The sequence below is a fragment of the Podarcis pityusensis genome (assembly GCF_964106645.2).
Source record: "Podarcis pityusensis genome assembly, chromosome: 16".
Lineage (NCBI taxonomy): Eukaryota > Metazoa > Chordata > Lepidosauria > Squamata > Lacertidae > Podarcis > Podarcis pityusensis.
In genome coordinates, this window is record NC_138041.1 from 1,747,978 (window position 1) to 2,033,457 (window position 285,480).

General features: G+C 44.9%; 9 protein-coding genes and 10 long non-coding RNA genes across 39 annotated transcripts; 10 read left to right on the forward strand and 9 right to left on the reverse strand.

The window, feature by feature from the left end:
* Nucleotides 1–3,001: 3,001 nt before the first annotated feature.
* Nucleotides 3,002–12,801, reverse strand: LOC308465808 (uncharacterized protein). 2 transcript variants are annotated; one of them, XM_080986081.1, is made up of 6 exons: nt 12,490–12,801; nt 9,798–10,223; nt 7,954–8,259; nt 6,626–6,748; nt 6,345–6,475; nt 3,002–4,843 (listed from the first exon to the last, which is right to left on the reverse strand). In XM_080986081.1, exons 1-6 carry the CDS (start codon nt 12,554–12,556, stop codon nt 4,727–4,729), a joined length of 1,170 nt encoding a protein of 389 aa, XP_080842207.1. In that variant the 5' UTR covers nt 12,557–12,801; the 3' UTR covers nt 3,002–4,726. The 2 variants fall into 2 exon arrangements, with proteins under 2 accessions (XP_080842207.1, XP_080842206.1); XM_080986080.1 differs by having other exon boundaries at nt 6,626–6,763; nt 12,490–12,798.
* Nucleotides 12,802–15,785: 2,984 nt separating this feature from the next.
* On the reverse strand, nt 15,786–16,939 carry LOC308465491. Its single transcript, XR_013980479.1, has 2 exons — nt 16,769–16,939; nt 15,786–16,327 (listed from the first exon to the last, which is right to left on the reverse strand). It is a non-coding gene; the product is annotated as an uncharacterized lncRNA (long non-coding RNA).
* Nucleotides 16,940–28,623: 11,684 nt separating this feature from the next.
* On the reverse strand, nt 28,624–30,247 carry LOC308465852. The gene is made up of 3 exons (XR_013980587.1): nt 30,104–30,247; nt 29,879–29,952; nt 28,624–29,042 (listed from the first exon to the last, which is right to left on the reverse strand). It is a non-coding gene; the product is annotated as an uncharacterized lncRNA (long non-coding RNA).
* A 9,866-nt stretch (nt 30,248–40,113) lies between these two features.
* LOC308465812 (SLAM family member 5-like) lies at nt 40,114–60,856 on the forward strand. Of its 5 annotated transcripts, none has more exons than XR_013980567.1 (8): nt 40,114–40,680; nt 49,279–49,344; nt 51,052–51,390; nt 52,696–52,992; nt 55,010–55,126; nt 56,014–56,094; nt 57,964–58,085; nt 58,640–60,856. XR_013980567.1 is itself a non-coding variant. In XM_080986087.1 (8 exons), the coding sequence occupies exons 1-7, from the start codon at nt 40,605–40,607 to the stop codon at nt 58,078–58,080; spliced, it is 1,104 nt and encodes a 367-aa protein (XP_080842213.1). In that variant the 5' UTR covers nt 40,126–40,604; the 3' UTR covers nt 58,081–58,085; nt 58,640–60,856. The 5 variants fall into 5 exon arrangements, 3 of the variants coding, with proteins under 3 accessions (XP_080842213.1, XP_080842212.1, XP_080842214.1); XR_013980568.1 differs by having other exon boundaries at nt 40,115–40,680; nt 58,637–60,856; XM_080986087.1 differs by having other exon boundaries at nt 40,126–40,680; nt 56,014–56,105.
* LOC308465846 lies at nt 53,305–54,975 on the reverse strand. Its single transcript, XR_013980582.1, has 2 exons — nt 54,634–54,975; nt 53,305–53,719 (listed from the first exon to the last, which is right to left on the reverse strand). It is a non-coding gene; the product is annotated as an uncharacterized lncRNA (long non-coding RNA).
* A 5,394-nt stretch (nt 60,857–66,250) lies between the features above and the next one.
* Nucleotides 66,251–77,704, forward strand: LOC308465813 (SLAM family member 7-like). Of its 3 annotated transcripts, none has more exons than XM_080986090.1 (7): nt 66,256–66,936; nt 69,717–70,097; nt 71,870–72,172; nt 74,046–74,153; nt 74,576–74,676; nt 75,235–75,410; nt 77,527–77,704. In XM_080986090.1, exons 1-5 carry the CDS (start codon nt 66,741–66,743, stop codon nt 74,665–74,667), a joined length of 1,080 nt encoding a protein of 359 aa, XP_080842216.1. In that variant the 5' UTR covers nt 66,256–66,740; the 3' UTR covers nt 74,668–74,676; nt 75,235–75,410; nt 77,527–77,704. The 3 variants fall into 3 exon arrangements, with proteins under 3 accessions (XP_080842217.1, XP_080842216.1, XP_080842215.1); XM_080986089.1 differs by having other exon boundaries at nt 66,258–66,936; nt 74,576–74,771; nt 75,214–75,410; XM_080986091.1 differs by lacking the exons at nt 75,235–75,410; nt 77,527–77,704 and having other exon boundaries at nt 66,251–66,936; nt 72,419–74,153; nt 74,576–74,617.
* On the reverse strand, nt 75,281–77,531 carry LOC308465845. Its single transcript, XR_013980581.1, has 2 exons — nt 76,208–77,531; nt 75,281–76,168 (listed from the first exon to the last, which is right to left on the reverse strand). It is a non-coding gene; the product is annotated as an uncharacterized lncRNA (long non-coding RNA).
* A 1,297-nt stretch (nt 77,705–79,001) lies between the features above and the next one.
* LOC308465776 (hemicentin-1-like) lies at nt 79,002–159,120 on the forward strand (the record flags this gene model as incomplete). 10 transcript variants are annotated; one of them, XM_080985991.1, is made up of 13 exons in its annotated part: nt 79,027–79,512; nt 81,711–82,055; nt 111,773–112,117; nt 112,232–112,534; nt 124,929–125,273; nt 125,391–125,693; nt 143,259–143,603; nt 143,862–144,164; nt 153,833–154,177; nt 155,592–155,894; nt 156,409–156,537; nt 156,677–156,765; nt 158,325–159,120. In XM_080985991.1, 13 exons carry the CDS (start codon nt 79,440–79,442, stop codon nt 158,649–158,651), a joined length of 3,555 nt encoding a protein of 1,184 aa, XP_080842117.1. In that variant the 3' UTR covers nt 158,652–159,120. The 10 variants fall into 10 exon arrangements, with proteins under 10 accessions (XP_080842118.1, XP_080842126.1, XP_080842123.1 ...); XM_080985993.1 differs by having other exon boundaries at nt 79,028–79,512; nt 155,592–155,885; XM_080985995.1 differs by lacking the exon at nt 156,677–156,765 and having other exon boundaries at nt 79,023–79,512; nt 158,325–158,482.
* Nucleotides 91,620–98,993, forward strand: LOC308465805 (SLAM family member 9-like). Of its 2 annotated transcripts, none has more exons than XM_080986075.1 (6): nt 91,620–93,546; nt 95,562–95,903; nt 96,049–96,348; nt 97,324–97,449; nt 97,590–97,770; nt 98,268–98,993. In XM_080986075.1, exons 1-6 carry the CDS (start codon nt 93,474–93,476, stop codon nt 98,443–98,445), a joined length of 1,200 nt encoding a protein of 399 aa, XP_080842201.1. In that variant the 5' UTR covers nt 91,620–93,473; the 3' UTR covers nt 98,446–98,993. The 2 variants fall into 2 exon arrangements, with proteins under 2 accessions (XP_080842201.1, XP_080842202.1); XM_080986076.1 differs by having other exon boundaries at nt 97,590–97,690.
* LOC308465842 lies at nt 98,771–104,346 on the reverse strand. Its single transcript, XR_013980578.1, has 3 exons — nt 103,516–104,346; nt 99,873–100,194; nt 98,771–98,901 (listed from the first exon to the last, which is right to left on the reverse strand). It is a non-coding gene; the product is annotated as an uncharacterized lncRNA (long non-coding RNA).
* Nucleotides 108,451–125,044, reverse strand: LOC308465841. The gene is made up of 3 exons (XR_013980577.1): nt 124,926–125,044; nt 117,961–118,097; nt 108,451–108,587 (listed from the first exon to the last, which is right to left on the reverse strand). It is a non-coding gene; the product is annotated as an uncharacterized lncRNA (long non-coding RNA).
* Nucleotides 113,316–119,111, forward strand: LOC308465847. The gene is made up of 3 exons (XR_013980583.1): nt 113,316–113,344; nt 115,578–116,659; nt 118,066–119,111. It is a non-coding gene; the product is annotated as an uncharacterized lncRNA (long non-coding RNA).
* A 1,667-nt stretch (nt 159,121–160,787) lies between the features above and the next one.
* On the reverse strand, nt 160,788–165,186 carry LOC308465817 (SLAM family member 5-like). 4 transcript variants are annotated; one of them, XR_013980571.1, is made up of 5 exons: nt 164,431–165,183; nt 162,326–162,670; nt 161,914–162,216; nt 161,401–161,705; nt 160,788–161,281 (listed from the first exon to the last, which is right to left on the reverse strand). XR_013980571.1 is itself a non-coding variant. In XM_080986098.1 (5 exons), the coding sequence occupies exons 1-5, from the start codon at nt 164,480–164,482 to the stop codon at nt 161,002–161,004; spliced, it is 831 nt and encodes a 276-aa protein (XP_080842224.1). In that variant the 5' UTR covers nt 164,483–165,186; the 3' UTR covers nt 160,788–161,001. The 4 variants fall into 4 exon arrangements, 3 of the variants coding, with proteins under 3 accessions (XP_080842224.1, XP_080842225.1, XP_080842226.1); XM_080986098.1 differs by lacking the exon at nt 161,401–161,705 and having other exon boundaries at nt 160,788–161,014; nt 161,164–161,281; nt 164,431–165,186; XM_080986099.1 differs by lacking the exon at nt 161,401–161,705 and having other exon boundaries at nt 160,788–161,014; nt 164,431–165,186.
* A 2,626-nt stretch (nt 165,187–167,812) lies between these two features.
* Nucleotides 167,813–172,335, forward strand: LOC308465827 (SLAM family member 9-like). The gene is made up of 3 exons (XM_080986121.1): nt 167,813–168,060; nt 168,212–168,511; nt 170,782–172,335. Exons 1-3 carry the CDS (start codon nt 167,937–167,939, stop codon nt 170,892–170,894), a joined length of 537 nt encoding a protein of 178 aa, XP_080842247.1. The 5' UTR covers nt 167,813–167,936; the 3' UTR covers nt 170,895–172,335.
* A 12,058-nt stretch (nt 172,336–184,393) lies between these two features.
* LOC308465765 lies at nt 184,394–186,037 on the forward strand. Its single transcript, XR_013980560.1, has 2 exons — nt 184,394–184,437; nt 185,578–186,037. It is a non-coding gene; the product is annotated as an uncharacterized lncRNA (long non-coding RNA).
* An 11,897-nt stretch (nt 186,038–197,934) lies between these two features.
* Nucleotides 197,935–202,951, forward strand: LOC308465589. The gene is made up of 3 exons (XR_013980509.1): nt 197,935–198,020; nt 201,397–201,442; nt 202,084–202,951. It is a non-coding gene; the product is annotated as an uncharacterized lncRNA (long non-coding RNA).
* A 40,524-nt stretch (nt 202,952–243,475) lies between these two features.
* Nucleotides 243,476–247,887, forward strand: LOC308465460 (uncharacterized protein). Its single transcript, XM_080985410.1, has 2 exons — nt 243,476–243,587; nt 246,775–247,887. The coding sequence occupies exons 1-2, from the start codon at nt 243,525–243,527 to the stop codon at nt 247,222–247,224; spliced, it is 513 nt and encodes a 170-aa protein (XP_080841536.1). The 5' UTR covers nt 243,476–243,524; the 3' UTR covers nt 247,225–247,887.
* A 4,272-nt stretch (nt 247,888–252,159) lies between these two features.
* LOC308465754 (uncharacterized protein) lies at nt 252,160–255,127 on the reverse strand. The gene is made up of 2 exons (XM_080985960.1): nt 254,973–255,127; nt 252,160–253,111 (listed from the first exon to the last, which is right to left on the reverse strand). The coding sequence occupies exon 2, from the start codon at nt 253,088–253,090 to the stop codon at nt 252,569–252,571; it is 522 nt and encodes a 173-aa protein (XP_080842086.1). The 5' UTR covers nt 253,091–253,111; nt 254,973–255,127; the 3' UTR covers nt 252,160–252,568.
* Nucleotides 255,128–268,369: 13,242 nt separating this feature from the next.
* Nucleotides 268,370–271,347, forward strand: LOC308465837. Its single transcript, XR_013980573.1, has 2 exons — nt 268,370–268,541; nt 270,484–271,347. It is a non-coding gene; the product is annotated as an uncharacterized lncRNA (long non-coding RNA).
* Nucleotides 271,348–285,480: the final 14,133 nt, after the last annotated feature.

The window sequence follows — 285,480 nt, forward strand, 5'->3', positions numbered from 1 at the left end:
TGCCAATCCGTGTAGACAATAATGAAGTAGATGGTATGACGTCATGTAAAGCAGTTTCCTGTGTAGCTGAGAAATGGTGGGTCTTTTCTGTGCTTGTCACAACTTCCAGCAGAAGGAGTATGGAGGTTTTCCACTCCTGTTTCCATTTAGTTTCAAAAACCACAAATGCTCTGCGTGCCCACATACTTCTCCTTGATGCTTTTTAGAGATACCCCAAGTTTTCACCACCCTAAGCAACACCTCTCAGAAATGTGGGGTGGGGGGAAGAATACATTTCTCACCTCTATCACTTGTGCAGATTTCAAGCATGTCAACTGAGGTTTCCTTTTGATCTTCAGAATTGCTGACCATGCAGGTGAACGTGGAGTCATTACAGTGGTGCCCCGCAAGACGAATGCCTCGCAAGACGAAAAACTCGCTAGACGAAAGAGTTTTCCGTTTTTTGAGTCGTTCCGCAAGACGAATTTCCCTATGGGCTTGCTTCGCAAGACGTTTCGTTCGACGTTTCTTGCGAGTTTGTTTCCTTTTTCTTAAAGCCGCTAAGCCGCTAAGCCGTTAATAGCCGCTAAGCCGCTAAGCCGTTAATAGCCGCTAAGCTGCTAATAGCCGCTAAGCCGCTAATAGCCGTGCTTCGCAAGACAAAAAACCCGCAAGACGAAGAGACTCACGGAACGGATTAATTTCGTCTTGCGAGGCACCACTGTAGAACCTTTTCGCCAGGAGATACAGAGAGTCCTGACATTGTCAGAAAGTTCATTCTTAGCCAAAACTCCAGAACCCGGAGGCCTTATTTCTTTTCCATATGATTTTGAATGTTTCTTCTCTATATGCACGGCACTGCAGGGTCACATTGCAGCCTTCTGGAGTCTTGGAGATGTTTTAAATCACTGAATGTAGCAGTCTTTAATTTTTACAAGCCTTTCACGCTTCCTGAAAGAAAACGTGAATTGAAGCACAGCCACCCTTTGGATTTCAGGGTGAATTTTGCAGTAGAGTTCCTCAACCAACAATTGTGGACAATATGTGTCCATTAGTAAAACGTGTGCATTAAATTGCATGGATTAGTTAAAATAACACACAAAATGGAGAGTATGAAATCAACAGTGCTCTTTAGCTATACAACCCTGTAGTATCTGGTATCTGGAGGTAGCATAGCTGTCAACGTTTCCCTTTTTTAAAGGGAAATTCTCTTATTCTGAATAGGATTCCTCACAAGAAAAGGGAAAAGTTGGGAGGTAGAATGCCTCTGTCAGTGGAAGGTCCACATTTCCACTAAGAGCTTTCAACAGCAACTCCTCCATTTTGAATTTACCTAACACCCTTTCTAAGGGACCCCATTTAAGAGTCGTCTTGTGAGCTTCTGGAGGCAAGTTTAATCTTCACTGAGTGGTAAACTTCTTTCTCTTCCCTCCAGACATTTTCTGCTACAACTCCCATCTGCCCCTGCAGTCAGAAGGCCCAATCATCTGAAGGCATATATTTTCTTTATTTCAAAAATAAATACACCAGTTAACACTGTAGTGCCTGAGGTTTCAAAAAATACATCTGCATTATTATTATTTGCAGAATTTATATACCACTTTTCAGGCAGACCTCACAAGCAATTTACATAATATTATAACAACAATAAGCATCACATTTTTATTTTTTTTAATAATATTTTTTATTGCTTTTTTCCAGGTACAAATATATATTCAGGTAAATAACAAAAGCAACAGAACAAAAAGAAAAAAAAAATAGATAAAATTCATCTTTCCAGAACATCTTTTCATAACCGACCGGACTTCCCCACATCTCCCTCACCCTGCATTCTTTACAATAAAGATATCAGCAAATTATTACCTTGTTTCATGCGTTTTTTATAGTTTCAAATAATTATACTTTAAATTTAAAATACTTATTATCAAATTTCTTTTATCCTAAAATAGGCGTATTTTAAGTTTTGGTCCTTTCATAGTTATAACTTAATTTCCCAGATCATCAAATTTTATTGCTGAAGCTAAATTTCCCCAACCATGCAAAATCTTAACATTCATATAACTTATGATGTTTTTGTAGATAATCCTTAAACTTTTTCCAGTCCTCCTCCATTGTTTCTTCTCCCAGATCTCGGATTCTGCCAGTCATTTCGGCCAATTCCATATAGTCCATCAATTGCATCTGCCACTCTTCCAGCGTGGGTAAATCTTGTGTCTTCCAATATTTAGCAATAACAATTCTTGCTGCTGTAGTTGCATACATAAAAAAAGTTCTATCCTTCTTTAACACTTTCTGGCCAACTATGCCCAGGAGGAAGGCCTCTGGTTTCTTAGGAAAGGTATACTTAAATACCTTTTTTAGCTCATTATAAATCATTTCCCAGAAGGCCTTCACTTTCGGGCAAGTCCACCAGAGGTGAAAGAATGTCCCTTCAGCCTCCTTACATTTCCAGCATTTGTTATCAGACAGATGATATATCTTTGCAAGTTTGACTGGGGTCATGTACCACCTATATATCATTTTCATAATGTTTTCTTTCAAGGCATTACATGCCGTGAATTTCATACCGGTGGTCCATAACCTTTCCCAGTCCTCAAACATAATGTTATACCCAATATCCTGTGCCCACTTTATCATGGCTGATTTAACTGTCTCGTCCTGGGTATTCCATTTAAGCAGCAAGTTATACATTCTTGAAAGAACCTTAGTCTTTGGTTCAAGTAATTCTGTCTCTAGCTTCGATTTTTCCACCTGGAAACCTATTTTTTTATCCATTTTAAAGACCTCTTGGATTTGAGCATAATGTAACCAGTCTTGCACCTTGTTTTTTAGTTTATCTATGCTCTGCAGTCTCCAATTATCACCAATTTTGTCTATTATCTCCCAATATTTTGGCCAACCAACCTCCATATTAAGTCTTTTTCGGGCCTTAGCCTCTATTGGTGATAACCACCTCGGGGTCTTGTTTTCCAACAAGTCCTTATATTTAGTCCAATAAGCATCACATTTTTAAAAAGAATAGTTACAATAGATATAATATAATAATAATAATAATAATAATAATAATAATAATAATATAACTTCTTCATTTGGAAGAAAATCTGTTGCTACTTCAGATGCCCTCAACTGTCCCATTAAAACTGGAACATCCCATTTTCCCACACAGCAGCACAGTGGCCCAGTTTTTCACCTTGACATGTTGGAGGCTATGCATTTGGTAGCACCTCAAAGCGGTTTGCAAAAGATAAAATCAAGAAAAAAAAAATACAGCCCGCCTTTAAAACAGACAAAAGTTAAAATACTGAAACAGATTAAAAGTGATGTTGTTGTTCAGTGTCTTTATAAACGACAGTGAAGGCACCTGCTTGAGTTCCACAGGCAGGGAGTTCCAAAGTGCAAGCTCTGCCATGCTATAGGGTTGAGTTCTTACACCCACAGGGCTGATATTATGGGACACCTGTACTAGTGCAATTCTGCCAATTGAAGCGGATGAGTGGGCATATGTGAGGTAAGGCGGTTTTGTATGTAAACTGCTCCCAAGCTGTTAAGGGCTTTATATACAGGCAACTCCCAATTTGCATGGGGATTGTGTTCTGGGTCATCTCACGCTGCAGTGCAGTGCAGCCCAGCCCAATCCAACCCCATTATGCACTTTTACCCCCTACTATGGGGACGCGGGTGGCGCTGTGGGTTAAACCACAGAGCCTAGGGCTTGCCGATCAGAAGGTCAGCAGTTTGAATCCCCGCAACGGGGTGAGCTCCCGTTGCTCAGTCCCAGATCCTGCCAACCTGGCAGTTCGAAAGCACATGAAAGTGCAAGTAGATAAATAGGTACTGCTCTGGCGGGAAGGTAAACAGTGTTTCCATGCACTGGTTTTCCAGAAGTGGCTTAGTCATGCTGGCCACATGACCTGGAAGCTGTACGCCGGCTCCCAAGGCCAATAAAGCGAGATGAGCACTCCAACCCCAGAGTCGGCCACGACTGGACCTAACGGTCAGGCATCCCTTTACCTTTACCTTTACCTATGCCCTGTTATGCCACCACCCCATCAAGGTGTTGCTTTGATCATGCACAAAACAGCCGTTGCCAGTCCTAATATGAACACCTTGAAGTTGGCAGGACATTGGCCAATTGGCAACCAGTGCAGAGCTCTGAAAAGGGGGCGTTTGTGCGGACAAAGCCAAACACCTATTAGCGATCATGCTGCAGCATTCTGCAACAACTGCAGCTTCCATATCAAGAGAGGAAACCCGCACGTTGCAGGAATCCAGTCTTGAAGTATATGAACTACTGTGGCAAGGCTTTCATGGTCTGGGTATGGCCGTAGCTGTCAAAATAGCTGCAGTAGGTAAAAGGCACCTTTTGCCCTGAAATCCCTAACAATGGCTTTATGTAGATATGAAATAGAACCCCAGAGCTTAGTTCAGCCTCCACAGCTGGAGACAGCAATGTTTCTGAAGATCGGTTGCTAAAAGCAAAGAGTCAGGCAGCATTTCCTCTTTATAAGGGTCCCAGGAGGGGGAAATGAGCAAAGCCAAATGATGTTCCCAGCAGCTTTTCCATTGCAGCCACAGGACCAGAGAAATCAGAGAAAAGTCCCTCTTCTTGATTTTCACCCTGCCCCATGACCTTTTTCGGACAGTGTTCTCAAACTGGGTGGGGGTGTCAGTGTCGGCCATCTCCCCCAGCTTGTCTGGCAGTCACTCGGTTTCTTCAGTCGGGTCCTCAGCTCTGAATCCAGGATAGCTAGCTGCAGTCACAGCTGCAGTCACAGGCATCTGGGGCAGATGCTATGCAATCAGAAAGGGAATCATAGGCTGGCGGTTCTGAGCACAATGTACCTTCTCCTCCATTCCGGTCAGCCTGCAGGTGGAGGGGAAAGAGGAGCAGTTAAACAACACGGTACAGGAGACTGTGGGAAGCAGCTCCCGAAAGAGCATTGGAGCCCACCTAAACCACCAACTCAACCACAAATTCAGCAAAAGGCAGATGACTCAACTATACCTCTTAGTTCAAGTGTTTAGGGATAGCTTAAGGTCCATGAATAACCATAGGTCAGAGGTCCTGGGCTCTAAGGAAGTCAAATTATCCTCCACCAGGGCCAGGGCCTTCTCAGTGATGGCTCCGACCTGGTGGAATTCTCTGTCCCAGGAGACCAGAGCCCTGCAGGATTTAAGCTCCTTCCGCAGGGCCTGTAAGACAGAGCTATTCCGCCTGGCTTTCAATTTGAACTTAGCCTGATCTTTCCTTCCCCTCCCTTCCCTCTACCTCCCCTTTTTATGAAGATTCCCCGCTCTGGGATCCCACAGCTAATTCTCCCCTGATCTCCTCACTGGCCCAAATAGGACTAATTTAGCCAGCTAGCCCTGGTGATCATCTAATGTTTATTGGATGGCTTTTCCCCCTAAATTGATTTTTGAATTCTGAATTTATTGATATTCATGTTTTATACTGTATTTTATGCTGTTTTTTGTTGCATCAATTAAGTGTTTTAAATTTGTTGTTAGCCAGTTTTCTGAACCGGGAAGGGCAGGGTATAAATAAAAAATTATTATTATTATTATTATTATTATTATTATTATTACAGGTTCCTGGATCTCTCATCACAATTAAGCTAATAACAGTTTGGCTGTGCTCTTCTGCTTTAGTCAGACAATATTGTTTTAAATCTATTCGAATTTAATGTTTTGGGCCAGCAATATAATCAGTATTTTAGAAAGAAGGAAGAATAGGTTTTTTTTGGTGTGGGGAGTCACCAAACGATGGAGGCAATCGAGGCCAGACATTTTTCAGCTTGAGGCAAAGGACCAGATGGTGCCGCCACCCCTCATTAGATGTACAGAAGTCTGCCAGTTAAATCTGATTTTGAAACTGGCCGCAGGGCACTGTCCTCTACTGCACCTGTGGGAAGCAGGATAACTTATGTGGGGGGCAGTCGTCACAGACTCTTGAGAGCCAGTGTAGTGTTGTGGTTAAGAGCGGTGGACTCGTAATCTGGTGAACCGGGTTCGATTCCCCGTTCCTCCACATGCAGCTGCTGGGTGACCTTGGGCCACTCACACTTCCTTGAAGTCTCTCAGCCCCACTCACCTCACAGAGTGTTTGTTGTGGGGGAGGATGGGAAAAGGAGAATGTTAGCCGCTTTGAGACTCCTCAGGGTAATGATAAAGCGGGATATCAAATCCAAACTCCTCCTCCTCCTCTTCTTTCTTCTTCTTCTTCTTCTTCTTCTTCTTCTTCTTCTTCTTCTTCTTCTTCTTCTTCTTCCAAAACCCCTGAAGTCTCTCACTACCCTGAGATGGTGGTGACACGTAACAGTGGCACCGAACCATCACCCCTTATTTTCTTGACATACGCATCTCACCTGGACCTCATCATAGGTAGGGAGGCTCATTGCTGTACTGTCGGGTGCAAAAACCATCAAAAGGCGGTTCATCATTGGGTTCTCGGGTGGCGGACGGTTCACCATCTCCTCTTGTGCCACAGAGGGAATATCTGCAGAGTGCAACATGAGACACGTTCTTTAGTCCTTGGCAATGACCAATCCCTGTCTTCCAGGATACACAAATGGAAGGTGGGAACATATTTGGCAGGGAGCCTTCATCACAGCTGAGATGGAAGGAAGAGTAATAGAGAGGGTTCTACCTGTGTTCCTCTGATTGGATTTCCCCACCTCATAACACCTGAAGATCACCACCAAAATACATATAAGGGGTACAAGAACACCCAGTATGATACCCCACCAAGAGGTATTTTGTTGAATGCTGCCTGGAAAAATGCTGCCTGGAAGAACAAAACAAAAAAAAGAACCTATTGGAACAAGAACATAATAGCTACTGCCAAAGTGACCTCTGCCCCAACATGTGACCAAGAGCAACAGAATAAATAACAGAGAATAAGTGAAAATGCCAATTGGTTTCATTTGTAGGGAAATTCCATAACAGCCAAAGTCATGTTTGTAAGCTCCTTCACGTAATATTTCTCCTACGATCATCTGATAATTGCCCTTAGCATAAAATGAATTTGTCAGCTCGTCCCATGAGAAAGCCAATCTATCAATATGACAAGGGGTCATTAAGCTGTTCACATGTTTTCTCAGAGAGGTCTTTAACTGAACTTTACGAGGGTGGAAAATTAGAGAAATTCTGAGTTCCCGGTTCTGGTTGTTTCACTTACATGTTTAAAATGCTACATTGAGAAATGGTTGCCGCTTATTGAAAGCTTTGGGAAACTATATTTTATTAGGGGCTGCCATCCCTGCCCCCATTGATCAGCAACTGCCCTAACTCCCCCTCCACCTCCATGCCAACCCCTACCCACTTGCAACCACACTATGGACCTCACCCTGGTAACCATCTCTCACGGTTGATTCAGCCATTTTGCCATACCTCCTTCCACCCCCAGCCCTCCCATCACAGCTCCTTCTACCCCACCTCTCTGCCACACCAACCCTGTGGCCCATCCTCTCCCCATGATCCTACCAAAATTCCCCTATGTCCACTCCATCACCCATTGCTCCAGTACCCAAATACCACTGCCTGGAGCAGAGGGGAACGGAAGAGCAGAAAGTCTTTCTCGCTTTAGCTGCAGGCTGCTGAGAGATTGACGGTACTTTAAAGGGTGAAGCACCCCCAGTTTCCAGCCTCAATTCTATGGAAGGCCTGAAAGGGACTCACTGTCTTAAACCCCAGAAAAAACCATTGCTGCCAGTCTGTGTAGACAATGCGAAGCTAAATGGGCCAGAGTTCCGACTCTGTAAGAAGCAGCTTTCTGTGTGCCTGAGAAATTGTGTGCGCAACTTTCGACAGAAGTCAGGATGTTTCCCATTTGTGTTTTCCTTCAGGTTTTTTTAAAAAATGTTCTGCATGCCTGTGCACCTGTCCTTGAAACTCCAACCCTTAAGGATATCATAATTGTTCACTGGCCCAAACAGCATCTCTGGATAATTTAGGGTGGGAGGAAAGATTGCTCACCTTCATGAATTTCAACTTCATGACGTTCATAATCCTGGCAGATTCTGCGCAAGTCAAACCAAGCTTTCTTTTGATCTGCCGGATTGTGGACCAGGCAGGTGATGATGGAATGGGAAGAGTCTTTTCTCCAGGAGACATGGAGATTCCTGCCGTTGTCAGAAAATGAGAAACTATCTAAAGCTCTCACGTTTTCCCAGGAGATATTGTATGTTCCTGCTACATATGTCTGGCACTGCAGGGTCACATCACATCCCTTTGGAGTCTTGATCAAATCATAATAGTTGATCCTTGGTGGTGGTGCTGGATCTGTTCAACACAAAAGTCATGTGAGGTTTGTGCCTCATTGGCTGTCACTAAGTGTGTAGGGCAGCAATGGGGGAACCTCAGGACCAGGGGAAAATGCACCCCTCTGGGCCTCTGTATCTGGTCCATGGGACTCTCTCAAGGCCACCCCCAGGCTGTTAAGATTTTTACCCACCCAAGCTGCTCAGTAGTAGCACTATGGTTGTTTATATCATGTGAGTGTCTGAGAGCATGAGACAGAATGTCTCAGGATTGTTGGAGAGTTTTGTTTCGCTTCTGTGTGTGATGCTGTTCTGTACTGCTGCTGAGAGAGCACAGACATGCTGATGGATTCTTAGGATATAGACTGTAAATAAAGTAGTTTAGAGCTACTGATTGTCTCTTTCTTCTACAGTGAAATGCCAGAAGATGAGCGTGCTCCTCTCTGGAGAGAGGGGTCGCTTACCACCTGTCTCTCTGGACTGAGGAAGATTTACAGCCAGAGAGTGACCATTGGAGAGATGTCCCGGTGTCTTGGGAAGGTGGTAGCCTTCTGGGGCGTTTTTCCAACACAGGCATCCCCTCTGCTCCACACTTTGCTTGAGTGTGATTTGCCTTGATGGAATAATACAATCATAGAATTGAAGAGCTGGAAGGGAGCCCAATGATAATCTAGTCCAAGTCCTACAATGCAGAAATCCCAGCCAACTAATCCCTGGTGGCTGGCCATTCAGATTCTGCTTAAAAGCCCCTAATGAAGGGGACATCCACCACTTTGGTTTGTGTCTTCCCCTCTGGAGCAGCAGAAAACAAGCTTGTTACTTTTCCTACACCGTAGCCCTTCAGATATTTGAAGATGGCTATCGTCTCACCTTTCAGTCATCTCTGCTCCAGGCTAAATAGTCCCAGCTCCTTCAATATATCCTTCAACTCTGAAAATGATGCTTGCTTGCTTGGATGGATGGATGGATGGATGGATGGAGGGTTAGACATGGGTGTGAGTTTGAGAGGCTGTGTAGATATTGGCCAACTCTACAAAGGTAAGAGTCACATTCTTTACTCCGCCTACTTCCCCCCCTCCCACCACCACCATGTGGCCCCAAGAAGATTCCCTAGGAGGAATTGGGGCCCTCAGTCTGAAACAGAGGTGTTGATGTGGGCCCCAGATTGTGGGTGCTCAGTGGTGTGCTTGCATGCGATGTGATGTCATGATCTGCCTCCACTTCCCTCTGCCCCCTGCCGTGCCTCCGCTGACTCACCAGCACCATGGCGGTGACCGGGCCAGGGCCTCTGCCATGGGGCCTCTGCCTGGGTCCACTGAGGCTGCAAATGCGCCCCGTCAAGATGGTGCCTATGTTGCTTTGTGTGACATCGCACGCACGGCACGTTTTTGTCACCTGGCTGGGCTCCCACAGTGGAAATTCTGTGGGTCCCGAGGTGCCCAGGGCCCATCAGAGATGGTGCCTATGGTCTGAAAAAGGCTCCCCATTTCATCTGATGACCATCCTTTTCCATGCTCAGCTCCAGCACAAACTCAAGAATGGAGAAAAACAATTGCTTACCGTAAAGAGTCACATTAAAAAAGTGGTCTTCAAACTGTTCTGCATCAAACCAGACGCGAGCTTTATAGATTACAGCATCCTGCCTCTCCATCTCCCTGATTGTAAGAGTGGTCCTGTCAGCCATCCGCAGCCGACGTCCAAATATGTGCCCCGACAGTACATTAGTCACAAAATCATTTTCCCCAAGTAACCTATGACCTGGTAGGTTCATCCATGTTGCCATCCACGTGCTGAAATTTGACTCCTTCAGCTTCCGGTCTCTGAATTCACAAAGGCGATAGGGCGCTCCGCTTACAGGGCTAATGACGTCCCATTCGATTTTCTCCACTGGTTTTCCCGGGGGGACCTTTACAGGAAAGTAGACCTGTCCTCCCACGACTCCCTTCACATGCTGGGATGCATTCATCGATGCTTCACCTGAAGTGCCTTTGGGGAAGCAAAGAGGGGCGCCATTGTTGTTTGCATATGGAATTTATACCCCACTCTTCCTCCCAGAGGCGGGGCTAGTTGCTCCAGCACCCAGAGCGGCGTACATGTTGTGTACCCCGCAGGGGCAGGGCTAGCCGCCCGCGGGCGTGGGGCTAGCGTCCCAGGGGGGTGCATTCCCCCTGGGATGACACCCGGGGCGGGCTTCAAGGGCACCCACCGCACCCCACTTTCTTCACCAGTGCTTCCTCCTACAATTGAACATATTTTTTGTTTAGCAATGATATTGGAAAGCTGTTACATGCAGATACAAGGAAACTCAGAAGGGAGGGACTAGAGGAAGTCAATCAATATCTACATACCTACGGGACTGCCTCTCCTGGTATGCCCCACAGAGGAGCTTACGGTCTTCAAATAAAAACATCTTGAAGGTCCCAGGCCACAGAGAAGTTAGGCTGGCCTCAACTAGAGCCAGGGCTTTTTCGGCTGTGGCTCCGATCTGGTGGAACGCTCTGTCACAAGAGACCAGGGCCCTGCGGGACTTGACATCTTTCCTGCAAGATGGAGCTGTTCCACCAGGCCTTTGGCCAGGGTGCAGCCTGACTCCCTCCTTTGGCAATCTTTACAAAACTTTAGTTTATGGTTGCCATCAATTTTTGAGTTTAATTAATTTTTATAATGTTTTTATAATGTTGCACTATTTTAGTGTTGTTAGCCTCCCTGAGCCCGGCTTCGGCTGGGGAGGGTGGGATATAAATAAAATTTATTATTATTTATTATTATTATAAGGTTGGGCTTTTAAAGAATTGAGTTCGTTTTTATCGTTTATTTGTTATGGTGGTGGGTAGGATGATGTTTCTCGTATTGTTTTCTTCTTTGACGTGCTTTTTTGTTTTTGTTTTTGTTTGTTGTTCTGTGATATTTGTTATAACTGTGGAAAACCTAATAAAAAAATAAAAATAAAATGAAGGAGCCCTAAGCAACATCTCTGTCCAGAATGTCAATGTGGGGGAGTCATTTTCAAAACAGTTACAGGCCACATTTATATCAAACTCTCCAACTTTTCTGAGATGAAAATAGGGGCGTTCTATTCAACATCTGTCTCACCCCCTATATATATATGCACTGCCAAAAAGGGGGAAAGGGCAGGCCTGACTGAGCTGCCCTACTGGGACTTACTTTTAAGCAAACATGCAGTAATAACAATAACAATAATAATAATAATTAATAATAATATCATTATTTATACCCCACCCATATGGTGGGTTTCCGAAGCCACTCATCAAACAATAAAAACATCCTAATAAAGGGCTGCCTTCTGATGTCTTCTAAAAGTCAGGTAGTTGTTTATTTCCTTGACATCTGCTGGGAGGGCATTCCACAGGGCAGGCGCCACCACCAAGAAGACCCTCTGCCTGGTTCCCTGTAACCTCACTTTTTGCAGCAAGGGAACCGCCAGAAGATCCTTGGAGCTGGACCTCAGTGTCTGAGCAGAACAATGGGGGTGGAGACGCTCCTTCAGGTATACTGGGCCTTTGAGGCCGTTTAGGGCTTTAAAGGTCAGCACCAACACTTTGGTATTTGGTGCTTTGAAACATACTGGGAGCCAGTCTGCTTTAGGACCGGTGTTGAATGGTCCCGGCGGCCACTTGCGGTCACCAGTCTAGCTGCTGCATTCTGGATTAGTTGTAGGTTCCAATTTAAAGGAGAGGTAGTTTCATAGTTTTTGTAGGAGAGGAAGGGGAGCCCAGGTAGCAGCAATGTTATGGCCCCAGCTTAAACCACAATTTCCCATGGCACAGAAACAAAGTGGGATCGCTTATTGTTATCCACGAGTGCCAGGGCTAAATAGGAGCACTCGGAGACTCTGTTATATAAGACATTCAAAGTCGTAACATTTTCTACCATATTTTGAAGGGCTAAAAAGAGGACACATTGGCAAACTTCTACATTTAGCTACCGATCACTATGATGACTCGACCCATGAAAAAGAGGGTGTGTCCTGGAAAAAGAGGACATCTGGCAACCCTAAATTGTTCCCCCAGAAAAGAATCCTATGATCATTGTTAGTGCTGAGGTTTTCTTAAGAGATCCCCCTTTCCCCACACGGAACTACAATTCCCAGAGTGGTTTAACAGCCCATCTCTCTTCCTAATGAACACTTTAAAGGCTGGAAGCCTTTCTGGTCCCATTCCGATAGATTTGACTTCAACTGAGAACTAAATGGAATTCCTGCCTCCATACCCACCAGTTCTGAAGGACTTACCAAAGGAAGAAGAGATCAGTAGGACGAAGGTGAGAAGGACAGTAAGGCTTCTGTGAGTGACATCCATTGCTATTTTTGTCTAGCGACGCAGCAGGTCTTGGATGTGGTTCACAGAGTGAGTGGCAAGCGGAACAGAGTTGGTTCACCCTGTTTGCAGCACACGCCTTGGATTCTTCTCTCTGAAAGTAGCAATGCAGGAGAGAGGCTGGCGATGTCAATAAGAGTTTTCTACTGTCATTTCCAGTCATTCCTTCAAGCAGGAAATCCTCTGCCAAGCCCTTCAAGAGAAATCTGGGGTTAGCGAGTACATACGACCAATTACGTCACCTCCTTCCATGAAACCACGTGACCCCAGTTGAAAAGCATCTGTGAAATATCAGCAACAGTTAACCCTTAGGCAGCCTCACTATCCAATAAACATAACGAGCTTTCAGATCTGCTCTCTGTTTTTAAGTGATGCTGTATATCTTTCCCTCTCACTTTTCGCTCTTTGGCTTTGAAGCCACTTACTGTTGAAACCAAGCAGCTGCTTTTATTATTTTGCTGTTACTTCTCCTGAATTTTAAGTGGTTTATTACCCAGAAACTCCCCGCCCCAGGAGAAACACCTGTGAAGAGCAGCATTTATAAATGTTGTTAATCTGTGAATTAAAGCTGCCCTAAACCTTTTTGCAAGCCCTCTCAGCTCTACGTGGCTCCAAGTTATTTTCTCCTATAACAGGAGGGTCCGCACAACAGCTGTGATTGCCAATAGCTTTCAGCAAGAACCCCTCCTCTTTTTATTTTCTGTACACTCTTCTAAAGCCACTCCAGTTAATGGTCCTCCTGTGTGATTGTGCAAGTGAGTTCAGTGTAAAATGAATTATGCATTGTGTGACGAAAGGCTTCCTCTTATCCTTCAGGTTGTAGGATCTGAATCAAGAAGGATTTGGCCTTAAATTAAGCGTTGGTTGTGCTCCGAGCCCCCAAACCCAGCCCTCGTGGAAATAAAGACACAGTCTTTATTTAGGAGACAGTTTAAATGTTAATGGGCAAATTTTGGCCACAACTTTATTGAATACACAGATGTGACTGGTATTGACTTAGGCACTGGTATCAGAACTATATCTGGCTCCTGCCCCACCTTCAGGAAGCCTGGAAGGCTAAACAACCAGCAGGGGGATCTCCGTCAGTGTATATTGACTGTGTTCCCGGGGCTCCTGGCATGGCCTTAGCCCCTCTCTGGGCTTCGGATGAGATCCAGACCCCCGGATTCCTTTAACGGAATACCCTATTCATTGGAGGAGCAGGTGATGGCCACACCTCCCCTCCCCACATTCCCCTAAACCAATGCCTAACCGCCAAACCGTACAAGGTTGTGACGATTGCTAAGAGGTAGGCAAAAACCAAGTGGCCACAGCCAATCTGCCACATTGGGAAAAATTCTTACCCGGCCTGAGTTCCAAAGCAGGTGACCAACTGAAGTCCAAAGCAAGGCCAAAGGTAAAGGTCAAGGGACCCCTGACCATTAGGTCCAGTCATGGCCGACTCTGGGGTTGCGGGGCTCATCTTGCTTTACTGGCCGAGGGAGCTGGCGCACAGCTTCTGGCGCTTCTGGCGAAGCAGAGCAGCGCACGGAAACACCATTTACCTTCCCGCCGGAGCGGTACCTATTTATCTACTTGCACTTTGACGTGCTTTTGAACTGCTAGGTTGGCAGGAGCAGGGTGGGTGGGCGGGTGTTCGGCAGCATGAAGTAAAGGGAGGTTCCTACATCACACTGCCAAATAGATATCCCCAACCTTTGCCACGATGCTGATTGGCTAAAGGCCAGTGGCATAACTGTGGCACCACTGGCTTGGAGCAGGGCAAGCCCCACCCACAAGCCAGTTGGGGAAGATTTTCAGGGACCGAGCACAACATGGACCCTCTGTTAGGAGGATCCAACTTGTCAAGCCTGTGCTTGCATAAACTCTGTTTGGATGAGGAGAAATACAGTCCCTCTCAGGTTGTTGTGAGGTGTGTATCTCAACACGCATGCATGTCCAGCAGGCTGGTGTATTCAGCAAACAATTCCGAGAGGAAATCTCAGCATGGGTGTCTGTTGTGAATATGTGTTTACCCTTAATCTTATGCTCCATAAACAAGTCACACACTCCAGGAAATAAGGAATACATGAAATGAAGAGAGACAGAATATATAGATGCTGCTTCAGGGAGACATTGGTATGGGGGCAGCAAATCATCCAATACATACGCACCTTAGACCTAAAGCGTAAAAGAGTCTCTGACTACTCCAAAGTCCAGAGAGTGGTTGCAACAATGTGCCACAGACCCACACTATGAAGAGAGAAAATAAAGGAGGGAGATGCATATATTTGATCTTGCAACCTAATGGAACACAAAATTAGGGATTAGAATGAATGTGAGAACTCTTTTACTCCTTGGTGCCATATCTGTACAGAACCCAGTTCTTTTTTTACAGGAAGGCATTATTAAACTTTGCTGGCACACAGCAGACTAGTTTGTGGATATTTTGCATTGTGCATTTGGAGGTCATGATATTTACTCATACCATTGTTGTAGCCATGGGTTTGTGGTTCTTGCTTTTGTTGCCAAACTCTCTTTCGAAGATGCCCAATTTACAGGCTCTTCTCTTAGCTTGTGGAAGTGACTTAAATACATGGACGATGCATTTTGTGATTAAAAAGCTCCCTCTTGTTAGAGCTGCACACTGGATTCGGCCAAGGCACAAACCAATTTGGGCATCTTTGGAGGGACTCAGGTGTTGGAAGATATGGTTAAAGAGATCCACAGATTGTTGCGGGTCGAGTTGGATGAAGGAGGGTGGGCATTGCCTCAGTAACTGAGATGGACCAGTGGTCTGACTCATTAAAAGGCAGCATCCAGTGTTTGGGAAATGATGGTTAGCATCTGTGCTTTCTTTGACTTTCAACAGAAGCATGGAGGTTTCCCATTCCTTCTTTTCCCTAGATAGGTGTGTGTTTTTTTAATGCTCTGTGTGCCTGGGTACCTCTCCTTGAATCCTTCATCTTTAGGGGTATCCCGAGCATCCAAAACACCCTCATGATTCAGAACTTCTGGGTAGCAATTGTTGGGATACTGCCAGGGAGATGGAGGCATCAGGCAGGCCCCCAGCTGGCTCCAGCCACCGGCCGGCAGCCGGACGATCACCCGTCTCCCTTGGAACAGCATCAATCAGCGACATGAGCCTCAGATACATTTAGAGACCCGTGTACGCTCTATCAGCACAGTGAATAAATCTTCTCACAGCAGAAGCGGCGGACAGAGCCATGTGTAAGCATTATTTGACAAGCTTTTATTCAGCATAGTTCAGGAACAAAGGAAAACATGTCTGTTTCCCTTCATCTCCAGCAAAACAGCAGCAAAGCAAAAGCAATATACAAAACAGAAATTCCCAGCAGACTGCTGGAATGTAAACAGGCATGTGACACACAACAGTCATGCCTGTTCCCTGTTAAGGTGGAACGGAACTATATCCTAACAGCAATGTGAAGGTTAGGACACCTTTCTCTCATTCAATGCTTGTGCAGATGTTGAGCAAGTCAATTGAGGCTTCGTTTTGATCCGCAGGATTGTTAGCCAAGCACGTGAAGGTGGAGTCAGGGGAGCCTTTTCTCCAGGAGACACAGAGTTCACTGCTGTTGTACAAAAGCTGGTACTTAGATGAACCTCCTGCTGAGGCCCTGGAAAGATTGCCTCTTTCCCAGGAGATATGGTACTTTCCCTGACGAGGTACCTGACACCACAGGTTCACATTGCAGCCTTCTCGAGTATTGGAGTATACACGATAGAGTATCCATGGTACTGGCACTGGCTCTGTTCAACACAAAGAGAAGTCATGTGAAGTTTGTGCCTTGGTGGCCATCGCTAACTGTGCTGGGCAGTGACGGAGAGACACGGACCCTCCAAGCATCCTTAAGAGGATTGCGCCCTGTGGCACTCCACACACCAAGGAGTGGCGCAACGACATCTCCCTCCCTAGTGACACCCTCTGTCCCTGACCAGAGATAAAGGAGCACAGCCATTTTCGGGCTATGCCCTGTATCCCCACATCGGTGAGGCGGTGGTCCAGAAGATCATGATTGACCACGTCAAAGGCTGCTGACAAATCTTAGAGAATCAGCAGTTCTGACCCGCCTCGATCCAGTTGTCTACGGAGATCATCTGTTAGGGCAAACAGAGCCGTCTCAGTCCCCAAACCAGGACGGAACCTGGACTGAAATGGATCTAAAGCTGATGTTTCCTCCAGAAACCTACCAAGCTGTTCAGCAACCGCTCTATTGTCAGGGAATGGTCTGGATCTGAAGAATGCAGTCGCAGGCAGATCAGTCTCTCTCAGAAGAGGAGGGGGAATATTCGCGCGTCCTCTGCCTCCAGCATTTTCAGAAGCAGAGAGACAGGCAGACCCAGGCACAGAAGCTGAACAGATTAGGGAGGAGCTACCCAGCTACGAGATAATGACAAGAGATCCTGAAGGGCCCTCCCCACTCAGAGGTCTGAACGTATCAGAGAACAAAGGAGGCAGAGAGGTGGAGGAACTTCCCGTTGGAGCGCTCCTTGCTGAGGAAGTAGGGAATTGGATTCAGAGTAAGCAACTGCCCTCCTTGCGGAGAGCTGTGCATTTTGTGACTGCAACATGAAACCGTAATAAAAGGACTATAAATCTGTCAACTGCTCGTTAATTCTTATCTGTGAAGTTACCCAAGGGAGGGGAGGACTCCCTGAGCTTGACAGCTATAAGATAGACATGTAGAATGAGCACATGAGTCAAAACAAAGAAGTTCTAGTAAAGACTGTCCTCCAAATATTCCTAGAGTGTTCTCCTGACCACTTGCTGGAATGTTTCCTTTCAGTCTGCTCCATTTATAGCATTTCCACCCCTCCTTTTTCCTGCAAGGAGTTCAGGGTGGTATATCTGGTTCTCCCCATCCTTGCTTGATCCCCACAATAACCCTGTGAGGTAAGTAAGGCTGAGAGGCAGTGACTGGCCCCCAAGGTTACACCCAGTGAGCTTCATGGCTGACTGGGAGGATTCGAACCCTGATCCGTTTTCAGGTCCTAGTCTGACACTCTAAGCACCACACTGGATGTATGCTTTCTTTGGTGCAGCATAGAGGTGTGTGCATGCATGTAGAAGCTACCCTACTCTACAAAGTTCATAATTCACATTCACATTTAGCTGTGATTCCTGCAATTGGGCCAGATGACCTTCCAACTCTACAATTCTCAGATTAATTTATTCCCCCCCCCCTTTGCCTCTGATCCCTCCAAGCTCTGGAAGGGAATGTGGCCCCCGCCAAGCTGAAAAAGCTTCCTCACTCAGTCCCATGGCCATCCTATTCCATGCTGAGCTCCACCCCACAAACTGACAGGAATGGTGAAATTAATGACTTACCGTAAACAGCAAGGTTAAATTTGTGTTCTTTAAACTGCTCTGCGTTAAACCAAACACGTGCTCTATAAATTCCAGCATTCTCTGTCTCCAGAAAACTGATATTCAGCATGGTCCTATTAACCAATGCCAGCCGATCTCTAGACAGGTGTGTGCCATTTAAATCCCCACAAAATATGGTTTCATTGTGGTGTTCAGTCCAGTCACTGAGATTTGCCCCCATCCTCAACAGGTTCTCAGCAGTCTTCTCCTCCAGTTGCTTAGACCTGCTGCTGATATCTGACTGCTCCAGTTTCCCACCTTTCACCACACCAAGGGGACAGGGCTTTCCATTTGTGGGGTGAAAGAAGTCCCATTCGATTTTCTCTACTGCTGCTTCAGAGGATAGCTTTAAGGGAATGTAGACTGATCTATTCAGGACTCCGTTGACCTGATGGGGCGAATTCTCAGCTGCTTGCCTTAAAGTGCCTTTAAGGGAGTAAGAAAATATTGGTTATTTATTGAATTCATACCACACCTTTCCTCCTAAAGAAGCCCAGAACAGCAGACCTATCTGCAACCCAACAATTTAAAGGAGGTAAAGGTAAAGGGACCCCTAGCCATTAGGTCCAGTCGTAGCCGACTCTGGGGTTGCGGCGCTCATCTCGCTTCAGTGGCCGAGGGAGCCAGCATACAGCTTCCGGGTCATGTGGCCAGCATGACTAAGCCACTTCTGGCAAACCAGAGCAGCGCACGGAAACGCTGTTTACCTTCCCGCCGGAGCGGTACCTCTTTATCTACTTGCACTTTGACGTGCTTTCGAACTGCCAGGTTGGCAGGAGCTGGGACCGAGCAACGGGAGCTCACCCCGTCGCGGGGATTCGAACCGCTGACCTTCTGATTGGCAAGTCCTAGGCTCTGTGGTTTAACCCACAGCGCCACCCGCATCCCTTTAAAGGGGGTAGGACACTCTTAAAAACAAATAAATACATGAGCCCATCTATGCCATACATTCAATCCTTGGAGCCGATTAGTTTAAATGGACATGTTTTCCCCCTGCCAAAGAATTCTGGGAACTATAGCTCATTAAGGGTGCTAAGAGTTGTTAAGGAGTCTCCCAACCATTCTCTTCATAAAGTTGCAATTCCCAGAGGGTCTAGCAGTCAATAACTCTTCCCGGCGCAAATTTCAAAGGACAAATTTCAGTTTCTGTATCGTTTCACAAAGTGCGATTTCGAAAGATTCAGCTTAAATGCAAACTGAATGGACTGTCTCCTTCTCCACCTACATGCCAGCACTGAAGGACTTACCAAAGACAGAGAAGGTCAGTAGGCTGGAGGTGAGAAGAATCAGGATGCTTCTGCGAGTAACCTTCATGTTCGATCCTCTCTGGGTATGCAGTGAGCCTTTGGTGCCGTGTGTCCCATAGAGTGCATAGAGGGGCAGAGTTGGACCTCCCCAATTGAAGCCCACTGCTAGGGCTCTGATATCTGGTGGAAGCAACACTGGAGACTTGCTGGTATTGCCACCAAGAGTTTTATGCAGGAATAAGAAACTCTGCGCTAGGCACACATCAGCTTCACGATGCGTTCAAACATGGAAGCAGCTATCAAGCCCTTGAAGAGAAACCTGAAGATCGTTTTTTGAGGCTGAGGACAACTTAAATACAAATGGTGTGGCGAATTTTCTCTTCTGCAGAATTCCCTGACAGCAATATGAGTCAGCGGTAAACAATCCTGAATCCCTAATCAGGATCATCATCCCAGGAACACCATTGGTTTTTAGACCTGCTCCCTCTATTTTTAGCGATGTTGCATATCATTTTTCCTGTTTCACTCACTGGCATTGATACTTACCTCTGTTGAAACTGGGGTGCTGTTTCCATTATTCTGTGCTTGATGTTTCATTGTATGGAAGTTTCCCCCAGAGGAAGCAGCAGAGATCAGTAGGCTAAGGGTGAGAAGGTTGCAGAAGCTTCTGTCAGTGCCATTCCTGGTTGCTTCTTGCCAGGTATGCAATGAGCCTTGGATGTGCCTGGTACAGAATGAGAATTGTTAGGTTAGTGGGGGACCAAAAGGGTCATCCAGTCCCACCCACAGCAATCCAGGAATCCCTGGCAGATGGCCATTCAACCTCTGCTTGAAAACCCCCAATGAAGGAAGCAGTCCACAGAATGGGTAGGGGGCAGGAGTTGTCTCTCTCTCTCTCCCTTTTGGGGCTGCTCTTTGCAGGCAACAAGACGGAAGAGGTTCTGGAGATGTCACCTACAGGGTTCTGCTGTCATTTTGAGGCATGGGAAGATACACCTCAGCTTCAGCATGTTAGTCATCAAGTATTAGGCGTCCGGGAATCTGACCCCCCCCCCCGCCACGGCAGACGGCCAGGGATAAATAGACAAGAAAAGCTCTTACCAAAGTATTTTATTCAATATTCACAGAGAGAGGCTTACTCCAGCCTCTTGGAGTAATGGCATTGCTCAGAGTAATCTCCTCCCCACCTTTCCTTCTCAATCGTCAACAGCACCCCCCCTCCCCTTACAGTGGCTGCTTAAGACCACTTGTCTCTTAGCTCTTTGCTCTCCTACTTTCAATGCTCACCGGGTTCTGGGAGAAGGGGGGTCTGGAATGCTTTCTAGTGTCAACGTGTCAGCCAGCTGCTCCAGCTCTGCTTCCTGCCCCCCTCTCCTCCCATTATTTCCCAGCTTTGCCCCTCATCTATCTCTGAGTCGTGATCTTCTGCAAACCACTGTTTTAAATCTATACAGTGATACCTCGGTTTAAGAACAGTCCTGTTTACGAACGATTTGGTTTACGAACTCTGCAAAACCCGAAGTAGTGTCCCAGTTTGCGAACTTTACCTCGTTCTAAGAACGGAATCTGAACAGTGGAAGGGCACCAGCGGTGGGGGGCCTCATTAGGGAAAGCGCACCTTGATTTAAGAACGGTCTCGGTTTAAGAACGGACTTCCGGAACAGATTAAGTTTGTAAACCAAGGTACCACTGTACTGTCTTCCTCTTCTCTGGAAGTTTCAGGAGAGAGGAGGGACAGGACGGTCTCCACATTTCCTCCTCAGTCCATTCCCCTGACATCAGGCCATTGAAGAGGAATGTGGGGTGATTTTGGGGTTGCAAGAACCATATGACCTATTTCCTCTTCCATGCAATCACATGACAGCGATTCCAAACTGTGAGTCAGAGATCAGCAGTGTGTAACCCTCAGTCAGCCTCTCTATCCCATCAACAGAATGAATATTTAGATGTGCACCCTCTATTTTTTATTTTATTTTTAAGGAAAGCTGTGCCTCTTTCTGCCCTGTTTTCCTCTCTGTTGTTTGTACTTATTCTTGCTGAAACTGGGCTGCCGTTTTATTATTTTGTGGTTTTATTACACAGAAGTTCTCCCAGAGGAAACACCGCGATTGAGCAGCCTTTATAAATGCTGTTATTCAATAAGTAAAGCATTTCTTAGGTTTCCTTCACACTTCCTGAAACAGCCCCTGAAAGGAAACAGAGCTTTCCTTAGAAATCTGCACTGCTTCAAATTCTGCAGGGCATTTCTCTAACCGACAAATGTCTACAAAATTGTGTAAAATTGTGCAATTTCAGAAAAAGTGGGCCTTAGAGTGCATGGATGAGTGAAAGCAACACACAAAAGAAAGGGAATGAAAATGAGTGCTTTGCAGCTGTATTTTCAACTAGCATCTGGTATCTGGAGGTAGACTGTTTCTATAAAGGGAAGGTCCACATAACAGTCGTCATCCCTAAAATCTCTTGACAATAGGTGCACCTGTTTGAATACGCCCAACGCTCTTTTGAAGCCACTGCATTTAATGGTTCTCTCATGTGATTGTAAAAGTGAGTTCAGTATACCTATTTTTTGCTCTATAAGACACACCTGACCATAAAACACACCTAGTTTTTGGAGGAGGAAAACAAGGGGAAAACATTATGAATTTCAGAAGCCAGAACAACAAGAGGGATCGCTGCGCAGCAAAAGCAGCAATCCCTCTTGCTATTCTGGCTTCTGGGATAGCTGCGCAGCCGGCATTTGCTCCATAAGATGCACACACATTTCCCCTTACTTTTTAGGAGGGAAAAAGTGAGTCTTATAGAGCAAAAAATACGTTAAATGAATTTACGCATTGTGTGGTGAAAGGCTCTGTTTTATCTGCTGGCTTGTAGGATCCAAATGATCTAGAAAGTGGGTTTAAATTAAACTTTAATGTGCACTTGCATAAACTCTGTGTGGATGAGGAGAAGGACAACCCCTCTCAGCTGGTTGTGAAATGTATGTCTGAACCCACATGCATGTTCAGCTCCTGTGTTTATTCAAGGGTTGGATTCTTGTGCTGGAGTCAGTATTCATGGCTGTTATGAATATGAGCTTAGCCTTAAGCTTATACCCCATAAAGAAGTTATGCACTCCAGGGGATAATTTTGGGTGTTGGGATCCATCTGTCTTGAGAGATAGCGGTGAAGTCAAAATGTAGTACTGAAATGGCCTCCCTGGGGTGCAAGCCTGGGCAGTATGTACAGAGGTTCTGTGATGCCCAGATGACAAGACACAACCAGCCCCCCAGGCCTTGCTGATGCTGAGGTCCAAAGAAAAGTAGAGCAATACGTAGACCAATAGATTGGTCTCAACTAGGGCCAGGGCCTTTTCAGTACTGGCCCTGACTTGGTGGAACCCTCTGTCCCAAGAGACCAGGGCCCTGCAGGACTTGACATCTTTCCACAGGGCCTGCAAGACAGCTGATCCGCCTGGCCTTTGGTTTGGACTCAGTCTGACCCTCATGTTTCTCTCCCCTTATGGTTTTGATCTATGGGCTACTTTTAAAATGAGGCTGCATTTTAAATTGCATTTTAACCCATATTTTAAATTGATCCCCCCCTTATGTTTTTTACTGTGATTTTATTGGGAGGGGTATAAATAATAATAATAATTTGTTGTTGTTGTTTAGTCGTTTAGTCGTGTCTGTCTCTTCGTGACCCCCTGGACCAGAGCACGCCAGGCACTCCTGTCTTCCACTGCCTCCCGCAGTTTGGTCAAACTCATGTTGGTAGCTTCGAGAACACTGTCCAACCATCTCGTCCTCTGTCATCCCCTTCTCCTTGTGCCCTCCATCTTTCCCAACATCAGGGTCTTTTCCAGGGAGTCTTCTCTTCTCATGAGGTGGCCAAAGTCTTGGAGCCTCAGCTTCAGGATCTGTCCTTCCAGTGAGCACTCAGGGCTGATTTCCTTCAGAATGGAGAGGTTTGATTTTCTTGCAGTCCATGGGACTCTCCAGAGTCTCCTCCAGCACCATAATTCAAAAGCATCCATTCTTCAGCGATCAGCCTTCTTTATGGTCCAGCTCTCACTTCCATACATCACTACTGGGAAAACCAGAGCTTTAACGATACGGACCTTTGTTGGCAAGGTGATGTCTCTGCTTTTTAAGATGCTGTCTAGGTTTGTCATTGCTTATTATTATTATTATTATTATTATTATTATTATTATTATTGGCACCAGTTGCAGGATTTGCTGGAAGGAGACATACAAAGTGCCATCCAACTGCCTTAAGGACTTTGCTCTGGATTTACCTCTTAGCCTTTTCTTCTCCCAAAGATCTTTCTTAACAACCCATCTCTCTTCCCAGCGCAAAATTTCAGTTCCCACGTTGTTTCAGAAAGCATGATTTCGATAGATTCAACTCAAAATCAAACTGAATGGAATTTCTCCCTTCTTCCCTACCAGCCTGCACAAAGGAAGAGAGGGTCATAGAATCAAAGAATGGTAAATTTGGAAGGGACCCTGACGGTCATCTTAATCCAACCCCCTGTAATGCAGGAATCTCTACTAGATCATATGGGACAAATGGCCATCCAACAGCTGCTTTAAAACCTCCAAGGAAGGAGAGTTTTGTTGTTTCCCTTGCTCCCTAATCACTAGTTGCCCCACAGAAACATAGAGTATATGTTTGACTAAACATACTCTCACCCCGGGCTTTTTTCCACATGGAACTCTCTGGAACAGTGTTGCAGCACCTCTCAGCTGGGCCCCAGAATTGTGGGGAGAGACTTGACCAGCCTCAGCAAAGCCGCCTTTGGGCTCTGAGGTGGGTCTTCTGAGATAAGTGCATCCTGGCACCTTTTTCTCTAGGAAAAAAAGCACTGTTCTCATCAAATCCACACCATGGAATAAACAGGAGGGAACATAGTGATATGGGCTTATTCATTTGCAAATAAAATTAAGTTATGACATATTGCAAAACACTCATCTCTTGCACTCTGTTCTCTAGGAACTTTCACGCTGTGGGAATTATTTTTTTGAATACCAGTAACCTAAGCTGTCTAAACCAAACACCTTCCGAAATTTGCTCTCACTGCCGTTACAGGTGTGAAATTAGTTCTTTATTTATTTATTTTAGCTCTCTATCTGCATCTATATGGAGATTTTAAGGAGCCAGAACTTTGTAGAGCCCATTTTCCCACGGTGATAAAAATAGAAGATAAAGAAGATTGAACACAAGTATTAAGTGCACTTGACTGCGGATGCTTCCTCATTGACCACATGAGGGCACTCCTACACGACAATGGGTAGAGAAAATACAGCAAGTCAAACAATATTTTTTTTGGGGGGGGGGGTGGAACTGAGGATGACATGAAGAAATAGATCCAGTAATTAGGAGTAGGAGAGACTGTGCTTCCTAAACACTCTCTCTCTCTCTCTCTCTCTCTCTCTCTCTCTCTCACACACACACACACACACACACAATAATCTGCAGACCAAAATAAAGAAATATAAATATAGTCCAGTCATTTATATACCACTTGTTTGGTCATACAAATGTATATACCCCTTGATTATAAACACACACAGGAACATCAAAGTGATTTACAAACAAGTTGTTTGTTTTGTTTGTTTATACCCTGCGTTTCCCCCTGATGGGACTCAAGACAACTTACAACTAAAAATAAGAACCACTTAAAACATAGAAGAAACAATAATTTACCAAAATTAAACACTGATAGAACATAAATTACATCTATTATGTGTGTGTGTTTGATAGAGAGAGAGAGAGAATAAAAAAAGAAAAGAAATTTAAAGCAGTCTTAAGACTGTAGTCCATGAGCTGAGGAGGTAAAAACTAGGCTACTCTATAAGGGTAAAATTCAATTTTTTTGCCTTCTCCATTTTTCCCTCTGCCCCATAGTGTGTGTCCTGTGGGGTGAGTGGGAGGCCAGAGTTGGTTCACCTTGCTTGCAACCCAGCCCTTTTGGCTCAGCTCAGACGGAACAGATCCTTGTAATGTCATGAAGCCTGCTAATATTCCAGGGAATAAGAAACCTTATGGGACTTATGCAGCCTAGGACCCTCATACCTACGGGACCGCCTCTCCTAGTATGTCCCATGGAAGACCTTAAGGTCCACAAATGACAACACTTTGGAGGTCCCGAGCCTCAAGGAGGTTAGAGTGGTCTCAACTAGGGCCTTTTCAGCACTGGCCCCGACTTGGTGGAACGCTCTGTCACAAGAGACCAGGGCCCTGCAGGACTTGACATCTTTCCGCAGGGCCTGCAAGACAGAGCTGTTCCGCCTGGCCTTTGGCTTGGACTCAGTCTGACCCTTATGTTTTCCCTCCCCTTATGGTTTTGATTTATGGGCTACTACTAGAATGAGGCTGCATTTTAACCTGTATTTTAAATTGCCCCCCCATTATGTTGTTACTGTAATTTTTACTGGCTGGGGAGGGCGAGGTATAAATAAATTATTGGGATCCTAGAACAATAGGCAGGTAGGATCCTAGAATGCAAGAACCTGATTGGCCTGCAGCAGGAGCATAGCTGTCAATGTTTCCCTTTTTTAAAGGGAAATTCCCTTATTCCAAATAGGATTCCTTGCAAGAAAAGGGAAAAGTTGACAGCTATGTCCAGGAGGGAAGCAGAATCAGCCAGGACCCATTGTTTAAATAATGTATATAAAGCCTGAGGTTTTGAGGGGGAATCAGTAACTGTTCCTATGAGCTGAAATAAAGAGCATGAAATTACTACTCGACTCTGAGTATATCTCACAAGCACTTGAAGAGGCATGTGAAGGAGGTCCAACAAAGTAGGAGTGTCAATCTGGGGGTGCCAAGAATGTTGAAAACAAAACAAAAACCAAACAAACTCTTTACTCTTCCATGGAATCACCTGACACTGATTCAAAACGGAGTCAGAGATCAGCAGCGTTTAACCCTTAGTTAGCCTCCCTATCCCATAAACAGAATGGTCTCTCTATTTTGTGTGCGATGTTCTGGCACTGATATGGATTTCTCTTGAAACTGGGGTGTTGTTTCTTTTTTTGTGGTTACTCCTCCTACAAATAAATGGATTTAAAAAAAAAAAATCTGGAAGCCCCCTCCCTGAAAGGAAAGACTTTGAGAAGCTTTTATGAATGTTGTCAATCAAGGAATGGAGCAGGCACCGTGTTTTCCAGGCCCTCTCACCTCACAGCTGCTCTACACTTCCCCAGGTACTTTCACCCCCATGTCCATCACAGAAGACATCTCCAGACCATACTCAAAATCTCCTTCCAGTGGAAGTTGACATCAGGTGGGAGATAGAGTCCCAACTTTTTAGCGATTAGCTATTATGTTACTTTACGAAAAGTCTCTCTGGCTTTGTGGTGTGATGGATGTCAGGATGGCGGAGAAATGTAGTTCAATTTGCCTTTGCAATTCACACTTCCTGGAACAGCAAGTGAACTGAAACAGGTGTCCTTAGAAACCCACGCTTCTTTGAATTTTGTGAGGTAGTTCCCCAAGCAACAGTAGTGTGCACATTAGCAGAAAGTGTGCATTGGGAATGCCTTGGTTAGTGAAAACAACACACCAAAGGTAGGGTGTGAAATCAATAATAATATAATAATAATAATTATATTTTTTTATTTATACCCCGTCCATCTGGCTGAGTCTCCCCAGCCACTCTGGGCAGCTTCCAATCAAGTGTTAAAAACAATACAGCATTGAATGTTAAAAACTTCCCTTAAGATGTCTTTTAAAGAGAAGATAGGTGCTTATTTCCTTGGCATATGATGGGAGGGAATTCCACAGGGCGGGTGCCCTACTGAGAAGGCCCTCTGCCTGGTTCCCTGTAACCTCACTTCTCGCAATGAGGGAACCGCCCGAAGGCCCTCGGCGCTGGATCTTAGTGTGCAGGCTGAATGATGGGGGTGGAGACACTCCTTCAGGTATACAGGACCGAGGCCTGTATACCTGTGTATACAGTGCTCTTCAGCTGCCTGCAACCCTAGCATCTGATATTAGATGATGGAAGAGATGGGCACAGTTTGCTACAGGTTGTGTTGGACAGCCCAGAATGATTCTTTGGCTGTATGGGGCAGGGCATCAGTTGTAGTTCAGAATATGTGAAAGGCATCAAGTTAGCAAAGGCTTGTAGGAATAATAAGGGGACACGGGTGGCGCTGTGGGTTAAACCACAGGGCCTAGGACTTGCCGATCAGAAGGTCAGCGGTTCGAATCCCTACAACGGGGTGAGCTCCCGTTGCTCAGTCCCTGCTCCTGCCAACCTAGCAGTTCGAAAGCATGTCAAAGTGCAAGTAGATAAATAGGTACCTTTCGGCAGGAAGGTAAACAGCATTTCCGTGAGCTGCTCTGGTTTCACCCAAAGCAGCTTAGTCATGCTGGCCACATGACCCGGAAAAACTGTTTGTGGGCAAACGCCGGCTCCCTCGGCCAGTAAAGCAAGATGAGCGTCGCAACCCCAGAGTCATCTGCGACTGGACTTAACTGTCAGGGGTCGTTTACCTTTAACTTTTTTGTAGGAATAATAGGCATACCATAAGTAAAAAAAAAAAAAATACTTTATTCATTTCAAAAACTTATATACCACTTAACACCACAGTCCCTGTGCAGTGTAGAAGAAGCTTCCAAAAGATACAATAGAAATAAATATCAATTTGAGATGAAAATAATATTGGAAATGCTGCTGAAATGCAAAGGTCTTCATGAAGGAAGGTGAAATTCATCAGAGAGGAAGGGAGCAGCTCTGATCTCAGCCAGAATTGAGTTCTGAAGAGCCAGGCTCACAATACTGAAGGTACAGTTTCTGGTGGATATGAGCTGTGCATCTGAGCCACTGAGGAGCACTAACGGAGTCTACACCTGAAGGTCACAGTGATCCAGCAGGGAAATAATGGATCAGATGGCCCTTGAGGTATCCTGGGTCCACATTGTGTAAGGCCTTATAAATCGATACAAGAACCTTGAAGATTTTGTTGATTCAGCCTAGAATAGCATTCATGTTTTTTGCTGCTGCATCACACTGTTGACATGTTAAGCTTGTGGTCCACCAAGACCCCTAGATCCTTTTCACATGTATTACTGGCAAGCCAGGTGCCCCCAATCTTCTATTTTTCCAGCTGGGTCTTCCTGCCTAACTTTACAGCCTTCCATTAGTCCCTCTTGAAATTCATTTTGTTAGTCTGGATCCAGTTTTCCAATTTGTTAAGGTCATATTGAATCCCAATTCTGTCTTCTGCAGCATTAGTTACCCCTCCCAGTACGGTGCCATCTGCAGATTTGGTGAACATCCCACAAATTCTTTTGTCCAAGTCATTTATGAAGACATTGAACAACAATGGGCTTGGAACATAACACAGCACCCCACTTTTCACTTTTTCCCTAGGATGGTGAGGAACCATTAGTGAGCACCCTTTAGGTCCTTTTGAGGACTAAGGTTATGTGTTGGCAAGAGCCTGTCCCCATCAACAGTCTATCCACAGCCTTTTTCACCAGCTGGAGCTTCCAGACCAGATCCAAAGCTATATTTCTTTCCCATCCCTGGACTGAAGACAGATGGGAGAACCTGGCCATTGTGATGCTTTGTTTTTCAGTTGGTTCTCAGTGAATGAGAGAAATCTCTCTCTCTCTTTGCTTATCAGCCTGGTCCAAGACCTTTCAGTGCCAGCATTTTCAAGGGCTGGGGAAAGGTGGCTCCCCCAATTCTTCTGACAGCAGGTAGAGTTCTTCAATAAGGTCCTCAGCTCTAGTCCCAAGTGAGCTACCTCCCTCCACAGATGTCTGGGACAGGACTGCCAGAAGGAAAAATATATTCATAGGGTGGCGGTGGTGGAATCGCTGAACATGCCTCTATGTTCCAGTGATCCTGTAGAGGCTGAGAGAAAAAGAAGAAGCTGGACAGTATGATAGGGTAAAGTTCATCTTTAAGGCATTTTATCTTTCCCAGATATTGTTTGAGATTATAATTTGTACCCTGCTCAACTGACTGGGTTGCCCCAGCCACTCTGGGCAGCTTCCAACATATATGAAAACATTACACATTAAAAACATTCCCTAAAAGAGTTACCTTCAGATGTCTTCTAAAAGTCATATGGTTGTTTATCCCCTTGACATCTGATGGAAGGGCGTTCCACAAGGCGGGTGCCACTACCGAGAGGGCCCTCTGCCTGGTTCCCTGTAACCTCACTTCTCGCAATGAGGGAACTGCCAGAAGACCCTCGGAGCTGGACCTCAGTGTCCAGGCTGAACAATGGGGTGGAGACGCTCCTTCAGGTATACAGGACAGAGGCTGTTTGGGGCTTTAAAGGTCAGCACCAACATTTTGAATTGTGCTTAGAAATGTACTGGGAACCAATGTTGGTCTTTCAGGACCGGTGTTATGTGGTCCCGGCGGCCACTCCCAGTCACCAGTCTAGCTACCACATTCTGAATCAATTGTAGTTTCTGGGTCACCTTCAAAGGTAGCCCCACGTAGATTGGTGAGTTCATTGTGGGGAGGGAAGGAGGTGAAGCTGAGGCAATTTACTGCCACCTGTTTGCAATCGTCGTAGTTACAATGATTGTGCTGTTGGCACTAAATGGTTTCAAAACATTAAATGCTCTCATTGTCATTATCTAGCTGACATTCCTTATTTCTTTGGCATGCTCATCCTATCTGGACATCGTCATAGCTCCCGGGCTCCTCAGTGATTTCTGGGGTGCAGAACTCACCACAGGGAGGCTCATCATTGGGTTCTCAGGTGGAGGAAAGCTGAGCACCTCCTCTGGCATCGTGGAGGCTGTATCTACAAAGGGTAGCAATAGGCACATTATTTAGTTTGTGGCAGTGATGATTCTCTGCCTCTCAGGAGACATGAGAGAAAGGTGGAGGCATATTTGCACAGGGTCCTCAAACCCAAGTGAGGTGAGAAGAAGACTAATGCAAATGGTTTTTACCTTTTATCTTCTTTTTGTATCTTTCTATCATAATTACAATTAGGGCAAACACCAAAGCACATAGAAGCATGCCCAGAAGAATCCATAGGAATGTCCAGAAGGATTGTGGTAAATGATATGTAGGTGGTCCACTTTCTTGTCCAGTGTCACCTGCAATGAGCAATAAGTGTCTCTTGGAGAACACCATAATAACAACTGCCAAAATGACACATCCCACACAGGACTGAGAGCAACAGAATAGGTAAGAAAGAATAAGTCAATCTTCCAATTAGTTTCGTTTGTATTGACTTAATTTGGCTTTCCTGGATTACTCTGGCTCAGAATGTTGGTCTGGCACTTGGGGTTGATTTTCGTTATTTGTTTTCTTCTCTTATGTAATTGTCATTGTTAGCATTATCGTTATTATTCTATTTACCTGCAGGTTTCTATTTTTTAAAAATAATTTTTATTAAATTTCCATTTAATAAACCAATCATATCACATTAGTTATTCCAAATTATACCGATACATATCATAAACTCCATATATTTTGCCAAATTTTAAATTTTTGTTGGGGGTACCCATGTTTTGAGTTCAGCAAGGGTCCAATCATCTCATATTTCTGCTGCTTTAATATTCACAAGTCCCATCTTCCCATCTCCTTGTTGTTATCGTTTTTCTTCTTAATAACCTCCGAGTTGTTTCCACAGGCGAGTTGAAACTAGCATTATTTATGTTTCTGTGTGAACTTTGTAATGCTCTCCGGAAATTCATGAATTGCCTGCAGGTTTCTAAACCAATTCAGTGGAGTTCAATAAAACAAAACAAGACAGAATATAAAAAAACAAAAAGATCACAGACTTGGCAAACTGAAGGTGATGAAACAGTTTCTACAACTGTACAATTATTCTTCCAAAAATTGACTGGGTTACACTGCTGTAGCCAGTGAGGTTAAAGGGAAAAGTACTTAGAAGCAAAATAACATAAGACCCAGGCTGCTTCTGAATCAGGCCAACAGCCCAACTAGTCCAGCCTCCTCTTCTCACTCTGACCAACTAGAGGCCTTGAAGAAAAGCTCACAAGCAGGACCTGACTCCCACCCATTCATCCCCAGCCATTGTTAGGAGGCCTCAGTATAGGTCCATTAGGGCTATCTTTAAGGGCAATCTGAGCATGCTCAGAGCTGTTTCCTTGAAGGCTACACCTCAAGACCCATTCTTTTTAGCTAACCAGGAGAAGGGGGCAGTGGTTAGTTTGAGCTGCTTGGTTTTAAGGGAGAGCAATGGTGGATTGAATTTTCTGTTGCTTGACTGAAAGTGCCTTTGGGGAGAGAAACAGGGATGCAAATCATAGAATCATAGAATCATAGAGTTGGAAGAGACCACAAGGGCCATCGAGTCCAACCCCCTGCCAAGCAGGAAACACCATCAGAGCACTCCTGACATATGGTTGTCAAGCCTCTGCTTAAAGACCTCCAAAGAAGGAGACTCCACCACACTCCTTGGCAGCAAATTCCACTGTCCAACAGCTCTTACTGTCAGGAAGTTCTTCCTAATGTTTAGGTGGAATCTTCTTTCTTGTAGTTTGGATCCATTGCTCCGTGTCCGCTTGTCTGGAGCAGCAGAAAACAACCTTTCTCCCACCTCTATGTGACATCCTTTTATATATTTGAACATGGCTATCATATCACCCCTTAACCTCCTCTTCTCCAGGCTAAACATGCCCAGCTCCCTTAGCCGTTCCTCAGAAGGCATCGTTTCCAGGCCTTTGACCATTTTGGTTGCCCTCCTCTGGACACGTTCCAGTTTGTCAGTGTCCTTCTTGAACTGTGGTGCCCAGAACTGGACACAGTACTCCAGGTGAGGTCTGACCAGAGCAGAATACAGTGGCACTATTACTTCCCTTGATCTAGATGCTATACTCCTATTGATGCAGCCCAGAATTGCATTGGCTTTTTTAGCTGCCGCATCACACTGTTGGCTCATGTCAAGTTTGTGGTCAACCAAGACTCCTAGATCCTTTTCACATGTACTGCTCTCAAGCCAAGTGTCACCCATCTTGTATTTGTGCCTCTCATTTTTTTGGCCCAAGTGCAATACTTTACATTTCTCCCTGTTAAAATTCATCTTGTTTGTTTTGGCCCAGTTCTCTAATATGCCAAGGTCGTTTTGAAGTGTGATCCTGTCCTCTGGGGTGTTAGCCACCCCTCCCAGTTTGGTGTCATCTGCAAATTTGATCAGGATGCCCTTGAGTCCATCATCCAAGTCGTTGATAAAGATGTTGAATAAGACCGGGCCCAAGACAGAACCCTGTGGCACCCCACTAGTCACTCTTCTCCAGAATGAAGAGGAACCATTGATGAGCAACCTTTGGGTTCGGTCAGTCAGCCAGTTACAAATCCACTGAGTGGTAGCATAGTCAAGACCTCATTTTACCAGCTTCTTTACAAGAATATCATGGGGCACCTTGTCAAATGCCTTGCTGAAATCAAGGTAGGCTACATCCACTGTGTTCCCTTCATCTACCAGGCTTGTAATTCTGTCAAAAAACGAGATCAGGTTAGTCTGACATGACTTATTTTTCAGAAATCCATGCTGACTATTGGTGATCACAGCATTCCTTTCTAGGTGCTCACAGACTGTTTGCTTAATGATCTGCTCCAGAATCTTCCCTGGTATTGATGTCAGACTGACTGGGCGGTAATTATTTGGGTCCTCTCTTTCCCCCTTTTTGAAAATAGGGACAACATTTGCCCTCCTCCAGTCTGCCGGGACTTCGCCTATTCTCCAGGAATTCTCAAAGATGACTGCCAGTGGTTCTGAGATCACATCTGCCAGTTCTTTTAATACTCTTGGATGCAGTTCATCTGGCCCTGGAGACTTGAATACATCTAAACTAGCCAAGTATTCTTGTACTATCTCCTTAGTTATTCTGGGCTGTGTTTCCTTTGCTGAATCATTTGCTTCAAATTCTTCAGGTCGGGCATTGTTTTCTTTATCGGAGAAGACTGAGGCAAAGAAGGCATTGAGGAGTTCAGCCCTTTCTGTGTCCCCTGTTTGCATTTCACCATCTTCTTCTCTGAGTGACCCCACTGTTTCTTTGTTCTTCCTTTTGCTACGAACATACCCATAAAAGCCTTTTTGGTTGCTTTTAACCTCTCTAGCAAGCCTGAGTTCATTCTGTGCTTTAGCTTTTCTGACTTTGTGTCTACACGTGCTGGCTATTTGTTTGAATTCCTCTTTGGTGGTTTCCCCCCTTTTCCATTTTTTGTACACATCCTTTTTTAATCTTAACTCAGTTAAAAGTTCTTTAGATAGCCACCCTGGCTTCTTTAGGCACCTTCCATGTTTCCGTCTCATTGGTATTGCCTGACGTTGTGCTTTTACTATCTCCCTCTTAACAAACTCCCAGCCATCATGAACCCCTTTTCCTTTTAGTATTACTGTCCATGGGATCTCACTCAGCACTTCCCTAAGTTTTATGAAGTCGGCTTTCTTAAAGTCAAGAAATTGAGTCCTAGTATGCTTGGCTGCTCCTTTCCGCTGTATAGTAAACTTCAGAAGAGCATGATCACTCGCGCCTAATGATCCTTCCACTTCTACCCCACTAATCAGGTCATCAACGTTGGTTAGGACCAGATCTAAAATGGCTGTTCCTCTTGTTGCTTCTCCCACTTTCTGGACAATGAAGTTGTCTGCAAGGCCAGTGAGGAATCTGTTTGACCTTATGCTCTTGGCTGAGTTTGACATCCAACAAATATCCGGGTAATTGAAGTGCCCCATTACTACTATCTCCCTTCCTTTTGCATGCTTGGCCATCTGTTCCAGGAAGGCATCATCTATGTCCTCCGTTTGGCTTGGGGATCTATAGTAAACGCCCACAATGAGGTCACTGTTATTCTTCTCTCCCGTAATTTTGACCCAAATGCTCTCACTTTGGCTTTGAGGTTCTAAATCTTGGATCTCTTCACAGGTATACACATCCCTGACATATAACGCCACTCCTCCTCCTTTCTTGTCTGGTCTGTTTCTCTGAAATAGATTGTATCGCCCCCATTATTACATTCCAATCGTGGGACTTATCCCACCAGGTTTCAGTGATGCCTATTATGTCATATTTAGTTTGCTGTACCAAGAGCTCAAGCTCATCTTGTTTATTTCCCATGCTTTGTGCATTAGTGTACAGACATTGAAGTCCATTAATCATTCCCCCGTGTCTCTTATTTAAGGATTTTTTCCTCCCACCACTAGGTCTGCGTGCTGTTTGCTCCATTTGGTCTATGACATTTGGATGATCATCTTCATCAATTGATAGACTCCTACCTTCAGGAGCACTGTCTCCCTCCCCCACATTAGTCAGTTTAAAGCCCTCCTGATGAGGTTTCTGAGATTTTTGGCAAAAACATTTCTCCCAACCGTTGTGAGGTGCAGCCCATCGCTTGCCAGAAGTCCATCTTCAAGAAACTGCAGTCCGTGATCTAAGAATCCAAACCGTTCCTGTTTACACCATTTGCGAAGCCAGCTGTTCACTTCCACTATTTTTCCCTCTCTCCCCAGGCCACATCGTTCAACTGGGAGGACAGATGAGATGACAATTTGTGCATTTAATTGCTTCAATTTCCTGCCCAGAGCCTCGTAGTCTCTTTTGATCTTCTGGAGGCTATTGCTTGCAGTGTCATTGGTTCCCACATGAACCAAGAGGAAGGGGTATTTGTCAGTGGGTTTTATGATTCCTTGCAGTCGTTCAGTTACATCTTGGATCTTAGCCCCGGGGAGACAGCAGACTTCCCAAGACATCTTGTCAGGCCCACAGATCACTGCTTCTGTTCCCCTCAGTAGGGAATCCCCTATCACCACTAAACGCCTCCTCTTAGGTTTGGTCGGGGTTCTTCCGTGAGCTGTCTGTTCCAAGGTCGCCTGCACATTCCCTGAGGACTGACTTTGCTGCTCGTCTTCATATACCTGATCGACTGTAATGAGGGAGAGATCCTCAAATGGAGTCTGCTCTTCGTCTTCCATGCTAGGGGAGAGGACCTCAAAGCGATTGTGTATTTGTAAACAATCAGAGCGAACCCTGGGCCTCCTACTTCTTTGAGTCACGTTTCTCCATATATCTGGCTCTAGTGTTGGTGAACTAGCCTCCTTCTCAGGGGAGTCCCCTGTCTCCTCCTTGGTGGAGACGGTGTGCTCTGTTGCTTCCAAGAAGAGCTCCAGCTCTCTAATTCTTTGGAGCGTCGCTACACCTTCCTCCAGTTGCTGGACTTTGTCTTTTAAGAGGGCAATCAACATGCAATTGCTGCAGGTAAAGCTGCCTGCAACCTTTGGCAAGATGGCAAACATTGTGCAGGAACCGCAGGCAACTGCAGCTGTTCCCTCCCCCTCCATCTTGAGAACGTGTCGTTGGGGGTGCTCCTTCTTCAACTGCTGCCCTGCAAGCTCTGATAAGCTCCTCCCACAGCTAATCACCTGCCTCAACAGAAACCCTGCCCCCTCTGACCTTTGCACAGGGAGAGCAGCTAATCAGCCACAAAGAAACACACACACAAGAAAACCCTTTTTGCTCCTTCTTCAACTGCTGCCCTGCAAGCTCTCAAATGTTTGTTGATTGATTGATATTCTATTCCCCCCTCCCCCATCCTGAAGGAGCTCAGAGTGGCAAACCTATTCAGGAAGGAAAAAGAGGGAAACATTCTGAAAAGAGGGGGGAAACATTCTGAAAACACTTGCAGGCACTATTTAAATTATGCATTTAAAACAATCATCACATTACTATATGGAGTCATTGATCCCCTTCCCCGAAAAATAGTGGCAGCTGTATTTTTTTAAGGGAATTAAGAGTGTTGTTAGGAGACACACCCACATGCATTTCCCTCACAGAGCTTCAATTCCTGGAGTGGTTTACCAACCAGTCTCTCTTCCCAGTGTGGATTTTGAAGGATAACTCAGTTACAGTTCTCATATTCGTTTCAGAAAGTGTGAATTTGGTTGATTCATCTTCAAATGCAAACTGAATGGAATTTCTCCCTCCCTCCCTGCTAGCTTTGTACGGCTTACCAGAGGCATAGAAGATCAATTGACTGAAGGCAAGAAGGATCTGGAAGCTTCTGTGAGTGACAGGCATGGTTGTTTGTCTCTGGGAATGAAGTAAGCCTTGGCTGCGTCCAACAGCGTTGGGTCACCGAATTTGAAGTCCACCCTGTAGGCAGCAGCACAGGAGAGATGTTGGCGATCTCACCAAGAGTTTCCTGCCATTATTTATAAGCATAAGAAACCCTACACTAGACCTTCTCGGCTTCAAAGATCTGGTTGACAGAGAAACATCTGTCAAGCTGCTGAAGAGAAATGTGAAGCAGATTTTTGCAGGCAGAGGACCTCTTAAATATGAATGACCTCTTTCCTCTTCCATGGAATCCTGACAGCAGTTTGAAACTATGATTCAGAGGTAACTAATTGTAGGGATGGAAAAGTCACCTAGTCCAACTTCCTGCTATGCAGAAATTGCAGTTAAGGAACAGATGGCCACCCAACCTCTGTTTACAAACCTCTAGTCCACCACCTCCATGGAAGTCATAGAGTAGGTGGAAGACAGTGCTGGCTCACTCTACTTGCAGCTGGATCTCTAGAGCTTTTTTAAATCTAGCTACTTATGAAACGTATCTAGAAAATCAGTTTCTTGGATCTGGTCCATGACCACCCACTCAAGGGCCTTGCCCAAGAAGGGGAGATGGGCAACTAGGTGGTAGTTACTTAGAATTCAAGGTGTGAGGAACCCAACAGGACACACCCCGTCTTCATTGCCCTAGCTGTCAATGCACCAAAAAGAAATTTTTGGGTGCCAGGAAGGTGATAGAAATGAACCACATGACGTCTTTACTCTTCCATGGAATCACTTGGCAGCGATTCTGAACTGTGAGTCAGAGATCAGCAGCATTTAACCCCAGTCAGTCTCGCTATCCCATATCCTTCCTCCATTTTTTGTGACGCTGTGTATCTTTCTGTCCTGTTTTCCTCTTTGGCATTGATACTTATTTCTCTTTTAAAATCTGGAAGCCCGCTCTCCGGAAGGAAACTGACTCAGCAGCTTTTATAACTGCTGTTAAACAAGGAATGAAACAGTCCTCATGGTTTTCCAGGACATCCTTAGAAATCCAATTTAGATGAAAAGATCTTTCTGACAGTATGAGACGTTTGAGAGTGAGCGGTGGCCTCAGAAGAGGGTGGACGCACCACTGAAGAATTTAAGCAGAGGCTCCATGGCCCACCTGTCAGGGATGTTGTGACTGTTGATTTTCTGCATCAACAGGGGTTGGACTAAGGAAGGGGTCACCAACATGCGCCTCTGGGTGCATGCTGCCAGCTAGCCAGCCATGCCTTCCTTTAGGATACACAATTCCATACCCTCTCACAGGTTCTGCAGAAGGAGATCAAGTCCTGCAGGGCCCTAGTCTCGTGGGACAGAGCATTCCACCAGGTTGGAGCCGTCACTGAAAAAGCCCTGGTGGAGGATGCACACACATCAATAAATAAATTTTAGAAAGGGGCAAGATTAGACATGGATGCACAAAAGTTTTAATGGGGGGGGGGATCAAGATTCCTTGTGTTCCACTTCACTTTTCTTCCAGCCAAGGGCAGCTCTGCCCTCTTGCCTGCCCCTCAGAGCTGGTACGTCACGTGGGGCTGGGCCTTGGCATCATAACTGTGCATCAAAATGCATTTATGACTGAATATAACACACAAAAATCCATTTTTTTTAGATGTTGAGGGAAGTTTTTAAATGTTTAATGCTGTATTGTGTTTTAATATTCAGTTGGGAGCCGCCCAGAGTGGCTGGGGAAACCCAGCCAGATGGGTGGGGTATACGTAATAAAATATTATTATTATTATTTAGGAAAAACCACATCCCAAAAACTTGCATATGAGGAGAGAGCCACCCGAAAAGGCTGCTGAATTTCCACGAAGATTAAATTGTTGTAATTTTTTCACAGGTTGCTATGGAAAAGTGGAGAATTGAATTTAATATCAAGAAAAAGAAAGAAAGAAAATGTAATGGACAGATTTACGTGTCCCTAGTGGGGACTGAATCTTTTACTTTTCTCCATAGAAACTACTATTTGAGCAGCAGGAAAAAAAAGAGTCGCACATCCATTATCTCTCATGAATCACCTTTCCTTGCTTTCCAGGGTAAAAACAGAAAACCAGCTGCTTGATGACATGCCCACTCTTGGGGCTGCTTTTCCTCATGAAACAAAACAAGTCATTATGTTCTTTCTCTCCACCCTCTTTTATCTTTTTTGAAGCCAAGCTTTGTTCGCTTCCTCCTCCACCACCGAACACGAAAATAGAAGACGCTTCGACACTTCTGAACAGCAGCGCATGTCCCTTCGTCAACCCCAAGTCTAGGGCACACAAGACCTCCATTTGGTCAGGTTGAGAAGCGAGGACAGTGAAGTGGGCAGGCTGCTCTGGGGAGAAAAGCCATAGGTCAGTGGGAGAGACAATGTGGCGCAGTGGTTACAGTGCCAGACTAGGAGCCAAGAGAGACCAGGGTTCGAATCCCCACTCAGCCATGAAGCTGACCGGGAGTGACCTTGGGGGCCAGTCGCTGTCGTTCAGTCTAACAACCTCACAGGGTTGTTGTGTGGTAAAATATGATTGGTGACAACCATGTACATCACTGTGAGCTCCTTGGAGGAAAAGGTGTGATAGAAATGCAACAAATAAATAAGTAATCAGCTTTACATGCAGAAGGTCCCTCATTTCTTAAAACAAAATTAAAAAAGTCTATTGGTTCCATTGACTTACTGCCTTGCCAGATCCTTATTTCATATACTATATCTATCATCTATCTATCATCTGTGTGTCTGTCTGTCTGTCTGTGTATCTCTATCATCTATTTATCTATCTATCATCTATCTATCTATCTATCATCTATCTATCTATCTATCTCTATCTATCATCTATCTATCTATCATCTATCTATCTATCTATCATCTATCTATCTATCTATCTATCATCTATCTATCTATCTATCTATCTATCTATCTATCTATCATCTATCTATCTATCTATCTCTATCTATCATCTATCTATCTATCATCTATCTATCTATCTATCATCTATCTATCTATCTATCTATCTATCTATCTATCTATCATCTATCTATCTATATCTATCTATGTATCATCTATCTGTCTATTTATCTATCTACCTATATCTATCTATCTGTCATCTATCTGTCTATCTATCTATCTATCTATCTATCTATCTATCTATCTATCTATCATCTATCTATCTCTATCTCTATCTATCTATCTATCATCTATCTATCATCTATCATCATCTATCTATCTCTATCTATCTATCTATCTAATCTATCATCTATCTATCTATCATCTATCCTTTTTTTAGAAATAAGGTGGGATATGAATGGAAAAAAAGAAAAAGGAATCAGCTTTACATGCAGAAGGTTCTGGGCTCAGTCCCCAACATCTGCAGTTCAGGCAGGAAAATCCATCAATTTCCATTCCTCTCAGTTCTCATCCCCTCCCCAACCTAAAATTCCATTCTCTGCATTTCCACATCTGTTTACAAATCTCTTTAAGTCTTCATGAAAAGCCACCACCATATTGCCACAAATTTCTCCAAATAGACAGATGCTTATATGCATCTTCCCCTAATATAACACACTTTGGTGCTAATAGAATGCACACGGTGTCTCAGTTTATGCAAATCACTTTGCTGGAGGAAGTGCTTTGCAAAATTCAGAGAGGTGTGAATTTCGGAGGCTGGGCCCCCTGTGCTGTTCAGGGCTCACTGCGAGGTCCCCCTCCTTATACTGTGCTTAAAATTAGAACACAATAGCATCCTCCCTGCTGGGTCCAGGCCAAAGGGAGCCCATCTAGTCTGGCATCCTTTTCACACAGTGGCCGACCAGATGCCCCGATGGTTAATCTGTGAGCAGGACCTGATTTGCAGCTGGACTCACCCCGCCTTGTGCATCCCAGCAACTGTTGTCCTTCCGAGACTCAAGTCTGAGCAGCAATTTGGTCAGGCCCCTGTTCTTACATTGGGGGGAAGAGATCGTTTAATTGCCCTGATGAAGGATTTCCTGATGAGATGCGACATCAGTGCCCGCTCGCACCGAACCCTCCGATTAAATCGTCATCTGGTGATAATCCACGCCGTCCAGGACTGAAACTCTGTTCACGCACAAGAGAGAGAGAGAGAGAGAGAGAGAGAGAGAGAGTCTTTCTCTCTCTCACACACAGAGATTTGTTCAGGAACTCAGTTGCTATCGAAAAGCCGCAAACAATAATTATGATCAGTTAAGGGGTGCTAATTAACACTTGTAGCTGAGCGGGGGAAAGAGAAAGAGAGAGAGAGAGAGAGAGAGAGAGAGAGAGAGAGAAGGAGAGAGAGATCTTCAAGGACTCCGTGATGTGCTTCTCCCTGTGGCAGCTCCCCACCTCCCCAGCAGATGCTCTTGAGACAGGCAGGGCAAAGAGGAATCTGGCAGGGAGGAAATGGAGATGAAATGGGCAATGCTCAGAAAGAATGCCCTCGCTTTATTGCTCTTGACACTCGCCAGCTTCTTAACAGGTAAGTGAATTAGACCTGCATGTAAGACACAGAAGATCCCTGGGGGATGGGTGTGTGTGTGTGTGTTTGTGTGTGGAGACCTGGTGTTTGGAGGTGAGGTGATTTAACAAAGGTGAGAGTGTATCTATTCCCACACACCCCCGGCCACCCTATAGGCACAGCACACTTGCCTTCAGTGTGCCCTTGTTTGAGGTAGGCTGGAATAAAAACTTGACCTCATGTGAAACTTTTGCTGCGATTCAATTGATGCCTTTTAGCATACGGGACTATTGATGGTTGCTTAATGCCCTCTGGGGTATCCTCTGCCTCCTTTACTTGGGAGACAGCCCCACTGAAAATGGCAAGGCTTGCTTCTGAGTAAACTCGCATAGGATCAGGTTTGCGAGGAAGACTTCTAGGGTGGCTTAAAATTTGTGGTTCTGGTCTTGTTCGTTTTCTACTGTTTTTGAAGCATGGGCATGAGCACACTTGGGGTGCTGCCTTGAGCATTTGTTTTAGAAAAGAAGTGTGGATTTATTTCAGCTTAAAATATCTTCCAGCAGTAGGCAAGGCGCTTGTGGGCAAATCAATGTCTGCTTTCAGCAGAATCCCCCCACTCCCCTATAATCATGCCGCCCATATATCTCCTGCTGAGCCTTGCACCAGGCTGTCTCTCGGTTCCATTGACTTATTGCCTTGCCAGATCCTTATTTATAAAAATTCAGTAACCAGATTCCCATGGCATAATGTGCTTGCATTTATGTTCTCAAATGCAAATTGCTTGGTGACCTTTTAGGTAACAAGTGACTAATAAGCATAACGAGTGATTAAATCAATAAATAACCTGGTCTGCATTGGGGAGAACCAAAAGGCACATTTCACCATGCAATTTTCACACACCAGTTGTATTTACACTAACGTGCAGCTCCAGTTCATTTCAAAGTGACTCGCAACAGGATCACACCTGACATGATTTTGACTGGACGCAGGTGGTGGAAATGAAAGTTTGCATCTGCTATGCAATGGCATGCAAAAGAACTCTCCCTGATTCTTGACTCTCTGATCCAGATTCTATCCTTCTCCATTCCCCCCCCCCCGGCAACTTTTGCCTGCAGAGGCAACTTGGTTGCAAAGGTGGCTGGATATTATTAGCACACAGCCAGATGTTACAGCTCCAAATAACTTGCACATGAGAGACGCTCCAGGGAGGAAGAGATCTCAGCTCCAGAAACACTTTATGTAAGGAATGCAGGACCCGTAATGTGAAGTGTGTGCGAAATTAGCAGTTCCTCAGCCGCCTCACATTTCATCTACTGCTCAGTTCATTCCTATTACTTATTCTTGGTATTCAGCCTGGGGTTGTTGTTTTTCTTAATCAGTTAGAAGCAGGGATAATTAGATCTGTTGACTCCAGTTCTCTCAGTTTTCCAGTCTTAAATTGAGCCCTCCACATTTCTGCAGAAATTTGCTTTTTTAAAAATAAAAAAATCCTGAAAATTCATGTATTTCTCCATATTTTGTATGCAGTTTTGACTAATGTGCAGGGGTTTTTTTGCAAGCAATTTGCCCAAACATGATAAATTTTCATATGATATTGAGCCTAATGCATTTATTTATTATGCACACATTCCCCTAAAAGATTCAGTTTTGTAATTGTTGGCTGAAAAACTGCCTTGAAATATTTGGAAAAGTGAAAATTTCTAACGATCGCTGTCTTCTTACCCTACTCTACTAAAGTCTTATTCTTAGACTTACAAATTTCACAGTTCCTTGCCTGGGAGGCTGGGAGGCCTCAAAAGCTTTAACCTGAAGGTGTAATAGCACCTTACCTATGGAAGGGCAGAATAGACATTTTCATAATGAACGATAATAGCAGCTCTAACTAATGCTCCAGGTTGGTGCAAGACGTTTTGCTGTCTGAGGCACAAAACCAAGATGGCGTCTTCCACCTCTTTCAATGTAGAGCAGCTGAATCTGATTAAACACTGACAGTAGGAAAGCATCTTCCAATGCATCCAAGGGCAGGAGATGAGATGAGGGAGGTGCAAAACAGGCCATGAGGTAGACACAACTCTGTGCTTCAATTTAGGGGAAGGTCTGGTGGGTTCAGGTGGAAAAGCTGGCTATCTCAACTCTGGCTAGTGGTAGGGCTGAGAATGCCCACCCTGCTTGTTATTTGAGCTTTTCGAAGGAATGACACAGACTTACTGCATCTCAAGGCCTCTTGACCCCACAGCTTACAATTATTTCCCCTTGCCACATATTTGAACATCTGCCAGTTGATGACCACCATTCATGCATCTCATCCATGAGAGCACTGATAACAAACTATAGTTGTTAGCCTTTCAGGAAAGGATGAGGGAGAAATCCAGTTTCGTTCGTATTGCAATGCCAACTTCTGCCTAATGCACAATACACAAATCTAAACTCGCCTGCCCCTCAAAATAAGAACAATATTTCAGATTTTGCTGTGCAGTTCTCTAGCCCCAAATAGATGAATGTGTATAAAAGGGTATCTCTTAATGAAAACAATATGGGCCTCTCCCCACTTACATGGGGGTTATGTTCCCGGATACCCCATGTATATGTGAAATGGTGTTTAGTGGGGAACACCTTCTTAAAAAAACCAAACTCTGCCAAAAATCCATCAAACCCCACCACAACTGTTTCCTCCAAATCTGCTTTCTCAAACGTCAACTCCCCACAGGTTTCAAAGGTCCGTGCAAAGACTCATGGGATTGCAGTTGCAAAGGTTCCTGGGACTTCTAGTGTTTTCCTCACTCTTGGCAGGTGCCCCCAGTCTGCACTTTCTGGGAACAACTGAAGACATTGTTGTTCCCACAGACTTTTCCAGTTGAATAAATGGGTTTTTGCCATGAGTGTACACTTGTTAGGGTCTTAGTCTTGTTTTAAATGTACAATATTGCTTTTGTTTTTTTACTTATCTGATATGTAAATTGCCTTGAGATGGTGGTTGAGAAGGCAATTGATTGATTAATGGTAATAATAACAACCTTGGCAGATTGCGATTCCTGCTTCTGTTAGGATTGAATATTACTAATCTGTATTATAAAATGTCACAGGATTAAGCAGGTTTAAAGGCTGCAGATGTTTCCAGCAAGGATGCCTGTTGTTCCTCAGATTCTCAGTTTGGCCTACTGAGAGTAGACCTATTGAAATGAATGGACTGAAGCTAGCTATGTCCGTCACATTTCAATGGGTCTCCCCTGAGTAAAATTAATGTTTGAAATCAGTCCGTCTAGCAACTGCTATCCACTGTGATACCATAGAGAGAGTGTCAGACTGGGACGGACCTGGGTGTAACCTTGGGGGGGCAGTCATTGGCTCTCAGCCTAACCTACCTCACAGGGCTGTTGTGAGGATTAAATGAGGAGTTGGGAGAACCGTGTATCCCCACCTTGAGCTCCTTGGAGAGGAAAAAAAAGATATATAAATGCAATAAAAGTGTATCTCATACTGCCCTGGGAACATAAATTTGCACTGAGGGTTGTAGGAATGTAAACTGTGCAAGCCACAAATCTGCACACATCTCCTTTGTGCTGCCTGCCATCTTCGCCTCTCAACGTTCCTTTCCTAAGCCCTTTATTTATTTATTTGTAATAATCCACCAGTTGTGTGTCCCCCCCCCCCGAAACTCATTCCTCCCTCCAAGCCCCTGCTAACCAGTCATGTCTTTCAGCTTTGAGGACAGGGGATTTGCGGAGATTACAATGTTCTAACCAACTTCAGGATAAAATGGGATAAAGCTGTGATAAATGGTGGACGCAATTTTCTTCATCCCAGTAACCTACCCACCCCCCTCGTTCCTGCCTCCCCCATCTCCGCAATCCATCGCTTCCTTAAGGTGAACCCAGACAACAGTCGCAGCGGAAGAAAAAAGGGATTTAAGGGCCCTGGGGAGAGGATTGACTCATGATGTTAGGATGGAGCAGGGAAGGCAGACTAGAGAACAATGTGGACAGGCTAGATGGGACTTGGAGTAAGGCCACTTTCTGGGTCTAACAGGGACCTTGGGACAGTCACTGGCTCTCTGCCTAGCCTACCTGACAGGAGTAAATGTAGAGGGGGAGAGAACCACATATGCCACCTTGAACCCCTCTGAGAAAAAGGTGGGATGTCAGTGTGATGGAGATATAGACAAACAGAGAGTCAGTCTTGGACCTGGGAGAACAAGGTTCAAATCCCTACTTGGCTATGAAGCTCACTGGCCATGACCCTGACTCAGCCACAGCTTGCCTCTCAGCCTCACCACTGTGGGGGCTAAATGAGGAGGGAGGGAAAGAACCATGTAATAGCCACCTTGAGCTCCTTGGAGAGGGAAAAAAGGTGAAATATAAACACAAAGGAATAAATAAAACCTTACTAAAACAACCGGGGTGAGAGAAAACAGATTGTACTGCCTGATATTTGTTTCTGATACTTAATGAAATCAAAGAAGGTCTCTTGGCATTTTCCAAAGGAGCAGCAATCAAAGATTGCAATTATTAATAAATAATAAAGAGAAACCCCCGGCAAATAGGATCACTGCAACTGACCCCCTCTCTCCTTTTTTTTCCTTATCCCTCCACTTATTGATTTATTTTTATCTGAGAGAGAGGCGAAGGCTAAACCCAGAACACAGCCCAGCTCACAATAATTTTTGGCAGGCGGAAGCCGTAGGGAGAGAGAGACAGCTCTGATGTGGGTATTTAATCTTCTCTTAATACCAAACCACATCTGTTTTCCTCTTCCTCAAAGGGGAGGCAGCAGCAGGGAGGGGGTGGAGGAGGAGGGAGACCTCTAGCTGTGATGCCAGCAGGAGATACAGGGCCATACTCAGCAGTTTTGTCACACCACGTTACCCAGATGTAGGGGGCAATTTGACAAGTTTTGGGTGTCCTGGCTGGGGGAAGGAGGGGCGTGCCAGATTTCCCAGCATGTTGCAAAACAGCTTAAGAAAGAAAGTGTCACAGGGGGATCTGGGCCTGTGACATGCATGGAGTGGCTCATGGAGGCAAAGGACCAGGGGCACTGCTAGAAGCTTTGATCCAGATTCTGGAGAAGATAGAATGGGATCATCCAAATAGCAAAGTTCAGCAGTGCATGGCTTTCTTTCTTTCTCTCTCTCTCTCTTCCCTCCCTCCCTCCACCCTCACGTAGGTTTTTCATTGCCCAGGGATGGGGAATCTTGTTGTCCTCCAGATGTTGGGCTCCAAGCCCATGTCAGGCATCCCAGCCAACAACCAGAGATGAAGGATGGGAGCTGGAGCGCACAAGCATCTGGAGGGCTGCAGATGTTCCCAATCTCTGACCGAGGGCAATCAGGTCCTTGAATCGCCAGTGACCTCTCAAGGCTGTTGGGATTTGTGTCACGCCTCTGCGTTGGAAATAGTCTTATTACGCACTCTTCTGTTCTCTCCCCCTGACCCAAGGAAATTAAGTTTGCAGCGGAGACAGGCGAATCACTGTTGGCACAGCCCACATCACTTTCTCATGTGGTCGCCGATAAGTCCATTTTATCCCTTTCCTGCAGTAAGTGACAGGGTTGCTTCTGTAAAATCCACACAAATTTTTTGCTTTGGGTTCTATTTAAATCTATTGTTGTGGATTTAACAGCTTGGATGATGCCCTGAGCCCCTTCCAGTTCTAACAGAGAACTCTTCTGCTGAACTAGTCAGACGAATTTCTTTGTAAGACAATGGCCTTAGCTGGGTGCTTAGGTGACCTCACCAGTATCCCAAAAGAATGAGATAGGTTGCAAGAGCTACAACTAAGGGCTTCTGTTCATCTCATGATTTCTAGGCACAGGTTGGAGAAGTTTTTCTCTTGCCCCTGCCACTTTCTCTGGGAAAACCTGCCGTTTACTGCTGAAATGGAACAAATGTAAATCTGCAGAAATCCTGACTGATTGATTGTCATTGGGACAAAGGAAAGTATAGTTGAGCCCCAAGTGGTGGTAGTCTCCATGCTGATGGATGGGCCTTTCCTTCACCCTCTCACCTGGCTGCTTGCTAGGAGAACAATAGCCTGAGAGTGGGGTGTGTGGTCTGAGCTAGAAGCAAGCTGGAAGCTGGAGATACAAAGAGACGTTGGCTCTAGTGCTGGGTTTTGGGGCTCACCTGAAAACCTAATGGGGAAGCAAGATTTGTCTTATGCTCAGGTTGTTACATTACCCTGAACATCCCCCAATCCTGTCTGGTCTCAGAAGCTAAGCAGGAGCAGGTCTGGTTAGTACTTGGATGGGAGACCACCTGGGAATGTTGGGCACCTGCCCCTCTCTCTGATGAGCGGTGGCAAGAGCCCACAGGGTCCCAGGCACTCACACAGGGTCTGTGCTCCTTTAGAGAATCGAAGGCAGGGCGGAAACTGCCGTGGCTTTAAGAAATATGGTTCATTCACCTATTTACACATTCAGTCTGCATGAAGGGAGTCCAAATCTTACAGCATAGTCCTTTCGAGAGGTGCTAGTACCCCACAGCAGCACAGGTAGCCTTCAGCCAGCCTGCCCAAGATGGATCTCAGCTCTTTTTCCAACTTCTCCCTCCCAGCAACCCTTCCTTGAAAACTCCCATTTCCTGTCCCATCAAACACACACACCCTCACCTTGGCAACCCTTCAAACCCCCATCTTTGTTCACACCTCAGGGCAAGGGGGAAGGAGTTCTCTTGCATTGGCAATGGTCCTCAAAGGACCCTTAATGACCCTCTATTGCTCCCTTAATTGCCCTAGCTTGGCCAGGCTACCCAGGAATTCCTCTGCAGCTTATATTTCTCTCTTGCCACCCCAAATAACCACAATCCTTGCATTCATTAATTTCTAGGGGTCAGGGGGATCCCCCCAAATCTACAACAATATATATGTGTTTGAATAGAACCATTTTGTTGCATTTACCCAGGTTTGGTTTCCTTGGAATGTAGGTCAGTGGAGACTGCGGTCTCTTTAGAAGTAAAATCTTTTAAAGCACATTCCCCTTAAAATAAACATTGCCTGTCAAAATGTGTGTTTCTAAATGTGCATCTCCAAAATATGCACTGTTAAATGTACTTTTGATATGTTCCTTGAGCCGAGATCTGCGTTGCAGCATTCAGAGAAGTGTGAAATAGGATGCATAGCTAAGACGCAACCTGCAGATATTCATTCAGAAGGGGCAGATCAGATCATGATGGACCAGCAGGCACAATGATCTAATGCCTGAAATACCGTACTTCCCCTCTGAAGAAAAGTTGCAATTTTGGGGGTGGGTGGGGGTTAGTTTGGAAGAAAGGGACGCGGGTGGCGCTGTGGGTTACCGGTAAACCACAGAGCCGATCAGAAGGTCGGCGGTTCGAATCCCCGTGACGGGGTGAGCTCCCGTTGCTCAGTCCCTGCTCCTGCCAACCTAGCAGTTCGAAAGCACATCAAAGTGCAAGTAGATAAATAGGTGCCGCTCCAGTGGGAAGGTAAACGGCATTTCTGTGCACTGTTCTGGTTCGCCAGAAGTGGCTTAGTCATGCTGGCCACATGACCCGGAAGCTGTACGCTGGCTCCCTCAGCCAATAAAGCGAGATGAGCGCCGCAACCCCAGAGTCATCCGTGACTGGACCTAATGGTCAGGGGTCCCTTTATCTTTACTAGTTTGGAAGAAAGTCAGTTAAGTGGGGACATGATAGAAGATTTAACCACCATAAAGTAGCTTGAGAGGAAATATGTCCCTCTCCCATGATACCAAAACCCAACGGAGCCATCCAGTGAAGCTGAAATATGGGAGATTCAGGACAGACAGACAAAGGAAATGACCTCTTCACACAATGCATAGTTAAACTATGGAATTCACAGTGTAATGATGGGCATCAACCTGGATGGCTATAAAAAGGAACTGAGAGATAAGAAGGCCAGTGGCTACTAACCACAGTGGTCATGTTCTTCCTCCATAGTCAGAAGAAGCAATGCTTCTGAACACCAGTTGCTGGAAACCACAGGAGAGGAGAGGGCTCTTGTGTTCGAATCCTGCTTTGGTTAGTTTCCCATTGAGACATCTGGTTGGCCAATGTGAGACCAGGATACTGAACTAAATGGGCCCCCTTTGGCCTGATCCAGCAGCGGGTTCTTCCTATGTTCCTATGGACCCTCCAGATCCAGAGGCAGTTTATCTAGATTCCTAGGTTTTTTGGGGGGGAGCATTTGGCCATTGTGGGAGCATGAGGCTGGATTAGATGGGTCCCCTTTGGCCTGTTCCAGCACCCAGGCTCTTTTAATGTAATTTGCAAACATCAAATTCCTTCCCCAACCTGCACATTTTTTTCCTAGAAGCTAAGCCCTGCTGAATTCATTGGGAGTTATTTCTCAGGAAACTTGCATGGGATCATGGTGCAACACTGTAAAAGGCTGGCTCTGGGATTTCTTAATTGCTCCCCCTGTGACAAGTGGAACGACCCAGAGCTCATATTGTTCAGGACCCAAGCAACACCGGTTTACAATGATGAGCCAATAGCTGTATTTCAGTATGGAAATGTGTCCAACTCATATCGATCTCTTCAGTATGCAGTAGAGACCCACCTGTAGAGAGCTAAGGGTCCCCCACTGATGTGCCTATATTTTCATTCTGAGGTCTGAATTCTGCCTGTTTTTTCTCTTGCATAGGTGGAATGTCTGGTCAACACAGACTGGCAATCAATGCTAGCCAAAGATGGCTTGACTGGTGTGCAGGTGAATGAGCCCTTAACAGCACAGTCAACATTCTTAGGTTCAATAATTATTGCCTGAGTAGATGAAGAAATAGAATGGGGAGGGGGATAGTGGTATGAGTAGATCCAGGTCTTCTTCAGAACTTGCCAGTGGGTCATCCCATTTTCTGTCCATCTAGGACCTTGTCTGGATATTTTTGACACAGCGCCACCTAGGGGAGTGCCCTCCTCTTCACAGCCACATGCCCATGTGTACCTAAAACCTTGCCCAGATTCTTGAAACAGTGACACCCTGTGGCCTAACTTCATCTTCACATCCACTGTGCCCATGTGTGTTTTAACTTATTCCCAGAACAAGACAAGATTGGTTAAGAATCTGATCCTCCGGCAGATAAATAGACTTTAAATAACACTTCCCCTGAAGTGTGCAAAAAGCTATATGTGAACACATGTTCAATGAAGTCTCCAGATGGTGGGCTTTATGACCTAATGCTTAAAAGGAAAATATCAGCTTGCCCACAGGCTTTAGGTGGCTTTTGCTATGGATGATATTGCCTTCCTATATACATAAAAATGTAAGGCTGTCGTCATGCTGAAGTTCATGTGGCTGCTGATAGGGGGCCACACCAACTCCAGCTTGATGGCAGAGCATCAGGCAGGTGAGCAAGCAAGCAGTGTGGCCATGTGAGCTGTTTAACAGAAAGGAGGTCTTCAAAGAGGGGTTTGTCTAACTGCTCCCTGAAGCACCTCCCCCGCGGCATTAAATATGGCTGCCATGAGGTTTAATGAAGGGGGAAGGCAATTCAGAAGGCAGTATGTCAAACCACTCTCTGAAGTCGCTCTCCTCCTCCTTTAAAAAGGGTTGGTGTTTGGGGTGAGATGGGAGGAGAGGGTGGTGGGGTAAGTTCTGAGGGGAGATGAGTTTGGGGTGAGCTGTGAGGGGATAAGTGAGGGGGCAGGTGGGGTATAAAGGGAGGGGGAATTGGTCAGATGTAAAGGGAGTAGGAGTTGACTACGTAGGTGTCATGGAAGGGTTGGCAAATGGAGTAAACAGAGTGGCAGCCCCTACTACTACTACTATAAACATAAAACACAGATATTAATAACACACATATCCAACTTAACAGATTGTTCAGTGGGAAATTCTTCTATTGAGTAAAAAAAGTGGTTGGGTCCACCCTGCTAGCTCTGCAGAGTCAGCTAGTTGGATTGTTGCCTAAAATATCATGGTTGTGAGTATTATCACAACGTTGGAAACTCCGTTTTCAATCAAGTTGGTGACCTACCTCTTGAGGGAGCAAAACCTGTACAGTGGTACCTCGGGTTAAGAACTTAATTCGTTCCAGAGGTCCGTTCTTAACCTGAAACGGTTCTTAACCTGAGGTGTGCTTTTGCTAATGGGGCGTCCTGCTGCCACTGCGCCGCTGGGGCACAATTTCCATTCTTATCCTGGGGCAATGTTCTTAACCTGGAGCAACCACTTCCTAGTTAGCAGAGTTTGTAACCCGAAGCATCTGTAACCTGAAGCTTCCGTAACCTGAGGTACCACTGTAGTTTAACAATGTGCTGCCTGAAAAAGCACTTTCTTTTAGACTGTGCTATGTCTTCCAACACTCTAAGCCTAGGGCCAGGAAGAAAAATAATTCTGCCCCACAAATCCCTATGGTTTGTGCACAAATCTCTTTTCTCTGATTATTACTGTTCCATTCCCTTTCTGTATCATCCTCAGATCTCATCTCTGGCCAGTCACACACCCCTCCTCGCCAGGTGAACGGGGTCCTGGGAGGATCGGTGGCCCTCTCTGTGAACATTGGTCCACAGGCCAAACTGAAGGAGATCGAGTGGAGCTATCGGGCTGGATCTGGCCCAGCGCTGCTGGTGGCTTTGTTTCGGGATGGGAAATTTGAACGGCCTGATCCTGGTGACCGGTTTAAGCAGAGGATAGACATGTACAATGAGACGCTCAGGATCAAGGCATTGGAACTGAATGACAGCGGTGTCTTTGGGGCTCGAGTGAAGTTATTCCCAGCTATCGTTGAAGATCAGATCTTCCGCCTCATGGTCTATGGTGGGTCATTAGGCTGTATCCAACTAAGTTATACTCCATGTTGACTCATGGAAATTAATGAACCTGAGTTAGTCATGTCCACTCATGCATATTAAAAATAAAATAATCAGCAGAATTTCAATTTTTAGCCCAAGGAAATTGCCATCTCTCTCCCTGTTTTAACAGGAATAGCATACTTTTGTTTATTCAGTCAACAGTACAAAAACATCAGATACAGGATAGGGTTATCAAGGTAAGGGATTTGTTCACATTAATGCAGAATTTCCGAAAGAAATGAGTGCCAAAACACAGCCATCCTTCAAAATCTGCCCTTTTCTGAATTTTGCAATGCAGTTCTTTAAACAAGTAATATGGACAAAAATGCCAAGGTTGGGGTAGGTTTTCTATTTTTTAAAAATACTAATATTAGTTACAGTAACACACAAAATGCATTTTAGGTAAAAATGTGTATATTAGGAGAAATTCACACTAAAATGCTGTTATGATTTTTTAAACTGATGTGTAGAACTGAAATTAAGATTGGGAAAGTGAGAATTTGATAGTTTCCCCCTTCAGTATTCAAGACAACCACAGTAGAAGAGTATATGTATGTATATATATTTATGCACCCACACATTATGTATTTTTAAGTAAAGCAGAGTTGATGAGCAATCAAAAGTAGTTCAAAAAAATGCAGACACTTTCGACTCTGCATTCATATTTCCTTTAACAGTTGTGGCCTAGTTTTGATGGCTATGGAAAGGATCTTGGCTGTATTTTCAGTAAGCTTTGGATTACTGAAATTCAGTAATCTTAGGATCTGCCATTAAAACAGAATCATAAAATTCATCTGAGTTTCCACAAGTGTGTGGGAAGCACTGTGGAGACAAACAGGGATCTTATATCCCTATGAAAATTAACATCCATGCACAAAATTAAAAAGGCAAATGTGTTAATTTCATCTGGTCTTTTAGCAGGACCAACATTATCTGCAGCTCATTACTAAGAAATATTTAGGTGTTGGGAGGAAATGGGAGAGCTAATTCCACTCCTCCATTGCGCTTTGGATACTGGATTTATTAAAGCATTGCAAACTCGTGGCTGGGATTTCTGAAATGCAGTTTTGCAGTTTTATTGTGCTTCGAAGCAGAGTGTAGCTGTGTGAGAAGTCAGTTTCAAGCAGAAATGTAATGTCCTGTTTGGACGGCAAGAGGGAGCCCCTGGCTCCCAATTCCTGAGAGTGACTTTGTGACATCTGTTCAAATTTCATGTTGGCTGACATCCACCACATATCATTTTCCCTCTTTCCTCATCATTGGCACCCAGAACCCGTCTCTACTCCACGGATACAGAGTCAGCTGGTCTCCAGCACGTCCAAGTGGTGCAATGTGACGCTCCAGTGTCTCTCTCCGGGAAAGGAGCAGGTCAACGTCACTTGGAGGAAAGGAAACCCGATCCGGGATCTCGGGAGCTCCGACAGATACCAAGTCTCCCCCGATGGCAAGACTCTCCGCCTCTCGCTGCTGCCTGCCTCCCTGAACACCACCTATTCCTGCACGGCCAGCAACCCCATTGAGCACAAGATCGTGTCCTTTGACTTGCAGAGGATCTGCCAGAGTGGAGGTACAGATGTTTTTGTTTTTAAAAAAGGAATTACCCCCCATACGGAACACTTTTCAAAATAATTCTCTTGCTTTTCCAGCTTTATCATCCACACAAAGCAAGTTATAAGTTCCTCTCCCCAGGGAGGCTCTGGCCTGGCACCATCATTGCATGTCTTTAAGTGCCAGGCAAAAAAAATCCTTTTCCATCAGGCCTTTGGCTTTTAATTATTGTTACGGTAAAATCTAGATGCAGGGCTACTCTGCCACCCAGCTCATCGGACTAAGTCCGTGGGTCCCTGTGGAAGAAAATGAGCTCAGCCGGAGACAGGAGCAAACTGCAGAAGATCCAAGTTTATTGCGCAACAGGTTCAAGGCGAGATTGAACAGCGAGAAAGGGGTGACATGAACTTTTGAAATTTCCCTCCATGTCCCAGAATACAGTGCAAAATACATCCCAGTTACATCATGAATACATTAAGAAGAGGTTGGGTTACACAGATTACATCACGAATACATTAGGAAGAGGTTGGGTTACACCGGATTAACATATGGAGGAGGGAGGGGGGAATATGCAGAGCTGGAGATATGCGCAGATAAGCACATCCTGAGAAGACAATGGTCCATGTATGCATAGTCTGTCACCTGGCATCGCCCAGAGGAAGGGCTTGGCAGAGCGATTTGACAGGATTAGGGTCTTGACACCTTGCTTGAGGGATTATGGAGGACAGGGGAGGTGTCATGGAGTCCTAGAGAAATTGAGCAAATTGGCACGTTGCTTTTCTATGAATTTTATAGATTTTAGTCCCTTTTGACATTGACAATTGGAAATAAATGGATATATTGTAGCGAAGAAGAAGGTGAAGAAGACATGCCCCCCCCCTTCCGTATCATTATCTATATGGTAATGTTTCCCAAACTTTTTGGACTACAATTCCCATTATCCCTGACCAGTGGTCCTGCTAGGAATGATGGGAGTTGTACTCCAAAAAGAGCCAGGTACCCTGATCTGTGGCCTTGTTGTGTAGTTTGGATGTTTTAATGCCACACGCACACACACACACACACGGTGTTATTTTGGTTTTGGTCATGTTTCCCCTGGGGCTACTGCTGGAGGGGGCTTGTCACAACGTCACCAAATTACACTTGGGAAATCGTTGTTCATACTTTCCTTAATACTTCAGGCTTTGGTCATTTTACAGTACAGCAGGCCCAAAGCTTTTTTAAAAAATACTTTTTTATTCAAAATTAAAACAAAACATATTATCCAGAAACATATCACCCTTATTTCCCTCCCATTTTTCCTTCCTCCCCCCACCCTCCCACTCAAAAGCTCCCTCTGGAGTTTCTGATTAGTCAGGCACTTTTGTGAACGGAGTTTTGAACCTAAATGAATGAGGTTCTGGTAATGTGCAGCACCGACCCGCTGTCCTTGCCTCATGGTGAGGCAAGGCTCAGTGTGTGTGTGTGTGTGTGTGTGTGTGTGTGTGTGTCAGCCTCTCCCATCCAATTTCCCTGTAACAATGTTCCAGCGGTCTGTGTGCAGAGGCAAAATCATGCAAAGCCAGGAAGATAGATTTCCTGGCTTCCCTGACCCTTAGACTTCTCCCTTTCTATTTCCTGATTCACCATTGGAGTTCCTAACCCAAGCTTGTTTCCTTACCTTTCTCTGTAATTTCACCTCTCCTTGCAATAACTCTTTCTCTCCTAGTTTCTCTGTAGCTTGTGTGTGGTCTATAAAACTATCAGATATCCCTCTGTCGATCTCTTGTTTTTCTCTCTCTCTCTTTCCCTTTCTGTTTCTCCAAAACCTCTGCCTGACATTTGAGAGTCCTGCCTTTTTTGTGTACTTGCTGTGAGCACCCGGATAATGCTCAACAGCTGCTGTATTGCTGTGTGATCTACACACTTGTTTCTTCCTGTGAGCTATCAGGAACGACACAAAAAGCAGCAGCAGGTGTTTGTCTGCTTGAATTGTGTGTGTATAGTCGATCTTGCAAGCTGGCTCTGACCTTCTGCACCCTTCTCAATCCCAACAGCTGAGGCGTCTTTCTCCAAGTCAGGCTATGTCGTCCTGACCTTCGTCTTGCTAGTGCTGAGTCTTGGGGCTGCCTTCTGGTGCTGGAGGATCAATAATGAAAAATCAGCAGAAGCTGGTGAGCCAAACATTTGTTTGAAATATTCCAGTCCTTCCCCTACAACCCTAATTATGTCACATTTAAAGAAACTCACGAGTCACAGAACATTTCGACCCCTGTTGGTCATCGGAACAACTTGGAGTTAAGTAATTTTATCCAAGTTTGCTTATTTTCTCTTCCCTCCCAATCTCCTTTCCTTTTGAGCCATGTCTGTTTTAGACTGTAAGTCTCAAGAGCAGGGACTGTTGTGTTTCTGAGGAACTGGAAGCTGCTCTTCGGAGGCTTTTGGACTGAAGAGTTGGATAAAACTTAACTGAATAAAGAAATTAAAAGGAGTACAAGCTAAATGCAAGGGCCATCATCTTTTCTGGAAAAACTCTGTGCCTTTAGGAACTCCTTGGTGCAGAAAGATTTTGCCTGTGGAAACTTTCCTCATAAGTGTCTCTCCCCACTGACAAAAACTTCCCCATCCTTAATAACTGCAAACTGGGCTGTTGTTATTGTCACAGGGGAGCAACCAGATTAGACAACATTTATGTTAAAATGGAAGGGCAAGGAGCCTGAGACCTGGGGAGGAGGCAGATGTGGCCCTCCGGACCTCTCTGTCTAACCTCAGAACTCCTCCCAGGTCAAATACAGTATTTTTGCCTGGCTGGAATCAGATAATGCCTCTTTCTTGCCTGGGTAGAGGATAGAGACTGGGTTGTGAGTCTGTGCAGAAAGTAGCCTAAGGCAGCGTTTACATTGGTTGCTCCACCCACTTTCCCTCTGGCCCCACCCACCACTGGCATGCGGCCCTCAGAAGGTTGCTCAGATGGGAGTGTGGCCCTCAGGCTGAAACAGTTCCTAAAGCAATGTAGGATCTCTCTCACACAGATGTCTCTCGATCTCTTTCTTTTTCCAAGTTACCATTCCAACTGTGCAAGTGGAGGAGAGCCCATCTGACCCCCAGTATGCAGAGATCCTTCGGAGGAGCCCCCCAGAAGGTAACAATAAGGTGAGACTGTCCTGAGGCCCCCCACTGGGCCTCTCCTCTGCCGGGTGGAAGCCCAGGTCAGCCTAGACCTGTTTTGCAGAAAGAATGGGGGTCTGCTGAACTTCAGAATATACCACTGCAGGATCTCACAGGTCCTTCTTTAGCTACTGGACTATGAAGATGTAAAGGGGGGAGGTTTGCCCTTCGCAATAAATCCCTCGGCTTGATGGTAGTGGTATTTACAGTCTTTATTGTACAAGTATTTACAAAGGGACGCGGGTGGCGCTGTGGGTTAAACTACAGAGCCTAGGACTTGCCAATCAGAAGGTCAGCGGTTTGAATCCCTGCGACGGGGTGAGCTCCTGTTGCTTGGTCCCTGCTCCTGCCAACCTAGAAGTTCGAAAGCACGTCATGTGCAAGTAGATAAATAGGTACCGCTCCCGCAGGAAGGTAGACGGCGTTTCCATGTGCTGCTCTGGTTTGCCAGAAGCGGCTTAGTCATGCTGGCCACATGACCTGGAAGCTGTACGCCGGCTCCCTTGGTCAGTAAAGCGAGATGAGTGCCGCAACCCCAGAGTTGGCCACAACTGGACCTAATGGTCAGGGGTCCCTTTACCTTTACCTTATTTACAAAGTACAGAGTATCTCTTCACGCGTCCAAATCATCGGCAACAGATCCTGGGAGTGGGGGCTTTCAGGTCTGCCTCCAGCAGAGCAGTCTTGGTAATCTCATACGTTTGCGTTGTTCCCTACTCTTTAACCTCCTCCTGTCCTGAGCGGCTAAAAGTGGTGTGCCCTTTCCCTCTGTGCCAGAGCTGGAGTGGTGCTGGGGCTCCCTAACATCAGGCAGCCCTGCCTCCACTTCCCCTTGCTCTCCCACACCTTCCAGTGCTTCCTCTTCTGCCAGCCCCTCTCGCTCCTCCTCATCCAACTCAGGAGCCGTCTCAGCTGGCTCCGAGACAGAAGAGGACATTTGAGCCCAACTGCTGAGCCCAACAGCTGGCTCCGTGACAGAAGAGGACATTTGAGCCCAACCGCTGAGCCCAACAGCTGACTCCGTGACAGAAGACGACATTTGTGCCCAACAGCTGGCTCCATGACAGAAGAGGACATTTGAGCCCAACCGCTAGACATCTCTCCACAGCTACACAAATTGAGCTCGGATTAAGGAAAGGGCCATAGCTCAGTGGTAGAGCCTCTGTCCTGCAAGCAGAAGGTCTCCATTTCAGTTCCCATCATCCCCAGATAGCGTTGGGAGAGACTATTGGTGTTTTGCAACTTTCTGACTTGTTGCAGGACCTTAGCCAGACCTAGCAGAGTAAACGCAGAGTTCATGAAAGCAATTGGCAACTGGCTGCAGACAGGATGGACAAAGCAGGAACCAGTAACTTGTAGTTTATTATATACAGTGGACTATTTACAGGAACAGAACATGGATCTTTAACTAGCTCTCTCTTACACGACTCACAACTCTCAACCTCCAACTCCTACACTCGCCACTCTAACACATTCCAGTTAGTAGGCCATAAATCATTATTCCCATGAGAGCTTGACCAATCATGGAGCTGTCTCTATGCCTCTGTATCACCAGGCAGATTACACTCCTTTACATTGCCTTGGCTGTTGGCCAAACCCTAATTGACTCTTTGTGAAGCTGCACATATTCAGATTCCCAACAGAGACTTCTGCCTGAAATCCTGGACAGCCACTGCCAGTCAGTGTAGAGAATACTGAGCTACATGGACCAATGGTCTGATTCAGTATGTGGCAGCTTCCTATGTTCCCAAGTGTTGGGTGTTTGTGTCATTTTTATTCTCAGCAAATGCCACATCATTTAAAAACAAACAAGCAAACAAACTTCTTCCTTATTTGCATTTAGTCCCTAGGTCTACGGGAAAATAATGCAGAGAGAAGCCCCCAGAAAGAAAGGCTTGTCACCACTATTTACGACCAGATCCGAAGGACCCCGGACAATTCTTCTGAAGAAGTCACATAGGCCTGGTAAGGTCCATGATATTTTGGATGGGCTTAAAAAGTACAGTGGTACCTCGGGTTAAGTACCTAATTCATTTCGGAGGTCTGTTCTTAACCTGAGGCACCACTTTAGCTAATGGGGCCTCCTGCTGCTGCCACTCTGCCGGAGCACGATTTCTGTTCTCATCCTGAAGCAAAGTTCTTAACCCGAGGTACTACTTCTGGGTTAGCAGACTCTGTAAACTGAAGCGTATATAACCTGAGGTACCACTGTATATCAAATGGTGGTGATTTTTTTTTGCACAAATATATGCACCAAATATGTTTGTGTGTGATTCTAGCCATGCACCAGCCTCTCCTTCAAGACCTTCAACAAAGGAAAGCTCCAGCAGCTCTAGATAGTGTTCCCATTGTCAAACTGGTCCTACGATCGATACATTTCTCCTCATGTCCAACTGAGATCTACCCTCAGTCTAGGGTAGATCCTTTAATCTAGTAGAGGGGAAGAAGTCTGTCCTCTCTTCTATGGGAGAGCCCCAATATGCCATCTGATTTATAAATATAATTCTGTTTCCCAGCAGGATTCAGCAAGAGGGATTTTGTCAAGAAACATCACCTTTGCAGGGGCCAAAAACCAAATGATGTGCCAAACCCTCTGAGCACCACTTGGGACTTGCCAAGGCTACGTTTTGTTTTTGTTTTTTGGCACAGAAGAGAAGAGAATATTTCACGGGCGAAATTCCCTTTCTTTCCTTTTATTGTGAAACCTTATTTTCTGCTACAAGCCCTCACTCCAAAGTTACTAGAAGTCCTCGCTCTGAAATGGCTGGAAGCCCTCACTCCAAAGTGGCTTGAGAATATCTTGCTGAAGCTGAACCCTGGAAGGGAGAATGATCCAAGGCTTTCTAAACTATGGAGCAAACTATTCTCCAAAAGATCAGTCCATACAATGGAGTTTTCCACCTGCCTCAAAAGAAAGCAAAGAGGGGGGTGGAGTCTTGAGATATCCACCCAGGGAAAAATTGGGCAGATTGGCAGAGACTGAAATAATGCCCACCACTCTTCTCCTGAAATGGAAGCCATTGTGGGCAGCAGCAACATGTAACCAGAACCATTCTAACATGCAATTACATGGCTAAAATGAAGACTCTGCTTTTGAGATGGACAAGATGGCAATAAAGAAATATTCAGACTTACATCCCATAAATGTTTTGTAAGCCCGTCCATGACTGTTTGTAAGCAAGAGAGAAACCGTCTATGAATGGATGTGACATCATGCTCAGGATAGCATCTGACATCCAACTGCTAGACCTGAATCTCTCCTTAGGTGTCACAATAGACTTCCCTTTGGGCTGCTCTGCGTAAGAGGGCAGTGGACTCTAGACTATGCTAGCAATCCTGACTTTGTGCTCATGATATATCAAAGTAAATATGAAAGCAAAACTAGCACTCCTACATTCCAGTTTTAAACAAAACTAAGAGGAAGGTGATGCTGCCACTGATTGATCATCCTGAATGATGCAGTTCATGAACTGGGACTGGAATGAAGATGGGTTTGTGCTTATGGGAAAGGGATGGATGCAACAGGGTTTGTTTCCACATAAATATGGTGGAGGGAAGGGTCCTAGCTCAGGGACAGAACACCTGTTTTGCATGCAGAATGCCCCAGGTTAAACCCACAATAGCATCTCCAAGTAGACCTGGGAACGTCCCCTCCCTGAAACCCAGGAGAGCTGCTTCCAGCCAGTGTAGACCGTCCTCAGCTAGAAGGACCAATAGTCTGACTCAGCAGTATGCAGCACTTGGGCAAACCCATGTCTCAGTGGTAGAACACCTGTTTCACATGTAGAAGGTCCCAGCTTCAATACCTGAATGCATCTCCAGATAGGGCTGGGGGGAAAGGCAGCTTCCCATGTTCCTAAACCAAGGCTCCATTTCTCCCCAACCTATTGTCTGCACATTGGCCTTCAGCTTTTCAGATCTCTCATATCAAGAGCCTTTCTTGGACCTGTCTGCGGCTGAACTCTAGAATGCTCAAAGCCTCTAAGTTCCAGATTCCACCCTCTGCTGTTTGAAGTACTTCGGAGCGAGGGGGGAATTAATGTGTCCTGCAACAATATGTTGCAGTTCTAGATTCCAATCAGAATGTTACACTTACACACACACACCACCTCCTCACCCTGTTCTCCATTTTCCTTTTGGCATGTTCACTCTATAATCCTCATTTGGTTGATTCTTTTTTGGGGGGAGAAGGTGTCCCATTAAGTCTTTTGCTTTCAGGTTTTTTACGTCTGCAAACTTTGGGGTTCCTCCAGGCCTGGAAATTCCTCCCTCCTCATGTAGCTCACAGAGATCCTCTTTTGGCCACCGTCCAGTCAACACTTGGCCCCTGTGCTTGTTATTACAGTACAAGATTGGAAGCTGTTCAAAAACCTGTGCTGGAAACCTCCGGCTTTGATGCCAGACACCATACTCACACTGCAATGGTGGGAGTGATCTTCAATGAGTTCTGGGTATAGAATTAGGTCTGTGGCTGCTGAAGTGTAGAAAGCCAAGTATCTGGACCTCCCAGCCCAGCTCAAGGTGCTGTAGGACCACAGAAACCAACCGTGCATTAATTAGCTGGTCATTGTATCATATCTGGTCCCTGCTCTAGATCTCACGAGACTTTACAGTGTGTATGTTGGGCACCATGCTATGTACTGTGCTATTTGTCTCAATAACATTTGGTAAAATAACCCTTTGAAGAATGTTGTCATTGCCTGATGGTAAAGGTGTACGAAGATTGTGGTTAATAATACCCATGAGGTTTTGTATATTTTTATTTCAGTCTGCCCAAAGTCGGCACACACACAGGCCATGCAATTTCTTGAGCCAAATTAAAGAGGCAGCAGGTTGTTGTTTCAGCACTGGGGATGGGACAGCAATTGCTGCATGAGAAAAACAGCCCTATCCAGAAATAGCAAGTATCCCATGGCAGTCCACCCTCTCAGACCAAGTGGGCTTCAAGAGAACTTCGACACAGAACCCATGGGCCATGCACCAGTGAAGGTGGTGAATGTCCTGTTTGAGTGCCTGGAGGTGGTTGTAAGATGGATGGTAGCTAATATATTGAGGTTGAATTCTAACAAGACAGAAGAACTGGGGGTTTTGGGGGGGGGACAGGGGACAGGCAGGTGTGAGGGACTCCCTGGTCCTGAATGGGGTAACTAAGCCCCTGAAGGACCAGGTGTGCAGCCTGGAAGTCATTTTGGACTCACAGCTCTCCATGGAGGAGCAGGTCAATTCTGTGTCCAGGGCAGCTGTCTACCAGCTCCATCTGATACGCAGGCTGAGAGCTTACTTGCCCGCAGACTGTCTCACCAGAGTGGTGCATGCTCTAGTTATCTCCCGCTTGGACTACTGCAATGCGCTTTATGTGGGGCTACCTTTGATAGTGACCCAGAAACTACAACTAACCCAGAATGCGGCAGCTAGACTGGTGACTGGGAGCGGCCACCGAGACCACATAACACCAGTCCTGAAAGACCTACATTGGCTCCCAGTACGTTTCCGAGCACAATTCAAAGCGTTGGTGCTGACCTTTAAAGCCCTAAATGGATTCAACCCAGTGTACCTGAAGGAGTGCCTCCCTGCCCATCGTTCTGCCTGGACACTGAGGTCTACCTCCAAGGGCCTTCTGGCGGTTCCCTCACTGCGAGAAGCCAAGTTACAGGGCACCAGGCAGAGGGCCTTCTCGGTGCTGGAGCCCTCCCATCAGATGTCTAGGAAATAAACAACTACCTGACTTTTAGAAGACATCTGAAGGAAGCCCTGTTTAGGGAAGTTTTTAATGTTTGAAGTTTCATTCTGTTTTTAATATTCTGTTGGGAGCCACCCAGAGTGGCTGGGAAAAGCCAGCCAGATGAGCGGGGTATAAATAATAAAATTATTATTGTTGTTATTGTTATTATTATTAGATTTCCACATTGTTAAGGTGGTCACAATATCATTACTATTATTTAGTATACCCAAGTAATATATTTAATGAAATATATATAATTGAATACACAGTTAACAGGTTTAATATATATATTTCTTAAACAGATAGATAGGTGCATGGCATGGAAATGCAGGAGAACCCAGAATCATGGTGTGTGTATGAGATTCTGACCCCTGAAATCCTGCCTGATAAGATCTGAGTGCACAGAACAGGAGTCAAAGTGACTCCAAAATAATCACTGCCACCTCTCACCCCTCCTGCATAGTCACAATCTGGACTATCCTTCTCCTAGTCCATCCTGGACGGGGTGGAGGGAAGAGACAGAAAGTCACAGACCTGAGGTCCTCCTTTCTTATTGGGGTGTGTGTGTGTGTGTGTGTCTGTGTGTGTGTGTGTGTGTGTTTTGGATGTGGATCTTAACAATCCAGATGTTCTTTTTAAAAATTTCCATCTCACCAATTGAGAAACAGGAAGCTGAGTTTGCTCTTACCCACTAGGCAGGGTTTTCTGCACAGTCAAGTTCTACCTATGATTGCCCCCAACCTCTGCTGCACCTCCCCACCCCACTGATCCCCCTTCTCAAGCCCCCAGTCACACCCTCGACCTGCGCACACTGGAGACAATGAGGAGCACAAACACACACCCCAATTCACCACCACCACCAGCACCATTAGGTTTTAATAATACTAATACTAATACTAATACTAATACTAATACTAATACTAATACTAATACTAATACTAATAATTTATTTATATCAGGAAACCGGGCTCAGGGTGGCTAACAACAAATTTAAAACACTTAATTGAATACTTTGCCACTCTTGCCCAGCCCTCCACTCTCTCCTTCCTGCAACTAGTGGGTTGGGGGCAGGGCTGGATTTAGGGCAACACAACTGATTCCCCCACACTGGGCACTGAGCTGAGAGGGCTGCTGTCAAGGGCTGATGGCAATGGGTATGTGGAAGATGAACTTCATTTTCATGCTCTCTGGCACCTGCCCTGGTGCACCAGAAGCAGTTTAGTCCTGCTTGGTACGAGACCCGAAAAGCTGTCTGTGGACAAACGTCAGCTCCCTTGGCCTGAAAGTGAGATGAGTGCTGTAACCCAATAGTCGCCTTTGGCTGGACTTAACATTCCACTGGTCTTTAACGTATGTGGAACCTCCATATGCTAGAAGGTCAGAGAGTGGAAGAGGGGCTGCTGCCTCCGTGTCCTCTCTTTGGCATGCCATTTTGACAGACTGACAGACACATACGGTAGCTAAAAGTAAAAAAAAAAAACCTGGACGGTTAAGTCCGGTCAAAGGCACTATGGGGTTGCAGCACTCATCTCACTTTCAGGCCGAGGGAGACGGTGTTTGTCCACAGACAGCTTTTCAGGTCATGCCATTTTCACTAGTGCATGCTTTCTTACACACAGTTTCTCCTAATACATACATTTTTGTACACATGTAGTGATTGGAGAAGTGCCTCACAAAAACCCAAAATACAAAGGGTAGCTGCCTTTCACAGGTAAAGGTAAGGACCCCTGACAGTTAAGTCCAGTCATGGCTGACTCTGGGGTTGCGGCGCTCATCTCGCTTTATTGGCCGAGGGAGCCGGCATACAGCTTCCGGGTCATGTGGCCAGCATGACTAAGCCGCTTCTGGTGAAACCAGAGCAGCGCATGGAAACGCTGTTTACCTTCCTGCTGGAGAGGTACCTTTTTATCTACTTTCACTTTGACGTGCTTTCGAACTGCTAGGTTGGCAGGAGCAGGGACCGAGCAACGGGAGCTCACCCCATCATTGCGGGGATTCGAACCACCGACCCTCCGATCAGCAAGCTCAAGAGGCTCAGTGGTTTAGACCACAGTGCCACCCGCATCCCACATTTCACAGGTAAAGGTAAAGGGACCCCTGACCATTAGGTCCAGTTGTGGCCAACTCTGGGGTTGCGGCACTCATCTCGCTTTACTGGCTGAGGGAGCCGGCGTACAGCTTCCGGGTCATGTGGCCAGCAGGACTAAGCCGCTTCTGGCAAACCAGAGCAGCGCACGGAAACACCGTTTACCTTCCCACCGGAGCGGTACCTATTTATCTACTTGCACTTTGATGTGCTTTATGAACTGCTAGGTTGGCAGGAGCAGGGACTGAGCAACGGAAGCTCACCCCATTGCAGGGATTCGAACTGCCCTTGCTGTTAAAGACTGGTAGTCATTGAAGAAGTAAAAAGTTTGTTGATCTTAACAAAATAACTAAAGCATATCTCCTTTTTTAAATTCTGTTTTGTGGTTAGTCTGTTTTAAGAAAATTCTCTAGCTCCCATATGAGGTTTCCAGAGGCCTGTAAAGTCCTTTGAAAGGTCTCTATCGCTTGGAGGGAAAGGAACAGAGGCCAACCAGAGTATAAGAGCAAAGCAGCTAGTAAGACTGATCTTTATTATTTGAAAAGGGGAAAGTATTGCAACAGGGTCCCCACTCAGCATGCAGGAGGGAGGAGAATCCAGAACAAAGGAAAATCAGAATGTTGTACTATCTCCACGTGGTCTGCCTGACAGGAGCATCAGTCATACACCAGAAATACATCATTAAAAGGAGGTACATCGGATAGAGTGACAGGTAAGTTCATAGGTCACAGGTAAGTCATTGATGCCTCCTCGGGTGTTAATACAGGGAGGCAAAAGGAGAGGCAGGTATGGATGGTCTTCTGTCTGTGTCAGTTTCAGGGAATTCTATTCCCCACCCCCACCCTGTGGGAGCATGAAGCAAGGAAAAACAGAGAGAGTCTTTAAATAAAATGAGTTTATTCAATAAATTTAAATAAAAATGAGTTTATTCAAACATCAATGTGAGAGACAAAGAAATACAGTCAGTCCCTCGTAATGGCATTGCTCCAAATGAGCTCCTCCCACCTCCATTCCTAGCAACAGCATTTCCCCTTACAGTGGCTTCCAGAGGCCTATTGTCTCTTAGTCCTTTGTTCTTGCACCCTCAATGAACGCTGAGTTCTGGGAGAAGGTGGGTCAGAAATATTCTCCAGCTGCTCTCTCCTGGCTCTCCTCCCAGCTCCTACCTTCTGTTTGCCTGTCTCTGAGCTGTGACCTTCCTCAACCACCTACTGTAATTCATTACAGTGGTACCTAGGGTTAAGAATTTAATTCGTTCCGGAGGTCCATTCTTAATCTGAAACTGTTCTTAACCTGAAGCACCACTTTAGCTAATGGGGCCTCCCGCTGATGCTGCAACGCTGCAGCACCATTTCTGTTCTCGTCCTGAAGCAAAGTTCGTAACCCGAGGTGCTATTTCTGGGTTAGCAGAGTCTGTAATCTGAAGCATCTGTAACCTGAAGTGTCTGTAACCTGAAGCGTCTGTGACCCAAGGTACCACTGTATTGCCTTCCTCTCCTCTGGAAGCTTCGGGAAAAGTTCGGGGGTGGCGACCTCCACCATTCCTCCTCCTCCTCAATCTTGTTCCCTTCAGTCCAGTCCCTGGCTGTCACCTCAAGCACCTTCCTGCCAGTTCTTGCCTTACTTATCCTAATATAAATGGATAAACAGGTAAGGTAAAGGTAAACATGCTAGCAATTGCCTGCCATTTTCTTTCACAGGAATCCGCAGGGGACACATACTTCAGGAATGTGAGAAAGTAAGGGCTGAAAAGAGTCTGAGGCCTGGGTCTAGGGTCAACCATGTGCAGGTTTTCAGTATCACACCATTTCTTGTCTAAGTAATAAACCTTATTGCCTACATATCTCAGCTTTCTTGGGCTTATTTACACCAAGTAAATAACATGTGAGGTACATACAATATAGTCGAGGGGGACACCATTTGACAGTCATTTGTGAATGAGTCCTTAGTGTTCAGTGAATGAGTGAGGTGGTTTGACATTTGTGAATTGGTTAATATTCACTGTCGATGCAGTAGATGCCAATGTATAGCTGTCAGAATTTCACTGCAGTTTGGGGAAGCAAATCTGTCTTATACGTTAAGTATCAATTTATTACACGCATTTTTCATTCAGACTTCAGATTTTCTCTTATATCAATCCTACTGCATTTGATGCCATTTAAATGCCTGTCAGCCTTCCAGACAAAACACTTTTCTTGGTCGGCTCAGAAATGTTGTTCCAACATAAAAAAAAGGAAAGAAGATCAATGACAGAAAGAGAACATAGCACAGCGAAGTAGGTTGGCTTAGAAATGTTGTTCCAAAATAAAAAAATAACTAAAATGCCATAGGCAGAGAGTAAAAATACCATTGAGAAATTTGAGCCTGGCAAGGGGTATCCTATCCCTCATTGGGTGTGTGGGTGTGTTTCTGGCCAGCTTATAAATGTGGTGCCAACATTTTAAAAATGGTAATGGCAGAGTAACAATCACTCTTAGAGAGAACTGAAGGTAAAAAAAGGTAAAGGTAAAGGACCCCTGGACGGTTAAGTCCAGTCAAAGGCGACTATGGGGTTGAGGTGCTCATCTTGCTTTCAGGCCGAAGGAACTGGCGTTTGTCCAGAGACAGCTTTCCGGGTCATGTGGCCAGCAGGACTAAACCGCTTCTGTCACAACAGAACACCGTTATGAAACCAGAGTGCATGGAAATGCACCACAAAAACACTGTGACAGAAGCCAGAGCACACAGAAACGTCCAAAAAGAGAGGAAAGAGCAAGAATCACTCTCAGATAGAACTAAAGATAATTGTAGCTGCTTATTGTAGACATTACCGATGTGTGCTTTGTGTTGTTGCCGGGATGTCAGAGGACAAATATCAGTCTGCAAGCTGAGAAGATCAACTCTGCTTTTGCCTCACCAGCAGACATACCTGAGTCTCCCTCCACAATCAGACAGAAAAGTTAATGAAGACACTTGCAGAAGCCTTAAGATCCTTCTCCTAGTCAAGCTGTTAATCTACTCTTCCCTTGGTAAGTCCTTCAGGAATCGTACAGCTTTCAAGCCTCGCAATACATATAAACATTGTAAGTCTGTTTTGTTCCGAAGGGGTAAATAATTGACAATGATAAAGTTCGTTACTGGTTCCCTGTTGCTTATTTGCATGGAATTGCAAAGCATGGCTCACTGATAAAACCCTCTCTGCACCTGAACCCCTCCCAGCAAAGCTGTGCTCTTGAAGAGATCCTGCATCCCCTTCCTTGCATTGTTGGGAACAACTTTTAGAGTGTGCTGTGACACCTAATCGCTACTGAACATCCCTCTGATTGTGGTCATTTGTATAAATTAAAAAGGGAGCTGTGGACAAGGACACATTGCCTTTGGATGTAGGATTCAAATTATAAGCCAGTTTCTACCAAATAAACATTAGGAAGAACTCTCTGACAATAAGAGCCATTCAAGAGCCATTCCTCTGGAAAGTTGTGGACTCTGCTTCCTTCAAGATTTTTAAGCAGATGTTGGGTGGCCTTCTGCCAGGGATTCTTTAGCTGAGATTCCTGCATTGCAGGGAGTTGGACTAGATGAGTCCAGTTCTATGAGTCTATGAATCTATTTTAAGTTCTCAGGATTTATTGGGCAGGATGCCTGGAGTGAAATCATCAGCATACAGTTTTTGGTGTCCTGTGGATACTAGACAACCCTTGTTAAATATAATCCTTTATTAGGCATAGCAAACCACATATTATCAAACAGACACCGTATACAAATTGTGCAAAATACGAGCCCAACATAACAACCCTTATTCCAAGAAGCATTTGGATGAGGATCATCTGGAGCCCCTAGAAATTTCTAGCACTCAGGAATATCCCAGAACAATGTTCAAGCAGGACCTGGGACCATCAAAGAAGAAACAAGGAAGAGGAGGCAGAACAGCCCCTAAGCCCCTGGGAGTGATGGGATCTTAAGAGCCAGAATAAGATCATCAGAATCAGTAGAAGGGACTAATCTGACTCAGCCTCCAGAGGGGTGGGACATTACTGGAAGGGAATATCAAAAAGGTGTCCCGTCCCCACCTTCTGCATGCCTAGGAGTGCTTGGCTGCAGAGCCGGGCTCCTTTTGAGTAAAGGGCTATTTATGAGGAGGGCCTCAGCGGTGCCTGGAGAGGAGTTCTGGCAACTCTGCCTTAAATCCTCAAGAGGAGGCAGAGAGAGCTGCTGAAAAGACGCTTCCCTTCCAACCCTGATCTTTTCCTGCACTGCCTCCCTGTGGCCATGCCTCTTAGCTGTGCCTTTGCCTATTTTCTTGCCTGAACTGCTGCCTCGGTGTGGCCAGATCTTGCAGTACAACTTGTGCCTTTGCCTCAGTTGCTTCGCTTCAACCAGACTGTGGGCTACTCTTAACCTTGCCTGTTCCTTCTTATCTGAACTGTGGGCTTGTAGCCTTTGCTGTGGATTCTTGCCAGCCTGAACCTGTGGAAACAGGACATTTGGGCTTCTGCTGAGAGTGCATATACCAACATGGGGTCTCATAACAACAACAACAACAACAACAACAACAACAACAACAACAACAATTGTATCCTCAGGGCAAAATGGTCAGTTTGCATTTTTAGTGCAGAAAGTATGGATCTGATGTGTAGAGATCTTTCCTATTCTAATTAATTCAAGAGGGTTATGGAAGCTTCTCTTTGTCAAAGAAACAAGTAGAAGGTTCCGGATGTTTGGGTTATTCAGAGAAGCTGAGTACAGCTGGTTTGAACTACTGCAGTTCTCTTGTCTCTTTCTGTCAAGGTCATGCTGACTATAAAAGTAGGGCCAGAAGGAGCCTATGTTTCAGTTTCTCTTTTCCTTCTGGTGTGATGCTCTGTACATAGTATGCTTAGTGTTAAGGTTCAGACTTATTATATGTTATTGTTAGTTTAAGTTAAGTCTGCTGCAATTGGATTTCTTCTGGGCAGTGCCAGTCCTGAATGTTTTGGATTTGTGACCATTTTGCTCATTTGCCTTCAGTAGCAGTAAAGCTCTGCTGGATGAAATAATAATTGTCTCTGGTCTATTTTTTTGGGAATCCTGCAACATGTTTAAGTTGTTGCTCTGCTAACTATGCATTGGAATCTACTCTGGATCAATATTGAGTAGAATTCCATGGAAAAAACACAGCATAAAAATACAAGTTAAGAATACAAAATGCATAATAAAAACAAGAACAAAAGAAACCAATAACTCCTACTCCGCCTCCCCCACCCATTTCTCTGTCAGGAGCTTGTCCCTACACTTGAGTAGGACCCTGGCAGAGACACATGCCCGACTGGCATGTTCTCTCCCTCCTGGTCGATCGTTTGAGAGCTTCAAAAGCTTTCTTCAGCCCGAACATCACAGCCAACAGATATTGGCACACTTAGGGATCTGCAGAGTCTGCACAGTTCGCGTGACAGGCCTCAGCAACTCAGCATTTTGGCTAATCTACTTTATTTACATACTTATAAACACACACGGAGCACTGCAACATGGCTCCCTCTCTCTCTAGCATCAAACAGCAGAGAGAAAAAGAATAAAGGACAATAGTCCCACTTCACGGAACACAGTAACACAAACATCCTGTCTCCGTCACTTCCCACTCTGTGGAGTCAAAACATATACCCTCATGTAACAGACAACAATCCCTTGACTGCAATCACAGAGCAGGAATTCTAACATTCTCTACCATTGTAGCTCTTCCTCTGGCTCAGACAATGGTGGTGATGAGAGTGAGGAGTGATTGGTGCTAACCCATGTCCTTGTTCATTTTCCCCCTCCTCCCCTGCCCCAATAGGCACTTTGAGTCAAGCAGCAGAGAATCCGACCTATCATGTGAATGGGATCCTGGGAGGATCAGTATTCCTTTCTTTAAATGCATCCCGAGCCAAAAAAATTGTCAAAATTGAATGGGCCTTCCACCCCACATCTGGGGATCCATACCTGCTTGGTGAGTTCAGGGATGGAAAACTGGATCAGTCAAATTTCAGGAGCCAGTATGAACAACTGATGGAAACTGGGGATGCCGTCGCATTGAGGATCAAGAACTTGGCAATGGTTGATGAGACCACGCTGAGGATCAAGAACCTGACAATGGAGCATGGTGGGCTCTATGAAGCTCGTACCTGGATTAATGCTGCACAGTTCCAAGAACACCACTTCATCCTCACTGTTTATGGCAAGTAATGATTTCACCATCTTTGTCAGTTTGTAGTGGAGATGAGCATAGAATGGGAAGAGCATGAAATATGATGAGGAACCTTTTTCAGCCTGAGAGCCACTGGGCTGGTCCTGGGGTGGGGGGGGTACCGTGTGGCATGGTCTGAGTCTGGTCCTGGGTCGAGGGTCTGGAGGCTGTCCGTCAAGGGCGAAGCGGGGTCCAAGGCAAGGAGCTGGGCATGGTCAGGAACTCTGGAAGAGCAGATCAGGGTGCTGGCAGGAACAGGATTCCAATGATGTTGCTCCCGCATCCTGGGACTGGGCTGACTGGCCTTTATCTCCTCTGAGGCCTAGGGTGGTCCTGGCCCACTCGCCTCTCCTGGCCTTAAGGCGAGCACTCCTCCTGAGAGAACTTAGTTCCCTCTGCCTCTCTACCCTGAGCCTCTGCAGCTCCGGAGAGGCTGGAGGGATACTGGACCCAGAGGCAGCCTCACCTTCCCTTGACAGGGCTGAGAGAGACGCACCTGCAGGCAATGGGTCCTCGATCACCTCTGGAGCCAGAGCGGATTCAGCTGGTGTCTGCTCCTGAGGATCCAGCACAGGTGAGGGCCCTTCAGGTTCAAGCCCCAGCCCCGGTTCAGCAGGCTCTGGAGGCGGGAACTCCTGTGCAGGCTGGGAATCCTCAGCTTCAGCCTCTGAATCCTATTCCCAGGCCATCACAGCCACATTCTCACCTGGGCAACATTCCAGGGGCCGCATGCCAGTGGGGCACAAAATCAGAGGAAATAAGTGTGTGGTGTTGGAATCTCCGTTCGCCCAAGCTGATAAAGCTCATCTTCCGAAATTGCCCTCCGACTGCACAGTGGCAAACAGAAACTAACATGTGGAACATTGAGTCTCAACGTAACTGTTCTACAATATGCTAGTTTCTTCACATGTGTGCAACCCCCATCCTCCATCCAGGAAGCAAGGAGCATCATCAAGATTCAATAATACATTTCAGCCAGACCAAAAAGGGTGTGAATCAAGGCCATGAGGGGAGTATGTCTGGGAAAGATATGCAGCTCTGGGATAGGACTCTGGCAGAGAGTCCTGAGGGCCAGATAGAGATGCTTGGGGGGACATATTTGGCCTCTGGGCCCAAAGGTCCCCACCCCTGCCCTACACAGTTACCGAGAGGCATGTGGGGCACGAACTCCTAATGTAATGATCTCAGGCAGGCAAGGAAGCCCCGATAAGAATTCATGAGTCGCTGGCAGTTTTATGGTACATTTATTTACAATTAACATGCTAAGCATGGATCTGAGCCTCCCGCTCTTTGCTACGAGTTGGTCACTCTGAGTCTCCGCCCCTATCGCAACAAGAATGGTGCCAAAGTCCAGTCCTTCCTCTCTTGTAATTCTGTTGCATTTTAACATTTCCAGTTCTTCTGGTTCGGGGAGGAGGTGGGTGAACTCCCCCCCACACACACACACAATAAAAGAAAGATCCCTCTAAACGTTGCCTGCCTCCTGGTTGCATAGCAACCCCCTCAATGTCATCTATCTCCTCCCCTCCCTCTGCCTGTGAGTTCTCTGAGTTTGCCGCTCTATCTGAGTCTGGGAATTCTTGATGAAGCGGTGCAGAACTAACTCACTCCTGCTCTGTCTGTGGCTGCAACCCCTCGTCTCCAGAGTCAGGCTCTGGCTACCTCTGTATGGGCATTCCTTCATCTCCAGAGTCAGACTCTTGCTAGGCATTCGATTCAGCCACATCCCTGACACCTAATCACTTTCATTTCTGTTAAAACAGAGCCAGTGCCAAGACCATGGATACACCATAAAGTAGAATCCAAGACTCCAGAAGGCTGCACTGTGACCTTACAGTGCCAGGCACCTGTAAAGGAGGAGTACACTATCTCCTGGAAAAGAGGGAATCCCCCCAGGGTCTTAGTAGGAGGTTTGGATAAGCACTGGCTTTCTGACAATGGAAGGAATCTCCACGTCTCCTGGCGAAAAAGCTCTTCTGACTCCACATTCACTTGTCTGGTCAGCAATCCTGTTGATCGAAACCATGCCTCATTTGACTTGCTCAGAATTTGTGCAAGTGGGGAAGGTAAGATATGTATCATCCCTTTCATAACCCACTGGTTCTGCTTGGAGTGGTGAATACTCAGGCAGTCCCTCAAGACAGGGCTTGTATAAGCAAACACTCCTCCTTCCTTGCAAGCTTTTAGCAGGTTTGGGCCAACACAGCTCTATTTGCAGACTATGCTTGACCCTATGAGTTGCTGCTCCTGAAATTAAGACTCTCATGCTCTACCAACTAAGATATCCTGCTGCTTTCTTCTTTGATTCCTAGGCTGAGAAATTGCCCTGGGACACACAAAAGTGAAAGCAGCAATGATATTTGAAGAACCATGTCATTCTTAGAGCATCTTCTCCCTGCAATGGGACTCCCAGAATCCCCAGCAGGACTCAGGTGCTTTGCTTGCTATTCCTGCTGCAGTGAAGGCAAGCAAAAGCACCATGTAAGTTTATGTCTCCAATTATAAATGATGGATTTGGACCCAGAGTTAGTGATGCTTAGAGTGGAGTCTCTGAGGACAAATGCATTTGGTTTGCTTCCCAAACCCATAAGATAACCGAAATACACTTATCCTTCAGAATTTTCACTTCTCCATAATGCAGCTCTCTACATAAAAAAAGTGTTCACATAAATATACAGACAATTGAAAAATAATCTTCAAAATAAAATGTGGGAAAGGAACACTGTCACTTTATGGAGTAAGAATAGTTCAATGGTAGAAGTCGTTTTATCTCCTTTCTTTTCCTGAGTATGTGATCTTTTGTGCATTAAATCTTATAAACACCAACAACTGGGAAACACTGGCCTGCGAGCGCTCCAGTTGGAGAACAGCCTTTACCAAAGGTGTTATGGGCTTTGAAGACACTCAAACTCAGGATGCAAGGGAGAAACGTGCTTAAGAGGAAGGCAGGCTTGGCAAATCCACACCAGGATCAGCTCCTGCCCGGAAACCTATGTCCCCACTGTGGAAAGACGTGTGGGTCCAGAATTGGCCTCCACAGTCACTTACGGACTCATTGTGAAAACCGTGTTTATGGAAGATAATCTTATTTGGCTACGAATGCTTGCCAAAGAAGAAGAAAGAAATATCTTATCTTATCTTATTTTATTGTCTGCCAGTTTGTCAGTCTTTGGTTTATAAATCTACCAATAGATAATATAAATAATAAGAAGAGTGAAGAATAATATAAAGCAATCCAGGAGATCCAACTTAGGGCAACACTAATGGAACTAGACCTTCTTTTTTCTTACGGTATTTACTCAATGTAATGCATATCTCGGGGGCACGGGTGGCACTGTGGTGTAAACCACAGTGCCTAGGACTTCCCGATCAGAAGATCGGCAGTTTGAATCCCCGCGACGGGGTGAGGTCCCGTTGCTCGGTCCCTGCTCCTGCCAACCTAGCAGTTCAAAAGCACGTCAAAGTGCAAGTAGATAAATAGGTACCATTCCGGCGGGAAGGTAAACAGCGTTTCCATGCACTGCTCTGGTTTCATCAGAAGCAGCTTAGTCATGCTGGCCACATGACTCAGAAAAACTGTCTGTGGACAAACGTTGGCTCCCTCGGCCTGTATAGTGAGATGAGCGTCGCAATCCCAGAGTCGTCTGTGACTGAACTTAACTGTCAGGGGTCCTTTACCTTTTTAAGGCACATCTCTTTTTTTGCCAAATTACGTCACGAAAATTAGGGTGCACATTAGATTTGATGGTGCACTGATATTCACCAGCAAATACTTTTTGGGTTTCAAGGTTTTGAAAATTGAGGGGCGCAATAGTTTTGATGGCTCATTTGATTCGGGTAAATACGGTATTTGTTCTGCTTCTCTTACTCCCATAGAGGAGATCCCTTTGGTGGCTGTTACTGCAGTGCATTCCAACAGCCTCTTATTGCTTGTTGCAGGTGGGCAACAAAAGTACTGGGGGTTCCTGCCGCTTCTCGTCTGTGCTGTTGGAGCTTCTGCATGTTTGATAATGATATGGAAGAAGAAAAGTTTGGGAAAGGAGAAAGGTAGAACCATCTCTGTTAATCCCCTTAATTACCTGGGACTGAGGCTAACTACCAAATGTGTGCCTGCCTCTCCCTTACTCCTCTTGAGAGTATGTTTCCAAGCACAATTCAAAGTGTTGGTGCTGACCTTGAAAGCCTTAAATGGCCTCAGCCCAGTAGACCTGAAGGAGCATCTACACCCCCATCATTCAGCCCAGACACTGAGGTCCAGCACCGAAGGCCTTCTGGAGGTTCCCTCCCTGTGAGAAGCCAAGTTACAGGGAACCAGGCAGAGGGCCTTTTTGGTGGTGGCACCCGCCCTGTGGAACACCCTCCCACCAGATGTCAAAGAGAAAAACAACTACCAGCTTTGTAGGAGACATCTGAAGGCAGCCCTGTTTAGGGAAGCTTTTAATGTTTGATGCACTACTGTTTTTTAATAGATGCTGCTTCTGCGATGCAAGCTCAAGAGGGCTCTCCTGCGCCCTTCTGCAGAGGAGACCCCCCAAAAGGTGGTGATGACCAACTGAGATGAGCATGCACAGTAAGGAAGGCTGGAGGACCAGGTAAGATGTTTGGAAGTCACGTAATACTATGGCATTATTTTTTAACATTTGCTAGTACTACTAGGAGTAGTCAGTGTCAGTATATGGAAACATCACCGCTGCAGACACCCAGATTGTTGACATCACATGATGTGCCTATCTGTGGGAAAGAAGAATTTCCCAGGACATTCACAGGCTGGATAAGTCTTTGTGAAGAGTGTAATTTGAAACCTTCTGTGTGTGCATGTTCAGGAAGTTTGTCTGACCTGCTAGAAGAACTGAACTGAAAGGACGTGTTTTTCTCTAGTGCTGTAATGTCAGAAATAAACATCATGTAAATAGATTTCTGACTTATTTTCTTTCCCCTGCGGAAGCAGGAGGCAGGGGTTGTGCATTTTACCCACGCTTGGGAAAATGTCGCCTATCAAAATCTCCCTGGTCGGTCCGAGATATCAGCCAGAGGTGGTTACCGGTAAGCAAGCTCTGAGGACAGTGAGAGGGGCCAGCCTCTATGGAGGGGGCTTGCAAACCAACAGTCAGGGCTTCTTTTTTTCCAGCCAGAACGCTCTGGAACAGAGTTCATTTATCCACTCACCTTGAAACACCATTGCAGGGGGTTGGACCAGATGACGCTCAAGATCACTTCCAACTCTTCAATTCTATGATTCAAATAATCCGAGAGGAGTGGTTGGCTGCTAGCCGTGATGGCTATGCTCTGCCTCTGTGGTCAAAGGTAATAATGCTTTGAATACAAACTGCAGGAGGGGAGAGTGTATCAGTTTGATTTCATAGTACCAAAAGCATTGATCTGATGAGTAGAGATCTTTCCTGTTCTAATTAATTAAGAGGGTTCTGGAAGCTTCTCTGTGTGAAAGAAACAACCAGGAGGTTCATGATGTTTGGGTTATTCCTTCAGAGAAGCTAAGCACAGCTCGCTTAAAATGGTTCTATTATCTCTTTCTGTCAAGGTCATGCTGATTATAATAATAAGGCCAGACAGTGCCTGGGTTTCACTTCTTTTCTATCTTTATTTCTGATGTGGTATTATGTATATAGTGTTAATAATAATAAAATAATAATAATAATAATAATAATAATAATAATAATAATAATAATTTATTTATACCCCGCGCATCTGGCTGGGTCCGCCCAGCCACTCTGGGCAGCTTCCAACAAAACACTACAATACAATAACTGTAAGTTAGACTTACTGTAAGTTATTGTAAGTTTAAGTTAAGTCTACTGCAACTGGATTTCTTATGGACAGTGTCAATCCTGAATGTTTTGGATTTGTGACCATTCTGCTCATTTGCCTTCGATAGCAGTAAAGTTCTGCTGGATGAAATATTAATTGTTTCCAGCATTTGGAAATGTAAAGGAAAAAAAGGATCTTTTTACCACATGTGATGGGAATGTAAGAAAGTAAAAAACTTCTGGGAAATGATATGATGAGATGAAAAAGATGTTGAAATATACATTTCATATACATTTCTGTACATATATGCATTTCTGTACATTTATTAAAAAAACCAGTAGCATTTTTACTTGGCATTGTAGGGGATGATATTAATAGACAAGATTGTAAATTGTTTTTATATGCAACAACGGCAGCAAGAATACTATTTGCACAAAAATGGAAACAAGAAGAATTACCAACGAAAGAAGAGTGACAAATCAAATTAATGGACTATGCAGAATTAGATAAACTGACAGGAAGGATTCGAAACCTGCAGGACCAGAGATTCTTAGAGGACTGGAGTAAATATTTGAACTACCTGAAAAGCAATTGCAATAAACAGATTCCACTAGTAGGACTGCGAGAAGTTTTGTAAGGAGGATTATGCGAAATATTGCAAGGAAGACTATGACGAGAATATTAGTTAAGGACAATTAAAAGTAATAGAGAAATTAATAAATGCAGATTAAGTGATAAAGAATGGAAAATCTTCAGAGGTAGTTGATGGAAGTCTAAAATATTGTATAAGATAAGATAAGAATGTATGTCAAATGACTGTTGGAAATGATATGTTAAAAAAATGTGTGTCTGTGTGTATTAATTGTCTCTGGTCTATTTTTTGCGAATCCTTCAATGTGTTTAAGTTTTCACTCTGCTAACTATACGCTGGAATCTGTTCTGGATCTATATTGAATAGAATTCCATGACAGAGTGCTCAAGTGCAAATTCCTATGTATAATACATCAAATTATCTGCCTTCATGTACAGTAGATATTCTCTATATCTTGAAAGTAGGCTAGGATTTGATGGGTGTTCTGCCCCACCAGGGTCAGTTATTTAGTGATAGCAAATCTGTGTGTTAGCATTAGGTAGAAGGAATAACAATGCTGTCCCTTTAAGAAAAGATACTGCCTCCCCCCCCCCCTCTTTAGACATCAAGGCAGGTTGGGAAATATTCTAGTTTCTATTGGCTCTGACCAGAGGGGAAGAAACTTCCCTTCCCTCTTTGCAATCTAGTTTCAGTCTAGTTCTTGCATACACAAACTCATTTGTTCTTACAGAACTCCACAGAGAACTTCATAAAATATTTCTAACCATCTTCATTCACAGCCAAAGAACAGCCTATTGGAATGTGAGTAATATTTCAACATGTGCTTTGATAATCTTCAATAAATCTACGTAAGAGAGCTTTGTGGAGTTTTGTTGAATACTATCCAGACTGAGAGAGAAGTTTCAGGACTGAACAGCGGGCAATATTCTTGACAGAACCCCATCAAAACAGCAAAACAGCAGCCTCCTATAATGATCTGAAGGCATTCGCTTTAAAAAAGCAACAGCCCAATTTTTGCTTACAGTTTTCTTTGGTAGTAACCATTTAATTTTATTTTTTAAGCTATACCCCATAACTAAAAGAAGAGGGAAAAGGGTGCTCAGAGTGGAGCTACAAAATTCTTAGAAGGAGCCCTTATGTCTTATCCGCCTCACACTGTTTTTGATCAAGGATGCTGACTGCTATTTTGCAGCTGTGTCTCAAAACATCATGTTCTAATAAAAGCAGAGCAAAATTTTAAGCTAATTTCTGATCATCTTATTTATTTATTTATCTTGCTGGTTGCTTGTCACCCAAAGGTCTCCAAGAGACCTTCACATTAAAGAAAAATATATGCACATACATAAAACGACGGAGAAGAGAGAGACGTAACTTACTGGATTCCTTTATTAGCAATAGAAGTATTTTCTCTGGGCCGCTTCCAGGCAAGGAGACAATGGAATCCAGCAGGCAAGACTGAACGCACAAATGTCCGTGGCGGAGAGTGAAACGTTGTCGTGGGACTTGCATAGTGACACTAAAAAATTCATTCAGGCAGCTGCGCGCGTGTATAAAAGGGAAAAGGGAGGCGCTAGAATGCGACAGGCGGGAGAGAAAAGCGTGTCGAAAAGGGGAAAGAGGGGGAGCAGATAGAGGAGAGGGGAAAGAAAGAAAGACAGAAAGAAAGATGAGATGCAAACGAAGACGAGAGAGACCAGCGAGGAAATGCAGAGGAAAGAAAAGAAAAAATAAGCAAAGAAGAGAGGGAAGAAAAGAGAGAGAGAGACCAGGATCTGGAAAGAAAGAGCGGGAATGGAGAAGGAAAATAAAAACACCGTCTGGAAAGCGGGAGTGGGCAGCTGCCCCCCAAATAAGTAAATCAATACAAATACTTAACTGAGGTTCTGCCCCCCCCCCCAACATAAATCCTGAAGAGGCTTCTCCAAGTCCCGCCTGGGTGGGAAAAATGCGCTGAGGGGAAGGGAGGATTTTTCGGGGGGTCTCGGATTTAGCTCAGCGCCGGTATCCCGGTCCAGCAGCAGCAGCAGCAGCAGCCTCGCCTCCTCGCTGCCCGCTTTCGTCCTGTCTCAAATTGTTGTTGTTTAGTCGTTTAGTCGTGTCCGACTCTTCGTGACCCCATGGACCAGAGCACGCCAGGCACTTCTGTCCTCCACTGCCTCCCGCAGTTTGGTCAAACTCATGCTGGTAGCTTCAAGAACACTGTCCCACCATCTCGTCCTCTGTCGTCCCCTTCTCCTTGTGCCCTCCATCTTTCCCAACATCAGGGTCTTTTCCAGGGAGTCTTCTCTTCTCATGAGGTGGCCAAAGTATTGGAGCCTCAGCTTCACGATCTGTCCTTCCAGTGAGCGCTCAGGGCTGATTTCAAATTACCACGCTTCTAATATGTCCTGTGTACGCTGGAGAGGGCGCAGCGGACGAGGCGCAGGAGACAGCGGCAGAGAGCATCTTCTAGCGCTGAGCACTGGGCAGTGAGTGGTCAGCGGCGGGAGGGGGCATGGATTTATTTCTAGGGGCAAAGCGTCACGGGCCAGCCACGCACTCGGGATTTTTTAAAAATCCCCTGTGCTATGCCAAATGCATAATGACTCAAGTTGTGATGTGGCTTCGCAGTTTTAAAAGCCTGGCTCAGGCTGAAATGGTGCCACTGATAACTCCGGGCGTGCAAATGGCACAATTTCTTACGGCAAGAAGTAGCATCAGAAGACTCTTTTGGACCTTACCAGGGTCTCATCTTCTAGAGGAGAAGAAAGACTGCGCCTGAGCACTCTCAATGGGGGCAAGCAACACTCGGGGTTCCTGGGGGTCGCAGTTTGTTCTGATTTAGAGCTATAGAGTGGGAATTACCTGGGAAAGGAGCGCAAGTGGGAAACCGCTGAGACCCCGACTTTCTAGGCGCAGGACAAGAGGAAGTGTGGGCGATCCCTTGTACGAAAGGCATTGGGCTGAAAACAAAGCCCTCTTCGCTCCTAGCCAAAATGATTGTGGAAGTCGCCAGCAGAAGCCTCCTGGCCACCCTTCTCTTCACTCCATGGATCTGTACTTCATTTGGTAAGTCCTTGGGAGAGGGAGGGAACTCATTGCAAATGTCCGGGGGGAGAATGCAGGCTTTTGTGAAGGGGAAATAATTGACCAAGGGGAGGCTGGTGCCATTTCCCACTTCATTTCTCTGCCCAGAAGTTCAAAATGCTGCTTAGACGTCCTGGCCTCTGCCCAAGACCACCATGAGACGCACAGCAAGCCAAGAAACTGTTGAATGGTTTCTTTAAATATTAAGGTTCATTATTGTTTCACAAGATATGTATCTCTTTAAAGGCCAGAGCAAATATCATGACGTAGTTTTACAGCTGTGAAGCAGTATAGCAGGTACTGTTAAGTTGTGTTAATTAAGCTGTGTCGGCAGTTGGCTATAAAGTATATATATATAGAGAGAGAGAGAGAGAGAGAGAGAGAGAGAGAGAGAGTATATAAAGAGCAGTGCGTACCTCTCTCGGTACCCTGGTGAATGGGTCATACTTATAGATGTAATGCCATTTAATGTAGGAGGAGTTTTTGTTTTTGTAATTAAAGGCAAGCAAAAGTTATTTTTGCTTTTCTTCATTGTTTCCCAAACCTGTGGTCTCCCCAGCACGCTTTCTGCAGCGCAATTAATCTGCTAAATACGCAACAGAAACAAGCCGATAGATAGATGTCTGTATGAGCCCCACAGTCGTGGCTGTTGTTTTTAAACTCAGCTGCTTGGAAAGAGGAGAATCCAGCCTTATGTTTCCCACAAGGAAAAGAAAGAATCAGCAAGAATCCGTCTGGTTCTGGTGCAAGGAATGAGATTCAGGAGTTTGAGTTTTCTAGCGAGAGTTCTGAGCCTGCATGGGAGTCCCAAATAATTTCCCCCACTCACCTGCTAAGCTATTATGCAGAGGTGGAGAACCTTCTAGCTACTGACAGAAATCCCTGTCTCTTGCTGGAGTCCCTGGCCTGAAGGTGGGCACTCCTCTTAGCCAGTGTTGAGCATAAGCTTTTCTCTTGGTGAACCACCTTCTCATTGCAAGCACCACCAAGTAGGCATCTCCTTCTATGTCCTCCCACTTTCTGGAATAGCTCCTCTGTGCCCTGCTCATTCCCCCTGGGCAGGAAAGAAGCAGCCTCTGGGTCTCCTGCCTCCTCAGGATATGTGGGGAGCAAGGAAGGGGTGGCTCTGCTCCATAATCTCACTCCCCCCCACTTCCTCCCATTCAAAGTCCTCTTCCTCAAATGCTTCAAGCTTCTAGTCTGAATCACAGTTCTCAGAAGGTATAGGGGCACTTGCTCAAAAAAGGCTTCACCCCCCATTCCCTGGGAACCTACCCCCCCATAAGCTGCATTGTACCCCACAGGTCATTACTATAGTGCAGGGGTCAGCAAACTTTCTAAGCAGGGGGCCAGTCCACTGTCCCTCAGACCTTGTGGGGGGCCAGACTTTTTTGGGGGGGATGAACGGATTCCTATGCCCCACAAATAACCCAGAAATGCATTTTAAATAAAAGGACACATTCTGCTCATGTAAAAACATGCTGATTCCCGGACCATCCGCAGGCCGGATTGAGAAGGCGATTGGGCCAGATCCGGCCCCCAGGCCTTAGTTTGCCAACCCATGCTATAGTATATGTGTGGGGTGTGTGTCTGTATATTTGCCTGCAAAGGGACCTCTTCCATCCCTAACCCTCCCAAAAATAGGATTTAGAGTAAGGTTACCAGATCTTTTTCAATGAATCTGGGGACACTTTTCAACTTCAATGGATTTTGTCAGGGAATGGATTTGTAAATCCAGGGACTGTCCCCAGGAAATGGGAATGTCTGGTAACCTTAATTTAGAGCAGCTTCCCAATGTATCCAACATCTGTCTTCCCAGAGCCTAATTGCAGCACAGATCTAGCTATCTTTTCCCAGTCCTCTCACTGCCCTTCCACCAGGAATAGAAGGGTTATTTCAAGGCTAATCACATCAGAGGGGTCTAAACCACCACCACCAAAATTGAACTTAAAGCATGTCTTCTGTTTCAAACTTGGTAGTTTTTTGTTCCAGGGTAACTTCAATGTGGAAGGGGTGATCCTAAACCCAGTTGCCACAGAGTAACCCCATTAGATTCACTAGGGCTTGCTTCTGAGTAGACATGCAAGGTAGTTCTAGGTCTTTTTTATCTTCCAAATTGGCTCAAAGCTATTTCAGTATTTCCTCACCTATTTCCCCCCTCTCTCACCCACCCCAAATAGGAAGTTTAAGTCATGGAATGGATAATCCAATATATCAGGTGAACGGAATCATGGGAGAATCAGTCTTGTTTCCTGTAAATGTATCTTCAGCAGTAACAGTGGAGAAAATGGAATGGGACTTTTACCCGCAAAGCGGTGGCCTGGGCTATTGGCTGGGGGAATTCAGCCACGGGAAACTGGAGCACCCAAGTCCCACCGACCGGTTTGGACAACGGCTAGACATGGTGAATGAGACAACACTGAGGCTCAAAGACCTGGAGTTGGATGATGGTGGGATCTACAATGCTCGCATCTGGTTTACTAAGGCACAGTTTCAAGAACAGAGTTTCAGCCTCACTGTTTATGGTAAGTAACTACTTTCCCTATCCTGAATGCAGAGGAGGGCTACACAGATGATAAAGGGGAAGGTTGAGGGAGCTGGGTGTCTTTAGCCTGAAGGAGCGTCTCCACCCCCATCGTTCTGCCTGGATACTGAGGGCCTTCTGGCGGTTCCCTCCCTGCGAGAAGCAAAGCTACAGGGAACCAGGCAGAGGGCCTTCTCAGTAGTGACGCCTGCCCGGTGGAATGCCCTCCCATCAGATGTCAAGGAAATAAACAGCTATCTGACTTTTAGAAGACATCTGAAGGCAGCCCTGTTTAGGGAAGCTTTTAATGTTTAACAGACCACTGTATTTTAATATTTTGTTGGAAGCCGCCCAGAGTGGCTGGGGAAACCCAGCCAGATGGGCGGGGGAAGAAGAAGAAGAAGAAGAAGAAGAAGAAGAAGAAGAAGAAGAAGAAGAAGAAGAAAAGGCTGAGAGTCATGGGTGCAGCCAAGGTGGTGGGGGCAAGGGGGCAGCTGCCCCACATATAAAGTAAAACAATAGAAATACTTAACTAACTGATCTATCATGTTGGTTCTGCCCCCCTAACAAAAGTCCCCCCCCCCATAAAAACCCTGGCTACACCCATGCTGATATTTAAAGGGCTGTCACATGGAAGCTGGAACAAGCTTGTTCTCTGCTGCTCTAGATGGTAGGTCCCAAACCAATGAATTTAAATGATAAGAAAGGAGATTTCTACTAAATGTAGCTGTGATGCCTGCATTGCAAGCAGCTGGACTACATGACTCTTGTATTTTATTATAATGGAATAGGATTGACAGTGTTTTGCCGGTTTCTGACAGGCATAAGGTGCAAACATCACATCTTTCCCATTTCTCTTCAAATAGAGCCCGTGCCAGAACTTCAGATTCTCCCCAGAGACGTCTCCAACAGCTCAGGCATATGCGATGTAACCCTGCAATGTCAGGTGTCTGGAAAGGGGGAATTTGACATCTCCTGGAAAAGAGGGGAACCTCTCAGAGACTTAGGAGATGGCTTGGACTGGTACCAGATCTCTGACAATGGCACCAGTCTCCATTTGTTGTGGTGGCCCAACGCCAGCGACTCCACTTTCACCTGCCTGATCAGAAATCCCATTGGAGAGAAGGACGTCTCCTTCAGCTTGCTCAACATCTGCCCAACTGATGATGAAGGTCAGTAATTTATGGCACCTTCCTCCAAACGATGCATTGCACCCCTTTACCCCATCACCCCAATATCACTGCTTCGGGTTGTGAATATATTGGGGCAGGGAAAAGGCAGCAGTGGAGGGTCCATTCATGTCTCTGAGGAGTGGGACTCCCAGCCACAAGAATCTGGAAATCTAAGAAGAGGATGTGTTTTTAGAATTAAGCGGTGCTCAGTGGTAGAGGGACGCGGGGGGCGCTGTGGGTTAAACCATAGAGCCTAGGGCATGCCAATCAGAAGGTCGGCAGTTCAAATCCCCGCGACGGGATGAGCTCCCGTTGCTCGGTCCCTGCTCCTGCCGACCTTAGCAGTTCGAAAGCACCTCAAAGTGCAAGTAGATAAATAGGTACCACTCTGGTGGGAAGGTAAACGGCGTTTCCGTGTGCTGCTCTGGTTCACCAGAAGCGGCTTAGTCCTGCTGGCCACATGACCCGGAAGCTGTACACCGGCTCCCTCGGCCAATAAAGCGAGATGAGCGCCGCAACCCCAGAGTCGGCCAAGACTGGACTTAATGGTCAGGGGTCCCTTTACCTTTACAGTGTTAGAGTCCCTGCTTCTTTGCTTGCAAGAAGGTCTCAGGTCCAATCCCTTTGACATCTTCAGGCAGGGCTGGGAATAATAATAATAATAATAATAATAATAATATCTATTATTTGTATCTCACCCATCTGGCTGTGTTTCCCCAGCCACTCTGGGTGGCTTTCAACAAAAGATTTAAAATACATTAAAACATCAGTCATTTAAAAATTCCCTAAACAATGCTGCCTTCAGATGTCTTCTAAACATCAGGTAGTTGTTTCTTTCTTTGACATCTGATGGGAGGGTGTTCCACAGGGTGGGCGCCACTACCAACAAGGTCCTCTGCCTGGTTCCCTGTAACTTTGCTTCTTGCAGTGAGAGAACCGCCAGAAGGCCCTCAGAGCTGGACCTCAGTGTCCGAGCTGAACGATTCGGGTGGAGACGCTACTTCAGGTATACTGGGCCGAGGCCGTTTAGGGCTTTAAAGGTCAGCACCAACACTTTGAATTGTGCTTGGAAATGTACCGGGAGTGAATGTAGGTCTTTCAAGACCGGTGTTATGTGGTCTCAGCTGCCGTTTCCAGTCACCAGTCTGGCTGCTACATTCTGGATTAGTTGTATTTTCTGGGTCACCTTCAAAGGTAGCCCCATGGAGAGTGCATTGGAGTAGTCCAAGTGGGAGATAACTAGACCATGCGTCACTCTGGCAAGACAGTCTGCAGGCAGGTAGGGTCTCATCCTGCGTTCCAGATGGAGCTGGTAGACAGCTGCCCTGGACACAGAATTGACCTGCGCCTCCATGGACAGCTGTGAGTCCAAAATGACTCCCAGGCTGCGCACCTGATCCTTCAGGGGTACAGTTGTCCCATTCAGGACCAGGGAGTCCCCCACACCCACCTGCCCCCTGTCCCCCCAAAACAGTACTTCTGTCTTGTCCCCTACCCTAAACCTGGGGAGTCTCTACCAGTCAGTGTAGGCCATATTAAGCTAGATAGACCCAATGGTCTGAGTCAGTACAGGGCAGCTTCCTATGACGGGTATCTTCAAGACTCTGGTTTATGGGCTATTCCTACCATGGAGATGAATGCATATCCCAGCTTAAAGGATGATCTCCCGATCATAAAGTTTGAATCTGCACTTTAGTCACCCTTAGAGTAAACCCATGACACCAACGAGCTTTTAGGTGGCCATGACTAAGATTTATTTTCTAAGCCTGACTCACTCTCAATCCAACCCTATGTGTAGTGGGTATGAGTTACTCGTGCGTAAACTGGTGCCTTTCTCGGTTAATTTGCCTTGTTAAACCTTTCTGACTGCACAGCCCCTTCTCATCGTGGCTGCCTCAGTCACTGGCAGGATCCGCCAGTGGGCGTTTCTTGAACCTCTTCCAACATAAAAGTTGTTTGACACCCAGTCTCCTCCTCCTCTCACTGCGCGGGAGTCTTCTGCGCAGGGAAGGCGTGGGTAGCGGAGGACCTGGGCTCTCCTCACTGATGTCCAGTGAAGAGTCCTGGAGCCCTCTCTCCAATCCCCCCATCTGCCCCCCTTTATCCCTGGTGTTGCGCTGATTGGCTTCCCCCTCTACTGAGCTGTTTCTGCCCCTGCTGCTGGGTCCTTCGCCAGCATCATCTGGGAGCCTCCCCTTCGCCTCTCGCCCCGATGTCAGTTCCCTGACACTATGGATTCAACCCTGTTGAGGCATTAGCAGGGGCAGTCTGAGTGGAGTCCCCCAGAGGTTGCTGGACTCCCAAGGTCCCATCATCCCTGACCTGCTGGCTGCTGAGGATGATGGGAGTTGGAGTCCAACAGCACTGGGAGGGCCACAGGTCGCCTTCCCCTCCCCTGATGCCTCTTTGGAGCATAGCTGTCAACTTACAGATTTGAAAATAAGGGGCCAGCAGCCAAAATAAGGGATTTCCCCAGCACAGGTATGTTCAACTTCTGAGCCCCTCCGAGCCAAAGGCAGAAAGCCCAGCCATCAGCCAAACAAAGCCTCAAGCGGTGGTTCCCACAGCGCAGCAACCCGGCAAAGGGGAGGCAGCAAGGAAAACCACCGTCATCTCTCCGCTGGGAAGCGCAGAGCAAAGGCGAGTCCCCAGGCAACGCGGCCGATTTGATCGGCACAAGGCATGCAAGCTCCACCCCCCTGTCGTTCTCAGACTCCTTATTGGGTGAGCAACGCAGCCAAGCAACACAGTTGGAGCCTCCCTCCTCCCTGGCCGGCAGGGAGGGAGGGAGAGAAGCTGCTTCCTCTGAAACCCGGGAAATTTAAGGGACATCATCAATAAGGGATAGCAGTGGGACACAGCGCTGGGATAAGGGACTTTCCTGCCAAATAAGGGACGGTTGACAGCTATGCTTTGGAGTCACCCCTCCCCCGCTTTAATCTCATTGCTTCCTGATATCCACAGAAGAGGGCAGAGGATGAAACCCAGCTCCAAGTGCCAGATTAAAATTCTGTGCCAGAGTAACCCAGGGAAACCTCAAATTAAGTCAATAAAAATGGAACGTGTTGGCATAGAGCCAGTGTGGTGTAGTGGTTAGAGTGTTGGATCTGAGAGACGCAGGTTCAAATCCCTACATGGCCATGAAGCTCACTGTGTGACCTTGAGCCAGTCACTAAGCCACCTCACAGTTTGCTATTTATTTATTTGCATCCCCCCTTTTCCTTTTCCTTTTTCGATTTCCTCCACGTTATACAATTTACAATAGTCTTTGCATTCTACAACCTTCTCAAATCATCTGTTTTTTCTTCCATCCAGTATTCACATTTTAATCTAGGCATATTAGCATAGCCTTTTTTGACCAATATTTTGCCATATATTCATCAAAACATTTCCACTCCTCCTTTAATTTTTGATTTGACTGATTACTTATTATAGCATTTAATTTTGCCAAAATTAAATATTCATTTAGTTTACAAATCCATTCCTCCTCTGTGGGTATAATTTGTGACTTCCACCTAGCAGCAATCACTATTCTAGCAGCTGTACTTGCATATAGAAAAATTCTCCCCCCCCCCCCCGTGGTATCTCTTCATCTATCAATCCAAGGAGATATGTCTCTGGTTTCTTTGTTATTGATATTTTCAACATCTTCTTTAGTTCTTTGTGTAAGGTAAAGGTAAAGGGATCCCTGACCATTAGGTCCAGTCGTGACCGACTCTGGGGTTGCGGCGCTCATCTTGCTTTATTGGTTTAACCCACAGCGCCACCCGCATCCCATTCTTTGTGTACTACTATCCACAATTTCTTAATTTCCTCACACCTCCACCACATATGTATTGGTGTTTCTATTTCTCCACCACATCTCCTACAGAGGTTGGATTTCAATTTGTATATCTTTGCCAACTTAACCTTACAGTTTGCTATCGTGCTATATCTCAACGGACTCTTACAGGTAATCAGCAGAGACTCCGGTGGATGATCTGCCTTCCCATCAGCTTCATTTTAACTCTGGCATGTTCTGTAATGATATGGAAGAGGAAATACATATTTAAAAAGAGGTAGGAACATCTCTATTAATCTGTGACTATGGAATTTCCTCCCTGTTCATATAAGTCATAGAAGTCTTTTGACGCATGTGTTACTCTTATTTCTTCACACGGTGATCTTAGTCGCTGTTTATTTGAATTTTTATTCTGAATGATATATTGTTTTTTAAAATGTCATATACTACATGGATAATTTTAAGTTGAGTAGTATATGCATCTGCCTAATAAGCAAACAACATGTTTCCTTTTACACTCTGCAGAGATTGCCTCCACAATTCCAGAGAACCAGCACTCTCCTGGATCACAACAGACAATGAGGAACGTCCCCAAAGTTGGGCATGAGCAGTTGAGATGAGTGTGGAACTGAATGAAAGGAAGGTGACTTGAAATAGCAAGGGGAGAATTTCATCTGTTTGGGAGCCACTTAATGCTTATAAAATTATTAACACATTTTTAAAAAATAATAAAATAAAAAGCAGGTTACAAAATGGTGAGAGTATTAAGCCACAACCTCACCTCAACCCATTGATAAGGGTTGCGCTCTCATTTTATTTATTGCATTTATTGTATTTCTAGCCCAACTTTTTTGCCAAAGAGCTCAAGGGGAAGTACGTGGCTCTCCCTCTTGTCACTCAACCTGTGAAGCGGATTATATATTATTATAGAATTTATATACCGCCCGATAACCAGAGGTCTCAGGCCGGTTCACAGAAAAGATCATGAAATAGAAAATCAAAATAAGAACGATAACCCAATAACACCCCCCTCAAGGCACTGAGATGCTATGACTGGCCCCCAAGGACACAGTCAGTGAGGTTCATGGTCAAGTGGGAGGATTTGAACTCTGACCTCCCAAGTCCTAGTCTGACACTAAAACCACTTTACCACACTGGTTTTCTTAGAGAAGCCATAAATTAAGAAATCTCATGTTAAGGGTAATGGCTTATGATCAAAGCAATACAGTATTTACTTATTTAACCATCCATGTAGACCAGCAGTTCTCAACCTGTGAGTCCCCAGATGTTGTTGGACTACAATTCCCATCATCCCTGAGCTCTTGCCTTGCTAGCTAGGAGTGATGGGAGTTGTAGTTCAACAACATCTGGGAATCCACAGGTTGAGAAAGGCTGAACTAGACTTAGGTTACCAGATTTTTTTCAATGAATCCTGGGACACTTTTCAACTTCCATGGATTTTGTATGGGGACTGATTTGTCAATCCGGGGACTGTCCCTGGGAAACAGGGACGTCTGGTAATCTTAATCTAGACCCTTTTTTAAAAAAAACTTCTTTAAACTTTGAGTTCCTTGTTAGTCTGTTACGGGCTACTCTGTTGCCTGAGACAGATCAGCAAATGTCATCCCCCAAATTCAGTGCTTTTCGTCAGACATGAGGCAGAAATTCCCACAAGCATTTCTTCATGTTCTGGCAGTAAAAGAAATGCAAAAATAAATAACCATGTGCATAGCGGTGGGGAGGGGGCAGTTGCCCCCCTCTAAATCAAGTAACTAAGTAAAAAAACAATTAACTAAAAGTAGAAATAATCAGAATATTTGAAACTGAAATGCTCACTGAGGTCACTTGAATGTTGTTGTGGAGCAACTGGAAACCCAACTGAGCGATAGACGGAACTAGACAGAGGAAGATGACAGACAGGTTCATGCCCTGATAATGCACAGAATGACAAAGGAATTCTGTTTTTGTTTTCCTACAGTGGACATTGCCTCTGAGTATGTGCAGAGTGTTTTTGAAACCTTTCTCTGCTCTCACTCCTGCTTCCTGTCCACAACAGCACCCCCTTTCCAGAACACCAGAACCACACGGCATACAGAGAAAGGAAGGCCTTTTGTATGAAGAATTGAGGGGGGGGGGAGAATGCAAAGGGGAGGCTGTTGCTATGATGTTTGTTTGTCTGAGCAGGTAACACCAAGTCAGCCTATTAAGAGGATTGTGGAGGAACACTGAGGCACTTGAGCTCTCGTAACAGGGGTTTTACAATGGCTGCACTGGTTGCAACTGGTTGCCCGCAGACTGTCTCGCCAGAGTGGCGCATGCTCTAGTTATCTCCCGCTTGGACTACTGCAATGCACTCTATGTGGGGCTACCTTTGAAGGTGACCCAGAAACTGCAATTAATCCAGAATGTGGCAGCTAGACTGGTGACTGGGAGCGGCTGCCAAGACCACATAACACTGGTCTTGAAAGACCTACATTGGCTCCCAGTATGTTTCTGAGCACAATTCAAAGTGCTGGTGCTGACATTTAAAGCCCTAAACGGCCTTGGTTCAGTAGACCTGAAGGAGCGTCTCCACCCCCTTTGTTCTGCCCAGACACTGAGGTCCAGCTCCAAGGGCCTTCTGGTGGTTCCCTCATTGCAAGAAGTGAGGTTACAGTGAACCAGACAGAGGGTCTTCTCGGTAGTGGTGCCCACCCCGTGGAATGCTTTCCTTTCAGATGTGAAGGAAATAAGCAGCTATCCTATTTTTAAAAGTCATCTGAAGGCAGCCCTATTTAAGGAAGCTTTTAATATTTAATGCTGTATTGTTTTTAATGCTCGATTGGAAGCCACCCAGAGTGGCTGGGGAAATTATTATTATTATTATTATCATTATTACAACTTTGTCTCTGGGCACAATACATTATATTCAGTTAGTGTTGAAACTGACGGAGGCCCCAAATTTCTGAAAGAGTGTCTCCTTCCTTACAGACCCTCCCAGGTGTTAAGGTCAGCAGAGGGCGCCCTCTTGACAGAAGGGATGTCCAATAATTCCAATGGAGACAGAGACAGAAAAAGAAATTGTTGGCTTCCACTTCTTTGTCCCATGTCTGGAATGGAGAGCAATCCAGTGAATATAATCAGGGCAAACGATTTGCAATTGATTACGGTTCTTTCCTCATTTGCATTGCGTTCCTCCTGCATTGAAAGGATTGGGGTGGGAAAACGTAACGACTTAATGCAATTATGAATGTTATGCAAGCAACAGTGAGACAGTAGATGAATGGCAGTTGAACGGAAACAGTGGTGCAGGCAATAAAGAAGAGGCAGGAAGGAAAAGGATGTCTTCCTGCATTCCTACTTGGCAGTTCTACCACTGTCAGAAGCTCAGTGGGTGGCGGTGTGGTTGAGCCCCTTTCTATGTGGCAGCCCCTGAACTGCAGAACTCCTTCCGCACTAAAGTGTGCCTTAGCACCTACCTTATTTATTTAATTTATTTAATTTATTTATTTATTTATTTATTTTATTTTGTACACCACCCTATACCTGCAGGTCTCAGGATAGTTCAAAAGATAAATAGCTTTGCTGCATAGCTTCGTATGTACAAGACGCATGACTTTCTCCAGGTCTTTCACGGAGAAGCTATTTTGTTTTATACTATCTAACACTTTTGTTGACTTTGTGCTGCTCCACGCTGTCTTGAAGAGTTTTGGATTTTATTGGCATTTATGTCTTAATACGCTTTCGGTGATCTGTGTTATGTTTTACAATCTATTTATGTACCCTACTTTTTACACTGGTTCATGCTTTAGTTGAAATGCATTTTGATTTTATTTTATTTTTTGTATTCTGCAACATTTTTGTATTTTCGTGTCATGAACCTGGTGTTGGTCTTATTTTGTATGGTCTAAGCTGCTTTGTGGAATTATATATTGTTGTTGTTGTTGTTTAGTCGTTTAGTCGTGTCCGCCTCTTCGTGTCCCCCTGGACCAGAGCACGCCAGGCACTCCTGTCTTCCACTGCCTCCCGCAGTTTGGTCAAACTCATGCTGGTAGCTTTGAGAACACTATCCAACCATCTTGTCCTCTGTTGTCCACTTCTCCTTGTGCCCCCCCATCTTTCCCAATTATATATATATATATATATATAATGTTAAATGAAACTAAGCAATTTCATTTATAACCACCACAAAACTGCACACATGCAGTCACATGTTCCTAACAGATACATTTCAAACGAGCACATCAGACAACCGCTTAACACAAATCCTTAACAATGGGACAGACAGAGAAACAGAAACACTCATAACACAAACTGAATCAGGCAACCACAAAGCTCGCTCTCTCTCTCTCTCTCTCTCTCTCTCTCTCTCTCTGTGTGTGTGTGTGTGTGTGTGTGAGAGAGAGAGAGAGAGAGAGAGGGTATTCGTGGAAAGAGTGGAAAGGTAAATCTCATATTCTGAGCATCTCTCCTCCCTACCATTCTGCCACTTCCTTCTGCTGTGGGCTGGTTGCAACAGCAACAGAAAACAAACTGGGTTGATGGTTTCCAAAGAGCCAGGAAGTGCAGATAAATGCGTCGAAAGGTAACCAAGGGAGCCGATTGTTGTGTCCATAGCCTGAGACTCCTAGAAATAAGAACATGGACTCAGATGATGCTTTCTTAGATGAAGAAGTCATGGAGTTACTTCCTGGTTGTCACTGTGACCTCTGTATCCAGCAATGATTTGGGCACAGAATCAGACGCTGTGGGGGCACCAGACAGGGAACTGGGTTTCGGTTAGGGCTAAGAGATGGCAGTGGAAGATAAGGAGACCAGTGTGTCTGAAGTGGTTGGACAAGGATGCCCAGAAGAACCTCCTGGACCACGAGGGCCTGTAGGGCCAGAGCTTAGACCCTCATGGACATCTTTTCCTGCACCAGAAGAAAGCAGATGCCTCCAGCTGCACATCATCAGTCCAGGAGAGAGCCCCAGGAGGTAGGCTATGGAGTGAAGGAGGAGCTCCCATCTTCAGGCTAGTGGGTTGGCTGCACTGAAGTTCTCACAAGGCAGCAGAGGCATGTAGGCCTCAGTCTCCTCTCCTCTTTTGTTGGAGAAAGGTGCTTGCTCTGAGCTGTCTGTGGTCCTGCAGCCCTTTCCTGCTTTTCCTGTGAGTTCTGGAATCGGACTGGTGGTCTTCCTCCTCCTCCTTCCTCCCTCCCATCTGCCCTAGAGGCATCACCAATCATTTTGGTCTTGTAGGTAGATTTTCATCAGTGGGCAGAATACATACATGCTGCAACTGATTATTTGTTTTGGTTCATTTATATTCCGATTCACATTTCAACAGAAACTCTAAGCAGTTTACGGTTCCCAACGACAAAGGAATCAATGCAAGCAATACAATTGAAGTCCCACATTCAAAACCAAGTGATGCTCATCATCATTCCACAATTCAAACAATGCAGTTAAATAAGTATCATTAAACCATGTATAACGAAGAACCATGAAAAAAATCATATAGAAAACATCAAGATATAGAAAGATACATCAAAATGCGATGTAACAGCGAAATATTTCATCATTGATTTTAATTATTTTTGAATGTTTCAAACAGCTGTTTTTAAGCTGCTATGATTGATAAATTTATTACTTTTGTTTGTAAACCCACTTTGAGGTTGTTGGGGTTTTTTTGCAATTAAGCGGTATATAAATTTTATGAAATTAAATATTTTTGAAATCCATAAATATCACTCCCAAATAAGAACCATGTAATTCAATCACTGAACCCGTTCACACTAAACAAAACTAGTCTCAGCACACAACCCCCCACTATTCACAACCATTTTGTGTTACAATAGAATAGAAATAAAGTACTTCTTAGAAGCCTAATTTCAGGGTGGAGGGCTTTTGGACATCTGTGCACCCACAGACACTTGTGTTAACACAAGTACAAAGCACTGCGGTGATGGTGGTGCTGTGAAAATAGTAAGTTATCAGCTGTGAATTTCTGTTTGCGGAGGCTTCTGAGGGACATTGTCCCCACTCTGGGTTCAGGAGACCATTCCTCAAAGGTCTCCATATGGCTCTCCCACTGCTATAACCTGTGGGAAGGCAGGAAGTTTATCCTGGGTTCACTTCCACACCCTGACCTCCTTTTTTCAACACTCCCCTAGTTTCTATTTTTACCTTCAGTTGATCATTTCTTAATGTACAGATCCAGCATGGGCCACATGATAGCCTGGGTTTAGTTTTCTGGTTTCAGCTGGACTTGAAGGGGTGGCTTGTTGAGCAGCAGTGATCACAAACATCCCAGGGGAAACAATTAAGTTGTGGTGCCTTTGCCTTTGGCCCAACCCAGAAGGGCTGACCCAAAAGGGACAAACCCCTTTGGCGAGTTCTATGTCAGCCCCACAGGACACGACTCCTCACCGCCTCCTCTAAAGAAACAAGCGAGCAGCAAAGGGTTTGTGTGCAGTGGGAGAGTTCTCCACACCCAAGGCCAGAGATGGCTGTGTTGCGCGCTAGCAAAAGTCTCCAGACCCTTCTTCTCTGCTGCACATTAATCTGCTCCTATTCTGGTAAGTTGACCAAGGCTTGCTAAAGCCTTAACACATCAGAATTTTGATGGGGAGTGGGTGTTGAAGGAGGAAACCAGAAATGTACGTTTTCATGCTTTGCAAAGAGGAGATAGACACTTATCAGTTCCATAGCCGCAAGGAGTAACCACGACTTCAGCTTCTGTTCTTTGATCACTTGTAAACCTTTGACAATGGAGCTGTGAAGATGGAGACCTTTGGTGAATCAAACATCTACTGCTGGAGAAAAAAAGCGAATAGGATGAGGAAAGGTAAGTTGAATGGGCTAGAAATCAGGGGTGAGCTTAGCTGTAGAGTCTGTAGTCTATCGTAAAGCTAGTGTTTCTTTAATTATGCAATATATAAAGCTGCACGACTGATAGTTCCCAACCGTTATCTCTAATTGCGGGGAAATAAAGATGACACAGAGTCGTAGAATATTGTTAGACAGAAACATCTTCAATGTGGCTGAAAAGAATCTCACTAATCTGTCTTTTTAGTTCATTTTCAAAACCCGAACTATGGTTGGGTTTCTTTCTAAGCTTCAAGTCTATAACAATAAAAATATCTTACTGGGTTGAATGAATGAATGAATGACAATAAAAATATATAATTTGCATTACAAAACATAATATTATTGAAATACTTTGACTTTTCCAAAATGGTAGACCCAGCTTTCATTCCTACCCATCCATGACCTCTGAGAAAAACATAAATCTTCTCTTGTCCCTATACCATTCCATTGTCATCTCATAACTTTATTACATTTCCCCCCCACTGTAATCCAATTAGCAACTGGAAGCAAGGTGAGGAACTGGCCGCTGGTGATATTTTTTGAGAAAATCCTCTTGAATTTGACTAGACAAAAGGGGTCCCTTTTCCAAAATTCTACTTAGAAAATTTTGCAATCTGGTTCTTAAAATTGAAAGGTTCTCAAATAACCCCACAACATATAAAATAAAAATCACAATTAAGTAGAACTCTGAGCAGCAAAAATGAAATAAACAGCTGCATCAATAAAAGCAGTATTTTAAGTTTTTTCATGAAATATATTTGAGTGGAAACATGGCAGTTCGAGGTGGAGGGAGAACCCTCCTTTGCTAGCAAATTGTGACTAAAGTTTTACTTCTACTTCCATGGTTCACAGGGATCAAATTCCTCACATGTAAATAGCAGGATCTAATCAGATTTGTTTTCCTCTCAAGCACTGAAATTAAGAGCTGTCCTCTAGGACGTCATTAGTGAGTTTGATTCGCTTTACTGACTCTCCCTGTTTGTAGCTCGCTTTGTTTTCATAATTGCAGAATTGACATGCTTTGTCCTGAGTCCTGGCTACGGTTCAGTCTCGATATTAGGAAATCACATGGGAGCTAAATCTTTCTGGATGTAGAGAGGCTAATGATTCAGTATCACGTAGAGCTGAGCTGGAGGACTCTTTTGGAAGGTACAACTGGCTCGAAAACATAACAGCATTGCTATAAATGCCCTGCAATTTTTAACTCACTGCACTGACTTCTAGTTCATTTCTGTGCTGTTGAAAGAGTTCTAGCTATTTCACTGATCTGATAGCATCAACTTCAAAAGACAAAGTTTTTAATTCAGATAAGTGCTTCCCAAAGTTTTTTTGGCCAACGCCGCTTGGTTCCAAAAATTCATCCGCAGTGCCCTCTACACCATAAAAAGCATCATTCAGAATAACGATTTGCATGATGTAGAAAATAAGGGAGATAATAACACTACAACATTCAAAACAGTAACAATTAATTACACCTTTATTCAAAATCTAATTAAAACTACTTCAGCAATTCAACAATGATTTAGAATCATAGAACTGTAGAGTTGGGAATAGTTGTTTACAGAACTTCAGAATCTAGCAAAGAGCTTATGTAAATACCAAGATTTACTAAGAATACAGAAGATTATGGGCTTGATTCTGGGCTCCCTGTAGGCATCTATCCAGTAGACATTTGATTGATTTGCCATCTTTCCCATTCTTTCTCTCCACTCCTTAAAAAAAGGTTCTGTAAGCAACTCATCACAGACTCAGACCCTGCATCAGGTGAGCGGGATCCTGGGACGATCCGTCTTGCTTCCTGCCAATGTCTCATCAGCAGAACAATTGGCCTTCATTGAGTGGAACTTTCAGTGGAACGGCATAAGGGTGCAGATTGCTAAGTTCAGGAAAGAGAAGCTGGAGCGGCCGGATCCATACGACAGGTTTGGGCAGAGGATAGAAATTGCCAATGAATCCACACTGAGGATCAAAGATCTGGAGATGGAGGACAGTGGAATATATGGAGTTCGTGTGACATTCAGTACAGGAACGTTGAAAGATCATAAACTCTGCCTCACTGTATATGGTAGGTAATTATTTTGCCATCCTCATTTGTTTCTTGTGGAATTGGCCGTAGGAAGGGACACAGGAGTGCTGGTTATGTCAAGTTACTGGCATTCTTGGGGAAAGGGGCACAGAGGATGTGTCTTTTGTCATATGTTTTTCAACAGAGCCCATCCCAGAGCCAAAGATTCTCCACAAAGATGTCTTCAAGACTCCAGATGGTTGCAATGTGACCCTACAGTGTCGGGTGCCTGGAAAGAGGGGATTTGATGTATCCTGGAAAAGAGGGGACCCCCTCAGGGACTTAGACGATGGGTCAGACAGGTACCACCTCACAGAGAACGGCACGGATCTCCACCTGTTCTGGAGGCTCAACTCTTCAGGGCCCACCTACACCTGCCTGGTCACCAATCCAGCCGAACAGAGGAGCAACTCCTTCAACTTGCTCGACGTCTGCAAAACCCACAGTGAGCAAGTCTCCATGTATTTTATCCAGTTTAAACAAAATAGAGATTTCTAAGGAGACTACATACAATAATATAAAATAATTACTAATAATGCACAGATAAAATAAGCATTAGTGGAAAAACTACTCAAAGTATACACAGCTAAATATGTGGCTGGGCACATCTGCAGAAATTTTTAAAAGGTTTTAGTGGGCATCTAAGACATCAAGGGCTCTGACACTGATGTTTTCACAATCAAGCAGTATATATATTATGAAATAAGTTTAACAATGGTTTGTTTGTTAATTGAGTTTATGTCCCACCTTTTTCTCCAAGGAGCTCCAGGTGGCGTCCATTGTTCTCTCCCTCCTTATTTAACCCCCATAAACCTGGGGAGTAGGTTAGGCTAAGAAGCAGTGGCAGGCACCCAAAGTCACCCATTTTGTAAACCACTTTGAGGTTCCCAACAATTAAGAAGTATATATGAAATATACTTGGAGTCGAGAGTGGATTTCATGCTCTTTATTCAGCTCATAGTGGTGAGGAGGAATGGAAGCTCCCCCAGAATGTCTACTTTATATACATTATTTACACAATGGGCCCCACGTGATTGGCTAATTCTGGGATTCTCCTGTAGGCCAATCAGGTTGCGGATTCACTTCCACCTGGAGCTGGATTGGGTGGCTCCTGTGGACCAATCAGACTGCTGCATTCTGGACCCTATTGTTCTAGGACCAATCAGACTGCTGCATTCTGAATCCTAGTCAACTCAGTACATAACAATATACATTCATGAAGTGAAATAAAATAAAGCCCGTAATCTGTGTGTGCTGCCTGGATTGGTTTATAACGATGGAGCAGAACCCAAATACTTCCTTAAAAAGAAGCAGCAGCAGCTCATAAAGGCAGGTGTTTTTAACCATGTTTATCCTGGGATGGGGCACAGAGGCAGTTGCTGTCAATTATCTCTTAATGGACAATTGTGGCTCCCTGCAGGTAGCTCTGGATCATCCATCTCAGGTCCTCCGCTCTGGTTTGTTGCTGTTGTGCCTCTCCTCGTGATGGTGGCAGGTTTTGGGTTCTGGCTATGGAAGAAAAGCAGGACGACTCTATCTGAAAGAGGTAGGGAATGTCTTCCTTTCCTTGCCCATCTTTGGCCAGCCAGCATAGCCCCAAACACCTTTTCCTTCCTTTGGTTTCTCCTGCAAGGCAGGCCTTTTCAGTGCAACCGAATAAACTTGTCTAATGTCTCACCCCTGCAGCTGTGGCCTCTGTGAGAGGAGAGGAGGGGTATGTCAGTCCTGGGCTTCACTACGCAGAGCTCCCCAAAAGATGGATCCCTTCAGAAGGGGGTGAGAGCCAGGTGAGAGCGAGATGGTCTTGCATGGTAGGACTAAAACAGAGACACTCAGCATTTGGGGAGCTCTTTAGGTTGAAGAAAAGGTGAGAAAGAAGCGTTTAAAATTATACATGGTTTGGAGAAAGTGGATTGGGATAAATTTGCCCTCAAAACAATAGACCTTGTGGGAAATGAAGGTGGATTTTAGGAGATTCAGGACAGGCAAAACAAAAGACTTCTTCAGTGCCAATGGAACTCACCCTGGCAAAAGGCAGTGATATGGCCACCATCATGGATGGTTTTAAAAGAGGATTAGACAAATGCCATGGAAAAGGAAGATAAGGCTATTGATAGCTACTAGCCACAATAGCCAGATTTATCTACTCACCCCGGGAGTTTACGATAAAGGCCAGGTAAAAATCTTATGAATGAATGAAGAAAAGAAGTTGCTACCTTTTGCCTGATCCCCACTCCTGTTTTACACACACACAGCTAATTTCCCCTGGCTGAAGAGTGGGTCTCCTTCCCTTCCAGCTCTTCCATGTAAACAAACAAAAGATACCCTGTCTATCATCATTTTTCCTTTTCCTTTTCATTTCAGGAAGTCGATAATCTCTCTGCAACCCCAGTTCAGAATCCTGAAACAAATTCTCCAATTATCTACAGCCAGATCCAAACAGATCACTGAAACAAGGTCAAGCTTCAATTATTGGGAGCAAAGGTTGACTGGGCCTTCTTCCATTGCCTCAGCCCTGGAACAGAGAGCTTTCGTGGGGTAGATCTGAATGGAGAGCTGGTGGTCTAGTGGGCAAAAGGGATCTACGGGGATCTGCTGGTGGATCTCTGAGTGAAGAGCAATGGATCAAAAAGGATTTCTCTGACTCCTAGTTGTGTGATGACAACAACAACTATCCCAGTGGATAGCCTGATGGAGTAGAGGCCCACAGAGATCAGGATTTCTATAGCTTCTCAGCCAGAGCATTGGGCAACCAACTGTCATTCAACCTGACCTACCTCACAGTACCGTTGCAAGAAGAGATGTTATTGGCGTTCAGCTGTCTTGAGAGACAATGGAGTGCACCTCTGGGGGTGAAGTCACATCACTATGTTAGCAGCACCAAAGTGACCTCTCTGGGGTGCAAGCCTGGGCAGTGCATATTGAGGTCCTGGGCTGCCCAGATGAATAGACACCCCTCTCAGGTCCAAAGAAGAGCATAGCAATAATCTCCTTAAAACTACAGACCCAGGAAAAAAAGGTTGCGGGAACATAGTTGTTACTGGTCCCTTCTTTCTTATAAATGTTAAAATAAACCTTTCCAATGGCTCAGTTTGCCTTGTCTGCTTCTTAAGAAAATGTCAATATAGAGACATTAGCACAGGCAGCTTTCTGAGTTCCTATGCAGAAAATGCAAAAGAGGACAGACTTGGATCTTATCCACACCTCTCCTTAATATGGATTGTGAACCCCTTGTGCATCTTCTAATTCCACCTTCATCCATATAGCCTTCTCCTCCAACTCCTGCTTCCCTGTGCTTTCTTTTCCCTAAGCCGGAAATCCCCTATGCTTTAGAAATCTCAATAGGAGAGCTGCATTGATTGCATGGGACACGTGCAGATTTAGGAATGAGAAAGTCTGGGGCAGCAGAAGTGGAAGGAGAAGGCCACATGGACAAGGGGGGGGATTAGAAGATGCACGAGGGGTTCATAATCCACACTGAGCCAAGGTATGGATGGGCCCTGAGAGATGGATGTTGAGGTCGCTGACTGTTTCCTGTGGCCGTAAGTCCACCCTTGGCTTTCTCCTCCCACTTCTCAGATATAGAAGATATCAGCCGTTGTTGTAGCTGTGCTATAAATATCAACCTGTGAGAACAAACCCTCTTCCTGCAGTTTAAATGTCAGAGAGCCTAGGTGCAAAACAGCAGGCCAGCAAATACTAGTTAAGGTTGCATCTATTTCTGAAGTTTATCTGACCACATCTTCTCGCCTCTGACACGTCTCTTGTGCTGCATCGGTGAAGTTTGCTTGTGGTGCACCTTCTGGGATGTCCATTTCAGTCATTATTCCGGGGTGGGTGGGGTGAACTGATTTCCCCCTTTCCTGACCGTGTTTGGTTATACTCAGATATTGTTTTATAAATTTCCCTAAAGAGATCCTATGTTATGTTTCACAACTAGTAGACCCAAACAGTGAAATTTTTACTTACCATATACATAAAGGAGGAAGGTGTGATCTTGAAACACTTTTGTAATAAATCTCACACAAACTTTACATGCTCCAATGTCCTCTGTCTCCAAAGCTTTGATCCGCAGAGTGATCTTGCTGGCTACTTTCAGCCTCTGCCCAAATCTGTCTGTTGGATTAGACCCCTCCGGTTTTTCATCCCTGAATTCAGCAAGCCGAAATGCCAAACCAGCTTTTCCCATTTGATTCTTTCCATGGCTTCTACCGAGGGAATGTTTACAGCTAGCAAGGATCCCATCCACCCGACACAAGTGAGGATTCTGGCACTGCATTACTTGGAAAGCCTATTTATAAAGGAGAAAGTAGAGGGGAAAACTTATGTCCCAATAAAAAATGACAAAGGCACATGGCCCATGATGCTTGAGGCTTCCTCCTTGCAAAGGAGGCTGCAGGTTTTGCAAGCTTCTACCTGCATCTAGTCATTGCTATCCATCACCCATTCAAATAGCCAATGCTGCTGGTAACCCTTACAATCTGGGATCCACATTCTGTCTACACTAGGGAGCATCACCCACAAACCACAAAGGAATCAGTCTAGAGGACACATGGAAGGAGGCCCCTGGGTTGGCTTCAGGTGTCCTGCTGTGATGGCCTGGGACTCGGGCTCGGACTTGGAACCAGAGGAGACTCAGTCTGCACCGGATCCTTTGCTTCAGGCATCATCTGAACCTAGTCTGGGGCCTGATCCTGAAGAGTCCCAGTCTGCACAGGTTCCCCTGCAACAAGCACCAGCTGGGCTGAGTCAGGGGCCTGAGCCTGCCCTCGCTCCAGATGCAGGTATGACCTCATTTCCTCCAGCTGGGCCATCACTTACAGCTGCTCCACTACTGGTTGGGTCAGGGGAGGCTGAAGCGGCTCCTGGGTCTAGTAACCCACCGACGTCTCCTGAGCTGCAGAGACTGAGGTCTGAGAGAAGGAGAGACCTGAGTACTCGCAGGAGGAGTGCTCACTTTTGGGTGAGACAGGGAGGTGAGTCACTGGGGGATCAGGACCAGCCCTTACCCCGACAGAGATAAATGGCTGTCGGACCCCCCCCCCCCCAGGTTGCGGGAGCAACATTGCTATTTGCCAGAACCTGCCTGAGATCCTGTGCCTGACCTTGCCTGGTTTCCTGCCTCGTGTCCTGCCAGACTGACTCCTCGCGGAGCCCTTGGATTTGGGACTGGACCTGGACTGCATGTCTCAGGCTACCCCGGGCCCAGCACACCTACCAGATTCCTGCCTTACCTGTGGTTTAGACAGTCAAAAGCAGGAGAGTTAGCCAAGCTTTTTGACTCTATCCCCCTCACAACTGTCCTTTGTCAGATGAGATGGGCTTCACTTTGCTTGGTTCAGCCCCTCCTGCTTTGATCACAGACCCCACCCCCAACCACAGCAGTTTCCATTGTTTGGCCCACCAGCTTCAATCTTATTTCCCTTCTAGGCTAGAGTACCATTTATTTCTGTCTTTTTGCTCCAACAAGCATTATTTTCTGCACCAGCCTCATGTCGCTGATGGTGGATGTTCTGCTCAAAGCCCCAAGAAACCAGGCCCACAGCCAGTCGCTGTCAGAAAGAGATGGACCCCGAGGGTCTGACTTGGTGTAAGGTAGCTTTCAAGTTATATAACTCTGTCAGCATGGAAAACCCAGTCACAACGTCCCTGCCAGGTGGACCATCCAGCCCCCACTTCAGAATGTCCCATGAAGAGTCCACCCCATGGCAAGGCATGCTGTATGTGGATGTATTGATTTGTGGAGGACCAAGGCATATTTTGCAGGGGGCACACCCAAATTAAAGGCCAGTTATCTCAGTTGGTTAGAACAGGGGTAGGCAACCTAAGACCCGTGGGCCGGATGCGGCCCAATTGCCTTCTAAATCCGACCTGCGGACGGTCCGGGAATCAGCATGTTTTTACATGAGTAGAATGTGTGCTTTTATTTAAAATGCATCTCTGGGTTATTTGTGGGGCATAGAAATTCGTTCATTTTCCCCCTCCCCCAAATATAGTCCGGCCCCCCACATGGTCTGAGGGATGGTGGACTGGCCCATGGCTGGAAAAGGTTCCTGACCCCCAGGGTTAGAATATGGTGCTAACCATGGGTTTGATCCCAATATGGGCCAAGGACTGTAGCTCAGTGGCAGAGTTCTTGCAAGCAGAACTTCCTGGGTTCAATCCCCAGCTTCTCCAGATAAGGTTGGGAGAGACTCCTGCCTGAAATCCCAGACAGCTGCTGATAGTCAGTGTTAGACATTACTGAGCTAGATGGACCAATGCAGTGGCGTAGCGTGGGTTGTCAGCACCCAGGGCAAGGCAAGTAATTTGCGCCCCCTAACCCGTGGATTTGCGCCCCCTAACCCTAACCCCCAGTTGTTGCGCCCGGTGCGGCCGGCCCCCCCTGCACCCCCCACGCTACGCCACTGGACCAATGGTCTGATTTGGTATAAGGCAGCTTCCTGTTCACCTAGGTTCCACATTTTGTAGGACCTACAGTCATAAAGGTAAAGGGACCCCTGACCATTAAGTCCAGTCGTGACCGACTCTGGGGTTGCGGCACTCATCTCGCTCTATAGGCCGAGGGAGCCGGTGTTTGTTCGCAGACAGCTTCCGGGTCACATGGCCAGCATGACTAAGCCGCTTCCAGCGAACCAGAGCAGCGCACGGAAATGCTGTTTACCTTCCCGCCAGAGCGGTCCCTATTTATCTACTTGCACTTTGACGTGCTTTCGAACTGCTAGGTTGGCAGGATCAGGGACTGAGCAACGGGAGCTCACCCCGTTGCAGGGATTCGAACCGCTGACTTTCTGATCAGCAAGTCCTAGGCTCTGTGGTTTAACCCACAGCGCCACCTGCATCCCATACAGTCATACCTTGGGTTAAATATGCTTCAGGTTGAGCGTTTTCAGGATACGCTCCGCGGCATGCGCAGACACTCAAAATGATGTCACATGCATGCACAGAAGCAGCAAAACGTGACCTGCGCACGTGCAGGTGCGCAGTCGTGTGTTACGTTCTACTCAGGATGCGAACAGGGCTCTGGAACAGATCCCGTTTTCATCCAGAGGTACCACTGTATTATGTCATCATCCCACATAGAGATGCGTGTTGCGGAAGCAGGATAATTTCGATATAAGGAAAGGATTGTTGGGCTTGAAGGGCAAAGTCACCTGATCATGAAGATATAGGATATGGGGCAGGGCCTCCCCAAAAAAATTGGGGTTCAGGGGCATATGAACATTCCTTTCAGGTTCTGGGATCTGTGAATTTTGCTTCTTCTCTTTTGTGAACTTTTCCCCAAGCATCTGGCTAATGAGAATTCTTTTTGTTGTTGCTAAAGTTGCAACACTACCACATCCTGCCCATGTGGGCTGTGCTCTCTTCCTCTCAGCAATTTGGTTTCACTCTTGAGACAACTGGGAACGACAGAAGCCCTTTGTTAACTTCCAGTCCTTGCCAACGAATCATGGCTCACTACACTTCAGCAGAGACACAATGCTGGATTTTTCTCAGAGACCACCTCTTCAGAATATTCTTGGTATGTCCCTGACTACTTGCAAACCCCACTACTACCCCTCAATGCAAGGGGGAGAGAGATTGTGAGTTTGGTCTGATGTTGGTTACTCACAGTCAGTTAGGGCTTCTTCTCTTGAGCTTGAAGCACCTTCCAGAGCGCCCTCGATGGAGCCAGGTTTTAAGGATGCTTCGGCAGAAGGCTTTCAACAGCTTAATTCCATGTGTGTGATCTTTGCTACTGAGCTGAATTTGAGGGATAATCTGTATGTCTGATGAGGGTGGTCATCATCCCTGAAAGTGTAGACGAAATGGGAGAAAAACATTGGTCAGGGTAAGTGACGTCAAGCTGAATGCCTCTCAGGGCAGAAAGGTTTTCCTGCAGGATTTTGTCCTGGAACCTGACAGCCACTGAACAATACAAAACAATTATATGAGCAGAGTGGTGTTTTAAAAAGTGAGCAAGAAAAGGGTTTTGACGATGTTGGTGGAACAGAGTCAATTTCTTCTCTGAACTTGGTATTTAGCTTCATCTCCATTTCATACATACATACATACATACATACATACATACATACATACAAAAATGCTTTGCTTCTAGATTCCATCCTTGCTGCTTAGAATAACTTTGTGCTGGGTTAGAGCTTTCTCTGCTGAATTTTCCATAAAAGTTTTGTACTGCTCTGATTTTGCAAAGGCCTTTGAGGATTAGTTACAATAAAATGGAATATAAAACACGTAAAATAAATCAAATTATTTTGTGTTGCTTGTTTGCTTCCCTGAGATTTGACCTTGGGGCAGCTTTGAATAGATTTAAAAGATCATTTTATTCATGAATGAGGTTCAGACATCACTTTGCTACATCAGGATAAGGAATGGAGATATTCTTTCAGAGTGATGCCTGGGTCAGAAACATACAAATCTTGGAGCCAGTCTAGTGTTTAATTCTGGCTTGTGGAGAAAACTGAATGCATACCAGCAATAGTGTTTGCCCTTAAACACTTATGCTAGATATAACACTCTCTGGACTACATCAAGTAGACTTTAGTATTTTATTTTTAAACATTTTACTTTTAATGTTTACCTGGATCAATTTTCTTTCTGGGTTTTTCAAGTTTCAATATCCTTTGCAAATGATGCAGCCCTTTGAGACACTGCCAGAAAGAAGCAAACAGGATGTTTTTTCTTGCAGAAGTTCCATCTTCAGACTATTTTAAGCCCCTGAAGACTGCCAAGAAATTCCAGCTGGTCCAAAATGCAGCAGCCGACTTCTGGCTGGGATTCAGTTTGTTGTTGTTATTTAGTTGTTTAGTCATGTCCAACTCTTCGTGACCCCATGGACCAGAGCATGCCAGGCACTCCTGTCTTCAGGATTCCATTTAGAACTTGCATAACATAGGACCCTCCCTATTAACTTAATTCCAATCTGCTTTAACTGTTTATAATATTTTATATTTGAATTTTTGTAATCTGCCCTGGGATCTCTTGGTGAAGAATGGATATGGATGCAATAATCATACTTATTTGCACCTCTCTTTGTATCCCCCCCCCCCCAAGGCAGGTTAAGCCAAGCAGTGGAGAATCCAGCCTATCAGGTGAATGGGATCATGGAAGGATTTCTCTCATTTCCTGTCAATGTATCCCAAGGAATAACAGTAGAGAAAATTGAATGGGACTTCCGCCCAAAAACTGGTGGCCTTGGCCTTAGGTTTAGTGAATACAGACATGGGAAACCAGAGCACCCAAATCCCACTGACCAGCTTGGACCATGGCTAGACATGGCAAACCGGACAATGCTGAGGATTAAAGACTTGGAATTGAACAACAGTGGGATACACAGGACTCATCTTTGGTTTACAAAAGTGCAGTTTCAAGCACACTCTTTCAACCTCTCCAGCAGCAGCAGCAGCCACACCTGAGGCTCCCTATATTCCTGGCAAGAAATTTTCATGAATTTTGTGAGCAGTAGCCTGGTGAAACTTCTCTTCTTTTAAGAAAGCTCCCCCTCCCCAATCTCAGGGTCAATGTGGTTTGGCACTTACTGGGGGCTCACATGCCACAAGAGCCCTCACCCCACCAGACCTTCTCCTCTTTCCACTACTGCTTTCTCATTTTGGCCCAAACAATCATGGTGGTTGTCATGGGCCCAGGGGGTGGGGGCGCTGGCCAGAGGAGGCTGGGGATAGTAAGGAGTTGCCCATGCATGATGCCCCAGAGGGGGACCTTGAAGGGCTTGAGTGTTCATTTTGTGCCTTGGTTTCCTTCCTTGAAGCCTGCATTGAGGTATATATATATATATATTTTATAAGACATTTATTGAGATTTTTAAAATGTTACAAAATAAAAATAAAGAAAGAAGAAAATACAAAATAAAAATGGTTAACAAAGTAAACAAAGAGAGAAACAAACCACTTCCAACAATACGAATACAAATTCAAAATAAGAAAAAAACCCCGAAAAAAACAAAATACACCACAAACATTTAAAAACATTTAAAAACAAATTCATTATTCTCAAATCCTCAACTGTCATTACCTTCTTTCTTTGACCTCCTCCTCCTCCCTTTCTTTGTATCCTAGTTATTAATTATCCCAGCAAATCCTTTCCATATTTCATAATATTCTGTCGTTACATTACCTTAAACTGTTTTAATCTTATCTTTTTATAAAAAAACCTTGAAACTTAAAGCTTAAATCTTATCCTTGCCAACTTCTCATAACCATAATATTCTTTCATAATTCTTTAAGCATCTTTACTAAAGCCGAGTCATTTCATTCCAACATTTTTCTAACATTCATCAATTTTATAAAACAGTCCTAATAGTAAAAAAGAAAAAGAAATACAAACAGATCCAATCTTCATCCAGCGTCCCTTCCTCCTGGTCCCGGGTTTTGTCAGTCCTTATGATCCCATCGATCTAGCGCATTAACCTGGCAACCTTATATCTGAGGCCCTCAAGTCCCTTCCATGTCCCTTCCGCAGCTCTTCTTCATATTTGTAATTTTATTTTCCCTTGTCTCCTGCTCGTGGTAACTCCAGCTTGGCAATATTTTTGACCATTCTCGACAGATCAGCCCCTTTTCCATATTCAACACTAAATTCCATGTGATATTTAAAAACATGTTTGAAAAACCCTCCAAAATTAAGAGCCCCCACAATCCCAAACATCTCACGGCCCATTGCCAGATTTGAAAAGTCCAAACATCCCAGCATAGGGGGGTCAATCCAGCCCCCCATTTCCAAGCCAAACCAAACTTTTTCTTTCCAAATCTGGCTTTTTCCAAGTTCATTTGTCAAATCCGAAAGCTCATATTCCTGTTGGGCCTGTTCTGTCAGGACATACTCCTGATTTAATTCCTGGGTGGGCTCCACATATTTTCCCACTGTCTGTTCAAAATTTCCCACTGCCTGTTCAAAATTTCTAGTCGAAGTCGCCATCAAATTCATCTTCTCATGTAACTGTTCCAGTAGGGCATTTGTTTTATAGAAAGCACACAACAGAGCTTCTGAATACATTGTCCTGCAAGGTCAAATGTCTATTCCCACGATTGTAATCTGTAACAGCTGCCGGCTCCCTGGAATTGTTTGCAGTTTCACAGTCTCCCTCTAGGGGGAAAACTTCTATTTGTTCTTGCAACAAAGTTTTCCTTTTTGAGATATTTTGTCAATATTTGTTCCTTTAAAATGCGAAAGGAAACAGTGGAATCACTATGTTTCTCTTCTTTTAGCTATCTGTCAAAAACGTTTGTCTCTGGTCAATGAGCTTCAAACGTCAGTCCTGACACCCCGCTCCAGGATCAGGACGGTGGAAAGTTACTTTACTTTAAACTCACTTTAAACAGTCCGAAAAAGATCCCCCTTCTTCTCCTGCTGTCGAAGGGGGGTTCCACAATTTTAAATGATGAAATCCAATCCTTTAAAGGAGATTTTTTAAGCTCTAGTTTACGTTGTCTTTGCTTTATTCTGTCTACAAAAGAACGGAAGGCTGACTTCCTGTTTAGACCTTCCCGTTCAGTACCAAATTGAAAATAAAATTTTAAATCCAATTCCTTTCTGCTCGCAAGTCCTTATTTAAGGTCCAGTTGTTCAAAGTTTAAGTACTCACGGGTGCTTATTTTAGAGTCCAAATTGTCCCAGGAAAAAGGCAGCGCTCTCCGGCAACGGCTATGCGGCTTCACTCCACGGAAATAGCAGTTGACTCACAGCACCGCGCCACTTCCCCCTCTTCACTTCGGAGCCCGTTAATGGGTTCCTTTGCGAGTTGGGGGGGCGCTAAAGGTGCCCGCCGAGTCCCATGGTCACAGGCTTCATCCGCCTGTGATTTTTAAAAGGGTCCCCGCTTCGCCATAGCGGAGAAGACCCGTTTCACGCGGAGCTAGTCCCTCCAGTTCAGAGGGAGTCCGCCATTGCCGATGGCGCCACCCCGGAAGTCCGAGGTATAATCTTTTTTTATCCACCAGGTGTTCTTTAGTTCTCTGGTTCTTCTTTGAACCTCAGCCTTAGCGTTGACATAGAAACTGCGGCACTAAGAAAAAAAACCTATCTCTTTGCCAGATCTGAAAGGCCTTCCTTTTCTTGTCAATGAGCAACATCCACAACCTTCGTTCACCCCATGGTTCATCACATACCCAACTATATTCTTAACTACCACGATCCCACCACCCACAGGAGAGGCATCTTCCCACAAGACGCAGTGATGACCACCATCCTGGACAGCTTGAAAAGAGGTTGAGGTACATTTGTGGAGAAGACTGTTGAGGGATTCTAGGCAGGATGGCTCTCCTCTGCCTCCTCCACTGAAGGCAGCAATGCTTCTGAATGCTGGAAACCACACAAGGAGAGAGCATCCTGGCGCTCAGGTCCTGCTTGCCAGTTTCCCACAGGCATCTGGCTGGCTACTGTGAGAAGAACAGAATTCCAGGCTAGATGAGCCACTAACAGGATCTTCTTAGGTTCTGATTTCCCTGATTTCCCCTCGGGAGTTAATTTTGGGGTTTGAGGGCATATGAACATTCCTTTGGGGTTTAGTGACACATGTGTTTTTCTTCTTTGAACCTCTTTCAAGCAAATAAAAATATGGGCAAGAAGAATGCTTTTGTTGTTGTTAAATTTGTAACAGCCTCCTCAGTCTGCAAAAGCTGCTTGCATTTTTCATTGCTTTGGCTCTGCCCAGATCTGTCAGAAGACCTTTTTTTTTTTTTATGTAGCCGGTCTTTGCAAACAGCAATTCATTTCCTCCCCCACATTCCACACCCAGAAACACACTTCCGCAGAGAAGCAAACATGGCTTTTTATTGCAGATGTTATCTCTTCAGTATGTTGCTGTACTTTCCTCTGGGTAAGTTGCGCACTGTTTGTCCTGAAGAGCAGTAAGATCTGCGCCAGCAGCTGGTTTGTTCAGGAGGCTGGGGAAGAGACTGACTAGCGTTGTCCTCCCCGACATTTGCCTCTTGCAGCTGCCAGACTCCTCTGGAGAAGGATTTGGGAGCCAGCTGTATGCCATCTTCCCCTCCCCTCTGAACTGCATTTAAGCCAGGCTGCCTGGAGTGTAGAAAGACCAGGGCCAGAAACTTCATTGTCAGTTAACTCTTGTGTTGCTTTTATCTATGTACATAAGCTTTAAATTTTTTGGAGGGGGGCAATATTGAATTTATTGTGTGTTTGCCAAATTGTTTATTTCTGTCATTTTTTAAATTTACTGTCATATTCCGCAGTGTTACACATCTTGTGAATCTAAGTTTGGCCTCATTGGGGGCCATATTTCAGTATGAGTGGGAAAATGAGAGTACCGCTAAATATTTTTTTAAAGAAAAAAAGCAGTGTTGGTCACTGGAACCCAGTTCTTGCAGCTGCCGGACTCCTCTGGAGAAGGATTTGGGAGCCATCTTCCCCTCCCCTCTGAATTGCATTTAAGCCATGCTGCCTGGAGAGTAGCAAGACCAGGGCCAGAAACTTCATTCTCCGTTAACTTTTGTGTTGCTTTGTATTGATGTACTTAAGTTTCAAATGTTTTTTTGGGGGGGGGGCAATTTTGAATTTATTCTGTGTTTGCCATATTGTTTATTTCTGTCATTTTTAAATTTACTGTCATATTCTGTATTTCGTACATTTGTATTTTTGATGCTCTGTATTTTGATGTTTTGAAAGTTTGCTGTGAGCCACTTTGGGCTCAGCTCCTTGCGGAACAGACGCATATCAATCAATCCCAGTCAAGAGAGAAGTAACTGAGAAAGCTGCTTACTGGTTACTAGCACTTTTTTTCTGTGGGGACGCAGGGTTACACATACCCCTAAACATTTTGTGAATCTAGGTTTGGCTTCATTGGGGGCCATATTTCAATATGAGCAGGAAAATGAGAGTACCTCTAAACATTTTTTACCAAAAAAGCAGTGTTGGTCACTGGAACCCAGTTCCCCATGAGGGTGGGGCAATGCCACAGTGATCTTTGTTACTGAGCTCAGTTTGTAGGAGAATCTGCACATATGACGAAGGTGGAAGTTAGAGAGCCCAACCATAGGTGGTGCCAGAGTCATTGAGAGGAAGAGCCAACTAATTCTAGTTCTGTTTCTGTCTGTGATACTAAGAGCTAGAAGTGTAACACAGATACTAAGCAGGAGGCAGTACCAGGGCTAGTTTAAAGTAAAAAAGAAGATGGCTAAAGACAGGCTGAAGCTGGCAAAGGCAGTGCCCCACTCACCCTCAGGGAACGGTCTCCACTCTTGTGAAGTGTTGCTGCACATTTGCAACTGTTTCTCTTCTTTGCAAAGGTTTTGCAGGACTCCGAAAGGTTGGTGATCTCCAAATGTTGGTGAGAATCAAATAATAATAATAATAATAATAATAATAATAATAATTTTTTTATTTATACCCCGCCCAACTGGCTGGGTTTCCCCAGCCACTCTGGGCAGCTTCCAACCGAATATTAAAAACAGTACAGCATCAGACATTAAAAACTTCCCTAAACAGGGCCACCTTCAGTTGTCTTTTAAAAGTAAAATATTTGTTTATTGTCTTGACATCTGCTAGGAGGGCATTCCACAGGGCAGGCACCACCACCGAGAAGGCCCTGTGCCTGGTTCCCTGTAACTTCACTTCTCGCAGGGAGGGAACCGCCAGAAGGCCCTCGGAGCTGGACCTCAGTGTCCTGACAGAGTGATGGGGTGGAGACGCTCCTTCAGGTATACAGGACCAAGGCCATTTAGGGCTTTCAAGGTCGGCACCAACACTTTGAATTGTGCTCGGAAACTGGGAGCCAATGAAGATCTTTCAGAAGATCTTTCAGGACTGGTGTTATACTGTCTTGGCGGCCATTCCCAGTCACCAGTCTAGCTGCCACATTCTGGATTAATTGCAGTTTCTGAGTCACCTTCAAAGGTAGTCCCATGTAGAGCGCAGTAGTCCAACACCTAATCTTAACAGAACAGAACAGAACAGAAACCTTTAACAGGCATACAAGCAGGAGTACAACAGGTGTGCATTGCTAAAACACATAGAAACACCCTGAGCTCACAACTCTTTCTCCTCCTCCACTGCTCCTTGCTTGGAATTACCTTTGTACTTGTAACAATGTCCTTCTCCTACAGGAAAGGACCATGTTAGGATAGCTAGGAGAATTTAATGAATGTAATGTAATAAATGTTTAACTCAGGAATCCCCAACCTCCAGATGTTTGGCCTACCACTCCCATGATCCCTAGTTAACAGGACCAGTGGTCAGGGATGATGGGAATTGTAGTCCAAAACATCTGGAGGGCCGAAGGTTGGGGTGCCTGGTTTAACTAGAGAGTTGAGCAGTTCAAGTGGGTTGATGTACAATTCAGCAACAGTTAAGATTAATCGTGGAAATTGTAAACTTCCTTTCATTTAGGTCCCAAATACCTGGGAGACTACTTGCTTCCCCATAGACCATCTCAGCTGTTAAAACCAGCAGAAGGGGCATGCTTGGTAGTTTCCACTGCCTCAAACATTTAGGGGGGGGGGTTGTCAGCCCAGGAGAAAACCTTCTTTGCAGCAGGCTGCTAAACTGTAGAATGATGTCCCTCCACACAGAGATGCACCCGGAACTTTTATTGCAGAATTTCCATTATATGCCAAAGATTCATTCCTTTACCCTACCATGGACATCTGCAATATCATTCCTATTACATTTTAATGCTGCATTTTAAATTATTGTAACCTGCTCTGGGAACCTTATGAAGGAGGATGGATAAGGAGTTAAAAACGCTAATGGTTCTAATTTTCAACTTCTTCTTCTTCTGCTTCTGCTTCTGCTTCTGCTTCCTCCTCCTCCTCCTCCTCCTCCTCCTCCTCCTCCTCCTCCTCTTCTTCTTTTTCTTCTTTGTATCTCCTCCCCCACCACCCTCCGCTCACTAGAAACTTTAAGGCATGTAGTGGGGAATCCAACCCACCAGGTGAAGGGAATCCTGGGAGGATCAGTCTTGTTTCCTGCCAACATATCTCAAGGAAAAACAGTGCAGAAAATTGAATGGGACTTCCGCCCACAAAGGCGTGGCCTGGGCTATTGGCTGGGGCAATTCAGTCATGGGAAACTGGAGCACCAAAGTCCCACTGACCGGTTTGGACAACGACTAGACATGGTGGGCGAGGCAACATTAAAGCTCAAAAACCTGGAGTTGGATGATACTGGAATCTACAATACTCGTATCTGGTTTACTAAGGCACATTTTCAAGAAAAGCGTTTCAGCCTCACCGTTTATGGTAAGTTATTGCTTTCACTGTTTGGCTCATGGAATAGGATCAGCACCATTTTCAACATTAGCACTGGGAGAGGTGGGACCCAAAATTTATGCTGTTTTCATTTGTGTTCCACAGAGCCAGTGCCAACACCACAGATACACCATCAAGTGGAATCCAAGACTCCAGATGGATGTAATGTGACCTTGCGATGCCACACACCTGGAAGGGAAGATCTCAGTATCTCCTGGGAAACAGGGAATCCGCACATGGCCTTAGGAAAGAGTGTGAATCAGTACCAGGTTTCTGAAAATGGCCAAGAGCTCCATATCTCCTTCTGGAACAGTTCTTTGGACTCCGAATTCACCTGTCTGGTTACAAATCCTGTTGATCAAAAGAGAGCCTCCTTTGACTTGCTCAACATCTGCCAGAGTGATGAAGGTGAGCAATATATCCTTTCCTTCATTATGCAGAGGAGGTCTTTGTGGTTGCGAAAAGGCAGGCTAGCCCTTAACATGAGGGATTTGAGATATGTTTGTATTCATAAGGCTCCTTGAAGACTGATCTGATCCTGTGAACTGCTTCTCCCCCTCCCCCCATATCCTCCCATTCCTAGCTTAAGAAATTGATTCAGGGCAGGAAAGTGTGTCTGACAGGGCATTCACAGCCCAAATAATTGCATTACAAATGGGACAGATTAGCAACGCTTGTTTATCTCTTGTTATTTATTCTACTGCTCTTAGCTGAGTGTGAGCATGAGGCTCTGAATCTCGGGGTCATGGGTTAAAGCCCCACCTTGGGCAAAAGATTCCTGCATTGCAGGGGTTTGGACTAGATGACTCTAGTTGTCCCTTCGAACTCTACAATTCTATGAGAGTCACTCCGGTGCTTGCTATTAGAGTATATTTTGAGAGACTCTTATTGCTCATTGCAGGTGGACATTTTGGACCCTTAAGTCCATTGCTTATCACTGCCCTCATTGTTCTTCTGTGGATAATGGTGATGTGGATGTTGATATGCTGGAAGATAATAAAAGGAAAGAATAGAAGAGGTAGGACCATCTCTACTGACCTTCTTCTGATCTCTCCAAAATGGGGGATTCCTGCCAAATATACCTCTACCTTTCTTTTGCTATCCTGATAGGAAGAGAATGGTCAGTGCCATGGACTCAATAATGTCTTTCATGTTCACTCCACAGGTTTTCACGTCGTGATGCAATACAGTAGCCACTCAGAAGATGGTGATTATGAGGTGAGATGATAGGTGTGCAAAGCAATGACAGGGTGATTGGTGTATAACAACAACAACAACAACAACAACAACAATTTATTATTTATACCTCGCCATTTCTGATACATTTGGGAGACATTTATTACTTACAATATTATTATTAAAGTTGTAATCTGTTACTTAAAAAAAAAAACCCAGCAAAAACAACAACAAACAGATTTCAAACAGGCCAGTGACCCAATAATAAACAGCCATCAATTTGGCACAACCCGTCCCTGTGAACCATCTCTGCTAGTCTGCGAGAGGATTCTCTTAAAATTACCTTTTGCTGGTACTGGACTCCTTCCCATCCAGCCAAAATAAACTCAAGCATCTCTCCCTTATGCTGGAAAGGCTTCAGAGAAAGAGGCTCATTTTCATGTATGGTGGAGTTGCACGTTGGTCTACGCCTTTTGGGAAAAGGTGCTTCACATTATTTCCAAAATTACGAAGCAATCCTTTCCACCCACATCAGCTCTTGCCTTGTTATCATTAGACTCAAAATTAAGCAATAACCTTAAAGGCAGAGACTATTATCAGCAGTCCTATTTACAATAGCTCAAGACTGGAAACAACCTATAGATTCCATTTGGAATCTGGGTAAATAACATTTTGAATGTGGCTCTACCAGAACTCCTTACTTAGCCATAGTTGGGTAATTAAAGGCACTTCAAAAACAGACACTTTTGGCAAGACCTGGCTTCCATTCCTTTATAAAATGAGGCAGAATATACTTTTATTCCATCCACAACATAAGAATCTCTGTGGAGAGGCTACTTGATTTGACAGTACATAAATAAATGCATTGCTTGTGTACTGTATATGAAACTTAATAAGACTGCATCACTGAACAAGTTACTGTAGTTTATGTTGCTCTTGTGTTTACATTAAAACTAAAAACACTTATTTGTATGAAAGAAAACAAAAACAGGCCAGTGACCCAAACCTCCTGATCAAAAGACCTTAGAAATTGATTATGGCACAAGGGGAGGCAGGGCCATGTTTACCATATGCAGTGCCGGGGTGTACCCAGACCCCCGAAATTACCATGGTTAGTGTTGGGGTGGCCGTAGCTGTGCACTGCCAGCCATCAGGGGGGCGCAACTCTCTCCCATGCCGCTGCGGGAGAGAAATCCCCACAGAGGCTTGGGAGTGAAGTTGGGCCCCTCCCAAGCCTCCTCAGGAGGAGAGCACAGCTTCCCTCCCAAGCCTCCTTGAAGGCAGAGCAATCCTTGCAGAGGCTTGGGAGTGAAGTTGCGCCCCCTCCCTAGCCTCCTCGGGAGGAGAGCGATCCCCACAGAGGCTCGGGAGGGAAGCTGCACACCCGCCAGCCTTATGGTTGGCAGGGCAGAGCTGGTGGGCGTGCAGGGAAGGGGAGGCCTCCAGCAAAGCCGTGCAGCTCCTCCACTCACTGGGTCACTCCTGATAGGCCGGCGCCCTGGCAAACACACAACTAAGCCCTATGGGAAAGACAGCTGTGAGGGGAGGCAGGCAGCTTGTGCAAAGATCCTGTTCCCATCAGGGAAACATGCACAGTTATAGTGAGCAGAATTGAACCCTCCCCTCTCCAGCTAGTGAACAGAGAATTCAGCCCTCTGGTCTCAGGGCTCTGCTTCCCACATCCTTCCCCCAGTGAACCCAACAGGATTGCAATCTCCCCTCACCAGCTGTTCTGGACTCTTCCCAAAATACAGTGGTACCTCTGGTTGCGAACAGGATCCATTCCGGAGCCCCGTTTCCAACATGAGCAGAACGCAACTCGCGTCTGCGGGTCACAATTCGCTGCTTCTGCGCATGCGCGTGACATCATTTTGCGCTTCTGCACATGCGCGAGCGGCAAAACCCGGAAGTAACCCTTTCTGGTACTTCTGGGTCACCGCAGAACGCAACCTGAAAATGCGCAACCTGAAGCAAACGTAACAAGAGGTATGACTGTACTAATTTTAATGTTGATTTAATCTGGAATCTCAGATAATAACTGAGTGCTGGAGAATGGAAATGACATAGTTTTGTCAATTCAAAGTGGGCAATTTGACCTGCTCTCTTAGGGACTTAATTATGGCAAGTTCTCGAGTGGAAATTTAGGCAAATTGGTGTCCTTTCTTAAAGAGCTCTGGACCTGGACAGAACTTTAATTTGGTCCAGGGTTCAGGTGGAACTCAGGGGGTGCAACTCCTAAGAGTACCTCCTGCCATTTTTTTTTCTTTCCCTCCAGGTTGACTCGGACTTCCCAAGCAGTTCCAAACTACGCAGGGAATCTTTTCCTTCTCTCAGTTCTTATGCAGTCTCAGAAACAGAGCCCTCAGAGATTCAACACTGCATCCCAAAGACCAACATGGAAGATCAGGCACATCTCCTGGAGCCACTGCCAAGGAATTCATTGAAAGTTCCTCAGGGGAAAGACCCATTGAAGATCTCCCAAAGCTGCCAGTTGAGCCGGAGCTACAGCCTACCCAGCATCTCTAAACACTCATCCCAAAAGTCCTGTGACCAGGACAGAGAGCAAAATACCAAGACTTATCCAGTGACTATGGGTGGTCTCTCCTTGAGAGCAAGGAGTCCCAGAACTGCCTTCATCACCAGCACCAGCAAGAGTGTCTAAGGCACTCCTCTTCAGCCGCCCTGTTGATGGAAACAGCACAGGAAAGACTGGGTGAGTGAAGATACACATCAGGAACAGGGGAGGCGGAGAGATAAAACTCTGCAATGGATCAATAAATGCATAAAGATCTACAGCAGCCAGAGTATATAAGGCGCTCCTCTTGAGCCTTCCTGTTGCTGGAAACAGCACAGGTCTCTGGCTCCTGGAACCCAGGCACCTTGCCTTCCCTTGCCTCTCTTTTCCTATTTTTCTGGGATGTTTCAGGAACAAGGGGCGAGAGAGATATAAAAATCTGCATTGGGAACAAGGTAGGCATAAAGATCAGGAAGAAGCATGGGAGCAGCACCTCCTATTTGCCAAGAGGTCCCTGCAGAGGCCGCATTGCAAGGGCCTGCCAGGGAAACAGAAGAGCTGGCCTCTAAGGAGTCTTCCACAGCCATTGGTGCCAAGGTGGCTGCAGCAGAGGGCGATGCATGGATCCTGCCATCTGAAGGGGTTGCATCACCTTACTTCATGGATGGGCCAGCCCTGGGAGTGGGGCCTGTTGTGAGGGAGTGACAGACCACGAAACACATACTGTGCAAGTTCCCCATCTATGACCAGGTGTTGCAATCTTTACCACCAGGAAATGACCTGAGGCAGAGCTACTGAAAGCGCAGAGGAACATCAAGAGGAAATTGCGTCAGAGTGTAACAGTAAGAAAGAGAGAAGTAAGCAGAGTTTACTGGAAATAGTGATGGAAGAGAGCATTAGTATGTGTTTTCGGCTGATGACAAAGGGTCCATGGCTGGATTATTTTTTTAAAAGGGAGAAATGGGCCTCAAGATCCAAAGAAGCAAGGAATGTATTCCTATTAAAGCAGAATGTGAGAACAGTGAAGAACCAGAACTTGGTACAGAACCAAGGAGAGTTGCAATGAACAAAACAAATTTTGAAAATGCCTGTTTTCAATCATTCTGAGTGCAGAAGATCTCTTCAGTGGTGGAGCTTCATTCTCTGGCACCGGGAGATGGATAGCAGGTGGGGGTGTGGCGTGGCGCCCGTAGGGGCGTGATGCCCAGCGCCGTGGGGGGGGGCAGCCGCAATGGCACCCCACTGGGATCGTGCTGTGGGGGCGGTGCGCTCCCCCCCACTCCTCTTCCTCCGCTAGTGGATCCCTTTCTTCCAGAAAAGAGGAAGTTTAGTTACTACCAGGAGCTTTTAATGGCCTGGTGGCAAAAAAAAAGAAAAGAAAGAAAGCATCCTATTGTAGAGGAAGAATGGGGTGGCTACCAAAAAAAGGGAAAGCGAAGAGCAAAATAACTGAAAGCAAAGCTGTTCTCTCCAGCAGGGGACAAAGGTGGTTCCTGCCCTGCCTTTTCTTCTGCATATTCTTGTAGGTTTGTGAAATATACTCTGAGCCGAGTGTGGATTTCATACTCTTTATTCAGCTCATAGTAGCTAGAAATGGAAGTTCCCCCCAAGTGTCTGCTTTATATACATTATTTACACAATGGTCCCCACATGATTGCCTAATTTTGGGATTCTCCTGTAGGCCAATCAGGTTGCGGATTCACTTCCACCTGGAGCTGGATTGAGTGGCTCCTGCAGACCAATCAGACTTCTGCATTCTGGATCCTCTTGTTCTAGGATTCAGCTCAGTACATAACAGTTTGTAAGGGGAGGAACAAAGAGCAGAGAAAGGAGGAGTCAAAAACAATGAAGGGGAAACACAGCTTTGCTTGGATGAGAAGGGGGGGGGTTAGCAAGCCTTGTTATCTTATCTGATGGACAACCTTGTGATCTTTTCTGATCTGTTGAGAAGTGAGAGGACGGAAGGAGCTGACCTTATAAGGTACGATCAACCTTATTGCTTATTTTAGAGCTCCTGTCTTGCGCTGTGCAGAAAAATGCAGCTGTCCTTCTCAAAGTGGTGAGCTATCGGTGGGACGCTCCTCCTGGGGGCTGGAGTAGCTAGCTCTGCCTCTGTTGTATGTGGCCAGATCTGTCAGAAGACTTTTGTTAATAGCCAATCTTTGCAGAGAGTGATTCTGTTCCGCCCCCACAATGCACACCCAGCACTACACTTCCGTAGAGAAGCTAACATGACTTTTTCTTGCAGATGTTTCCTCTTCAAAATGTTGCTGTACTTTCCTCTGGATAATTCCCACACTGTTTGTCCTGAAGAGCAACAAGACCTGCGCCAGCAGCTGATGTTTCCAGGAGGCTGGGGAAGAGACTGACTAGCGTTGTCCTCCCCGACATTTGCCTCTTGCAGCTGCCAGACTCCTCTGGAGAAGGATATGGGAGCCAGCTGTATGCCATCTTCCCCTCACCTCTGAACTGCATCTAAGCCAGCCTGCTTGGAGTGTAGAAAGACCAGGAGCAGAAACTTCATTGTCAGTTAACTCTTGTGTTGCTTAGTGTTAGGGGACTGCCACCGGAACAGGGGAGGGAGCCGGGGGGGGGGCGTTGGGATACGGAGATTCTGAAACTCCTGAAGAGCAGTTCCTCTTCCAGCAGTGGGAAAAGCCACACCTCCAGAGGAGAAGAGAGGGAAGGGGCCAGCCAAGAGAGGAAGGTGCTCAAGGATGCTGAGGAGAGCCCCAGCGCCTCACCTGGCCAGGCTGGAAGGAAAGGGTTCGAGGATGATGCTGAGAGCCCCAGCGCCCCACCTGGCCAGGAGGGATGCACACCACTTCCATCGCCCAGCTTGCACAGGGGATGAAATGCAAGGAAGAGAGGAGGGGGCTTGGGGTGCCAAAGTTCTTATGTTGGGGGAGAAGCTGGAAGGGGCCACTCCAAGTGCAAGTGACTAAGACGGACATGAACTTTGGAGATCTGCACTGTAAATAGGTTGCACAATAAAACCTGTAAAAGACAGGTTTGGAGTCCTGCCTGGTTACTCACGAGCAACCAGCAGCAGCACCTGACACTTTGTATTTATGTATGTAAACCTTGGGGGGGGGGGGGGTTTACTACTGAATTTATTCTGTTTTTGCCAAATGGTTTGTTTCTGTCATTTTAAAATTTACTGTCATATTCTGTATTTTGTACATTTGTATTTCCAATGCTCTTTATTTTGATGTTTTGAATGTTTGCTGTGAGCCACTTTGGGCACAGCTCATTGTGAAACAGATACATATAAATAAACTAAATCAATCCCAATCAAGAGGGAAGTAACTGAGACAGCTTATCTTGGTTATTAGCACCCAGCTCCTCGTGAGGGTTGGGTAATGCCACAGTGATCTTTGTTACTTGAGCTCATCTTTGTTATTTGAGCTCAGTTTGTAGGACAATCTGTGCATAAGACGAAGGCAGAAAACAGAGAGCCCAACCCGTAGGTGGCGCCAGAGCCAATAATAGGTAGAGCGAACTAATTCTAGTTCTGTTTCCGCCTGCCCTAATGAGAGCTACAAGAGGATCACAGATACTAAGGAGGAGGCAGTGCCAGGGCTAGCTGAAAGTGAAAAAAGAAGACAGGTGGGGCAGAGGCGTAGAAAGGGGGTGCGGTGGGTGTGGGCCGCCCTGGGTGTCATCACGGGGGGAGGGGACACAAAATGGCAGGCGAGTGGGCGGCACACCTCATGCCCGGCGGCAGCAGCTCTTCTGACCTGGCGGCAGAGAGCAGCCCTCCTCAGCCATGGCGAGGTGCACCTGCCCGCGGCAGCTCCATTGCCGGGTCTGGTTTCAGAGAGTAGGCGAGTCACCAGCAATGCTGCCACCTGCCTTCCTTGGCGTTGGTGCCTCGTGCCCAGCTGCAGTAGCTCCACCGCTGGGTCATGTCTGACCTGGAAGCAGAGAGGAGAAGGAGGAGAGTGAGCAGCAGCTTCCCTGCCCCTCTCCTCCCCTGAACATTGGCATGTGGGAGGGTACCCTTTGCGCCCCGCCCTCCTCGGGAGCTCACATGCCCTGGGCAGTGCGGGCATATGCTCTGCTGCTGAGGTGGGGACTGGCTAAGGACAGGCTAAAGCAGGCATTGCGCCACTCACCCTCAGGGAACAGTATCCACTGCTGTGGTGCTTTGTACACTTTATGATTTATGCATACAATACATTCATGCTCTGATGTGCACATATTTTCCTAGTACATGCATGTTTGTACATATTAATCGCTGGTGAACAGCAAAGCAAAATTCAGACAAGTGTGGATTTCATCTGTCATGGATTCCTGCATTGCAGGGGGTTGGACTAGATGACCCTTGGGAGCCATTCAAAATCCGCAATCCTATGAAACCTGAAACTGTCCTTAACCTGAAGCACCACTTTAGCTAATGTGGCCTCCTGCTGCAGCCGCGCCGCTGAAGCACAATTTCTGTTCTCATCCTGAAGAAAAGTTCTTAACCTGAAGCACTATTTCTGGCTTAGTGGAGTGTGTAACCTGAAGCATATGTAACCTGAAGCATATGTAACCCAAGGTACCACTGTACACAGAAAAGGTAATGCCTCAAGTCGTCATAGTGTAAAATATAAGAACTACAACTTGAATTGAATTTCTGTGTGGGCACCTGGTGCGCATTTCCTGTTTTTAGCTCATAGCTTTCTCAGCCTGGATGGCTGTGGACAAGCTTGTCAGTTACTTCGCACTATTTCCCTCTTAGAGGGAGCTTTGGCTGCAGCATTTCTTATGCCTGAGAATAAAAGCAGGAGCCACGTGGTCCTTCTCTCCTTTGGCCCATGGGTAAGTCCCTGGGTAGGAAAAGCTGAATGCATAGGGTGAAAATCTATATAGGTTTACTTGGTCATGAAGGGGAAAGTAACTGATAATGCTGAGCTCATCTGGAGAATAGACCTCCTCCCTGAAAGCACCCCCCCAATCTCAGGGTCAATGTGGTTTGGCACCTGCTGGGGGCTCACATTCCACTGATAAGAGCCCCCACCCCACCAGACCTTCTGCTCCTTTCCACCACTGCTTTCTCATTCTGGCCCAAACAATCATGGTGGCTGTCATGGGCCCAGGGGGTGGGGGAGCTGGCCAGAGGAGGCTGGGGATAGTAAGGAATTGCCCAGGCAGGATCCCCCAGAGGGACCGTGTAGACTGGGACAGACCCTGGGGAGTTCAATGAACCATCCATGGGGAAGATCCTAGAAATGTCTTAGTGGGGAGGGTTCCCTTTGTCCTGTCTAAGCTCCCGGTCAGTCACCCTAGTGTGCAGCACTGGCCTCATTTTCAGAGCTGCCAGAGTTGGGCTCTGGCTCAACCACTCTGCCTATGGCATGACTGGCTCCACCACCATACCGGCTAGACTGGGACAGATCCTGGGCAGCTCAATGAGCCAGTCAGAGGGAGGATCCTAGAAAGGTGTGGAGAAGGATATGGGAGCCAGCTGTATGCCATCTTCCTCTCCCCTCTGAACTGTATTTAAGCCAGTTATTGTCAGTTAACGCTTTGTTGCTTTGTATTTATGTACCTAGAATTGTTATTTCTTTTATAGGGGGAGGGTTATATCAAATTTATTCTGTATTTGCCCCAAAATACCATTCCCATCATTTTTTAATTTACTGTCATATTTCATATTTCGTACATTTGCATTTCCAATGCTCTGTCTTTTGATGTTTTGAATGTTTGCTGTGAGCCACTTTGGGCAGAGCCCATTGTGGAAGGAACGCATATAAATAAACTCAATCAATCCCAATCAAGAGGGACGTAACTGAGACAGCTGATCGTGGTTACTAGCACCCAGTTCCTGGTGAGGGTGGGGCAATGCCTCAGTGATCTTTGTTCTTTGAACTCAGTTCGTGGAATAATCTGTGTGTATGACGAAGGTGGAAGTTAAAGAGCACCACTGGAGGTTGGTCCATAGCCTATGATAGGTAGAGCCAGTGCTTTTTTCTGGGGGGGGGGGACGACGCAGGGGTACGCATACCCCTAAACATTTTGTGAATCTTTGTACTCTTGTTCAGTTAGTGTATTTATTTTTCCTGATTTCAACTATAAAATGGTGATTATAGTCAAAATGAGAGTAACCCTAAACATTTTTTAAGAAAAGAAGCGCTGGGTAGAACCAAATTATTCTAGTTCTCTCACTGCCTGCCCTACTGAGAGCTACAAGACTAACACAGATACTAAGGAGGAGGCAGTGTCAGGGCTAGTTGAAAGTGGAAAAAAGACAGGTAGGGACTGGCTAAGGAAAGGCTGAAGCAGGCAGTGCCCCACTCACCCTAAGGGAACAGTCTCCATTGCTGTGGTGTGCTGAACATTTGCAATTGTTTCTCTTCTTTGCAATGGTTTTGCAGGACTCCGAAAGGTTGGTGATCGCCAAATGTTGGTGAGAATCAAACACCTTTTCTTACAAGAAACCTTTGACAGGCAGGTGTATAACACAGAGCTGAACACTCTGAGCGCACACTCTTTCTTCTCCTCCACTGATCCTTCCTTATAAGGAGAGGAACAAAGAGGAGGAGTCAGAAACAAAGGAGGGAAAACACAGTTTTGCTTGGATGAGAAGGGGAGTTTAAGCGTGCACAGACAGCCTTGCTGGTTTGAAGAGGAGGATCTGATCTGCTTCCTTTTGTCAAAAAGTTCACGACTCTTGCAAATAAGACCCTGTACTTGGGCTACGCTTATAAGATGGATGAACAGGCTTATTTTAGGGCACCTATCTTGTGCAGAAAAATGAAGCTTTTCTCCTCACGGTGGTGAAACAGATGCCACAATGGGAAGCCCCAGCAGCACCTGAGCTCAACAGGCGCAAGTCTCCCCATCGGTGAGTCCCAGAAACGGTTCGTCCGGTGCCTCACTGCCGCTCATGGCTCTCTGCACCTCTGGAGAGATACGATGGTGGATTTTTCTCACAAAGGGCCTCTTCTTCGGACTATTGCTGTTCTCTTCCTTGGGTAAGGACTTCTCTGCTTTCTTTCTTTCTCTCTCTCACTCTGAAACCACAAGTAACCACCTACATGCATGGAGGGGGCACTCTGAGTTTGATTCATCAAGAAGAGGGAAATTACTGTAGGATTACCGGATGTCCCCGGTTCCCGGGGACAGCCCGCAGATTTGCAAATCTGTCCCCGGACAAATTCCGTTCCTGGAATGTCCCCGGGTTTGTAAATCTGTCCCTGGCAAATGTGGAAGCGACAGCCTCAGCAGCCTGGAGCCAGCCTTGTAGTGCAGTTGGCTCTGGCTGGCTTCAGGAGGTGCCCGCTGCTGTGACGCCCGTCATTTTTCCTTGCTGGAACTTCCAGCGAGGACAAAGTTCTGATGTAACTTCCTTCAATAAAAAATGGCAGTCACCATGGCAGCGAGCAGCTCCTGAAGCCAGCCAGAGCCAACTGCACTACCAGCCTGACTCCAGGCTGCTGCGGCTGTCGCTGCAACTGCCACCGCCGAAGGGGAAACAGGTGCAAACGAAGGGCTTTGCACTTTGCCTGGCAGAGAAACCACGTGCCTTGCACCCCTCCTGGGCAACTGCTGCCCATCCGCGACTCCCGAGCCTCCCCTGATCTGTCAAAACAAAGGGGGGGAGAGGCAGGAGATTGGGGAAGGCTTGGGAGTTACTGGCAGGCAGCACGCCGTTGCACAGTTTTTTAAAAACTCTGTGCATTTATGTTTCACAGGGTGTGAAAGAAGGGTTTGCACATTTGTACAATATGCATGTGTGCTTGGGCCCAGGGTCTTTTGCCTCACCATCCCCACTACTGACTCCCTGTTGCTACTCAGCTTCAAAAAAAAGAAAAAAGTGTCCCCAGATTCATTGAAAAAAATCTGGTATCCATATTGGCAATATTGGTTGCTAGCACTCAGGGACTCCTCTCCACAGTTGGAACCCTCCTAGAACACCCTAGCTGGCTTCAAAGGAAGCTCCAAAAGACTATTTATTCCCCCATAGTCCATCTCAGCTGTTAAAACCAGCAGAAGGGGCACTCTTGGTAGTTTCACCTTCCTTAAACTTTTGGGGGAGTGCCAGCCCAGGAGAGGACCTTCTTTGTGACAGGCTGCTAAACTGTAGACGTCCCTCTCCACAGAGTTGCACCCGGCACCTTTACTGTAGAGTTTCCATTACATGCTGAAGAGTCACCTCTTTACCCTACCATTGACACCTGCAATATAATTTTTATTTTCTTATTTTATAATAATTTTAATATATTTTTATTAATAACAATCCAATATGACCATATAATTACAATACCAAATAAAAATTCAATTAAAAAAGCCAATTGTCAGATTCCAAATTAAACATTTTGGTTGACTTCCCCTGTTCTGATTTTTAGAGATTTTTAGGAGATGTTGATTCCTTTTCCCCACTCCAATCCATTTATTTAATCCAAATAATATAGTTCCGATGTTGATCCTTTATTTTAACTTCCACTGGTGTGTTGACTTTCATTTGGATTTAACTGTTCTATATCCTTTAATTTGGAAGAGGAGTTTATATCTGGTAACTCTGTGTGGAATGTGTGGTTTTTTTAACATTCAACTTTACTTTCTTGTTGCAATCAATCATTTTCGGCATTCCCACCCCCCACTCCAAGGACTCAATTTTACTGCGTAGTGACCTTTCACCATCTTGCTTCTCTTAAAAACGAAAGTGGTTTGGCATCTGGCATCTGGCCATTACTCCGGGCTGATTTCCAGCTTTTACTTTGAATTCTTTCCAATCCAATGACAAGCTGATATCTCAACAACACCCTAATAAATCAAAGTTCAAGTCCTCCATAGGATGGTATTGCCACAGAACATCCCAATATTTCCCAAACAGTTCCATTTTTTCAGTTAATCCATAAGCATTATAAAGTTCTTATTGATTCCCTCTTGCAGTCCATTAATAATCGCAATCCATTAGAAGCTAATTTTCTTCTTCAGTGAAGTGAAGAAAACCAGAAGTCCTCTGCAAAATAATTTTTAGGACCCTCCTTATTACATTTTAAGACTGCATTTTAAATTGCAGTGACCTATTCTGGGACCTCATGATGGAGCTAAAAACAATAATGATTATAATTTTCACCTTTGTTTGTATCTCCTCCCCTACCACCCTCCCCTCACTAGAAACTTTAAGCCATGCAGTGGGGAATCCAACCCATCAGCTGAAGGGGATCCTGGGAGGATCAGTCTTGTTTCCTGCCAATGTATCTCTAGGAATAACAGTGGAGAAAATGGAATGGGACTTCCGCCCCCAAAAGCGTGACCTGGGCTATTGGTGGGGGGAATTCAGTCATGGGAAACTGGAGCACCCAAGTTCCAGTGGCCGATTTGGACAACGGCTAGACATGGTGGACGAGACAACACTGAGGATCAAAGACCTGGAGTTGGATGATGGTGGAATCTACAATACTCGCATCTGGTTTACCAAGGCACAGTTTCAAGAACAGAGTTTCAGCCTCACCGTTTATGGTAAGTTATTGATTTCACTGTTTGGCTCATGGAATAGTATTAGCATTATGTTGCAACATAGGTACTGAGAGGCATGTGGGACACAAAAAATCCGTTCCTTTCATCTGTGTTCCACAGAGCCAGTGCCAACACCACAGATAGACCACCAAGTGGATTCCAAGACTCAAGGTGGATGTAATGTGACCTTGCGATGCCACACACCTGGAAGGGAAGATCTCAGTATCTCCTGGGAAGCAGGGGGTCCACACAGGGCCTTAGGAAAGAGTGTGAATCAGTACCAGGTTTCTGACAATGGCCAGGAGCTCCATATCTCCTTCTGGAACAGTTCTTTCAACTCCAGATTCACCTGCCTGGTCAGCAATCCTGTTGATCAAAAGGGAGCCTCCTTTGACTTGCTCAACATCTGCCAGAGTGATGAAGGTGAGCAATATATCCTTTCCTTCATTATCCAGAGGAGGTGCTTGTTGTGGTGTAACGCCAGCTGGCCCTTACCATCAGGGATTTGAAGAGATGTGTTTGTATTAATAAATGCTGCTCTTCAAATGCTTGTGAGCAGGATCAGACCATACACAGAGCTCCTTGAAGACTGATCTGATCCTGTGAATTGCTGCTGCTGCCCCCATCTCCTCCTATTCCTAGCTTAAGACATCGATTCAGGGCAGGCAAGTGTGTCTGACGGCATTCACAGCCCAAATCATTGCAATACAAATGTTATAGATTAGCAACGCTTTTTTATCTCTTGTTATTTATTCTACTGCTCTCAGCTGAGTGTGAACATTTGACTCCAAATCTTGGGGTCATGAGTTTAAGCCCCACCTTGGGCAAAAGATCCCAGGGGGTTGGACTAGATTACTCTAGTTGTCCCTTCCAACTCTACAATTCCATGGTTTTGTGAGACTCTGGCGGCTGTTATTAAAATGTTTTGAGAAACTCTTATTGCTCATTACAGGTGGACACCTTCAACTCTTGAGTTGGAGTCCATGGCTTATCTCTTCAGTCATAGTTCTTCTGGTGATAATGGTGATGGTGATGGTGAATTGGATGTGCTGGAAGATCAGATTAGAAAGGAATAGAAGAGGTAGGACCATCTCTATTGATCTTCCCATCTCGCCTGAGATGGGGGCTTCCTGCCAAATATATCTCTTCCTTTATTTTGCCTATTCCAAGTGAGAGAGACTGGTCAGTGCCATGAACTAAATAATGTGTCTCATGTTGCATTCCACAGGTGTTCCCTCTGTGATGCGAGAGAAAGGGGAGAATATCTGGAGCTCAGGAGCCACCCAGAAGATGTTGATGATGAGGTGAGATGAACAGTGTGCAAAGTAATGATGGAGTGATTGTTATATAATAGCAGTGAAAGCATCTGATACATTTTGGAGGCATTTAATACTTTCAAAATTATTATTAAAATGGCAATCTCTTATATTTAAAGAAACAAAAACAACAACAAGCAGATTTCAAACAGGCCAGTGACCCGATAATAAACAGCAATCAATTTGGCACAACCTGTCACTACAAACCATCTCTGTTTGTCTCTTAACATTGTCTATCGGTGGCACTGGACTCCATCACATCGAGCCAAAATAAACTCTAGCATCTCTCCCTTATGCTGGAAAGGCTCATATGTCCATGTATGGTGGAGCTCCATGTTGTAATACTCCTTTTAGGAAAAGGTGTTTCACATTATTTCCAAAATTACGCAGCAATCCACTCCACCCACATCAGCTCTTGCCTTGTTATCATTAGACTCAAATTTAAACAATAACCTTAAATACAGAGACTTTGTATTTTTACTATTATCAGCAGCCCAATTAGGAATCGGCCAATACTGGAAACAACTATAGAAATCACCACAGAAGGGTACTTAAAGGCACTTCAAAGATAGACACTTTTGGCAAGACTTGGCTTCCACTCTTTTCCTTCATAAAATGAGACACAATATACTTTTATTCCACCCACAACCTAAGAATCTCTGTGGAGAGGCTACTTGAATTGTCAATACATAAATAAATGTATTGCTTGTGTACTGTCTGGTACATATGAAACTTAATAAGACTGTACCACTGGACAAGTTACTGTAGTTATATGTTGCTCTTGTATTTACTGTACGTTAAAACCAATAATGATTAATTGAATTAAAAAAACCAAAAACAGGCCAATGACCCAAACCTCCTGATCAAAAGACCTAACAAATGGATTATGGCAGAAGGGGAGGCAGGCAGCTTGTGCAAAGATCGTGTTCCCATCAGGAGAACATCCATGCCCAGTTAAAGCGAACAGAATTGAACCATCCCCTCACCAGCTAGTGAACAGAGAATCCAGCCCTCTGGCCGCAGGGCTCTGCTTCCCACATCCTTCCCCCAGTGAACCCAACAGGATTGCTCTCTCCCCTCACCAGCTCTTCTGGAGTCTTCCCCAAATACTCCTTTTATCCTTGATTATTTATCATTGATAATAACTGAGTGCTGGAGAATGGAAATGACATATTTTTGTCAATTCAAAACTGGCAATTCCACCCATTCTCTTAGGGACTTAGTTATGGCAAGTTCTCCCATGGAACTAAAAAGCTAGCCCCAAGGAGTGGAACTGAGGTGCAGGGAAGATGCCTGCTTTTAGGCAAATTGGTATATCTTCTTGGAGAACGCTGGACTTGGACAGGACTTTAATTTTCTTCAGGGTTCAGGTGGGCCCAAATGCCCAGAAATTCTTTTAGAAGTTGCATCCCCAGAGTTCCTCCTGTCATGTTTTCTCTCCAATGCAGATTGAACACTGAATCCCACAGACCAACCCTGCAGGTTGACTCAGAGAAGGAGGAATTCTCAAGAAGTTCCACACTACCCAGAAAACGCTTTCCTTCTCTCTCTTCTTGTACAGTCTCAGAAACAGAGCCCTCAGAGACTGAACATTGCATGAGAGGTCAGGCACATCTCCAGGAGCCCCTGCTGAGGAATTCACTGAGGGTCCCTCAGGAGAAAGACCCATTGCTGATCTCTCAATGCTGCCAGTTGAGCCGGAGCTACAGCCTCCCTAGCAGCCTTAAACACTGCCCCCCAAAGTCATGTGACCAGGACAGAGAGCAACATACAAAGACTTATCCAGTGATTATGGAAGGGGTCTCCTTAAGAGCAAGGAGTCCCAGAAATGCCTTCATCACCAACACCAGCCAAGAGCGTCTAAGGCAGTCCTCTTCAGCCTCCCTGTTGATGGAAACAGCACAGGAAAGATTGGATGAGTGAAGATACACATCAGGAACCGGGGAGGTGGAGAGATAAAACTCTGCAATGGATCAAGAAGTGCATAAAGATCTACATCAGGAAGAAGCATGGGAGCAGCACCTCCTATTTGCCAAGAGGTCCCTGCAGAGGCAACGTTGCAGGCCAACATTGCCAAGGAGATGCAAGAGCTGGCCTCAATGCTGATTGAACTCTGCATCTCATACACCAACCTTGCAGGTTGACTCGGACAAAGAGGAATTCTCAAGCTGCTCCATACAACCCAGGGAAACCTTTCCTTCTCTCAGTTCTTATGCAGTCTCAGAAACAGAGCCCTCAGAGACTGATTGAACACTGCATTCCACAGCCCAATATGGGAGATCAGGCACATCTCCTGTAGCCACTGTGAAGGAATTCATTGAGCTACAGCCTACCCAGCAGCCTTCAACACTAGCCCCAAAGGTCTTGTGAGCAGGCCAAAAAGCAACATACCAAGTGATTATGGAAGGGGTCTCCTTGAGAGCCAGAAGTCCCAGAAATGCCTTCATCACCAGCTGCAAACAGGGTACATAAGACAATCCTCTGGAGCTTCCGTGTGGCTGGAAACAGCACAGGTCTCAGACTTCTTCAACCCAGGCGCCTATCCTTTCCTTTCCTTTCCTTGCCTCTCTTTTCCTATTGAGCTTGGACTCCTTCCATGTAGACTGAAGGTGTAAATGGGTGAATAAACCCTATTTCTTAAAGCTACAACAGTCTCTGTCGTGTCTTCCATTCTCCAAAGGGAATCAGATCCTCTTTGGGTGCCTGGGGTCCCATGGGCTCTTTCCACCGCTGGGCAAAGAGGGGGGCAGGCACCCGACTTTTGCAACAATACATTGGACTGGAGCACAAGGTTGTTTTCACTCTTCCCCCTTGCAAAACATCCGCGAAAGAGATTTTCTTTTGGGAAGGAGACATGTTTTCCCTAACAGGGAGACTAAAAGGAAGGGAGGCAAATAATTAACAGCAGCAGAGTGACGGTGCTTGTCTGGTGTCAATAAGCAGGGAGTTCCAAAGAGTAGTGCTGCCAAGCCTGAAAGATCGATCCCTTGGAAGTGCAAAGCAAACATTATGGCATTTGTACACGAGCCACTTCTTACTTTTTGGTTCCATCTTTGTTTTGTTATTTCTTCTCCTCACCCTTCATCATACTGTGGGATGAAGTGGAAAGTTTTTGAGAAGCTTGAACTTGTATTTAGTCTCAAGGGGCAGAAGATCTCCAGGTGTCATGTTTCAAAAGGAGAGAGAGAGAGAGAGAAGTTCAACAAGTGGGGCAGGATCCCAGCTTCAGCACCACCCATATCCACCCCAGAGTGGCTTGCTCTCCCCCTGAACCTCTCAAAATAAGCTGGGCTAGAGATCCTGGAGGCACATTTACCCACAGAGACCTTCCCTGGTGTCCACAGGGTCCCATCTGCCCTCCCCTCCATTTTAGCAAAGCAATTTTACTTAATTTAACACATTATGTTTTATTTTCACTAATGCTTGTATTGCTTGGTACACCTTATGATTAATGCATACAAAACATTCATACACTGATGTGCACACATTTTCCCAGTACATGCATGTTTGTACATATTAATCGACTGCTAAACAGCAAAGCAAAATTCAGACAAGTGTGGATTTCATCTGTCATGGATGGTTTAGCTAATATTCCTTCATTGAAGGGGGTTGGACTAGATGGACCCTTGGAAGTCATTTGAAATCCACAATTCTATGATTCAAACTAAATGTTAAAATCAACAGGGGGTTACTAAACATATACACAGAAAAGGTAATGCCTCAAGTCGTCATAGTGTAAAATAAAAGAACTGCAACTTGTATTGAATTTCTGTGTGGGCACCTGGTGCACATTTCCTGTTTTAGCTCACAGCTTTCTTAGCCTGGATGACTGTGGACAAGCTTGTCAGTTACTTCACACAATTTCCCTCTTAGAGGGAGCTTTGGGGCTGCAGCTTTTCTTATGCCTGAGAATAAAAGCAGGAGCCACGTGATCCTTCTCTCCTTTGGCCCATGGATCTTCTCTTCCCTGGGTAAGTCCCTGGGTAGAAAAAGCTGAATGCATAGGGCAGGCTTCCCCAAACTGGGCCCTCCAGATAGATAGATAATACTTTATTCGGCTATAAGCCCACAAGGTAAAACAAATCAATAAATAAAAATCAATAGATAAAATCAATAGCATTTTACAATCTAAAATATCAACTAAAATATTTCAACGCATAATCTCTAAATGTACCGTGTTATGGCCTTGAAGATAAAGATGGTGCATAGAGTTTACTGAATTTTTAATAGTCATGCAGCATTCCATGAAGTCTTTTATATGACAGAACTGAGATCAGGAATCTAGCAACCTGTAAAGTTCTATAAGAGTCAATGTCCTGGAGTAGATAAGCTAGATGTAATTCAGGTGGTTTAGCAGCAATTTCCAGAATGATTGAACTCAGGATCCTTGATCGGGGAACATTGTATAAGGGGCAATTAAACAAGATATGATAAAGGGATTCTATCGATTTGTTGTCACATGCGCACAAAACAGAGATTTTACCGTTAGAAAATCTATTGCTCAGCACATTTGAGGGGAACACATTAAATCTGGCTCTAACAAATGCGAATCTATGCGACGCAGCCGATAAAGTAGACAGATATCGAGGTATCTGGGACATAGATGTAATGCCCTGATATATCGGGGAACATGTACCTCCACCTGTGGTAAGATTTTGTTGTAAATCTACCTCCTCCAGTCTTTGTTTGATGACCTTTTTAGCTGTAATTAGATCTAAATTAAGTATATCGGAAGGAGAGATTCCATAAGACAACAGTTTGGAATGGATTTTTGTTGCCCATGGGCTGGTGAATTCATCTCTCCAAAGGCACTGAATAGGGCCCTCCAGATGTTTTGGGACTACAACTCCCACCATCCCTAGCTAACAGGACCTCACTGGTCAGGGATGATCACTGGTCAGGTGACAATCTATAGGTTTGCTTGGTCATAAAGGGGAAAGAAACTGACAACGCTGAGCTCATCTAAAGAATAGGCCCCCTCCCTGAAAGCTCCCCGCCCCATCTCAGGGTCAATGTGTTTGGGCACCTGCTGTGGGCTCACATTCCACTGACAAGAGCCCCCACCCCACCAGACCTTCTCCTTTCCACCACAGCTTTCTCATTCTGGCCCAAACAGTAATGGTGGGTGTCATGGGCCCAGGGGGTTTGGGGGCGCTGGCCAGATGAGGCTGGTGACATGGAGGAGACACCCCAGAGGGCCTGGCTAGACTGGGAGCTCAATGAGCCAGCCAGAGGGAGGATCCTAGAAAGGTCTGGAGAAGGATATGGGAGCCAGCTGTATGCCATCTTCCCCTCCCCTCTGAACAGTATTTAAGCCAGTTATTCTCAGTTAACTCTTGCGTTGCTTTGTATTTTTATTTTTTTTCGTTTATTACGGCCATAGGCCCATATTCAATACATCATACAGCAACACAGGTATAACAAGATAAAATTAATCAATTAAATTACGTTTAAATCAAGTACATCTCAGACCTTAAGTTTCTAAATTCCATTAAAATAAGAACAATATAGCACTTAAAATATCAAATTATCAGTATAAATCAATATTTTTTAGGCAAAATCAATAATCATAGAGTAATCCATTTTTCCTTTTATAGGCTAATACTGTTATCAGAAATCTGGCAACAGAAAGGGACCTACTCGGATCTGAATCTTGCAATAAATGAATTAGCTGTGTTTCCAAGGAGTCACCTGAGATTTCCAATAATAAAGGGGACAAAAATCTGATCCGAGAAACTGAATGTAGTGAACAACAGAATAGTATATGTTGTAAAGATTCTATAGATCTATTATCGCATACACACACCGCTGAGATCTGACCATTGGAAAATCTATTATTCAAGACATTGGAAGGAAAGACATTAAATCTTGCCTTAATAAAGGCATATCTGTGGGCCGCTACAGACAAAGAGGTCAAATAAGATGGTATCTGCTGTGAGGGCACTATGCCAAGATTTAATGGTGAGCAAGTGCCACTACCCGAAATGATGTTTTGTTGTAGGTCAATCTCCTCAAGTTTTTGAGTGAGGTTTTTTTTTGCTGTGGCTATGTCCAATTCCAATAATTCTGATGGAGACAATCCATAGGTCACTACTTTAGAATGGGTCTCTTTTGCCCCTAGGACGGGAAAATTATCTCTCCAGAGGCATTGGATCAAATACAGATTCGGGAGCCTATGCCTTGAGGACAGCCAGTAACAAAGGCTGCGCCTCCAAAGAGTATTTTCTAAAGATGTAGTTTTTAATTCTAAGCGAATAGCTGCGTTACTAACGCACTGAGGAAGTTTTAGCAGTCATCTTAGAAATTGATTTTGAATTACCTCCAAGGGCATCAAGTTTACTGCGGTCCCCCATAAAGGAACAGCATATGCCAATGTTGCAATTACTTTAGCTTTGAATACTTTCAGGGCAGATGGAACATGAAGAGCCCCGTCCGGAAAAAAAAAAGCGCAAAAGCGCAAAGGATAGGGCCTTGGCCTTGTTTAAAATATGTGCAATATGGGACTTCCAACCCAGATTATATTGAAAAAAGACTCCCAGGTATTGAAATTTATAGACCTGTTCAATAGGTTTTCCGTCTAATTGCCACTTATAGGATTTCCGACTTTTTGAGAAGATTAATACTTTTGATTTAGATTGATTTATAGTGAGGGAATTTGTTTTACAATATGAAACAAAGAATTTTAATGCTCTCCTGAGGCCAATTCTTGAGAAGGATAAAATCACAGCATCATCAGCATAGAGCAATAGTGGGCAACGATAGTTTGCAAGACGGGGGGCATGGGTGATTTCCTGAGATTCAGCCAGTGGTATCCTCATGTCACTAATGAATAAATTGAAAAGAAAAGGAGCTAGGATACATCCTTGCCGGACTCCTCTGTTGATGGGCACAGAGTTTGTGAGATCGCCGGCTGGGGTTATTCTCACCCTAGCAGCCGACCCTTCATGCAGCTGGATTATTAACCATAAAAGTATTCTATCAATTCCCCATCGGGTCAACTTTTCCCAGAGCAACCTTCTGGGGATGCTGTCAAATGCAGCCTTAAGGTCGATAAAAGCTGCACAAAGTTGGCCCCGGTTTGAAGAGGAGTATTTCCGGGCTAGATGGTGCAAGACTAAAACATGGTCCGTAGTTGACTGGTTCGGTCTGAATCCTGCTTACTCGGGGCCTATCAGTTCCTTTTCTTCAGTCCATTGGATAAGTCTATTCAGCAGAAAGCATGCGTATATCTTTCCAACTATTGACAGTAAACTAATATTCCTATAATTCTCTGGATCGTCTGGGGAGCCTTTTTTATATATTGGAATTATAATAGCGTCCTTCCATATTTTTGGCGCCCTTCCAGTTGTATTAACAGCATCGAAAGTAACAGCCAGGATTTTTTCCCACCAGTCGGAATGTAGTTTTATGGCTTCCACCGGGACCAAATCTGGCCCAGGGGCTTTGCCGATTTTAAGTTTAGAGATTAAATTCAAGATTTCATCGGGGTCTGTAGGAGGCCAGATGGGGAGATGGTCAAATACATCATCAAGAGCGTTGGTATTGGAATCTGGTGACGCAAAATTTCCTTAAAAAGGATTCCCAGACCGGGGCAGGAATTACTGTTAAGGGATATCTCCTTGATCTTCTATTAACCAGTTGCCAAAATTGCCGTGAGTTACATGAACTAGAGGCGACTATTAGCGCCTGCCAGCGATTATGTTGCCACTCTTGCTTAGCCATTCTCTGGGCTTGCTTATTTGCTGTTTTTGCTTGCTGGTAATTCCTAGGTAATACTAAGGCACCAGATGATTTATATTCATTGTAAATGGCACAGAGATGTCGTCTAGCTTGTTTGCATTTTAAATTAAACCAGGGGGCACCGGTCTTAAAATGGGCCCGATTTACTTGGATGGCTGGTACTGCAAAAAAGGACAGAAGATCTTCTGTAAGCAAAGAGAATGAATTAATAATTTGTTCATGCCCATACAGATCTAAATCTAAAACAACATGAGTTTGAATTTTCTCTTGTTGGAAGAATTCCATATATTTTTGGGCTTGAGTTACTGACCATTTTATTCCTCTCACTTGTTCTGCAGTATTTATTCCCATATTTATGGGGTGTCTAGGCTTGATAGACTGCCAGTCTAGGGAAAGCTTGGCACTCAAGGGGAGATGGTCGCTCATTTGGACGTTTTCTATTTTAAAATAAGAAAAAATTGGGAATAAATCTCTCAAAACAATAAAATAGTCGAGAACACTATTTGTAAGTGTGCTCAAATGAGTAAACTCACCCGGAATATCCGGGGGACAATTTCCGTTTAAAATTATCAAATTCAAACGTAAAATCAGCTGATAAAGAAGGGTTCCCGCTTCGTTAACCCTATTATCTTTCGATTTTCTCTGTATATGGGGGGAGAGATCCGAGTTCTGGTGATCAGGTATGACCCACCATTTGGCCTTGCCTAGCGCTTCCCAGTTTGCAGCTGTACGAGCATTAAAATCACCTCCCATGACTGCTGAGATATTTGGGAACTTAGTATAACAAAAAGCTAGGTGTTCTTCAAGTGTTTCCCATTTGGACTGGAGGTCCACTACCTGCCCCCCAGGGGGGAAATAGACATTTGTTACCAGTAATTCAAATTTCCCTCCTGAAATCAGTCCTGTAATTGCGTAAGGAGAGGAAGATTTAACAAGTGTAAGTTTTGCTTGCAATTTGAGGGAAATGGCTATTACCAAACCTCCCCTAGGGCGTCCACCTTTAAGAGAGGGGCTAGCTGGAAGCCAAATGGTATCGTATCCATTTATGTCAATTGCCTCCTCTTCCCAAGTTTCTTGTAGGAGAATTACTTGAAATAAATTAACAAATTTTAAGAAGTCTGGATTAGATTTCTTCCCCCTCCATCCCGCAATATTCCAGCATAAAAATGACATCGAGGAGTGGTTGGGTTGGTCGTTAGGTAGTCAGATCATGTGGGAATGGGATTCTAACTTTGGGGGAGCTTCAGCTTCAAAAAAATCAGTAATTTTCCTTTGAGAAGGTGGCAATCGTGCTATACATCCCAACTGTTTGAATTTATTGGGGTGGTTTGGCTGTAAAGTCGTGCCACTCGTCTCGCTAAAGGCAGATGTTTGGCCTAAGATAGTCGACTTTTCAGAGCCAGATGGTAGAATTAGGGGGGTATTACTTAGAGAGAGCGAAATTAAGTCAGCAGGTATCGTGCCACTAGTTGAGTGATCATTAGTTGTTTGGATAATTTTGTTAATACGACCTGTCGGGTCTTCAACCAGATCATTCTTCGGGACTAAAAATAAAATGGAGTCGTCTCTCATTTGTTGGTCTGGTTCAGCTGGTTCTGTTACCGGTTCGATGGTATCTATGGATTTATTCAACTTGCACACATTAGAAGAAAGTGGGTTAATAAAATTACAAGTAAGTGGACCCATATGGGACACTTTACATGGAGAACCTAATTCAGATTCGTTAAGTTCCCTCATTTTGTCCCAAGCAGATGTTGTAGTCATATTTGCCTTAGAGAAGGGGTGCATAATAGATGGGTCTGGTGATGGAGTTTCCGCCTCCAGAGTATGGAAGAGTGGATTCATCTCCGCAACAACCAGTTGGCTGGTAGGGGTGGGTGCCTTCCCAACCCACAGGTCCAGTTCTTGGTGGTATAAGCGTGGGACAGAATCTGAACCACAGTCTCTATCAAGCATATTTTGTTTAGGTAATCTCAGCTGTTCCTCCGTCACTTTTGTCAGGCAGAAATAAAGGGAATCAATTTTACGGAGTATTTCTTTCTGGACTTCTTGCGGGAGAACACTATAAGAATGGAGTAAGTTATTATCAAAGCTATCGAGGTCGATTCCCTTATTCTCCGCATACCTGGGCCCAAGGAAGTCCAACCTCTGAGAGTCCTTGGTAACCAGAACAGTAGGATGTTTGGAGATGTCCTCCGCAGAGTTTATATCAATTAGAACATGTTGATCAATCTCATGTTGAGTTTTTGGCAAATTTACAATATGGGGGATAAGTGGAATTGGAGGTGCTTCATTCTTAAAGTACCTTGAGATTCTTATACCACTCGTCTCCAGGTGTTCTCTACGTTTGTACACTAGTTTTGCCAGTCTCCCCTCGTAGAATGAAACCACCGCTCTGGCAAGGAATCCGTTGAAGTATAGATATTCCACTTGGGCCAAATCAGTAGGGTTATTAAGTATACCCGGCATATAGATCTTTAAAAGGTTCAATAGATGGGCTTTACGCTCTTCTTGTGACAGGAGTCCTGGGGGTTTAGGATAATTTGATAAAACGAGTTTGTTTCGGTACAGCACCAGATTCCAGTTTTTATTTGTTAGATTTGTCTGATTTCTCTTCTTAGAAGGATTGGTTTCATCTACAGATAGAATGTAAGACCATGGATCTTGGATCAAAATGTCTTGCTTGGAGTTAGGTGTTGGGGTAAGTGTTAAGAGTTCCAAGCAATCCATCGCAGCGTCAGGGCAAGGGTTTATAGAGCGTTCTTGCTTAGAAGATTTCCTGGTTAGAAGTTTCTCAGTGTTCCCACTGTTCTCGGTTATTGGGATACTCTTGAGAAGATTAAAAAGCTTTTTAAAAACCATTTTTTTGTAACGCACTGCCTTAAAGTTTTTAACATTTCTGCTCTTTTTTACCCTTATGGGCCTCCTTTTCAAGGCAGTAGCCCTACAAGATCTCTTGGCATTCCTTGGTGGTCTGTTTTTGCAGGTGGTAGGAAGGAAGTTGTTATTACTTTCCAATTCTACAGTCACCCCGCTGGATTCCCTACAGAGAGTTTTGCAAGTATCCATCATTATAGTGAGGATTTTTGTACAGGTGGCCAGATGGGATTTTATATTTTCGATATCCTCAGTTAGAAGCACAAGCCATTTGATAACTGATAAATCCTCATCCTCATTTGTCTCAAGTTGGAAGCAGGAGTCTCTTGATGTTTTAGGGTTTCCCGAAGACATCTCTGCAATTTGTTTTAACATTAGTTCTTCCACTTCTCAGACTCGGGATGGTTCAGGAGAAGCTTGGGACTGAAGTCTCTGTTTTGGGAGTAGTTCGGTGACTGTACCAATTGTGTTTGGATTTACTTTGGGCTTTATTGGCCCTTTGTTGTGGCATTCTTCTACACAATCCTCTCTCTGCACAGCCGACCCTTCAGTGCAGGAGGGAGAAGTTTCAGTTTCCTGCTGAATCTCACTCGGCTTGACTTTACCCCTATTCTTAAAGGGCCGAGTGCTTTTTGTTTGAGCTCCCTTTAGGGTAGCTCTTTTAGAGAGAGGTCTTAGATCACTCCAATAAAAGCCTGGTGTTCTACAGCCAATCCTGGTCGTCACCATTATTTATCTTGTGAAGGTCAAGTTGGTAAAAATCTCACCTCGGTTCATTAGCTCCGTTGGATGTTGCAGGAGGGTTCTCTGTGGGACTACTTCCAAGGTAGGCAGGTAATTGAGACCAATTTGCTGAGCTCCTTTGCCGTGGTGGTGGAGGCCGCGGTGGCGTCAGCCTTTCTGGCTGTGTCACCCTCCTAGCCCAGTGGGAAGGCATCCGAGATAACAAGGAGGTAAAACCATGAGATGATAAAATAGGGCAATAAAACAATAAAGTAGAATAATAAAAGAACCATAAAATTGTAAAGTGGTGAGAGCAGCTGCTTCACCCTGCCTCACAGATCGGTGGCCATCTTGGATCTCTCCAAAGAGTAGTGCTGCCAACCCTGAAAGATCGATCCCTTGGAAGTGCAAAGCAAACATTATGGCATTTGTACACGAGCCAGTTCTTACTTTTTGGTTCCATCTTTGTTTTGTTATTTCTTCTCCTCAGCCTTCATCATACTGTGGGATGAGGTGGAAAGTTTTTGAGAAGCTTGAACTTGTATTTAGTCTCAAGGGGCAGAAGATCTCCAGGTGTCATGTTTCAAAAGGAGAGAGAGAGAGAGAGAGAAGTTCAACAAGTGGGGCAGGATCCCAGCTTCAGCACCACCCATATCCACCCCAGAGTGGCTTGCTCTCCCCCTGAACCTCTCAAAATAAGCTGGGCTAGAGATCCTGGAGGCACATTTACCCACAGAGACCTTCCCTGGTGTCCACAGGGTCCCATCTGCCCTCCCCTCCATTTTAGCAAAGCAATTTTACTTAATTTAACACATTATGTTTTATTTTCACTAATGCTTGTATTGCTTGGTACACCTTATGATTAATGCATACAAAACATTCATGCACTGATGTGCCCACGTTTTCCCAGTACATGCATGTTTGTACATATTAATCGACTGCTAAACAGCAAAGCAAAATTCAGACAAGTGTGGATTTCATCTGTCATGGATGGTTTAGCTAATATTCCTTCATTGAAGGGGGTTGGACTAGATGGACCCTTGGAAGTCATTTGAAATCCACAATTCTATGATTCAAACTAAATGTTAAAATCAACAGGGGGTTACTAAACATATACACAGAAAAGGTAATGCCTCAAGTCGTCCTAGTGTAAAATAAAAGAACTGCAACTTGTATTGAATTTCTGTGTGGGCACCTGGTGCGCATTTCCTGTTTTAGCTCACAGCTTTCTTAGCCTGGATGACTGTGGACAAGCTTGTCAGTTACTTCACACAATTTCCCTCTTAGAGGGAGCTTTGGGGCTGCAGCTTTTCTTATGCCTGAGAATAAAAGCAGGAGCCAGGTGATCCTTCTCTCCTTTGGCCCATGGATCTTCTCTTCCCTGGGTTAGTCCCTGGGTAGAAAAAGCTGAATGCATAGGGCAGGCTTCCCCAAACTGGGCCCTCCAGATGTTTTGGGACTACAACTCCCACCATCCCTAGCTAACAGGACCACTGGTCAGGAATGATGGGAGTTGTAGTCCCAAAACATCTGGAAGGCCCAGTTTGGGGAAGCCTGGCATATGGTGACAATCTATAGGTTTGCTTGGTCATAAAGGGGAAAGAAACTGACAACACTGAGCTCATCTAAAGAATAGGCCCCCTCCCTGAAAGCTCCCCGCCCCATCTCAGGGTCAATGTGTTTTGGCACCTGCTGTGGGCTCACATTCCACTGACAAGAGCCCCCACCCCACCAGACCTTCTCCTTTCCACCACAGCTTTCTCATTCTGGCCCAAACAATAATGGTGGGTGTCATGGGCCCAGGGGGTTTGGGGGCACTGGCCAGATGAGGCTGGTGACATGGAGGAGACACCCCAGAGGGCCTGGCTAGACTGGGAGCTCAATGAGCCAGCCAGAGGGAGGATCATAGAAAGGTCTGGAGAAGGATATGGGAGCCAGCTGTATGCCATCTTCCCCTCCCCTCTGAACAGTATTGAAGCCAGTTATTCTCAGTTAACTCTTGTGTTGCTTTGTATTTATGTACTTAAGCCTGGATTTTTTGTGGGAGGGGGGATATTTACTTTCAATTTCCATATTCTGTACATTTGTACTTCCAATGCTCTGCCTTTTGACGTTTTGAATGTTTGCTGTGAGGCAGCTTGGGCAGAGCCCATTGTGGAAGGGACGCATACAGATAAACTCAATCAATCCCAGTCAAGAGGGAAGTATCTGAGGCAGCTGATCTTGTTTACTAGCATCCAGTTCCTGGTGAGGGTGGGGCAATGCAACAGTGATCTTTGTTATTTGATCTCATTTCATAAAACAATCTGCGCATCAGACGAAGGCGGAAGATAGAGAGCCCAACTGTAGGTTGGTCCAGAGCCAATGATAGGTTGAGCCAGTGCTTTTTTTCCTGCGGGGGATGCAAGGGTACGCATACCCCTAAACATTTTGTGAATCTTTGTACTTTTGTCCATTTACTGTATTTATTTTTCCTGATTTGAACTATAAAATGGTGATTATTTTGAGTCAAAATGAGAGTACCCCTAAACAAATATTTTTTAAAAAAGCACTGGGTAGAGCCAACTAATTCTAGTTCTCTCACTGCCTGCCCTACTGAGAACTACAAGAGGAACACAGATACTAAGGAGGAAGGGTCAAGTGGGAGTAGAAAGTAAAAAAGGAAAACAGGTGGGGAATGGTTAAGGACAGGCGGACGCTGTCCTAAGGGAGGGAACAGTCTCCACTGCTGTGATGTGTTGCTGCACATTGCAACCTTTTCTCTTCTTTGCAAGGGTTTAGCTTCAGGACTCTGAAAGGTTGGTGGTCTCCAGATGTGAGTGAGAATCAAACACCTTTTCTTAACAGAAACCTTTAACAGGCAGGTGTATAACACAGAGAGAAACACCCTGAGCTTGCACCTCTTTCTCCTCCTCCACCGATCCTTGCTTGGAATTACCTTTGAACTTCTACAATTTCCTTCTCCGATGCTTCCTGGTGTATTAGGGGAGGAACAAAGAGCACAGACAGCCTTGCTGGTATAAAGAGGAGGAAGATCCAATCTGCTCGGAAGAGAGAAGATGGATGGGATGATGATTGTGTTCGAAAGTTCACAACTCTTGCGAAAAACTCTGTACTCAGGCTACGCTTATAAAGTGGATGAACCGGCTTATTTTAGAGCAACTATCCTGTGCAGACAAATGAAGCTGTCCTTCTCAGGGTGGTGAAACAGATGCCTCAATGCCCATAAGCAGGACCTGAGCTCAACAGGCACAAGTCTCCCCATTGGTGAGTCCAAGAAAGGGGCATTCTGGTGCCCCACTTCCGCTCATGGCTCTTTGCACCTCTGGAGAGATACGATGGTGGATTTTTCTCACAGAAGACCTCTTCTTCAGACTATTGCTCTACTCTTCCCTGGGTAAGGACTTCACTGCTTTCTCTCTCACTCACTCAGAAACCACAAGTAACCCACCTATATGCATTGTTATGAATAGATAAATTTTTGGCAATATTGGTTACTAGCACTCAGGGTCTCCTCTTCCCATCTGGACTCCTCCCAGAACACCCAGGCTGGCTTCAAAGGAAGCTCCAAAGGAAGACTTTTGAGAGTTTAATTCTCTGTGTGATATTTGTTACTGAGCTGAAATTGGGGTGGGACAATTTGTGTGTATGATGAAGGTGATCATCTCCCCTGAAGGTGTGGAGTGGAACAGAATAAATGACATGCTGGCAGCAAGTCACCCTCATTTCTAGGGCAGAAATGTTTTCCTGTGGGATATTTTCCTATGATGTGTCAGTTATTCACCAGTACAAAATAAATATCAGTTTAGAGCCAACAGTGAATTAGAGGAGCCAACCAATGAGCAGGAAAAGGCAACTGGGCATCTTGGTGGAACAGAGTCAGTTTCCCCAAAATTTAACCAATGGGCAGATGATCCACAAAACAGATGTTCCCCAAAATTTGACCAATGGGCAGCTTTGAAAAGATTTAAGTGTTTAATTGATTGCTTTAGATACAGATGACGTTCAGACCTGAGCCATGAGCCAACAGTGTGACGCGGCAGCTAAAAAAGCCAATGCAATTCTGGGCCTCATCCATAGGAGTATAGCATCTAGATCAAGGGAAGTAATAGTGCCACTGTATTCAGTTCTGGTCAGACCTCACCTGGAGTACTGTGTCCAGTTCTGGGCACCACAGTTCAAGAAGGACACTGACAAACTGGAACATGTCCAGAGGAGGGCAACCAAAATGGTCAAAGGCCTGGAAACGATGCCTTATGAGGAACGGCTAAGGGAGCTGGGCATGTTTAGCCTGGAGAAGAGGAGCTTAAGGGGTGATATGATAGCCATATTCAAATATATAAAAGGATGTCACATAGAGGAGGGAGAAAGGTTGTTTTCTGCTGCTCCAGAGAAGCGGAAAGAAGATTCCACCTAAACATTAGGAAGAACTTCCTGACAGTAAGAGCAGTTCGACAGTGGAATTTGCTGCCAAGGAGTGTGGTGGAGTCTCCTTCTTTGGAGGTCTTTAAGCAGAGGCTTGACAACCATATGTCAGGAGTGCTCTGATGGTGTTTCCTGCTTGGCAGGGGGTTGGACTCGATGGCCCTTGTGGTCTCTTCCAACTCTATGATTCTATGATTCTATGACCTCACACTATTTTATTTCTAAACTTTATACTTTTTTTAAAAAAAAAATATTCTGGGCCAATCTTCTGTCTGAGTTTTTCTGGATCCCAGTTCCTGGACACCAGGACTTGGAATGTAACTTTGGGCTTGTAAAAACTTCCTTCTCTTATACTAAAGGGCCACGTTGCTAAGACAGCTAAGAGAATGCAGTAAATGTTTAACTAGAGAGAGTTGGGCAGTTCCAAGTGGGTCAATGTACAATTCAGCAACAGTTAAGATTAATCTTGGACATTGTAAACTTTCTTGGATTTTGGTTCCAAATACCTGAGAGACTACTTTCTTCCCCATAGTCCATCTCAGCTGTTAAAACTAGGGACACTCTTGGTAGTTTCACCTCCCTCAAACAGTTGGGGGAGTGCCAGCCCAGGAGAGGACCTTCTTTGTGACAGGCTGCTAAACTGTAGAAGTCCCTCCCTACAGAGTTGCACCCGGCACCTTTAGTGTAGAGTTTCCATTATATTCTGAAGAGTCACCTCTTCTCCCTACCATTCACACCTACAATATCATTTTTGGACCCTCCCTCTCACGTTTTAATGCTGCATTTTAAATTGTTGTCACCTCCTCTGGGACCTCATGATGGAAGATGGAGAAGGAGCTAAAAACGATAATGATACTAATTTCCCCCTTTGTTTGTATCTCCTCCCCCACCACCCTCCCCTCACTAGAAACTTTAAGCCATGCAGTGGGGAATCCAACACATCAAGTGAAGGGAATCCTGGGAGGATCAGTCTTGTTTTTTGCCAATGGATCTGAAGGAATAAGAGTGGAAAAAATGGAATGGGACTTTCTACCCCAAAGGGGTGGCCTGGGCTTTTGGCTGGGGGAATTCAGTCATGGGAAACTGGAGCAACAAAGTCCCACCGACCGGTTTGGACAACGGCTAGACATGGTGGACGAGACAACACTGAAGGTCAAAGACCTGGAGTTGGATGACAGTGGGATCTACAATGCTCGCATCTGGCTTACTAAGGCACAGTTTCAAGAACAGAGTTTCAGCCTCACTGTTTATGGTTAGTGATTGCTTTCAATGTTTGGCTCATGGAATAGGATCAGCACCATTTCTCTACACAGGTACTGGGAGGGGTGGGGTGCAAACCTCATGCTGATTACATTTGTTTTCCACAGACCAATGGTTTCAATCTAACCTTCTATGACAAGCAACCATTTCACTGTTCTGAACAAGGTTTCTGATTGGTGTCATTTTTCATATGCAGTTATTGAGAGTAGTGGGACACAAATTTTATGTTGCTTTCATTTGTGTTCCACAGAGCCAGTGCCAACACCACAGATAGACCACCAAGTGGAATCCAAGACTCCAGGTGGATGTAATGTGACCTTGCAATGCCACACACCTGGAAGGGAAGATCTCAGTATCTCCTGGGAAACAGGGGGTCCACACAGGGCCTTAGGAAAGAGTGTGAATCAGTACCAGGTTTCCGACAATGGCCGGGAGCTCCGTGTCTTCTACAGGAGCAGTTCTTTGGACTCCAAATTCACCTGTCTGGTTACAAATCCTGTTGACCAAAAGGGAGCCTCCTTTGACTTGCTCAACATCTGCCAGAGTGATGAAGGTGAGCAATATAACCTTTCCTTCATTATCCAGAGGAGGTCTTTGTGGTGGCGAAAAGGCAGGCTAGCCCTTAACATGAGGGGTTTGGGGAGATGTGTTTGTATTAATAAATGCTGCTTTTTGAGTGCTTGTGAGCAGAAATGGAGCATACACAGAGTTCCTTGAAGACTGATCTGATCCTGTGAATTGCTGCTGCTGCCCCCATCTTCACCTTTTCCTGCCTTAAGAAATGGATTCAGAGCAGGAAAGTGTGTCCGACAGGCATTCACAGCCCAAATCATTGCAATACAAAGGGGAAAGATTAGAAACACTTGCTTATCTCTTGTTATTTATTCTACTGCTCTCAGCCAGGTGTGAGCATGAGGCTCTGAGTCTTGGGATCATGGGATTAAGCCACATCTTGGGCCAAAGATTCCTGCAACGCAGAGGAATGGACTAGATGACTCTAGTTGTCCCTTCCAACTCTACAATTCTATGATTCTGTGAGACGCATTCTGGCAATTGTTATTAGAGTATGCTTTGAGAAACTCTTATTGTTCATTGTGTGGGATATAAAGCTGTCAGTCAAGGCCAACATTCCAAGAGTCCTAACTGCCTCTGGGTGGCAGGCAGTTTTGTCACTTGGTTGGTCAGTTGCTGCTAGGAGTGTTAACTGGTAACTGCTTGGATGCAGTCTTCTCATGGCTCACTCCAATCTAGTATATAGTTTATCTGTTATGTAACCTAAGCCTGCCTTCAGGAACAACTCTGTATACCTGAATGAATCTGAAAGTAAAGTAGTCTATGTTAATATGATTCAGATTCATGTGTGTTTTCTTTAAGAGGGATGGAAAGGGATTATCAACCAGGAAGGTATAATTATTGATAGGACTCAAACAAGTTAGCAACCTGCATAAACTCAGACAAGGGATCCTTTATACTCTGCTAAATAATATAAACATTCCCACACATTGTAGGTGGACAGTTTGGACCCTCGAGTTGGAGTCCATGGCTTATCCCTTCCCTCATATTTCTTATGGTGATGGTGATGCTGATGGTGAAGGTGAAGGTGAATTGGATGCACTGGAAGATCAGATTAGAAAGGAATAGAAGAGGTAGGACCATCTCTATTAACTTTTTCCAATCTCTCCAAAATGGGGACTTCCTGCCAAATATACCTCTACCTTTCTTTTGCTTATCCTGAGAGGCAGAGACTGGTCAGTGACATGGACTCAATAATGTGTCTCATTTCGCACTCCACAGATATTCACTCTGATGCGAGAGAAAGAGAAGAGTATCCAGAGCTCAGGTGCCACAGAATATTGTGGGTGATGATGAGGTGCGATGATTGGTGTGCAAAGTAATGATGGGGTGATTGTTTTTATCTACCAATGAAATCATCTGATACATTTGGGAGGCATTTATAACATTTGGGAGGCCTCTTCTTTCCCTGATTGCCCACCAGCTGCGCCCCGCCAACTATATGGCGGGCATTCAGCTTCCTTCCCAAGCCTCTGCAGGAGGAGAGCGATCCTCACAGAGCTCCCAAGCCTCTGCATCTGCTAAAGACGGCCCTGATCCCAGTTGTTGTCCTCCTGCTTCCTGGCAAAAGGCGGTGTGCAGACTTCCCAGGCTGCCTTCCTGGGTGCCCCAACACTGGAGTGCATGTCCACCAGCACGTTTTCCTGCTTGATCGCTGGCACCACGCCAGGGATCGGGGCAGTGGGGGAGGCAGAGGATATTTTCCACTGCCCCCTCCCTTGTTTTGGAGTTGCCAGGGGGGGTGCCGGAGGGATCTTTGCACCACGGCACCTGATATGCTTAAGACGGCCCTGAGGCAGCATGCCAGAGAGAGAGAGGCTTATCTCCCTCTCACTGTGTGTAAGACTCCCATTTCTACTCCTCTCAGCTTCTCCTCCCTCCTCTTCAGATCCTCGCTGTCTTTCAGAATGGGAATGTCCCTGACATTTTCATCGAGACCAATAATTGTTATTTGGATTGAAAAAACAAAAACAGGCCAGTGACCCAAAAAGACTTAACCAATTGATTATGGCACAAGGGGAGGCAGGCAGCTTGTGCCAAGAGCCTGTTCCCATCAGTGGAACATCCATGCCCGGTTAAAGTGAACAGAATTGAACCCACCGCTCTCCTAATAGTGAATGAAGAATTCAGGCCTCTGGCTGCAGGGCTCTGCTGCCCACATCCTTCCCCCAGTGAACCCAACAGGATTGCGCTCTTCCCTCACCAGCTGTTCTGGACTCTTCCCAAAATACTAATTTTATCATTGATAATAACTGAGTGCTGGAGTGTGGAAATGACATACTTTTGTCAATTCAAAATGGGCAATTACACCCGCTCCCTTATGGACTTAGTTATGGCAAGTTCTCCAGGAGCCTGTGGAATGAAAAAGGTACCCATAAAGGCTGGAACAGAGGTGCAGGGAAGATGCTTTTAGGCAAATTGGTATCCCTTCTTGGAGAACTCTGGACTTGGACAGGACTTAAATTTTCTCCAGGGTTCAGGTTGGCCCAAGTGCCCAGAAATTCTTTTTAGGAGTTGCATCCCCAGAGTTCTCTCCAATGCAGATTGAACACTGAATCCCACAGACCAACCCTGCAGGTTGACTCAGAGAAGGAGGAATTCTCAAGCTGTTCCACGCTATCCAGAAAATGCTTTCCTTCTCTCACTTCTTGTACAGTCTCAGAAACAGAGCCCTCAGAGATTGAAGATTGCATGAGAGGTCAGGCACATCTCCAGGAGCCCCTGCTGAGGAATTCACTGAGGGTCCCTCAGGAGAAAGACCCATTGCTGATCTCTCAATGCTGCCAGTTGAGCCGGAGCTACAGCCTACACAGCAGCCTTCAACACTGGCCCCAAAGGTCTTGTGACCAGGACAAAGAGCAACATACCAAAACTTATCCGGTGACTATAGCTGGGGTCTACTTGAATGCAAGGAGTCCCAGAAATGCCTTCATCACCAGTCGCAAACAGAGTATATAAGACAATCCTCTTGAGCTTTACTGTTGCTGGAAACAGCACAGGTCTCTGGCTTCTTCAACCCAGGCGCCTTGCCTTGCCTTGCCTTCCCTCTCTTTTCCTATTGAGCTTGGACTCCTTCCATGTAGACTGAAGGTGTAAATGGGTGAATAAACCCTATTTCTTAAAGTGACAGCAGTCTCTGCTGTGTCTTCCATTCTCCAAAGGAACACAGACCCCCTTTGGGTGCCTGGGATCCCATGTACTCTTGCCTCAACTGGGTACTGGACTTTTGCAACAATACATTGGACTGGAGCACAAGGTTGTTTTCACTCATTTTGGGTGACGTGAGGATATTTATAGCAAGAGTAATAAAAAGAAATAGTTATTTAGGGGAATTGCATTTAATTCTAAATTATATTCCGGAAACGTGGAAGAATTCAAGGGGTTAAAAAAAATTGATGTACCGTGCTATATTAGAAGCAAAATAACTTGTTTTGATGAATCGGAAGAACCGCAAAAAGATTCCATTGAGCACATGGATTGATAATGTGGACAGATTAGCTATATACAAACGAATTAAGCAATAAGTCAGATAGCAGTGGGAAGTGGAGGGAGGAGAGGGAGGTGGGAAAATAATGTTAAAAATGTGTAGCCATAGGTATATCTTTGTATTCAAATCTGATTGTCAGATTGTGTTATTATTGTTATTATATTTTTTGTTGCATGTGTCTTTTGCGGTTGTTGTTTGTATGGAAAAAACGTTTAAATAATCTTTTCCAGAAAAGGTTGTTTTCACTCTACTCCCTGGCAAAACAAAGAGATTTTCTTTTGGGAAGGAGACATATTTTCCCTACCAGGGAGACTAAAAAGGAGCGAGGCAAATTGTCTGGTGTCAATAAGCAGGGAGTTCCAAAGAGTAGTGCTGCCAACACTGAAAGATTGATCCCTTGGAAGTGCAAAGCAAACATTGTGACATTTATACATGAGCCAGTTCTTCTTGCTCTTTGGTTCCATCTTTGTTTTGTTCTTTCTTTGCTTCTTCTCCTTACCCATTATCTGACTGTAGGATGTGGTTGTGGTCTCCGATGAGGGAGGAGGGGGAGAGTTTGTGAGAAGCTTGAATGTGTATTTTGTCTTAAAGCAGAGACGTTCTCCAGGTGTCATGTTTCAAAAGGAGAGAGGGAGAGAAGTTCAACAAGTGGGGCAGGATCCCAGCTTCAGCACCCCCATATCCACCCCAGAGTGGCTTGCTCTCCCCTGAACGTCTCAAAATAAGCTGGGCTAGAGACCCTGGAGGCACATTTGCCCACAGAGACCTTCTCTGGTGTCCACAGGGTCCCATGTCCCCTCCCCTCCATTTTAGCAAAGCAATTTTACTTAATTTAACACATTTTGTTTTATTTTCACTAATGTTTGTATTGCTTTGTGCACTTTATGATTGATGCATACAAAACATCCATGCACTGATGTGCACACGTTTTCCCAGTACATGCATGTTTGTACATATCAATAGAATGCTGAACAGCAAAGCAAAATTCAGACCAGTGTGGATTTCATCTGTCATGGATGGTTTAGCTAAGATTCCTGCATTGAAGGGGGTTGGACTAGATGACCACTGGGAGCCCTTCCAACTCTACCATTCTATGAGTCAAACAATATGCTAAAAGAATCAGGGGTTACTGAACACAGATACAGAAATAGTAATGCCTCATGTCGTCATAGTGTAAAAGAGAAGACCTGCAACCGAAATTTCCGAATTTCTGTGTGGGCACCTGGTGTGCATTTCTCATTTTTAGCTCACAGTTTTCTCAGCCTGCATGACTGTGGACAAACTTACCAATTAGTTTGCACTATTTCCCTCTTAGAGGGAGCTTTGGGGCTGTGCACTACAGCTTTTCTTATCCCTGGGAATAAAAGCAGGAGCCTGTTGCTGTACCAGTGAGGACAAATCAACTCTCCACCAGCAGCAGCCACGTCTAAGGCTCCCTGTATTCCTGGTCAGAAATATTCATGAATTTTCCCACAGGCATCCGGCTGGCCATTGTGAGAAGAACAGGGTGCCAGGCTAGAGGAGCCGTTGACAGGATCTTCTTATGTTCTGATTTTCCTGATCTGCCTCTGGAGTTAATTGGGGTTCGGGGGCATATGAATATTCCTTTGGGGGGGGGTTCAGTGACATATGAATTTTGCTTCTTTGAACTTTCTTCAAGGAGATAAAAATCTGGGCAATTGCAATGCTTTTCCATGTTGCTAAATTTGTTACAGTCTGCAAAAGCTGCCCAGTGTTTTTCATTGCTTGGTCTGTGCCCAGATCTATCAGAAGACTTTTCTTATTAGCCAATCTTTACAAACAGCAATTCTCCTCCTCCCCCACATTCCACACCCAGAAACACACTTCTGTAGAGAAGCAAACATGAGCTTTTTGTGCAGTCGTTTCCTGTTCAGAATGTTGCTGTACTTTCTTCTGGGTAAGTCCCGCACTGCTTTGTCCTGAAGAGCAATAAGACCTGTGCCAGCAGCTGGTTTCTTCAGGAGGCTGTGGAAGAGACTGAGCATCTTTGTCCTCCCCAACATTTGCCTCTTTCAGCTGCCAGACTCCTCTCTCAGGAGAAGGATATGGGAAGGCAGTTGTAAGCCATCTTCCCCTCCTCTCTGAACTGTATTTAAACCAGCCTGCTTGGAGTGTAGCAAGACCAGTGCCAGAAACTTCATTGTCAGATTGGAAGAAATTTAAAGACTATTTACAGAAATACTGCAAAATTAATGAATGTTAGAATGATGTTGGATTGAAGTTGTGGTTTCTAGCTGTAATGGTACAAAAGAATATGAAAAAATGGATTTTTAATAGGCAAAAATTTAATGCTATAATATTTTAAGATTAATGATCAGGATAAAATAAGGAGGGAAAGGAATTGCTGAACTAATAAATTGAACTGGAATACAAAAAAGGGAAGTATGAGGAGGTCCGGGAAACAAGCAAATGAAAGATAAGTGATGGAAAGATTGAATTGCTTTTAAGTCTCTTTTATTTTTTATTTTTTATTTTTCATTTTCTAATATTGTGAAAACCTTAATAAACATTTATATATATAAAAAAAGAAACTTCATTGTCAGTTAACTCTTGTGTTGCTTTGTATCCATGTACTTAAGCCTCCATTTTTTTGTGGGCTGGGGGTTGGGGATTTTATTCTGTGTTTGCCAAATTGTTTATTTCTGTCATTTTTAAAAAAATTTACTGTCATATTCTGTATTTTGTACTTTTGTATTTCCAGTGCTCTGTGTTTTTTAAAATGATTTGAATGTTTGCTGTGAGCCACTTTGGGCACAGCTCATTGAGGAACAGATGCATATAAATAAACTCAATCAATACCAATCAAGAGGACAGTAACTGAAACAGCTGATCTTGGTTACCAGCACCCAGTTCCTGGAGAGGGTGGAGAGGGTGGTGCAGTGACAGAAATCTTTGTTACTGAGCTCAGTTTGTAGGACAATCCGCCTGACTGAAAGGTACAAGAGTAAAAGGTACTAAGGAGGAGGCAGTGCCAGGGCTCTTTGAAAGTGAAAAAGACGACAGGTGGGGACTGCCTAAGGTATGGTTACCAGACGTCCCCATTTCCCAGAAACAGCCCCCTGATTTACAAATCTTTCCCCGGACAAAATCTGTCCCCGGAATGTCCCTGGATTTCATTTAATGTCCCTGGATTTATATTTTAATTGTTGTAGATTTATTCGTAGGGAATGAATGTTGCGTGATTGATTCAATGGCACAAGACAAAGCATATGGGGACTTCTGGCAAGGCAAAATGGCGGGCGCCACAGCAGCGAGGAGCTCCTGAAGCCAGCCAGAGCCAACTGTGCTACCAGGCTGGCTCTGGGCTGCTGAGACTGCCACCACCACCTCCGAGGGGGAATCAGGGATCCCCGGTGCATCAACTGGGAGAACAACTGACATGCACACACCCCCTACAACCCAAATTGAGCCAGAAAGAGTGCCCGGCCACCTAGCCAACTACCCAGCGGTGCTCTGGGGCCAGGAAAAACCCAGAGCTGATGCAGGGAGAAGGAGGAGAGTAGAAGAAGGAAGAGAGAGGAAGAGGAAGGAGGAAAAAAAAGAGGGGAGCCCTGACCTTGCGGCACCGCTACTGCTGCCGCCACTAGGGAGGAGAGGTAGGAGAGCACTGGGAGGGCAAGGACACGTGGCTGAGCCCAGGTCTGACCTGAGCCTACTCCATGGCGGCTAGCGCTCCAAGAAAGCAGGCCAGGGCCCAGAGGAACGCCGCACGACAGAGGAGACCACAGAAGAGAAGGTATTACTTAAAAAAAAAAAAAACAAACTTTTTTTAATCACTTTTTTTCTCTTTTCAAGAAAAAAAAGTGTCCCTAGATTCTTACAAAAAAACAACTGGTAAGTTTAGGCTAAGGACAGGCTAAACCTGGCAAAGGCAGTGCCCCACTCATTCTCAGGGAACAGTCTCCAATGCTGCTGCTGCTGTTGTTCCACATTTGCAACAGTTTCTCTTCTTTGCAAGGGTTTTGCAGCACTCTGAAAGATTGGTGGTCTCCAGATGTGGGTGAGAATCAAACACCTGTTCTAAACAGAAACCTTTAACAGGCACACAGGCAGGTGTTTAACAACAAAGAAGCACGGTGAGCGCTCACCCTCTTTCTCCTCCTCCACTGATCCTTCCTGGTTTATAAGGGGAGGAACAAAGAGCAGGGAAAGGAGGAGTCAGAAAAAAGAAGGGGAAACACAGTTTTGCTTGGATGAGACGGGGAGGGAGAGCGAGCACAGACAGCCTTGCTGGTTTGAAGAGGAGGATATGATCTGCTGGGAAATGAGAAGACGGACGGATACGACCGTTGTGTTTGAAAGTTCATGACTCTTGCTGATAAGACTCCGTAGTAGGGCAATGCTTATAAGATGGATGAACAGGCTTATTTTAGAGCACCTATCCTGTGCAGAAAAATGAAGTTGTTCTCCTCATGGTGGTGAAACAGATGCCACAATGGGACGTGCACAGGCAGGACCAGAGCTCAACAGCAGTAAGTCTCCCCATCTGTGAGTCCCAGAAACAGTCTGGTGCCTCACTGTCGCTCATGGCTCTCTGCACCTCTGGAGAGATACGATGGTGGACTTTTCTCGCAGAAGACATCTTCTTCAGACTATTGCTGTTCTCTTTCTTGGGTAAGGACTTCACTGCTTTCTCTCTCAAAAACAAAAGAAAAACAAAAATAAAGAAACCCCACCTAAATGCATGGAGGGGCACTGTGAGTTTGATTTGTCATGAAGGGGAAAATTATTGGCAATATTGGTTACTAGCACTCAGGGTCTCCTCTCCCCTGCTGGAACCTCCCCCTGGCTTCAAAGGAAGCTCCAACAGAACGCTTTTGAGAGTTTAATCGTGTATGTATTATTTGTTACTGAGCTGAACTTGGGGGGGGGGGGGGACAATCTGCGTGTATGATGAAGGTGTGCAGTGGAGCGAAATAAAAGCACAGGATATGATGACTGCAAGTCGACCTCGTCTCTAGGGCAGAAATGTTTTCCTGCAGGATTTTGTCAGTCATTAACTAATACAAAATAAATGTCAGTTAAGAGAAAGCAGTGAATTAGAGGAGCCAACCAATGAGCAGGAAAAGGCGACTGGGGATCTTGGTGGAACAGAGTCAGTTGCTTCTCTGAACTCTGTATAAACTTATCTCGGTTTCACAAAAAATTGTGCATAATCATTTTTTCCTGAAACACACATGCAGATGGTTTTTAGATTGCTTCTTCGAATAATTTTTCACTGGGTTAGAGCTTTCTGTGTTTAGTTTTCAACAGACATTTTGCACAGCTCTGATTCTGCCTTGAGACTTTCTTACAAACAGGCAGTATATAAATCTTGTTAACTGAAATAAATGAGCTTTTGTTCCCTGTGTAGGGAAATTCTACTTCTTTCTCAGAATATTTCCTTGTGACAATTACACAGAGCCCAATGTTCCTCAAAATATGACAAAAGCACAGCTTTAAGTGTTTAATTGATTGCTTTATTTACAGATGAAGTTCAGAACTCAAATTATTTTATTTTAATCACATGGACCAATCTTCTCTCTGAGTTTTTCTGGATCCCAGTTCCTGGAAACCAGACAGATGCCTATTGCTGGGGAACAAAGAGCACTTGAATTTTGGAATGTAACTTTGGACTTGTTACACTGTCCTTCTCTTCCAGTAAAGGGCCACGTTGTTTGGACAGCTAAGAGAATGTAGTAATTGTTTAACAAGTGAGTTGGGCATTTCCAGTGCCTCAATGTACAATTCAGCAAGAGTTAAAATTAATATTGGATATTGTAAACTTTTTTTTATTTAGGTCCCAAATACCTGAGAGACTAGTTTCACCTCCCTCAAACATTTGGGGGGAGAGTCAGCCCAGGAGAGGACCTTCTTTGTGGCAGGCTGCTAAACTGTAGACGTCCCTCCCCACAGAGATGCAGCCGGCACCTTCATTGAAGAGTTTCCATTATATGCTGAAGAGTCACCCTTTCACCATACCACTGACACCTGCAATATAATTTTTAGGCCCCTTCCTATTACGTTTTAATGCTGCATTTTAAATTGTTGCAACCTGCTCTGGGACCTCATGATGGAAGATGGATAAGGAGCTCAAAACAATAATGATACTAATTTCCCCCTTTGTTTGTATCTCCTCCCCCCCACCCTCCCCTCACTAGACACTTTAAGCCATGCAATGGGGAATCCAACCCATCACGTGAAGGGAATCCTGGGAGGATCAGTCTTGTTTCCTGCCAATGTATCTCAAGGAATGACAGTGGAGAAAATGGAATGGGACTTCTACCCCCGAAGGGGTGGCCTGGGCTTTTGGCTGGGGGAATTCAGTCATGGGAAACTGGAGCACCCAAGTCCCTCCGACCGGTTTGGACAACGGCTAGACATGGTGGACGAGACAACACTGAGGATCAAAGACCTGGAGTTGGATGATAGTGGGATCTACAGTGTTCGCATCTGGCTTACTAAGTCACAGTTTCAAGAACAGAGATTCAGCCTCACAGTTTATGGTACGTTATTGCGCTTCGAGGCCCCCAGGATCCCACCTCCTTGAAATAACTTCACACTGACACTTATTTTAGTTTTTGGGCAAATTTTGGCCACAACTTTATTCAATTCAACCATGTGAGCGGTATTGGCTTAGGCATTGGCTCCAAACTATAGCTGACTCCACCTTTCTGATTGGTAGTCTAAAAGGGTAAACCAAATGAGGGAGCAACATCGATGAAGACCAACTGAAGCTCACCCCGGGGTTCCTGTGGTCCTGGCATGGCCCTAGCCCCCCAAGCAGACTTTGGACAAGATCCAAATACCCTGATCCTGGAGGGGCAGGTGATGGCCGCACCTCCCCTCCCCCACATTTCAATGAGCCAATGCCTAACCGCCGCCTTGCAAGTTGTGACGATTGCTGAGGGGGTAGGCGAAAACCAAGTGGCTATAGCCAATCTGCCAAATGGAAAAATTCCTACCCAACCCCTGTTCCAAAACAGGTGACCCAAACCATAGCAAGGTCAAAGCGACACTGCCTAACACAAGGGAGGGAGGGAGGGAGGGTGTTCGGCAGCACAAAGCAAGTGCCTCCAATAACGTTGCGCTGTCGTTCTTAACAGCCGCTGGGATCACGCCACCCCCAGGCAATTGGCCCAGACAGCCTCGGGTGACCCCAGTGCTATGGTTAGGGCTTGGGTTACACCCCTACAACTAAATTAACCCTTGGTGTGCCAAGTGCCCGTGCACAACCAGGACCCTCAATTAGGGGGGGGGGTGTCCCATTTGCTTTCACAGTTTGGCTCATGAAATGGGATCAGACCATTTCCCAACAACAACAACAACAACAACAACAACAACAGCAACAATTTATTTATACCCCGCCCATCTGGCTAGGTTTCCCCAGCCACTCTGGGCAGCTTCCAACAAAGATCAAAAATACATTAAAATGTCACACATTAAAAACTTCCCTGAACAGGGCTGCCTTCAGATGTTTTCTAAAAGTCTGGTAGTAGTTGTTTTTCTCTTCGACGTCTGGTGGGAGGGCGTTCCACAGGGCGGGTGCCACTACTGAGAAGGCCCTCTGCCTGGTTCCCTGTAACATGGCTTCTCATAGCGAGGGAACCGCCAGAAGGCCCTCGGAGCTGGACCTCAGTGTCTGGGCAGAATGATGGGGGTGGAGATGCTCCTTCAGGTATACTGGGCTGAGGGTGTTTAGGGCTTTCAAGATCAGCACCGACACTTTGAATTGTGCTCGGAAACATCCTGGGAGCCAATGCAGATCTCTCAGGACCGGTGTTATATGGTCTCGGCGGTCACTACCAGTCACCAGTCTAGCTGCTGCATTCTGGATTAGTTTTAGTTTCCGGGTCACCTTCAAAGGTACTGGTAGAGGTGGGACATAACCCTTATGCTGATTTCATTTGCGTTTCACAGAGCCAGTGCCAACACCACAGATACACTTTCAGGAAGTCTCCCAGACTTCAGAGGGATGCAATGTGACCCTGCAGTGCCAGGCACCTAGAAAGGAAGAGTTCAGTATCTCATGGAAAAGAGGGAATCCCCCAAGGGCATTAGGAAACAGCCTGTACGAGTATCAGCTTTCTGACAGTGGAAGGAATCTCCGTGTCTTCTGGCGAAAAGACTCTTCAGACTCGGCGTTCACCTGCCTGCTTACTAATTCTGTTGACCAAAAGAATGCCTCCTTTGACTTGCTCAAAATTTGCCCAGGTAATGACGGTGAGCAAGTGTGACCTAGTCAGTGTATGGAGGAATAGCTGCTTTTAAGTGGGATAGTTCAGCTGGTAGAGCATGAGACTCTTAATCACAGGGTTGTAGGTTTGAGCCCCGTGTTGGGCCAAAGCTTCCTGCATTGGAGGGGGTTGGACTAAATGACCCTTGTAGTCTCCTCCACCTCTCCAATTCTGTGATTTGTAGAAATGGTTGAATTGCTTTTGGCTTCCTGGGTATGTGATCTTCTGAATCTCTGTGTTTTACCTTATTTTATCATGAACGAATTGGGCAATTGTTGGTTGCAATACAGTTTGTAAATGAAAAATAAAAATAAAACGATAGGGGGAAATGAAATGCAAACCAAAGTGATGGACCTAAACTCTGTGCCAAAGTAATCCAATACAGTCAATACAAATGGAACAGACTGGCACATTTGCTGACCCTTCCAAGTCATGCAGGAAGGTCACTTTGGTGGTTGTTATTAGAGAATATTTCAAGAGACTCTCATTGCACATTCCAGGTGTACAGGTCAGACGCCAGAGACATAGCATTATCTCCATTGTAGTTGTCATGTTGCTGTTCATGATGGTGGCTGCAGTGATGTGGACAAGAAGGAGGAGGAAGCGAAAATTCAAAAAGAAGAAAAGAGGTAGGGCCATCTCTTTCAATCTGTTTCCTGCCTCACCTGAGATGGAGGCTGCTTGTCAAACACACCTTTACTTTACTTTTGCTTATTTTGAGAGGCAGAAGTTGGTCCATGCCATGGAATAAATAATATGTCTCTTCAGATATTCACTCGTTGATACTGGAGGACTTGGAGAGCTCTTCTGCATACCGGAACTCAACAAGAAGTCTGCATCAAGATGGTGATAATCAGGTGAGATGAGCTTGTGAAGTGGTGAAGGGATGATGGTTCGGATCTAATAATTATAAAATCGTTACAATTGTGATCTGTTCTTATTTTGAAAAAACAACAACACACAAAACAGATTACAAACAGGCAACAAGACTAAGCCACAACTACCCCTCTCCCTTACCCAACTCACTGATCAAGAGGTTGGTTGGTTGGTTGGTTTAAATTTATATCCTGCCCATCTGGCTGGGTTTTCTCAGCCACTCTGGGTGACTTACAACATATATAAAAAGACAACAAAACATCAAATATTGGGGGGGGGGGGGGAATCCTATACAAGCAACCAACAAACCAATAAATCAATAGAAAGCAACAACAACAAACAGTTTGCAGTTATACCCAAATCAAAGTAACTGCCAACCCCAACTAAACATTTAACCAACACCAACCCAACAAAAATGAAACAGAGGAACCAAAATTAGAACATTTTAAATTAGAGCATTTTAAAACATTTTAGCCAGTTGCCCCAATCCAAGAATTGTTCCAGCAATGTCCCAGTGGCCTCCCAGGAGCCTCTTTTAGCTGTTCAGGGTGAGTCTGGACCCTATTCCCTAGGTCAGGGGGAAATGGGAAATTTATTGTGGCATAAGGTAGGGGTAGGCAGCCTAAGACCAAGGGGCCGGATCCGGCCCAATCGCCTTCTAAATCCGGCCTGCGGACGGTCCGGGAACCAGCGTGTTTTTACATGAGTAGAATGTGTGCCTTTATTTAAAATGCATCTCTGGGTTATCTGTAGGGCATAGGAATTTGTTCATTTTTTTCTTCAAAATATAGTCCGGTCCCCCACATTCTCTGAGGGACAGTGGACCGGCCCACAGCTGAAAAAGGTGGCTGACCCCTGGCATAAGGCATTATTACGACATTTCACCTGTGTTATGGCATAGGTTTTTGTGAACAGGAATCCAGTTCATATAATTCATGAAGGAGAGGGAGGCAGCCTCTGAAAAGAGCCAGTTCCCATCAGGGGAACATGCATGCACTGTCAAACTGAGCAGGATTAAACCCTTCTCTCGCCCACTGATGAGCAGAGCATTCAGTCCTTCGGGCTGCAGGATTCTGCTTCTTCACAGTGAAAGGTGCATGTAGAACAGTCCCCAGCAGGATTGCAGTCTCCACTCAGCAGCTACTCTGGATCCCTTCTAAAATGCTAATTGTATCATCAATTCCAACTGGAATATGAAACAACAAGTGAGACATGGACCTTGACTTTAAAAATGTCACGGCCAGCAGATGCAAACTGCCTCCTTTTGTCTGCTAAAAATGGACAACTACACCCCAACTTAGCGTGAGTGATCCAGGAACCTGTACAACCAAATGCTAACCCAAAATGAGTGGAAATATTGTATAGAGAAGGTGTCTGTGATCTTTCTTAGGGCACCATTGGGCTTTGCCAGAACCCCTTTCTTCCCCAAGTTTATTATACAAGTTTATTATACAAATCCTCAGTGACATTTTAAAGTAGCTGCATCTGAATCTCTCCTGTCATGTTCTATAGCTGATTCTGGTTCTCTCTGCTCCTGCAGGTTTTCTGGGACAGAACGGAAGTTTCAACGAGTTCCCCACCACCCTGGAAATCCTGTCCTTCTGTCTGTTCTGACTCTGTATCAGACCCAGAATCTTCAGGGAATGAAGCCAAGGACCTGGAGGAGAAGGCACCCCTCTTGAAGACGGTGCTAGAGATCCCATTAAGGGACCATCAGGGGAGAGAACCACCAAAGACCCCTCCTGGCCATCAGTACTGGCGGAACCATACATACCCCAACACAAAACAGTGCCGGCAACGGCGCCTGGATTCCATTGTTCAATTAACTGGACAAGGGTCAAAGCTGCCAACTAAGTATATTAATTAAGGTCATTAGTATAACAAAGGAAGCTGCTTATGCCAGAGGGCAAATGGGTCGGCCCCCTCCCTCACCTGGCTGGCAGTGAGAAAGAGTTGAGTGTGTGTGAGCTGGGCTAAAAACAGGCTGGTGGCAGAAGCCAGAGAGTGAGAGCCATGCCTGATTTCTTTGTTTGTGTCTGTGTAATTTTTAAGTTTTCAATTTTACAGTTTAAAACATCAATGACTTCCCTTCTTCTCTTTTCATGGTTCAATTTGCATACCATAAATCCCTGTACATAAGATGACCCGGATGGTCGCCAGTTTCTGTGTACAGATCTGTAGGCACAGACCATCCCCTGACCCAAACTAGTTTGTTAAGAAAATCCCCAAACTCGGTTCCATGGGTGACTCTGGGTCATCTCTCTGCAGTAACTTATCTTAAAGTTTTAAGTGTCTATACGGTTATCACATTTATAAATTTTAAATTTATTGTTGTACATTGTTTTAAATGTTTTTTTTTTCCTTCTGGGATTGTACGCACAAGTGTGTTTTATAAGCTGGTCTCCGACTGTAATAAATTATCTCTCTAATCCCTGTATAATTTACAATACATAAACCAAACCATTCAGTATTCCATTAATACATCCATCCAAACTTATTTACACTGTTGAATTTACCATAATGCTGCCAAAGTTGTCAAGTGTACACAATTCCCGCCCCCCATATATTCAATAAGTATTTTCCAATCTTCTTTAAATGTATGTTCTTCTTGTTCTCTTATTCTATTTGTTAGGTCTTCAAGCTGCGCATATTCCATCAGTTTAAGTTGCCATTCTTCTTTAGTTGGTATCTATCTCATTTTCCATTTCTGGGCTAACAAAACATAGGCAGCAGTAGTGGCAAACATAAATAGCCCTTTTTGATGTAGGGATCAGATGGGATTACCATGAGAAATTATAAAATATACATCAAGCCATCGTGTCCACGATGAAAGCATTGTGTTGACTGGGTTTGATATATTGACGATAGTTTCTGATTAAATCCCATAAGATTCTACATTCGTGCCCTTTTCATGCCCTTTTGCCTCTACTGCCCATTTCTCTCTTGCTTCATAACTCGCGTACACAGCCCAGTTGCTTCTTGCTTCGCCAGGCAGGCATCCTGGGCCATAAAGATAGTGGGCAAGTTCCTTTGAAGGCCTTTCTTACATATTTATCTTAGGATGTTAATCTTAGGGCCAGGAAACAGATTTCACATTAAGGTGATAATGGTCACTGTCCTCCTGGCCATCCTTCTTATCATGTGTATTGCTTGTTTATCACCTCCGGGGTTGCCAGATGCTCTTCTTTGTAGTTCTGTTCTTTGTTTACCCTGTGCTTAATTAGTTTTAGTAGTTTAATTTGTCCCCACCTGGGTTTGTGGAATGCTCAGAAGAAATCTGATTGGTTCTTACGAACACTCTGTAAAAAGTTCTTTTGTGAATAAAAATGGCCTGGGCCAGGGGCCGTACATGGACAGGAACAGAGAGACACGATTATACGCACCCTTCCCAGAGTCTTGCTGGTTCAAGCCTCTGTGTGTATTCTTATTAATCAGAGTTCAATCCTTCCTTTACTTTGCGAACGCAACATTTTGACACCTGGGAATTTCCATCTGAACTATCTATCCCCAACAAAAAGGACTCTGGTGGTTTTTTTTTTGAAAGGTACTTTTGAACATTTTTTTCAATTCATTATGGATCATTTCCCAATACTCTTTTACCCTTTTACAGGTCCACCACATATGAAAGAACGTTCCCTCAACCTCATTGCATCTCCAGTGCAGATAATCACTTATCTGATTCAGTCTTATACATCTTAGCAAGTCTACTCGGAGCTAAATACCATCTGCAAATCATTTTCAAATAATTATCCTTCAAAGAATAACATGCTGAAAACTTCAGATCGTTCTTCCAAAGTTTTTCCCAAAGATTAAAATCTATGTTGTATCCTATATCTATTGCTCCATGTGTCATAGAAGCTTTGACAAGCTCATCTTTTGTTTCCCAATCTAATAACAGATTGTACATTTTAGAGAAAAGTTTTTCTTTGTTTTGTATAAGTTATTTTTCGAATTGTGAGCTTTGGTCCAAAAAAAAAAAAAAACATTTCTTCTATGTCAAACATTTCATGTCACTGATTATATTGTAGCCATAACAAGGCTCCTTATACTTTCCACTGATTTCAGTTTAGGTTCCCCTCTGTAGAAATTAAGAGATTATGAAGAAATAAAAGATCATTTTCAAAGTTGGTTACAGTATTGGCAACTACATGAAAAGTTGTGAGAGCCTCTCTTCTGAGTTCTGGTGTGCAATAAAATTTTGCCCCTTCTCTGGAAGCCTACGGACAATTTCTGTGGAATGTAACATGAGAAACAATATTTATTCCATGACACTGACCTAATTCTGCTTCTCATGATAAACACAGTAAAGGTAGAGGCATATTGGTAGGGAGCCCCAATCCCAGGTGAGATGGGAAGAAGATTAATAGAGATGGTTCTACCTCCTTGATGCCTTTTTTCTCCGCTGGCATGTTGCCACCACAATCACAATTCCCAACAAAGAAGCTGCAGAGAGACCAGAAATAAGATACAGGATCTTCTGGGTTCCAGTATGTTCACCTGCAATGTGCAATAAGAGACTCTTGAAAATGCTTCAATAGCAACAAGCAAAGTGATTATCCTACATGAGAGAAGCAGAATAAATGAAATGCCAGGACAGACTTCCAAAACAAAAATACCTTCCGTTAGGATACAAGAAGCCGGTGAGATGAAGGCAAGACATGAAAAGAGGTGTTGAAACAGGGGCAGGAAATGTGTTGCTCTCCAGATGTTGCTGGACTCCAGTTTCCATCAGCTCCAGCCAGCAGGCCCAATGGGCAGGGGTTATGCTGCTGGGTAGAGTCTGGCAGCCTCTGCAAGTCACCACGCTGGCTACTGGGTGGTGTAGCCATAAGGCTGGATCCAGAATTACAGCACAATCCTGTGTGCAGTCAGACATTGCTGCAGCCTTCACTTTGGCCTGCTCGAAATGTAATTTATTTACCTTGGGGTAGGAGGAGGAGGAAAAAGCAGAAGCAGCAATTCAGATGGGTCAGGGCAATCTTCAAGCAGGACTGGATTTGCTCTAACACTGGTCAACAAGCATGTGAGGAGGGGTGCTTGCATATATGAATGTCTCTCCTTGAATCCCCATAGGGTGTAAGCAATATAAGACCCCAAACAGCAACTCTGGATAAAGATACATTGCTCACCTCCAATACTTGAGCAGATGTGGGACAAGTCAAATGAGGCTCTCTTTTCACTGACAGGGTTGCTGACCAGGCAAGTCAATGTGGAGTCAAAAGGTATGGTGTTCCAGAAGACATGGAGTTGCCTTCCACTATCAGAAAGCTGGAACTCATCCAGGCTGCTTTCTAAGGCCCTGGGGGGATTCCCTCTTTCCCAGGAGACCTTGTGTTCTTCCCTTCCAGGTGTCTGACATTGCAGGGTCACATTACATCCCTCTAGAGTATTGGATACCTCTTGATGGAGCATCTGTGGTGTTGGCACTGGCTCTGTTGAAGACAGTTGAAAGCAACATAAAGTTTGGGTCCCACCCAGTACCTATGTTGTAAATGGTGCTGATCCTATTCCATGAGCCAAACAGGTAAAGGAATAACTTACCATAAACTGTGAGGCTGAAACTCTGTTCTTGAAACCGTGATTTCATAAACCAGATGCGAGCATTGTAGATCCCACTGTCATCCAACTCCAGGTCTTTGACCTTCAGTGTTGTCTCGTTCACCATGTCTAGCCGTTGTCCAAACCGGTCAGTGGGACTTGGGTGCTCCAGTTTACCGTGGCTGAATTCCCCCAGCCAAAAGCCCAGGCCACCCCTTTGGGGGTAGAAGTCCCATTCCATTTTCTCCACTGTTATTCCTTGAGATATGTTGGCAGGAAACAAGACTGATCCTCCCAGGATTCCTTTTACCTGATAGGTTGGGTTCTCCACCGCACGGCTAAAAGTGTCTTGTGAGGGGCGGGTGGTGGGGGAGGAGATACAAACAAAGGTGAAAATTAGTATCATTATCCTCTTTTAGTGAAGTCTGAAAAAGCAATTGATTAAACACTTAAATCTTTTCAAAGCTTTGCAGTGCTGAAATTTTAGGAATATCTAGCTTTGTGTAATTGTCTCAAGGAAAAATTCTGAAAAATAAGTAGAATTTCCCCTCACGAGGAACAAAAGTTCATTTATTTCAGTTCACAAGTGTCAGAGCTGCCCAATGACTGACACATGACAGGAAAAAATCCTTCAGGAAAACATTTCTGTCCTAGAGATTCCATTCCACTCCACACCTTCAGGGGAGATGATCACCTTCATCATAGATGCAGTCTCCCCCCCCTCCCCCATCAGCTCAGTAACAAATATGACAAGAAGAATTAAGCCTTCTCTTGGAGATTCCTTTGAAGCCACCAAGGGTGTTCTGGGAGGGTTCGAGCTGGGGAAAGGAGGCCCTCAGTGCTAGCAAACAATATTATCAATGATTTCCCTTTTCATGCCAAATCAAACTTAGAGTGCCCCCTCCATACATTTAGGTGGGTTTCTTCTTCTTCTTCTTCTCAAGGAAGAGTACAGCAATACTCTGAAGAAAAGGTCTTTTGTGAGAAAAATCCACAGTCGTGGATTGTGGATTGCAGAGAGCCATGAGTGGCAGTGACGCCCCAAACTGGCCGTTTCTGGGAATCATCTATGGGAAGCTTGCTAATGTTGCACTCAGGTCCTGCCTGATGGCTTCCCTTTCTGTTTCACCACTGTGAGAAGGACAACTTCATTCTTCTGCACAGGATAAAAGGTAAAGGTACCCCTGCCGGTACAGGCCAGTCTTGACAGACTCTAGGGTTGTGCACCCATCTCACTCTATAGGCCGGGGGCCAGCGCTGTCCGGAGACACTTCCGGGTCACGTGGCCAGCGTGACGAAGCTGCTCTGGCGAACCGGCACCAGCGCAGCACACGGAAACGCCGTTTACCTTCCCGCTAGTAAGCGGTACCTATTTATCTACTTGCACTTTAAGGGTGCTTTCGAACTGCTAGGTTGGCAGGTGCTGGGACTGAACAATGGGAGCTCACCCCGTCGCGGGGATTCGAACCGCCGACCATACGATCGGCAAGTCCTAGGCGCTGAGGTTTTACCCACAGCGCCACCCACGTCTGCACAGGATAGATGCTCTAAAATAAGCCTGTTCATCCATCTTATAAGCGTGGCCCGAGTACAGGGTCTTATTTACAAGAGTCGTGAACTTGCGAACACAACGGTCATGTCTGTCCGTCCGTCTGTCCTCTCGCTTCCCAGCAGATCAGACCCTCCCCTTTAAACCAGCAAGTGCCTCACAGCAAACGTTCAAAACATCAAAATACAGAGCATTGAAAATACAAATGTAAGAAATACAGAATATGATAGTATTTTTTTAAAAAGACAGAAATAAACAATTTGGCAAACACAGAATAAATTCGACATTACCCTCCCCCAAAAAACACATCGAGGCTTTATCACAGTAAAGTTTCTGGCACGGGTCTCCCTACATTCCAGGCAGCCTGGCTTAAATGCAGTTCAGAGGGGAGGGGAAGATGGCTTACAACTGCCTTCCCATATCCTTCTCCAGAGGAGTCTGGCAGCTACAAGAGGCAAATGTCAGGGACGACAAAGATAGTCTCTTCCCCAGCCTCGGGAAACACCAGCTGCTGGCACAGATCTTACTGCTCTTCAGGACAAAGCAGTGCGCGACTTACCCAGAAAGTACAGAAACATTATGAAGAGGAAACGACTGCAAGCAAAAGTCATGTTTGCTTCTCTACGGAAGTGTATCGTTGAATGTGGTTTGTGGGAGAGGAGAAGAATTGCTCTCTTTGCAAAGACTGGCTATTAAGAAAAGTCTTATGCTCATGAATGAATAATGTTAAGAAATTAAATTGCGAGAGGAGTCTCTGTCCCCCCACAAGCACTGAGTCCCCGCTTCCATCGTAGGGCTTGCCAAAACAAGAGCAACAGCTGCAACAGGAAGGCTCTTTCCGTCGGAGAATGTTCCCGGCGGGGCGGCCGAGCGGAGCTGCAGAAGCGAGTTGCCCGCGTCGCTGCGCGGCTCTCCCCCCTCTCCCGGCTCCTTGCAACAGGAAATGCCAGCGAGGGGCGTCTCTTCCTCTTGGTTTTAATGGCGAGGGACGGGGCATTCTCCACCACTGGGGCACCCCATTCCGAGAACGACCTTTCCAAAAAAAGCAGCAGAAGTGTGCCAAGAGCAGGGCACATAGCTGTCAACTTTTCCCTTTTCTTGCGAGGAATCCTATTCGGAATGAGGGAATTTCCCTTAAAAAAAATGGAAACGTTGACAGCTATGGCAGGGCAGTGTGAACTGGATCCTGCATCTCGACCCCGCTCTTCTGATCAACTTTCCCCTATTAACGCCAGAAATGTTTCCGGACGTTTCGACGGCTTTTCTCTGTAGCGCCTCTCTCGCCAGAGACTTCAATCATTCAGTGTGGGGAGCGGAGGCGCAGAGACAGAGACAGACACACAGACAGACAGACAGACAGAGACACACACACACACACACAGAGAGAGAGAGAGAGAGAGAGAGAGAGAGAGAGAGAGAGAGAGAGAGAGAGAGAGGCCAGTAGAGGGCGCCCTCTCTTTGGAAGTCACTGCTTGTGGATACCGTGCAGGCGCCTTCATGGCACTGTTGTGGATGCCTACTAAGCAACTGCATCAGTTGTTATTACTGCTGTTACTTAGCCAGCAGCTGGCAGCCTTCCTGGTAAGGAAAAGATGTCTCGTTTTGTTAGCCCCAAAATGGAAATCGAGCGAGATTCCCAACCAAAGAAACTGAAGCTGACAGAATATGCACAGCTTGCAGACTTAACATATAGAATAAGAGAACAAGAAGAACATATGTTTAGAGAAGATTGGAAAACGTTTATTGAATATATGGGGGGGGGGGGAGAGAGATTGTGTACACCTGAAAATGCTGGCAGCATTAAGGTAAATTCAACACTGTAAATATGTTTTGATGGAGGTAATAATGGAATACTGATCGGTTTAGTTGATATAAAATATGCAGGGATGTATGCTATGCAAAATGAACCATGGAAAGAGAAGGGAAGTCATTGATATTTTAGGTAAAGGTAAAGGGACCCCTGACCATTAGGTCCAGTCGTAACCGACTCTGGGGTTGAGACGCTCATCTCGCTTTATTGGCCAAGGGAACCGGCGAACAGCTTCCGGGTCATATGGCCAGCTTCTAAGCCGCTTCTGGCAAACCAGAGAAGTGCACGGAAACGCCGTTTACCTTCCCGCCAGAGTGGTACTTATTTATCTACTTGCACTTTGCTGTGCTTTCAAACTGCTAGGTTGGCAGGAGCAGGGATCGAGCAATGGGAGTTCACACCATCGCGGGGATTCGAATCGCCGACCTTCTGATCTGCAAGTCCTAGGCTCTGTGGTAAACCACCCGCATCCCTTACCATTGATATTTTAAGGTTGTTTAAATGAATACTCTAAATTGTAAAACAGAAAATTTAATACAAATTATACACACACACACACACGGAAAAGATGTCTCAGAAAGAAAGTCTCTTTTGTGGATGTTGTGCCATGGGCACAGGTTGAAGACATAGGAGTCAAGGTCCCTTCGCTGCCACCCCCAATAAAATATTTGAGGGGGCCACCCCCCCATCCCTCATTGATGGGTATTGCCATTCAAACAGTATGTGTGTGCCACGTCATGTGATTGATAATGCAGGATGGGGCTTCTGTTGCATTCTGACCTTTTCAGTTCTCCGAGATTGGGGAGAAGGAGGGAGTAATTCCCTCCCACTTTCAAGAGAATCACTCTCTGGTCTGCTCTCTCTCTGCTGGTTGTCTAGCAACCCTCCCGCTGCCGTCTATCTCTCCCCCTTCTTGCAAGAGGCAGAATTCCAGTCCTCCTGGTTCTGAATAAAGGGCTGGTTTCATCTGAGGACCACAGGGTGGTATGGAATATAAAAACAACAAAGCACATAGTAACAAACAAAACCTTTCAAGCCCTAAATGGCCCTGGCCCAGTATACCTGAAGGAGCATCTTCTCCCTCATCATACAGCCCAGACATTGAGGTCCAGCGTCGAGGGTCTTCTGGCGGTTCCCTTGCTGCGAGAAGTGAGGTTACAGGGAACCAGGGAGAGGGCCTTCTCAGTGGTGGCACCCGCCCTATGGAACGCCCTCCTGTAAGATGCCAAGGTGATTAAAAATGATTTTAGAAAATATCTGAAGGCAGCCCTGTATCTGGAAAGTTTTAATGTTTGATGTTTCAGTATGATCTGATATATGCTGTGAACTACCCAGAGTGGGGTATAAATAATGAGTGGGGTATAAATAATAATAATAATATTATTTAAAAGGCCATAGGTAGCTTAATCAGCCAAAGGCCTTGTTTTGGTCAGCAAAATATCTTCCATCAACAACATGAGGCTAGTGCAGAAAAGGAGGCATTGTGGTGGTAAATTGTTTCTATGATACTGTATCCTGAAAAGGAAGTGAGATGTCGCAGAGAAGATAAGGGGCCAAAAGAAAAAGCGGAAACTGCTGCGGTTGGGGGGCTGTGGTCAAAGCAGGAGGGGCTTAGCCATGCACAGTGGAGTCCATTCCAGCTCTGAAACGGGACAGTGGTAAAGAAGATGGAGTCCCAAACCACTTGGCTAATTCTGTTGCTTTGGACTATCCAATCTGCAGGTGAGACGGGACATCTGGCAGGACATCTGCGGCTAGATGGGACCCAGGATGACTTGGGGTCCTCCTTCCATGTGTCCAGAGGCTGATTTCCTTGTTTTGCATGGGTGATCCTTCCCAGTGTTAATAAGGATACCAATGCCAGATTTTAAGGGTTAAGTGAAGCAAGGGCTGTTTGGGTGAGGAGGTATTTTGTGTGAAAGGTGAACGTAACGACTGAATGCAGATGGAAGTTTCGAGGACTGTGAACAGCATACCGATTTCATTTTTATTGGGTCATAAACATTCTCCCTCACCTTTCTCTTTTATAAATAGGGCCTCTAAGTAATCCAGAAGAGATTCCTCCCCAGTATCAGGTAAGCTGGACCGTAGGAGGATCAGTCTTGCTGCATGTGAACGTTCCCTCAGAAGACACCATAGACAAAATTGAATGGGATTTCAAGCTTAAAACTGGTTTGGAACTCTGGTTTGCTGAATCCAGGGGTAGAAAGCTGGAGAGGCCTCACCCAAGAGACAGATTTGGGCAGCGGCTAGAAATGGTCAATGAGACCACACTGAGGATCAAAGATCTGCAGATGGAGGACAGTGGAGCATACAGGGCTCGCGTGAACTTTGCCACACAACACTTTCAAGATCAAACATTCCTCCTCACTGTATACGGTAAGTGGTTGTTTTCTCACTTGTGTTTGTTGCTTAACCGAGCATGGAAAAGGACCCAGCCCTTCCCATCCCTTGCTGTCTTTTTACTGGGCTGTTACTGACACCCGTCAGTGGCACGGATGGCACAAACGTTCCCTACATTTCCCCACAGAGCCGGTCCCAGAGCCGAAGATTCTCCCCCAAAATGTGTCCAATACTTCATATGGCTGCAATGTGACCTTGCAATGTCAGGTGTCCGGAACGGGAGAATTTAACATCTCCTGGAGAAGAGGGAACCCCGTCAGGGACATAGAAGTTGGGTCGGACTGGCTCCAGCTCTCTGACAATGGCAAGGACCTCCACTTGTCCTGGTGGCTCAACTCCTCAGAGCCCAATTTCACCTGCCTGGTCACCAGTCCAGACGATCAGAAGAACATCTCCTTCAGTGTGCTCAATATTTGCCAGACTAGGGGTGAGTTGGCTGCAAACCTGTGGGTGAATTGGAGGGGTTACTGTTGTTGTTTTTTAATGTATTTTTATTAAAGATTTTCTTAGTTTACAAAAGTATGTGCAATCTCTCTCTCTCTCTCTCTCTCTCTCTCTCTCTCTCTCTCTCTCTCTCTCTCTTTCCCCTCCAAGTAACATTTTTTACAGATCAGTTTCATTTGCTGAGACATTAAGAAGAAAAAGGGGAAAGGGGGGAGAGATAATAATAATAATAATAATAATAATAATAATAATAATAATAATAATAATTTATACTCCGCCCTCCCCAGCCAAGGCTGGGCTCACCTGGGTGGGGTCAGGTGGCAATGTTTCTATTATACTTAATATATGTGGGGTTTTGTGTCAGCGTCCCTGGTGCAGGTTTTGTGCTATTTGCTTGTGTTCCTTTGGTGGTAAGGAGGTTGGAGTTGGCCTGGGGTGTGGCTGTTCATTTGTGGTTGGCTGTGGTGGTCTTTGTTTTCATGTGTGAGTGGGGTGTGTGTGTGTTTTGGATCAGGTTAGCCATACAGTGGTACCTCTCATTATGTACTTAATTTGTTCCGGAGGTCTGTTCTTAACCTGAAACTGTTCTTAACCTGAAGCACCACTTTAGCTAATGGGGCCTCCCGCTGCCGCCGCGCGATTTCTCTTCTCATCCTGAAGTTCTTAACCCAATGTATTATTTCTGGGTTAGCGGAGTCTGTAACCTGAAGTGTCTGTAACCTGAAGTGTATGTAACCCGAGGTACCACTGTATTGATTTGTGTGCTGTTGGTGGATTTTTGTCATTGTCTTGTTGGGCTGTGTATGTGATAAAGGGGTCTGCTTTGGTTTAAATATTTACAATGGTACCTCAGTTTATAAGCTTAATCTGTTCTGGAAGACCGTTCTTAAACCAAAACTGTTCTTAAACTGAGCCATGCTTTCCCTAATGAGGCCTCCTGCCGGCGGTGCCCTTCACCTTTTGGATTCGGTTCTTAGACCGAGGGAAAGTTCTCAGACCAAGACACAATTTCCGGTTTTGCGGAGTTTGTAAACCAAATTGTTCTTAAACCCGTCTGTTCTTAAATCGATGTACCACTGTGCTTGTGTTTAGGTTTGCCAGCTGCCGTGTATTATAAAGGAGTTCCGTATTTCAATATAAAATGCTACGTCCTGTATTGATACAGTTTTATCCTGTATTTTAGGTCCTCTCTCTCTCTGCTGAGTTAGGGATCCTCTCCAAATGCACGTGTTTGAAAGGATGTGTGAAAGGTCATGAATTGGTCATGTATTCATGCTCTGGGTAGCCAAGCACAGACAGATTTACGAACGTGTGTGTACGTGTGTGATAAATTCCAGAGGAGCCACGCTGTTAGGCTGCAATAGATGGTAATGGATTGCTCTGAAGTCATTTCAGCACCAGATGAAAAGAAAAATCGCCCCCCAACTGCCCTGCCCCTCCACACCCCATTCTGTATTTTGCCAGAACAACGCTGGCAACACTGCTTGTGTTTCATCTTGTGTTTTATTCTGCGAACTGTCCTGAGATATAATAATAACAATAATAATTTATTATTTATACCCCGCCCATCTGGCTGAGTTTCCCCAGCCACTCTGAGTGGTGGCTCCCAATCGAGTGTTAAAAACAATATTAAAAACTTCCCTAAACAGGGCTGCCTTCAGATGTCTTTTAAAGATAAGATATCTCTTGATGAAGGGCGGTATATAATCTTAATAAATAAAATAATAAATAAACAAACAAGTCTTTAACTCAAATATGTTTTTAAAAGAAGAAAACTGGGCCAGGGAAGTAAAATATTTATTGGGGTTCACCGTCTGCAAATTGCGGAGAGGCATAGCAAAATCTTCTTTTAATACAGATCTTCCCCCCTGGATTTTCTCTGAGCGGAGTCTCACATTCTGAAATGACAGCCCAGTGCCTGAACATTCACAGGTCTGGGAACTTTGCAAACCAACCAGAGCTCTGCTATCGAAGGTTGCAAGATGTCAGAGCACATTTGGGTCTCTCAGAAGCCATCTGGAGCACACGTTCTCCATCTCAGGACCCTGGAGGAAGGGTGCTCAGCCCCAATGTTTACCACTGGGGCAGCCAGGGCAGGCCCACAATATTAGCCTGACCCAACAGCAGGGCTCTTTTATGTTCTTACGTTCATAGCTTTTGGGGGGAGGTATTGGGAGGCTCTCATCAGGAGTAGGACATCCCCAGATATTTTCTGATGGCTCCCTCCTTCAATGTCTTCTCTTTCCCTTACAGGAGAAAACATCCCTATGTCTTGGGTAAGCCTGAGAGTTATCTTCATTCTTCTAGGACTCTTTGTGCAGATCACAATTCTCACCCTGGTGTACATATTTGGAAGAAAAGAATAGCACTGAATCTGCTGAAGTCCTTTGAGGGAGACCCATGTGAATCCCACAATATTCCCTTTTTAAAATCCATTTGTCTGACATGTTTAATTTGCATTTTTTAGTCCCTACCTGCAGCCTTGAAAATTCTGATGAGAGAATGCTTCTCATTTCTAAAGGTGTATTTTGGGAATATTTTGTTTGGGAAGGAGGTGGAATAAACAAATTTTGATGGTTTTTCTGCCTTCTGGAGAGACCATCTCATCAGGAGGTCTCTATAGTCCTTTCAGGACCTGTTGATGAACTTTTTAGCGAGCCTTTTGAGTGGAGATATTTTTATACCCACCTGACTTTGAAATTGCTTTTATAGCTGTTTTTATTGTTGATGTTTCTTATCGTTAAATTGCTTTGGATGTTTCATGGGACGTGATGCATGAATGAAAGAAATCAATAAAATAAAGCAGGGTGATCTTCTTCACTAAACCAGGGAGGCCAGGAGTTGTAGTCCAACAAGAGGAGGATGACATTAATAATGCATTTTATTTGGGAAAATTGCTTGCAAAAATGTCAATATTTAAGAAAATTGCATGTCAAGTCATTTTATTACCAGTTTCAAAACAAAGAACACCGCTTACAAAATTTAAAAGCTCAGAACAAAGTAAAAAACAACAACTGTAAAACCACATATACATGCAAAAAAAGGTAAATTAGGAAAAAGGCACTCTAAAATGCTAGTGAATTGTCACGAGGTCTTAAAAATATCCACAAACTGATTTGGAAATGTGGTTAATTGTATTAAATATACATGAGCAAAAGATATAACTTAAGGGTGTGGAAACCCAGACCACCCCAAATTGGTTCGGATCCTGATTTGGATCTGTCCCTGATTTGCTTTGGATCAATGTGGACCCAATTCAGCTCAATTCCAGTACATTCATCTGCCCTGGGAAACCAAAGCAGCCACACACACACCCTTGTGTCGCTGGACGTAGGTGCATGAAATTTGGAGACATTGTATTCCCTCAAGAGGTGGTTAACCCCATCAAATTTCAAATAGGGTTTGTGCAAGCCACCTTTAAAGCTTGCAGAAAGAAAGAAAGAAAGAAAGAAAGGAAGGAAGGAAGGAAGGAAGGAAGGAAGGAAGGAAGGAAGGTTTTAGTGCTCATTCATGCCAGTCCACATGCTCCTGTTTCGCCTGTTCCATGAAGTTTTTTTAATTAAACTTTATACTTTATACACTCTGTGTGATGCTTCTGACTGTGTACACTGTGTACAATGTACTCAAAAGACTCTCCGCCTCTCTCTCACACACACACACAAACGACAATGTATTAGTAAAGACACAGGAAACAGATTTAAATGAAATGCAAACCTAATCTAAAAAAGAAAACCTTTTTTAAAAAATATTTTTATTAGGAATTTCAACATAACAATTTATCAAAAATACATCATCCTCATTTCCTCCCCCCATAAAAGAAAAATCCACCCTCCCCCTCCCCCTCCCAACTTCCCTCAGCTCCTCTCTCTGGTTTCTCAGCACATGTTATTTTCTGTATGTTTAAAATTGTAAAGATCCTCAGTTTATCTATCTGTATATTACCAATAAAGAGTTTGTGAATGTTTATTCAAAACCTGCCAAGGAGTCCAGTTCATTTTGTTGATTCTTTAAATACTTCATAAAAGGTTCCCATTCTTCTTTAAAGCCACAGTTATCCTTGTCATGTAGTTTATGTGTCAGTTTTGCAAATTCTGCATAGTCCACCAGTTTCTCTTGCCACAGTCCTTTAGTTGGGATTTCCTCGTTCTTCCATCCTTGTGCTATTAAGACTCTTGCTGCCATTGTCGCATACATAAAAATGTTTTTTAGTTTCCTTGGCAGGTCTTTTCCTACAATCCCCAACAAGAAAGCTTCAGGCTTTTTTTACAAATGTTAATTGGAACATTTTCTTCAACTCATTGTACGACTATCAGTTAGGTCAAAAGTGTTTTGTTTTTATCTCTAGGGAAACTGATATGTCATCTGGACATGGAAAACCCATACCACAAAAATAAAGAAACAGGCAACCTTCAAGCCAATTTTTGAGACAGTGCAGATAAGCCCCACCCCACACACAGAGGTGACAAAATACTAAGAAATACAGGCACAGCTGTAAATGAAACACAAAAAAGAGGATCAAAATGTGTAGGGGGGAGTATAAGTGAAGTGACACAGCCTACAGAACTAGATGCAACTGAGCTTGAATGGGTTATGATGGGAAAGGATTAGGAAGCAAACAGACGTATAAGAAAGGCTGAAACAAAATAAAAAAAATCCTGCCAGTAGCACCTTAGAGACCAACTAAGTTTGTTATTGGTATGAGCTTTCGTGTGCGTGCTCACTTCTTCAGATACCTACCTGTAACAAGAAAGGCTGGTTATTGGTCTGGATAAACAAAAGATGAGCTGACTAAATTCCATCAAACTTCCTAACATTCAGAGAGAGCCATGTACAGCTGCCCTCTCTGCATCCTTGTGTTCTCCTTATAAGGTGCCATTTGGAAAATTTCCAACACTTTGGAGACTGGCTGTCTGGCTTTCTGAGAGTTTTGACCTCCAGAATAGTCCAAATCACTCCTGATCAATGTGAATTGTTGGGACTCGTTTTGTAGCTGCATAGACCCAATTCACACTTGGTTCAAACTGGCCTGATGTCACAGCCATAATATAAACTGAAACTGAGAGACTTTATGTGAGAGCCAAGCCAATATTTTTCAGCTTTGAGAAGTAATATCTAAAATGGACATTCTCACGCAGCACAAGAGACCAGCAGAAGGTGACAAGGTGTGATCAGATATAGTTAAAATTAGGCACAAGCTTTCTTGGTGTTTCCTGGCCTGCATTTTCACACCTTGGCTCTTTGATGTTCAAAGGAAGATAATTTGGACCACAGTTGATATTTATAACACAACTAGACAGACAGCCAACACCTTCTGTTTCTAAGAAGGGGGCCAAGAGGGGCACAAAACACTCACCTAGCTCAGTCTCTGACTCACTCTGCCACTTTTTACAGCTTTTACATAGGTACTTCTTATTTTCCTGAAAGTAGTTGCATTCACTGAAAAGTTGAACAAACACTGATAAGGCACCAGGATACAAGGGGGTCAATTCCATTGCAAAGACGCCAAATGTAACCATTGCATAAGGGTCGCCTTAAGACATGGGTAGGCAAACTAAGGTCTGGGGTCCGGATCCAGCCCAATCGCCTTCTCAGTCTGGCCTGCAGATGGTCTGGGAATCAGCGTGTTTTTACATGAGTAGAATGTATCCTTTCATTTAAAATGCATCTCTGGGTTATTGTGGGGCACAGGAATTCGTTCTTCTTCTTCTTTTTTCCAAAATATAGTCCAGCCCCCCACAAGGTCTGAGGGACAGTGGACTGCTGAAAAAGTTTGCTGACTCCTGCCTTAGGGATTCACATTTACAAGTAGTGAAGAAACAATTACAAGAAAGAAAGAAAACTAGATACAATTTAAAATTACCTGGATACAATTACAAAAAAATACTTGGATACAAGTACAAAACTAGAGATAGGGGAAATTCAGGATATAGGGTAATAGGCAGTGCAGGGAAGAAAGAAAAGGCAAAGGAGACTTTCTCATGCAGAGCTAAGGCCCTTTTATTTCTTCAGTGGACCATGACAGGGACCCTGAAATGGAGTTTTAAAAAGTGTTGTAGGGAAATGTGTCAAGAAGAAGAAGAAGAGTTTGGATTTGATATCCCGCTTTATCACTACCCGAAGGAGTCTCAAAGTGGCTAACAGTCTCCTTTCCCTTCCTCCCCCACAACAAAACTCTGTGAGGTGAGTGGGGCTGAGAGACTTCAAAGAAGTGTGACTGGCCCAAGGTCACCCAGCAGCTGCATGTGCAGGAGCGGAGACGCGAACCCGGTTCCCCAGATTACGAGGCTACCGTTCTTAACCACTACACCACACTGGCTCCACAAAGAGGCACTGCTCTGCAGGAAGAGGGTAAGCATGCTTTTGTGTGTTAGGATCTGCCAAGCCCTCCTAGCCAAGGAAGTAATATTCAAGGACACAATCCAGCCAGGCAAAAACACTCCAGGAAGCGGCAAAGCAGGACCAGTGAGGGGAGTATCCTTAGTTATAAAATAAATCAGCCACAGAGAGGTATCTAAAGCCCACTCTTCCCGAAAACCTTACGCTCCATTGCTTTGGGCGAGGGTAGCTAGGCAGATCTCAAGAATATTGCCTACCCTACCTTCCTTCCACTGTTCAAGCAAAGCAAAAACCAGCGTCTTTCCTTCTTTCCAAACGAACAATATTTTCTCCTGCTGCATAAATCAGGGTCTGATCAGGGGATGCCTCTTTGCTTGGCAATTACGTCCAGATTCAAAAGTATTCCACTGCTCAGCATGGTAGCTTGCTGAGGTTGCCCTTGGATCGGGTAATTGACCCAGCGCCCTCACCTTCTCATCTGGGAGGCAGGGATTTCCACCCCCCCCACACACAATCAAAAAAGGCATTAATGGATGACCATAGGTTGTGCCCCTTTGATACCCTCAAAGAGTTACAGGGGGCTTGCCCCTTACATACACACACACCACATTTTTGCTGTCTGGGACCCCTCCCTGGCATCTTGGTGTCCGGGAGGTAACATGCCATGTTTGCTGCAAAACAGGAAGTCATCATCTAGCCATCAGGATAGTGTTGGAGTAATTGGAGATGAGAAGGCATTAATTTATTTCACGAGCGTAAATCAGTCAAGCCGGTTGCTGTGGTAACAGCCTAGTGCCCCAACTGTATCTGTGATTAATGCATGCCATCTCAGTCGTTTGTCTGTTAGTCTGCAGTGTTACTTGTCTAGTGCCACATCTTGAATTGCTGGACGTATTTAGAGTAACAGAGATGCATTGTGCTTGTATGTATCTGCATATATCTATATCTGCAAAAGCCTAAAAGCTGTATGCATCTGTGTCCAGAACTGTTTTACTGAGCCTTACTTTCTGAAACAGTAAGCCCGTCCCCGCTTCCATGTGGTGACTGGTACTGGGAGCAACTTCCACTGCTGGGTATCTCAACTGAGATACCTAATACCTACTTGCCCTTGTGCATATGTAGCTAACACATAAACCAATTGTCTGATTCAGCATACGGGTTATCTCTATTCTTCTTTTGGTGGCTCCACCTCTCATCAGCCCCTGTCAGCATAGTCAATGCTCAGAGATGATAGGAATTGTAGTCCAGTAACACCTGGAGGTTGACAGGTTTTCCAACCCTTCATTAATCTATTTCGCAAACTTGGTGGACTCTGTTGGTATTGAATTTTATAACAAGGAAATTAAAAGAGACCAGGAGACAAATATTTCATTGCATAGAGTAGACTTTATTGAGAAACAAGCATGAAGTGAACAGATCAAGACCAATTTTCAAGAAGACACCACATCAAAAGCAATGAAAGACATGAGCAGTGGGTGAGCTGAATCTACTATTTGTGCTGGGAATGCAGACATAACTCCTTTGACAGGGAAAACTGACCACAATGTGTCACGCCTCCTTGGCTAAAGAGAGCTATCTTGCAAGCTAGCAAAGGAAATTTTCAAAAACAAAAGAGTGAAAGATCATTGCCAGACTGAGCATGAAAGACGCTGTGCAGACACAGAGCCAACCTCAGCTGGAATTGTGAATGCTCAGCATTTTGGGTACCCAGTACCCGTAAGCATTGCACTGAATCTATACCATAACTATCAATTCCCAACATGATTGCACACCAGCAGAGTTGGTATCCTTGGTGTTTTAGCAAGGAGAACGACAGGGATTGCAAATACTAATTGGGATGCAGGAAGGCTGGCAGCTGCTAGCTGGATAGATGGGTCCACAAGGAATGGCACAGGAAGGAGAACAGGAAGGCTGGCAGCTGCTAACTGGATAGATGGGTCCACAAGGAATGGCACAGGATGGAGAACAGGAAGGCTGGCAGCTGCTAATTGGACAGATGGGCCCACTCGGAATGACACAGGATGGAGAACACGATGGCTGGCAGCTGCTAACTGGATAGATGGGACCACAAGGAATGGTACAGGATGGAGAACATGAAGGCTGGGCACACAGTGGAGCAATGGGTCCACATGGAATAGAGCAGGTTTGGACAGCAGAGGGTTGGCAGCTGCTAACTGGATAGATGGGACCACAAGGAATGGCACAGGATGGAGAACACGAAGGCTGGCAGCTGCTTACTGGATAGATGGGACCACAAGGAATGGCACAGGATGGGGAACATGAAGGCTGGCAGCTGCTAATTGGATATATGGGACCACAAGGAATGGTACAGGATGGAGAACACGAAGGCTGGGCACACAGTGGAGCGATGGGTCCACATGGAACAGAGCAGGTTTGGACAGCAGAGGGTTGGCATCTGCTAACTGGATAGATGGGTCCACATGGAATGGCACATGATGGGAGGCAACAGAACATCATGTTGGAGAAGATGGAGGTTAGCCTGGAACAATATATGAAGAACGAGAATGAATACACAAATATCTGCAAACAGAACTCTTCCTATATACACATAAAGATCTAGGAGTGTCAACAAACTTTGCAATTCTTTTGGCCACCAATACCTGGCACTGCAAAGCACAGCATGATGACAACCTTACTGGCCAGGCAGGCAGGCAGTGGAGACCAACAGATGGGAGAGTGATGGCTGGATAGCTGAGGTCAGTGAGGGAACATCTGGATGGGCAGCAGAATCCAGCAAGGGAGTGTCTGGTGGAGGCCACAGCACCCACTGACAGAGCAGCAGGATGGGCATTGGAGGTCAGCAAGAGAAGGGTGGAACAGGAGACCTCCAAAGCCTAACCACTCTCTGAAGGAAAGGAGAGGAAAACTCCCTCAACACCCTTCCAACTTCTTCAAACCTTAGGGGAGAGTGGGTGGTGGGTGAGTTGGAAGGGTGAAAGGGTTTGGATGGGGGTGGTAGGAGCTGTGGGGTATGTGGATCTGCGGGAGGTGACTGGGGAGGAAAGAGCTGTGGAAGGTTGGGTAGATCTGGGCCTAGTGTGGGATGAAGATGAAGAATACATTGATGGATACACTAACTTTCTGGCCAACTTAAACTCAAGAAGTAGAGATCCATTGGCCAGGGGACCAGTTGTTTTTGTTCTTTTTAAGGAAAAGAAGGGGGGGGAATTGACCATGAAAACAAACATAGGGTTGCATCCAAAGTTCATCCTGCTCAGAGTAGACCCATTGAATGTTATGAGCATGATTCATTTTGATGCATCAATTTCAATGATTCTACTCTGAATAGAACTTGGTGGGATAGAGTCCATTCTGTTTCAGGAAACAAGAGAACAAGTTGTACATATAAATTCTTTACTATAAAACATAATTTCACATTAACTAGGTCAGATTCATAAGATCATAGTATTGTAAAGTTCGAAGGGACCATCAGGATCATCTAGTCCAACTTCCTGCAACACAGGTATCACCAAAGGTGTTGTTTCACCCTTGCTCCCATGAGCCCAGTCAACCATGATGACCAATGGTCAGATCAAGACTGGCAGGAGTCCATCAAGAGCATCTGGAGAGCCAGTGTTCATCACCTTTACACTCATTCAATCTCCCAGTTTAAATACTTTGGATCAATGTTAACCAAATGTTCTTGCCTACTAACCCCTACTCAGAGAAGATCCATTGAAATAAATAGCCATCATTAACTCAAGACCATGTATTTCAATAGGACTACTCTGAGCAAGACGTAATTGGGTACATGTCTCCTTGGAAGGCAAGTAAGAACAGCTACGAAACCAGCTACGACCTTTTCTAACCACTAAGTTAGACCCAAAACCTGATAGTTTGGGTCAATTGTGGAGGTAGTGGTGGTTGGTTGTCCTCAGAAAATGATGTCCATTTTGAGAAGTGTAAGAGCAAGTAACAAATTTAAATTACTTTACGAACACCACCTCACATCCCACCAGATTCAACTAAAGTTGAATTAAATCCAATTTACCTGTGACAGCTGATGAAAAGAAGTCAGGAGGAGGCGACAGAAGCAGTTGGAAGTGTGGGACAATGTTGAGAGCTTTTATACAAGTTCTGTAGGAGCCAGAAGGCAGCCTTGGCCACTGACACTATCATTTGCTGCCTGCCTAAAGTCAAAGGGCTCCAATCACAGGTTTCTTCTGGTTTATTATCACCCACCCCTTCCTAATCCTGGGATTTGGGGTGTGTTCATCCTGTCCTGCTTTCTCCTTTCAATGAAGACTATTACAAGTCTAAGTGGCACACAGCTGGTTAGTTTTCTGGAAGCAGACCACTAATTTTAAAGGTCGGTCACAATGGCTATTTTCTTCAGGACAATTTGGGCACCAATTTCACAGTATGCTGACTACATCTTGTCCTTCAGATTATTGGGGCTTAATGTGGAAGTAGGGATGCAGGAGAAAATTGACCAGGTACACATTCAAAGCCAAATCTATCAAATCCACACTTTCTGAAACAATATGAAAACTGAATCACAGCCATCCTTGGAAATTCTGAATATTTTGATATAGTTCTCCCACCCAAGAGTGTTTATAGCTATGCATATTTTATGGAAATTAGTAGTTGTACTGTGGGTTGGAATAGAAACCCTTTCAAGTTCTCCCCACCCCTATGAGTTATATCTTACCCAGAGCAGACCCACTGAAATCAATGGGGATGACCATTCCATTGAGTTCACTGAGTCTGCTTTTAGTACAACCCAATGATTCTGAGATCACCAGCCTGCTATCAAAGGAGGGAGGGGGATTGCCACATGCTATGGGAAGCTGTATGAGGAGCACACATAGAACAGTGCTCCAGCCTGGGAGAAGGGCTTAGGGAAGCCTGGACAACATCCCTACAACATCCCTGCCTCTTCACTGGTGCCATAATGTCCTGGATTTAAATAAATTTATTTGTCTTTTTATAATTTAGCTGTTTCTTCCTTCTCCTGTTCTTCTTCCTCTTCTGATGTCTTTCCCTTTTCTTCCTCTAAATCTGCTCCTCCTGCAGCTTCTTCTCCTTTATCCTCTTCCTTTTCTGATCTCAGTTCCTTATATTTTCTCAGAAATGTTCCCGTCTCTTCTGGACTTGTCAGCCTGTGCCTCTTACTTCTATAAATAAATGAAATTCCTTCCGGGAACTCCCATCTGAATTCGATGTTGTTTTTCTTCAGCGGCACTAGGAAGCCCTTGAAGTATCATGTTCCCAAGTTTTCAGAAGATCTTGTAAATTAATACAAGAACCTTAAACCTGCCCTGGTGGTGTATGGGCAGGTGGTACAAGCTTTTGACTACCAGAATTCTGTGCTAGTAATGGTCTGTCACCATCAACAGTGTAGCCAGAGCCAGTACCATCTGGAACCTCCAGACCAGGCCCAAGGGTGGCCCAAGGGGTAACATATTGCAATAATCTGGTATTTAAGTTACCAATGGATGGATCACCATAGCCAGACTTTTCCTTTGCAAGAAAGGCCATAGGTGACATACCAGATGTAGATGGTAGAAGACACTCCTAGCTGCTGAGGCTTCCTGAACCTCCAGCTACAAAGACAGATCAGGAAGCACCAGAAACCTTCCCTGTTGCTCAGAGGGGGCTCCTCGCTCTGTTGAAATTAGGCTTGTAAGAAATACTGTTACTGTACATGCCACCCCCAATCTCTGCCGAGCCGTGACAAGAGAATAATAATAATAAAAAATTTATTATTTATACCCCGCCCATCTGGCTGGGTTTCCCCAGCCACTCTGGGCCTACCTTTTATTTCATTTTGGACAACTAGATATAGCAGTGTCTTTGTGAAATATGCCTGTTGTCTTTGTCCATGGAGTTTTCTTGACAGAGATACTGGAGTGGCTTGCTGGTTCCTGCTCCAGGTGGATCGCGTTTGGTCAAAACCCTCCACTATGACCTGTCCATCTTGAGTGGCCCTGCACGGCATAGCTCATAGCTTCTCTGAGTTATTCAAGCCCCTTCGGCACGGCAAGGTTTATTTATGCATATTTACAGCCTGCGCCTAGATGGAGACAGTTCCCGGCATCCACATCATAAAAGACACCTTTGTTGTTCTAAGAGCAGCAAGCCTGAATCTACAAGCAGAGGAATGAACCATGCTGCCTATGCCTCATTGTTATGGCTTGTCCTCCTCAGACCCCATCCCCATGGTGTTCTTGCCATTTCCTCCTCCTCCTTCTTCCCAGAACCACTTGCAGAAACAACTTCTCCTCTTTCCACAGCATTGCCCACTGCCCCTTTCCCTCTGTGCTGGGCAGAGAGTCTTATGTTCTGTGGCTGCATTACCATTATCAAACAAACCAAGCCATTACCAGCCTTCTGTATCTTCAACGACCCACCCCCTGTGAGCCATCACTAGCTGGCTGGTGATCACTAGCCTAGCCCTTGCTAAATTCACAAATTTATTAGTTTGCTGAAATTCGAACCCTTTGTTGAATCTTAAGGTCTTGCCCCCCCCCCCCCAAACCTTATAACAATACTTAGCTGCCTTGTATTGAGTAATACTATTGGCTCATCTTGCACAGTATTGTTTTACTCCAAGGGTAACCAGTGAGATGATTTCTAGATATTGTGGGACCGGAACTCCCATCTTCTCCTGCTAGCATGAATAATGGATAGGGATTATGGGACACACCTTCTTGATCATTTTTGGTCCTTATTATTTGGCAGTTGCTTGCTAGGGTTGCCATATTTCAAAAAGTGAAAATTCGGACACATGAGGGGTTTGTTTGGTGAAATTTGAGTTATTTTAAGGAAACTCGCTTTCATTTACACTACCCACATGGCTTGACATATGTCCAGATTTTCCCAGATGTTCCAGCAATTCCCTACAGCAGAAACCCAGCTATGCCTTGGAAATTCTGGACATATCGAAACCCTAGCAGAAGCTCACCAGTGTTTCAACTAGGAGTCTTTTCTCAGTCCTACCTGGAGATGCCTGTGGTTGAAAAAGCATGCAAAACATGCTCTACCACTGACCTGCAGCCCTTCCTGGGCCTAAAAAGTTGGGTAAGCTCACCATGGCAAAATAATACATATGCTGGTGATTTGATACATGATTTGCGAAGGCAGAATGGGCCTAGCTGAGAAAGGTCACCCAGTCCTGGTCAAAGCCCCAGACAGACATGCCAGAAAGAAGTAGGATTGGTTTGATGCTAATTAGCACCCAACCTATTATTTGGGTGTCTGATGTGTGTGACCTGAGGCTAGCCAAGGTTGTCAGAGCAAGAGCACCTGCTGTTTTTCATTTAACTTCAGCTTTAATGAGTGATGTGTCCATAAATCTGATAATTTTTTCTCCTTCATTCCTTTTTTTAAAATTGCATGTGGCTACCATCTCATATGAAAGAGATCAAAGCCACTCTTCACACGACTAAGCAGCTCAGACGGCTTATGTATAAGCATTTGAATTTAATTCTATACCTCCATCAAATCAAATCAAAGGGAGGGGAGGGGAGGTGCTAAAGAAGGTTCAGTCATACACCAGGCAGTGATCCTTGATCATAGTTGGCTTTGAGAATGAGCTTAAAGGTGGGGGAATCACACTTCCCCTGTTGTGTTTAATTAAGTTACTTTATTTTTCTGTGGCATTTTGTTTTTAAAATTGTTCCAAGCTTCCATAATGATCTGTCTGTATCTACCTATCTTTCTACTCATTACATAAATATATGCAGAGTATCATAATAATACAGTGGTACCTCAGTTTTCAAACGTCTCCGTCGATGGACATTTTGGTTTACAAATGCTGTAAACTCAGAAGTAAATGCTTCGGTTTTCAAACACGCCTCAGAAGTCAAACATGCCACGCGGCTTCTGCTGAGTGCAAGATCCTGAGAACTAGCTGTTGGCTGTTGAGTCCTCGGTTTTCGAATGTTTCAGAACCAAACTACCACTGTACCAAGAAACTGTGTGATACACTGGTTGGTATGTTGGGCTAGGGCTCAGGAGATGAAACTTCTGCCATGAAACTTCCTGGGGAACCTGGGCTAATCAACAACCCACAGTCCAGTCAAGTTGCAGGGTTGTTGTGATGATTAAATAAGAGAGGTGGGATCCTGTATACCCCACCTTCTGCTCATTGGAAGAGCAAAACACAGGTAAGAATATTCAAAGAAGTATCAAGTACTGGATAACACAAGATGTTACACAGTATGGGGAGAGACTTGGGGGAATGTATGGATCTGTCTGTTTTCAATCTATCTCACTCTAGCACAGTGGTTCTCAACCTTGGGTCCCCAGATGTTTTTGGCCTACAACTCCCATGATCCCTATTTCACAGGACCAGTGGTCAGGGATGATGGGAGTTGTAGGCCAAAAAACATCTGGGGACCCAAGGTTGAGAAAGGCTGCTCTAGCATGTGCTCCTTTCATCCTGGCTTCCCATTAATCTGTGAGCAGTTGATTATTATTATTATTTTTAAAAAAAGAGAGTCCAAAATAACATATTTTTAAAAAAAGCATTTTCTCACAAAATAACACATTAGGAGCAGTTCTGAACACAGTTAGCCCAGACCACCGACCAGGTAGCTGACACTAGATGGGACACACGTTGGGATACAGCAGGCTCTGACAGGATGTGATGTAGCCACAAGACATCTTGGAGGGATGGAGATGGGTCTGAAAACTCCTTTATAAACTCCTTTATAAAGAAGTTGAACATCAACGGGCCCAGGATAGAACCCAGCGGCACCCCACTTGCCCCTTGAGTTGAATTTGGTTACTTGGTTTAAAGTGAACATCTGTAGGAATTTTAAGGGAAGTTTAAAAAGGAATTCTGTAAAACAAAGGAAACTGTCCCAGAATAGCAGGGTGGAGTTTCCAAACACCTCTAGGATACAGTTCACTGGGGGCTCACAGCCTTGGCATGTGTATGAAAAGGAGGAAAATAACAATCTTTTAAAGTGCACTAAATCACAGTTATTAACAGCTAGATGATGGAAGAGGATTGGCAGTGTATAATATGAAGATCACTCCATTTGTCACCCCAGTGACACCACTACTAAGAAGGACGCCACTGTTCTAGTATTGCTGGTTTGGTTTCATTGACAATAGGTTTTTAATTGAATTGCTTATTATGTATTAATATTTTCATCTTTTCACTCTATCTCTCTCCTTTGACAGTACTTAACCATCCAAAGGTCCTTTACCTTTTACCTTATATTGGCAATGGGGTCCACCAGAGGGTTGCCAGAACTGAGTTCTGGCAGATTCCAGCTGGAAAAAAATCCTGTGTCTATGAAAAGGAGGAAAATAACAATTTTTTAAAGTGCACTAAATAATCACAGGTATTAACAGCTAGATGATGAAAGAGGATTGGCAGTGTACAATTTGAAAATAATAAACACAGGTCAGGTAAGGAAAGGCTACATAAAAACAGGTTGGATTAATTAGTAGGCTCTTTGTTAGGCAGAACACCTGTAGACGTTTTAGGCTTCAAGGGAGGGACTTGCTCTCCTTGCACCGTATAAAAGGACCTTTGAGTCGCGATTCTTCCATCAGCTCCTCTCAGCTCCACCTGAATATTTCACTGAGAACTTGGTAAGTGAGAGAATTTCGCATCTTTTATTGCCTTTTCTATATGAACTGCATGCTCTCCATCTCTTTCTTTGAACCTAGACCTGCTTCTGCTTTCTGATCATGGTTGGCATCTTGATTCAACGTTAGAGAGTTAGATTTTGAGGAAGATGCTTTTTCCATGGGGTCAAGTTCACCATTGTCTATGCCATGGCTAGGGAACATCTTTGGTTCTTCAGGAATTGCTGGTCTACAGCTCCCATCATCCTTGGCCCTTGGCCCTGCCATCCAGAGCTCATGGATGTTGGAGTTCATCAGCATCTGGAAGGTCTCAGATGTTCCTTCATTCCTGGTCTACACAGACTGGTTGTAGCTCTCCAGGGTTTTGAACAGGGCTCTTTTCCTGCTTTCCTTGAGAGACCAAGGAGTGAACCAGGGGCCTTGAGGTAGAAAGGCATGTGATCTACTCATTCTTTCTATGTTTCTCAGAGTTGTGTGCTTGCAACAACCATGTAAGTTAGGTGAGTGTCATCATCTCAATATTGTACATTGGCAGCAGTAGTTGTGAGGGAGGGCTAATGGTGAAAAGAGAGAAGACCCAGAAATGTAGCTCAAGTCTTAAAAAAATATATCAAAAAATCACATGCACCCAAGTATTGATTTCAGGGTTGCCTGGAATAGATTTCTCAGACACCAAATGCCTGGGCAGACAGGAATGGTTTTAGATCCTTCCTCAAAGTTAATAATAAGGCAGGCAGACCCAACTCAGTGGGGCTGGCATTCCAGTAATGGAAGCTGCCCCACAAGATCACTCCATTTGTCACCCCAGGGACACCACTACTAAGAAGGACGCCACTGTTCCAGTATTGCTGGTTTGGTTTCATTGACGATAGGTTTTTAATTGAATTGCTTATTATGTCTTAATATTTTCATCTTTTCACTCTATATCTCCCAGACCCTGCTGGTGTTGGTGATCATTATTTATTGGTTATTCTTAAAATAAATAATAAACTGCTGATTGTAAGCGAGTTGAGGTGGGGGGGACGACTGAAAGAGGTTTACAAAGCAGGCTGCTGATACTATTTCTCAAAACGGAATGAATGAATCATGAATGAAGAGGGTGGATGTTTTACCCATCCTCAAAACCGCAACCTGTCCTTTCAGACCCAGCTCCATCCCTCCAAGATGTCTTGTGGCTTCGTCTCATCCTGCCAGCCCTGCTGCATCCCATCCTGTGCCCCATCCTGCGTCAGCTACCCGGTCGGGGGTCTGGGCTCACTGTGCTCCCCTTGCGGTGGTGGCATCTCAGGGGGCTTGGCGTCCTACGGTGGAGGAGTGTCATCGAGTAGCCTTGGCCTGACCTCTGGAGGCAACGTTGGCTGCGTCTGTCAGCTGCCACCAAGTGAAGTAGTCATCCAGCCATCTCCCAGTAGTGTGATCATCCCAGGACCAGTCCTTGCTGCCAGCTGTGAGCCACTTCGAGTGGGAGGATACACTGCCTGTGGTGGAGGATCCTCTCTTGGTGGAGGGCTAGGAAGTGGCCGCTCTAAATATTGTTGCTATTAATAGGAGAGCCCAGACAAGGCGCCGCCTCCTTTCATTAAAGCTTAGCTTCAGCATGGAACCTGTTCTCTGTGAGTTTCTTTTGTGTTCCTCCCACACTTCAACACCACCACCCCACATTTCAATTTCTTTTCCTTTTTAAATATTTTTTTTCATTAATAGCAATCCAATATAAGCCACATTAATACAATACAAAATCTGAATACAATCAAAAAAGCCAATTATCCAATTCCAAATTAATCTTTTTTGGGTGACTTCCAATGTTCTGTTTCTCAAGAGATGATGTTCCTTCATCCTGCTCCAATCCTTTTATTTAATCCAAATAAAACAGTTCTGATCTTAATAATTTATTTTAACTGCCCCTGATGTGACGAGTTTCGTTCGTATTTAACTATGCAAGAAGGGTTTATATCTTGCAACTTTCTGTGTGATTTTTTTTTAACATTCGTCCTTCCCTTCATGCTGTAATCTATCATTTTCAGCATTGCCCCCCCCCCCACTTCAAGGATTCAATTTTTATTGCTCCATAGTCTCACAGCATCTTGCTTTTCCAAACCAAAAGAGATCTGGCGTCTGGTATAGCTCCAGCAGACTTCCAGCATTTTCTTCTTTGATTTATTTCCCATCCATTAACAAGCTAGTGTCTTGCCAAAGCCATAATAAATCAAAGTTAGAGTCCTCTTTAGAGGGTAATGCCACAAATCATTCCAATGTTTTCACACAGTTCCATTCTTTTAATCAATCCACAAATATTATGAAGTTCTTGTTAATTCCCTCTTGACTGTGTCCAAGGCAGCTGGCTCCCAGCTCCATCTGTTATGCCGGCTGAGACCCTACCTGCCCGCAGACTGTCTTGCCAGAGTGGCGCATGCTCTGGTTATCTCCTGCTTGGACTACTGCAATGTGCTCTACCTTTGAAGGTGATTTGGAAATTGCAACTAATGCAGAATGGAGCAGCTAGACTGGTGACTGGGAGCAGCCCCTGGGACCATATAACACCAGTCCTGAAAGACCTACATTGGCTCCCAGTAGGTTTTTGAGCACAATTCAAAGTGTTGGTGCTGACCTTTAAAGCCCTAAATGGCCTTGGCCCAGTATACCTGAAGGAGTGTCTCCACCCCCATCACTCAGCCTGGAAACCGAAGCCCAGCTCCAAGGGCCTTCTGGCAGTTCCCTCCCTGTGAGAAGTGAGGTTAGAGGGAACCAAGCAGAGGACCTTCTCAGCAGTGGCACCTGTCCTGTGGAACGCCCTCCCATCAGATGTCAATGGTATAAAGAACTACACATCTTTTAGAAGATATCTGAAGGCAGCCCTGTATCAGGAGGTTTTCAAATGTTTGAAAACAACATTAAATGGTGCCCATTGCGACTGGTGGGGTGGAAGTCAGGACAGCCAAACAGTAGATGGCACCAGAGTCAATGACAAGCAGAACCACCTAATTCTAGTTTTGTCCCCATCCTCCTCCTGCCTGCTGAGTTCTATGAAGGCAACTCTGATACAAAGGAAGAGGAAACTTACAGCCTGTTACAACCTCTACACTTGTTGTAAGCAAAGAGGTAGGCAGCTGTGGGATGGCTGAGGGCAGAGGTTGGTGTAGCAATGACACACTTGCCCTAATTGACCAGTCTCCATTAGAACCCTTTCACCAGATGTTTCAGAATGCAAACTTCCATCAGCACCAGCCAGAAAAGTCAGTAGTCATGGATGATGGAAGCTGTAATTCATAACATGTAAGGGGCACCATACTGGTGGAAACTGCTCTTACAGCACAGAGGAGGAGGCATGGTCCACAAATAACAACACTTTGGAGGTCCTGAGCCTCAAGGAGGTTAGATTGGTTTCAACTAGGGCCAGGGCCTTTTCAGTACTGGCCCTGACTTGGTGGAACACTCTGTCACAAGAGACTAGGGCCCTGTGGGACTTGACATCTTTCCGCAGGGCCTGCAAGACAGAGCTGTTCTGCCTGGCCTTTGGTTTGGACTCTGTCTAACCCTTATGTTTCCCTCCCCTTATGGTCTTGGTTTATCAGCTATTTTTAAATGAGGCTGCATTTTAAATTGCATTTTAACTTGTATTTTAAATAGGGTTTTTTTTTCCCCCTCCCTCTCTTTCCCCCCTATTATGTTTTTACTGTGATTTTATTTTATTGGTGTTAGCTGCCCTGAGCCCGGCTCTGGCCGGGGAGGGCGGGGTATAAATAATTTATTATTATTATTATTATTAAGTGATGGGATTAGAATTTAATAGTGGAGTAAATGTGTCTTATTGTCAAATAAACTGTGTTCTATGCTATCCACAAAACAGAATTGATTCATAGGCTATTAATCCACTTAATAACTACCTTTACTTTCTCCTCCTTTCTTCAAGCTTTAAATTACTAGGTTCGCCTGTCTTGCACTTATATTGAACTCCCAAGGATAGTGACCTGGAATTGTTGCTGCCTGATTTTGCCACTAGATCTGTTTGGACGTAGACTGATTCTCCACGCTTGACCTTGGCTAGTTTGTACTGTGCTGCATCTGTAACCCTGTTGTGCTGGTCCCGGGGGGAAGGTTACCGTTGGCGTAGTCAAAGTCCGGTCCTGGGTCACTAGCCTGGAAACCGTTCACAAGGAGCAGGGCGAGGTCCGAAGCAGGAAGCCGGGCGGGGACAGGAACACTGGAGGGTCAGGTCTGGGTCCGGGCAGGAACAGGTACTCAACAACGACGTTGCTCCCGCAACCTGGGACCGGGCTGACTGGCCTTTATCTTCTCTGAGGCCAGGGGTGGTCCCGGCCCCCAGGAGACCCGCCTCTCCTGGCCTTAAGGCGAGCACTCCTCCTGGGAGAAACCAGTTCCCTTCACCTCTCTGCCCTGAGCCTCTGCAGTTCAGGAGAGGCTGAAGGGTTACTGGGCCCAGGGGGAGACTCATCTGTAGGCACTGAGTCCTCAACCACCTCTGGAGCCAGAGTGGATTCACCTGGTGCCTGCTCCTGAGGATCCGGCACAGGTGCAGGCGCCTCAGAATCAAGGCCCTGCCCCAGTTCAGCCGGCCCTGGAGGCGGGGACTCCTGTGCAGGCTGGGATTCCTCCGGTTCACCCTCTGAATCTGATTCCCAGGCCATCACACCTGTTTTCATTGTGAAAGACTTGCATGTTCTTTACCTGGGACCCTAAACTTTCAGGGCATCCCCTGGAGTGCGTCCAGTGGGGCCAAAGAGCACCGCAAATTGTGTGGCAGACATGGCAGAGGGAAGCTCTATGCTCTTTTGACATGGCAGTGATCCCTGCAAGTAGAATGGCAGTTCTGCCAACTGTCCCATTTTTAGTGGGACACCTTTGATCACAGACGCCAGTCCCAGAATGTCCCATTTTCTTGGTCTGGTGCTCTGGTGTGTGCTCTAGTCTGGTACTGGCACCAAAGACGCTCATTCTGGTGATCAGCAGCAGCATTGCATCAAAGACCCTTCTCATCCAGCCCTCTGACACAACTCGTCGGTCACCAGAGTGATGGGAGAGAGCATTGAGAGAGATGAGAGTGAAGGCAAGTGGCACAAGCTGATGGTGAGGGTGGGGAGGGTGAGTGGTTGGAGCGGTGAGGAGGGAGAGCAGCAAGAGTGGGGGGTGGCCTTGAGGGATGTTGTAGTGGCCCAAAGGGCAACAATAAATGTGATAATATGTACCCCTGTAAATCCTTGAGTGTGCTTCTAATAGAGAAGTTATGGTAGCCTGTTACTTTATGAAACTGATGATTTTGCAAGTTGCCGCCCCCCATTGGGGCAGAAATACAGCTAATGTGTGAATCACAAAGATACAGCCCAAAGCTAGAACCTAAGCTGCTACATGGTGCAAATGGCTACACATATTATAGGTTCCCAACATGCCTACAAACACAATGTAACAGAATACGGTGGGAATCAGAACTTAATCAGCAGAAATTGCCAGTGCTTATTGCGCATGTGTATTAAACATGAAATGAGGTGATGATGTACCTGATTGGTGAAAATTGAAATGCTTTGTTTGAAATTTTATAAATACCACTGCCTGGACCATGGGGCAGGGTTGCAGTTTTGCGGAATGATCCATCTGTAACCTATTGCTTTGCAATAAACAACGCTGGACTCCTAACTCCTCACGTTTTTGAGTTTTATTGGCTTAAACTCAAGAGATAAGATATTTTCTGGCATACAACAGGGAGACATGGGAGGGATGTTGTCCCAGATTTTGTTTAGAAAAAGTTGGGGCACATGGAATGGGTTTCACTATGCAAGCAGACTGCAGACAATCAAGAGGTACATTTTCTGGCCAGGCAAAAGCAATCCAGGAAGATGTGGTCTGGAGAGAAGAAGAAGAAGAGTTTGGATTTGATATCCCTCTTTATCACTACCCGAAGGAGTCTCAAAGCTGCTAACATTCTCCTTTCCCTTCCTCCCCCACAACAAACACTCTGGGAGGTGAGCGGGGCTGAGAGACTTCAAGAAGTGTGACTAGCCCAAGGTCACCCAGCAGTTGCATGTGGAGGAGCGGAGACGCGAACCCGGTTCACCAGATTACGAGACTACCGCTCCTAACCACTACACCACACTGGCTCTCACAAAGAGTCACAAGAACCAAATATAGAGATCTGGAAGGACACATTTGGCCCCAGGGCCTAAAAATCCCCATCCCTATGCTGGAGGAGGAAGAGGAGAGGATAGAGGGGGGAGAAAGACCTGTGAGTGGAGGAGGCCCCCTTTTTCCATCCGTTGGACCCCCGGGAAACTCAACAAACCTGCTGTAACCTTCCCAGAATTGCTGGCTAAACTCAGCCAGATGGGCAGGGTATAAATATTATTATTAGGTGTGGGGCAGGGCTGCCAACTTGAATAAAACATTGTGGCACCCCAGGTAAGCATAATCAATTGCATGACGCAGTGCACACACACCACTTGAATGGGAATGCCCATCAACTTTGTGGGGGTCCAGACCCCTCAAATGTTTTATTGTGGGGGCCAGAGCCCCCAAGGCCCCTAGGAGTTGGCTTCTATGGTGTGGAGAGTGCAGCTGAATGGGACACAGCTGCCAGCAGCCTGAGGAAGTACCACCCACCTTGGGTCTGCCCATAAAAGCAAGTCTGGAGTGAGAGACTAGGGCAATGGCTGCTGCTTCCAGCAACTCTTCTCACTGTGTGACTTTTGTGGATGAGATGAGAGTTTGTTTGAGCCCTGGGTGAGAACATGGAAGCTGAGAGGGAGGATGTGTCAGAAGGAAAATGAACTGATTTATACATATCAATAACTTCGTATTAGTGTGTTATTTTTCTATGAATCTGTGTTATTGTAATATTTTGTTTAAGTAGTCTGTTGTTTCTTCAGTTTTCTGTACACCACTTAGATATATTTAATCAGTATATAATTAGTCAGTCAGTCAGTCAGTCTGCAGTTGCTTTAGATCCTTTGCCACCTGCCACCTCAGGTAAGCTTTATTTCTCTTGTATACAATGAAGAAGATTTCCAGATTGAGGTTTAGCAATATGAAAACACAGCTGCCTTTAATAGTTTAATGAATCAATTAACAGACTAGAAGCTAAAGGATTAAATAAAGCACCTCTGATCTTCGGCTGATTCATCACCATAATATTGTGTGCCCTTGAGCTGTGGAAAAAGTGTGGGAGAGATATTTCTTCACGAGTACCTTGTCCCAGTTCAATTGGGCTTAGAACAACAAGATCTCTGCAATGGTTACCGTTGTGAAAAGTGTATTTGTGAATGGTTCAAGCCTATTGTAGACCATCAGAAATTCACATGCTATTAAATTTCTGAAGTTGTCCTAATAGGGTAATGTTTCAGGAGTGAATTCAGTTTGGCTTGCATATAAAGGTTTTTCTATGAAATCAGTCTGCACTTTGGTGTCAGATGCTAAAAGAAGACTCAGGAAGCAAACTTTGAAGGAAGGCTATATTTATTGAAATATCACAACTTTGAGGATTTGCAAGAACCAATAAGCTGCCGAGACCATATAACATTGGTCCTGAAAGACCTACATTGGCTCCCAGTAAGTTTCTGGGCACAATTCAAAGTGTTGGTGCTGACCTTGAAAGCCCTAAACGGCCTTGGCCCTGAATACCTGAAGGAGCGTCTCCACCCCCATCTTTCTGCCCAGACACTGACGTCCAGTGCTGAGGGCCTTCTGGCGGTTCCCTCCCTGAGAGAAGTGAGGTTACAGGGAACCAGGCAGAGGACCTTCTCGATAGTGGCACCTGCCCTGTGTTACACCCTCCCTTCAGATGTCAAGGGAATAAACAACTACCAGACTTTTAGAAGACATCTGAAGGCAGCCCTGTTTAGGGAAGTTTTTAATGACTGATGTTTTAATGTATTTTTAATCTTTTGTTGTAAGCCGCCCAGAGTGGCTGGGGAAACCCAGCCAGATGGGCAGGCTATAAATAAATTTATTATTATTATTATTGTTATTATTATTAGCCTGATTTACCAACTATATCTACATAATCTGGGCATGGAAGCTTCCGAAGGTGGAGGCTTCAATTCCCTTCCAACTCATGGACAAGTTTGCAGGCATCATACAAAGGGATTGAAAGGAACCCTTTCTCCTTGGCTGCTCTGAGTACCTCCAGTATATGAACTCAGCCAGTCTCATCTTGGAGGTCCCAGGCCACAGGAAGGTAAGCCTGGCCTCAACCAGGGCTTTTTCAGCTGTGGCTCTGATCTGGTGGAACGCTCTGTCCCAAGAGACTAGGGCCCTGTGGGACTTGACATCTTTCCGCAGGGCCTGCAAGATGGAGCTGTTCCACCAAGTCTTTGGCCAAGGCACAGCCTGACCCCCTCCTTTGGTAATCCTTACAGAACTCTAGCCCATGGTTGCCATTAATTTGATTTGAACTGATTTTATAATGAATTGATTTTAGAATGCTGTATTATTTTACTGTTGTTAGCCACTCTGAGCCTAGCTTTGGCTGGGGAGTGGGGGATATAAATTTATTATTATTATTATTATTATTATTATTATTATTATTATTAATTATTCCCTGTGGCTCTGCTGGCTCAGCATTCAACCCAATGTGCATGCCAGATGAAAGGGCAGCCCCAAAAAACCCCTGCAAAGCCAAAAGAGTGCCCCTAATGCAATACTGCCTCATTTGATTAACCCACCACTCTTAACCTGTCCCTTCCTTCCCAGACTAGCTGCCAATTAAACGAAGCAAAACCGAACGATTCCACACAGAGTCCTTCCAGCAGCATGAAGCAGACTCTGGTCCTACCTACTGCTGGCCTCCCTGAATGTGACAGCAATTCCATCTTGCCTCTAAAGCAAGAAATAAATAATGAAAATGCAGGGCCACCATAGGTTGTGGTGCCATCTAGCGATCAACCTGATGTTTCACACGGTACAGGGAGAGAATGTTCACGCATTCTGAAATCTGAAAGAGAAGATGTTTCAGGGCATCTGGGGATTCCAACCTCTCTCTATTAAAAGGGAAGATCTGATCCTGATTTTTGCTGCTGGTGGTCTTCTTTTGCTAGCATATTGGAATTTGGAAAAAATAAATACATACAAGTCCCCTGCTTGTTAGCCGCACTGAGCACGACCTTGGCTGGGGAGGGCGGGGTATAAATAATAATAATAATAATAATAATAATAATAATAATAGTAATAAATTATTATTATTATTATTATCATCATTATTATTTTAAAAAAAACAAAAACCAGTCTAAGGAGAAAACTTAACTGTCCCCCTGACACTTTCCTTTGTTTAATATTTAGCTTAGCATAGTAAAATTGCTCCCATGCCCATACAAAAAAAAAAAAAAAAAAAAAGGTGTTATGCATTTTAGGGGTCTCGATTAGTGCTGGAAATTGAAATGTGGGGTGGTGGTGTTGAAGTGTGGGAGGAACACAAAAGAAACTCACAGAGAACAGGTTCCATGCTGAAGCTAAGCTTTAATGAAAGGAGGCAGCGCCTTGTCTGGGCTCTCCTATTAATAGCAACAATATTTAGAGCGGCCACTTCCTAGCCCTCCACCAAGAGAGGATCCTCCACCACAGGCAGTGTATCCTCCCACTCGAAGTGGCTCACAGCTGGCAGCAAGGACTGGTCCTGGGATGATCACACTACTGGGAGATGGCTGGATGACTACTTCACTTGGTGGCAGCTGACAGACGCAGCCAACGTTGCCTCCAGAGGTCAGGCCAAGGCTACTCGATGACACTCCTCCACCGTAGGACGCCAAGCCCCCTGAGATGCCACCACCGCAAGGGGAGCACAGTGAGCCCAGACCCCCGACCGGGTAGCTGACGCAGGATGGGGCACAGGATGGGATGCAGCAGGGCTGGCAGGATGAGACGAAGCCACAAGACATCTTGGAGGGATGGAGCTGGGTCTGAAAGGACAGGTTGCGGTTTTGAGGATGGGTAAAACATCCACCCTCTTCATTCATGATTCATTCATTCCGTTTTGAGAAATAGTATCAGCAGCCTGCTTTGTAAACCTCTTTCAGTCGTCCCCCCCACCTCAACTCGCTTACAATCAGCAGTTTATTATTTATTTTAAGAATAACCAATAAATAATGATCACCAACACCAGCAGGGTCTGGGAGATATAGAGTGAAAAGATGAAAATATTAAGACATAATAAGCAATTCAATTAAAAACCTATCGTCAATGAAACCAAACCAGCAATACTGGAACAGTGGCGTCCTTCTTAGTAGTGGTGTCCCTGGGGTGACAAATGGAGTGATCTTGTGGGGCAGCTTCCATTACTGGAATGCCAGCCCCACTGAGTTGGGTCTGCCTGCCTTATTATTAACTTTGAGGAAGGATCTAAAACCATTCCTGTCTGCCCAGGCATTTGGTGTCTGAGAAATCTATTCCAGGCAACCCTGAAATCAATACTTGGGTGCATGTGATTTTTTGATTTTTTTTTAAAGACTTTAGCTACATTTCTGGGTCTTCTCTCTTTTCACCATTAGCCCTCCCTCACAACTACTGCTGCCAATGTACAATATTGAGATGATGACACTCACCTAACTTACATGGTTGTTGCAAGCACACAACTCTGAGAAACATAGAAAGAATGAGTAGATCACATGCCTTTCTACCTCAAGGCCCCTGGTTCACTCCTTGGTCTCTCAAGGAAAGCAGGAAAAGAGCCCTGTTCAAAACCCTGGAGAGCTACAACCAGTCTGTGTAGACTAGGAATGAAGGAACATCTGAGACCTTCCAGATGCTGATGAACTCCAACATCCATGAGCTCTGGATGGCAGGGCCAAGGGCCAAGGATGATGGGAGCTGTAGACCAGCAATTCCTGAAGAACCAAAGATGTTCCCTAGCCATGGCATAGACAATTGTGAACTTGACCCCATGGAAAAAGCATCTTCCTCAAAATCTAACTCTCTAACGTTGAATCAAGATGCCAACCATGATCAGAAAGCAGAAGCAGGTCTAGGTTCAAAGAAAGAGATGGAGAGCATGCAGTTCATATAGAAAAGGCAATAAAAGATGCGAAATTCTCTCACTTACCAAGTTCTCAGTGAAATATTCAGGTGGAGCTGAGAGGAGCTGATGGAAGAATCACGACTCAAAGGTCCTTTTATACGGTGCAAGGAGAGCAAGTCCCTCCCTTGAAGCCTAAAACGTCTACAGGTGTTCTGCCTAACAAAGTGCCTACTAATTAATCCAACCTGTTTTTATGTAGCCTTTCCTTACCTGACCTGTGTTTATTATTTTCAAATTGTACACTGCCAATCCTCTTTCATCATCTAGCTGTTAATACCTGTGATTATTTAGTGCACTTTAAAAAATTGTTATTTTCCTCCTTTTCATAGACACAGGATTTTTTTGCAGCTGGAATCTGCCAGAACTCAGTTCTGGCAACCCTCTGGTGGACCCCATTGCCAATATTAGGTAAAAGGTAAAGGACCTTTGGATGGTTAAGTACTGTCAAAGGAGACTATGGGGTTGTGGCGCTCATCTCGCTTTCAGGCCAAGGGAGCCAGCGTTTGTCCGCAGACAGTTTTCTGGGTCATGTGGCCAGCAGGACTACTAAATCGCTACTGGTGCACGGAGGACCATGATGAGTGCCAGAGCGCACAGATACGCCGTTTACCTTCCCGCCGGAGCGGTACCTATTTATCTACTTGCGCTAGTGTGCTTTAGAACTGCTAGGTTGGCAGGAGCTGGGACAGAGCAATGGAAGCTCACCCCGTCATGGGGATTTGAACCACCAACCTTCTGATCAGCAAGCCCAAGAGGCTCAGTGGTTTAGACCACAGTGCCACCCGCGCCCCTTGCCAATATAAGAGAACTTGGGAGGCATTTGTGGTGAGTTCCAGCACCTCTTTTTCTAGGAAAATAGCACTGCATACACCTGTCAAGACTGCAAGCCCCCTTCAACTGCATCCTCGAGATGTTTGTACACTCCATTTTCTCATTCTGGGACAGTTTCCTCTGTTTTACAGAATTCCTTTTAAACTTTCTTCAAAATTCCTACAGATGTCAACATTAAACAACGCCTTCCACATTCAATTCAAAGGACAAGCATGGTGCTGCAGGGTTCTGTCCTGGGCCCATTGTTTTTCAATGTCTTTATAAATGACTGGGATGATGGAATTTGCAGATGACACCAAACTGGGAGGGAAACTAATGCTGCAGAAGATGGAACTGAGATTCAAGATGACTTTAACAGATAGGAGAACCTAGTGGATCACAAGCTTAACACCATGGGTAGGCAAACTAAGGCCTGGGGGCCGCATCCGGCCCAATCGCCTTCTTAATCCAGCCCGCGGACTGTCCGGGAATCAGCGTGTTTTTACATGAGTAGAATGTGTCCTTTTATTTGAAATGCATCTCTGGGTTATTTGTGGGGCCTGCCTGGTGTTTTTACATGAGCAGAATGTGTGCTTTTATTTAAAATACAACTCTGGGTTATTTGTGGGGCACAGGAATTCGTTCATATATTTTTTTCAAAATATAATCCGGCCCCCCACAAGGTCTGAGGGACAGTGGACTGGCCCCCTGCTAAAAAAGTTTGCTGACCCCAGCACACAAATCAGTGGTGTTATACATTAGCAAAAACAGCTATTGCTATCAACAGAAGTATAGTGGCCAGATCAAGGGAAATAATAGTCCCAGTCTATTCTGCCTTGGTTAGACCCCGCCTGGAATACTGTGTCCCACAGAATACTGGGTGCCACAATTTAAGAAGGATATTGACAAGCTGGGAGGTGTGCAGAGGAGGGCGACCAAGATGGTCAAGGTCTGGAAACTAAGCCTTATGAGGAATGTTTTGAGGGAGTTGGGTATGTTTATCCTGGAAAACAGACTAAGAGTAGATATGGTAAAGGTAAAGGGACCCCTGACCATTAGGTCCAGTCATCACCAACTCTGAGGTTGCGGCGCTCATCTCACTTTATTGGCCGAGGGAGCCGGCGTACAGCTTCCTTCTGATCGGCAAGTCCTAGGCTCTGTGGTTTAGCCCACAGCGCCACCCGCGTCCCTAGTAGATATGGTAGCCATCTTCAAATATCTTGAGGGCTGTCACATGGAAGATGGAGCAAGCTTGTCTTCTCCTGTTCCAGAGGGTAGGGCTTGAACCAATGGCTTCAAGTTACAAGAAAGGTGATTCCAACCGAACATCAGGAAGAACTTCCTTTATTGAAGATTTTCTTGGAAGAACTTTCTGATGGAAAGAGCTGTTCAACTGTGGAACAGTCTCCTTCGGGAGGCTGTAGTCTCCTCTTCCTTGGAGGTTTTTAAGCAGAGCTTAAAAGCATTGTTATAGGTGCTTCAGCTGAGATTCCTGCATCACAAGGGATTGGACCACACGACCTTTGGACCTTCCAATTCTAGGATTCTTCGATTCTAGAATTTATGGTCATGGAAGCTTGCAGAAACTTTTAAAAAGAAAAAGAAAATAACAGGGGAAGAGAGATTCTGCCAAACTTTAGATTCATTCTCTAAATCAATGATGATGAAGGCCTGGAGCATGAATGAAGCTTCTTTAGCACCTCCCCTCTCTTTGATTTGGTGAAGCCATAGAATTAAATCTAAATACTCAGGCATGAGCCATGTGAGTTGCTAAAATGTCCAGTCACTAGTATTTGCTTTCTTTAATATTAGAGGGTTGGAGTGTCCAATTTTGGGATGAGATGCTCAGATCTTTATAGCTCCTATTAGATCCTGGCTCCCATGGGAGTCATTAAAGCTGAAGTTATTAAATGAAAAAGAGCAGGTGTTCTTACTCGGACAGCCTCAGGCAGCACCTTTTGGTATAAACACCACAACACACTTCCAAATAATAGTCAGGTTGGGTGCTAATTTGTGTCAAACCAACACTACCACTTTGTGATTTAAGAATATGTTTGTGTAAGGTTTTGATGAGGAATGGGTGGTCTTTCACAAGCCATTTACAGATCTCCTAGCATATGCATTACAGTGGCACCTTGGTTCTAAACTTAATCCATTCCGGAAGTCCGTTCCAAAACCAAAGTGTTCCAAAACCAAGGTGTGCTTTCCCATAGAAAGTAATGCAAAATGGATTAATGCGTTCCAGACTTTTAAATACAACCCCTAAAACAGCAATACAACAAGAATTTTACTATCTAACAAGACTACTGATCCATAAAATGAAAGCAATAATCAATATTAAAAAAAGAGGTAAAGAGACCCCTGACCATCAGGTCCAGTTGCGGATGACTCTCGGGTTGCGGCGCTCATCTCACTTTACTGGCCAACGGAGCCAGCGTTTGTCCACAGACAGTTTTTCCAGGTCATGTGGCCAGCATGACTAAGCCGCTTCTGGCAAACCAGAGCAGCGCACGGAAACACCATTTACCTTCCCACCAGAGTGGTACCTATTTATCTACTTGCACTTTGACGTGCTTTCGAACTGCTAGGTTGGCAGGAGCAGGGACCGAGCAACGGGAGCTCACCCTGTCACGGGGATTTGAACCACCGACCTTCTGATCGGCAAGCCCTAGGCTCTGTGGTTTAGACCACAGCTCCACCCGCGTCCCTTAATAATCAATGTACTGTACTATAAAATAAATAAGACAGTATTGTAGATGATAAAAATTAAAATTACTTTTTTTCTTACCTGCACGGATGATACTCATTGTTTGGATGGGGGGCATCCATTTCTGCAGTCACACAATCAATCAATCTATCAGTAGCTGAACTGGGTTCCACACAGTCACAAAAACAAATTAACCAAAAAAGCCTCAAAAACAAAAATACAAAATAAATAGCAAAAGCAACAGCACCAAACCTAATCCATTCCAGAAGTCCGTTTGACTTCTGAAATGTTGAAAAACCAAGGCTCAGCTTCTGATTGGTGCAGGTACCCCAGAAACAATAGCTGGCAACAGCACCAGATGTTTGACTTCTGAAAAACGTTCAAAAACCAGAACAATTCATTCCAGGTTTTCCGCGTTTGAGAACCAAGGCATTTGAGAACCAAGGTACCACTGTATTTTGCCCTTGTGAGGTTCACCAACTTTTTAGATTGGGGGCAAATCTGCAAACTGGGGAAACCATCATGGGCATCACAAACACTGCAACCACACGTGCATCACAACTTACTCTATTGCTTAAAGTTGTGGGTCTGTCATCACTTCCATTTGTTCAGTGATTTCTTACAATTTACATCAGATCAGTAATACTTGTCCAAAATTCTTTTCATTCATATCGTGGCTCAAAAATGTGAAAAATCGCTTTTTACTGCTGTATCAGAACAAACAAAAAACTTCTTAAAACTGGTTCTCTACCTCACACTAATATTTTCCGATGCTCTCTCTTTTTGCACTCATAAAGGCATTGTGTTCAAGCGCATATATCTGAGCAAAAGCAGTTTCCATTTCCAGTTCCAATGTGTGTTGGCTGTGTGAACCCAATGTAAAAGTTGGTAATGACTGGGGAATGTACACCATTAAAATTGCCCCCGCTTCCATGGCTGTTAAGGAGGTTAGGGTCGTGTGCTGCCAGCACAAATCCTCTACATTAGGGACTATGTGGATAGCATTCCTTTAATGTCAGTTAAAGTAAGGCCAATTTTTCAACTTGCGCTTGTTGGACTCTCTGTTGGGGATTCTGGAGAAACAACAACATGATATTGTGTGCTTGTGCAAAGAAACACAGACCCTCCAAGTGCCTCTAATTTCCAGGGATGTCCCTGATTTAGAGAAACTGTACAGTGGTACCTCTGGATGCGAACAGGATCCGTTCTGGAGCCCCGTTCGCATCCTGAGTAGACCATAACATGCGACTGCGCGACTGCACATGCACGGGTCGCGTTTTGCTGCTTCCGTGCATACGTGTGATGTCATTTTGAGCGTCTGTGAATGCGCGAGCGGTGAAACCTGGAAGTAACGCATTCCGCTACTTCCGGGTCACCACGGAGCGTAACCTGAAAACGCTCAACCTGAAGCATGTTTAACCCGAGGTATGACAGTACTGGCTTCTGATTTGATCCTGGAATGTCCCACTTTCCTTAGGCTGTCCCTATTTTGATAGGAGAAATGTTGGAGGATATGAAGTTATTCCACCCTCGAGCTCTCTGAAGGCAATCATTCTTTAGTGGGAGAACTGCACCACAAAATTCAGATAAGCATTTCAAGGGACGCGGGTGGTGCTGTGGGTTAAACCACAGAGCCTAGGACTTGCCGATCAAAAGGTCGGTGGTTCGAATCCCCGCGAGGGGGTGAGCTCCCGTTGCTCGGTCCCTGCTCCTGCCAACCTAGCAATTCGAAAGCACGTCAAAGTGCAAGTAGATAAACAGATAAACCTCCAGCGGGAAGGTAAATGACGTTTCCGTGCGCTGCTCTGGTTTCGCCAGAAGCGGCTTAGTCATGCTGGCCACATGACCGGAAGCTGTACACCGGCTCCCTCGGCCAATAAAGTGAGATGAGCACCGCAACCCCAGAGCCGGTCACGACCGAACCTAATGGTCAGGCGTCCCTTTACCTTTACCTTTTATACATTTCAAAGAATGGCTAAGTTTCAATTTTCATATTGTTTTGGAAAGTGTAGATTTGATAGATTCAGTTTTAAATGCATACCAAATCAATTTTCTCCAAATGAAGCCCCAGAAATCTGAAAGACAAGAAACAGAAGCCATACTGTTGACCTTGTTGCCCAAATGGTCCTGAAGAAAATAGCTTTTGTGACCTACCTTTAAAATTAATGGTCTGCTTCAAGGAAACTAACCTACTATGTGGTGCTTAGACTTGTAATATTCTTCAATGAAAGGAGAAATTAGGGTGGAACAAGCACACCCAAACTTCCAGGATTAAGAAGGGGCAAGTGATCACAAACCAAAGCAGGGCTGTGATTGGAGAACCTTGACTTATGAGGAATACAGTAAATGATAGTCCTTGTGACCAAAGATGCCTTCTGGCTTCTTTGAAAACTGTATAAAAGCTCTCTGCATTGCTTGACACATCCAACAGCTTCTATCGACTCCTCTTGACTTCTCTTCTTCATCAGCTCTCACCGGTAAGTTGGATTTAACTCAACTTTCTTTACAGCTTGTAGATTGTGAGGTGCTTTTTTGTGGCGGTGTTTGTAAAACAAGTTTACTTGCTCTTACACTTCTCAAAATGACCATCATTTTATGAGGTCCCTCTACCTTCCATAAATGATCAACACCTGCAGCTTCATGAACCAATGAAGCACCAGCTCTTGGGTCCAGTTTGTGCTAGGACAATGTCTCAGCTTTTTCTGTAGATGTACAGTGGTACCTTGGGTTACATACGCTTCAGGTTACAGACTCCGCTAACCCAGAAATAGTACCACGAGTTAAGAACTTTGCTTTAGGATGAGAACAGAAATTGTGCTCCGGCGGTGCAGCGGCAGCAGGAGGCCCCATTAGCTAAAGTGGTGCTTCAGGTTAAGAACAGTTTCAGGTTAAGAATGGACCTTCGGAACAAATTAAGTACTTAACCTGAGGTACCACTGTACTTGCCTGTCTTCCAAGGTGGAGATCTGGGACTGCATCCAACTAAGTCCTACTCAACATAGACCTGTTGAAATGAATGGACTTAAGTTCAATATGGCCCTTGGTTCCAAGGGGTCAATTCTGAGTAAGTCTCACATGCATTGGCGTATTCATTTTTGTTCTTCACATCTCGTTCCAGGCTAACCTTCAACTTCTCCAACATGGTGTCCTGTTGTCTCCCATCTTGTGCCATTCCCTGTGGACCCATCTACCCAGTTAGCAGCTGCCAACCCTGCTGTTCTCCATCCTGCGTCATTCCTTGTGGACCCATCTACCCAGTTAGCAGCTGCCATCAATCCTGCCATCAACCCTGCTGCTCCTATCCATGTGGACCCATCGCTCCACTGTGTATCCAACCTTCCTGCCAGTCTTCCTGTTCTCCATCCTGCGTCATTCCCTGTGGTCCCATCTACCCAGTTAGTAGTTGCCAGCCTTCCTGTATCTCATCGTGCCTGCCATCCTGTGTCATCCCAAGTGGGCCCATCTATCCAGCTAGTAGCTGCCATTCTTCCTGCATCCCAATCAGTATCTGCAATCCCTGTTGTACTCCTTGCTAAAGCGTCAAGGGACAACCCCCCGGTACACAATCCTGTTGGGAATTGGGAAAAAAATATGGTACTGATTCATGGCTAAGCTTATGGGTATAGGGTACAGGTGCCAAAAATGCTAAGCTTTCACAGTTCTAGCTGAGGTTGGTTCTGTGCCTGCACAGCATCTTTGAGACTCAGTCCCTGCATTGATGTTCTTTCACCCTTTATTTTCTGGAAAAATCCGTTTGCTAGCTTTAAAGATGACTCTCTTTAACCAGGGAAGTGTGACACATTGTGGTCGGTTTTCCCTGCCAAAGGAGTTCTGTCTGCATTCCCATTGCAAGTAGTAGATTCAGTTCACCCACTGCCCCCGTCTCTTCATTGTTTTCTATGTGGTATCTTCTTGAAAACTGCAAATGGTCTTGGTCTGTTCACTTCATGCTTGTTTCTCAATAAAGTCTACTCTATGCAAGGAAATATTTGTCTCCTGGTCTCTTTTAATTCCTTTGTTATAAACTCAGCAACAACAGAGTCCACCAAGTCTGAGGAATAGATTAATGCAGAGATGTTACTCATCTCTGACTATTGACCGTGCTGTCTGGGGCTGATGGGAGATGGAGCCCAGCAATATAAGAACAGAGGTAACTGCCTTATGCTGAATCAGTCCTTGGTCCATGTGACTCAGAATGGTCTGACTGTAGCTCTCCAGAAATTCAGTCTCCCCCAGTCCCATCTGGAGACCCCAATAATTCAATGTGACATTTTCTGCATAGAAGAAGAAGAAGAAGAAGAAGAAGAAGAAGAAGAAGAAGAAGAAGAAGAAATTATTTATACCCAGCCACTCTGGGCGGCTCCCAACAGAATTAAAAGCACAATAGAACATCATGCTAACATCATCCCTAAACATGCTCTATCATTGAGCTTCTTCAAAAGGAAGCCTCCCATAGTGCTTTACTTACACTCACATTTTTATTTATATATACAAAAAACACATTAAAATAAAATAATCCCAATTACATCATCAGGAATAGGTTGACTATTCCTGCATAAATGGCACATATTTGAAAATGTCAATTTAATATTCTGTTTCCTTTGAAGGCAAGAGTGGATTCAGCCTGCCAGGTTGTAGGCAGATACTTTTTCTTTCATTCCACCCACCCCAGAACTGGATGTAAGTTGAAGGCATGGTCACGTCTTTTAAAAGGAATGGAGACTGCTCATTTTCAGAATGATTGCAGCAATGGGTACAGTAAGGGAACATACTTTGTAGGGTTGAGGTGGGGAAAAGTGTCATGGCTGGAAAACGCCATCCACCAATAACAACCCTGTTTCCCCTAAGGATTCTGGTCCCCTGCATGGCTAAAATGGGAAATCTCCATTCATTTCCATAGGGAATGGTATAGCTGAGGCATGTCCAACTCACAAGAGAATGTGATCTACTCCCAGTATATATATATATATATATATATATATATATATATATAACCTGCCAGTGATCAGCCCATTGTCACTGGAGAGAGGAGGAGAGTGTGTTTTTTAGGGGGGAGTGCCCAGAGTCGTTGAGCCATGATCCCATGATCTACCAGGATCACCCCGGCCATCTACCTGTTGATCGCAGCTGACCGGTTGGACAGGTAGATAAATCCCTTTAATTGAATGGGATAAATCCTTCCCCCAAATCCCAGCAGTTTTGTAGGGCCAGGGGAAAATAATCCATGTTGATTAAAAGTCAGACCAATGCAATATCACCTGCGGGATCTGCAGTCTTTCTACCAGACCCTTGCTAGGCATAAACGCTCCAAAGCAGAACTCAACCAGAAAAGTCTCCTGGAGAGGAAGATAGACAAAAGTGCCTCAGCTAAGTGGAGGTCCCAGGTTTGGTCCATGGAAGGCCTAAGTAGGGCTGGCAGAGAACTCCACCTGGAACTCTGGAGGGCCGCCACCAGTCAGTGTAGGTTAGTTATTTATGTATTTATTTATCACCCACCTTTCACTGTAAGGTCCCAGCGTTGGTTACATCATTATAAGGCACCATTAGAAACAATTGTTGAATGATACTGAGCTAGAAAAACCAAGATGGACTAAGGATCTGGCTCACTATAAGGCAGCGGACAGTTTTCCTACCAACTCTTCAGTCTGTATCGACGCTGCACAGAGTACCAAGACAAACAAAGCTGAAAAATGTGGACTCCCTCCATCTAATAGTAAACAAAATAATAATAATAATAATAATAATAATAATAATAATAATAATAATACATTCTTATTTACATCCCACCCATCTGGCTGGGTTTTAGAAACATTCTATATGATGATGATGATGATGTCAGCATTGTTAACGAAGGGACGCGGGTGGTGCTGTGGTCTAAACCACAGAGCCTAGGACTTGCCGATCAGAAAGTCGGTGGTTCAAATCCCCGCGACGGGGTGAGCTCCCGTTGTTCGGTCTCTGCTCCTGCCAACCTAGCAGTTCGAAAGCACGTCAAAGTGCAAGTAGATAAATAGGTACTGCTGGGGCGGGAAGGTAAACGGTGTTTCCGTGCGCTGCTCTGGTTCGCCAGAAGCGGCTTAGTCATGCTGGCCACATGACCTGGAAAAACTGTCTGCAGACAAACACCGGCTCCCTTGGTCAACAAAGCGAGATGAGCGCCGCAACCCCAGAGTCGTCCACAACTGGACCTAACGGTCAGGGGTCCTTTTACCCTCTACCAACAAAGGCGCATACATCTGTTTGTGTATTAGATTTTGTTTAATGAATAAATATGCTAAATATATTAATGGTGTATTTAACTACATAATTATTTACGATGCCCAGATGTGTTGCTGTTGCGTATGATGCCTGGACACGGCACGATTGTTTGCAACATCTGGTCTTTGCGTAGTCACATGAGCTGGGCATGTGGTGGCTCCTTCTCCTCCCTCTGCTGCTGCTGTGGAGAGGAAGCAGTCCCTGGACCATGGCTGTGGCAGGAGAAGGAGGAGGTGGAGGAGCCACCGCCCGTGGAAGCCAAGCTGCCACGTGACACCTGGATGTCACGTGCAACAGTGTTGCATGACATCGTGACACCACCTGTGATGCCAGGACGCAACGTTCTGATGTCATGATGTCACGCACAACGTCAAACCCCCCCCCTAGTATCTTCCCGGAGTCAGTGTGTCTGGTTAGACCTCCCTGTCCTAAGTGCTAGAGGTGGTGGTCTGGGCCACATTCCAGGATTGATGGAGCCATGCTGCTGGTCAACCTCCCCAGAAGAGGCATGCTGGAGCCACAGTTGATAAGTGCTCACAAGACTATAGTAAGGGGTGCAGTAGGTGCAGTCTGCCCCGGGTGTCCCCACTGAGGGGGGTGACAAAATGGTGGGCGGCGCCAACTGTGGGGCCTGCCGTGTGCCCAAACCATGTGTCTCTGGTGCCTGCAGACTCCACACTGTCCGCCCACTGCCTCTCCCCCAACTGTAGGGCAGCTGAGGCCCCATGGCACGCCCTGTCCCTATGGGTGTGATGCGCCCCATCCCGTCCTTATGGGCACTGCCCGTCCCGTTCCTATGGGTGCCATGCACCCTGTCCTGCCTCTATGGGTGGTTTGCCCTGCCCCAGGTGCCCAAGAGCCTTCCTCTGCCACTGCTACTAGTCAGGTTAAATAGAAGGAGGCAACGTTTTGTGGTTCGCCTCAGTTGCCAACATGTCTCAGGCTTTCTAAAATATTTTCTAAAATTGGGACTGAAAACAAAATGGCAGCCAATGCAGCAGAGTAGTCAAAATGGTTCCTTTCGGATAACTCCAGAATCAGGGGCATAAGGTCTCTGCATACCAGTTGCTAAAGATCACAAACAGGAGAGTGATTCAGCTTCTGCTGGTGGGTTTCCCAGAGTTGTTTTGTGTGCATGAGAAGGTGGCACCACTGTGGGCTAAACCACTGAGCCTCTTGGGCTTGCTGATCAGAATGTTGGCGGTTCGAATCCCCATGATGGGGTGAACTTTGGTTTCCGTCACGGTGTCCCGTTGCACCAGAAGCGGTTTAGTCCTGCTGGCCACATGACCCAGAAAACTGTCTGTGGACAAATGCCAGCTCCCTTGGCCTGAAAGCAGAGATGAGCGCTGCACCCCATAGTTGAATTTGACTTGACTTAACCATCCAGGGGTCCTTTGCCTTTACCACAATGAGAACAGAATGCTGGACTAGATCAGCTTATGGTCTGATCCTGCAGGGCTCGTCTTATGTGTCTGAGAAAGAGAAACCCCGTAACTTGTTTAAGCCAGCCACTTGGGTTAGCAGATGTGTGCACTTGATTAACTTTTTTTTTTTTTTAGTACAGACCCTCTGTATATTTTTAGGATGTTAAGATCTGCAACACTTTTGATGCTGCCGTGACCATTGTTGAACTCATGCTATCCACCTTTTGCTGGTTTTATGTTGTATTAGCTTTATAAAGTTTTAGAACCTGATCTCAGTATTTGGTATGTTATGAGCTGCCCAGAAAACATTCATAACTGGGTGACACAGAAGCCTTGAGAAAGAAGGAGAAGGAGGAAGAGAATCAAGGTTCCAACAGGGGGGGAAAACCCAATTTATTCCCAATGGCAGGATTTGGGTATTTTTGTGCAGAAAACAGAAAGTGGCATTCTTTGATTCAGGGCAGATTAAAGAAAGTGCTCCATGCAGTGTGTGGTTAAACAAAGAAACTCTCTCACACAGAAGGCAGTGATGGTCACTAACTTGGATGGCTTTAAGAGAAGATTGGACAAATTCAAGGAGTCCTGCCTGGAGGTTTCCCACTGGCTAATTTTGGCTTAATTTTGGCTTCTTGTTGGCTAATTTGAGAACAAGTTGCTGGACTGAATGAGCCACTGACTTTTCATCTGTTCTTGGATGAATTTAGAAGATAAGCCCAGTAGTCAAATATTTCCATGCAATACAGTAGATTTTATTGAAAGAGAAACATGGAGAAAACAGGTTGAATACACTTTCAGTTTCAACAAACCACCAAGCAGAAAAACGAACAGTTGTTGTTTTGTTTTCAATGAATGCACCAGAAAATTGGAAAAAGAACATATAACTAAAGTTTACTCAAAGCTAAGGAAAATGAGACTAGAATTGGGGTCCTTGTATTTATTTGTATTCCCCACCCTTAGCCACTAAAGCCAATTATGACATAGATAGTCTTTGTATGCAGTTCAAATTTCATCGTCAAATTAGTCACTGGTCTGATTTTTCTTTTGGGGGCGGCTGTGCACACAAATTTGCAGCTACATCTTAAACCAAATGAATTACTGGACTTACACTATGGGTAGCCTCTAAGTAGATCCATTGGAAATAATGGTCTTAGGTTAATCCTGTCCATTAATTTCAATGGGTCTAAAGATACCAAGGGTAGCCATTAGATGTGTGGAACTATGACATGAAAGGAGCTTTGCAAGGATGAGCAATGTTTCCTGTATCTAGAGTTGTGAGAATGTATCCATTGTTCTTTTTGAAGGGAGGTTTGGCTTTTTAAAAAGTCACCTGGACTCCTGCTGAATAGAACTAGCATCACAGCCAGAAACGGATTTGTTTCCAGCAAGAAGCAAAATGTTAACACCAGTTATCAAAGGAGTCATAGAAACTGGAGTAGACCTTAGATAGAACTGTGAAAACTCAGCACTTTTGATACCCCATGTATCCCTTGATAATCCCACTCAGAGTGAAATCAATGAAAATAATGGACAGGACTTAGGTCCAATATTTTCAATGAGTCTACTCTCAGTTGAACTTCTTTGGATGCAACCCATACGCTTAGCCATGAATCTGTACCATAATATTCAGTTTCCGATGTAATTGTCTACCAGGGAAGCTGCCCCATGGCGTTTTAACAATGGGATTAGCAAGGAATGCAGGATTGGGCACTGGCTGGGGTGTAGCAGGGCTGGCAGCTGCTAACTGGATAGACGGGTCCACTTGGAATGACACAGGATGGGAGGCAGGATTGATGGCAGATGCTCACTTGATGGACAGGTCCACACGGAACGGAGCAGACTGGGACACTGCAGGGTTGGCAGCTGCTAACTGAATAGGTGGGCCCACATGGAACGGCACAGGACTGGACATGGGCAGGCTGGCAGCTGATAATCTGATGGACAGGTCCACATGGAATGGAACAGGATGGTTGGCAGCTGCTAACTGGATAGGTGGGTCCACAAGGGACAACACAGGATGGGACAGTGCAAGACTTGACAACACTGGGCTGGACACACTGTGGCTGGCAGCTGCTTGCTGGATAGATGGGCCCACATGGAACGGCACAGGACTGGACATGGGAAGGCTGGCAGCTGATAATCTGATGGACAGGTCCACACGGAATGGAGCAGGATGGGACACATGAGGGCTGGCAGCTGCTAACTGGATAGGTGGGTCCACAAGGGACAACACAGGATGGGACACTGCAAGACTTGACAACACTGGGCTGGACACACTGTGGCTGGCAGCTGCTTGCTGGATAGATGGGCCCGCATGGAACGGCACAGGACTGGACATGGGAAGGCTGGCAGCTGATGATCTGATGGACAGGTCCACACGGAATGGAGCAGGATGGGACACATGAGGGCTGGCAGCTGCTAACTGGATAGATGGGCGCACATGGGGTGGTGCAGGATGGGACACTGCATGACTTGACCCCACAGGGATGGCCACAGAGAGGAACTGCGTAGGATGGGGAACAGCAAGACTGGCCACAAGGAACAGTGCAGCATGGACCAGAATAAGAGGACACCATTTTGGAGAGGAGGCAGGTGAGCCTGAAAGAAGACGAGACTGAATAAAACCAAAATCTTTTTGAAACTAGAAATAAAACAATTTCAAATTTAAAACTAGAATCTAAAAGAACGCAAATATTTCATATAGTGCAATCACATCTTACACATGTCTAACTTACGCAATTTCAGCCACACACAGTGAAGGCAGACCGGTTGAAATTGTACGAGTTCAATGTAAGCAAGGTGGAGATCTTAAAGCTCATTTTGGGTCAGGCCTGCTTGGGTTACTTGGCGCAAAAAGAGATTTCAAGCTCTCTGCCTCGCTTGCAGATCAAGGCCTGCTTGGCAACATAGCTAAAGGCAAGTCTACCAAATTTGCACTTGTCGGAACAAGACACGAACTGGAACACATCCATCTTTCAAAGTTTGCGCTTCTCCAAATTTTGCAATGCAAAGTAATGTGGACCAAAATGCATATACTGGGATAAAAATGCACATATTCCTGAAAACAACACTCAAATGCATGACATTAAAGGATTGTTTTCATATATTGGGGAAATTTACATACAAAAATGTGTGTTTTGGAAGAAATTTGCACTAAAATGCTAACGAATTTTCACGAAGACATTTTTCTTGTATTTAAAGCAAACAGGTGTGGAAATGTGGAGAAGAGAAGGTTGGGAAAATGAGTCAAGAGAAGCCAGTGTAGAAATAGTTCCAGGCCCCTTCCTTTAAATATATAAATCCAACTTACCGGCAATAGCTGAAGTTGAGAAGTCAAGAGGAGGTGAGAGAAGCTGCTGGAAAGATCTGAGTAATGCTGACAGCTTTTATAAAGATCTCACTGGGAGCCTGAGGGGTATGAGGTGGCCCAGGACATTCATTATACTTTTCATAAGCCAAATGGCCACATTTGCCAGCCTTTCGTGTTTTGTGATCATACGCCCCTTCCTAATCCCATTGTGGATTCCACCCTTTCATTGGATAATATTACAAGGATAATTGGGACATTTCATCAGTCAGAGGTCATTAAGTTACAGATCATTTGTATTAGCTGTTAATTTTCAGGGTCATTCTTTACAGTACGCCTAGTAAAATGGCTCCCTGTCCTGCAGATTATAGATGCTCATTTGGAGAAGTGGGGAATTTGGGGCTCTCAGATTTCACTGGCGCCTTGTGTGACCCTAACATTTGGTACCCCCTGCCTCTTGCGCTCTGTTCCACAGCATTGATGCGGTTGCCCCTGAAGTGTGGCACCCAGTGCCACCACACTGCTTGTTCCACCCTAAAGCTGCCTCTGTTTGAAGGTGGAGGATGGGTTTTCCCCCCATACAACAGAATCAAGCTGCTGTGATGGCCTGGGACTTGGGCTCAGACTCGGAACCAGAGGAGACTCAGTCTGCACCGGATCCTTTGCCTCAGGCATCATCTGAACCAAGTCTGGGTCCTGATCCTGAAGAGTCCCAGTCTGCACAGGTTCCCTTGCAACAAACACCAGCTGGGCCGAGTCAGGGCCTGAGCCTGCCCTGGCTCCAGATGCAGGGATGACTTCGTTGCCTCCAGCTGGACCATCACTTACAGCTGCTCCACTACCGGTTGGGTCAGGGGAGGCGGAGGAGGTCCCTGAGTCTAGTAACCCACTGACGTCTCCCAAGCTGAAAAGACTAAGGTCTGAGAGAAGGAGAGACCTGAGTACTCGCAGGAGGAGTGCTCGCATTCAGGTGAAACAGGGAGGTGAGTTGCCGGGGGATCAGGACCGGCCGCTACCCTGACAAAGATAAAAGGCTGTCGGACCCCGTCCCAGGTTGTGGGAGCAACATTGCTGTATGCTAGATCCTGCCTGAGATCCTGTACCTGTCCTTGTCTGGTTTCCTGCCTCGTGTCCTGCCTTGGCCCTGTCGGACTGACTCCTAGCACAACCTTCAGATTCTGGACCAGTCGTGGACTTCATTTCATGGGTTACCCCCGGGCCCAGCACAGCTACATACAGTGGTACCTCTGGTTATGAACTTCAGTCATTCCACAGGTCCGTTCTTAAGCCGAAACCGTTCTTAACCTGAGACGCGCTTTCGCTAATGGGGCCTCCTGCTGCTGCCGCGCCACCAGTGTGTGACTTTCGCTCGTATCCTGGGGCAAAGTTCGCAACTAGGGGCATCTACTTCCGGGTTAGTGGAGCTTGTTACCTGAAGCATTTGTAAGGAGGACGGTACGTAACCGAGGTTCCCCTGTAATTCTCTCTGTGTGTTCAGATATTTGGAGATGGCTATCGTATCACCTCTGAATCATATATACAGAAGATGTGACCAGAAAGTTTAGTGAATGGTCACAGAAATCGGACAGCGAGAAATATTTGAACATACATACCTTACAGGCCTTCAAATGAGGCCCCCTCTGATACAACACACCATTGACAACATTCGTAGAACTGTTGGAAACTTCTAGAGAAGTCCTCTTTTCGTACTGCTTTCAGTTCCCTTGTCGCAGCAGCTTGGACATGTGAAATGTTGGGAAATCTGGGCCCTTTCAGTGTAAATTTCAGTTTTGGAAAAAGAAAGAAACCCCTGGATGGCTAAGTCCAGTCAAAGACCACCATGGGGTTGTGGCGCTCATCTCGCTTTCAGGCCGAGGGAGCCGGCGTTTGTCCACAGACAGCTTTCCGGGTTATGTGGCCAGCAGGACTAAACTGCTTCTGGTGCAACGGGACACCGTGATGAAAACCAGAATGCACGGAAACACCATTTACCTTCCTACCACAGTGGTACCTATTTAACTACTTGCACTGGCATGCTTACAAAATGCTAGGTTGGCAGGAGCTGGGACAGACCAATGGGAACTCACCCCATCACGGGGATTTGAACTGCCGACCTTCTGATCGGCAAGCCCAAGAGGCTCAGTGGTTTAGACCACAGTGCCACTACATTACACTAAAGTAATGTCCTATGCTTTGTGACTTATTGAAACATTTATTATTATTATTTCCTTCAAAATCCCATGGATGAACTCATAAATTTATGCCAAAGTGCAACTTTTGTTTTTGTTTGTTTTAGTACTTCAAATATGGCCCTTGAAGACAGGAAAGACAAACACCCGGTCCTTGTGCAGGTGCCATGAGGACAAACCTTTCAGTGTGCTATAATAATAATAATAATAATAATAATAATAATAATAAATTTATTATTTATACCCCACCCATCTGGCTGAGTTTCCCCAGCCACTGTGGGCGGCTTCCAATCAAGTGTTAAAAGCAATACAGCATTAAATATTAAAAACTTCCCTAAACAGGGCTGCCTTCAGATGTCTTTTAAAGATAGGATAGCTGCTTATTTCCTTCACATCTGAAGGGAGGCTTTTTCACAGGGTGGGCGCCACTACCGAGAAGGCCCTCTGCCTGGTTCCCTGTAACCTCACTTCTCGCAGTGAGGGAACCGCCAGAAGGCCCTCGGCGCTGGATCTCAGTGTCCGGGCAGAATCATGGGGGTGGAGACGCTTGGATTGGAATAATAGCAATGCTAAAAATAATAGCAACCTGGATTTTCGTGCAAAGTAGCTATTCCTTAGAAGTTTTATGTGGTGTCTTCAAGAAAATCCGCCCTCTTGAGTACCCAAGAGCACTTGAGTAAGAACACCTGGCATTTGCCAGGCTATAACCTTGGCCTTAATTACTATTAAGGCAGCCAAGCATTAATTTCAGCAGCACATTCATTGAGACTCAGTGCTTTCCCTCACCTTCCTCCTTAAATTGCAACTCTCTCCCTCTAATATTCAGGAAAACAGCCCTCCTGCCATTTAACAGCTCTGGAGAGTTGCAACCACACATTTATATTTAATTCTATGGCTTCAGCAAACCAGAGAGTGAAGACAGGACAGAGAAGGTGTAGACCCTGTGTGCAGCAGCTTCGAAAAATCCAAATTCCCAGCAAGGAATAATGAGCAAAGGAACTGAAAATAAGACTGCCAATATCATACTGCGTTCCTCTGATCTCAATTCCTCTAATAGTAAAACCTAAAGCAACTTACTATTGTAACCAAAATAGTATCCCTGCACAGGGAACTGAAGAGAACTCAAATAACCTTGAGCTGCTCCATCAAAGGGCAACAAAGTCTTGGCGAAGAATTTGGAAGAGACATCTAGGAATTTACCACTGCAAGTGCTACAACCATCTAATGAAAAATCTGACTTCCCAAGAACAAACCCTCTGAAGACCTCTGCAGACACCCCATCCCCTATAATACATTCATCTCACTCTCATTCTATGGAGGCCTCACTCCTAATACTGCCCCACATAATAAGGGTTCACAAAATCTTTGAACTTCCAACGACATGGGGAATGATCAAAGGGTTGAGTTTGAGGTAAGTGGTAGTACTTATACTCACCCCAGTGGTACAGGACGAGAGGGGGGTGTGAGGATACCCAGAGCTTACAGAGTTAACAGCTCAAGGGGAATGACGTCCTGTCACTGGGGGAGTGGGGTGTTCGCATACGGGTATTGTACTTTGTGTGTTTTTTTTTTAAATGATATTTATTGAGAATTTTAAAATTACAAAAAAAAAAACAAAGAGAAAAAGAAGGAAAAAACAAGAAAAAAACAAATAACAATTAAACAATACAAATCGATAAAAGTCAAAATCAAAAAGCAAAAACAAAACACATAGCACATCAAAATCAAAAAGCAAAAATAAACCACAAAGATTACCTTATTTCATCGACCTCCTCACACCTCCCTTTTTTGTATTCTAGTTGTTGATTATCACAGCAAATCCTTTCCATTTTTCATAATATTCTGTCATTAAATTACCTTAATCTATTTTAACCTTATCTTACCATAAAAAACCCTAAAACTTAAAACTTAAATCTTATTTATACCAATTTCTCATAACCATAGCATATTCTTACATAGTTTTTTTTTAACATTTCTGCTAAAGCCAAATAATTTCGTTCCAACATTTTTCTAATACTCATTAATTTTACAAAACATTCCTAAGTAGAATTTTTAAAAGTATTGTACTTTGTTATGTGAACACTTTTACTTTCTGTTTTGGCTGCGACAGGAGAAGCATCATGTCTTTGCTCTCTCCTGGCTGATTTGTTGTTTTGATGCTGTACAATAAAGCTTCGTAGAATAGAAGAAGCTGTTGTACGAGAGTTTCACTGCATGGCTGAGATTCCTTCCACACAGGCGCACCGCTGCTCATGATACTCTGCCATAGCCAGGAGAAGAGGAGTGGCACAGTGGAAGCGGACTGGACCCCACAACATTGCCACTGTTCGCAGCCTTGACGGACTCTCGATGGAACAGGAATATTCAGCACAGACAAAATAAAACAGCATGTAGCTAAAGCTGTGTAATTCAATATGGCAAGAGGCCGTGATGGCCACCAACTTGGATGACTTTAAAAGAGGATGATAAACACTCCTGGAGGACCAGGCTATCAATGGCTACAGCAGATGAAATTTATCAGACATAAAGTGGATCTGCCATAAATGGCAGAGTCACACCTCAGGGAAAGCCGTCTTAAACAAAACTGCATTCACCAGGCACCTAAACATCATGGCACTGTCTGATTTCAGCTAGGAGATGATTCCATCGGGCTGGAGCTACAGAAGCCAGATTTTTCAGTGAGATTATTAGAAATCCTCTACTGGTATTAACTCTACTGGTATTTTCCCAGTAGTGACGTATGGAAGTGAAAGCTGGACCATAAAGAAGGCTGATTGCCGAAGAATGGATGCTTTTGAATTGTGGTGCTGGAGGAGACTCTTGAGAGTCTCATGCCTGCAAGAAGATCAAACCTCTCCATTCTGAAGGAAATCAGCCCTGAGTGCTCACTGGAAGGACAGATCCTGAAGCTGACGCTTCAAGACTTTGGCCACCTCAAGAGAAGAGAAGATTCCCTGGAAAAGACCCTGATGTTGGAAAAGATGGAGGGCACAAGGAGAAGGGGATGACAGAGGACGAGATGGTTGGACAGTGTTCTCGAAGCTACCAGCATGAGTTTGACCAAACTGCGGGAGGCAGTGGAAGATAGAAGTGCCTGGCGTGCTCTGGTCCATGGGGTCACGAAGAGTCGGATACGACTAAACGACTAAACAACAACACTGGTATTAACCCATGGCTTTTAATATTCTGAAATAATAGGCAGTTTTAGAGTGTAATGTGTGAATCCTATTATAAGAGGTAGGGAAAGGGATTAAGTAGATGATCACAAAGCAAGAGGGTGATGAGTCAACATGTGCAGCATGTTTCACTCCATGTCAGCGGCTGACATGACCCATACCTTTACGGCTCCCATCGGAACAGAATAAAAAGGGCTCTCAACTCAGAATATCTCTTACTAACTGCACCCAATCTCTAGCCTTCCTTGAAGAAGGAATTGACTTTTTACCTTTATCTTCTGTACACCGCATTTTGTTGGTTTTTTATTACTATGGCTGGTGGCTGATGCAAATGAAGATTCATTCATTCATTCAAGTATGGTACATCAAGGAAACTAATGGTACTGCTCTTTTCTGCCACATTCCAACCTGCTGTTGATGCCACAAAGGAACAAGAAACCTCCGTTGTGCATAAGGAAACTGTAAGCCAAAAGTCCACCAGACAAGGAAGAGCCCCCAGTGAAGTCACAGAAGAAGAAGAAGAGTTTGGATTTGATATCCCGCCTTTCACTCCCTTTAAGGAGTCTCAAAGCGGCTAACATTCTCCTTTCCCTTCCTCCCCCACAACAAACACTCTGTGAGGTGAGTGGGGCTGAGAGACTTCAAGGAAGTGTGACTGGCCCAAGGTCACCCAGCAGCTGCAGGTGGAGGAGCGGAGACACGAACCCGGTTCCCCAGATTACAAGACTACCGCTCTCAACCACTACACCACACTGGCTCACGAAAGGTATTGAAACTGGCCTTTCCCCATCTTGCCGTGGGAGGGCGGGGCCCTGACTTACTCCAGCTACAATAGCTGAGGCTGCTGAAGAGGAGCCAAGATGGCGACGGACACAGCAGCCTAGTCAGACTCCTCTGCTTTTAGTTAAGCTTTTAAGTAGTTTTTAAAGTAGTTTTTAGCCACTTCCTGGTTTTAAACTCTCAGTTTTAACGTCTTATCAGCGGTTTTATCACCTCCTCGCTTCCCTTTGCTTTTAGTTTATTGTTTTATTGTTTTTATTGTTTTATTGTTTTACTGGAGTACGGCGGAGCAGAGCAGGTCGAGGGAAGCCACTATCTACCTCCGAACAGAGCGCTGGCCAAACAGAGGAAGAAAGTCAAACCAACACTACTGGTAAGGCCTTCGGGAGTTTCCCTTTTATCTGAGACCGACCCACGGTGGGCCCTGCAATAAGCTCCGAAGGAGAATTTTATATTAGTCTTAGTCCTGGTGGGAGTAGGACTTCAAAGGAATGGTCTGTGTTGCTTACCGGTAGTCTCCTTGTCGAACTAAATTGCCGGACTGTGAGGGTGAAGGTGAAGACGCCGACTTTCATATGAACAGGCAGTGAAATATACCCCCACTGCAAGTGCTGGCAGGCTTGAAGGAAATATTTAGTTGACGTTAAAATACTATCCCCCCTCTACTCGATATCTGAATTATGGGATATGGGAAACGTCTTAGAGATTCGGAGGAGACAGTCCCCATTCCCTTTCCGAGATCAAAGCAAACAAGGGTGGAACCATGTCACTTTAAGGAAGGGAGTAATCTACTGGATTGTTCCTACACGGTAGAAACTCAGAACCGATTTAACCCTCTGATTGATTGCGTGTCAGCACTTAAAGACGAAGAGCGAATAATACCTCAAATAACAAGCAATGTGGGCAACAGTAAGAGTGTAGCCTCTCCTCAGAAGGAGGATCTGGTCCTTGGCACAGCCAATCATATGACATTTGAACAGTCCCATTTAATAATCAAAACTTTGCACTGTATATTCAAAAGACTAGATGATCTTTCGTCCCAGCTGCACAGCCTCCAACAAAAGCTAGTTACTACCTCTCCAGCGTCAGCCGGTGTTAAGTCTCTTGAAGAGAGGAAGGGGACGAGGAGTTTGTCCTTAAATAACAAACGTACTGACAAATTTAAATACAACCTTAACCTTCAATTAGGTCATCAATCCTTGATTTTAACACCAAGGAAAGTGTGCCTAACTATACAAAATGGGGACCCAAGATGGAGAACTCTGGGCGGTGCCAAGGAACTTCTAATGGTGCTTTTAAATATGGAGGCAACACAGATTGACCTCTGTGCAGTCCTCCCCCTTGTCTATCATCATAAATCACAGAGAGTCCTGCTTGCGTTCCAATCCACAAAAATTCCCACTATCATATTACGAAGGAAAGCTTTTTTGTTTCGCTGTGGTATAGCACCAACGAGAGCCTTTATAGACCCTACGCCTAAACCCCTACTGTTGGAGGCAATAACCAAAGAGGGCTTAAAATCTGCTAAACCCGATCCACCAGTGGCCACCGGAGTGGGTGTTCTCCCCCAGGAGATGAGTCATGTGGCCTCCACTCCCCTAGCAAAGAACAATGACCATCCGGAAAGTGGCCTGACACCACCAGAAGAGATCGAACTCATTGCCTCCTTTGCAGATTTACCAGCGGTGGAACAAAAAGAAATTATTAATAGACTCGAATCGCTTAAAACCCAACTTATCAGGAAGCTCAGCACCAGAATACCTATGTACAGCGAGCATGACATCCTAGAAGAACCAGTTCATATGGATATCGCAATATCTAATGCTAAATGTATGTCGGTAATGGAGGATAAGATACAACCCCAAGAAGCAACTACCAGTCCTTCCCTCCAACCAGAACAACCCTCCGTGCTCTTAATAGATTTACATGACCGTCCCTTGATAAACATACCTGAAGAAAGCAGCACACAACAGGAAAAATCCCCTTCTACACATTCATCGATGCCAGACCTGGAACCTTCTTATAGCACTGACCAATCAAGAGAAGAGGTGCCTTTGCCAACCTTCCCAAATAGCCCACTCGCCCAGCCTTATTCCTCTTTGCGGAGTATTATGGATTCAACAGCAAGACCAGTGACGGAACTGATTGAAGATCCAACAGGCCACATAAATCAAGTAGCCCAAAAGACCAGTAGCAGACGACAGAGAGACCAAACTTCTGACGAGATAGATGGACCACACCGGGTGGCCCACCAAACTCTTTTGGAAAAGGGGGCCGCCCCTGCTCAAGGTCCTACTCCTAGTAGATCGAGTGGCCAAGTTCAACAGTCAGACAACCTTGTAAATCCTCCCACTCAGCTTTTACGAGAGGTTTTTCATCAGAGGAAGATAACTGATTTTTTTATTGGCTCCCCTCTTCCCGTATTAAAGTTGAGCCAACCTTCCGAATGACAGTCAATTGGAGGAACGAGGAAACCCCAGCCTTCAATATTAAGTTGGAACATTGCTGGATGGAAAAGTAAAAAATCAGATCCAGAATTCCAAAAATATATTAATTCCTTTTTTATCATACTATTACAAGAAACTTGGGTGAAGGAGGAAATTGAGTTAAATGGCTTTGAGTTTATATGTCTGCCTGCTAGCCCGTCAATGAATGGTGGCCGCCCTAAAGGTGGCCTTACAATTGGTATCTCCCTTAAACTTCGGGCTAAACTTTCACTAGTGCACGCATTTCCGCCTTATGCTATTACCGGACTGATCTCTGGTGGAAACTTCTCTTTATTGGTTACAAATGTCTATTTCCCCCCGGGAGGGTTAGCAGCTGATCTTACTTCTAGATGGGAATCCCTAGAGGATTTTTTACTTTCTTGTTATCTTAAATATCCTAATGTCCCCTCCATTACCGGAGGCGATTTTAACGCTCGGATAGCCTCAAATCGGGAGGCTCTTATAAAGTCTAAATGGTGGGTCGACCCCGGCGCTCAAACCTACGATCTAGTATATATCCCCACTAGAATATCAAAGGATGTAAAAGTCAATAAGGCGGGAGTGATGCTTTACCAGATGGCTTTACGCCTTAATTTAATTATATTAAATGGCAGGTGTCCTCCAGATATACCAGGAGAGTTCACCCATCTGGGGTTAAAATCAAACAGTGTTCTTGACTATGTATTGGTTTCCCGGGATCTATTTTTGAATGTCACCTCTTTTAAAATTGATAATGCCCAATTTAGTGACCATCTTCCCCTGACAACCAAGTTATGTGTTGACTGGCACCTGCTCGAGCGCTCCCACCCAATCCCGGTGATTGTGGAGCCGTCCACTAAAATAAAGGGGATTAGATGGTCCCCTGCCCTCGCCCATAGATATACGGATTTTATCCGAGAAAAGTTTCCTGGTGATCAGCCGGACGTAGGAATAGTCCCACGTGATCCTATTACCTGTATGAATTTTTTCTCTTGCCTGATAGAAGTTTTAACTCGCTTTTTTACTTCTCCAAGCTATGGAGTTAAAAACGATTATTTTAAATTTGGCGCCCCTTGGTTCAACTCTGCTTGTAAACTAGCCAGACTCCATCTACATACAATATATAATGACTATAAACTTTCCGGCGCTCTGGCCTTACCTCCATCTTATTCCCTGGCTAAAAAAGCATACAAACAGGCCCAGAAATCGGCCAAACGGGAATGGCATTTAAATCGCTGGCAGACTATAATTTCTGCCTCAAAATCTCATAACTCCCGGAAATTTTGGTCCTTAATAAAGGGAAGAAACACGAAATACCCCTTAACGGTGATCCCAGCCCCTACATGGGAGCAGTTCCTGAGAAAATATTTCTCAGTGGCAGAAGCTCCGGCCACTCACTGGAGACCTTCTAATCCCCTTCCCGTCTGGCCCAATACCGACCCTGCTGAAATCCTAGAATTGATAGCTGAGCTGAAAACTGGTAAGGCCCCTGGGCCAGATTTGGTCCCTGTTGAGGCTATAAAGCTACATTCTGCATGGTGGGCAGGGATTTTAGCTAAAACGTTTGACGCAATAAATGCCACGGGCTTAATACCAGGAACGTGGAAGGAGGCCATTATAATTCCTATCTACAAAAAAGGCCCTCCTGGTGACCCAGGGAATTACCGGAATATCAGTCTGCTATCGTCTATTGGGAAAATATATGCCCGTTTTTTGCTGGCAAGGCTGATGAAGTGGTCAGCTGAGGCTGACCTGATTGGGCATGAGCAAGCTGGATTTAGATTAAACCGATCCACAACAGATCAGGCAATTATTCTTTATCACCTAGCCCGGAAATACTCGACACCTCGACGGGGCCAACTTTGCGCAGCCTTCATAGATTTGAAAGCTGCGTTTGATAGTATTCCGAGGCAATTACTATGGGATAAACTTGCCTGCTGGGGAATAGATAGAAGGCTCCTGTGGCTTCTCTCCCAACTTCATGCCGGGTCCGTGGCCAGGGTAAGAATATCCCCTGCTGGAGACCTAACTAACCCAGTGCCAGTAAATAAGGGTGTACGCCAGGGTTGTATTTTAGCGCCTCTTCTTTTTAACTTATTTATCAGTGATATGAGGAACCCATTAATCGACTCACAAAAATTTATCCACACCCCCCGTATAGCAGATTATCGTTGTCCTTTACTTCTCTACGCAGATGATGCGGTACTACTCTCTTACTCCAGAGTGGGTTTAAGGAGGGCACTAAAGATTTTTGCGTCATATTGCCATTCTAATCATCTGTCTATCAACCACACCAAGTCCAAAGTACTGATATTTTCAAGGAGTCGAAAATTATATTCATGGAAATTGGAGGGCACGAAAATCGAACAAGTACATAAATTTAAATATTTAGGAATTTATTTTCAATATAATTTAGGGTGGAAAGCGCACGTTGAATATCTTCAAAACAAGACAAAAGCCCTATCACACTCCCTCCTCCGTTTTTTCTACTCTGAGGGGGCCTTATTCATCCCTGCGGCCTTGAAAGTGTATAGCATCAAAGTGATGGCCACAATGGCCTATGCTGCACCTTTATGGGCTGCCTTTGCAAACCTCTCACCTTTAGAGTCGCTTCAAAGCCAATTCTTACGCCGACTTTTAAAACTACCAACATGCGTAAGTAATGCGGCTATTCGCTTAGAAATGAAGATCCCCTCAGTGGAGTTAGTTTTATGGAGGAGAGTTTTGATTTATTGGATATCCCTATGGCATAAACTCCCGAACCACTATCTCATTCAATGCATGTGGCGGGATGACTTCACAAATTTGTGGTCAGGAAAAATCCATGCCAAATTGCTGTCCTATGAGATCTCGCCCACGGAATTGCTCAAACTGGATCTAAACGCGGCAAAAAGGTGTATAAATCAAAGGCTGGATGATGTGGAGCTATACCAAAATTTCTTAGCTGGTGGTGGAGCCTGCTCGCCGTTAAATCTCGGCATAACCCCTATCTATCGTGCTCCGTCGTACTTAACATCGCTTATAGCCGCATCTCACCGATATGCCTTCATTAGAGCCAGGTTCAATGTTTTTCCAACAAACGTGCTGAGACATAGATTCACTAAGGGCCAAGTCCCTTCAATGTGTGCTTGTGAAATGAAAACATCTGAATCTTTACATCATGTTATGTTTATCTGCCCTATGTACAGTTCAGCTCGTGCTAGTATACTAAACTCCATAATCCAGCCTATGGCTGACAAACCAGTAGACCTACAGCTTGCCTGGGTTCTTCAAGATGTAGATCCTTATATTACTCTACAGGTTGCTAAATTCCTAACAGCTGTTCTCTCGTACAAGAGACGGAATGGAATGTTAGCTGATTATTGATAGTTATAAGAATTTTTGATATTGACATCAGATATTGATTTTAGCGTAGTGCCTAAATTTTTAAATTTAATCTTAAATTTCTGTTTTGATTTGCCAATATTTGTCCTTGTGAGCTGTGAATTGTGTTATATTACTTGTGGCTTGTACGAGACCGCTGTTTTATTTGATTTGTTTTGTGTGTTGTGCTTTATGATGGGCGTAAAGCCGAATAAACATTTTGATTTGATTTGATTTGAGGCTGCTGAACAGAATATTTGGTTGGGGTATTGTTTAGAGGGGGGCCGTCGCGCAGGAACAGGGGTGTTGCTGCTGTTAATTTTTTTGTATTTTTTATTTCAGATCTTACAATATATAATTGGAAATTGTTCAATTTAGTTGTGTGCTTCTTGATGCTTTGTTTATTGCTTATGACTACAGTGGTACCTCGGGTTACATACACTTCAGGTTACATATGCTTCAGGTTACACACTCTGCTAACCCAAAAATAGTGTTTCAGGTTAAGAACTTTGCTTCAGGATAGGAACAGAAATCGGGCTCCAGCGGCGCGGCAGCAGCAGGAGGCCCCATTAGCTAAAGTGGTGCTTCAGGTTAAGAACAGTTTCAGGTTAAGAACGGACCTCCAAAATGAATTAAGTACTTAACCCGAGGTACCACTGTACTTTTGTTATGTTTGTAGCTATGTGATTTTTTTATATAAGCCGCCATGGTTTTAGCTTTGGAAAGGCGACATGCAATTAAAATGATTGATTGATTGAGTTTGCCTCTGTTAGACCCCACCTGGTGTGGATCTAAATACAGAAAAAAAGCGCTCTGAATAAGTCAGAAATTAGATCGTTTTAACCAAAGGAAAAAAAATATAGTGAGAAATCATGTTTTAAACAATTCCAGCTCTCTGGCGCTATCTGGTGTTTCATGTTTAAAACGCATTCAATGCACAGTTTCTTTACTAACGTAGCTGAGTCTCTGAAGCCCTGTGTCCGGTTCTGGCAGCACAATTTAAGGAGGTGGTGGTCATGTGATAAGGTGAAAATGTACTGGGAAAATATATACAATGAGCTAAAGAAGATCTTTAGATATACATTTTTGAAAAAGCCAGAGGCGTTCTTGTTAGGTGTGGTAGGAGAAGATATAGTTAAGAACGACCAGAAACTGTTTTTATATGCAACAACAGCAGTGAGCTTACTGCTAGCCCAGGCTTGGAAACAGCAGCAATTACCAACAGTAGAAGAATGGCGACAGAAGGTAATGGAATATTCAGAAATAGCCAAACTAACAAGGAAAATTCGACAACAGGGCGAGGAAACATTTCAAAAAGAATGGGAAAAAATTATCATAGAATCATAGAATCATAGAGTTGGAAGAGACCAGAAGGGCCATCGAGTCCAACCCCCTGCCAAGCAGGAAACACCATCAGAGCACTCCTGACATATGGTTGTCAAGCCTCTGCTTAAAGACCTCCAAAGAAGGAGACTCCACCACACTCCTTGGCAGCAAATTCCACTGTCAAACAGCTCTTACTGTCAGGAAGTTCTTCCTAATGTTTAGGTAGAATCTTCTTTCTTGTAGTTTGGATCCATTGCTCCATGTCCGCTTCTCTGGAGCAGCAGAAAACAACCTTTCTCCCTCCTCTATGTGACATCCTTTTATATATTTGAACATGGCTATCATATCACCCCTTAACCTCCTCTTCTCCAGGCTAAACATGCCCAGCTCCCTTAGCCGTTCCTCATAAGGCATCGTTTCCAGGCCTTTGACCATTTTGGTTGCCCTCCTCTGGACACGTTCCAGTTTGTCAGTGTCCTTCTTGAACTGTGGTGCCCAGAACTGGACACAGGACTCCAGGTGAGGTCTGACCAGAGCAGAATACAGTGGCACTATTACTTCCCTTGATCTAGATGCTATACTCCTATTGATGCAGCCCAGAATTGCATTGGCTTTTTTAGCTGCCGCGTCACACTGTTGGCTCATGTCAAGTTTGTGGTCAACCAAGACTCCTAGATCCTTTTCACATGTACTGCTCTCAAGCCAGGTGTCACCCATCTTGTATTTGTGCCTCTCATTTTTTTTTGCCCAAGTGCAATACTTTACATTTCTCCCTGTTAAAATTCATCTTGTTTGTTTTGGCCCAGTTCTCTAATCTGTCAAGGTCGTTTTGAAGTGTGATCCTGTCCTCTGGGGTGTTAGCCACCCCTCCCAGTTTGGTGTCATCTGCAAATTTGATCAGGATGCCCTTGAGTCCATCATCCAAGTCGTTGCTAAAGATGTTGAATAAGACCGGGCCCAAATTATGTTGTATATAGGAAAGATAAGATGAAATAGTGAAACCAGTAGAACTGGAAATAAACCTCATAACAGGAAATATTAAGAAAGGTGATGAATAATGAAAATAATAAGAAGCAAAATGTATAAGGAAACTAATATAACTAACGGTAGTTGTAAATGAATACAGACAGACAACAAGAATTGTATAAACATGAGGACTTATTTGTTTATGTATATATTGTGGGCAAATATGGAAACGCATAACAATATACAAAATGGAAGAAAATAATGTGATAAAATTATATGTGATATAAAAAACCAGAAGAAGGAAGGAGAGAAGTCAGCTCTGAAGAGCAAGTATAAGTGTAAAATGTAATACAATATGTGTATGTGAAGTATCTAATTGAAAATCTAATAAAGATTATTTGGAGAAAAAAATAAGGAGGATATTGTCAAGCAGGAAGGTGTGACAAAGAGGGTGACCAAGATGACGAAGGGTCTGGAAACCAAGCCTTATGAGGAACGGTGGAGGGAGTTGGGTATGTTTAGCCTGGAAAAGATGAGATGGAGATAAGAATTGCAGCCATATGCACCCACATAAAACACACCCCAATGCACTGTACCCCTTAAACGACCCAGCTTTCAAGCTGTCAAAATTATAAAAAGAAATCCCTTAAAATTTGACAGTGCCACCTTCTGTGTCTGGAAGGTAACCATAGTAGAACATACAGAACTGCAAGACAGACCCTGTCTTACACTGCAACATCATCAATCTTTATTACGGTCCAGAGACCCAACAAATCGTTACAAAGCAATGCACAATTCAGACAGCCTATCTCCAGGCTAAACAAGCATTTTGTTCAGACTTAAAGACAGGGATCATTGGTTCTTGCAACCGCCAATAAAAACTTCCTCACTGCTAATGTTCTAGCGTTTGTCCGGTCTTCCAATAGGAACCTGACATAGTGAGCCTCTGATTTTCCTGGGAAAGGTACCAGCAAGGGTAATATCAGTTCAGCCCTGGCTTGCTCGTATTTTGCACAGTGCAGCAAAATATGCTTTATGGAATCGATGTCTTGGACAAATGAGCAAAGTCTGTCCTAGTAGGGAGCTCGTCTCAACCTGCCATCCAGCACTGCAGAAGGAAAGACGTTTAGTCTGGCTTTGGTGAAAAACCTTCGATCATTTGGTACTGTTGGGTTTTTAATGTAAGGTGTTAACTTAAAGACATGCCCATATTGTACTCCTACTGCCAGCGGACTACAGACTGTGTGTGATCCAGTTCGCAAGTCACTGTGTGTATTATCCCATAATCTTTGCTTTAACGTCTTTAGGGCACCTTCATAACCCAGGTAATAAAGTTGGGGGGGGGGTGACAGACTGCAACAAATAATGTGGAAAACCTGTTAGGGAAGGAAGCTTTCTATATACAGTGGTACCTCAAGTTGCAAATGCGATCCGTTCCGGAGCTCTGACCGCATCCCAAGGAATTTGTAACCTGAGTTGTCGCTTCTGTGCATGCGCGCACAGCGAAACCCAGAAAAATACTTCCTGGTTTGCCGCATACATATCCTGAAGGATATGTAACCAGAGGTGAACGTACCTAGAGGTACCACTGTACACAGTTTCTAAAGGAGAAACACACACTCACTTTCTCAAAAGCAGTTCAATAAATATTTTATTTTCACTTGCCCACACACGGAAGACCACAGCTTCTGAATACACCCCTGGGATATATAATAATAATAATAATAATAATAATAATAATAATAATAATTTATTTATACCCCGCCCACCTGGCTGAGTTTCCCCAGCAACTCTGGGCGGCTCCCAATCAAGTGTTAAAAACAGTACAGCGTTAAATTTTAAAACCTCCCTGAACAGGGCTGCCTTCAGATGTCTTTTAAAGATAGGATAGCTGCTTATTTCCTTCACATCTGATGGGAGGGCGTTCCACAGGGTGGGTGCCACTACCAAGAAGGCCCTCTGCCTGGTTCCCTGTAATCTCACTTCTTGCAATGAGGGAACCGCCAGAAGGCCCTCAGCGCTGGATCTCAGTGTCCGGGCTGAATATCTGGAACATCCCTCCTTGCACGAAATCCAGGGAACTCTCACAATAAACTGGAAATATCTAATGCAAATTCTTCCTTTCCACTCTGAAAGGAAACAAATATATGCATGCATTTGTGCAAATGTGGAATTATATCAAAGAATAAATCTTGCTCAACATGCCAAAAGGGTTATCCTGAATTCAATTAACTTGTCTTGTCACTAGAAAGTGACTGACACCAGGAATGTACTGATAAGACCTGCACCTTGTAAATGACCCTACCTGTTTGTTTCACCCGATGATGACACATGTCTGACATTTTTGGGAGCACACCCTAACCAGGGAACTGCTGCAAATATGAAGGTATAAAAGGTAAAACTGTCTTTTTATTCAGGGTCTGCCCTCCTCCCCTCACTGTTGTGAGCAGAGACCCCATTGCAATACTATTTTAAAAATAAAGATCTGGTTTACTAGCCACTTTGCTTCTGTATTCACTTGGCTGCAAGCTTCAGGTTTACTCCCTGACTGGCAGGGAAATTCCTTATCTGGTAAATATTGAACGCTAGGAGAACTTGCATCAAAATAATTCTCCTTGGTAGTTTTATAACAGTGATATGAACCTGATCCAAAAATCCACACCCTCTCACACTCTCACACATAAGCAAATCTCACACAGGGTTCAGTACCCCACTGTCCCTCAGACCTTGTGGGGGGCCGGACTATATTTTTAAAAATTCCTATAAAATAAACGAATTCCTATGCCCCACAAATAACCCAGAGATGCATTTTAAATAAAAGCACACATTCTACTCATGTAAAAACACGCTGATTCCCGGACCATCCATGGGCCAGATTGAGAAGGCGACTGGGCCGCATCCAGCCCCTGGGCCTTAGGTTGCCTACCCATGAACTAAACGTCAGTAAGGACTTTCTGATGGTAAGGGCTGTTCATCAGTAGAAGAGACTACCTTGGAAGGTGGTGGACTCGCCTTTACTGGAGGTTTTCAGAGCTTGGATGACCATCTGTCTTTAGCCGTGATTCCTACATTGCAAGGAATTGGACAAGTTGATTCTTGGGGTTCCTTCCAACGCTACAATTCTATGATTCTATGACTACATGATATGAGCTAAAAGACTCGATGGGCAACCTCTCTGCCCAATGGAATTATCTAATTCAGTGACCTGGCTCTCACTACCGGCTGAGGAAGCTGAACTCAGGTTTCTGTTTCTGCCAAATTCTTTAACGCTTAGATATGAGCGGTGCCCAAGCAAGGCCAGGACTGAAGGCGCTGCAGGTGAACTGGGTGGCAAAAAGGGAGCTGAGATGTTGACTCACCAAGCTCCACTCTGCCTCCCTCTGCCTAAGGAAGGGCGGGGCAGCCACAAGCCTTAGCATGGCAAACAACAGGCATTTCTACTCTAGGCAAGCCAACCAGAATTTCTGTGACTGCCCTGGGCCTCTAAGGCTTGTTCATGCCCGTTCTGGTGCCTCTGTATCCTTGGCAATGGAAGTGCTGGCTCAGTACCTGACATAGACTCTCAGGTGTTTTTCCTGGAGGAGATTCCCCAATGGCAGGATGTGGGAGTCATAAAGCCACGGTAAAGGCTTGTAATATTGCAGGGTGCCCCCTGACCTCGGCTGACCAGCACTCTGAGCTTTACAATGTATTGGAATGTAAAGGGAGTTGTGTTTCCTCTGGGCAGTGATGACCTTATATGGTTTGTGGGTGGGTTAAAGCCTTGACCGGATGAGGTAACGTGAGACATTGGCAAACGGCCATGCGGCTGGAGAGAGACAAAGGAGAATAAAGAAGCTGCAGGAGGAGAGGGAAGTTCGAAAGGAGCTGCTCATACCATCCTGAAAATATTGCTGGCTCTCTGTGTCTTTATTTTATGCTAAACTCCGCCATTTGTAACTGCTGGCTCCGACAGCAGGAGGGCCTGCAGAGGCTGATTTTTAGGAGCTACCTGACAAGAGGTGTCTGATATGTGACAAGGCCATGACATGTTTCTTCTGACTCTCTTGATCACTGGCCTCTTCCATCAGTTCCATCATAGGGAGAACTTTTTGGATCAGGCAAAATGGCCCATCTAGTCCAGCATCCTATTCTCACAGTGCCCCACCACCACCTGCCAGACACCCAAATGTTATGAAAGTCTCATTTTATGCAGGTGCCTAGTTGTGGAATCAAGATGTTTTCGAGTAGGTCTGTATATGGCAAATTATGGATATTCACTCATTTATACAGGGGTACCTTGGGTTACAAACGCTTCAGGTTACAGATGCTTCAGGTTACAGACTCTGCTAACCCAGAAATAGTACCTCGGGTTAAGAACTTTGCTTCAGGATGAGAACAGAAATTTCACAATGGCAGCAGGAAGCCCCATTAGCTAAAGTGGTAACTCAGGTTAAGAACAGTTTCAGGTTAAGAACGGACCTCCGGAATGAATTAAGTTCTTAACCTGAGGTACCACTGTAGTTCTCCCCACTTGTCATTTCCTCCCCACAACAACCATGTGAGAAAGGTAAGGGCAAGAGAGACAGGGTCACCTAATGAACTTCATGGCTGAGTGGGGATTTGAAGTATGGCCTCCCAGGTTTAGTTGTGACTCCTGAACCACTGCACTACGATGACCTGTGTGGAATATCTACACTTTGCCTACCTGTAGAAAACCACCCATCTCAGCCTGTCAAACTTTAGTTTCATAACCTAGTAACCACAAGATCACAATGCTCTAATATTTCAAATTTGCCCCAGTCCAATCTGGGATGATCCATGGCTTGACCCAACCTGGATCTGGACACATAACCAGTGAAATGCCCTCTCCTTATTATAAATGTGAGTTACTCATTTTCCTGTCCCGCATGGCAATGAGCTACGAAGGTGGATTGTATGATCCCGGAATTCTTGAACTGAGGACTCTCTTATGAGTAATTTGGGATGAAAGAAAAGCTGTCTGGGGGCGGGGGCTCAATTATAAGAACATAAGAAGAGTCACCTGGATCAGGCCAATGGTCCATCTAGTCCAGCATCCTGTAATCACAGCAGCCAACCAGATGCCTCCATGGGAAACCCACAAGAAGGATTCAATCCATAGACTCAGGTTCTTTTCAAAGCCCCCCTCCCATTTTTGAGGCCAAATGCAGAGCTAAGTATGGAGCAACATCAGGACATCGCGTCAGGCCCCCTCAATGTTCTTCAGAAGGTGGCGCCTCTGATTCAAGTACAAGAACACTCTCCCCTCTCGTGGTTTCCAAAATAATGAATGGCTAGTACCCATACATATCCCTCTGCTGCAGGGATTTGTCCAATCTTTTTCAAAAAAGCCATCTAGTCTGGTGGCTATCGCTGCCTCCTGTGGGAGTAAATTCCATAATTCGACTATGCTCTGCATTTCTTGAGGTGCCAATTTCACCTCCCTCATCCTGCACATACCCTCCCCTGGGTCATCTAGCTCCCATTCCCCAATCTCATCCCCCCACCCACCTTTTCGGAATCCATCCATCTCCACGGGGCTCATGGCATTCAGGAATGGGGAACCATTAGTCTTGTAGATCTTCTAGGACTCCAACGGGCAGAGTGGTCAATAGTCAGACACAGGAGCATAGGAAATCACCTTATATTGAGTCAGATCCTTTGCCTATCCAGCTTGGTACTGTCTGCAGTGACTGGAAGCAGCCCTCCAGGGTTTTAGGAACATGTCCTTCCCAGTCTTCGCTGGAGATGCCACGAATCAAAGTCAGGACCTTCTTCATGCAAAGCAGATGTTCTACCACCAGGCTGTTCCTCCACCCCACCCCTGCGAACAAGCCCAGAGGCAGACATTCTGATGAAAGGAAAGGTTTATTGGAGGGGAGGAAGAATGAAGATAAGAGGTCCAGCTGAATGAAATGTCAACGCACCAAAACCAACGAGTATGAATGTCCACCATTCCTTGAACATGCAGAGGAACAAGGAAATTCTTGCAAAAGGTACACAAGGTCTTGAGGTGTTATCAAGATAATTGCACAGGTGTAAGTGGTTAAAGGAAAGCAAATATACAGGGCAGGGAAAGTATAGGATATGAATGGCCAAGGTCATTCTTCCTCCCCTCCAAATATTGGTGGACTACAGCTCCCATCAGTCCAAGTCAGCAGGGCCAGTGCTCAGGGGTGATGGGAGTTGTAGTCCACCATGTTGGCTAACCTTGACAGAGAGTAAATCATAGATCCATCAGGTCTTCACTGGTGCTGAGGACCCTCAACTTTGACAGTCTTCAGTCAGAAGCTCAGGTGCTCAGCATTTCTGAAGGACAGGTCCGTAAGCTCCATCAGGTGTTCATATCATGATTGTCAAAACATGGCTGGGTCTAGTCTTCCCAGGCTTAACAAAGGGACCACAGAAGCTGAACCTATGTTTTGGCTGGCAAATGCTTTTGTAGCCCCTACCAAGGTACCCTCCGCAAGACCCCACTCCGTAGCCAGAATATCCAGAAGCACATGGACTGTAGCCTCCAGATGCCTCATTGGGAAAGCTGCAAACAAGATCTGAGCTCAACAGCACTTTCCTCTCTCATGATTGCTGACCACTTGGATAGCTCAGCTGGTTAGAGCATGGAGCTGGTGAGTTGCAGGTTCGATCCCCTTATGGGACAGCTGCATATTCCTGCTTTTCAGAGAGCTGGGCTAGATGTCTTCAGGGTCCCTTCCAACTCTACAGTTCTTTGATTCTATGAATCCACACGGCCTCCAATGGATGCAGATCATAGTGGTCATGTCTATTAACCATCTAATCTTCTTTTATAGCCATCCAGGCTGGTGGCCATCAATGCTATTCATGGGGTTGAATTTCCTAGTTTAACTATCATTATAATTTCTTCTGTTTTCCGTCTTCAGTGGGTGAGTGCCACGCCTCATGCAAAGAAGTTTATCACCACCCACATGGAAGAGGGAAGTGGAACAAGGCTTGTGGGCAGGGATGGTCTCTACTGCCTTTTCTTGTCCTGTTTTACTGGCACTCCAATCATTGGTCCAGCTTTTCCTGTGGAGATTTGAAAGAATGTAGAGAAACTCCACACTTAAAAAGCATGCCTGGGGTACCCACCTTTTACATAACATAAACACCTCCAAATCATTTCAATATACTTCATATGGTAGAATGCCTACTTTCTATCCATATTTACTGCAAAATATATGTACTTTGTGAGCACTTTCTGTGTTGCAGAATCCAAAGGATGTGCACACTGACTAGGAGTTGCATTCTGATCTGCCAGCATGTTTGGAAGCATCAGATTGGGTCAGTCAATAGTATTTGTGGTTCTCTGCCTTCTATATGGCCACTGCTCTTCATGTGAGCCTTGTGATTTGGGGCAGATCTACTTACAGGGCACCGCTCGCAGTTTGAGTAACAGAGGTATCGGATCATTCTTCCTGGTGAATGAGGAGGCCCACTGCATGTGTTGACCCTTTGCCAGGATTTCTGAACTCTACTATGAGTTGCTCCCATCCAAGGAAGCTCTATGGCTTTAGAACCTTTCCACATGAACATTGGCAGAATTGGGTATTTGTGCACTCCTTTGTGGCAATGGGACACTTCTATTTTGAAATCCCACATTGTGGACCAGACACCTGACTTTCTTTGTTTCTATCCTACTCCTCCCTCTACCCCATTGTTTTGGATGGAGTGGAGGGAACCATTATTTTTCAAAAGGGGGGAAAAAACATACAGGAGTGATTATTATGATGCTGCAAAAGCTTTAATAGTAAATGGGGAAATCAAAAGGATACATGTTCCAACAGTAATTTATACAACAAGAACAAGAACAGTGATCAAGCAGAAGGAGAAATAAATTGATGTGCTGTGCTTTGATCCTCTGGCTCTAGCGAGTGCAAGCAAGTTGTAGAAACATATTCTAGCAGGGGTGGCAGACACCCGTTCAAGGACTAGCTGTAACCCCTGTCCCCAGGATTCCACCAATTTGGGTGGTGACAGAAAACACAAACATGTTTTAAAGGAGACTGAACACTGTCCCTCTGTGTGCCCCATGTTTGTGTGTCCTGTGTATGTCTGTATCCTCTGTGTGTCAATGAATATGTCTATGTGTAAGCAGGGGTGTTGCCACAAACACCTCTGGCATGAAGACTCCCATCCTGAGTTGGGGTTGGACAAGGGTGAATTCAGCCCCCACACTGAAAGAAGCAGCAAGGTTATCCACCCCTGTGTTATAGGATGAAACAGCAGAGAGCAAGAGAAAGATACCTGGGCTTGGTTCTCACAGGTGAAGAACACCCTGAACTTCAGCCAGAATTCCAGGTATGTACAACATCTGAAACGCTATGGATTGTTCTTTGTCTTGACAGTTCCTGGTTGGTCAGACCATCATGGCTGAGCTTGGGTTTAGCAGGGGTACTTGCAGATGCTTTGTCTACGTCTTGGTCCACAGATGCTCCCAAGGCGTCCATAGCCCCCTCCGTAACCTCCGTAACCTCCATAACCTCCAGAAGCACATGGTGAGTAGCCTCCGACTGCCAAGGGCTCACAGCTGGCAGAGAGGATGGGCCCAGGGATGGTCACAACATATTGAGGTGGCTGGATCACCACTTCAGATGGTGGGATCTGGGTGGTGCATCCAACCTGGGCACCAGGATAGATGCCGAGACTGCTTGCTGACACACCACCACCACCGATGATGCCGCCACCAATGAGGCCACCGCCGATGCCAGAGGTAGGCCCACACGGTCCAAGGCCAACTACTGGAGTAGAGGCGCAGGATGGGATCGCGCAAGAAGGTCCACAAGATGGGATGCAACAAGACATGTTGAGTTCTGGGGGTGAATCTGGGGCAAAGACACAAACATTAGGGAAGAGTTAGGCTAATTTGGGAAAAACAACAACTACGGGTTGTGGCCCTGCTTGTGCCACTCTCCAGTCCCCCTTAAATTGCTTGCCAAACTCCCATGTCTATGCAGACCCTGATGATTTGTTACATTCTTATGTATATAGGGAGAAAAAACAGTGTTTCAGTGATGCCACACCAAAACAATACTACTCCTTCCCAACAGGTGGGGCTGTTGGGCTCTGCAAAATTATTGAATGAAGTGGATTAAGGACATCCACTTTCTCATGAATGGACTACCTTGTTGCTTAAGATCATATACAAAGACTCTTCCTTGCATCCCTGATTGTTTGGACCCTCTTCTGTAGCAACGTCTGGACCCTAAGCCTAGAGAGGCCCAGCATGCCTGTTTCTCAGTAGCTGCTGCCCTGACTAATTCTAAGCCCTATTTGGGGCAGTCCCTTAAATAAAAAAATTGCAAGAGAGAGGGGGGCAGTCAGTGCCTAGTAAAGAGTGGCAATCTTTTCCAATGTTTCTTGGCTGCATCTCCTATCATCCCTGACAATTGACCTGCTGGCTGGGGGCTGATAGGAGTTGCAGTCCAAGAATATCTCAAGAGTGACAGGTTGCCTACAATTGCCTTAACTCCTCACTTTGAAAAACAAAAACCCGGTGTTTTCACATTCTTGCAAGTTTAATTAGAGTTTTGCCTAAATACCACTTAAGGGGGAAGCTGTTTTAAAAGCTTGCCTATGGTAAGTTTGCAAGTTTATAAGTGGAGCTTGCCCTTTTAATATTTCTGCCAGGTGAAGCAGCAAGAGCTGAAAGAAATTTCTACTATGCAGCTGTTAAAATCAGAGGAGCTTGGTGGTGGTTGTGGGTTTATCACAATCATCATCTATTTATTAATAGGACATATAAATATAATATAAAGAATTGTCTGAGCATTTGCTACTTTTGTTGGATGCTATTGTTAACTTTTTTTAGGTGTTATATTTTCTGGAAGTAGTTTTTTCTAATTGTAAGAGAGTTTTTTTCAATTGCTTTCTAATGTTGCATCCATAAACCACCATGGATTATAGGGTGAAGGGCAAGTTATAAAGTCAAGCAATACTAATAATATTAATAATCACCTTCTAAACCATCATCTCAATGCAATTTATGTATAAAATAATGAAAAGTGTTTTAAAGCTATTAAAGAATAACAAGAATATGGATTGAAACTCTGGAATCTTGGCAAATGGAAGTTTCCTTTTTCTTTAGACAAGGGAATGTGAGTTTATCTAGGGAAAACCTTCACACAGTTCGAGGGGCAACAGTTGCTGTGTATTGTACCAGGAGTACAATATAGCCCCCCCTAGCTGTTACTGGAGTCCAGCTCCCATTGCTCCCAACCAGTAGGGCCAATGGCCAAGGATGATGATGGAAGCTGTAGTCCATGGACTGCCGGAAGGTCTGTCAGCTTCCCCCAAGAGTGCTTTATATGGAGACAGGACCTGTGTTCTACTACTGGGCTTCACAAAACAGCATCTGCAACAGGGATGATGAACTGGTGGCCCTTTTTAGGAGTTGTTGGGCCACTGGTTTACAGTAAACCCCAGCTCAGGCTGCCAAGCAGAATTCATGCAATGGAGAAGCTGCAGAGCACAGACCCCACAGAGAGATCATTTGTAGAATGGATGAAAGTACACTCACCCTTTGACAACCTTGAAAATAAAGGAGGTGCAACAACAAAAACCATTCTTCCCATGCTTTAGAATTTTACCTCCCCCTGCCCATCATTCACCACTGATAATTTTTGAACACTTTTTTCCTTGTTAATTGATGGAGAATGGTCCAGGGGAGCTGGGACAATTTGAACTGGGCCTGAATTGAAAGTTGTGGGTCTACCCAACCTTCTGTTGTATAAGAAAGGACTATCTAATGTAACTCTTGGTTGGAGACGTAATATGGACAATGCTTTATTGAAACACATGCTTTTACTGTGTCCCATACTTACTAAGTTCTGGGAGAGCATGCTAAACTATACAAATAAGACACTATGGAGAAATTTAAGGTTTTCAGAGGTGAATATGCTCTTGAACTATATACACATTGTATGGACATTGACAACAGGACAGCAAAAGTGGATTCTGTGTGACCTAATGGTGGCGAGAGACTGATACTGATGAATTGGAAGAATAGAGCTACAATTCTCCTTAATCAATGGCTTGAGAACATGGTAACATTTGGCAACATATAAATGGACAGCTTATAGACTCAGACTTTCTTTGGATAAATACAATGATATTTGGAATGCGCTTATACAGAATATATTATGTTATTGACAATTATATGTGTATTAGGATAACAAGAATATACACAACTGTATGGTGACGTAAAAAGAATTTTATCTTTTCATTCTCAAACACTTTCCCCCTTCATTCTTTTTTCTCACTCTATCTTTTTATAAATGAAATTCTCTTAATAAAATCTTAATATGACCCAACCCTCTCTGCCAGTATCTGCCACACATTTACTGAACAAGAAGAATTATGCCAGGGAATATGGAGGCAAGTAAAGAATCCTAAGGAAAGTGCATTATCAGCATAGAAGAAGACCCACAAAGGTTTCTGTTTAGCTGGCAATGAGGCACCAGGATTGGGTGACAAGTGGCTCTAACTGTGCTCCAACTCCCATCAACTCCAGCCAGCCTGGCCAGATGTCATGGGAACAAATGTCCAGGAACAACTGGAGGACCACAGGATCCTCACTGCTGTCCTAGACGTACAGCCAAACCAATCAGGGACCACAAATTAAATGTACTTACAGAGGTATAAATCCTGTGGACCTCCAGAGGTGGTTGGGTACCAGCTCCCATCCGCCCCAGCTAGTGCGGTCAACAATTGGAGGGCCAAAGTTTCCCAGAAATCAATGTCCCCACTGTGGAAGGATGTGTGGATCCAGAATTGGCCTCCACAGTCACTTATGGACTCATTGTTAAAACCGTATTTATGGAAGACAATCTTACTCACCTAAGAGGGATTGCCGAAGAAGAAGAAGAAGAAGAAGAAGGAGAAGGAGGAGGATTTCTGCTATAAACACAAACACACCAAGCTAAAGATGGAATGAGAATGAGCAAAAAAAAAATGGACTTACCTAGTCGACTGAAGAGAAGGAACGAGTGTCTTGTGGTGAGCTGTTGCTGAAGAAATGGAAAAAGATGGAGTGCTTTTATAACCGTTCTGTGACAGGTTAATGATAGGTGACAACATTTCTGCCCAAGGATTTAATTACTTTCGGCTTGTTTTGCTATCTGTATCTTGATTTCCCCCCCATGCTAATTGAATAATTTTCTGCTATTAGTTGTTCATCAGGTTCACATATTTTAAACTTCCTTTAATTTCATGTGCTATTGTCCCCTTTCCCATCATTTAAATCGTGTGGTAAACAGGAAACGCACACGGGTGAAACTATCTATTCAGCAAATACATCATGAGCCAGAAGCAAAGCTGGTGTTCAAACCAGAGTTTTGCATTCGATGCATTTATCAAACATTCAAAAATAAGATTTTAATTTAGATCTCTCTTCATTTATTTATTGCATTTTTATGCCACCTTCCTCCAAGAAGCTCAAGGCGGCATGTGTGGGTCTCCCCCTCCTCATTCAATGCCCACAACAAGCCTAAGAAGTAGGTTAGGTGAGAGGCAATGGCTGCCCCAAGATCACCCAATGAGTGAGGATTTGAACCTTGGTCTCTCCTGGGTCCAACACTCTAGTCACTACATCACAGATGAAATGAATATTCACAAAGATTCAGAATTTACAGGAATGAGGAGAGATGAATCTGATATTGAGCTCTACATTCCATTTTTTATTTTGCATGAATGACCTTGAAATTTGAGGGCTCTAAACTTGAAGGGATCTGTCAATCATTTGGGCAGATATTCAATACCTCATCTAATGCTATCATGGATGGATCTGCATTTCAAAACCCAGGGTTTACCTGGATCCAATTTTACCCTACACCAGAAAGCCATTTCCAACATCCGGAGGAGGTGGTGTTGCTGCGGGCTCACGCCCCCAACATGCGTGCGGAGGCTGGCTCCAGCCCCGCGCAAACAGGGGAATCCTCAGGGCTGCGTCATCCCCTGAGCAAGCCAATCGGCTGGCTCTGGGGGCGTGGCTTGCCCCATTTAAGGCAAGCGCAGCCCCAGGATCTCCCTCTTTGGGTTCGCTCAGCTGGTAAGGTTTTCCCACCCACCCTTCTAGGTCCCCTTTTGAGCTTGCTATGGACCTTGGTTGGTCACCGTTTAAGGGGCCTGGTAGGAATTTTTTCCACTTGGCAAATTGGCACTGGCCATTTGGTTTTTTGCCTACCTCGTAGCAAATCATCACAACTCTCTTGGTTTTGGCGGTTAGGCATTGGTAGGGGTATTGTTATACAGATCTGTTGGGGGGGGGGGAGCGCCATCACCTCCCCCAGTCATCGAAGGGTAGTCCAGTAAAGGATTCCGGGGGGCATGGCCTCGTCTGAAGCCTATGGAGGCCAGGGCCTAAAGCGCGCCCCCGAGCGGTGACCCCGGGGGAGTACCTAGTTGATGTGCATCAGCAGGGCTCCCCCTGCTGGTGTTAACCCTTCCCGGTCTTCAAGCAAGCAGGCTGAAGCCGGATAGTCTGATAGGACCAATGCTTAAGCCAATACCGCTCATTACCTGTAACCAATAAAGTTGTGGCCTTATTTCGCCCATTAACCTTAAATACTGTGTCACGTGTCTTTATTTCTTCTGGTGGGAGGTGGGAACACACCACGCAACATCTGTTACTATATAGCAGTGGTGAGCAATCTGTGGACCCCCAGATGTTTAAGAGCCCCAGCTCCCACCAGTCCCAGACAGCATAGCCAATTGTCATGTAGGAGGAGATATTGGGTCCTGCAACACCCAGAGGACCACAGGTTGTCTACCCTGGCCTAAAACTAAAATACATGCAACTGCTGAATAAGTATGGTTTCGTCAAGGCCTAGGTGGAAGTTCAGCTGGGAACCTTCAGCACCTTTCAAAGACCAGAAGGGTTGTGACATTCTCTGCTGCCATGGAGGGCACAGTTAGATCTAATGGGTGGTGTCCAACATTAGTGATACCCAGAACAGACCCATTAAAATTGGGTGGGAGGCAGTAACGCTTCTGAATATCAGTTGTCTGAAGCCATCAGAGGGGAGAGTAGCTCTTGTACTTGGGTTCTGCTTAACAATTTCCCAGAGGCATTTGGGTGGCCACTGTGAGAACAGGATGTTGGACTAGATGGGTCATTGGCCTCATCCAGCATTTATGTTCTTAAATTAAGAGGCATCACTAACTAATCCATCAATGTCAGTGAGTCAACTCTGAGTAGAATTAAGCTGACTACAACCCCAGTTGCACATGGCTTCCTCTGAAGAATCCTGGCAGCGTGTTAAGTGCACCATGAGGACGGGACTTAGCTCAGAGTGAACCTTGTTTGCATGTAGAAGGTCCCAGGATAAATCTCTAGCATCTTCAGGTATGGGTGGAACACTGAGGAGCCACTACCAGTCAGTGTTGGTTAATACGGAGCTGAATGGAGCAATGTTCTGGCTCTATATAAGGCTGCATCCTATGTTCCCAAATGGAGAAGATACCTGAAATAATCCATAATAGCAATCAAGCTTAACAGAATGGATTGGATTGTGGGTCACAATCGTAGAATAATAGAGTTGGAAGGAACCCAACGTGTCAGCATCTAATTCAACCCCATGCATTGCAGGAATCATAGCTAAAGAATCCCTGACAGATGATTGTAGCAAACTAAGTTTCATTCAGGGACGCGGGTGGCGCTGTGGGTTAAACCACAGAGCCTAGGACTTGCCGATCAGAAGGTCGGCGGTTCGAATCCCCAAAATGGGGTGAGCTCCCGTTGCTCAGTCCCTGCTCCTGCCAACCTAGCAGTTCGAAAGCACGTCAAAGTGCAAGAAGTAAATAGGTACCGCTACGGCGGGAAGGTGAACGGCGTTTCCGTGCGCTGCTCTGGTTCGCCAGAAGCGGCTTGGTCATGCTGGCCACATGACCCGGAAGCTGTACGCCGGCTCCCTCGGCCAATAAAGTGAGATGAGCACTGCAACCCCAGAGTTGTCCATGACTGGACCTAATGGTCAGGGGTCCTTTTTAAGTTTCATTCAGCCAAGTTCTACTCCAAGTTAGGGATGCATACAAAGTTCAGCCTTTATGAAATAGCTTAGGAACTATTGCATGATTCGCTGTTTCATGCCCTCAATGAAGCGATTGAACATTGAAAGAGTATTTGTGAGATTCCAGAGCCCTGCACCATACTTTCCTCTGAAAATTATGCAAATATTCTAATGTCAATTCTGCTATGGTAGGCTTCCTTTATCCCTTGGAATCACTTGGCTGTTCTCACCCCTGTAAGCACACACAAGAATTCTCTCTGGTTTTCCCAGTAGCGATGTATGGAAATGAGAGCTGGACTATAAAGAAGACTGATCGCCAAAGAATTGATGCTTTTGAATTCTGGTGCTGGAGAAGACTCTTGAGAGTCCCATGGACTGCAAGAAGATCAAACCTCTCCATTCTGAAGGAAACCAGCCCTGAGTGCTCACTGGAAGGACAGATCGTGAAGCTGAGGCTCCAAGACTTTGGCCACCTCATGAGAAGAGAAGACTCCCTGGAAAAGACCCTGATGTTGGGAAAGATGGAGGGCACAAGGAGAAGGGGACGACAGAGGATGAGATGGTGGGACAGTGTTCTCGAAGCGACCAGCATGAGTTTGACCAAACTGCAGGAGGCAGAGGAAGACAGGAGTGCCTGGCGTGCTCTGGTTCATGGGGTCACAAAGAGTCGGACACGACTAAACAACAACAACAAATATATATATATATTCCAGCAACATTCAGATTGCCAGTGGCTGCCTCATTACATTTCCTTTCCTTCTCATTTAAATCACTACTGGGTGTGTTTGCTCATAAATGTGAAACTCATTTATCTTTCTATTGCATTTATATCCCACCTTTCCCCCCCAAGGTGTTCAAGGCACTCATGTTCCCCCCCCCCTCATTTATTCCCCCAATGAGCCTGTAAGATAGTTTGGGCTGAGAGGCAGAGACTGGCCCCAGATTCACACCCAGTGAGCTTCATGGTTAAGTAGGGATTTGAACCCTGGTCTCCCAGGTCCTAGTCTAACACTCTACCCATTCCACCACACTGAATATACTGAATTTAAGGACTTTAAATTACATGGCAAGTGATTGCTTTATAGGTGGGTATTACTTCTGACAGCAATTATGAATCCTATCTCAGTGCACCGGGACGAAAGACCACCAGAATTTCTCAAGAAATGTGAAGTGGGATAAGTTCACTAATTCACAAAAACTGAATGAAGTGAGATGAGATCTCTAATTACATCACTACAGTGGTACCTCGGGTTAAGTACTTAATTCGTTCCGGAGGTCCGTACTTAACCTGAAACTGTTCTTAACCTGAAGCACCACTTTAGCTAATGGGGCCTCCTGCTGCCACCGGAGCACGATTTCTGTTCTCATCCTGAAGCAAAGTTCTTAACCTGAAGCACTATTTCTGGGTTAGCGGAGTCTGTAACCTGAAGCGTATGTAACCTGAAGCGTATGTAACCCGAGGTACCACTGTACTGAGAATAAAACCATAGAAATGCATGAACCTAAGTTAGTCATGTCAACTAGAGTTGCCCGCAACCCAATGGGTTTAAGACACCAATGGGTGGATTTCAGTTTGAACATTACAAAACACCTTCTTGATATGTGCTGATTGATAATGGGATCGCCTATTTAGAGGAGTGCTGGATTTGCCCTTATTGAAGATCTTCAAACAGAGCCTGTGCAGCTCTAGCTAAGGATATTTCTGCATTCAGGAGAGATTTAAAGAGTATGACCTACAAGGACCTCTCCAACATAATGATTCTACATAAGCCACTTTGAGGTCCATGCTGGAAAAAAGTGGAATATAAATCTTGTAAATTATAAATGGTACTGTAGACTTAGAATTGTATCCAATGTTAGTCACACGCATAGTAGATTCAGGAGAGGGCCATAGCTCAGCGATAGAGCATGTGTCTTGCATGCAGAAGGTCTCAGGTTCAATCCCCAGCATCTCTAGATAGGGCTGGGAATGCCTGCTCTCTGAAATGATGGAGAGACACAGCTAGAGAATATTGAGCTAGATGGACCAATGATCTGATTTGGTTTCAGACAGATTCCTATGTTCCTATATGTTGTTGTTTAGTCGTTTAGTCGTGTCCGCCTTTTTGTGACCCCCTGGACCAGAGCACACCAGGCACTTCTGTCTTCCACTGCCTCCCACAGTTTAGTCAAATTCATGCTGGTAGCTTTGAGAACGCTATCCAACCATCTCGTCCTCCGTCGTCCCCTTCTCCTTGCACCCTCCATCTTTCCCAACATCAGGGCTGATTTCCTTCAGAATGGAGAGGTTGGATCTTCTTGCAGTCCATGGGACTCTCAAGAGTCTTCTCCAGCACCAGAATTCAAAAGCATCCATTCTTCGGCGATCAGCCTTCTTTATGGTCCAGCTCTCACTTCCATACATCACTACTGGGAAAACCAGAGCTTTAACTATACTGACCTTCATTGGCAAGGTGATGTCTCTGCTTTTCCCCTTCATGGATCACTGCCTTGCCATGGTGAAGGGGCTTGAATAACTCAGAGAAGTTATGAACTATGCCGAGCAGGGCATGTTCCTATATAGATATTCAATTTAACTTACATCTTCTCTTGTACATTAATGGATGTATACATTTTATTGTGAAATCTGTTAACTAGGTCGATAATTGGTTGATTCACAGGTTGTTCTGAGGAAGCCATCAACAGCTCACTAGGCTAACTGCCTGGTGAAATCAGAGACGCTGAGAATGTCTTTCAGGTTTCTTTATTTAAATCAACAGAAATACATGGAGACCATGGAATGTCCTCCCTCAGTCTTGAACTGCTGCTCAGAATGCCTGCTCCCCATCCCCAGCAGGTACTTCCTATCTCTCAGACCCGTCCTGCTGTCTATGGTGGCCATGAAGGGAATCCCTCTGTCTCTGTTTGGCTCTCTGCTGTGTGACATGCAGGAAACGCCTGGTTCTAGGGTAAGGAGTGGGGTCTAGCACAATGTCCAGAGACAACATGTGATTTGGCTGCTGTACTGTTTCTAACACATCTGACTCCTGTCTCTGTTCAGGGCTAGTGCACCTGCTACCCCTTCTCCTGTTCTTCACCATACATTATTTCCCAGCTCCTTTCTTCTTCTGAGGTGTGACCTGTCTCAGACCACCACAATCCTGGATCCATACTCCCTTCCTCTTCCCCTTGTCTGGAAGCTTCTTGGGGTGGCAGTCTCCACCAGTCCTCCTCATCCGCCCAGTCCTTGACACAGGTGGGATTCTTGCTGGGTCTGCGCCTGCCATGTTTTAAGCTGTCATTCAATGGTCTCCCTCAGGAGGTTGTGGACTCTCCTTCCTTGGAGGTTTTAAAGCAGAGGTTGGATGGACATCTGCCATGAATGCTTTAGTTGAGCTTCCTGCACTGCGGGTGGTTGGACAAGATGACCCTTCCAACTCTACAAGATGTAAATGGGATCAGAAGTCATAATGATAGAATCCAGCAGGGCCATCTAACGAAGATGAAAGTTGGAAGATACAGAGAAAACACAAGAAACACAGCTCATAAGGAATTTGGTTCCACATGAGGCAGCGATGGCCACCAACCTCGATTGCTTTAAAAGAGATTCGACAAATCCATGGAAGCTAAGGCTACTGGTCATGATGACTAGACTCTACCTCCACTGTTGGAGGCAGTATGCCCCTGAATGCTAGTTTCTGGGGTTCACAAGTGAGGAGAACATAGTTGCTTGTGGGCTTCGCATGTACATCTGGTTGGTCACTGTGAGAAACAGGATGTTGGACAAGCTAGGCGTTTGATCTGATTCATCAGAGTTCCATTATGGATTCCCAGAAAAGATGTTTGTCTTGAGTTTCACATAACAGACACCCCATTTGTGCTGTCATGCAAAAAATTATGCACACTCCAAATCCAGGATGCGGACAATGGTTTTGGTTCCCAGAAGATGTGGGCCGCATAGCCAGTTTGACTTGTAACCTTTTGCCAAAGGCCAGGATGGATGCCGCACTTTTACGGGAACATCCAAACCTTGATCATTTAAAAACAGAGAGATAAGCATGGTATAATAGAGGGAAAGAAATAGGTTAGGGTGGAACTAAAATGAGCAAAGGTGGCAAAAACAAAAATCCCCACCGCATAATAATTTGTAACGTACCATTATTTAATGCATAGGGGTTTAAGATTAAACATGAAGATAACATTTTCAGGAAACGACTAGTTGTGAAATAATTAAATCCTCAGGCATAGATCATGTATCACACCCATTAGAATTCCTCTGGAAGGATATAAAAGGCACCATGACATGTTCAACAGCATCCCTGAGCTCTCCACCACTTCTCTTCATTTCAGCACTCTCAAGATTCAGGTAAGTCCATTCACATTCTTTCTATCAGTGGCTGTGATACATTCTGTGTTCTATGAACTGAGTTCTGTTCTCTGAAGGTCAAAGCAGTCCATCCAGGGCTGGGGAAACCTGCGGCCCTCCGAATGTCAGGAGCATAGAAAGCTGCCTTATACTGAGTGAGACCATCTATTTTGATACCATCTGCCCTGTCAGTGGCTAGCCAGGATTTCAGGCAAGGGTCTTTTTGTGGGGCAAACCCAGCCTCATATAATCAACATGCTCAACTCTAATTAATGCATGAAGGGGTTAAGGCCATAGAGTAAACTGTCCTGCCAGACTTAGCTAGGTCACACACCCTCATCTTGGAAGGAAAGTCTCTTTGTTCTGGGCACACAGCTCAGATGGTGTGCCTTTAGCAAGTCATCTTTGTGTTTCTATACAAATAATTTAGAAACTCTTACCATTTTTGAAACTAAGTTGCACTGCCTGCATTTTTTTTGCTGTTGTATGGAAAAGCACAGCTCTGACCTTTTGAAGAGTTTGTAAGTAAAGCATTTTAAACCTACAAAACATGTGGTCTCTTTCTATATTAAGGGAAGTGATTTTTTTTTGGGAAAGAACTTAGAAGGGGATATTTTAAAGGTCTAACAGCCTTTATTTCCACGCTTTACTTTGCTGCATGTTTTCTGATTTTAAATCTCTGCTGGGGCTTTCTCACCAAATAGTACCTGTCCCTAAACCTGGAACTAAGTACCCAGGGAATCCTCATTTTATTCTTTACCCAAATTTACTGCTTTTATTATATACTTGTTATTTTCCTGTGCCGTTTTAAACTGTTTTTAGCTTATTTATTATATTGCAAGCATTGCCTTGTGACATATATGTGGAAGGTGATGTTGTTCTTGTGATTTATTTTAATGCATGCATTTGCCCCCTCCACTCCCCAATTCTTGTCTATTTCATTGTATGTTAGATCTACTGGGTTGTAGACAACGTTAATTCCACTCAGAGTAGTCTGACTGAAATTAATGACCATATTAGGAGTATGGAGAGCTAAAGAAAAGAAATTAATCAACACGACTAACTTAGATGCAGTAATTTCAATGGCTCTGCTCTGAGTAGAATTTTGTTGGATACGGACTATTGCAGTTCATACTGGGAGCTTTGTTTAGGGGGTGGAAAACAATTACCACACATACACAAAAAAAATCAGGGGTGACTTGATCCATCATCAGCCTCAAGCATTTTGCCTCCTCTTCCCCAAGGACCACCAAATTTGGTGACAGAGGCAAAAATAAAACCAATTTCAAGCAGAAACAGAGTTAGTGTTGGACAAAACCAAATACCCTGATGAGGATAGAGTCCTCAAATCAATTATTTGATGAGGAACAAGGGATGGTTAATGTTGTCCTTGGGGAAAGAAGGAAGGTGTGTGCATGCAGAAACTAGCTGTTGAAGAAAACAATCCCTCAATTTAGGGATAAAAATCTGCCAGTACCACTTTATTTCAAAGCAATATTGCTAAGGATCTAGACCACCCAAGAGCGCTCCCACAGCACTCCGCCCTAGGCAGATTTCAGGCAAGCATAGCTTGTACTCTGCATTCCATGAGCATATTTCTAGATAAGGAATTAACCAGAGGCATTTCCTAGAGAGAGAAAACAAGCAGCTGTCAGCAACACTGCAGCTTCGAGGGTTACAGGTTTATCAGAACTTCTTATTCTTCTTGTCGTGTACACATTTAAACATCTCCTTCCCATAGACACTTGTGAGTATTTCAAGTTAGATTTGAGGTCTTGGAGGCTTTAGTAATAATAATAATAATTTATTATTTATATCCTGCCCATCTGGCTAGGTCTCCCAAACCACCCTGGGTGGCTTCCAACAAAGTATTAAAATACAGTGGTCTGTTAAACATTAAAAGCTTCCCTAAACAGGGCTGCCTTCAGATGTCTTCTAAAAGTCTGGTAGTTGTTTTTCTCTTTGACATCTGGTGGGAGGGCACTCCACAGGGCGGGCGCCACTACCGAGAAGGCCCTCTGTCTGGTTCCCTGTAACTTGGCTTCTCGCAGCGAGGGAACCGCCAGAAGCCCCCCAGAGCTGGACCTCAGTGTCTGGGCAGAACGATGGGGATGGAGATACTCCTTCAGGTATTCTGGGCCAAGGCCGTTTAGGGCTTTAAAGGTCAGCACCAACACTTTGAATTGTGCTCGGAAACGTTGCAGGTTTATCAGAACTTCTTATTCTTCTTGTCATGTACACATTTAACCATCTCCCTCCCATAGTCACTTGTGAGTATTTCAAGTTAGATTTGAGGTCTTGGAGGCTTTAGCTCCTATGGTAACCTCCTGTAAAAAAATGTAAGGATTACAATTTCAATTCAATACAAGAAAGTACTTATTGAAGGAGCACATAGTTAAACTATGGAACTCACTCCGACAAGAGGCAGTGATGACCACTAACCTAGATAGCCTTAAAATAGGATTAGATGAATCCTCTTTTACGGCTTTTTGATGATTACGAGTCATGATAGCTATGATCTGCCTTCAACGCTGGAGGCAGCAAGACTTCCGAATGCCAGTTGCCAGAAACCAGAAGAGGGGAGAGGGCTGCTCCCTGCTGGTTTCCTACAGAGGCATTTGAGTGGGAAAAGTGAGGGCAGGATGCTGGACTAGTTGGGTCATTGGCCTAATCCAGCAGGCACTTCTGATGTTCTTATAACTGAGCCCCCACCTCCAAACAGCTTTTCTTTCAACTCAAATCACTGACCAGAGATCCGTCAGTTCAAGAATCCCAGAACCATACAATCCATCTTCATAGTGTACCACCTTGGGTGGCAGGAAGGTGAGTAACTCAGTTTTATAATTTAATAATAATAATAATAATAATAATAATAATAATAATTTAATAATAATAATTTATTATTTATACACCGCCCATCTGGCTGGGTTTCCCCAGCCACTCTGGGTGGCTTCCAACAGAACACTAAAATACAATAACCTATTAAACATTAAAAACTTCCCTAAACAGGGCTGCCTTCAGATGTCTTCTAAAAGTCTGGTAGTTGTTTTTCTCTTTGACATCTACTAGTAATAATTTAAATGAGTAAATATCCATGTTTGCCATATATAGACTTACTCTAAATTATGTATTGATTCCCCAAATGGGCATCTGCTTAATATGGGCCTTTCTCAACATGTCCTTTCAGATTCACCTCCCGTGCCAAAACATGTCTTGCTGCATCCCATCTTGTGGCCCATCCTGCGCCATCCCATCTTGTGCCTCAAAACCTGTCATTGGTCTCGGACGGTGTGGTGTCGGCTCTGGATATGGGGGCATTGGCTATGGAAGCCTTGGAGGCGGTGGCGCAGTCTCAGCCAGCAGCCTCGGGGTGCTGTCTGGAGTCCACCCCTCATGCCTCAACCAAATCCCACCATCCGAAGTGGTGATCCAACCACCTCAGGTTGTTCTGACCATCCCTGGACCCATCCTGTCTGCCAGCTGTGAGCCCTTGGCAGTCGGAGGCTACTCACCATGTGCTTCTGGAGGTTATGGAGGTTACGGAGGTTACGGATTAGGTTACGGAGGGGGCCTTGGACGCCTTGGGAGCATCTGTGGACCAAGACGTAGACAAAGCATCTGCAAGTACCCCTGCTAAACCCAAGCTCAGCCATGATGGTCTGAACAACCAGGAACTGTCAAGACAAAGAAGAATCCATGCCTGAATCCATAGTGTTTCAGGTGTTGTGCATACCTGGCTGAGGTTCAAGGTGTTCTTCACCTGTGAGAACCAAGCCCAGGTATCTGTCTCTTGCTCTCTGCTGTTTCATCCTGTAACACAGGGGTGGATAACCTTGCTGCTTCTTTCAGTGTGGGGGCTGCATTTACCCTTGTCCAACCCCACCTTAGGGTGGGAGGGCTCCATGCCCATGGTGGTTGTGGCAACACCCCTGCTCACACACAGACACATTCATGGACACACACAGGATACAAAAATAGACAGGACACACAAACATGGGGCACACAGATTGACCTAGCTCCAGCGTCCAAATGTTTGTGTTTGCTGTCACCACCCAAATTGGTGGAATCCTGGGGACAGGGGTTACAGCTAGTCCTTGAACGGGTGTCTGCCACCCCTGCTAGAATATGTTTCTACAATTTGCTTGCACTCGCTAGAGCCAGAGGATCAAAGCACAGCACATCAATTTATTTCTCCTTCTGCTTGATCACTGTTCTTGTTCTTGTTGTATAAATTACTGTTGGAACATGTATCCTTTTGATTTCCCCATTTACTATTAAAGCTTTTGCAGCATCATAATAATCACTCCTGTATGTTTTTTACCCCCCTTTTGAAAAATAATGGTTCCCTCCACTCCACCCAAAACAATGGGGTAGAGGGAGGAGTAGGAGAGAAACAAAGAAAGTCAGGTGTCTGGTCCACGGTGTGGGATATCAAAATAGAAGTGTCCCATTGCCACAAAGGAGTGCACAAATACCTAATTCTGCCAACGTTCATGTGGAAATGTTCTAAAGCCATAGAGCTTCCTTGGATTGGAGCAACTCATAGTAGAGTTCAGAAATCCTGGCAAATGGTCGACACATGCAGTGGGCCTCCTCATTCACCAGGAAGAATGATCTGATACCTCAGTTACTCAAACTCCCAACAGTGTCCTGTCAAGTAGATCTGCCCCAAATCGCAAGGATCACATGAAGAGCAGTGGCCAAATAGAAGGTAGAGAACCACAAATACTATTGACCGACCCAATCTGATGCGTTCAAACATGCTTGCAGATCAGAATGCAACTCCTAGTCAGTGTGCACATCCTTTGGATTCTGCAGCACAGAAAGTGCTCACAAAGTACATATATTTTGGGAAATATTGAAAGAAAGTAGGTATTTTACCATATGAAATATAGTTAAAAGATTCGGAGCTGTTTATGTTATGTAAAAGGTGGGTACCCCAGTCAGTGTGGTGTAGTGGTTAAGTGCGTTGGACTTGTAATCTGCTGAACTGGGTTTGCTTCTCCGCTCCTCCACCTGCAGCTGCTGGGTGACCTTGGGGTACTCACACTTCTCTGAAGTCTCTCAGCCCCACTCACCTCACATTGTGTTTGTTGTGGGGGAGGAAGGGAAAGGAGAATGTTAGCCGCTTTGAGACTCCCTACAGTGGTGATAAAGTGGGATATCAAATCCAAACTCTTCTTCATCATCATGCTTTTTAAGTGTGGAGTTTCTGTACATTCTTTCAAAAACTCCGCAGGAAAAGCTAGACCAATAATTGGAGTGCCAGTAAAACTGAAACAGAACAATTAAAGGCAGTACAGACCATCCCTACCCACGAGCCTTGTTCCACTTCCCTCTTCCATGTGGGTGGTGATAAACTTCTCTGCATGAGGCGTGGCACTCACCCACTGAAGACGGAAAACAGAAGGAATTATAATGATAGTTAAACTAGGAAATTCAACCCCATGAACAGCATTGGTGGCCATCAACCTGGATGGCTTTAAAAGAAGATTAGATGGCTAATAGGCATAATCACTATGAGCTGCATCCATTGGAGGCCATGTGGATTCATAGAATCAAAGAACTGTAGAGTTGGAAGGGACCCTGAAGACATCTAGCCCAGCTCTCTGAAAAGCAGGAATATGCAGCTGTCCCATAAGGGGATCGAACCTGCAACTCACCAGCTCCATGCTCTAACCAGCTGAGCTATCCAAGTGGTCAGCAATCATGAGAGAGGAAAGTGCTGTTGAGCTCAGATCTTGTTTGCAGCTTTCCCAATGAGGCATCTGGAGGCTACAGTCCATGTGCTTCTGGATATTCTGGCTACGGAGTGGGGTCTTATGGAGGGTACCTTGGTGGGAGCTACAAAAGCATTTGCCAGCCAAAACAGGTTCAGTATCTGCGGTCTCTTTGTTAAGCCCGGAAAGACTAGACCCAGCTATGTTTTTACAATCATGATATGAACACCTGATGGAGCTTACGGACCTGTCCTTCAGAAATGCTGAGCACCTGAGCTTCTGACTGAAGACTGTCAAAGCTGAGGGTCCTCAACACCAGTGAAGACCTGATGGATCTATGATTTACTCTCTGTCAAGTTTAGCCAACACGGTGGACTACAACTCCCATCACTCCTGAGCACTGGCCCTGCTGGCTTGGACTGATGGGAGCTGTAATCCACCAATATTTGGAGGGGAGGAAGAATGACCTTGGCCCTTCATATCCTATGGAGTGGGGTCTTACGGATGGTACCTTGGTGGGAGCTACAAAAGCATTTGCCAGTCAAAACAAAAACCTGGTTGGCTTCTGTGATATGCTGGACTAGGTGGGCCACTGGTTTGATCCAGCCGACTCTTCTTAAATTTATTTGCTGTGTACTACCTCTACTGTTGGAAGCAGTATCTCTCTGAATAACAATTTCTGGGGAATATGGAAAGAAAGATTTGCTGCTGCGTTCAGGTCCTACTTGTGGGCTCTGCATTGGCATCTGAGTGGCCACTGTGAAAACAGGAAATTGGACTGGAAAGGCCATTGGCTTGATGCAGTGACAGAGCATTTCCTGTGTTCCTATTATAGCTAAATTCAACTGTCACTCTCAGAAGCAGTGGCCAATCAGAGTTGGCAGTACTGGACTGGATGGACCAATCACCAGTCCAAGGCAGCTTCCTATATTCTTGCTTCAAGAGCTCACAGCTTAGGAGTAGAACCCTTTTTTTGCATGTAGGTGATCTCTGGTCCAACCCCTGGGATCTCTGGTTCAAAAGAAGAAGAAAAGGATTTTAGGTAATGGGAAAGAAAAAGAGATCCAGTCCAATTAAGCAGAACTGGACTAGAATGGATCAGACCTGGAATTATTAAATTCTAGTTCTGAATTCTAGAAATTGGAAGCCGAGACAGTTAAGATGAAAGGCTTGTTCACATGTTACATTGAACACAGATACAAGCTGTCTCTACATGTGTACAATAGTGTGAAAGAGTGTAACTTGTTGAACAGCTCAATTAATTGTGTGTGCAGAGACTGTGCACCTATTGCACATTGCATGTGAATAACCTATGAATGTACAGCTCATCTTGGTGCATACTTGTTTAGTCGTTTAGTCGTGTCCAACTCTTCATGACCCCATGGACCAGAGCACGTCTTCCACTGCCTCCCGCAGCTTGGTCAAACTCATGTTCGCAGCATACAGAGGTACACAAATTGTACACTTGTTGGAGGTTACATGTGAGTAACATAGAAGGGTGAAACTCAACTAGCTGTGTACAGAGGTACACTGGTGGTACACTAGTTGAACGCAACCAGCAATGTTTATCTTTCTATAAGCCAGTTTGAGGTGGTGGTGGTGTTGTTTTTGCAATCAAACGTTGTACACATTTTATTCAATAAAATAATAAATAAGATAATAGCAGACAGGTGTACAGCTCACCTAGTTGGGTACAGAGGTTCACAGCCCTCGCTGAGTGAAAAGTGTAACTACTAAGATGTAAAACCTGTACTCAAGTATCGTAAGTGTTCCTCAAGTTGAATGTGCACCTTCTGCTCCAGGTGAGATGCCTCTGTTGTTCCAGGGAAGCAGCCGAGCAAGTTTAAGGATGTGTGGGCTGTGGAGAATAGCTTGTGTGGGCTGGAGGAGCATTTTGTTTAACTTGAGTGAATTAAGGAAAAAAAGAATTGTCTTTCTTGAAAGTCTGCTGAAGGATTTAATGATCTGGAAAGATAATGTGTAACATGCTCAGGGATTAGGATGTGGGAAGACGAGAAGGGGAGAAATGGAATCCAGAGTCCTCTTCAGGCAACTGTGAGGATAGGAATGTGGAACATGGGCCTTTTCATTGGCTACTGGTAGAGGCATGCAGTACTGGATTGGCCAGGGCTGGTGTAAGCAAATATTAGGAGTCTCTGTTTTTTTTACTGGCCTGATCTAGAAGGCAGAAACTCCACCCATCTCCAGCCCTTGGTTGCAGTGACCTTATAAGGATATTCAGTCAATGGAGGGGTTTTGTGCTACTTGCCAATCCTAGGGGGTTGTTGATGTTGATCATCACCACAATGCTTGTAGAGCCAGGAGAGTCTTCAGGAGGCTCAGCTTCTAACTCCCATTTTTTCCTTATACCGGCAGCTTGTTCCTTCAAGGGCTTGACTACTGCAATTCATTCTAAGTGGGAACAACCCCTGGATGCTACATGGAACTTTAAAATTACAGTACCTAAACCCCAGGTGGTGCTGTGGGTTCAACCACAGAGCCTAGGACTTGCCGATCAGAAGGTCGGCAGTTTGAATCCCCATGATGGGGTGAGCTCCCATTGTTCAGTCCCAGCTACTGCCCACCTAGCAGTTCGAAAGCACGTCAAAGTGCAAGTAGATTAATAGGTACCGCTCCGGCGGGAAGGTAAATGGCATTTCTGTGTGCTGCTCTGGTTCACCAGAAGCGGCTTAGTCATGCTGGCCACATGACCTGGAAGCTGTACACCAGCTTCTTCAGCCAGTAAAGCGAGATGAGTCGGTCACAACTGGACCTAATAGTCAGGGGCCCCTTTACCTTTACCTTAAACCCCACCCCCCAGGAAAGAGAAAGCATTCCAGGAAAACAAAGACTGTGCTGCAACAAAAGCTTTAATGGAGCAGGGAAAAGAGTGATATGGGGAGAGGAGATGTTTGTATTACAACAGCATCGAATATAGTTTTACATGACACAACTAGCATGTGGTGAAGTACATTCTGTCCTGTCTTCCTTTGGGGAAGGTTTCCTGCATATAGCACAAAAAAGCAAGCAGAGGGGGTGGAAAATAAATACCAGAGACAATGCAACGTATCTCAGTAAAAGTGCAATGTGTGAATGTCATGGTACAGATTTCAGAGGCAGGGAGCAACTCACGGCTTCTGCTTGAAACTGCAGCAGCTCAGCACTTGTGAAAGCTCAGGTCCTTAAATTCAGTTGCCGGTTTCGGTCACGGTTGTCAGATTCCCAGGTTGCCCCAGATCCCAATGGATAATCTATTTGAGTTTAGCAGGGATACCCGCAGATGCTTTGCCTGCGCTTTGACCCATAGCAGGATTTGCCCAGGTACCCACCTACAGAGCCCCCCAGTCCGTAGCGGGAAGAACCGTAGCCGTAGCCTCCGGAACCACCATACCCATATCCGCCGCCATAGCCACCGCCATACCCATAGCCACTAGCACACGGGGAATAGCCGGAGACGGCCAACGGCTGGCAGCTGGAGGACAGGATGGGTCCTGGGATGGTCAACACAATTGGAGCTGGCTGGACCGTCACTTCGGACGGTGGGATCTGGCTAATACAGGACTGGGGGACACCAGGGACGACGCCAAGGCTGCTGGATGACATAGCGCCGCCGCCGCCATAGCTGACGATGCCACCGCTGATGCCACCACCAACACCACCGCCGATGCTACCGATGCCACCGCCGATGCCACCGCCGATGCTACCACCAATGCCACATTGTCCAATACCATGGGAAGGCCTGCTACATGGGATGGAGCACGATGACTGAGAGAAGAAAGACATGTCTGAAGAATATAGGTGAGCCTGGGGAACAACAGCAAGGAGAAAAGCAATTCATTAATTCGGAAGGAGGTGCAGAAAGGCCACGTAGCGTGGAGCAGGGCAAGCTGAATCCACCACTTTTAAGTTTCTCACTTTCCCAATATAAATTCTAGTCCTCCCCAATTTCGCTGAAAGTTGTAGGTTATTTATTTATTTATTTATGGCTGGCAAATCTTTAGCCTGACCCAACAAGGCAATTATTATGTTATCCACTCTTCTAGTATGGAAATTACATCCTACATTAACTACACAGCGATGTTATCTCAGAAAAATAAACAAGAGCATTAAAAAAAAAAAATTAATCATCAAAGCAACAATCTTTGGTTTCGAAAGCTTAGGAGGTGAGCCAGAATAGTTAATGAGTAAGCACACACAATCTTAATTGTGAGACCTCAAGGGCAAAATTCTTAACTGATGTAAAACAACAGGCTGGTATGGAACATCTATTCACTGACACCAGGCGTGGCTTTGAGCTTCTTTGTCAAGAGATGGTAACACAGGAGCAAATTAACTTTCTCTCTCTCTCTCTCTCTCTCTCTCTCTCTCTCACACACACACACACACACACACGAGAGAGAGAGAGAGAGAGAGAGAGAGAGAGAGAGATCGTTCAAGTTCAATCTTCTCACTAGGCCAGATTTAATTTTTGAATAAAGTTTTGTTGTTGTTCATCTCCAACCCACAAGAAATCTACAAACCTCCCAATAAAAAAGCAACAAATCACAACCACCTGATTATTATTATTTTTAAAAAAATTAAACAATTTGGGATTCTTGTTATGGAGATAAGGAATGAGTTATGCCCATTGAGTATCCCCTGAGTAGTATTAATATTGCATACAGCCCACTGGGTCTATCTTAGCATGGTTTCTTCTGGTAGATTGACTATGTTCCAAGGGCTCGGCTTCTGTCATCTGAGAACTCTTTGAACTGGGGTGGGGTGAGTTGATTTCCTCTGGGACCTTCAACAGGCTCTATCACTCGCCTAAAAGCTATCCCTTAACTTATTACTGGACTGCAGGCATGGAGAACTTGTGGCCCTCCATATGTTGGTCTCTGACTCCCATCCTTCCTGTCAATTGTTCATATGTTGGCTGGGGGCTGTTTGGAGTTGTAGTCTAACAATATCTGGAGGGCTACAGGTTCTCATACCTGGCATATGGACTCCCTCTCTCTCTCTCTCTCTCTCTCTCTCTCTCTCTCTCTCTCTCTCTCCTTTCTATATTTCTATCTATATCTAGCATCTATCTATCTATCTATCACCTATCTATCTATATTCTGAACTAAGCAAAGCTATCTTTCCCTCGCTCATAATTCTTTGCAGGTTCTCACCCCATCAGGAACCTTCAAATCCCTCTCAGAACTTCACTTCAAGCAACATTCAGTGGCAGCTTAAGAACCTAAGAAGAACTCTGCTGATGGATCAGGCCAAAGGCCCATCTAGTCCAGCTTCCTGCCCTCACATTGACCACCCAGAATGCAACCACCCTTTCCCCACTCACGGTCCCCAGAAATTGCTTTTCAGAGGCATATTGCCACCAACAGTAGAGGTAGAACATTGCCGCCATGGCTGGTAGCTGCTGATAGCTACATTCTCCATGGATTTACCTAATCCAAAAAGAACATAAGGACAGCCCTGGTGGATCAGGCCAAAAGTGGCCCATCTAGCCTGGCATCCTGTTCTCACAGTGGCCAACCAAGGTCCCAGGGAGAAGTTCACAAGCAGCACCTGTGTGCAAGAGCAGTTCTCCCCACTTGCCTTTCCCAGCACTCAGAGTCTTGCTTCCTCTGAGGCAGAACTTGAGAGAGACAGACGGGGAGACTCTCAAGAATGTTCCTCTTACCCGGTTCTCTAGAGTGCAGAAATGAAGAGATGCGCTTGAGAGTTGCTGCTGAAGAGACTGTGGAGAACCCAGGCCTTTTATACCTTTTTTCCAAGGCGCAGGCCACAGGATGAGAGGCGTACCGCCTTCCACTTTGAGATTTAATTATTTCTCAACAAGCATTTGATCTATTATCTCTATCTTTGCCCCAATTAATTGGACATATTTATTTTTTGCTTATTATGAAGTATGAGTCGTTCGCCTTCCTGGTATATCATAATCTCTCTCACTCGCTCTTCTTAAACTCCACCCTACATTTTATTTGTCATTTGCCCTTGGTAAAATTCCCATGACTAAAAAACAAAACAAAAACCCTAGTAAATAGGGCAGCAGTGTATCCCCACCCTTGTTGAGAGAGAGGCAAGTTGAATCAACTTGGTGGCATCTATCTGAACTGGATCTAAAACACATGTCCAAGCGGGAATGTCAACACCAGATTATGTCTTAGGCAACCATTTCTTCATTGGGCTAACTTCATATTCAGCAGGAAAGTGATGGGCAATAGGAGTTTCCCCACCTTCCAGACCCATCACTGGCAGAGGAGAGATGGGGAAGAAATTAGATTCATCTCTCAGTTACAGTGGTACCTCGGGTTACATACGCTTCAGGTTACATACGCTTCAGGTTACAGACTCCGCTAACCCAGAAATAGTGCTTCAGGTTAAGAACTTTGTTTCAGGATAAGAACAGAAATTGTGCTCTGGTGGCATGGCAGCAGCAGGAGGTCCCATTAGCTAAAGTGGTGCTTCAGGTTAAGAACAGTTTCAGGTTAAGTATGGACCTCCGGAACGAATTAAGTATTTAACCCGAGGTACCACTGTAATGGTAAACCAACCTAATCCACACTTTCCAAAAACAGTGTATGAACCAAAACACAGATGTCCTTTGAAACAGCCATTGACTGTTAACAATGAAGATTTGATTCCATTAGAAACTTGCATTTCTTTAGGTTTTGCAATGCAAGTCCACAGCCAAGTAATGTGTACCAAAATGCATATATTTGCAGAACGTGTGAAAATAGGAAGCATATATCAGTGAAAAGAGCTTACAAAAATGCACCGGGAGCCGGTGTAGTGTAGTGGTTAAGAGCGGTAGTCTCGTAATTTGGTGAACTGGGTTCGATTCCCCGCTCCTCCACATGCCGCTGCTAGGTGACCTTGGGCCAGTCACACTTCTCTGAAGTCTCTCAGCCCCACTCACCTCACAGGTGAGTTGTGGGGGAGGAAGGGAAAGGAGATTGTGAGCCACTTTGAGACTCTTTTGGGTAGTGATAAAGTGGGATATCAAATCCAAACTACGGCTGAGAAATTAGCTATGCAAATAATATATACATATTAGGGGAAAGTGTGTCCAATCAATGTGTATATTATGAGAAATGTGCAGAAAAAATATTGCTGATGAACTTTCACGAGAACTTTTAAAAGGAAAAAATAATAATTGCAAACCAATGCAGAAATGTGGAGAATTGAACTTAAGGCTAGGAAAGATGAAAAACGAAGAGAAAGCAAAATTGACAGATTTGCCCATCCCTAAAGCAGCTCCTTGGGCAGAGCAGCTGTTACTAGCAACAAAACTGCCAACAAAGTTAGGGTGCAATCTTAAGTATGGAAAGCCAATTTAATTTACACTGGTTTATGCTGAGCTGCTACAAAGTATGCTAGATACAAACTCCATTTAGGAATGGGGATATTGCTGACTGAGCTGGCCTAAGCCTGGCAGAGGGGAAGCAAGCCTTCAAAATAGAGTATGGCTTACACCACCATTTTTGTCATGTACGGTATATGGGAGTTTGAGTCCAGTTAACAGTTGTCAAGATACAGTGCTGTTCATACCACATGGGTTACAGACCCGGGCAAAAGTGTTATCAAAGCACTTCTGGCCACCATACTGCAGATTGCTCACCTATATCTTAGGAGAGTGTTCCCTTATCTGGACTTTAGATGTTGTTGAACTCGCAATGCCCATCAGCCTTCACTTGCATGGTCAATGGTGATGGAAAGGTGTGGTCCAGTAACATTTGAAGGACCACAGTTTCCCCATCCCTGACATGGCCAATACGGAAGAAGACAGGCCAGTGTTCTGGTGTGATAGAAGACACCTTCTTTTGCTTAAGAGTAGGGAGATATATAAATTCAATAAATGAAAATGAAAGGAGATAGCTAAGTGGTAGAGAAACAGCTTTGTACTCAGTCGTCCTTGATTTCAATCCCCAGTACCTCTGGGTAGGTGCTGGAATGAGCCCTTCTCAAAACCTTGGAGACCCTCTGCCAGTCAGTGTATACGAAGGTAGATCTGACTTGTCATTAGGCAGATTCTTATCTTTCTGTTGAAACCAGCCCTAGTTAAGCAGGAGAACAGGGATAGCTCAGCTACACAGCCAATATCATCAGTGGTCAGGGAGAGTGTAAGTTGTAGACTGCGGAAGGCATCAAGCTGGGGAAGGTCAGTCTAGAGTGGGAAGCCTTTGACCCTACAGAGGTTTTTGGAGTCCACCATCCTTGACGATTGGCCATGCTGATCAGCTGAGCCTGACAGAGTCTAACAACACCTGGAAGGTCATGAGGACCGGGATCTTCCTTGAGCAGGGGAACAACCATCGCTCAGTGACAGAACACCTCTTTGGCATGCAGGATGTCCCAAATTCAACCATCAGCATCTCCAGCTAGGGCAAAGGTAAACTCCCTGCCTGAAACCTCAGAGAGCCACTGCGTATCAGTGTGGACATTGCTGAGCAAGATAGAGCAAAGATGCACTATTTGGCCTTTGTTCAATGATCAGGGAGAGCAGGACTCTAACAGTGCTTGAAGGGCACCAAGGTGGCAACCACTGAACTATTTATATATTTTTTAGAATATGAGAAGGGAAACTGAGCAAGGGCACTGTCAAATAACTGGCTCATTGTAAAAGCATTGCCAAGGCTTCAACTATCCATGACATAGCCTCCCCATAGGTAAGCATGACTGGCTGGAGGTCTCACACTGACATTTTGTGTGTTTACATAGTTAATATTAGGGAGCTATACCTTGACAAAATGATCATGTTTAAGTTGTCTGCTAACAACCCTTCTGTGTTGGTTTAAATCAAGCATAGGCAAACTTGGCCCTCCAGATGTTTTGGGGCTACAATTACCATCATCCCTGACCACTGGTCCTGTTATCTAGGGAAGATGGGAGTTGTAGTCCCAAAACATCTGGAGGGCCAAGTTTGCCTTTGCCTGGTTTAAATGCCTGGAAAGAGTCAGATCCCAAATGTTCCCTTGTCATCCTTTCAGAGATGGACCTTTGGGGCTCTTTCCAATGGAAGGTGATAAACAGTGGGCAGTGGTAAACAGCATGGCAGTTAGGTCTAAAAGGGCCAGAGTAGGACATGGTTTCAACAAGTGACCAATAATATTAGAAACATTTTTTAAAAATGAAAAATAAAATCTGATCTTATGGAGAGAAGCACTTCTTGCTCAAATCTTTTGGTCACCCATGAAACGTATCATAAAACCCAATGGGCCGGTCATACCTGACCAGCCTCTACTGCACATCACTGTATGCAGGTTAGTTGTGTCAGAAGTTATGGAGGTGAGGAAACCGACACGGAGCTGTTTTCGAAAACAGGAGCCCTTAATTCATGGAACTCTTCGTTCCACCCAACGCCATGTGGGAAAAAGTCATTATCAGCCCACAAAAACCACTGGACTACCACCTGTTTACAACACAGGCCGCTTCTACAAAAGTTTCTAGAAGCGTTTCCTAACTCTCTTTGAATTTAATTCAAATCTCTTTGGATGCCACCGCAGTGAATTATTTGCTGTGATTGTGAGATAGATCTGGAATGTCTTAAGCAGGCATTCCCCCCCCCCCCCCGTCAAAGAAAATTTTATTGCCATTCATTAGTGGGGTGTTGAATTTAAAATCATTCCATTAGAAGTAATCATAATATTGCACGCATGGAAAGAAGAAAAGAACTGCCATCCGACTAATTAAAGGGTTTGCAAAGCCGTCTGAAATCCTTTAGGTAACAGGAGGCTGAAAAATTGCAGCCTCCGCCCCACCTCTGGCTGTTGTTCCCATTAATATCTCAGAATCATCCAAGGCTCAGCAAGATGAAGTCATAAAGGGAGTCTGTTGGCAGGAGGGGGGGGGGGAATATTGTGAAACCTTGTGCAGTGAACCCAGAAACGAGGCATTGCAACATTAAGACATTCATTTTTGAGGAAGTTGACGAACATGAAAGGACTCCGAAGAATTGGTAGGTAGACACAGGGCTTTTTTCAGGCTGGAACTCACCAGAAATCGGTTCCAGCACCTCTCAGGTGGGTGTCATTATAAGAGGACAAGGGAGATGTTCATGGTGAGTTCTGGCACCTCTTTTTCTAGAAAAATAGCACTGGGTAGACAGACACCCTGTCCAGTGGTACCTGAATTAAGTACTTAATTCATTCTGGAGGTCCGTTCTTAACCTGAAACTGTTCTTAACCTGAAGCACCACTTTAGCTAATGGGGCCTCCTGCTGCTGCCGTGCTGCCAGAGCATGATTTCTGTTCTCATCCTGAAGCAAAGTTCTTAACCCGAGGTACTATTTCTGGGTTAGCAGAGTCTGTAACCTGAAGCATCTGTAACCTGAAGCGTATGTAACCCGAGGTACCACTGTATATTTTCACGTGATATAGCAAGGGTGCAGGAACCTTACAACTCCCATCAATCCTGACCTTTGACAGTGCTGACTGTGGCTGATGGAAGTCATAATTCAGGAATATATAGAGGGCCAAATGTTCTCCACATATGCTTTATTTCTATGTCTTCCTAACTTTTAAAAAGTATTTATACCCCACCATATAAAAAAGCAAACAAATACTCAGGAGTTCTTCATGACATTCATAGGTTCTCTAAGAACTTTTTAAAAAGAGTAGAGTATAAATATAGCCAAAATAAGGAGTGAAGACCCCAATGTTCATCATCATCTGGAGGGCCATCCTTGCTTTATACCTCTGGAAGTGCATTTAATATGTGATCCCTTATTGGTTGGGACATGAATCTACAGGGATGATATGCCATAGGGTAGGATCCGGTGTTAGTCCTACTCAGAATACTGTAGACCCTTTGAAATCAATGGACATGATTAAATTAAACCCATTGGTTTCAGTGGGTCTACTCTGAGTATGACTTGGTTGGATACAACCCTTGGTTTGGAAATGGAGTTTTCTAAAAGTGTATCTGAAGTCAATACAATCAACACAAAACTCAAAAAAATCTGTGTATTCCCTGCCCATGGATTCAGAGTCAAGCTGGTTTTTTCGACTTGTTGATTTGCCATTGAGGAGGACAGTTGGGTTGAGACACATCTGCCTATGGAAGCTTCACTATGGAAGATATTTGTATAGTGGAAGCTGGATATACCCACCCACCTTAGGTTGGATGGACCATTTGGTCTAAAATTATCTGAATTGTTTTGACTGCATAGTGAATTTTATGTGATTGTGAATGGAGATACAACATTTGACAGTTCTTGGCTATGCTATTTATTTTATGAAACAGTAGTTTTTAAATTGTGAGTTTAGTGCATGTAAAATATTTGCACTAAATTTAGAGCCCATCAACTTCATTTTACATGTTGGCAGAGGATCCCTATTAAAGAATTCCACACATACTAATTGATCCCTTTGAAATTATCTAAATCCAAGTGTTTGTACTAAGGGCCAGCAAGTGTAAATTACTAAGATTTTATAATAGCTCTGGTCTGCTATGGCAGTGGTACATTACTCCAGGCTTAGAGGTAAATGTTGATTTGTTGTATATACACTGTAATGTCTTGGAGATATTTATACAAATAAAAACAACAATCTTGAAGACTTGCTTTGTGGATCTAACATTCAATACTTGCCATGATCACATCACCACATCTTTTAAACATATTTATGTATTTTACAGAGAAACACACTAACCTTCTTTGTCCCTCCTGGAAAGAAGCCAAGTTTTAAAAAGGGATTGGGGGTGCTTAAAATCTGCTCTTGGTAAAATAGTTTCTAACAGTATGAAATATGAAAGAGAGGGAGCGGGAGAAACAGAGACAGAGACAGAGTGAATCAAGCAAACAGAAGGACAAGTCTTGCTGAAGAAGAATCAGCATGGCTTCTGCCAATGTGAGTCCTATCTCATAAATGTTTCTGAATTCTTTGAGAATGTCAAGAAACATGTGGGTAGAGGGTGATTCTGAAGATACTGTGTACTTAGACTGTGTGCTTTTGACAAGAACCCCACCCCTCAGTAAATGTAGCAGTCATGGAATGAGAGGACATGCTGTCTTATGGTAAAAATAATGGGAAGCAGAGAGATTAGAAATAAATGGACAGTGCCAGAAAGTGGAATCCCCAAAGGTTCTATGGGGTGCCTCAATGATTTTATTTTTTTGAAACTGACCCCTAAGGAAGGACTGGGACCACTGTAGATGAGGGTATTTCTGAAGCACCTTCACAACAGGTGGTTGCTGGCATCAGGTCTACCAGGGTGACCAAAGCTAAGTCTAAGGTGGCTTGAAATGGGTCTAGATAATCCATTTCATCCAAGATTCCCTGAAACTGAGGTCCCTCCACAAATTCCAACTTTTGTCCCCAGATTCCAACTTTTCAACTTTATCTATTTGATTTCTTACAATAAGCCATTTTAGTTAAGAATGACACCTTCCCTGAATACAATCTGTAAATGGTGCCAGAGACCAAACCTCGAATATTCTGAATGGAAACTGTGTGTGCTCTACTACTGAGCAGTGTGCTCCCCTCTTCCAATTAATATATGCAAATAAATATGAGACATTTCCTCTCACTAAGCCAGACCATCGGTGAACTATTTCAGCTGCCACCAGCTATTTGCGTTGTTATTGGCATAAGAGCTATTTGAGTTCTTAGCCTCGGGCAGCAAAATGTCTTGTGCTGCTTCTGAATCTAAGAACAGGATAGTGCAAACATTACCACTACCCCTAATTCCATGCATGGAAGGTGGCTGGACTGGAAGCTGAGACTTATTTTATCCCATGCAATGTGAAAACAATGTTTCTAGCAACAGGTAACTAGCACACTAGTTTCCAGCCCTGGAAGGCAGCACCATAGTTTAACAGGTGCAGAACAGATCTGTAGCTTACATAGCTCTGGTTTCCAACACAAGGGATCTTAGGGAGCTCTAGAGGAAAGGCTGGGAGTGGGGGACTGCCACCGCTGCCTCCAGTATTATTTGCCTCAGGCAATTATCTCGTTTGGTCTCATGATAGGTACAGTCCTGCTTAGGTTGAGGTCAGGGATGACCTTTGAGGGTGGAGAGGTGGAAGGCAGGAATACTAGTAATAGGTGACACCAGAGAGTCAACAATAGCTTTTAGCTTTGCCTCCATTCTCCTCCCTGCTTGAGACTAAGGAAGAGGAAGACTGGCAGGCAGGGCTAAGTAATCAATTGGTTCTAAGTAAAAAGACAGCATCTTAAAAAGCTGAGACATCACCATGCTGACAAAGGTCCATATAGTTAAAGCTATGGTTTTCCCAGTAGTGATGTATGGAAGTGAGAGCTGGACCACCAAGAAGGCTGATCGTCGAAGAATGGATGCTTTTGAATTATGGTGCTGGAGGAGACTCTTGAGAGTCCCATGGACTGCAAGAAGATCAAACTGATCCATTTTGAAGGAAATCAGCCCTGAGTGCTCACTGGAAGGATAGATCCTGAAGCTGAGGCTCCAAGACTTTGGTCACCTCATGAGAAGAGAAGACTCCCTGGAAAAGACCCTGATGATGGGAAAGATGGAGGGCACAAGGAGAAGGGGACGACCGAGGACAAGATGGTGGGACAGTGTTCTCGAAGCTACCAACATGAGATTGACCAAACTGTGGGAGGCAGTGGAAGACAGGAGTGCCTGACGTGCTCTGGTCCAGGGGGTAACGAAGAGTCGGACATGATTAAATGACTAAAAAATAACAACAACAAATGGCAGGCAGACTGAGACTAGTGGGGCAGTGTCCTCTCCAGGGTTTCATGGAGGCGTCTTCCCTAGCCATGAAGATGTCAGGGTCTGAACCTGGGACCTGTTAACAGGGTATCCTGTTAAAAGGATCTGGGAGGAGTGGCTCCTGTCAGATGCCCAGATGGGATCAAGGACCATACTTCTTCTCCAAAGGGGACCAGTTGGGGGATGCTCTGATTTTACGTAGGTCATAGGGGGTCATTTCCCCCCCCCCACTGGCTTCACCCTTAGTAACACTCCCAGTGGTCGGGCAGGAGTGACACACACAGTTGCTTACCACAATGCCTATGACCAAGTCTTCACATCTGTAACCAATAAAGTTGTGGCCGAACCAATATGCCATGTGTTGTCTAGTTACTTGCACCTTAGGAAACAGGGTGATTACAGGGCCTCAAAACACAAGAGAAGCCTGGAGGGCCACGTTTGCACACACCCTTCTCCTGAGGTTCCCTGTCCTGGCTTGCAGAAAAGCCCAGCTGAAAATGCCTTGGGGTTTTCAATAAGTGCAGGAACCCATCATCATCATTTTTATTCGACCGTCAGTCAGAAAAAAGTACATTTTGTCAATACACAGTTAAAACATCCAGGAAGATTTTAAAACCTAGCCAACACTAAAATGGGCTAAACAGATAGCCCCATATCAATACAGTCAATTATAGTCTTGCGACGCTTAAAAGCTAAAAAGAGAAATTTGGCCACCAAGGAAGGTATAGCTCTAGTGGCGTTATTCAGCAAGTGTAAAACCTGGTTTTCTCCGGGTAGGAAGCTGAATTGACATAGGAGAGGGTCTATAAAATTTTGTCTAAGCTCTGCATAAGAAGGGCAAGTCAAAAGAATATGTTCAGTGGACTCAACCACACCCATGGCACAATGACAGGTTCTCTGGGCGTATGGTACCCCCCTGTACCTTCCCCACAATATCGCAGAGTCAAGGACATTTAATCTAGCCGCTGTAAGAAGTCTACGGTATTCCACATAATGGATTTCTGCAAGGTAGGGGGCTGGTATGGTCCGATAAATCTGGTCCCCTAGGAACATCCCTGGTTTTACCTGGGCTATGTCCTCTTGTCTGGCAATGTCACTCAGTCTCCGGGAGATCACAGCCCTAGCTTGATTGTACGTCATAGACTCAAAGTAGAGGTGAGACAATCCGCAGGATTGAACCTCATTAATGACCTCCCTTTCCCATGATGATTGGAAATCGTCCCTCAATATCAAGGGGGCAATACCCACTGGTTTAAAACAAAGCTTGAGCCATAGCCAGAGCTTCGTCTTCAAGGCCACATACCGTAGAGCTTGCCAGCCGACCTCTAATCTCATAACCGCACCCGCTACCGAGCGGGGAATCCTAAGGATGGCTCTAAGGAATCTCGTTTGGATAGAATCCAGTTTCAAAAAATCCCTACGGGAGCCTAAAGAGATGCCCACCAAAAGAAGGGGGAGGACTTTCATTTGAAAGAGTCTCAAAGCTATCTTCACTGATCGAGCCTGATTCTTAGCATATAGAGATCTAATCTGGATGGTTGCTTTAGATGCGTTAGTTGTTATATAGTCTCTATGGGCCAGAAAAGACCTATTTGACCGTATTACTTGTCCCAGATATTTAAAGCAGTTAACCTGCTCTAGGGGGGTCCCGTTCATTGACCATCGATGGAGTCTCGGTCGGGCAGAGAAGACCATGATCTTGGTCTTAGCATAGTTGGGTTGGAGATCATGCTGATCACAGTATTCATGTAGAGCTTGCAACATTCTCCTCAGTCCAATAGGGGATCTGGCAAGAAGTGCGGCGGTGTCCGCATACAGAAGAACGTTCAGAGGTCGGCCTGCTAATTTGGGGGGGTGGAAAGCATCATTGGCCATGTGAGTCACCAGTGAGTTAATGTAAAAATTAAACAATGCTGGGGCCAATAGACAGGAACCCAGAAAGGTTGTAAAGTGCAGATCACCAGTGATATGATTTTAGCTATCCATCCATTCATTCATTCATTCATTCATTCATCTATTAAATTTATATCCTGCCCTTCCTTCCAAAGGAGCCCAGAGTGTCAAGCAGTCTGTGATAAAACAATAAAAAATACATCTTATTCATGGTATGGAAAAAGTGGATCGAGAAAACAATGTCTCAATTTCTCATAACACTAGAACTTGTCAACATCCAATGAAGCTGATTGTTGATTGGGACAGGCAAAAGAGAGTACTTCTTCAAACGTCATTTAGTTATACTATGCAACTCACATCTGCTGGAGGAAGTGATGGTCACCGACCTAGAGGGCTTCAAAAGAGCATTGGAACCATTCGTGATGGGCAAAGCAATGGTTTGCTGCTAGCCATGATGGCTATAGTTTGCCTCCATGGTCAAAGGCATTAATGCTTCTGAATATGAGTTGCTGGAAACCACAGAAGGGGAGTAATAATAATAATTTATTATTTATACCCTGCCCATCTGGTTTGGTTTCCCCAGCCACTCTGGGCGGCTCCCAACAGAATATCAACAACACAATAAAGTATGAAACAATAAAACCCTCCCTGAACAGGGCTGCCTTCAGATGTCTTCTAAAAGTCAGATAGTTGTTTATTTCCATCTGATAGGAGTGTGTTCCACAGGGAGGCTGCCACTACCACTACCGAGAAGGTCCTCTGCCTGGTTCCCTGTAACTTCACTTCTCACAGTGAGGGAACTGGCAGAAGACCCTCAGAGGTAGACCTCAGTGTCTGGGCTGAACGATGGGGGTGGAGACGCTCCTTCAGGTATATTAGACTGAGTCTGAGTGTGTTCTTATGCTCAAATCCTGCTTGCAGGTTTCCCATAGAGGCCTATGGCGGCCACTCTAAGAACAAGATGGCGGACCAGATGGGTCACTGGCCTAGGCCAGTAAGTTCTTCTTAAAAATGATATTAATATGGATGCAGACCGGGAAGCACCTCTGCTCAAAGGTCTTGTTGGAAGAGGAAGGTCTTCAACAGGTGACAAAAATAACAACGTGGAAGACACTTGTCTAATATTCGAGGGGAAGGACATCCAAAGGGTAGCTGCCAACACCAGGAAGGCCCTGTTTTTACATTGTGTGTAACAGAACTCCTGATAAGAGAGACTGCTGAAATCAAAAGAGAGAGAAATCTAATTCCAGTGACAGATTCTTGAGTTAGCCTCTGTGGGCTTGATAGGAGAGCTGAAAATAAAGCCAATATCTTTCATGTGTGGCAACCCAAGTGCATACTCAATTCTAACCAAACTAAGCCACATAGAGCACAATATACAGCAGGAGGCTTTCGTTTGGTCAGAATTGAATATACACCTCCAGAGTTAACAGTAAATGCATTACTTCTGGTAAATGAGACACCATAGCTGCTGGAGGGCTGTGAAAATTTGGGTCTTGGACTTTTTAGACTTGTCTACCCATGAACTATCTGAAACCCAAATGGCACTTGGGTTGCCAGATGTCATTTTCTTTCCCAGCTCTCTTACCCCACTATGGAGATATGTTCCCATGGGGAGCTACTAGGCTTTGGAAAAGATCCGCAACAGCCTTGCTGGAACACAAACATGTGGAACACCAATCCATGGCAGTGCTGACTTTTATTGGTTTGCCTTCAGCCTAGCAAACATAGGAAATGGAGAGGTCCCTGGTTCAGAAATTATCCAGAAATTATCTGAATTATCCAGAATATTACCATCAGACATGAAGGAAAGTAGTATCACACAACTGGTTGCTTCCAAATAAGAGTGGAGAGTTCAGCTCTCCTTGCAGAACTGACATAAAAAAAAAAACAACTACAGCAATCATCAATGTGCACATTCCAGATTGCCAGACAGAATAACCTCCCTTACCTCCTCCTCAGAGCTAATTTTGGGGCTGCAGGGGGAGAAAAATGGGGGAACCCCATTGCGCTAGCTGAAGTCCTTGTGTGGGCTACCACCAGTGGGACTCATTCATTGTATCCAGCCCATGGGTTGCAACCCTCATTTCCCTTCCCACTGACTTCTGAGCCATGCCTTTAATTGCCATTAATTGGTTTATCATGTGCTTAACATTTTTGTTATGACAAGGGTTGGTTTCAAATCCAAGACTGGTTTCAGAGCCTTGCCTCCTACACTGCTTCCTTAGAGTCAACGGGGTGGGAGGAGGGGCGAGAGCACGAGCAGTAATGGATATGCGTGGCACTGAAGACTGAAGGCAAGGAATGCGGACGTTCCCTACCCAAGATTCTCCCTTATGAAAGAGGTTACAACATTTGGAGCTCTTTTTTTATATATATAAAAAAGCAAGCAAGTGGGACATAAATTACGGGTGGTGCAGAGAAAGAGAACAGAGAGAAGTTCTTCTTTCCTCTTCCATGTATGGGGCCATCCAATGAAGCTAAATGTTGGAAGATTCAGAACAGATAAAATAACACACTTCTTCACACAGCACAGTTGAATCCATGAAACTTGATAGCGCCACAATGTACTGATGGCCACTAACCTTGATTGGACAAATTCATGGAGGGCAAGAAGCTTACGAGTAGTCATAGTGGCTCCACTGTTGCAATATGCCTCTGAATACCAGTTTCTGAAAACAGGTGGGGAGATTGCTTTAGTGCCCATGTTCTGGTTGTGGTCTTCCTAAGGCCATCAGGTTGGCCATTGTGAGCACAGGGTGCCAGACTAGATGAATTTTATCAAGTGGGGCTCCTCATACGCTCTTGTGGGGGAGGGCTCTGGTGTCCTTGTCCTGCATGTGGGTTTCCTGGAGGAATCTGAATGGCCAACGTGAGAATAGGTTGATGGACTGTAGTGCCCTATGGTCTATGTTATGAGAACTAGATGGGCCTTTGGCTTCATCCAACAGGACTCTTTTAATGTTGAGGCCTCCATGAGGTCCTACCTTTTCCACTTTCTGTTGCTGCAATGTACCAATTTCCTTATTTATTGTTCCTTATTTGGTTGCAAGAGACGTTCTGAGTTGCACATTGTTTGGCAAGAGAGGCTCACCATGGCTCACATGGTTTCAACATTGGGTCTCGTGAATGCATCTCAGGTTTCAGGGCCAAGGAAGACCCCTCAGCCCAAGACTAAGGTGCTTCCTGTTAGGCAGAGCAGACAATTATTGGGCTGATGGACCATTGACCTGACTCAGTAGAAGGCAATTAACCTCTGCAATTTTCTTGGGGAGATTAATGCTGACTGCCTGGTTAAAAGAGAAGAGGGAGAAGGAAGCGCTAGATCTAAATGACAGGGCTGTGGGTAATCATTGGTGGAACCTCAATTAAATCCAAGGCAATTTCACAAAAGATGAGACAGATAAATTCAAAGGTGGAATGTGCGGTTTTCAGATGGCTGATGGAGGCCTGGAATCCAGAACACAACAAAGCAATTTGGGATTTCTGGCTCTCAACTGCTCATATCATCCCAGATTAATTAAGCCCTCAGGCAAAGATGGGTGTCTCTCTTTCCAGTTCAGGGCCCAAACATGAAACTGTATAAAAGGGACAGGGGAGCCCTGGACTTTTCAGATTGCTCCGTTCCTCTCTACATCCAAACGAATCTTCTTCTAACCAGGTAAGACTGATAATCTATTCATTTCTTTGTTTATTATACTTATGTTTGGCAGATTGACTACCAACGTAGGAATCGGCCTTATACCAAGTTGGACTGTTGGTCCACCTGGCGAAGTATTGTCTACACTGACTGGCAGTGGCACTCAAGCGTTACTGGCAGGTGATCTCCACCAACCCTTACAGGAGATGCTGGGGCTTGAACCCGGGTCCTTCTGCATGCAGAGCAGATGTTCTACCCACTGAGCTATGGACCTTCCTCTGCTGCTTCCAACTTGTAACAGGCAGGCATGGTGCAATATCTTTGGGGATGTTTGGGTGTGTGTATAGCAGTCTCCTTAAGCTCTGGCTGTTGATGATACAGTACAGTTCTTGACTCACCTTTTCAAAGGTGTGGTGGCCGAAGGAGCTTCGGTTGCACTCAAGGCCTGGTTGAGAGTCAATATCTTAATGCACCAAAGTGGCTCTTCCATTTGTCTTGACGAGGAACTCTTTATTATATATCTACTTACCTCTAATAACCCCATCAATGTCCAGGGAAATGAGGTTTCCAGGCTAAATTTTAACACAAGAGGTCACCAGCATGGATGGCTTTAACAAGGGACTAGAGAAATTCATGGAGGATGAGACTACAAGCCACAAGGGATTTGTTCTAGCTCCATTTTAGGAGGCAGTATGCCTCTGAAGAGCAGAGGATTCTGGGCCTCACAAGTGGGGAGGGTTGCTGTTACTTGTCCTGTTTGTGGGCTTCCCATTGTGGTATCTGGTTGGCCAATGGGAGAACAGGATGCTAAACTGGATGAGCCCTTTTTGGCTTGATCTGGCAGGACTCTTCTTACATTCATCCGGGGGTGGGAGGCAAGGAGGAGGCTGCCAGAGCTTTTTACAACAATCAAAAATAGTTCTCGTTACAGGTAGGTAGCCATGTTGGTCTGCCGTGGTCAAACCAAAATAAAATAATAATTAAAAAATCCTTTCTGTAGCACAATAGAGAACAATTAAAACAAAAAAATTCCTTCCAGTAGCACCTTTTTTTTTTTGTTTGTTTTTGTTTTGACTATGGCAGACCAACACGGCTACCTATCTGTAACAGAGAACAATTAAGTTAGTTATTGGTATGAGCTTTTGTGTGCATGCACACTTCTTCAAAAATAGAACACCCTTGCTTTCAAGCTTACAATCTCAAAGACATGGCACAAGAAGGAAAGGGCAGCGGGGGAAAGCAAACCCACTGTTTCTTAGGTAAAGGACCTTCACTTTGGCAGGAAGAAGGGAAGCACCATGACAGCTCCTTCTTTGGCTGAGGGACAGGGCCAAGTTGGTCTTCCCTTGCTGTGATGCTCTTGCTGGGAGGCTCCTCAGCTCTGTCTCCTAGAACAACTGCCACTTGGAGATGAGGAGCCTTTCTGGGGAAACCAGCTCCTGACCCTTTCTTCTTCAGCTTCAGATAAGCCTAGCTGGGTCAGGCCAAAGGCCCTCCTAGTCCAACATCCTCTTCTCACAGTGGCCAACCAGATACTTGTAGGAAACCTGCAAGCAGGACCCAGACACAAGAACAACTCTACCCTTCTGTGGCTTCCAGTAACTGGTATTCAGAAGTATTACTGCCCTCTGACCATGGAGGGCAGAGGAAAGCCACTGTGACTAGTAGATGTTGATAGCCTCATCTTTCATGAATCTGGACAATCCACTTTTAAAGTCATCCAAGATGGTAGCTATCACAGCCTCCTGTGGGAGCAGGTTCCATAGTACAAATCTGCGCTGTGTGAAGGACTTTCTTTTATCTGATCCGAATCTTCCAACATTCAGACTCATTAGATGTCCACAAGTGCTAGTGTTAGGAGAAAACATGTTCCTTATGCCCCCCACCCACCCCACAAATCCACAATTTATTCCAGACCAAATTTTCTAATCCATTAATATTTATCCTTCCTGTTGTTCTACAGCCAACTTCCAAAACACAGCCATGCATTCTAAAAGTCAATCCTGTGCTGTCCCATCAATTGGCCTTGGACATTGTGGACACGGCGGTGGATATGGCGGTGGATATGGCATCGGAGGTGGCATCATCGGAGGTGGTGGCATCGGAGGTGGCATCATCGGAGGTGGTGGCTTCGGTGGCGGCGTATCATCCAGCAGCCTTGGCATAGTCCCCGGGGCCAATGTTTCCTGCGTGAGCCAAATTCCACCATCAGAAGTGGTGATCCAGCCAGCTCCAGTTGTGTTGACCATCCCAGGACCCATCCTCACCTCAAGCGAGCCAATGTCTGTGGGAGGTTACAGTCCATGTGCTTCTGGTTATGGCTACGGGTCTTCTGGTTATGGCTATGGGTCTTCTGGTTATGGCTATGGGTCTTCTGGTTATGGCTATGGCTGTGGGGTGGGTTCCTCTTCTGGAGGTTACCTCGGTGGTGGCTACAGAGGTGGCCAGTCATCCAAGGGTTACCCCTGCTAAGCCATTGTGAGAAGACCAGGACTATCCAGAAATCGCCAACCCACCAGTATGGACTCTGTAGCCAAGTTTATGGGTCTGGGCTTCAACTAATTGAGCTCCAGACTTATGAATGGTTCGCCATAGATGTGAAAGATGAAAGCCCTGTTATGTATTCTTTTCTCCCAACTATTTACTTTCCATAAGTGTATATTCTCTTTTCCACATTGCTCTCCAGCTACATAAGGACCAAAGGTCCATCCTACATCTACACGTCTCTCTGTCTCTCTTCTGAGAGATTATTCTCTTGTTACGTAGCTTGGTTGTATGTTTTCTTGATACTCTTCATTTTCTAATAAAGCTTCCTTTGCATCATAAACCAGCTTCTTGCTGTTCTTGTTTGGGTAATAATAATAATAATAATAATAATAATAATAATAATAATAAGTTTGACCAAACTCCGGGAGACAGTGGAAGGCAGGAGTGCCTGACATTCTCTGGTCCAGGGGGTCACGAAGAGTCGGACACGACTAAATGACTGAACAACAACAGATTGATCAGGTCAACATCAGGTAGGGAACCCCTTGTTTATGGGGACTGATGCTACTACAGGTGCAAGCAGGAATCAACTTACAAGTCCCTAAAGCAGCCTTTCTCAAGCTGTAGATCCCCAGATGTTGTTGGACTACAACTCCCATCACCCCTAGCTAGCAAGGCCAGAGCTCAGGGATGATGGGAATTGTAGTCCAACAACATCTGGGGACCCACAGCTTGAGACAAAAAGAATGATGGAGAGTTAAATGAGGCAATTGCTCAAAATGTTGATGCCTTTGGAGAGGTTCCTTTATGGCGGAGAAAGTTAAGAGATAACAAGATCAAGAGAGCTGAGTGGGCAGCAAAGGAGGCAGATGCGGTGACAGGGGAGTTTTGAAGTGGTTTTTGTGAAATCAGGGAGACACAGCTTAGAAAACCACCCTGCCACATTCCACGATAACAACTGCAGAGAGGAATTTTGCACCAGGTTCCCAGCCGTGTCATAAAGTCAATCTAGGAGCATATCAGAAGGTTGGCTATCACTTGAAGCCCTGGACGGATCCTGATGTATTTTGTCCTCTACCTCCGGGGTGTCAGTTATTAATCCATGGACCCTGGTGACATTTGCTAAGGCAATCGGGAGGTCTTCGTCAAAGACAATTAAATCTGTCTCTGGTAGTTTCCCTTGGGAGGAGCATCACTTGGCGATGGCTGATTAGGTTCCAGACGGGGTAATGGATGGTGAATTTCAAGATCAACCAAGGGGCTACTGGAGTGTCCTGTCTTTAACTTATCTAGGTTGGGCTGGCATTCTTTATTTAACTGGCCTTTTTGCTCTAAAGTTTTCCTCTCCAAGGGAGTGTTACAGCTGGGTGCATCACTTGTATCCATCCTTAACGGCCCTGCTGAATGAACCACGAATTAACGGATCCTACTGCAAGAAACTGCAGTCCCTCTAGGGATGGGGGAGAATCGAAAAAAATGTAGATTCGGAAGGGACTCAAATGGTCATCTAGTCCAACCCCCTGAAATGCAGGAATCACCGCTAAAGATCCCCTGATTTGATCTTGTTTAAAGCCAAATCAAGTTTGTGCTTTGTGAACCAGAACAGAGCTCTCTATCAATTTTTTACTGACTTGAATTTCACAGTTCTCCAACCAATTATTTTACAGAAATGCAGAGCTGTCCCACCCATGACTTTCCCGCCCCTGCCTGGCAGTGCAGTGAGGGTTTGTACCTGCTTCTCCTGAAGGGAGAAAAGGGGATCTGGAAAGGATCCCCCCATTGGGTGGGGGAGACGCTGCAAGGGTTTCTTGTGAAGAAGCCCAACAGAGTTTGCCCCACCCATCATGGGGGCAGCAGTGAGGTGTTTTGCCTGAGGTGCTGAAATACCCCCAGCAGGGCCAGATTTAGGTTGGATGAGGCCTTGAGTTACTGAAGGTAATGGGGCCTTTTATATGTCCAGCTGTCCTTTGTCAACAACAAATGGTCACTGTTTTGTGTTGAATATATGCTATATAGTAATTGATGGACCTAATAGGTATCTCAAGCCATTTGCACATAACATGCAGGCACCCTAGATATAGAAAGGAGCAAACGAGTGATATTTTAGGGAGCAGGCTAGCAGGCGGGGCCCATGACTTACATCATAGGAGCCTACACAGCACAAAACATTGTTGCTGTATGTAGGTTTTATTTTATTTTATTTTATTTGTTTTTTGTTTTGTTTTGTTTTGTTTTTTTAACTTACGGCATATTTTGGAAATGTACACCCAGTTTTTTCCCCTTTAAATTTTTGGGGGGCCCCGAGAGAGTGGGGCCCTAAGCTATAGTTTGTTTAGCTTATACAGTGGTACCTCAGGTTAAGTACTTAATTCATTCTGGAGGTCTGCACTTAACCTGAAACTGCTCTTAACCTGAAGCACCACTTTAGATAATGGGGCCTCCCGCTGCTGCCGCGCCGCCGGAGCATGATTTCTGTTCTCATCCTGAAGCAAAGATCTTAACCTGGAGTGTCTGTAACCCGAGGTACCACTGTACAGTCATACGTCATGTTACGTTTGCTTCAGGTTGCGTGTTTTCAGGTTGCGTCCCGCGGCAACCCGGAAGTAACGGAAAGGGTTGCTTCCGGGTTTTGCTGCTCACGCATGTGCAGACGCGCAAAATGACGTCACATGCATGCACAGAAGCGGTGAATTGCAACCTGCGTGTGCGCAGACATGGGTTGTCTTCTTTTCAGATTGTGAAAGGCCTCCGGAATGGATCCTGTTCGCAACCAGAGGTACCACTGTACGTAAATCCAGCACTGGTCTCCAGCCACACTTGCAAAAATGCATTGATTAGAGGAAAGGGAGCATGGATATGAATATATCAGAAATGAGACCTGCTTCCTATCTCTCCCACTGAGGGAATCTGATGGGATCTCTGCCCTCAGATAACAACTGAGGGGAGGGGAGGCCTGGTGGATCTGGTCTTCCACAGCAGAGGAAGCAAGAGGCTCATTCCATCAGTTTCACCAGAAACTGAGCTCCATCAGGGACATCCTATCCCCGAATTATGGTAGCTGGTCATTATGAGTACTACTCTTTCATATCCTCCAACATTTCTCCAATGAAAATAGGGACGTCCCATTCCATAATGATAATTCCCCTATGCAGGATTGCCTTCAAATGGCTTGGGGGTTGGATAACTCCATACCTTCCAACATTTATCCAGTGGAAAAACGGGACATCCTAAGGAAAAGCGGTACATTTCAGGATCAAATCAGAAACCGAGATGGCTTCTCTAAATCAGGGTCATGCCTGGAAAATAGGGATATTTGGAGGGTTGGCTCTTTCACAATCAGTGCCCAAATTTGTATTTTCCACACTCTCCCAGCAACTCTGGAGAGCCAGATACTAATGCTCTAACTAAATAAATAATTTGGATACAACCCTTTGCAAAATAAAAAAGTTGTGGCTTTTTTTTTGCTTGTTTGTTTGTTTTTTTAAATACTTAATTGGGTTTTAGTTGAACCTATTAAAGTTGAACCACTTTAAACTTCTTTTCAAGTGCGGCGAGGTTATTCAGCTATTTTACAGCACTTTCCCAGCCAGGCCAGTTCTGCAGCAAATTATAATTGCAGTAAACTGCTCCCAGTTGAAACACCTTCATGAATAATGCTTCGCTCTCAAGAAACCGCAAGTTTTTCTTGTATCTGTATCATTATTTTGCCATAATGCACCAATTAAGCCTGAAATTGCACCCTATTGAAAAGCACTCTGGTTCTCCTTAGATAAAAATCATTGCCAAAGCGTTTTTTTTCCCCCTCTCGCCAACACAGAGACGCCGAGATTGGAAAAGATTTCTAACCTTTGTTCTGAAACTTTGTTCTGAACTTACGTCCTTTGTAATTCACACTTCTACAAAGTTTACAATGCAGTTTTCCAGCCAAGAGATGGGTTGATTGCCTGTGAAGAGGGTTTTATGTTAAACCACTCTGGGAATTGTAGCTCCAGGAGGGTAATAGGGGTCTCCTAAGCACTGTGGGTTAAATCACAGAGCCTAGGACTTGCCGATCAGAAGGTTGGTGGTTCGAATCCCCGCGACGGGGTGAGCTCCCATTGCTCGGTCCCTGCTCCTGCCAACCTAGCAGTTCGAAAGCACACCAAAGTGCAAGTAGATAAATAGGTATCGCTCTGGCGGGAAGGTAAACAGCGTTTCCGTGTGCTACTCTGGTTTGCCAGAAGCGGCTTAGTCATGCTGGCCACATGATCCTGAAGCTGTACGCCGGCTCCCTTGGCTAATAAAGTGAGATGAGCGCCGCAACCCCAGAGTCGGTCATGGATAGACCTAATGGTCAGGGGTCCCTTTACCTTTACCTTTACCACTCTCATTAATAAATGACAGCTCCCATAATTCTTTGGGTGAAGCAATTACTGTTGCATACCCTTTGTAGCAGGAACCCCCCACCCCAATCATTCTGTTTGCACAAACTTCACACACACTCACACTCACACACTACATACGCCACATTTCTGTTATAAATTCATAGAAAATCAACCATACATCGGATTTGCACTGTTCCATTTTATTTTACTCCATGTGACAAGGACTATCAAAGGGGGGTGGCTTGGTTCTGGTCAGCCATAATCCCTTCAGCATACCAGCACATCCACAGGAGCCCTGCCCAGTTGCTATGTCAGCCCTGATAATCCCAGACAGAAGACAATCAAAATGACAAAGAACTTGCATATGTTAGTGGATTCAGCATGGACTGAATCAAAGGACAATGATCAGATCTTCCCTCTGGGGGCAGGAAACTGCAAACTCCCCTTTGTCTCCTGGAAGTGACTCATGGGCAGGGGGAAAGCCAGGTGACAGGACACTCAGGTTACCACCACAAGTCCTCCCTCAACCCCTCCTTTCTGTAATGTATGCATGATGTCAACCCCTTCTGTAATGTATGCATGATGTCAACCCCTCCTTTCTGTAATGTATGTATGATGTTTCTGGGGGTGGGCTTGAACTGGAGGAGGGGAATTTCAAAAGTTTTTATAAGGTCTTGCAGACCATCTTTCTGGGTCCTTCCTCTCACCTGCGAGTGAGGGGAGCACCCTGTCGCGACAGTCTTTCTTCAATAAAGACCAGGCCTACAGGCTGCTGATTTGCTTCAATTTGCTCTGGTTGGTGTTTTATTTTTGTCCAAGGGAGCCCTCAGATTTTTCCGTTAACAGTTGGCACCCCAGATGGGACACTTGGTTCTCCTGCAGAGGTGAGGAGGGAGATAGAGGGGATCAGGCGCCACTGGGCAACCTTAGCCCAGAGATCCTTCTTCCTCTCCCTGCCTCCTCTTTGCGGGCGGTAATCAATCGTCACCAAAAGCCCAACCAGGGGAAGCAAAGGCGAGGTCAAGCCGGCTAAGGGGAAAGGATCCTGAGATCCGCAGGGGACATCTTCGAACGTGAGTATGGTTTGAAGTAAATACATTGGGAGGGGGGTGGAAAAGGAACATCTCCACGACAGCCAGACTTTCCTTCTTTCATTTCTGACGTTCCCCCTCGGGGTCGTCCAGGAACGTCAAATCCTTTCCCTTCCCCTTCCCCCAATTCCTTACGCGGAAGGTGACCGTGAAAATTGGGGTACTATTGCTGTTTTCCGACGTTCCCTCTCGGGGTCGTCCAGGAACGTCTTAATCTCTCTATCCCTTTTCTCCCCCGTTTTCCGTCTTGGAATTGAGTCCGGGAAAGCGTGGCTCTTTTACTGTTTTTCTCTGACATTCCTCTCTCGGAGTCGTCCAGAGGAGTCTTTCAAGTATTCTCTTACTCTCCACCTACCCTAACTATGCAAATGAAGCTGCCCCTCCTGCCTGGTGACCTTTGTTAGGGATGACCCGGGTATGTGAGAACGCAAGGTCGTTTGTTTCCTTTCCAAACCTTCATTTTCTCGGACCCTGATCTGGCATTGCATTACGCAAGCGTCCAGTAGGGAGTTCCGAACTTAGTCCAAAAGGCTAGGCAGGAGGCTGTTGTGGAGGGTAGAAGAGGTGGTTGAAGTTTTCGGGCCAGGTGTCCCGTGGTAAAAGGTTTTCGGGCCAGGTGTCCCGTGGTAAAGGTTTTCGGGCCAGGTGTCCCGTGGTAAAGGTTTTCGGGCCAGGTGTCCCGTGGTAAAGGTTTTCGGGCCAGGTGTCCCGTGGTTGAAGTTTCTCGGGCCGAGGTGTCCCGTGGCTGAAGTTTGAGTTCATGTATAAGATTTCTTGAAATGAGTTTGTAGCTTGAAGATAGGTGAGAGTTGTGTTAGTCAAAGAGATTCCAAACACTGAAAGGATATTTTTTTTCTGTCCCCCCTTTCTTTCCCATTGCCCCTCCTCCCTTGTGTGTGTTTCCACTCTTTCTGTCTTTAGCGTACTTCGTTAACGAAAAAAAAGCCCAATAATAACATATGAGAGAATGGGAGCCCACTAAACACCCTAGCTGGACTCCTCCTGGCAACAAAGCTTCCATGAAGCCTTTTTGCCCCAGAGAGGATTCTAATATGCCCCTCCAGCTTGTCATCTCCAATTAGAGAAAAATAGAAATAAAATAAAGGGGGAAAAATGGTCAAGTTTGTCTTGTTAAACTGTAGCCTAGAGCTGGAACATGAAACTGTAAACTTAATGGTGCTCAGAAGGCAGTAGATATAATAACAGCCCAGCCTGAGAGCCCACGCATTAGAGATCTTAGTTTCTCTTAAAAAATAAAAATAAAAAAAAATGAATAAGAGATGTACTCAAAGATTTAGAAATATTTCAAGGGTTTGTATTTACATTGGCCTCGGCATCCACAGACTGTTCTCAAATGCACATAGTTTTAAATTGCAAGCTTGCTTCAAAATTTTAAATCTAAGGAAGCCATGTTGCAACTTATTAATCTTAAACAAAACAAAATGGAGAATGGAGTGTGCAAATGTTTGTTATTTGAGAGAGGCTCTAAAAGAGAGTTTTCCTCCCAAGTGGTAAAATCCTGTATACGTGCTACTTGTGTTCTGAAAGGGGGATTACCCCACCTCCTTCCTCTAGTTCAAGTGAGGAGGCTGATTTTAAGTCTAATGGTAAATGATGTTTTGTTGTAACTTTTGAGTTTGTGAGTACACCTTTGTTCCAGTCTATTTTGGAAGGTGAAGTTAACCTAATGTTTCTGCTGCAAAGGCCTAGTTGAGCCAACTGCTCTCCCAAGCTAAAATGCAGTGTATGTATTTCATTAAGCATATGCCTATGAAAGTATGGTGTTCATTCTAAGAAAAATATGTGAGTCCAGTTTTTTACTTTGATTTGGTTGGACAGAAGAGTTATTGTAAGGCTCCTGATATCAGTCTCTATAAGACTTCCTGGCCTCTTTTGTTAGAAAATGCCCCCCTTGTTTCATTCTGCCTCTTTCAGTTTTCTTCCCCTTCTTACTTCTGTGCCAGGTAAATTTACTCCCAAGTAAGCTTCCTTTAAAGGAAACTGCAAAGAGGGGAGGGGGGAATCTTTCCTAAAGTCACCCCGCATCTCACTTTCCAATGTGCAGTTATTAAAATAATAATAATAATAATATTAATAATAATAATCTAAATTAGGCTTACTATTCCTCTGCAAGTTAAGGGGGGGAAAAACAAATCTGTTCACTTCAGTCTTCCTTTAAATATTTCTATAGGAACTTGCATTCGTTAGTCTAAGGAAGCAAACTCACTCAAACTATCTCGAGATCTTCCTCTTCCTTAGTACATGATAGGAGCATAGATGTTTCCTTTCCCAGTTGTAAATCTGTACTTAAATTTGTATGTCTCTTTGATAGTACAAATCTTGCTGCGAAATCTTGCTGTGAACCCTATATTTTGGAGGGTTGGACTAGATGACCCCAGGGTCCCTTTCAACTCTCCCAATTTGTGGCTGTGTGGAAGGCCATGTGTCTACAAGCATTGGAGGGTAATTCTTAAATTCTAGTGAGGTGATGAGTTGAAATTCAGCCTAGCTTTGCTCTTTGGTTTTAAGAGGAGAGAGGTGAAAGCCATGATGTTTTTGAAGCACAACTGGTAATATCAAGCATTTGAGTGATTACACTATTTATCATTTTGTCTACTATTAAAAAAAAAAAAAAAATCAAACTTAAAAGTCTATTCAAAGTTTAAGCACATAAAATTCATATAGTCAAGTAGCATTAGCCTTGACCATCCATCCTGTAAATAAAGGGCAGAAAAAAAAAAAAAATTTTGTCTGCAAATGGTAAGGTTGAAATGACTGAGAATGTTGAAAAAAGCCATTTCCCCCATATATAAGGGCGTGGCATTGTTCCGCGAATGGCCAGAGGGATATTAGCCCTTTCCTGTACATAAAGGAAGCAGTCTCTTTTGCTTGGGCTGAAATTGCTAGTTTTGGTGAATACTTAAATTGCTGAGTTTCTCTTTTTTGTTTAAAATCAAACCCTATTTTCAAAATCTACTCCTTACCCTTCCCTTCCCTTATTCAAATCGTAATTTAGCCAAAGGATGCAACATTTTCAATAGTATAAAAGGTTTGCTGAGACACAATCACTCTGCACATGCACAGAGGCTAGATCAGCTAAAGAGAGAAAGAGAGAGAGAGAGAGAGAGAGAGAGAGGAAGGGGGGAACTGTAAGGGGGGAGAGGTTTTCTTCGAGAACTGCAGAGAGAAACTTATCCAAATTTCCTTATGTAAAAATTTGGAACCATTGAGGGAAATCATCCTTAATGTGTCTTTGCTCCAGGGGCTACGTAAGACAAAAGGGTTAAAAAAACTAGCCCATCAAAAGTCAGGAGCTTTCCAGGTTCCAAATCTTAACATGCCAAATTCTTTTCACAGGTAAATATCAAAGCATTCCCCCCCTCAATGGGAATTTTAGGAACAGCATTTCCTGACAGGCTTCTCACATGAAATAATTTTCCCTTTTAACAGGATATGTGAACCCCGATAACAAAGTGTTTGTCCCTTTTTTCCCCCTCCCACAGCAACTTTCTTTCTGTTCTGTGAAACAAGTCTGAATCCCTGCTATATTAGTGACTTCCATCTCTTTGTGGCTTTGACACTTTTTAAAGTTACAAATAATCTGTTTTTCATTTATTTAATCCGTTTCTCCATGATGTCTATGAAGTTAATCGAAGCACAACCAAACATTGTTTGTGGAATGTTACTTGTTTACCTTTGGCCTGAGCATCTCTTATTAATTCTGTCATTTTGGCTAGTGCAAGGTACTTGCACAACTTTAAATTGCCATTCATTTTTCCTTCGTATTAAGTCACTTTCCAGTATTTTGCTATTAACATTCTAGCCGATGTTGTCACATCAAGAAACACTCTTTTATTTTCATTGTTTCTTCAGATTTCTTAAAATTGTGTGTCTTAGCATTTATTTATTTTCGTTCCTCATAAGTCAGTGTGTGTGTTTCATTATTATTTTAACCTTGTATTTTTTACAGTTCTCTTTCTCTCCAAAGTGAAGGAAACCAAACGAACTTGGCAGATAATAACAGTAATTATATGAAAATGTGATAATAATATTGGAATGAATGAAATGCTTAATTCGCTAAGATTTTTATTATTTGCAGCTTCCAACAGAAACCGAAGGACATCCTTTTTGCCTTTTGCCCCCTCCTTTTCCTAACTCTGTCTTTAAGCCCCCAAAACCCTGCCCCTTACAGGATATCACTTATTCAGATGTACAATGATGTAAAGCAGCAACAACCCCTCAACTCATTCTCCGCCATCACAAGACCTGCAACAACAACAGACACCAAAGTTTCAAAGTGGCCACAGCTATCTCTTTCAAAGGATATAGACTGATGGGGAGTGGGGCTGACAAAGGGGGGAGGAGTTGAATTACAAGGACATTTTTTCACTTGAACCTCAAGCCTCTGTGCTCCAGGATTCAAAAGATACATGCGTAAAAGATCACAATTGTGTCAAAATATGCAACTGATATTTAATTAGTTTGTTTCGTATTATGTGTTATTACGTAGGAATGTTGAAATGTGTCTGACAGTGTGTTATTTCCACAAAAGGGGGGCTATTTTTGTGTGAAATTGTTTTTATGTTTAATGTCTTATTCCTTACACCCCAGTGGAGGATTCTCATACATTTTATGCTTTTTAACAGATCAGGCTATTATGTAGTCCAATGTTTAGAATTAGATAAATTTATAACCACATTTCGTTGTTCCACCTGGCACTCTGCCAACTTCCCTACCCATTTTAAAATGTGCTAAAACTCGCTTTACCAAAGAGAAGCTGATAAGATACATGAAGGTGCATATGCTTTGGTTTAGCAGGAATGATCCCTTAGAGAGTTAAATTGACTTATTTGGACAAGTGCCCTTTTAAGAACGGTTTTCCTTTAACAGACTGGTTTGAAAGGTTGAGAACCATGGGCACATAAATTCAAATTGGACTCAGTTTGAATTGGGCAAGTGTATCCAGGCTGCAATTAGCTTTTTGGTCCTTAAACTGCAAGTGAGCAACTTCCCATGACTGCAAGACCAGAGCCTATAATAATAATAATAATAAAAAAATCCCATGGAATGGCCAAGGCGAAGACATTTCTCTCAGGACGTGTCCAAAACCTGTGCCAGCTGTGGTGGGTGCCAGGCAACATAGTAAATATGAAAGCCCTAAGTGGATTCACCAGGGATTGCCACTACTGCGACACCATGCCGATGTGAGACCACAGAAGAGCTACCTTGACACCTGAGAACACAAAAATGGCGGGGGGGAAAGCAAACTGCACTTTTCAGTCATTAGTGGATCTTCCTGCTAAATGTAAAGCATAGACCACTATTGAGAAAATATTTCTTCCAAAGTGCTAGAATACCACAAGTAACTGAGCAACAAAATATTAATTTTACGTGACATCCTATGTCTAACTATGTGCACTGTTACACCATTATATTTCTATGCAAATATCCTTAAGAAGCATGATATCCAAGTCCCTTTCAGGTTCACATGGGCACACGCATCTGGGACGGAGAATAGCAGGTTAATATTTATCACCTTAAATTGTGCGGAGAAAAGGATTGCAAAGTAGCCACCTTTGCAATCTTATCTCCGAAGGGGGGAACTGTAGCAGGAACCCCCCACCCCAATCATTCTGTTTGCACAAACTTCACACACACTCACACTCACACACTACATACGCCACATTTCTGTTATAAATTCATAGAAAATCAACCATACATCGGATTTGCACTGTTCCATTTTATTTTACTCCATGTGACAAGGACTATCAAAGGGGGGTGGCTTGGTTCTGGTCAGCCATAATCCCTTCAGCATACCAGCACATCCACAGGAGCCCTGCCCAGTTGCTATGTCAGCCCTGATAATCCCAGACAGAAGACAATCAAAATGACAAAGAACTTGCATATGTTAGTGGATTCAGCATGGACTGAATCAAAGGACAATGATCAGATCTTCCCTCTGGGGGCAGGAAACTGCAAACTCCCCTTTGTCTCCTGGAAGTGACTCATGGGCAGGGGGAAAGCCAGGTGACAGGACACTCAGGTTACCACCACAAGTCCTCCCTCAACCCCTCCTTTCTGTAATGTATGCATGATGTCAACCCCTTCTGTAATGTATGCATGATGTCAACCCCTCCTTTCTGTAATGTATGTATGATGTTTCTGGGGGTGGGCTTGAACTGGAGGAGGGGAATTTCAAAAGTTTTTATAAGGTCTTGCAGACCATCTTTCTGGGTCCTTCCTCTCACCTGCGAGTGAGGGGAGCACCCTGTCGCGACAGTCTTTCTTCAATAAAGACCAGGCCTACAGGCTGCTGATTTGCTTCAATTTGCTCTGGTTGGTGTTTTATTTTTGTCCAAGGGAGCCCTCAGATTTTTCCGTTAACACCTTCAACATTTCTCTGATGAAAATAGGAGTGTCCTATTGAAGAAGAGGAAGAGGAGGAGGAGGAGGAGGAGGAGGAGGAGGAGGAGGAGGAAGAACTAGTTTATTATTTGTATCCCACACATCTGTCTGGCCACTGTGGTCAGCCTTGAACATACATAAATTCATTAAAAATATTAAACATTTAAAAAGCTTCCCTATCCAGGTCTGCCTTCAGATGTCTTCTAAAGGTTGTGTAGTTACTGATCTTCTTGGCTTTGGGATCACATAACTCCATACCCTCCAACATTTCTCCAATGAAAATAAGGACGTTCTAGGAAGAAGTGGAACATTCTGGGATCAATTTAGAAACTGGGGAGGCTTCTGTAAATCCAAGACTGTCCCTGGAAATCAGAGGCACTTGGAGGGTCTGTATCAAAGCATTTTATGGTGTGACTGTGTCTTTTGATTCTGGATTTGATGGTCTGAAGTGAGGGGGAAGCACTTTAGGTCGCTTTAGCAATCCCCTCAGATACTGCATCAGGAAGTTTTTAATGTCTGACCTTCTATTATGTTTTTATATGTGCCGGAAGCCACTCAGAGTGACTGGGGAAACCCAGCCAAATGGGTGGGGTATAAATAATACAATTATTATTATTAAAATTACTGCTGTAGGACTCCAATGTCCCAGCCAGCATGGCAAATGGCAAGCATGGTAAGCATGGCAACCGGGTTCGTGTCTCTGCTCCTCCACATGCAGCTGCTGGGTGACCTTGGGCCAGTCACACTTCTTTGAAGTCTCTCAGCCCCATTCACCTCACAGAGTGTTTGTTGTGGGGGAGGAAGGGAAAGGAGAATGTTAGCTGCTTTGAGACTCCTGAAGGGGAGTGAAAGGCGGGATATCAAATCCAAACTCTTCTTCTTCTTCTAAGGGTTTTAACCCTGCAAAATATGAAGGGCCATAGATTCCCCTATCAGTGTTCTTCAGGGAAACATGGGTCATGAGTATTTAGCCTGCACGCATGGTGACTCATGGTAGTGAAATGAAAACCAGCAACAAGTGGTTCTGATGCTTTAAGAGTTGAGTTTTATTGTAGACAGGGACTCGAACAGTTACAGGATACAAAGCCAGGAGGGGGAAATGTCACAGACGCACCCTGAAGCTCAGATGTCAGTAGCAGATTTGTAATGAAACGGTGGTTATTTAATTATCTCAAGCTGTGCAACTACTGTGGCAGGGATTCAAATGCTCCACCATGTTTTCCTTGGTTCTGCCTTTGGCTTATGATGGGATGTGAGGAAGCTGAGCAAGAGACCTCACTCAACTTGACCTGTCCATTCTTCTTGTCTCTGGAATGCCAGAATCCAACTTTGGCATATGGTCTGTGCCTTCTGAAGAAGCTAAAGTCCCAAGGTTCTGCCGAGGTGATGACCTTTAAGATGAGCTTCGTAGGTTAAGGAGGGATAAAAGCAGAGATGGTTCAAGAGAGAGAATTTGCCCTTTTGCCCAGAGAAGCAAAAAAAACCCCCCAAAAAAACAAAAAAACAAAAAACCCAGAACCATGTGACCCCATGTTGCCTTCGGATGTTAACAAACACTAGAGCCAACCCTGAGCAGTTGGGATGTTTGTTAACATTCCTTAGCTGCTGAGCACATGGGCTCATTTCAATCCAAACCGAATCAAGGGCTATCACACAATTTTGGAGGGTTCAGAGAGCTTGCAGCACCGCTTCATGGCCCGAAGGTGGCGAGCTTGCAGCACCCGAATGATCCAAAAGGAAACAGGAAAGAGGTGCGAAATGAATTTGGCCATCAGAGGTCTCGGAAATGGGAAACAGAAATGGGACCCATAGAAAAACCCAGAAAAGTGTTGTTTTTTTTGGGGGGGGGGGTTGGGGTTGGCAAATCCCTCCACCAAAGAAGAGGGAGATGTTAAACAGAAATCAGAGTTGCTGCTGGATTGGCCGTTACAAGGATCTCGCATTCCTGCTGGCCTGGAGAGTTGCAGCTGCTTCGTATTTTGCAACAGGAACTTCCTTGCCCACACGCTCAGCTTCTCACTTAATAGCAGCCTTTGTAGCAGCTGCGCGAGTACGGGTATGAGCACACAGAGCTGGAACCCCACTTCCTGGAGCCGTACCCATAGCCGCCCCATCCACCGTAACAGGGCTCGTAGCAGCTGCCGGTGGCGCACGGCGTGTTTCCTGCCACAGCGACTGGCTCGGGGCTGGCAGACATGACTGGTCCTGGAATTGTGATGTGGAAAGCCGGGGGCTGGATGACCACTTGTGATGGTGGGATTTGGGAGACGCAGGAGGTGTTGACACCACACAGAGAGTTGCAGCTGTAGTTGCAGAGGGCCATGTTGATGCAAGCGGAAGGTGGACCTGAAAGCACATGGGCACAGATAAAACGGTCAGGGCAAACCAGGACTTCTCTGACACCAGGACTCCACTTCATTTCCCAGCGTGAGCTCCGTGTAATCACAAGAACAGAAGCAGAGGCCAATGGAGGACCATCTAGTCCAGCCCTTCAACAGTTCACAGATGAAAACATGAACACCAGGAAGCTTCTCCTGTGTTTGATCTCCTGAGCACATAGACATCATATACACATCTACATCAGTCTCCTTGAGCCAATTGCGACCTCTCAGC

Coding starts and splice junctions, on each gene's coding strand:
- LOC308465805 (XM_080986075.1), top strand. CDS start 93,474: ATGGCTGTGTTGCGCGCTAGCAAAAGTCTCCAGACCCTTCTTCTCTGC. Junction 95,904..96,048: donor ACTCTGCCTCACTGTATATG/GTAGGTAATTAT, acceptor GTTTTTCAACAG/AGCCCATCCCAGAGCCAAAG. Junction 97,771..98,267: donor CTCTTTAGGTTGAAGAAAAG/GTGAGAAAGAAG, acceptor TTTTCATTTCAG/GAAGTCGATAATCTCTCTGC.
- LOC308465813 (XM_080986090.1), top strand. CDS start 66,741: ATGTGTGCTTTGTGTTGTTGCCGGGATGTCAGAGGACAAATATCAGTC. Junction 70,098..71,869: donor CTTCATCCTCACTGTTTATG/GCAAGTAATGAT, acceptor CTGTTAAAACAG/AGCCAGTGCCAAGACCATGG. Junction 74,154..74,575: donor AAGTTTGGGAAAGGAGAAAG/GTAGAACCATCT, acceptor GTTTTTTAATAG/ATGCTGCTTCTGCGATGCAA.
- LOC308465812 (XM_080986087.1), top strand. CDS start 40,605: ATGGAGATGAAATGGGCAATGCTCAGAAAGAATGCCCTCGCTTTATTG. Junction 49,345..51,051: donor ATGGCTTGACTGGTGTGCAG/GTGAATGAGCCC, acceptor TATCATCCTCAG/ATCTCATCTCTGGCCAGTCA. Junction 56,106..57,963: donor CCCCAGAAGGTAACAATAAG/GTGAGACTGTCC, acceptor ATTTGCATTTAG/TCCCTAGGTCTACGGGAAAA.
- LOC308465817 (XM_080986098.1), bottom strand. CDS start 164,482: ATGACTTTTGCTTGCAGTCGTTTCCTCTTCATAATGTTTCTGTACTTT. Junction 162,671..164,430: donor AATGTTTCTGTACTTTCTGG/GTAAGTCGCGCA, acceptor GCCCCTCACAAG/ACACTTTTAGCCGTGCGGTG. Junction 161,282..161,913: donor CATCTGCTCAAGTATTGGAG/GTGAGCAATGTA, acceptor TGCACATTGCAG/GTGAACATACTGGAACCCAG.
- LOC308465827 (XM_080986121.1), top strand. CDS start 167,937: ATGGTCAATGAGACCACACTGAGGATCAAAGATCTGCAGATGGAGGAC. Junction 168,061..168,211: donor ATTCCTCCTCACTGTATACG/GTAAGTGGTTGT, acceptor ATTTCCCCACAG/AGCCGGTCCCAGAGCCGAAG. Junction 168,512..170,781: donor CAATATTTGCCAGACTAGGG/GTGAGTTGGCTG, acceptor TTTCCCTTACAG/GAGAAAACATCCCTATGTCT.
- LOC308465808 (XM_080986080.1), bottom strand. CDS start 12,556: ATGGATGTCACTCACAGAAGCCTTACTGTCCTTCTCACCTTCGTCCTA. Junction 10,224..12,489: donor ACTGATCTCTTCTTCCTTTG/GTAAGTCCTTCA, acceptor GCTTCCCCAAAG/GCACTTCAGGTGAAGCATCG. Junction 8,260..9,797: donor TTTTAATGTGACTCTTTACG/GTAAGCAATTGT, acceptor TGTGTTGAACAG/ATCCAGCACCACCACCAAGG.
- LOC308465460 (XM_080985410.1), top strand. CDS start 243,525: ATGTTCAACAGCATCCCTGAGCTCTCCACCACTTCTCTTCATTTCAGC. Junction 243,588..246,774: donor TCAGCACTCTCAAGATTCAG/GTAAGTCCATTC, acceptor ATGTCCTTTCAG/ATTCACCTCCCGTGCCAAAA.
- LOC308465754 (XM_080985960.1), bottom strand. CDS start 253,090: ATGTCTTTCTTCTCTCAGTCATCGTGCTCCATCCCATGTAGCAGGCCT.